This window comes from Neoarius graeffei, chromosome 17 (genome assembly GCF_027579695.1).
Source record: "Neoarius graeffei isolate fNeoGra1 chromosome 17, fNeoGra1.pri, whole genome shotgun sequence".
Lineage (NCBI taxonomy): Eukaryota > Metazoa > Chordata > Actinopteri > Siluriformes > Ariidae > Neoarius > Neoarius graeffei.
In genome coordinates, this window is record NC_083585.1 from 25,134,329 (window position 1) to 25,420,521 (window position 286,193).

Below are 286,193 nucleotides of genomic sequence, written 5' to 3' on the forward strand. Positions count from 1 at the left end.
TTCTGTTTCTTTTAAATACTTGATAACTAAGTGATACATCTGACTTGATGCACTCTGCCATTTTGGTTTTCTCTGCTCATGGTATATAAGCTGATATCCTAGTAGTAGAGTAGCTAATCAGATCGTGCAAATTGCTCATATCCAGTGAATGTGGATAGAATAATAATCAATATATTAAATAATAGATTGCTAGAACATTACGAGGTAATTTACATCAACTGATCAACTGCCAATTGTTTTGTCTTCTGTGCGTAAGGAGAATTGTTCTGTGTTCCAATGTTATAGAGCAAAACAAAAAATCTGCTTTCATGGTCTATATGTACGGAAGCCGCGAGAGGCCCTTCATATAATCTTTTTTTTTTATTCACCTTGTTATCCCGAGATAACAACATAATTAATTCAGGATCTCGAGAAAACAACACAACTAATTCGAGATCTCGAGAAAACAAAACCGTTATTCCGAGATAACGACATAATTAATTCAGGATCTCGAGAAAACAACACAACTAATTCGAGATCTCGAGAAAACAAAAGAATTATTCCGAGATCTCGAGAAAACAAAATTATTTCATGATCTCAGCTGGATCACTGTATCTCCGTCGGTAGAGACGAAGCCGGGCCAGTCTTCTGCGGAGGTGCCGCGGACTAATTTTGAAATTATTCCTTATTAAAAGACTTAATGCAATCTCTCCCTGTGTCAACCCCTGATCAAAATATTGCCTTATTAGGTGATCGATTATTCCAGACATTCTAATGACCAAAGTTGTGTCTATACAGAATGAGAAATAGCCCCAAAGTCAGCATATCATAAGTCTCTTGGCGCACCTGAATGAACCATTTCTCAGCTGTTTACTCGAGATCATGAAATAACGGTTTTGTTTTCTCGAGATCACAGAGTAATTGTTTTGTTTTCTCGAGATCACGGAATAACAGTTTTGTTTTCTCGAGATCTCGAATTAGTTCTGTTGTTTTCTCGAGATCCTGAATTAATTATGTCGTTATCTCGGGATAACAAGGTGAATAAAAAAAGATTATATGAAGGGCCTCTCGCGGCTTCTGTATCTATGCTAGTTTTGGTTAAGATTCAACATTTACGAGTCAAGCTTAATGGTTTTCCTAAATGACCCACAATCTGCCTGACTACCAATATCTGCTGATGGTGCCAATAGGACTTCGCTCATTTTTCCTTCATCTCTACCTAAAGAGATGATTTCAGATCTTCAATTTTCATGGTAATACTGCCATCAACCCGACCATATTTGTCATCTTACAGCCTGCTAACCAGCTGAGCTGAATCTCTTCATATTATAGCTGTACGATCACACTGTGAACATCTTCAACACAACAGTAACATATACGGCTTTTAAAGAGCATTTTTATTTCAACAAAAACAAAATCTTTGTCATTCTGCATCTTCAATCCAAATTTCTACACACACGGGGAGGTGTACTCCACCTCTGAATAGTCACCTGTATGAAAAATGCTCAAAATCAGTAAATGAAAAAATACAATTACAGTAACGGCTTAAATAATGCAACCTAGGGCAATCTTACTTGTTTGGTAGTAATCATAAACTTTGATCACCGCTGGCTTGAGATTCTTGACAGGAAGCACCTGTTTAGTGTGTAGCTTATAGTTGATAGGAATATTCTTTGGGAGCTGTTAGAGATACACCAATCATATTGTAAAAACACATCATATCTGTTTTATGTGTAATAAATAAAGCATACATATTTCTTGGAGTGGATATACAGCACAGCTGTGTAATATGCAGTAGATAATGATGCAATATTCTTAAACCATGTTATTCCCTTACCTCACTGATATATGTGATAATATGGTCATTTTTAGAATCAACCCGTTCCACAAAAATGGTATTTTTCAGCTAAGAAAACAATGGAATAATTATTCTCCCGCTATCATATCAATAACAAGACATTTGCATCTGTTTATTGAGACATGCATATTACAGAAATTTTATAAACACTACTACTGCTTACTTCACCAGGATCTGCTGTGAACCCTGATAAGAGTTTTATGTCCACTATGATCATGTTAGTGCTGCTAAATGACCCAGTATATCTGAAATTAAAAAAAAAAAAAGTTTTTCAACAACTTCAGGAGTATCAAGAGCAATAAGGATAGTCAATAAAGTAATAATTATTGTCAGTGCAAGGTAAAGTGTCATAAGATGATATGCAGTCATTAATCATTATATTTAATGGTTTTACATATAAAGCAGGCTTTTAATGTACCAGTATATGCGAAATATTTACAGAAATTTACTGTAAACCTTTTAAAATAATGACTAAATGACTGTATTTCCTAATACTCTGAAGACATTGTTTACCAGTTCTCATTTTAGGACAGTGATTTCATTCTTACCCAACAGTGAACTTGATGGACAAAGTTTGTCCAAATGATTTTGTGCAGTTTCCTTCAGTCTTCGCTGTGATGCTCAGTGTACTGGATTCTTTAGGTACGGGGACATTGTAGAAAAGTGCTATCTGCAAGCAGGGGTTTAAAAAACAAGTTAAACCACGAAGGAATCAATAAACAGATAAACAACAATAAACAAAAATCAAGCAATTAAAAAAAACATTCAGTAATTTATTTAGACTTGCATGAAAAGTAATTTTTGGGGAAACTGGGTAGTCAGTACTTATACAATCCCTTGCAGATTCACAGGACTGCATTTTACTCTGAATAGAATAGATTCATTTTGACACAAGGTTTGTTAGATAGGAACAGTTAGATGCACTGACCTGTACTGACACACAGGTTGAGCCCTTCACATCAATGCTGTATTTTCCAGGAACATTCTGCAATGATCTTTCTTGGTACAGTAACTTGTTGTTCTGGTTCACATCAAAGTTGTGACTGTCTCCATCTGCTGACTTTACAGTTACTGTACTAGAGCCATCTGAGCTGAATACTTTAGAGGAGTACAGCGCCAGAGCTTGGAGGGCCACAACTGTGTCCTATTTGAAAAAAAATAAAGCCCTTTAAATAATGCTGCAAAAGTTAAACATTGATTTATCATTATCCTGACTAAATGCAGGACAAGCTAAAGGGAACAATGCAATTTAATTGAGTACCTGGGTGGAGGAAAAGCCTCCATAAGGATTTTGCTGTTTCACCAGCCAGCTGACTATCCTATTAGCATAACCCAAATCAGCAGCAGTGAGCTGACCTTCAGTGAGAACAGCTAGAAGAACGTAGGAGCTGATTTCCACTGACAATGCGCCGGAGTCATCCGATGCTGACTGAGACCAATGAAGACGACCATCTTAAATAAGGGAGACAAGATATTGTAAGCATAACCTCAGATATCAGCCATCATTGCTTTCTCCCAGTGCTAGCTAGCAAAAATTAGCCACCTATAAAGCATGCTACTATTTACCTCACAGACACACAGAGACCTGCAGAGAGAACAGAGATCACAAGAGAAAGAAAGCTTTTCCTTTTAACGTAAATTTGTTTCGACTGCCTTGTTAGCCTGATGTTAGCTGGCTTATTCTCTCATACTGGCTCTGTATTGGCTTCTGATTATGGACATTTAAAAGTAACACTATAATCCGATGGTGGTTTACCTAGCATAAAGTAGTTTTGGAATGAATTGCCCTGTGTATTTGGTTAGCTTAAATATAGAGTTAAATTTGAGTTTGCAGTCACTTCATTAACTTGTTATAAAAAAAAATGATACAGGAAAATGCTTTCATGGCTCAAATCTCATGACTGATATTATAGAATATGTTTGCTAGAATTATGCTCAAGTAGAGTTGAGTGCTACAAAGTATTGTTTGGGTTTATGTCTAGGGATATAGCTTAGGATGCTGCCTCAAGGAAGTCTTTAATAATTGATTTAAAATTTATATTAATCTTTTCATTCATGAACATTCACTGTCAGAAACAGGGGTACAGTTAGAGTCCATTTCTGTCCCCCAAGGTACAATCTACACCAATATACCGCATGGGACTCATTATTGGACTTCAAGGTAACTATGTGTACCTTTATAGGGTCAAAAAAGTACATATGTGTTCCCAATCAGGATATAAATAGTACAAATAAGTACCTTAGAGGGTACTACCCCAGTGACAAGCTGTTGTACCCCTAAAGGTACAATGATGGACTTTGTTTTCTGAGAGTGTTTTGGAGAGCGAGAATGCTAACTCTGTGGCTATGTCCAGAAAGCTCCTTTTGTCCAATGAGGAACTGCCAGCCAAGCCAGAGTCACCATGAAGCACATCTGATTTAGCCTTTATCTAACAGGCAATGGGAAAAGGCTCTAAACAGACCATAGCTCACCTCAAAATGGTGACAGCCTATGTTGGTTTGGATACAGAGGCGCAGCTCATAGAGCTAAATGAACTGTTTCATGCAAAGGTTTTTGCAACATTGCAGTGTAAGGACCCCATTAAGAGTGTGAAAGCAGGTGTTAATTTGACAGCAGCATCACACTCACATGTAATGTAGGGTGTTTTAAGTAACATGACTGGTGATGAACAAGTTAACCTGGGCCCCATACTGGTTGTTGGTACTTGCATTGCCTCTTTGGTCCACAAAGATACATGCTGCCCCAGCACTGAGTGCAGGTCCTCAGATGGTATTTTGCTAAAGGCTTTTAAGATTGCTATGTGTATTGCACACACAGGCTACATGCTGGCATTTCTGTTGCTAGTATTAAATGGATTGTTCCAATCTTCAGCATTTGACTTCTCTGGAATAGATCAAATTATTTCAAGAATTATGTGGATCCAGCTGATCTCAGTAACTTCATCAGTTATATTTAGGCATCCTATTTAGCATCCAGAATGTGGCACAGTAATGCCTACATTATAAAATGTTCCTCCATGAGTAGCTTGCAATTGCATTTTTTCCCCCATTTCCAATGATCACATTCAGCAGTCGAAGAATAAGAAGACTTTGTCACATGCACACTCAAGCACAGTGAATGTAGAAATGTAGTTTGTTGCACTTGTTACAAATATAAATGTGACAATTTTTTTCTAATAATTCAGTACCTCCTGAAATGGCAACACTATCAAGCTGTTTTAGTAGCTGCTCCCGAATTTTATTCTCTCCAGCCAGACTGAAAGTGTAGGCCAACAGTGCAGTGGTGTAGGTGTTTGTCAGGTTACCAGTAGAAGACTTGAGGCACAACAGTCCATTATTTACAACAGGATCCTGCAATCCAAATGTACATTATCATGTAGAAGAAAAACAATAATTTCAAAGGTTTACTTAAATGTATCCATAAAAACGACTGGTATAAATGTTTAATTTAACCACAATTTAAGACTTCTTCTTCTTCTGGCTGCTCCTGATTAGGGGTTGCCACAGCGGATCTTTCGTCTCCATTGCTCCCTGTCTTCCGCATCTCTACCACACCTGCCACTTTCATGTCCTCTCTCACCACATCCATGTATCTCCTCTTTGGCCTTCCTTGTTTTCATGTGCCTGGCAGCTCCATCCTCAACATTCTCCTTCCAACATGCTCTGCATCTCTTCTCAGGATGTGCCCATACTATCTCAGTCTCCTCTCCCTTAGCTTAATTCCCAAGCTCTCCACATGTGCTGTCCCTCTGATGTGCTTGTTCCTTATCCTGTCCAACCTTGTCACTCCCATCGCAAATCTTGACATCCTCAACTTCGCCACCTCCAACTTTGCCTCCTATTTAACATCCTCTTTTAGTTTCCACCACTTAATCTTCGGCTCCATTATTTCACGCTTCCTCTTTTTCACTTTCAGGCTCATCCTGCGCACGACCACTCGATGTTGTCTAGCTACACTCTCCCCTGCCATCACTTTACAGTCTCCAATCTCCTTCAGGTTACCCGTTCTGCAGAGTATGTAGTCCATCTGTGTAGATCTTCCTCCACTCTTAAACGTCAACCTGTGCTGCTCTTTCTTCTTGAAGTATGTATTGACTATTGCCAAATTCATCCTCTTTGAAAAATCAACCACCATTTGCCCTTCCACATTTCTCTCTCTTACACCATATCTGCCCATCACATCCTCATCTCCTCTGTTTCCCTTGCCAATATGTCTCTTGAAATCTGCTCCTATCAGCATGTACTCCTCCCTCGGTATACTTTCTACCACTTCATCCATCTTTACCCAGAAAGGCTCTTTCTCTTCATTCTCACATCCAACCTGTGGGGCATATGCACACACAACATTGATTACCACTCCTTGAATCTCCAACTTCATGCCTATCACTCTGACACCCTCTTTACATCGATCACACTGTTGACCAACTCTCCCCTCAAAACAATACCAACACCGTTTCTCTTTCCATTGACTCCATAATAAAACAACTTGCATCCACCTCCAATGTTCTTGGCCTTGCTTCCCTTCCACCTCATCTCCTGCACACACAAAATGTCCAACTTTCTTCTTTCCATCATACCTGTTAACTCTCTCGCTTTGCCAGTCAATGTTCCCACATTCAGTGTTCCTACCCTCAAGTCTAAGCTCCTTCCCTTCCATCTTTCACGCTCTCTCCTAACACGCCTCCCCCCTCTCTTTCTCCTTCTCTGTTTTGGTGCAACAGTAGCATACTTTTCACCGGGACCCTGTTGACCAACAGTACCGGAGGTGGCTATTGTTAACCCAGGCCCCGATGGATCCGATATGATATTTCTCTTTTCAATCCGCATGTTAGATTTGGCACAGTTTTACGCCCGATGCCCTTCCTGACGCAACCTTCTCCAATTTATTCGAGCTTGGGACCAGCACCAAGAGTATGCTTATGCACCCCCAGTGGCTGGATTAACCACAATGTAAGACAACTTTTTAAAATCAGTATGCTCCTGGTTGAATTAACCAGTGTGATTGTGATTTAGATTCGATACATTTTACCAAGTTTATATGGATTTTGAATGCAGTGAAAAGAACATTTAATGGTATCATCCTCTTACCTGGACAGTATTACCCAATTCAAGCAATGATGCAGTGATGTAGGCAGTAATAGTCACATCATCATTTATACCACCCTATAATGCATTCAAATAATATGCATGAAATGTAAAAAGAAAATCAACAAATAAAATGAGAAATGAATTTTATAGTATGGACTGCCCTAGTAGCATACATACCTTCATTCTGTTATTGAAGAGACGCCCTTGGCGTATAAAACAGCCATCTGATCTCTGCTTACTTAAAAGCCATTGCTTTGCACTATTAATGCTTTCTGGATCAATAAAGATGTAACGTTGTGCTTTGCCAAATGTCCTCAAAACAAAAGCAGTTAACCTGGTGATGGAGATTTTTTGTAATTGCGTTTACATTCCAGAATTATATAAAAATTCACAATCACTAGCACATAATTATTAAAACACATTTCAGTTTATCATCAGGTAAGTGGTGGTTTGTTTGAAGAAATTCTTACCACGTGTTCCCCTCTCCCCTGCCAAATGTACTGTATGCACCACTCAAATGTTTATAGTTAAGTTGCCTCTGGTATCCTGTGTAAAGTCAAATGATCTTATTCTTCTTAGTTCAGTAAAAGTATGATCTGAATGATAAAGACTGTAAAGATTTAAAAGTAAAAAATAACCTCACGAACCACTCTTAAGGAAGCCAGTAGCCCTCTCACGGATAGCTGTGGTGAGCTGCTCAGTGTTCTCTAGATACTGAAGAATGTAGATATTGGGAGCAAGGAGAGCAATGTTTTGTTCTCCACAGCCATATGGCATCTGAAGCAACCCATCCAGATTTTTTAATGAACGCCCAAGTATGTCTCCTACAAAAGAACACAATAATATTCTTTACGTGTTCAGGTAAAAATGTTGGAACTGACAAAAACACACAGTTGTTTTGAATGGCTAACATCCAACTCTGTCATCCAAACCCACACATTTCTTTCGCTAATCATCCATCCATTATCTGTAGCCACTTATCCTGTTCTACTGGGTCGCAGGCAAGCTGGAGCCTATCCCAGCTGACTATGGGTGAGAGGCAGGGTACACCCTGGACAAGTCGCCAGGTTATCGCAGGGCTGACACAGAGACAAACAACCATTCACACCTACAGTCAATTTAGAGCCACCAATTAGCCTAACCTGCATGTCTTTGGACTGTGGGGGAAACCAGAGCAAACTCATACAGACACGGGGAGAACATGCAAACTCCACACAGAAAGGCCCTCACCGTCCCCTGGGCTTGAACCCAGGACCTTCTTGCTGTGAGGTGACAGTGCTAACCACTACACCACCATGCTGCCTTTAACTCATCTCATCTCATTATCTCTAGCCACTTTATCCTGTTCTACAGGGTCGCAGGCAAGTTGGAGCCTATCCCAGCTGACTACGGGCGAAAGGCGGGGTACACCCTGGACAAGTCGCCAGGTCATCACAGGGCTGACACATAGACACAGACAACCATTCACACTCACACCTACGGTCAATTTAGAGTCACCAGTTAACCTAGCCTGCATGTCTTTGGGCTGTGGGGGAAACCGGAGCACCCGGAGGAAACCCACGCGGACACGGGGAGAACATGCAAACTCCACACAGAAAGGCCCTCGCCGGCTACAGGGCTCAAACCCGGACCTTCTTGTTGTGAGGCGACAGCGCTAACCACTACACCACCGTGCTGCCTTTAGCTAATCAGAGCAAAGTTATTTTAAAATTTAAGAAGAAAGAAGAAATTTAAAGGCACAGCTGCAAAATCAGCCTGTCTTCTACAGAGTTTCCATACGATGATAAAACATAAAAAAAACAACAACAACAACCTCCAAGGCATATTTTCAACTAAAAAAACCCCTCACAAATGTTTTCAAAAGCATCTCAGGAAATACTATAAAATAATTGAAAAGGGGTATAATAAGTCTCCTTTAAGAACCAGTTAATACCAAAGGCCTTACAAGAGGCCATACAATACGGGTAAGGAAAGTGATTTATATCCTGGAATGTCATTTGGAGTAAAGGAAGAAACTGCATATGTTGGTATCTGGAAAGCCCACAAATAAATGTGCTGGTCAGGTGTCCACAAACATTTGGCCATACAGCTATAATTTGGCTGTACTGTGGAAATAGAGAAACCTCAGTTGATGGCATTGCAACCTGGTCCCAAATCAGATGGACTGAAGAGTCCAAGAAAACCTTCAAGATTTCCAGACAGATGCAACTGATATAAGCATTAGCTGTCCTATCCTTACTACTCAAAAAAGATTGAACTTAGCACCCTGTGATGGAAATCTGCAATAAGTTGCTTTCCAATGGAAATAATTATGCAACAATTGAGAAAAATGTTTTGCTATTTAATAGGCAATAGACAAACTCAATATACCTATATTATACACTGTATATTACCTGTTAGGAATGGAATTCACCAATGGCACCTACACTCACCGGCCACTTTATTAGATACACCCATACACCTGCTGTTTTATGCAGTTATCAGCCAATCCCTTGACAGCAGCACAATGCATCAAATCATGCAGATACAAATAAAGAGCTTCATTTAATGTTCACTTCAAACATCAGGATGGGAAAAATTTTGATCTCTGTGACTTTCACTGTGGCATGGATGTTGGTGCCAGATGGGCTTGTTTGAGTATTTCAGAAACTGCTGATCTCCTGGGGTTTTCAAACAAAACAGTCTCCAGAATTTACACAGAATGGTGCGGAAAAAAAAAAAAACCACGAGTGAGTGACAGTTCTGTGGGTGGAAACACCTTGTTAGGAATTTTTAGAGGAAAATGGCCAGATTGGTTTGAGCTGGCAGGAAGGATATCACAACTCATAGCAACTCTTTACAATCATGGTGAGCAGAAAAGCATCTCAGCATGCAACAGCAGAAGACCACATTGGGTTCCACTCTTGCCAGCCCAAAACAGAAAGCTTAGAATCAAGAACTAATTCTTATTAAAGTGGCTCATGAGTGTATCATGCTCCTTTAAAATAGTTGGTTCAGAATAAGTACAAAAATTGTTAGGGTAAATTGCTGCTTTCATTAATTGGAGGACTTTTGGTTTACAGAGGAGCATGAAGCCTCCAGCACCATGCCAACCTCTCTACAGCAGATGCAGGTTTTTGAATACCATGCTGTGAAAAAGGTATTAACTTCAAGGAGATACGCAGAACCTTTATTTTTAAATACATTTCTGAGTGGATAGTATCTCCATCCTTGACTCTTGTATGCTGCATAAATGGGAATAAAAAAATATTTTTGAGAGTTAAAATCGACTGCAAAGTTGGCATTCGAGCTGCCCCGCTGAGCCAGCCAGCACTGAGTGCGTGACGTCACAGCGGTAACCGGTTTTAAGGCTGAGGCCTTTGACAGCTATTGACCAAAGTCACATAAATAAAAATTTATGGTGAAAGTAAGAAATACTGTTACCGACTTGCTCAACTAAGACTAATTTAACTTCATTGATTGTGGGTTGACTCTCATTAAAACAGGATAGGCATTATAACTTATTCAACATACATGTACATGCATGCATTTTCACTGATAAAATATAAAAGGCTAATTAAATAATCAGATAAACTGAGATAATCACATTCTGAAGCAAATTAAGTAATCTTATACCGGTAACTTAAACACACAATACAAGTTACATGTATTAATCTAAATGCAGGTAAACAACGAGTGTTGTTTTGTATTCAAATGAGAGTCAGCGCTTACCCATCTGTGTTCTCACTTCTTGAAGGCCAATCTTGTGGCCGATTGTTTTGAAACAATCTGACTTTCAGTTGTTCATTCAGTTCTCTGTTCATTCGCTTCTTCCACATAAGGGCGAGATATTGCTACTGAGGCAAGCATATCCAGCGGAGAAATCAGACGGCTGCTCCATTCATTCTCCATTTTTTCCATACTGAGTACTCCGCCATTACTGCTCGGCTCAGGTAATTACTAAAACCCGGGACGTCACCAGTTTTAGCAACAACCGCACGGAGGTCACTGACCGAGCAATGTCACATCCTGGTTGTTTTAACAACAACCTTTGGCTCACACTCTGGGAGAACTGGTGTAACTGAACTTACTTTCCTTTTCTTGTAGTTTTCTTTTCCTTTAATTGTTGGTACTGCATCCTCTTTCAATACAGGCTTATAGCCAACGCTTCTCAACAGATCAGAGGTCTTGTACAAGTCTTCAGTAAAATGTGCAGAGCAGAGGAAAGGCCACTTCATAGGCACCCAATGTGCCCGTGAACTTCTCGCAAAACATGTCCAAATCTTTGCAGTTTGAACATTCTTGGGCCATGAATGCAATGTAAATCTACCTTCTGTCATGTTGCTGCACCTGCCAGCAACACATCTATGTGACATAGCGATAAATTAGCTCAAAATGGAAGCTCGAAGTTGCAGTCAGCTCTGTGTTTTAGTATAGCCAAAATGGCGATGAGACCGATAGCCTTCCTGCGGTGACGTCACAGATGTGAAGGTCATTCACTCAGACCACTACCTATATGAATCATTTTAATCGTAAAAATTACTAAATTAGATTTATTATTAACGCTTAAAACTATTCCTGTGCCATTCTTGAGGTCTCAAGGCATTTATAAGCAAAAAGTGAGGCCATGGTTCTGCATATCTCCTTTAATTACAGTGCATGAATAGCTCAGTGTACAGAGGTGAATCACATTGCACTAAAAGGCATAAACCATCGGTGCGCACTATTGGCTCTTCTTATCATAAAGTGTTGTGTTTTACTTGTATTCATTCGCATAAGACATGTAGGATGCTATAAGACAAACATTAGTTTTGTTCTCTGTCTTTTTTATTCAGATAAAAATATTTTTTATTTGCATTATATACACACACATCATAAAAATGTACTTTATATTTACAATGTTCTTCTATCAAGCCCTTACCAATTACTGAAACAGAAGCTCGTGCTGATCCCTCTATTACATCTTGAGGAAGAATCAGCTCCGGCTCCTCTGAAACACTGTTGCCTGTGAATAAGATGAAAGGCAGCTTCATTGTTATTGAGCAGTAAAATATTGTGTGCATCAGTTTTAAATCAACCAGACTGGATAAGATAAGAACATGAAAATATTTGCAAGCCTGACCCTGTGGACATAATAACCAGCTCTGGCTCTTCACCTTCTCAGTTCCTTCAGCCTAAAGGGGATATAGTATTATTAGATCATAGCCTAATAAAGAACAGGTTTGCAGATTTAAGGTTATGCTTATTTTTAAGACACTGACCTGTACAATCAGACTCCGTGTAACTGTGTCAATACGGCCTCTCTCTGGGACACTCACGATTTCATTGTCACACACAGTCTGGGATTGTTCTGCCTCTGCACTCACTGTCACATTCAAGACTCCTGTGATGTAAGAACAGGTGTCAAAAGAAGGTAATTATAATTAAGAAAAATTACCATTACAGCATACAGGTGATCACAGGCCCTGTTTCCATGTTGTGTGGAAAAAAATAAGATTGTCACTGTCAGAGGTGGGTAGCGTAGCCAAAAATTGTACTCAAGTAAGAGTATTGTTACTTTAGAATAATATTACTCAAGTAAAAGTAAAAAGTAGTCGTCCAATTAATTACTTGAGTAAGAGTAAAAAGTACTAAGTGAAAAAAACTACTCAAGTACTAACTGCTGAGTATCTTTTGTTTATTGATCAGGATGTCATAACAGGCAGAGATTTCATATATATTTCACACATATAAACTGTGTGTGTGTAGTTCTGTGTATTAACAATAACAACAAGAAGCTCAAGGCAGTCTGCACATAAACCATAACACTGTGTGCGCGCGCACGTTCACTCCATGAAGTGACTGTTCAGCTTTAACGGCAGCTGGCTCTCAATTTTGCACTGTGAAGCTGTGACCTTTTAGCTGTGAACAGGTGAAAACAATAATAAATTAAATATTAATTAATTAAATCTTTACAAAGTAACATAACAAAACAATGGGTAGAGGTTACAAAGAAAAAGAAGAAAAAGGCAGTCTGCACATAAACCATAACACTGTGTGTGTGCGCGTGCATGTTCACTCCGTGAAGTGACTGTTCAGCTTTAACAGCAGCTGAACATCACACGTAATATCTCCTCGTACGAAAAAGACTGGCATTAATCCTGTAAGATGCGTTCAACGATGTTAATCCTTTCATCTCCCAAAAAGTTGTTTACTGGCTCCATCTCGCAGAGGAGTTAGTAAGTGGAAGTAACAAGCAAAAAGGTTGCTAACTAGCTGCCAGTGCCCAGCTTGGCTGGGTGGTGGTGGGGATTGCTAGCAAGCGGTCAAGCTAATGCCCTTCCTTTTGTGAACAAGCACTTGTAGACAAATAATAAAACAAATCTCACAGAAATAAAAACACCTAAAGTCTTCACAAATCTCTCTAATCCACAACAAATACAGTAGCTCGAAAAATGGAGATTTCACAAATGATACGTTACGCGTTTTGTTACTGTATTTAGTAAGTTTTCACCAGTCTTCCATTCCCAGTTTTTGACCAGAGCCGTGTACAACTGTAACGCTATTGAGGAGCTGACATTAGGCGAGCAACCTTATTTTCATGAGCATTTTTTGGTTTCACATCAATAAAAAGTGATTGTTAGGAAGATTTTTTGTAGTTTTATTTCTTGGTTCTCTGGTGTGTGTGTGTGTGTGTGTGTGTGTGTGTGTGTGTGTGTGTGTGTGTGTTATCTTGCCATCTGAGGCCGCAGTGCATCAATACATTTCCACAAAACAATGTATTTTACAGTTATTTATGATGTTACAACAGGGCTAACGTCCGCCTACGAAGACAGCCAAAAGCACATAGCCTACTTACCGCAATGTGTTTCCTCAAATTCGACATTGAGTTTTTATAAGCTGAAACATCCACTGGTTTGGGGAGACACATGTGACACCGCATAACATAACTATTATTTTTTGTTGCTTGGAGAGTGAACATGGTTTGCATGTGTGGCCAGGGGTGTGCCTCTTCGGCTTGATAAGAAATGCTGGCCGCTGTCTCTGCCATTTTCCTCCTGCTTCCGTGCTCTTTTGCACCTAGACTGCTCTTGCCACGGGAATTTTGTGTGCGGGCGCCCGCGGCGGCTTGGCACGGATCAATAAAAATAAAAGTAGCGAGTAACGAGCAGAATATAGCCCAATGTAACAGAGTAAAAGTACCGCTTCTTCTTCACAAATATACTCAAGTAAAAGTAAAAAGTATGCTGCATTAAAACTACTCTTACAAGTACAATTCATCCAAAAAGTTACTCAAGTAAATGTAACGGAGTAAATGTAGCGCGTTACTACCCACCTCTGGTCACTGTATATTAGAAAGTAAATTTTGGTAAGCCAATGAATGTTTGTCTCCCCCTCTTAGAAATTGTTAGAACTTTCATGATGTTTGCATTTTAACCAATACAAGTTTTGCACACTGTTACAGTATGGCTACAGGCTGAAATATTGCTCGTGTGCCGTTTAAATTATGGGCATATGCTGCATAGCAGGGGCGATTTCTCAGAGACAACAAGGGAAGCCGAGCTCCCCCTAAAATCCTCTCCCCAAACTGCGGCGTCTACGACGTTGAATTCTCATTAAAACAATAACTTGCATAACATAATATATGCCCAAGATTGTATTTATGTTCATAACTATCCTGTAACTTATTTGAGTGATGTCTGACGAACTTGCAGTTCGCTACGAGAATCACCTTTGCTGCCAGGCTGTAACCTTTCTTATTTCAATGGGCTCTATGGACTGGCAGCAGTGTTGCCAGATTGGGCGGTTTTAAGTGCATTTTGGCGGGTTTTGAACATATTTTGGGATGGAAAACGTCAGCAGTATCTGGCAACACTGACTGGCAGCTGGGTATCCATTGCAATCTACGAGACGGCTCTGAACAGCCAATTTCGGCTAGTTGTTATTGGTTAAAATCAACAAAATCATCACTTCCAGGGAAGCCGGGCTTCTCTGGGACTAAACGAGACAGTGGGAGGGACAAGAAGCCGGGCTGATAAAGTCATTGGAGGTAGTGTTTGAAAGACATGAGGAGGGCAGTACTTCGGCGAGGAACACGGAAGTATGATCAGTCAGTCCCTAGCGGATGTTGAGAAAGTATAGTCGTGTGCCAAAGTGCTGTCCGAATTTCTTTTCATATAAACGTTTCTTCTCATTGATGTCTCTGTACATTACTCTGTAAATAAATGTAAATATTACTCATTGTGCTCCGTTAACTTTCATCCATTCTATCAGTTTGATCATTCGTGAATTCACTCGTTTATTTCTTTTGTAGTTCAATCTGGTTGTAGGCTAGCTTGAGCCTTATTGGGATCTGCAGTGCTAGCTGCTAACAGAAATTGGTGAAGTCTCTGGAAAGCACAACCAGCTGGTATGACAGGGTCACAGACCATTTTCTGGAAAAGGAGCGGAGGGCAGAATTTGTGTATAAATAGTGTTCATGTTCATGAATCTGAAGTGTGTATATTGTTCAGTAATGTTAAGAGAATGGTGGGCTCTCTGTTATAGGTTATACCTGGGTATAATATTCAAGGTTCTGTGTTTTGCATAGCCTACCTGGTTATGAATTTCCAGACTGTGTTGCAGAAGATGTTCAAGGATGTGTTGCACAGCTGGGTGTTGTGTTAAAGACTCTGTGTTGCATATCAGGGTATGATGTTCAAGGCTCTTCGTTGAATAGCCAGTGATTTTTGGATGTTTGATATTTTTGATTAAGGATATGAGGCACTAGCCTGGCAAGCCAGACTATAACATGAAATGTACAAGCAAAAATACTTTCTGCCACTAGGTAGGGTTGTCTAATTCACTATGCTAATGGGGCACACCTTTCTATGCTTTGATATCTGGCCTACAGGTTTTACGATGAATGCGTAAAATGGGCTTCCCCTGTTTTAAAAACCAGCAGCCGCCACTGCTGCATAGTACACGGGGTGTCTGGAAAGTCAGGAACCAACTAGAGTAAAGCTACATATACGTGTACAAGATTTTGTAGTTATTTACATTACATGTTCTACAAGTTCACCCTTATGCTCTACATATTTCCTAAAGTGCTCTATCATGTTTTTGTGAATTATGCTCAACATATTCAGATCAACATATTTGCTCAGCATTCCCATTGGTTCCTGACTTTTTGGACACCCTGGAGAATGAATATTTTGTAGTACTTTAATAAAAAATTTAGACTTTGCTTTGTCATACCAGCAAACGTGCAGCTATATACACCAGGAACATGCAGTGTAACAGGCTAGAATTCTTCAGAATTCCATTAACATCTGCTCAACCCCTTCGGACATAATGTGTACAATTGTACACATGAAGTTCCATAGCATGAGGTTCCATCGCATTTTTCCTTGTGTCCGAAGGAGATAAGTATGCTCATTTGTGAATATCAGAGTATAAAATAGTGCATATTGGAAAATATTCGTCTTCACCCAACAAAAAACATTAATATGTCTGCATGTACAATCAATTTAGGCTTGCACTGGCAAAAAACATAGAGCCCCATGAAAGATTGTGAAAGAATTGTACGACTAACCAAGCACAGTGGGAATCAGAGTCCATTTGAAGGTTGTTCTGCCGTTTGCACACAGACAGGATGTATACTCGCCATCAGAAGAGGGCTTCAGAGTGTAGTCTGAGGAGGGGGCTGGAGTCACTTTAACCTGTTGATGAGGCATAGGTGATTAATTTACAATGCATCATAAGAGGCACACTACTTGTGAAGACAAAATCTTGGCCTTACAGTACCATAATGCATTTGGAAAGATAATTGAAGACAGTGGCCTTCAGCTCAAAAACCTCTCCCCGAATAATGGAGTAGGGCAATGAGAGCTCCAGGAAGAAGGGCTGAAATACTGTGAGCTGAACAGGAGGAGCCAGTCCCAGACCCACAGAGGAAACACAGAAAGCTTCTGTCTCCCAAGTGGTGATGGTGTCAGGAACAGTGACAGGAAGATGTGCTGATCCAGAGTTCCTGTGAAAAATCATTATACTCTATTTCTGTTACTTATTGTCAAAAAGACAGCATGGATTATTCAGTATATTCTAGTTAAGTTAATACATGCTAATTAAACTGCTAAAAATTGGTGTCCATAACAAAATTAAAGAGTCAGTGTCGTCACATATGCTCAGAAGCACTACTAATTCCAATTCAAGCAATCGATACATTCATTTTAATCTCATCTCATCTTATTATCTGTAGCCGCTTTATCCTGTTCTACAGGGTCGCAGGCAAGCTGGAGCCTATCCCAGCTGACTACGGGCGAAAGGCGGGGTACACCCTGGACAAGTTGCCAGGCCATCACAGGGCTGACACATAGACACAGACAACCATTCACACCTACGGTCAATTTAGAGTCACCAGTTAACCTAACCTGCATGTCTTTGGACTGTGGGGGAAACCGGAGCACCCAAAGGAAACCCACGTGGACACGGGGAGAACATGCAAACTCCACACAGAAAGGCCCTCGCCGGCCACGGGGCTCGAACCCGGACCTTCTTGCTGTGAGGCAACAGCGCTAACCACTACACCACCGTGCCGCCACATTCATTTTAATGATATATTGAATCTGTAATAGATTAAAACGCACAAAGAAAATCAACAAAATTAATAAATATGCCGATTCACGAACCCAACTTCAGACAGTTGCCATATCCAAGTCTCCGGGAAGAATTTACGAACTGTCTCAATGGGCTCATTATATGGAGAAGCTGCGCCAAGTGCTGGAACACCCAAAGTATTTGATGCCAAAACTGCGTAGTGTTCACCTGAAAATGAGCAAAAACTTTGTTATTAATATGCTTCTTTTAATGTAATAACATCTTGATTTGTTAGATCAATTAGTACAAATAACAACAAGAGCTATGTACTTCACAAATGTAGTATATTGATATCAGCTTAAGTCATTGTTTATTGCATAATACATTTTAATGGAATATACATAACATGATCTCAATATGATTGAGAAACTGCAATATTTATTGAACAATAATTGATATAGAGAGAGTTGAAACAGGGCCTGGATGTACCGTAATAATATCCAAACCTGCGATGAAATTGTATGCCTTTATATATCACACACTGTGGTACTCCAACAGCCAAATTTGTTGCCACCTTGAGCCCCACTCCCTGTAGGGTGATAAGTCATAATCAGTGTAGTAATTATTACTGTAAATTACGTAGTAAACCAAATAGTTTCAAATGAAACAAAATTCATTAATATGTTGTAACACTTCTTGATGTAGGTGGAGCACAGAAGCATGGCAGGTGAGAGTTGATGGTTGTATAAACACTTTATTTTAGCTTTTCAGCTTCCTTTCTTTCTTTCTTTCTTTCTTTCTTTCTTTCTTTCTCTCTCTCTCTCACTCACTCACTCACACATGCATTGTGGTTGGGGAGAGAGCTCTTTTTCTCTGCTCTCGCTCTCCTTTTATGCTCCATCCCTGTAACACATATGGTATATACACACACACACACACACACACACACACACACACATTAATTGACAGCAGGTGGAATGACTTAGCCACTTACTTTCCCCGACCCCGCCCTCCATTCACAGACTGCTGCTTGGCCACGCCCCCGCTGCCACATACCCCCACCGCCCGACTCAGGCCGGGGAGCCAGCCAGCCTGAAGCTGACTCCCCCCCGATGGGACAGGAAGTCCGCCACCACCATCTGCGCCCCCGGCCTGTGGATCATCTCGAACTTAAATGGCTGGAGGGCGAGATACCAACGGGTGATCCACGCATTGGCATCTTTCATGCGGTGGAGCCACTGGAGTGGCACATGGTCCGAACAGAGAGTGAAAGGGTGCCCCAGCAGGTAGTATTGGAGGGTGAGGACCACCCACTCAATGGCGAGACACTCCTTCTCGATTGTGCTGTACCTGCTTTCACACATCGAGAGTTTCTGGCTGATGTACAGCACAGGGCGCTCCTTGCCCTCCACCTCCTGGGACAAAACGGCCCCCAGCCCTCTGTCTGATGCATCAGTCTGCAAAATAAAGGGGAGAGAGAAGTCAGGGGAGTGTAAAAGTGGCCCCCCACACAGTGCAGCTTTTACCTCAGAGAAGGCCTGTTGGCACTGCTCCTTCCACTGGACTGGATCTGGAGCCCCCTTTTTAGTGAGATCGGTTAGCGGGCTGGTGACGTCTGAATAATTAGGTAGAAACCTACGATAATAGCCAGCCAGCCCCAAGAACCGTCTCCCCTCCTTTTTGGTTGGGCCTCAGGCAGGCCGCAATCGCTGCAGTCTTGTTAATTTAGGGACGCACATGACCATGGCTCAAGTGGAACCCCAGATACTGTACTTCCACCCGCCCAAGCGCACACTTTTTTGGGTTAGCTGTGAGGCCCACTCGCCTCAGCGACTTTAGAATGGCCCTCAGGTGTTCCAAGTGCCACGGCCAATCATTACTGTAAATTACGATGTCATCTAGATAAGCGGCTGCGTAGGCAGCATGAGGGCGGAGGGCCCTGTCCATAAGCCGCTGGAACATAGCGGGTGCCCCAAACAACCCAAAAGGGAGTGTGACAAATTGGTGTAAACCAAACGGTGTGGAAAAGGCCATTTTCTCTCGGGATAGAGGAGTCAAGGGGATCTGCCAGTATCCCTTTGTTAGATCCAGTGTCGAATAAAAGCAAGCAGCGCCTAACCAATCAAGCAACTCATCAATGCGAGGCATTGGGTATGCGTCAAATTTAGACACCGTGTTGACCTTTCTATAGTCCACACAGAACTGGACCGACCCATCGGTCTTGGGAACCAGGACCACTGGGCTACTGCAGTCACTGTGGGACTCCTCGATTATGCCCATTTCGAGCATGGCCTTGAGTTCATCCCGAGCCACCTTTTTCTTGTGTTCAGGCAATCGGTAAGGGTGGCTATGCACTACCACCCCCGGGGTTGTTTTGATGTGGCGTTCTATGAGGTGGGTACAACCAGGAAGGGGCGAGAACATGCCGGAAAATTCCTTCTGCAACTTGGCTACCTCTGTGAGTTGGGCCGGTGAGAGGTGGTCTCCACAAGGGACCAGAGTGGTCTGAGATGTTATCTTTTTTACCTCTGGCCCCAGCTCCGCCTTCTCTGGGACTACCGACGCCAATGTCATGGGGACCCCCTCATTCCAGCGTTTTAAAAGGGTGAGGTGGTAGATTTGCAGTGCCCCGCCCCTATCCGTTTGCTTCACCTCATAGTCGATGTCCCCGACTCGCCGTGTGACTTCAAAGGGCCCTTGCCTCTTGTCAACTAATTTAGAACTCGATGTGGGCAATAATACGAGCACTTTGTCTCCCGGCGTGAACTCTTTAAGGCGCGTGCCCCGTCATACAGCCGGCTTTGACGTTCTTGTGCCTGCCGCAAATTCTCCTGGGTTAGGTGCGTGAGAGTGTGGAGTTTTGCGTGAAGATCAAGAACGTACTGGATTTCATTTTTACTCTGTGAAGGTCCCTCCTCCCAATTTTCCCGTAGCACATCCAGAATGCCACGTGACTTATGCCCATATAATAATTCAAAGGGAGAAAACCCCGTGGAGGCTTGCGGGACCTCTCGTACTGCGAATAACAGGGGCTCAAGCCACTTATCCCAATTATACACATCTTCACTTATGAATTTGTGGATTATGTTTTTGAGTGTTTGGTTAAATCGCTCTACTAAGCCATCCGTTTGTGGGTGATAGACACTGGTGCAGATAGACTTAATCCCCAGTAACCCATACAGCTTGCGCAGTGTGCGTGACATAGTGCCTTGGTCTGTCAGGATTTCTTTCGGAATCCCGACCCGGGAGATAAAGCGGAAGAGCGCTTCCGCAATACTGCATGCTGAGATATTGCGGAGAGGCACTGATTCCGGATATCGCATTGCATAGTCCACTAGAACTAAAATAAAGTGATATCCCCGTGCTGACCGATCTAATGGCCCAACGAGATCTATCCCAATTCCCTCAAGTGGGGTCTCGATTAGAGGAAGAGGGTGCAAAGGCGCTTTTGGAGTGGCCACGGGATTTACTAATTGGCATTCACGGCATGCCGCAAACCACCGATGGACATCCCCATGAATCCCTGGCCAATAGAACCGGGCCATTATTCGGGCTAGTGTTTTATCTTGCCCCAAGTGTCCAGCCATGGGATTCAAGTGAGCAGCATGGAATACGAGTTCCCTACGGCTCTTTGGGATTAACAACTGGGTTATTTGTTCCTTAGTTTGAGTGCCCTGCGTCACTTGGTACAATCCATCTTTAATAATGGCAAAATCGGGGAAGGTCGGTGCTGCGCTTGGCTGAAGAGTTTGACCATCGATTACTCTCACTTGGTCAAACACATACCGCAGAGTCTTGTCTCGCGACTGCTCTAACGGGGAATCCCCAAAGGAATCCTCGAAAGAGGGAGGAGGAGCGGGCTGCTCCTCATTATGACGCGGTGTTGACGTAGACGGCTCTGTGACAGCTTCTCCAGTCAATGCCACACCAGGATCTTCCCATGACCTACTAGTGCAGGACCATTACGTGTTAAATATTCCATTAGTTTTTTAAATCCTGGCCAATCAGTCCCCAAAATCAACGAGTGGGTGAGATGGGGACTAACCGCCACCTTTACAGCTATGCCTTTGGCCCCGGAATAGAATTTGGACAGACACTAGAGGGTAATGGTGAACATCCCTGTGCACACACAACACTTTCACCACTTGTGCTCCCCCCAATGCCTCACCTTGCACCAGGCATTGGTGAATTGAGGTCTGATTACAACCAGAATCCACCAAAGCGTGATATGTAGCCCCTTGAATACTCACCGGTATGCAATACGTTCTGGCCTGATCGGGGCCGGTTTCTGGTGTGTTGGGGATCTGGATTACAGCTCCCACCTCCCTTGCAGAGCTCTGACCCTGGAGATGCTCCGATTCCCCGCCGCGCCAGCACACCGGCCCAGGCTTTCCCTCTGCACTGGTATTATGGGTGTCACTCACCTGAGGGGGAGACAACACAGACACAGGAGAGAGAGAGAGGGGAGGACACGGTGCGACGGGCCGGCTGGGGAGGAGCCAGCCGCTGTCTCTGTGGCAGGGGAACGGGGTTGAGAGGGGGACGAGAGATGGGGAGAAAAGAGAGAGAGAGAAGAGAAGCGAGGGGAGACGCCTCGTCTGCCTGCCATCAGAGCCGCCTCCAGATGGTCCTCCACCAGCCCGATGGCTCACTCCAGCGATATCAGGTGATGACACTGAACCCATTCCGCCATTCCTTCTGGAAGTCAAGAGACAAACTGCTCCAGTGCCACCAGATCGATGATCTCATCGGCTTCGTGGTCTTCCGCCCTCAGCCACCGCCAGCAGGCATCCCAGAGTTGCTGGCTGAATGCAAGCAGCCGGCCAACCTCCTCCAATGCCAGCGTCCGGAAGTGCTGGTGATGTTGCTCCGGGGAGTGGCTGAGCCGGTGCAGGATGGCTTTCCTTAGGTCCATGTAGACCAGCCGGCTGTCAGCAGGGAGCTGCTGTGCTGCAAGCTGTGCCTCGCCAGTCAGGAGCGGGAGGAGGTGTGCCGTGCGCTGCTCCAGCGGTCACCCCATGCCTCAGCTGCTTGCTCGAAGAGAGCAAGGAATGCTTCTGGATAGTCCTGTGGTCCTATCTTCGTGAGGGTGGCGGCAGCGGTGGTTGATGTCCCTGCTGACATGAGCAGGTGCCGGAATGCCTGGCGATCTTCCTGCTGGGCCAGCATCAAGGCTTCGAAGCATTGCTCCTGCTCCTTTCGGAGGGTGATCAGTGCTTGATGCTGGTTCTGCTGGGCGGTAGCAAAGGCAAGGATGAGCTCTTCGAATGGCGAGGCCTCCATGGGGTGGTTCCCTTCTGTGCTTCTGGGTTTCAGCACCACTGTAACACTTCCTGATGTGGGTGGAGCACAAAAGCATGGCAGGCGAGAGTTGATGGTTGTATAACCACTTTATTTTAGCTTTTCAGCATCCCTTCTTTCTTTCTTTCTTTCTTTCTTTCTTTCTTTCTTTCTTTCTTTCTCTCTCACTCACTCACTCACTCACTCACACATGCATTGTGGTCGGGGAGAGAGCTCTTTTTCTCTGCTCTCTCTCTCCTTTTATGCTCCATCCCTGTAACAAACACACACACACATACATTAATTGACAGCAGGTGGAATGACTTAGCCACTTACCTTCCCCAACCCCGCCCTCCATTCACAGACCGCTGCTTGGCCACGCCCCTGCTGCCACATATGTATTCAAAGGGAGCATTCTTTTTTTCCACATTTAACCTTTTCTAGGCACTTGTAGACTTATTTCTAAACACCTCAGGTAGTTTTATACCAATTTATGTAAATTAAATAATTTGTTAAAACTAATTCAAATAGTGGAGGGGAATGCTAGTAGAGAGGTAGGGGAGTGACTTTTGCGCTAACTGGTTCACAGTTTACAGAGTCTGCTGAAATTTGGGAAAGACTGGTTGGGGTATGGATGCTTGGCAAGCCAAAGCACATCCTACATAAGGAGGAACCCACTTTCAGTCACTATGGAATGATATCCTATGACACACTTGAGGTTGGGAGAGAGTGACCTACAAAATGCCCACCAAGAGTAACAGTATTTTACTTTACTAACACTAAAGTAGGTGGCACGGTGGTGTACTGGTAAGCACTGTTACATCACAGCAAGCAGGCTCTGGGTTTGAACCTTCTGGTTGACTGGGGCCTTTCTTGGCCTGCTTGAGTTTCCTCTGGGTGCTCCAGTTTAAGGACATGTGGATTAGGTCATCTGGCTACTCTGAATTGGCCATAGGTGTGAATGGCTGTCTGTGATAGACTGGTGACCTGTCCAGGCTATACCCTGCCTCTCACTCAATGTCAGCTGGGATTGACTCCAGCCCACCTGAGACCCACAATGGATAAGTGGCATGGGAAGTGAATGAATGAATAGTAAAGCAGTTCATTGGCCAGTATAGGATTCAATAATCATAGTGAGACAGTTAGACAACAATAGAAACAGAAACATGTTAATACTATTAATACAACATGTACCAGGGCAGTGGGCAGGACTATAGGGCCTGTATGGGAGGTAGACGATCCCGCCCCCACGAGTCTCCCTCCTAGGGGTCATTAGCCCTTCTGTCTAGTGAGCATGCAGCCTGACAGAGTGAAACTTAGGGATGCCTACCCAGCATATGAGTCAGTTCTGGTGGACTGGGCGGAGGAGATCATTAGATCCAATGGCCAGGAAGGCAGTTCTGCAGTGCTTTGTGGAGAGCATAGGGCATGACAGGGCACTAAAGATGTCATGGACATCCACTGCAGCTAAGGAAGTCACCAGTCATGACGACTCTTTGTACCACTGGATCCTGACTTCTGAGGCCGAGAGAATGGATCTGCCCCAGTGCAACGGCTTTTCCACTTAAAAGCTTTCCCACACAGGTCCTTTGCACAAACCTATCTCTTCAACATTGCTGTTTCTGAAGATGTCCTGTGGCAAAAGGGGAGGGGCGAAGTGACAGGTGGAGGTAACCACTGGAAGTCATAGTCCCAAACCTGCACTTCAGGCAGCCTGTGGACCAGTGGTTGTTCATCTTCTGACCTGGGACAATAGAAGTGTTCGGCAGCATTCCAGGTGACTGAGCAGCCCTTTTTAGGGTTAGCACTGCTCACCCTCATATGAGGGAGGGGACTAGAAAAGGTGTCCCAAACATTGCTTGTCCTACACAAAACTGGCCAGCAAGCCATGGCTGGCAGTTTACCCTCTACTGTAGTCAAAAAACAGCAAAGAGAAACATGATTTTTGGAGCATGGAATGTTCGCACGCTCATGGACAGTGAGAGTGCCCCAAGACCAGAGAGGAGAACAGCCCTCACTGCAAGAGAATTGGCACACTATCGCATCGACATAGCTGCTTTGAGTGAAACCAGACTTGCAGGAAAAGGCTCAGTTGCCGAAGTCAAGGGAGACTACACCTTCTGGAAAGGTAAGGCAGAGAATGAAGACAGAATACATGGAGTGGGATTCGCCATCAGGACAAGTCTTCAGCAACAACTACCAGACCTTCCCACTTGCATCAGTGAGCGACTGATCAAGCTCCGCTTCCCCCTCAACCCCCATTGCCACGTCACAGTCATCAGTGCCTACGCACCCATCCTGATGAGCAGTATTGAAGCGAAGGACAACTTTTACAGTGACCTGGATCGACTGGCGAAAGCCACCCCCACTGATGACAAGCTTCTCCTGCTAGGTGATTTCAGTGCCAGAGTCGGCAATGACTTCAGGAACTGGAAAGGGGTTCTGGGACACCATGGCATTGGAAAAATGAACACCAATGGCTTGATGCTGTTGAGTTTGTGTGCAGAAAATGACCTGACGATCACCAACACACTCTTCAGACAAGCCGATAAGTACAAGGCGACATGGATGCATCCCAGATCCAAGCAGTGGCACCTAATTGATTATGCCATCTGTTGCAGGAGGGACATTCGTGATGTCAAGATCACCAGGGCTATGCGAGGAGCTGAGTGTTGGACTGTGATGGTCTGCTGGTCTTGTCTGTGTTTGTTTTGCTTTGTGTGCATGTGTGTTCCTTGTAGGCGTGGCTGCAGACCATCCCGGGAATTGGTGACACCTGGGCCCGGTGTTGCCACGTCCTTAAAACCACTTTTTCCCCGTTTCCTGTGGGAGCTTCTTTTGTTTTCTTTCCTTTTGTTTTTCTTTTTTTTGTATGTAACACGCACGAGCTCATTGTTCACGCATTCTATTTTGTTGATTTTTCTTGTATTTTGTTATTATAATAAATTAATTATTATTTGAACTTTACCCCTGTGTCCTCCTCTTTGTCATGGTTTGAGCCAAGCCGTGACAAATGGGGGCTCGTCAAATTTAGAACCCGTTTGTTTTTGTTTTTTTAAATTGTTTGATGCAGTTTTTTTGTTCTGCAAGCGTTGCGGGTTAATTTTGTAAATGGCATGTCGTCATTAGGTACGTCACTTCGTAGTGGGTATTCCCTTATGTTTAGCTCAGGTTACAGGTGTAGAGCTAATGAAACGGGAAGTCTCTATTGTTTGAGGAGGCGCAGTTTTGTTTGAGGTAAAGTTTGGAAGCTCTGCCTCGGTGCGCAACGCTTAATAAGGTAAGTGTTTGACTTGTTGCACTGGTTCGAGTTAAATGAGCGATGAATGTCCCTTGTTAGGTGGAGCGGCGTTGTCCCTTTGGACTTCGTCGGGGGGGTTTCTGTTGTGTTGTAGTGAAAGCGGTTAGAGCAATTGTCTCGGGAGTGTTTCCATAGTGTGAGAGGAGTCGCCAGTTTCTGGTTGCTTTTTCTCCCTATTGGGCTTTGGCACTTAATTACCCACCGCCAGTAGCTACATGAAGAGCTAGGCCGCAGCTTAAGTAGGTTGTGGGGCTTTGTAGGTAGCGGGACAGGCATTGTTTTTGTTTGGCTTTCAGTTTGGTGGGCTTGTGCATGGAGTCAGACACTTAATTTTGTTTGTTTTGTTCAACGTTGCGCACTGCAGTATAATGCCGACGGTGGAAGTTAAAGATTTTATTGCTTCTCCGTCGGAGGAGATATTAGACCAGTGTACGAAGGATCAGCTGCTTAAGGTAGCAGAGCATTATCAGCTGGAGGTAAATGGTCAGTTTGCAAAGGATAAGGTTAAGGCAATTGTGAAGAGTAACTTAGTCGCTACAGGTGTGCTAATTGAGCGGGAGCCAGTTTCAATTACGTCTCCGTTGGCTATATCAATGGAAGGCTTGAGTTTTGATCAGCGGAAAGAGTTGTTACTGTTACAAATTCAGCATGAGAAGTATAAGATTGAGGCGGAGTTCCAGAAAGATCTAGCAGTTGAAAAGTTGCGTCAAGAGACTGAACAGACGCGTTTAGATTTAGAACATAAGCTCCAAGTTATCAGGGAGGGCAAAATTATACCTGCGCCTCAGTTAAACTCTGGCTTACATTCTAGCGTCGATCAATCTGATACACTGGGTTTTGACGTGCGGGGTAATTTGCGTTTAGTGCCTAAATTCTCCGAGAGCGATCCTGATACATTTTTTATTTTGTTCGAACGTTTAGCTGATGCGCAAAGCTGGCCCAATTCCGCTCGCGCATTATTGCTTCAGTGTGTGATTACTGGTAAGGCGCAAGAGGCGTTTTCAGCCTTGTCGCCTGGTGATAGTCAAGACTATGATAAGGTAAAATTAGCTGTACTAAAAGCGTATGAGCGTGTTCCAGAGCATTATAGGCAAAAATTTAGATTGTGGAAAAGGGGGCCAAGACAGAGCCATTTAGAGTTTGCACGGGATTTAACAACTTATTTTAACCGCTGGTGTTCTTCTGTCGAAGTGTCCGATTTTGATGGTCTATGTGACTTAATTGTGTTAGAACAGTTTAAAAATTCTGTTCCTCATCATGTTGCCACTTATGTATGTGAACACAAGGCTCGTACTGCAGCTGAAGCAGCTGCTTTAGCTGATGATTATGTGTTAATCCATCAAAACATTCCATCTGATCGTCGTTTTCAGGCCAGTACTGGTGGTACACCTGCTGAATTATTTAATCCTTCAAACAGATTTCCTCTGCCTACTAGTGGGCCTAGTGGTTCTGGTAATGCATATAAGATTTGTAATTTCTGTCATAAACGTGGCCACTGGAAAGCTGATTGTTACATGCTCAAGTCTGGTAATACTAAGCCACCTCCAGGTTCGCTCCCTAAGGGTGCAGGCCTGGCTGCACCTGGATGTTCTAATAAACCTGTTGCTGTTGATAGCCATATGGTTGATGGCAAGCCACAGCTAATACACTCTGTCAATGCACTTGATTCTTATCTGCCATTCATTAGAACGGGGTTTGTGTCTATGGTTGGCAGTGATGTAAAAGTGCCTGTTAAAATCTTGAGAGACACGGGGGCATTTGACTCTTTTATTAAAGCTGACGTGTTGCCTCTGTCTGAAAATTCTGAACTGGGCAGTTTAGTGCCAGTTCAGGGAATGAGTTTAAATGTTATGCATGTGCCACTACACAAAGTAATGCTTGATTGTGACTTGTTTCAGGGTGAGGCTGCACTTGCTGTTTGTCCTGCATTGCCAATTGAAGAGATCTCTGTGATTCTTGGCAATGGCTTGGTAGGTGCTCAACTGTGGTCTGATGTTTCTCCTGCTTTGGTGGTAGATCCTGTGCCACAGCTGAGAGCTGGACTCGATGAGTGTGCACAAAATTTTCCTGAGACTTTTCCTGCTTGTGCGGTAACTCGTGCTATGATGCGGGCAGAGTCTGAGCCGACACTTCAGTCTGGTGAGAGTAAGTTGTTGGAGAAATTTTCACTGCCTCTGTCTTATTTCCCTGTGTCTGTGTCTCGTAGTGAGTTGGTTGCTGAGCAGCAAGCTGACTCTTCGCTGGCTGGGTTGTATGAGTTGGTCCAACCTGAAAGTGAAATGCGGGACAGTGTTTGTGGATATTTTCTTCAAGATTCACTATTGATGAGAAAATGGACTTGGCACACAGATTTGTTTGTTGGGGACCCTGTTTTTCAAGTTGTCTTACCCACTAAGTTGCGTCAGTCTGTGTTGAAAGTTGCTCATGATGGATCAGGACATGCTGGCGTTAAGAAGACTTATAATCGATTGTTGAGACATTTCTTTTGGCCTTGCATGAAAAGGGACGTCTCAGCCTACATTAAGGCCGAATCCCATTTCACCCCTTGGACCAACCCCTTGGCCCTTCCCCTCCATTTTGCGCGTTCACGTGAAGGGGTAGGGGTATCCCAATCCCAGTTAACGCGGAGGGGTAGGGGAAGGGGTAGGGCTTCTGTACCCCTCCAAATGGAGATTTTCCTGGAGCTGACTCCGAACGAAGGGGTTTGAGTGATTTCCCACAATGCCATGCGGATTTCAGCAAGATTTCATGCGGATTTCAGAAAGATGGCGGTTCCCGCGGCGAAAGATTGTCATAAATGTATTTTCTCCATTATTTACGTGTTTTAAGTTGTTATCCAGAGGAAACACGCCGCTTGATTCGCTTTCGAGCTGAGAATGAGCAGCGATTTCTGAAATCCAAGCTGCTGCTAAAAAGCTTTGGGAGTGAGTCTTGTTTTCAGTTGCTTGACTGCGTACGTTTTGTTCTGTTATTCTCGCTTTTATTGTTTACATGAGTGTTCTGACACCTCATTCTGTCGGATGTGGTGCACGAAGCGCCAAAGATATCCCATTCAGTGGTGTTAGTTAACAAATCACACCCTGCCAGCAGAGATTTCTGGTTCTGGCTCTGACTGTAGTGGCTGGTCGCAGCCAATGATGCATTTGGTCGCGTTTTGCTAACGTAAACGCTGACGGAGGTACGCGATGACGTATGCAATCGTTGAAGGGCTATCCCAATACGTAAGGGTTGAATTTCAAGCCCTATCCCTTGTAGCTCAGTTTCAAGGGGAAGGGCCAAGGGGAAGGGGGAGGGGGAGGGGTAGAAATTAGAATTGGGATTGGGCCTAAGACTTGTCACATATGTCAACTAACCGATAAGCCAAATCAGCGTCTAAAGCCGGCACCATTATATTCCATTCCTGCAATTAGTCAGCCGTTTGAGCATTTAATAATTGATTGTGTGGGGCTGCTACTGCGCTCTAAGTTTGGTTCGAACTACTTGTTAACAGTCATGTGTCAGAGCACTCGGTATCCGGCAGCTTACCCACTGCGATCGATTACAACCAGATCAGTAGTTCGTGCTCTGTCACAGTTTATTTCAATTTTTGGTATTCCCAAAATTATTCAATCTGATCAAGGGTCGAACTTCTTATCTCGTGTATTTGCTCAGGTTTTAAAGCAACTCCGTATTCAGCATAACAAGGCTTCAGCGTACCATGCTCAAAGTCAAGGGGCATTGGAGCGATTTCACCAAACACTTAAGTCTCTCCTTCGGTCTTATTGTACAGAGTTGGGTCGAGACTGGGAGGAGGGCTTACCTTGGCTAATGCTTGCGGCTAGGGAGGTGACGCAAGAAAGCTTAGGGTTTAGCCCAAATGACCTTGTGTTTGCTCATTCGGTGCAGGGTCCATTAGCGGTCCTGGCAGATGCCTGGCGGGAGGAGACTCCTTCAACTAATTTAATTGCATATGTGAACGGGTTTAGGCATCGTCTTTATTTAGCGGGTATGTTGGCGAAAGAGAAGTTGGGTACAGCGCAACAAAAAATGAAGTCATGGTATGACCGAAATACTGAGCGTAGGGTGTTTGTCCCTGGAGATCAGGTGTTGGCTTTGTTCCCCCTGCTTCAGTCTCCATTCCAAGCCAAGTTTTCAGGGCCGTACTCTGTGGTGAAACAGGTCACGGAGCAGAATTACTTAATCGCTACCCCGGAGCGTAGGAAGAGCACACAGCTCTGCCATGTTAACTTATTAAAACCTTATTATGCCCATCCGTCATCCTGTGGTTCCAAAGTAAGTGTTCCACAAGCAGTTTGTGTAGCTGGACCTGCTAACTGGGTCACCAATTATTGTGATCAACAGGAGGATGAAGTTATTGCGCCTGATCAGGCGCTCTTGCTTGGCCGTTTGAAAAACTCTGAGGTCCTTGCTAATCTTGAAGAGTTGCTGGTATACTTGCCCACATCCCGTTCTGCTGAGCTAATAGATCTGATACATAGCTTCCTTTGTTTGTTCTCTGATACACCTGGTCATACACATCTGATTGAACATGACATTGAGGTTGGAGATGCTAAGCCAATAAAACAAAGGTTCTATCGGGCAAATGCAGAGAAACTGAAATGTCTAGACAGTGAAATTGCATATATGCTTGAGAATGGTATAGCCGAACCTAGTTCCTCTAGTTGGGCGTCTCCTTGTTTGCTGGTTTCAAAGGCAGATGGCACGTTACGCTTTTGTACAGACTTTCGCAAAGTCAATGCCGTCACCAAACCTGATCTATTTCCTCTTCCGAGAATGGAAGATTGTGTAGATCAGGTGGGCTCTGCGAAGTTTGTCAGTAAACTTGATTTGTTAAAAGGTTACTAGCAAGTACCTTTGTCAGACCGTGCTCAGGAGATTGCTTCCTTTATAACACCTAAGGGATTGTATTCCTATTCAGTTATGCCATTTGGGCTTCGAAATGCTCCAGCAACATTCCAGCGTCTTATGAATCGCGTTGTCGGTGATATGGAAGGCTGTGCGGTGTATTTAGATGATGTAGTGTGTTTTTCAGACACTTGGGATGTTCATATGCAGCGGATGCGGGAACTTTTCACTCATTTGGCGGAGGCAAGGCTCACAGTCAACCTCGCAAAGTGTGAGTTTGCGAGGGTGACTGTGACCTACCTTGGCCGGGTGGTGGGGCAGGGACAGGTTCGTCCCGTTGATGCAAAAGTCCGGGCTGTTGAGCAGTTTCCTGTACCAGCAACTAAAAAGGAGTTGATGCGGTTCCTTGGTCTTGTGGGCTATTATAGGAGTTTTTGTAAGAATTTTTCTACAGTTGTGGCCCCTCTTACTAATCTTTTGAGGGAGAAGGAAAGGTTTGTCTGGTCTCCTGCTTGCCATGTGGCTTTCCAACAGGTGAAGAGGCTCCTTTGTGATGCACCAGTTTTGGCAGCACCACGTTTTGATTGTCCCTTTAAGCTTTTTGTTGATGCCAGTCTTGTGGGTGCAGGGGCTGTTCTGGTTCAGGAGGATGAGCGCGGCATAGACAAGCCTGTTAGCTTCTTCTCAAGAAAGTTTAATGCGTATCAGCAGAATTATTCTGTTGTGGAGAAGGAGACTTTGGCATTGGTTCTTGCTTTGAAACATTTTGATGTGTATGTTGGTGGTAGTACTCCTGTATTGGTTTTTACAGATCATAATCCACTCACATTTCTTAGTTCTTTACATTGTCCGAATCAGAGACTAATCAGATGGTCTCTCTTCCTGCAGTCTTATTGCCTGGATATCCGCCACATCAAGGGGACAGACAACGTGGTGGCAGACGCGTTGTCTAGGGCCCCCTAGGCATGGTGGACTTTACAGATCATAATCCACTCACATTTCTTAGTTCTTTACATTGTCCGAATCAGAGACTAATCAGATGGTCTCTCTTCCTGCAGTCTTATTGCCTGGATATCCGCCACATCAAGGGGACAGACAACGTGGTGGCAGACGCGTTGTCTAGGGCCCCCTAGGCGTGGTGGACTTCTCTGTTCTCACAGTTCTTTGCCTTTTGCCCCTTCCTGTACTCTTAAATGTGCTTCCTAGGTGCACCGGTTGCCGAGTTGGGGAGAGGTTGTGTGTGTTGAGCTGTGGGACAGACATTAACATCTCCAGGTTATGGTTTGTGAATTTATTAAGAGGGTTAGATAATTGTATAGTAGCTGGTCTAATGTGTCTAAATGTTTAAATTAATTTCTATTATGTTTAATTTTGTTGGGATGGCTGTTTATTTGTTAGCCCTGACTGGTGGGCGGGACTCCATTTTGGGAGCCCGCTTTTGTGGGAGGGGGTGTGATGGTCTGCTGGCCTTGTCTGTGTTTGTTTTGCTTTGTGTGCATGTGTGTTCCTTGTAGGCGTGGCTGCAGACCATCCCGGGAATTGGTGACACCTGGGCCCGGTGTTGCCACGTCCTTAAAACCACTTTTTCCCCGTTTCCTGTGGGAGCTTCTTTTGTTTTCTTTCCTTTTGTTTTTCTTTTTTTTTGTATGTAACACGCACGAGCTCATTGTTCACGCATTCTATTTTGTTGATTTTTCTTGTATTTTGTTATTATAATAAATTAATTATTATTTGAACTTTACCCCTGTGTCCTCCTCTTTGTCATGGTTTGAGCCATGCCGTGACAGGACCAACCATCATCTGATCAGATCTATTTTGGCACTGTACCGTACATCATCCCAATACATTGCAGGAATTCAAAACTCATGAGACTGGCCTTCAACGTTGCAAAGCTCAAGGATGCAAGGTGCTGCAACGAGTTTGCTGACAGTCTGGATGACAAGCTGACTTCACATGGACCATTGACTGGAAACTCATCTGAAAAGTGGGACCAGTTCAAATAATTTACTAAGGATTCAGCGACACCCACCATCGGATCCAAAGTGTGAGTTCATCAAGACTGGTTCGATAAGAACAACAAGAGCGTTGGGAAGCTGATAGAAGAGAAGCAGAAGGCATACCTCGAGTGGCAGAACGACAGGACATCCACCTCCAAGCATGATCACTTCAAAAACCTCCAGAGGCAGACCCAGACTGCACTTTGCAGAATGATGGATGAGTGGTGGGAGAGAAAGGCGGACAAGGTCCAGTGCTACGCTGACACTAAGAACTCGAAGATGTTCGTTCGTGCCATCAAGGAGGTCTATGGACCAGCCAAGCCTAGCACCACACCACTTCTGTCCACTGATGGTTCTACTCTGCTGAAGGAAAAGAATAGCATCAATGAGAGGTGGAGAGAACACTTCAGCAACCTGCTGAACAGGCCATTGACTGTCGACCCCACAGTCCTGGACCAGATCCCTCAGAGACCCACTGTGGACAGCCTTGACCTCCCCCCTACCATGGACAAGGTCAAGAAAGTGATCAGCCAGACCAGCTCAGGCAAAGCACCAGGAATGGATGGAATTCCAGCTGAGTTCTTCAAGTCACTTGGGCCAGTAGCACTAGAAGCCTTCCACAACATTCTCACCAGCATCTGGGAGGAAGAAGACATGCCTAAAGAGTTCAGGGACACTACGGTCATCCTGCTGTTCAAGAAGGGCAGCAAGGCTGACTGTGGCAATTACCGAGGCATTTCACTTCTATCAATCACTGGGAAGATTTTGGCTTGTGTCATCTTCAACCGCCTGATCACCAACATCTCAGAAGAGAATCTGCCTGAGGCACAGTGTGGTTTCTGTCCAGTCTGCAGCACCACTGATATGATCTTCTCAGTTCGTCAAGTCCAAGAAAAGTGCATTGAGCAGAATATGGACTTCTACGCTGTCTTCATAGACCTGACCAAGGCCTTCGACACAGTAAACAGAGAGGCCCTCTGGCTCATCCTGTCAAAGTTTGGATGTCCAAGGATGTTTGTGAACCTGATTCACCTGTTCCATGACGACATGACTGGTCTAGTAAGTTCTGGTGGAGAAGCATCGGAGCCGATTGACATCACCAATGGCATGAAGCAAGGATGTGTGCTGGCTCCTGTTCTCTTCAGCCTCTTCTTCACCTGTGTGCTGAGCCATGCTGTCCATGAACTGGATCAGGGAGTGTATCTTTGGTACAGGCTGGATGGATCCATATTTGACCTTCGTTGCCTGAGTGCAAAGACCAAGACGATAGAAAAGAAGATCCTAGAAGTGCTATTTGCTGATGACTGTGCCCTTATGGCACACAAGAAGTCAGACCTCCAGCTCATCGCCAACAAATTTGCCAAAGCTTCTCGTCTCTTCGGTCTTACCATCAGCCTGGACAAGACGGAGGTTCTGGTGCAGCCTGCCCCAGCTTCTACTGCTTGTCCTCCCTTGATCTCCATTGAAGGAACAGAGCTCAAGTCAGTGGAGGTCTTCAAGTACCTTGGCAGTGTCATCTTCAGTGACAGAACCCTGGACAAGGAAATCAGTGCCAGGATCTGCAAAGCCAGCCAAGCACTAGGTTGTTTGCGCTCCCATGTGTTGAACCAGCACAACATCAGGCAGTCCATGAAACTCAAGGTGTACAATGCCATTGTTCTCTCCAGTCTTCTATACGGAAGTGAGACATGGAACAGAGCTCTTCTAGATTATATATATATAGAAAACTAGATTATACTGTCGCTTTCATTTTTGTACTTTTCACTTTCGCTTTCCTTTTTCCGGTTTTTTCCCGGTTTTTTCTCTTTCTTTTTTCGGAAGAACGCCGAGACCGGAAGCTTTCTTTTTCTCTCCTCCTGTGTAAAGTCCACAAGCGGAGGCCATCTGATCTGCTTTAATATCAACAGATCTTCATTTAAGGTACGTGAATCTTTTCATCATGGCACACCTTCAGCCTGTTCAGTGTGCTGAGTGCAGGATGTTTAGTCATTCTTCCTCCGTCACTAGCGATAGCTCTATTAGCTTTACTTGTGATAAGTGCAGATTAGTTAGCTCTCTGATGGAGAAGATTACAGTGCTAGAAGCGCGTGTCCAGGCTTTAGAGCAGGTTAGTGAGCGTGAGAACAGTGTAGTTTCTGTTAGGGAAAGTCTGGATGCCCTAGGTGGAGTTAGCAATCCCCCAACTCCGGCATTAGAGCCCTTACAGCGGGGCGAATGGGTGACGGCTCGGCGGCATAAGCGTAGAGCCAAAGCTACCGCTGAGGCTCGCCCACGGGAGCACCACTCCTCTCCGCGTCACGTGTCGAACAGGTTTGCTCTCCTTAGTGATGCACCCACTGAGAAACCTGAAAGAGCTCTGGTTATAGGGGACTCTATCATACGGCACGTGAAATTAGCTCAGCCTTTAGGGGCACCAGCAGCTTTAGTCAGGTGTATACCGGGAGCCAGGGCGCCGGACATAGCAGGTAATCTTAGGGTCCTAGGCAAGCACAGGTTCTCAAAGATAGTTATCCATGCAGGAGCTAATGATATACGCCTTCGTCAGTCTGAGGTTACTAAGAGTAACTTTGTAGAGGTGTTTAAATTAGCGAAGGCGATGTCCGATGCTGTAGTATGCTCTGGCCCCATCCCAATGCGGCGTGGCGATGTAGCTTACAGCAGGTTATGGTCGCTGAACTGCTGGCTGTCCAGGTGGTGCTCTGAAAACAGTGTGGGCTTTATAGATAATTGGGCTAATTTTGAGGGCACTGCTGGCCTGTTAGGGCGGGACGGTATCCATCCCACTCGGGAAGGTGCTGCTCTCATTTCCTGCAGCATAGGTCATAGTCTCAGAACAGGCCTAGTTAATTTCTGACAATCCAGAGCCAAGGCCAGGGAGCAGACGAACAGGCTAAACCGACTGTCTGCTAGCTGCACAGAGTCGTCACTCAGGGCCCACCACATCGAGACTGTGTCTGTTCCCCGAGCTCAACAAAAAGGTAGAAATTTTCAGAGAGTTTGTTCCAGTAACCTAATCAATATAAAATTAGATCAGACTGACTGTACAGCTGCTGCCAGCACCTTTGATCTAAAGGTGGGGCTATTAAATATTAGATCTCTTACATCTAAAGCGCTAATGGTTAATGAACTCATTACTGATCAGGAGTTTAATGTACTGTGTTTAACAGAAACATGGATTAAGCCAAATGAATATATAGCATTAAATGAAGCGAGTCCTCCTGGATACAGTTATATACACCAGCCTCGTCTAACTGGCAGAGGAGGAGGCATCGCGGTTATTTATAACGATTATCTAGGTGTAACACACAAACCTGGTTATAAATTTAATACATTTGAAGTTCTTCATACTCATATAATGTATGTAGCCTCGAAAAATAAGTCTACCCAGTTAATTCCATTGCTTATTATTTACAGGCCCCCGGGGCCATATTCTGAGTTTCTTTCTGAATTTGCAGATTTTATCTCAGATTTGGTTATTTCCTTAGACAAAGCTTTAGTTGTCGGAGATTTTAATATTCACTTCGATAACCCAGAAGACCCTTTAAAAACATCGTTTGTGTCCATCTTAGATTCAGTCGGGATTAAGCAGAATGTCATAGGACCGACCCATAATGGTGGTCACACCCTTGATCTAATACTAACATTCAGATTAAACGTAGACAATATAGTCATACTTCCACAGTCTGAAGTTATCTCAGATCATTGTCTCATCTCATTCAAAATATGTCTGAGTAATAATATATGCACCTCACCACGCTACTGTATTAAACGTACTTTCACGTCAACTACTGCACAGAGCTTTATAAATGATCTCCCAGAGCTGTCAACTTTGATTGGGTCACTGTCAGCCCCTGCAGAACTTGATCAGGCAACTGAATGCTTAGAGTCAACATTCCGCCATACTTTAGATAATGTAGCTCCCCTAAAAAGGAAAATGGTCAGAGACAAAAAATTAGCACCCTGGTATAATGATGACACTCGCACATTAAAACAGACCACTCGAAAATTGGAACGTAAATGGCGTCAAACAAAATTGGTAGTGTTCAAATTAGCTTGGAAGGAGAGCTTCCTGAAGTATAGAAAAGCTCTTAGTGCTGCGAGATCAACATATTTCTCCTCCCTAATAGAAGATAACAAAAATAATCCTAGATTCCTATTTAATACTGTAGCAAAATTAACCAGGAATAAGTCCACTATCAACACATGCACACCTGCAGTATGTAGTAGCAACGACTTCATGAATTTTTTTAATGACAAAATTGAGAATATCCGACAAAAAATTCAAACTACTAATTTAAGGTTAGACAATGAAAGTGACCTTGTAGTTAACAATATAACTGTATCAGATCATCAGTTAGAATGTTTTACTCCCCTAAAAGAAACTGAATTACTTTCATTAATCTCTACATCAAAAGCCTCAACTTGCGTACTAGATCCCTTACCGACACATCTATTCAAACAGATAATGCCTGGAGTAATTGAACCGCTTCTAAAAATAATAAATTCTTCTCTTATGATTGGCTATGTACCCAAATCCTTTAAACTAGCAGTTATCAAACCCCTGATTAAAAAACCTGACCTTGATCCCTGTCAGCTGTCCAATTATCAGCCAATATCAAACCTCCCCTTTATCTCCAAGATCCTTGAAAAAGCTGTGGCACAGCAGTTATGCTCATATTTACATAGGAATAACATCCATGAAATGTATCAGTCAGGATTTAGACCTCATCATAGCACAGAGACAGCACTGGTTAAAGTAGTAAACGACCTACTGTTGGCGTCTGATCAGGGCTGTGTCTCGCTACTTGTGTTGCTTGACCTTAGTGCAGCATTTGATACCATTGATCATTCCATTCTTCTGGATAGACTAGAAAATGTTGTGGGAGTTAAGGGAATGGCCCTCTCCTGGCTCAGGTCTTATCTAACTGATCGTTATCAGTATGTTGATATAAATGGTGATATTTCTAGACGTACCGAGGTAAAGTTTGGTGTTCCACAAGGTTCTGTCTTGGGTCCACTGCTTTTTTCTCTATATATGTTACCTCTGGGCGATATTATTCGTAAACATTGTATTAGTTTCCACTGTTATGCTGATGACACACAGTTGTATGTCTCTGCAAAACCTGATGAGAGACACCAGCTTAATAAAATTGAGGAATGTGTTAAGGACATTAGACACTGGATGCTTATAAATTTCCTTCTGCTTAACTCTGACAAGACTGAAGTACTTGTGCTAGGACCACATACAGCTAGAAGTAAGTTTTCTGATTACACAGTAACTCTGGATGGCCTTTCTGTTTCTTCACGTGCAGCAGTAAAAGACCTCGGAGTGATTATTGACCCCAGTCTTTCATTCGAAACTCACATTGATAACATCACCCGGATAGCTTTCTTTCATCTCAGAAATATTGCAAAGATAAGAAATTTAATGTCATTGCATGATGCAGAAAAACTAGTCCATGCTTTCGTTACCTCCAGGTTGGATTATTGTAATGCCTTACTGTCTGGATGTTCCAATAAGTGCATAAACAAGCTCCAGTTAGTTCAAAATGCCGCAGCAAGAGTCCTTACTAGAACTAGAAAATATGACCACATCACGCCTGTCTTATCCACACTGCATTGGCTCCCAATCAAATTTCGTATTGATTATAAAATACTACTATTGACCTTTAAAGCACTAAATGGTCTCGCACCACAGTACCTGAGTGAACTTCTGCTCCTCTATGACCCGCCACGCCTACTTAGATCAAAAGGTGCAGGCTATCTGCTGGTACCTCGTATAGTGAAGGCTACATCAGGGGGCAGAGCCTTTTCTTACAAAGCCCCACTGTTATGGAACAGCCTTCCAAGTAATGTTCAGGAATCAGACACAATCTCAGCATTTAAGTCTAGGCTGAAAACATATCTGTTTAGTCAAGCCTTTTGTTAATGGTGTTTATGAGGTAAAGGAGTAGATCTGGAGGGTCCTCAGACATAGAGTGTTTTGGTAAACTGGGATGTATGGATGCTGTCAGTCCCCACTCGCTTGCTCACTCGAGTTTGTTGACGGTGTAGTGGCTGGCTGCTTTATGTCCCGGGGCTCCCTCATGCCTGTGTTACCTTCTGGCTCTCTCCTTTTAGTTATGCTGTCATAGTTAGTTGCCGGAGTCCCTGCTTGTACTCGGTGCAATATGTATACTGTTCCTACTTATTCAGGTGACATTGGGCATACCTAACCACCTGTGTTTTCTTTCTCTCCCCCTCCCCACCCCAAATCTGTCCCTCTGAGTTACATGGAGTCAACAGGAAATCTTTTGGTGGAGACGGTGGGGACCTCGACTGGCTATCGTAGCCTGCAGGGAATCGGCCGTCAGACATTCTGTCGCATGTCCCAGACCCAGTGAAATGTAACTGAATTGTCTTGGCCAGGCCTAAGGGTCCCATCTGCATCTCATCATTGCTGAGGAGTGTGCTCCCATCACCCAATCAAGCATCCAGCCAGAGCAGGTCATGATATATTTTTTACCATATTAACATGCCATTGTGTGTTATGCCTGATGTAAAGACTCTCGTCTCTGCGAGCCTACTACACAGATTTAATACTTGTCATTTTTAGGACATACCTAACAACGTGTTTTCTTTCTCTCTCTCTCTTCTCCCCCCCCCCCATCTGTCCCTCTGAGTTACATGTTGATCCTGGGATTGAGATGCTGGCCTCTTCTGCCCCTCGGACCTGCTTGATCCATCCTGGTGCCCTGTGTCTGGTCGGAGTTTTATCGCCCCACTCCTGTGAAGGACGGCCCCATGAGGACAGTTGAGGGTTATATCTGTTAAAACTGTTAATATTATAGTCAGGCTGTCTGTTGTTGCCCAAATGAGGATGGGTTCCCTTTTGAGTCTGGTTCCTCTCGAGGTTTCTTCCTCATGTCGTCTGAGGGAGTTTTTCCTTGCCACCGTCGCCACAGGCTTGCTCATTGGGGATAGATTAGGGATAAAATTAGCTCATGTTTTAAGTCGTTCAAATTCTGTAAAGCTGCTTTGCGACAATGTTTATTGTTAAAAGCGCTGTACAAATAAACTTGACTTGACTTGACTTGACTTGACATGGACACTATACAGAAGGCACCTGAAACTGCTGGAACAGTTCCACATGCATAGCCTGCAGTCAATTCTTCGCATCTGATGGCAGGACAAGGTCACAAACTTGGAGGTCCTGGATAGAGCAGAGACCACGAGCATTGAAGCCATGATCCTGAAAAACCAGCTTCGATGGACTGGCCACACCATCCGCATGGATAATTCACGGATGCCAAAGCACCTGCTGTACAGTGAGCTCTCCACTGGCAAGCGAAATCGAGGCAGGCCTTGCAATCGATTCAAGGACTATGTGAAGGCCAACATCGCCCATGCCAAGATCACTCCAAAGCAGCTGGAGCAGTGTGCACAAGACAGAGTTGGTTGGTGTGCACTGACAAGACAAGCCCACGACAGCTTTGAGCAAGCCCAGCGAATAAGCCTTGCTGATGCTTGACCACGACAGAAGGCTGCTGCTGCCACACCAGCTGAGCCAGGGCAGTTCACTTGCCCTCACTGTGAACGTTCATGTGGCTCAAGAATTGGACTCCACAGCCACATTAGAGTCCACAACAGATTAATTGTGCAAACACAAAGCATCATTATTGAAAATGATGGACAACCTAGAAAAGACAACATGTACAGTGCCACAGTGTAAATATTTTTTAATCATTTACTCAATGTGATAGTTGTGCCTGAACTCTCTTAATCCTTGTAATCTTTGCAAAGCCTTGTAATTTGAAGCATTGGTTGAGCCTGCCAACTTAATGTTCAGGTGTCTATCAAGCAGACGTGTGCAGTACTTGGACTTTAATTTTTCCATTTGTGAAAAAGCATTTGTAAATCCTTGATAATCTGATCATGAATATCCTTGAATACCAACTCCATTCTTCTCACTACCATTGCTGGACCAATAGGTACACTGTTAATTGCCATTTTTATGTCTACTTTGTTTTTACAGACTGTGAATAATGTGTCAGTGGTGACAGTCATCGTTTCTTTTAAAAACTCACCATCAGTGGGTCTTCTTGTACTTGGCTAGGAGATGGTTTACACTGAATGAAGCCTCAGCAACAGCTCTTAGTGTGTATTGTGAAAAGCGATTGCTTGGCTTTAGAACACAATATTAACTTTTAAATTCTTTTCTCTCGCAGTTTGCTCTTGGGGGTGAATGAGCTCCTGGCTTTCAGATGTCAAGTGGTATGATGACACTCCAAATTACTTTTGGACAATGCTAAAACCTGCTGGCATATCAATCAGACAATCTTTTTTTTTTAAACTGCTGTTAAAGCAAATTTATTTTTTTCTTTTAGGCATGGAAATGATATATTTTCATCTTCTTTCATTGTTTGACTATGGTTTCTTGAACAGAGTTCACTCATTGATGAACACATACAGAGCTAATGTTAGCTAGCTATGAGCTGAAACAGCAGGTTGATGCAGCCAGAAACAGTTATCTGCAAAGGTAACCTAATTTCATAACCGTAATGGACCAGAATTAATGCTTTTTCTTGAGCTACTCCCTGCCCATAGAGTTGCATACCGTCAGTTAAATATGTAGCACGATTCAAATCTTGCCAACCAGTGGATATTTTACCATCGTATGCTTTTTTCTTTTTAATGTGTCACGATCATTGACAGTACATAGATGGTTGTGTTCTACTCAAAATGCCTCAGCGATCTGTTTGCCAGCATGTTTGTAAATAAAACTCTTCCAGTAATTACATTGTCTATCGTCTCCAATGACATGACACTTTCATTCATCCACCCAAAAAGCATGAGTGGGTCACACATCTTGCAATTTTAATTGCAAAAATTGCAGAAATGAATCCCTCCAAAATTAATTTTTGCACACATCACTGTTAGTCAAAAATAGACAGGACCATAAAATGATCAGCAGGTACCCCACATCACCTAGCTATATCATGTCAGGGGTAGATTAGGCTCCATGGAAACAAAATCTAAAGGCATATTTTGTAAATACTATTTTCTGTTATGATTGATTTTATATTGTAGGTATGTTGTGTTAACATTCAGACACATACATTTCAGTCATCAGTTATACAACATTTTACAACCAATCAATCATTTACCTTTAATGTATTGTAAGCATGGTCAATCGGTACAGCCCGTCGATGTCTAACATACAAGCACTCCAGATTATCTTTGACGAGATAGGGGTAATCCGATACCGTTGTCACCGGCAACAAATTAAATATCTATGGGAGACATAGTTTGTCATTATTATTATAAGGCAATATACAGTATGTCTCAAAACACACAAAAATGACTGTGACTTACACTGATTAATACATTATAATACGATAATTTTATTCAATAAATGCCAGTAAAACACATTAGTATAGTTGCTATGAATGCAATACATAAGTTCTATAATATAATGATCCTGACAGTAGCTTTCAGGTTTTCTCTCAAGTCTCTCAAGATCACTATGCTTCACATTGAGCTATATCAAACCACCCCGGCATGGATTATTTTGCTAGCAATACCTCCTGACATGTTTTATTCCTTACATCTTATTCAAAGCTGAATATGACAGCAGAAAGAACTGCACCCTTTCAAACACACCTCCTGATTTTTTGAAAAGCTGTGTCAAGAAATGTAAGATCACTTTTCCCACTCAACTGCTTAGCCAGTACAAAAAATATTTCTTTAGTTTTTAGTCACTGATGTTCAGAGGTGGGAAGTAACAAAGTGGAAATACTTTGTTACCATATTTAAGTTTTCAGGTATCTGTACTTCAATTTATTTTTCTGATCACATTTTTGGTGGCACAGTGGTGTAGTCGTTAGCGCTGTCGCCTCACAGCAAGAAGGTCTGGGTTCGAGCCCCGTGGCCGGCGAGGGCCTTTCTGTGTGGAGTTTGCATGTTGTCCACGTGGGTTTCCTCCGGGTGCTCCGATTTCCCCCACAGTCCAAAGACATGCAGGTTAGGTTAACTGGTGACTCTCAATTGACTGTAGGTGTGAATGGTTGTCTGTGTCAGCCCTGTGATGACCTGGCGACTTGTGCAGGGTGTACCCCGCCTTTGCCTGTAGTCAGCTGGGATAGGCTCCAGCTTGCCTGCGACCCTGTAGAACAGGATAAAGCGGCTAGAGATAATGAGATGATCACATTTTACTTTTACTCCCTACATTGTAAAACAAATTCTTGTACTTTCTACTCCTTACATTTTCAAACCAGGCTTGTGACTTTAGTTTTAATGCACTTGAGGGGAATTATCAATTTTTTTTTTTTAATTTTGCATCATTGTGCACCTTCAAAAAAAATCAAGACCGCATTCAACTGAAATAGATGAGACAATAATATAAAAAAGACAACAGTGACTAAACCAGCCCAATCTGGCAACCATGACTGTGAATCAAAACATGAGCTGTGTTCATATTCATCAAACTGAAGTGAATGGGTTTTCTTTGAACTTTTAATTGTTTTTATGTAAACATACCAGATTGTTTGATCTAAATACCTAACACTTTAACAGTAGTTCAAGTTCAAAGTGTTTATTGTTATATGCACAGTAAGGACATGTCCTCTTGCACAATGAAATTCTGAGTTTGCTGTCCACCGTGAATGCCAATTACAAATACAAATAAATAAAAATAGGCAGAAGAAATAATATAAAGTAAAGGCAATGTAGTGCAAAATAAAAACAAAAAAACAAAACAAAAAACAGTATAGTACAAAATAAAGGTAAATGTAGTGCAAAATAGGCAGTATAATACAAAAATAAGGCAATGATTGGACGTAGCAGCAAAAAAGGGCAGCAATGTGCAAATATGTGCAAACAAATGTAAACAGATGTAAACAGTCAAGGACAGTTTACAGGGAGGTAGTCCATGGTTATAGACTCCTGTTAGCTGTTCAGGAGTCTGATGGCGGTGGGAAAGAAAGCGTTCTTTGGTATGACAGTCTTACATTTCACACTTCTGTATTTCCAACCTGAGGGTAGAAGTGTGAACAGTCCATGCTGGGGGTGGGTGGGGTCTTTGAGGATAGAGGCAGCTCTCCTATGGACTCTGTGGTGGTAGATGCTCTGCAGAGAGGGCAGTGGAGTTTTGGTGTTCCTCTCAGCAGTCTTCACCACCTTCTGCAGGTGTTTGCGGTCCATAGCTGTAGTGCTGCCGTACCACACAGTGATGCAGTTGGTCAGGATGCTCTCAATCACACAGCTGTAGAAGTTGCTGAGGATCTTGGGCGACATACCAAACTTCCTCAGCCTCCTCAGAAAGTACAGTTGCTGTTGAGCCTTCCGAACCAGCTGTGTGGTGTTAGGTGTCCATGTGAGGTCCTCACTGATGTGAACACCCAGGTATTTGAAGCTGCTCACCCTCTCCACCTCAATCTCCTGGATGAACAGTGGCCGATGAGGTCTCCTCTCCTTCATGTCCACTATCATCTCCTTCATCTTGTCCATTTTGAGGGTGAGGTTGTTATCCTCACACCATGACACCAGACTGGACACCTCCCTCCTGTAAGCCCTTTCGTCTCCGCCGGTGATGCGTCCTATCACCGCGGTGTCGTCCGCGAACTTCAGGATGATGTTGTCCTTGTGGGAGGCTACACAGTCGTGGGTGGACAGGGTGTAGAGGATGGGGCTGAGGACGCATCCCTGTGGGGTGCCAATGTTTGTGATGATGCTGGTTGAATTCCTATTACCAATCCTGACAGTCTGGGGCCTGCCAGTCAGGAAGTCAAGGAGCCAGTCACAGAGGGTGGGGTGCAAACCAAGTGTGGACAGTTTATGGGAGAGTTTGTGGGGGATGACCATGTTGAAGGCAGAGATGTATTCAACAAAGAGCATCCTGATGTAAGAGTCTTTGTTTTCCAGGTCAGAGAGGGTATAATGGGGGACAGCAGCGATGGCGTCTGAGGTGGACCTGTTGGACCTGTAGACATACTGCAGGGGGTCCAGTATACTGCTCTGAATGTGGGCCAGTACCACTCTCTCAAAGCACTTTGAGATGATTGGAGTGAGTGCTATCGGCCTGTAATCATTCAGGCAGGTGGGTGGGCCCTTCTTGGGAAGAGGGACGATGGTTGTGGTCTTGAAGCAGGAGGGAATGGTGCTCTGGCTGAGGGAAAGGTTGAAGATAGCAGTGAAAACATCAGCCAGCTCATTGGCACATACTCTGAGGGCCCACCCAGGGATGTTGTCTGGTCCTGCTGTCTTCCTGGGGTTGATCGTCCTCAGAGCTTTGTGTACCTGTTTTGATGATACTGTTGGTGGGTGGTCCAGGTGTGTGTGTGCTTCCTCTCTGTGCTGTAGCTGGAGATCTCAAAGTGGGTGTAGAAAGTGTCCATTTGAAAGTGTAGAAAGTGTCCATCTGGCAGGCTGTCTGTGGAGCTGATGGTGCTGGTGGTGGTCCTATAGTCTGTGATGTGCTGCAGGCCTTGCCACATCTGCCCGGGGTCAGCAATAGAATAGAAGCTGTCCAGCTTCTCTCTGTACTGCCTCTTGGCTGCTGTTATGGCTTTCCTTAGTCCATACTTTGCCGCTTTATACTCTATTTCATTGCCTGATCTAAATGCAAGAGAGCAAGCACACAGCATGTGTCGTACCTGACTGTTTACCCAGGGCTTTTGGTTGGGGAACTTCCTGATCTGTATGGTGGGCACGATGTTGCAGACACATGTGCTGATGTACCCAGTCACATACTCAGCATAGTCTTGTATACTGACAGAAGAGTCCTCCAAAGTGGCTGCAGCTTTAACCACATCCCAGTCTGTCCGAGCAAAACAGTCCTGAAGGGTGATCTCAGTCTCTGGGCTCCAAAGTTTGACATGTTTGGTGACAGGGTTTGTTTGTTTTAGTCTTTGTCTGTAGGCTGGATACAGGAACAAAGAGAGGTGGTCTGAGTGTCCGAAGTGGGGGCGGGGTGCAGCCCTGTATGCACCGTGTATGTTGCTGTAAACATGGTCCAGTCTGTTCTTATCACAGTTGGGGATGTCCACATGTTGATAATATTTAAGGAATACAGTATGTGATGTATGCTCTTCAAACTCTTCAAATAAGTTATGAGCAAGTATGTAGCCTAGTAAGGTAAAGATAGTTATAAGTTACCGTTACATACCATTACAGTCGTCAGTTAGCATGCTGTACATAACTATTCAATATCAACTGCACATGCAAGTGGATTATTTATTTGTCACAAAGTACTTAGTAATGAGCTACCACAGATGCTGCACAAAGTTCAACCCACCATCGTCTATGTAGACGGACGGAGGCTGATGAGACTTGGCAATAAAAATATTTGCAGTGGAGCACCTTATACATGTTATTATTTAATAATTAATATAAGAAAGCATAGATTTGCCTCCTTCTGTACACACACCGACCCCCAAATATATTTAAATAATACTGGCTGGCTTTGAGTGGTATATCAGGTATATTCCATTCAGTTAGCATGATACTGAATGAGTCGAAGGCGAGTTCAATATCATGCCAGATGAATGGAATATATCTGATATACCACGAAAAAAAGCCAGCCAATATTATTATTATTATTATTATTATACATTTGATGGAACAATTATAGATTTTACAAAAAGTTAAGAATGGAAGGGAACTTACCAATATTGAATGCTGATTCTGATCAAATGTAATTCAGTGTTTTGTCAATCCACTGTATATGTACAAAGTCAAAATTCCAACAATAAAAATAGTACAAGTACAAAAAGCCTGAGCAACCACCCAACTTATATACAAGCTATATACAGGTTGACAGTTCAAGTTCAAAGTTACTTTGGGTACATTGCAGTTGTTCAAAACAAAAGGGCTTTGCTGAGTGAAGTCCATGAGTGAAGTCCTCTTGTAAACGTCTCTGTTACATTTCCTCACCTCCAAGTAGAACTTTGACAAAATTTCTGCTATTGCTCTCTTTTCCAGTTTTTCAATGTCTGTTGGTATGTTTTTCTCTTGTAAATATGTGTGAAGAATATCCATTGGAGTTTTGGTATCCTTTCGGGTGTTTAGAGCATCTTTCTCTTTAAATCTTCCGCTTTTAATGAAACAAACCTCGCGGCCATATTTATGTACAAACTGTCCGAGTCACTCACTAGCATGGAAGTTTTACGTCTCCGACATGTGCCTTTTGCAGTTTTTCGATGGCCGTTGGTCTGTTTTTCTCTTGTAAATATGCATGAAGAATATATAATGAGGGCGGCACGGTGGTGTAGTGGTTAGCGTTGTCGCCTCACAGCAAGAAGGTCTGGCTTCGAGCCCCGTGGCCGGCGAGGGCCTTTCTGTGTGGAGTTTGCATGTTCTCCCCGTGTCCACGTGGGTTTCCTCCGGGTGCTCCAGTTTCCCCCACAGTCCAAAGACATGCAGGTTAGGTTAACTGGTGACTCTAAATTGACCGTAGGTGTGAATGTGAGTGTGAATGGTTGTCTGTGTGTCAGCCCTGTGATGACCTGGCGACTTGTCCAGGGTGTACCCCGCCTTTCGCCCGTAGTCAGCTGGGATAGGCTCCAGCTTGCCTGCAACCCTGTAGAAGGATAAAGCAGCTAGAGATAATGAGATGGGATGAGAATATATAATGAAGTTTTGGTAGCCTTTTGGGTGTTCAGCGTGCATTTACTTTTAGTTTTCAGTTTATTTATTTAGTGATTAAACCGAACACTGAATTAGCCCTATCTTCTCTCTCTCCCGGCCGACAAAGAAATGATTGTGAGCATACGCAGCAGAAAAGTTGTCATTGGATCTTCTCATGAGCTCCATTGTGCGACATCGTGTTGTCTTGACAACATGCAATATTATAACAATATTGCACGCTCATTCTCCATTAGGGAGAGTGGCGTAATACACGGAGGATATAACAATATTGCATGCCATCAATAAACCTGCTAGAAGGGAATCGAATACATGTTTTTATTCCATGGAAAAAGTGGCCCGTATCTATAATAATTCCTGATATTTCACTCCAATGATGCCACTCCCAGCGTTTTCCTGCTTACTAGACGCACATTGTCAAAATGGCAAACCAGTTCAAAATTAAAATTCTTTTGATTAATTTGTATATTTGTTGTGGATGTGTCCATCAAGAACCTTACATGGTGGCGTGAAGATAGGAAGTTTATCTGAAACTAAGACCCTTATGAAGTTTAAGGGCCTTAGTTTCAGCAACATTTACTCCAAAGAATCAGTTAAAGAGAGAGAGAGAGAAATGATATGTGCGAAGATGGTACCAAATGTACCAAAATGGTACCGGATGTATCAAAATTTTATTTTACTATTTATTCTTTTATCTTCAATAACTGCTTTATCCTGGTCAGAGTTTATTAGAACATTTGGAGCACTCCTGACAATTGCACAATTTGAAATGCAAATATGATTTGAAAATTCTGAAAACTACATTTTTGTTATAAGCTAATTTAAGGATTAAACAGGAATACAAAAATACAGTTAATTTAGTTTATTACTTAGTTTCAGCACTCTTAGAGGGCAATAGATTTTAAAACAGGCTCAAAATCCAAGCATGTGTATGTGCAAAAGATTCCGTAAATCTTAATTTCACCTTTTCAGTGTTTAGGCGTGCTCCAGACTCCAAGATGAACACACTCTGATCTACAACACTGAGGCCACACAGTGAACCAGGATGAGCCGTGAGCTCAACAGTGTTTTTCTCACCAGGAACTGCTTTAGAGGGAGAGAACTGTAGCGAAACCTGGAGTCCATGATGAAAACAAGTTTAGGCAGGTTTAGCAATTTCATGGCTGACTGCAAACTAATTGATTACATACAAAAAGATAATAATGAATGTGCTAGCATTACCTTATTTCTGAAACATTTTTCCACATTAAAATTCTTGCTAGCAGCAATGACATTCTCACTGGGCAGGAGAGAGTATGCCAGAACCTGCAGTACAGGAGCCAGCTCAGCAACAACAGATAGTTTGAATGAGATTTTGCCTTTTCTGACATCTGTAGAGTCTTCCACTTCAACTTTTTCATGCCCATGATGGACTATGGCTCCTTTAGATAAGACCTGAATTGGAGAGGCCAAATATATGATGATCACTGTCAGGTGCGTTTCAATTATGCTGCTGGAATCTAGGTCATGCAGGTTTTACTGTATCTACAATTATACAGTATGTACTTACCATGTATATAATGTCAATGCTGTATTTTTCAGTAGTTTCCCCAACAATATAATAATTAACAGTTATGGGAATTTCAGTACCACACTTAAACAGTTCCTCTGAGCTCTCTATTGACAGTTCACTGAATACTGGATTGTAAGGTGTGGCAGGTTGGAGCAGTTGTATACGTGCAACAGCAGGTGTAAAGAATGGTGCTTTGTGTCCTTGGTAATTTCCCTCTGGATGGACATTTGCCTAGATAATAATGAAACAGGAACATTTGTTTTTAAGATCTACTGAAATGACTTTAAAAATTTTGTGCTTAGGTCATCATACCCTACCCTCAATGTTATCTCTGGAGTAGGAGGTTCAGGTGAAGCAACTGAGAAGTTTGCCAATCCATTACTACCTGTAGTGAGATTGAGTAGTATCTTGTCAGGCCAGTAACCTTCCAAAAGATAAACCTTCTTGTTCGGAACTGGTGTTCCACTGAAGGTTGTAACTTTAATCTGTTAATCAGGGAAAGTCGAAAATGCTGTTAGTTTGCTGAAAACTGTCAAAAACATCACAAATATAAATAAATGTCAGTGGTTCAGTGTAAATTTAAAAGTATGAAACTCGTACTCCTCCTTCTATAACTCTTTCCCGTTCAAAGTGTTTTGGTAAATCCAAAAGTTCCACTTGACCAATTTGGTAAGTGAGCTTTATGATTACAGATTTTACAATGGACAATTCTAAACAAAAGAAACAAAAGACAACATGGAAGTTATTATTAATGAATCAGTGTTATAAAAGTATTTTATATTTTAATTATTTTAATCTTTAAGTTTAAAAAACATTTTAGAGTTGGCTTTCTCACCTCTATTACTGACTCACCTGTTCCTTCCTCTGTCAGTGTAACAGTAGCGTCAAGACGTTCCTCAAAATTACCTTGAAATTCAGAATTTATGAAAGCTGATATATTCAGTTTAAGGAGGGCACAACCAGTCTGATTCATCTATGGGGAAAACCAAATAACAAATACACGGTGAGATCTATTTCAGACAAAATAATAATAATAATCATCATCATCATCATCATCATCATCAAAATTCACCTTCACTGTTTCAATCAGGCATGGTGAAATCAATGGGGCACCAAAATGATGACCATAAGGTTGTATAAATTTATGACACACTTGCACCAGTGCTGCACCAGGTACTGGCTGCCCATAAGTGTATCTAAAACATGCACAAGCAATGAATGTTGATTTTAACTTTTTTTAAATAGGCTATATTTGTGTATCCTGGATATTTATATTGACTGTACAATGTTGTTCTTAAATGTGTTTCAAAAAGATAAATGTTTAAATTAAAGTAAGTAAAGGAACAAAACAAATTTAAAAGTTTAAAACTTTATTTTAGTGGTTTTCCCATTAAATTGTCACTCACTTTCCGCAAACCTCCAGATTCAGTTCCTCCTCACCAATGCTGTGCTTTTCTTGTGCTTTTATTGTAATCTCAAACTTGGGTAAAACTAAAAGTCAAATGTAGTTTTTATTATAGTAAACTATGTCAGTTACTTCTGTATCAACAAAAAAGGTACTCTACTAAAAGTGTAACTTACCATACTTTTCCACCTTAAATTGGTGTGTGATCAACCTGTTTTCAATTTTAGCAGTCAATGAATAATAGCCTTGTGGAGCTTCAGCATTTAGCTCATGAGAAAGCTGCAGTATCAGGCCTGTTGAGGACACGTTCGTCCACTGCCCAATCCTGTTACGATGATTATCCTGATTGGTTCATGAAAATATTAAAGAGTAAGCTACCAATGTGTAAAAATATTCAAAGTGAACAACTGTTTCACAAAATTAAAACTATGGATAGTTTAATTTACTTACCTCAAGAATTACTGAGCTGTACTGTAAATACAATGTGGAGAATAACAGTGCATAACTCTGATTGAAAAAACCTATCAAATTCTAACATCATCCTGTACATTAATGCTCTACATTAATTTATTAGAATCTCAGTACAAAAATATATTACACAAAAATAGGTGTGATATTAATCTGTGCATAGAAAAATTAAACAAAAATTAAACACTGGAGATCCTTCTTGTATAGTTAAATGTAAACGCATAGGACAGGATGAATGATAAAACTTACTGTTTTGCACAAAAAAGTTACACACTTCGAGGCATAGAGACTTTGACTCTTACCTTTTGTTTAATTGGAATAAAATTAGAATCCATAGAGACAATTCTGAAATTCACTGTTGAAAAACAATGGTAGAGAAATTTGGTATTTTGAGCTGCACAATCAGTAAAAAAAAAACGAACCTTTATCAGTTCAGTTGGATATTAAGTTTTGCAGGAATCAATCACCTGTTTGGCCTGGATTGTAGATTGGTTTATCAGTCTGAATAAATACCAATGTGTTGTAGGATTTAAACATCACTTTCCTTTTCTCTGTAATCTTAAAGCGTTCACCTTTGACTTCTACTTTGATCTCCTGCACTGATGCATGTTCAACCTGTGGAGCCTGTGAAAATGTCAACCATGTTAATCCACAATCACTCACAAACAATACTTAAAAAAAAGGAAAAAAAGGAAAGAAATAGTCAAATAACAGCCATTATTATTATTATTATTATTATTATTATTATTATAGTCTGTGGGATTTCTGACCTCAAAATGAGAGCAGTGGTGAATCTCCTTTTCCACTGTCTCTTGCAAAAGAGTTCTGCACTGGTTGTTGTGAACCAGATAAATGTTCAGTTGCAGAGCCTCATTTGGCTTCAAAAGACTCACACAGAACTTAGCATCAGAGCCAGACTCGATTACTGCAGGAAATGTCACCATGAAATATCTAAAGACAAAAATGTAATATTTTAAGAAGATAATTTGTGCAAGTGATTAACAAGAGATGAAAAAGAAATAAAAGTTGGGTAAGGTAAACTATTGTAGCTAGATCACTAGTAATCCCCCTATCTTAAAAATCAATACTATTGTAAACGTGTATACAGAGTGCCTTAAGTTAATCATAATAAAATAAAATAATGTTAAAGAGACAAATTGGTGTCACACAGCATGCCAGTAAAGTCAAAGGTAAATATATTGTAGTTGCCTTTTTATGTTTAGAAATAAGTTAGTAGGAAACACTGCACGATCGTAGTGTGATTGCATTCTAGCATATTTGTGGTCTTTTTTTAAATACTAGTGCATCTTAGACAATTAAAAGTAAATTTTTTCATCATCCATCCATCCATCCATCCATCCATCATCTGTAGCTGCTTATCCTGTACAGGGTCACAGGCAAGCTGGAGCCTATCCCAGCTGTCTATGGGCAAGAGGCAGGGTACACCCTAGACAAGTTGCCAGGTCATCACAGGGCTAACACAGAGACAAGCAACCATTCACACTCACAGTCAATTCAGAGCCACCAATTAGCCTAACCTGCATGTCTTTGGACTGTGGGGGAAACCAGAGCACCCAGAGGAAATCCATGCAGACATGGGGAGAACATGCAAACTCCACACAGAAAGGCCCTTGTTGGCTGCTGGGCTCAAATGCAGGACCTTCTTGCTGTGAGGTGACAGTGCTAACCACTACACCACCCTGTTGCCCCATTTCTTCATCATTTAATTCAAAAAGGTAAACTTTCATATATTCTATATTCATTACACATAAAGTGAAATATTTCAAGCCTTTTTTGGTATTAATTTTGATAATCATGGCTTATAGCGCATGAAAATCATAAATCCGGTATCTCAAATTATTAGAATATTTCCTAAGATCAATCAAAAAAGGATTTACAATATACAAATGTCCAGTATCTGAAAAGTATGCTCATTTATACATTCAATACTTTAGCACGAATTACAGTACTGCATTAACATGGCATGGAGATGATCAGCCTGTGGCACTGCTGAAGTGTTACTGAATCCCAGGTTGCTTTGATAGCAGCCTTCAGCTCATCTGTATTTTTGGATCGGGTGTTTCTCATCTTCCTTTTGACAACAGCCCATAAATTCTTGATGGGGTTCAGGTCAGGTGATTTGGCTGGCCAATCAAGCACAGTAATATCATGGTCTGCAAACCATTTGGTAGTAATTTTGGCACTGTAGGCAGGTGCTGGAAATGGAAATCAGCATCTCCATAAAGTTTGTCAGTAGATGGAAGCATGAAGTGCTCTCAAATCTCCTGGTAGATGGCTGCATTAACTTTGGTCCTGATAAAACATAGTGGACCAACACCAGCATGTGACATGGCATCCCAAATCATCACAGACTCTGGAAACTTCACACTGGATTTCAAACACCTCAGATTCTGTGCCTCTCCATTCTTCCTCCAGACTCTAGGACCTTGATTATCAAAATTGAAGTAGAAAAATTATTGAAACATTTTAATTTATGTGTAATGAGTCTAAAATATATTAATTTTCATGTTCTTAAATAACTGATGGAAAACATTTACGATATTCTAATTGTTTGAGATGCACTACTAGTTTTCATCATTTCCTTGTTGCACCTTTGATAAGTGTGGCTGTAGGTTATGGCTCTAAGACAATGGCAGATCACATGACGACTGAAAGACCGCAGCCAGGGCTGTTTATTTATTAATTCATTTATCTTTAGTAACTGCTTTATACCTGTCAGGGTCACATTGCTTTTGTAGCCTATGCCACATAGGGAACATACCTGGATGACACAATGCTACACAGAGTCACACAGTGACTGGAGCAGCCCGGTGGTCTTGGTTCCCAAGACCGACGGGTCAGTCCGGTGCTGTGTAAACCATAGAAAAATTAATGCAGTGTCTAAATTTGATGCATATCCGATGCCTCTTGTTGATGAACTGCTCGATTGCTTAGGCACGGCTTGCTTTTACTGGATTTAACAAAGGGATATTGGCAGATTCCCTTGACTCGATTATACCGGGAAAAAATGGCCTTTTCCACTCCGTTCGGTTTACACCAATTTGTCACACTTCCTTTCGGGTTGTTTGGGGCTCCTGCAATGTATCTCATGGACTGAATTCTCTGTCCCCACAATGGGTATGTGGTGGGGAGGAGCAGAGGAGAGGAGCAGAGAGTGAGGATCTCTTCACGTGGCTGAAATCATGTCTGTGCAGTGGCATACAGAAGTTTATTTTGAGACTGCTGAAAAACATGTTTTGTGTTAACAGTTAAAAATAAAAACGAAAGTGACCTTGATCCCACTTGTCTGTTTCAGTGTCCACTGTACTAGGGAAGCCGTTACAGGGTTGTATTATTAATAAGCAATTCATAAATTGTTCATAAAGGGCACTGTTGAATCAAAGGGGCAAAGGGACAGCTGCTCTATGCAAGGGCAGTCTCTCATCTGCACATTTGTGTAGTGAGACAGATGTCTTATGCTTCAGAAACAGTTTCCTTACTGAAGTGTCCCTGAGCAATATGGGCTCAGGGATACTTCAGAAAACCATCATTTGTGAAAACAGTTCATTACTGCATCCACAAATGCAAGTTATAACCAGATATAAACAATATCCAGAAACCCCACCACCTTCTCTGGGCCTGAGCTCTTTTATGATGGACTGAGGCAAAGTGGAAAATTGTCCTGAGGACTGATGAATCAAAAGTAGAAGTTATTTTTAGAAATCATGGACACCACGTCCTTCACGCTAAATAGAAGAGGGACTATCCGGCTTGTTATCAGTGCACAGTTCAAAAACCAGCATCTGTGATCTGTGGTGCATTAATGCACATGACATGGGTGGCTTGTACATCTGGGAAGGCATCATTAATGCTGGATAATATATACACATTTCAGATCAATATGCTGCCATCCCGGCACGGTGGTGTAGTGGTTAGCGCTGTTGCCTCACAGCAAGAAGGTCCGGGTTCGAGCCCTGTGGCCGGTGAGGGCTTTTCTGTGCAGAGTTTGCATGTTGTCTGTGTGGGTTTCCTCCGAGTGCTCTGGTTTCCCCCAAAGACATGCAGGTTAGGTTAACTGGTGACTCTAAATTGACTGTGAGTGTGAATGGTTGTCAGTCTCTCATCTGCACGTGTGTAGTGAGACAGATGTTTGATGCTTCAGAAACAGTTTTCTTATTGAATAGCAGTCAAAACTGTGCAGTTTATTTTAAAACGATGGTTACGTATGTAACCGCGGTTCTATGAATTTCGGATGACCGCCAGAGGCGGTGCTGTAAGCACCTGGATGTCCATCACATGCGCATGCAGTTCGAGTGTCTGTATACCAACAAGGTCGCTTGCGACAGGGGGTGATGTATGTCACTGCACCGGTACTTAAGGTGCGTTCACCCCGGAAGCGTTCTCTTGGCAGTCTTCTCGTCAGCCTTCCGAGTGACGGCCAAGTTCTGGCGGTCATCCGAAATTCATAGAACCGCGGTTACATACGTAACCATCGTTCTATTTCATTTCTCCTGACCGCCAGAGGCGGTGCTGTAAGCACCTGGATGACTTATACCAACAGGGTCACGAGGAAGACCTATTTACCCTACGAATGGTTGGAAAGGGTGGCTGTGGCCAGTGGATTGTGCATGGCCACATTAACCCTATAAAACCTTGCAAAGGTGCAGGTTGAGACCCATGAGGCAGCGGCGCAGATATCAGAGAGTGGAACTCCACGTAGAGCCGCCCATGATGCAGCCACATTCCGAGTGGAGTGGCCTCGGATGTGGGGAGGGACCAGGAGGCTGCTGCTAATGGCCTCCATGGTCCAGTTCGACAGTCTGTTTGGACAGCGCGTGGCTGCGCCTATGTCCAGTGTGGCCCACAAACAGTGCATCCGACTGCCGAAATGCAGCAGTCGCTTCAATGTATGCCCTCCGTGCTCGAACTGGGCAAAGAAGGACGTGACCTTGGCCCTGCTCATTCTCCTCAGGTGGTGGTCTGAAGGCTTCCAGGCTGAGGGGCTGATTCGTGTATGAAGAGGAGAAGTTCTTGGGCATAAACGAAGGATTAGGCCACAATGTTACACCCGTGCCATCGGGCTCCATTGTAAGCACTCCTGACCGATAGACAGGGCGTGTAGTTCACCCGCTCTCTTATCATTCCTTTTAGCTATGACATTGGCTGTCTTTAAAGATAGCCACTTGAGCTCCGTCCCCTGTAGGGGCTCAAATGGAGGTTTACACAGTGCACTTAAAACCAGAGGCAAGTCCCAAGCTGGTCTTGGACTGCGTTGAGGGGGTCTTATGCGCTGAGCACCTTTAAGAAAGTGGCTCACCCATGTGTGGGATCCCACAGTCAGCCCATCTACCCTGTTGTGCATTGCGGATATAGCTGCTACATACACCTTGATGATGGAGGGTGCAAGGCCCTCGTCCAGAGGAGACTGTAAAAAGCTGAGAATCCCCGGTATCGGGCAACATGCCGGTTCCTGATGGCGTGCTTGGCACCAACTTACAAAGAGCTTCCACCTATTGGCATAGAGCACATTGGTGGAAGGTGCGCGGGAACACTGGATGGTCCGCACAACGGTCGACTCACATTCTGCTAGCAGTGGGTCGGGCCCTTCAGAGGCCACACCCACAGCTGCAACCGTACTGGGTTCGGATGCCAAATTTGACCTTCCATCTGTGAGAGGAGGTCCATCCGTGCAGGGAGACACCAAGGCTCCTTGTGCAGCAACCCGTACAGGGTAGGGAACCAGACTCTCCCCAGCCAATAGGGGGCTACCAACAGCACCCTGTGACCCTCCTTGAGGATCCTCTCGAGAGTGGGCAGAATTAGCGGGAGTGGTGGGAAAGCATATAGGAGCTGCTGTGGCCACTCGTGTGCCAGTGCGTCTTGGCCCAAAGGGCTTGACGTTTTTCAGTGTAAACCACAGGGGACAATGTGTCGTGGCCTGGGAGGCAAAAAGGTCCACCTCTGTCCTGCCGTATTGCAGCCAAATACTCTGCACCACTTCTGGGTGCAGCTTCCACTCCCCCGGATCGGGGTTCTGTTGTGACAGAAGATCTGCAGCAGTGTTCCTCACTCCTGGTGAATGCATTGCCCTCAGGCTCACCAGACGAGGGTAAGCCCATGTCAGTAGGTGCCGAGTGAGCTTTCAGGGAAGGTAGTGACCTGGTGCCACCCTGATGGTTTATATGATAGACCACAGATGTATTGTCAGTCTTTATAAGGACATGCCGACCTGCTAAAACCGGACGGAAATGTTTCAGGGCGAGGAAAACGGCCCACAGCTCTAACACATTGATGTGTTGTCCCTGCTGTTGTGGGGCCCATACACCCTGGGCAGTCCTGCACTGCCACACTGTGCCCCAGCTGATCAGTGGTGCATCGGTGGCGACTACTTCTCTGTGAGAGGGTATGGACATAGACATGAGGAGCAACTGGCCGTGATTCTGACTGGCCTGTGCCTGTGATGTTGTGGATGTAACCCAAGGCTGTTCATCCAGATTTGTAGAGGTCTGAGTGTGAGGAGGCCCAACGGAACTACCGACGAGGCCACAGTGAGTATACCTAGTAGTGTCTGGAAAGACCTGAAGGTCAGGGTTCGTCCCTTCCTGAAGCGATGTAGCCATCGGACAATATCGCTCACCCGTTGCTAAGACAGGGTTGCCTTCAACAGCTGAGAATCCAGCTGAAGGCCAAGAAAAACAGTCTTCTGGCTGGGTGTAAGGGAGCTCTTGGCGTGGTTCACCCTGAGCCCAAGTTTGGTGATGTGAGAAACCAGCACGGCTGGGTCGCTGAGCGCATCTACCCTTGACTGAGAACCAATCAACCAGTCATCCAGGTAGGGGGAGGATACTCATTCCCCTGCTCTGAAGTAGGGACAGTGCTGCCGCGACGAATCTCAAAGATTCTGGGAAGTATGCATCCTTCAGATCGATGTTTGTGAACCAATCGTCCCGTCTGATGCTGTTTAAGACATCAGATGTGCGCAGCATACGGAATTTGAAGACCTTGAGATGGTCGTTCAAATGTCTCAGATCCAGTATGGGGCGAAGCCCACCCCCTTTTTTTTGGGGGGGGGGATGATGAAATAGGTGGAATAAAACCCACTGTTTTGTGAAGGTGGATCTAATGGCTCGATGGCCCCCTTTTTTCAGGAGGGTCAAGACCTCCTGGCGTACTGCCAGAGCTTTCCTTTTGACCACTTGAAATCTTGGCGGTCGTCATCTGAATCGTATGCTGTAACCCTGAGAGAGGGTGGATATAACCCAGGGGTCCGATGTTACCACTTCCCAGTAGGCAAGTTGTTGACTGGTGAAGTGTCCGACTGCCGGAGTGGAGTAGTCAACGTCTGCCTCCACGCCCCCTACGGGGGGGGGGGGGGGGGGGGGGGAGTGGGAATTGTACCCTGACGTGCCTGTGCGGCGGCACCAAAGAGCTGTCCTGGAATCACTGGGAGAGTGCGGAGGGCCCTCCTGCAGGGATCTGAGAGTGGTGACCGAGCCAACCATACCTGATGCCTGGCGAGAGTTAAAGATGACATTAGTCTGCCCAGCTCCCTGGACATGAAAGCAAATGCCTGCAGCGAGGCCTCGCTTAGGCTTTGCAGTGATGGGTCTGCTCCAGAAGACTGAAGAGCCTGAGACTGGGCTAGGATCAGGTGAGATAACGAATTGCCTATGCGTGCAGCCCGTGCTGCAGCGTCATAGCTCTTCCTGATGAAGTCATCGGTCAAACGACACTGTGGCCGTGGACAGCGAGCGTCGGGTCTCAACGTCTCCATGCTGACCAGACCCTGACTGGACTCATCCTGTATCTCTACAGCTCCTCAATAAAGGGGGCTGAAGGTGGAACAGTGAAAACAGCAGAGGGGAAGTCTAAAAAAGGCACTCTGCATCTGTACTTCAGATGGTGCCGTGTCCAACCCCAGGCGCCATTTTTATCGCGGGCTTGACCATAGTGGAAAGCACGTCCTCCTCTTGAAGCTCTGCGGCTGGGGACAGCACCAGAGGCTGTGGCTCAGGAGGAGTAAATGAAGCAGCAGAGGCGAGAGCATCAGCAGGCTGTGCTTCAGGCGGTTGTAGGTTATAGAGCAAAGCCTTAATCTCAGCAAGCTCTGAAGGACCACAATGGAAAAGTATTTTTACTTGTGTTATCCTCCATAATATTTATATTATGTTTACATGTTATGTTTTTATTGCGAAATAAATCAATACAATACAAAAGAGCCAAGGTGCCCACTTGTTGCGCCAAGAGGTTCACCTTCTGGTACTTGGGCCTACAGGGAGCCTCCCGTGACAGCTGCTTAGGGCGCTTCCTAGACTTAGGAGGCGGAGCGTAGTCGCTCGGTGCTGGGGGCAGTCGAGAGCCCAAACTGCTTTCCAGCTGAGCAAGCCTAGCAGTGCGTCAAGCAAACAAAACCAAATATCCGCGGCGGAGTCAGGCGAACATACCCAACCGTGTTCAGGTAATCAGCAATCAACGCTGAAATAAACAAGCTACAAGGCGAAAGTACCCATGTGCTCGTGGTGAAACTGAAACTTATTAGAGGTTGCTGGCTGCCAAAGTCCGAGTGGACTCACTCATAACCGATTTAGTTGAAAATACTTTACTTACCTTAAAAGGTTTGAGACAATCAGCACATAAACATGACCGCTGTTTATTCTACTTACCTAAATATGGATTAGGTGACGGTAAACAAGCAGTGTCGAAGTACCAATACAGAGCCAAGCAACCAGATGAAATATCCGCGGCGGAGTCGGGAGCGGACACACTCACCCAGCCGCGTTTAGGTAATCAGCAATCAGCTGAAGTAAACACGCTACAGTGCGAATCAGAAGCGCACACAAGCACCAATTAAGTATCATACTTGCAACAAAACGATACTTATTAGATCGCTACAAGGCGAGAGAACACCCCATGATCGCGGTGAAACTGAAACTTAGTTAGAAGTTGCTATCTGCCGAAGTCAGAGCGAACTCACTCAGCTATCAGCTGAAGTAAACAAGCTGCAGTGCGAATCAGAAGCGCACACAAGCACCAAATAAGTGTCATACTTGCAACAAAACGCTACCTATTAGATCACTACAAGGCGAGAGAACACCCCTATGATCACAGTGAAACTGAAATTTATAATTAGAAGTTGCTACTTGCTGAAGTCAGAGCGAACTTCACTCAGCAATTAGCTGAAGTAAACAAGCTGCAGTGCGAATCAGAAGCGCACACAAGCACCAAATAAATGTCATACTTGCAACAAAACGATACTTATTAGATCGCTACAAGGCGAGAAAACACCCCTATAATCGCAGTAAAACTGAAATTTATAATTGGAAGTTGCTAGCTGCCAAAGTCAGCGAACTTACTCATAAACGGTTTCTTATCTTAAGCAAATGGCAAATCGCAGTCTTAAGAGGGCGAAAAAAACCGCAGCTCCAACCCGTTAAGGGTTTGCAAGACTCCAGCGATTGCTCTTAGAAAATAGTACTACTCGAATAATCTGCTCTGCACGAGAAGATGCAAGAGAACGCTTCCGGGGTGAACGCACCTTAAGTACCGGTGCAGTGACATACGTCACCCCCTGTCGCAAGCGACCTTGTTGGTATACAGACACTCGAACTGCATGCGCATGTGATGGACATCCAGGTGCTTACAGCACCGCCTCTGGCGGTCAGGAGAAATGAAATAGAACCACAAATCAGAAAAAGTTGGCACAGTATGGAGAATGCAAATAAAAAAAGAAAGCAGTGATTTCTAAACTTGCTTTGACTTGTATTTCATTGCAGACAAGATGAACTCAAGATATTCCATGTTTTGTCTGGATCAGGTTCATTTCATTTGTTAATATACATCCATTCCTATGTTTCACGCTTGTAACACATTCTAAAAAAGTTGGGACAGGGACAACTGAGAGCTAGCAATGAGGGTAAACAATTAAATAATGATTTGATTTGAAACAGGTGATGCCAACAGGTGATTATAATCATAATTTGGTACAAAATCAGTATCCAGGGAAGGCCTAGTCTTTGAGGAGCAAAGATGGGCTGAGGATCTCCAGTTTGTCTACAAGTGCATGAGAAAATTATTGAAATGTTTGAAAACAATGTTCCTCAAAGACAGATACAAAGGGATTTGGATATTTCACCCTCTATGGTGCATAATATCATGAAATGATTCAAGGAATCTGGAGGAATTTTGGTAGAAAAAGAGCAAGGATGCAATCCTAAGCTTAACACCCATGGTAAAACTTTACTGCTCAAAAAGGAAGTCTAATGTTAACTGTGTCCAAAAGCACTGTCGACTTCTCTGGGCTCAGAGGCATCTGGAATGGACCATCACACAGTGGAAATGTGTATTGTGGCTAGATGAATCAGTGTTCTAAGTCTTTTTTTTTTTTTGAAGAAATAGATGCAATGTGCTCTGGACCAAAGATGAAAAGGACCATCCAGACTGTTACCAAAAACAAGTCCAAAAGTCAGGGTCTGTCATGGTATGGAGTTGTATCAGTGCTCTTGGGAAAGGTAATTTGCACTTCTGTGATGGCAGCGTTAATAAAGTACATTGAGAATTTGGAGTAACATACCGGTATGTTGCCTTCAAGACAACATCTTTTCCAGGGATATTTCAACAAGACAATGCAAAACCACATTCTACACTGATTATAAAGGCATGGCTATGGAAGAAGAGGGTGCCTGTCCCCTCTGTCCCCAATACAGAATGTGTGGTGAATTTTGAAACGAATAGATATGACAACTACCACCCCGTGCTGTTGCACATGTTAAGACATGTTTGCAGGAATAATTGGACAAAATAACATCGGTAATGCTTCATACTTGGTGCCTTCAGTCCTTAAACATCTTTTAAGTGTAGTGAGAAGGAATGGCCACATTATAAAGTAGTAAATGCTTTACCATCCCAACTTTTTTTGAAATGTCTTGCAAGAATTAAAAGTATTTACTTTAGAAAAAAAAATCATGAGGTAAACCATAAAATAATGTGCTGTTGTATTGTTTTGAGTGCAGTACAGGTCAAAGATGACTTACAAATCATTGTTTTTGGTTATAATTTCAATTTCAACATCCTGTCCCAACTTCTTCTGATTTGAGGCTGTAATTTGTTATGGATAATTAGGTCAGTTGTATTGTCAGGAGTGGGTAAAGAAGTGTATTTATGTATTCAAATGGAGGGACAGAAAGTGATTATCCAGAAAACCAGGATGCAGGAATTATTTTTGTTTTTCATTGGAGCCAGCATTTTAAAAATAAATGTGAAAACAAGCAATTTATTTTTGCCTCAGATCAAAAAAATATAGATCATTAAGTGTATACATGTGGGTGGTAAACCCTTGTAAATTTATAGGCTTATCTGAAAAGTATCATAAGTTATTTATTAGCATGAAAATTGTCAAAGTAGACATTTGTTACACTTAAGTTTCAGTTCATCTCATTATCTCTAGCCGCTTTATCCTGTTCTACAGGGTCGCAGGCAAGCTGGAGCCTATCCCAACTGACTACGGGCAAAAGGCGGGGTACACCCTGGACAAGTCGCCAGGTCATCACAGGGCCGACACATAGACACAGACAACCATTCACATCTACGGTTAATTTAGAGTCACCAGTTAACCTAACCTGCATGTCGTTGGACTGTGGGGGAAACCGGAGGAAACCCACGCGGATACGGGGAGAACATGCAAACTCCGCACAGAAAGGCCCTCGCCGGCCATGGGGCTCGAACCCAGACCTTCTTGCTGTGAGGCGACAGCGCTAACCACTACACCACTGTGCCGCCCCTGTTTCAGTTCAATCAGCCAAAAATATATATATTTACAGTAATGAAAACAAAAATGTGATATAAAATCTGAATAAAAATTTATTTGAATTTTAAAAGCCATTGCATTCTTAAACATGAAAATTAAAGACAGTTGAATTCATATTATTGAAATATATAATGCTGAAAACCATCCATCTGCGATTATTTATTTTTAATCAACCTCAGTGGAAAGTCAAATTTCAGAGATTCAGATTTTAAAATTCCCCTTTTCATCAAAAAACCCCCAAAATAAAACAACAACAACAACAAAAACTCCATATCTACATATGTAAAAGTATCTACAGTACATTGAAATGTGTTTTTTTCAGTGAGTACAAATTCATGGCATTCTGCTGATATCGTGATTCAGGCATGCATACTTCAGAAACGCGGAGACATTTGACTGCAGGGTATGTAAACGAGTATAATATACTCATGGTTCGAATGCCTTTGCCTGAATAGCCTGGCTGTTAAATGTAAATTTTTTTGTATTGAATTTTAAAACCTGACTTTGTCTGCTTGAATTTAAGCAACCCAAATCCAGGTTTTTGAATATCTGAAAACTGAATTATTGAACTGTGGCACGGTGGTGTAGTGGTTAGCACTATTGCTTCACAGCAAGAAGGTCCTGGGATCGAGCCCAACGGCCGGTAAGGGCCTTTCTGTGTGGAGTTTGCATGTTCTGTCTGTGTGGGTTTCCTCCGAGTGCTCGAGGTTAACTGGTGGCTCTAAATTGACCATAGGTGTGAATGGTTGGTTGTCTCTGTTACCCCTTTTCCACCAAATCAGTTCCAGGGCTGGGCCGGTGCTGGTTCACAACTCGTTCAACTTGCGAGCCAGCTGAGAACCAGTTTGCTTTTCCATAGCTCGCGGTGCTAAGTGAAGCCACGTCATTACGTCGTTGTATACGTCAGTTACATCGCTGTATATCTCATTACGTCGCTGAATACGTCAGTTACATCGCTATGTTTGCATAAACCTTGGCATGAATATTGAAGCAAAACCAACACGGAAGAAGCAGCAGCAGCAACAACAACAACAATAATAATAATGGATGACTTCGCGTTTGTACAGCTGCTGCTTCTCGTCGCTTAAAAATGGCGATCTTTCGCAGTCTTGTTATTGTTGTTGGTCTTAACAACTCTGCCCCCCCCCGCTGACGTAAGTGGTTCATTCCTCTGGCCCAGCAGAGAGTTGGTGCTAGCCTGGAACCATTTTTTCTGGCCCCAGAGCCAGTTCTTTGTCAGTGGAAACAGAAAACCCGGTTCCAAACTAAGCACTGGCCCCGAACCAGCCCTGGAACTGCTTTGGTGGAAAGGGGCATGTGTCAGCCCTGTGATGACCTGGTGACTTGTCCAGGGCATACCCTGCCTCTTGCCCATAGTCAGCTGGGAGCTGGGATAGGCTTCAGCTTGCCTGTGACGCTGCACAGGATAAGCAGCTACAGATAATGGATGGATGGATGAATCATTGAATCTGAATTTGTGAACGCTGAAAAATAACTGAATATAGATACCTTTTTTTTTTAAATGTGAACTTTAATACAACCCTGATTCCAAAAAAGTTGGGACAAAGTACAAATTGTAAATAAAAACGGAATGCAATGATGTGGAAGTTTCAAAATTGCATATTTTATTCAGAATAGAACATAGATGACATATCAAATGTTTAAACTGAGAAAATGTATCATTTAAAGAGAAAAGTTAGGTGATTTTAAATTTCATGACAACAACACATCTCAAAAAAGTTGGGACAAGGCCATGTTTACCACTGTGAGACATCCCCTTTTTCTCTTTACAACAGTCTGTAAACGTCTGGGGACTGAGGAGACAAGTTGCTCAAGTTTAGGGATAGGAATGTTAACCCATTCTTGTCTAATGTAGGATTCTAGTTGCTCAACTGTCTTAGGTCTTTTTTGTCGTATCTTCCGTTTTATGATGCGCCAAATGTTTTCTGTGGGTGAAAGATCTGGACTGCAGGCTGGCCAGTTCAGTACCCGGACCCTTCTTCTACGCAGCCATGATGTTGTAATTGATGCAGTATGTGGTTTGGCATTGTCATGTTGGAAAATGCAAGGTCTTCCCTGAAAGAGACGTTGTCTGGATGGGAGCATATGTTGCTCTAGAACCTGGATATACTACCTTTCAGCATTGATGGTGTCTTTCCAGATGTGTAAGCTGCCCATGCCACACGCACTAATGCAACCCCATACCATCAGAGATGCAGGCTTCTGAACTGAGCGCTGATAACAACTTGGGTCGTCCTTCTCCTCTTTAGTCCGAATGACACGGCGTCCCTGATTTCCATAAAGAACTTCAAATTTTGATTCGTCTGACCACAGAACAGTTTTCCACTTTGCCACAGTCCATTTTAAATGAGCCTTGGCCCAGAGAAGATGTCTGCACTTCTGGATCATGCTTAGATACGGCTTCTTCTTTGAACTATAGAGTTTTAGCTGGCAACGGCGGATGGCACAGTGAATTGTGTTCACAGATAATGTTCTCTGGAAATATTCCTGAGCCCATTTTGTGATTTCCAATACAGAAGCATGCCTGTATGTGATGCAGTGCCGTCTAAGGGCCCGAAGATCACGGGCACCCAGTATGGTTTTCCGGCCTTGACCCTTACACACAGAGATTCTTCCAGATTCTCTGAATCTTTTGATGATATTATGCACTGTAGATGATGATATGTTCAAACTCTTTGCAATTTTACACTGTCGAACTCCTTTCTGATATTGCTCCTCTATTTGTTGGCGCAGAATTAGGGGGATTGGTGATCCTCTTCTCATCTTTATGTCTGAGAGCCGCTGCCACTCCGAGATACTCTTTTTATACCCAGTCATGTTAATTACCTATTGCCAATTGACCTAATGAGTTGCAATTTGGTCCTCCAGCTGTTCCTTTTTTGTACCTTTAACTTTTCCAGCCTCTTATTGCCCCGTCCCAACTTTTTTGAGATGTGTTGCTGTCAGGAAATTTCAAATGAGCCAATATTTGGCATGAAATTTCAAAATGTTTCACTTTCGACATTTGATATGTTGTCTATGTTCTATTGTGAATACAATATCAGTTTTTGAGATTTGTAAATTATTGCATTCCATTTTTATTTACAATTTGTACTTTGTCCCAACTTTTTTGGAATCGGAGTTGTATGTGAATATCAGAACACTGGGGAAGATTCTGAGGGAGGTTCATTATAAATAAATAAATAAATAAATAAATGTGGTTTCCAACCTGCTATATTTAAACATTATGAATTTAACTGTCTTTAACTTCCATTAAGAATAAGTTAATGGAATTCAAATTTCAAATCATTTTTAAAATTACGTCTGTCACTTTCCTGTTTTCTTATACAGTTAAAAAATTAGATTTTTACACACACACACACACACACACACACACACACACACACACACACACACTAACTGAAATGGAACGAGGGCTTCAAAACAAAAATCTTTATATTTACAAAAAGGCATGTATGCATAGAGACAATGTATTAAAGTATGACACAAAACAGACCACTCTATTTTCAACAGCAGAAACCCTTATGTTTACTTACGGTCCTGAGGTTTGTCCATAAACAGAAATAAAGAGGATGTAGGCTAACAGTAGCCTCACATTTCTGTGGGCCTGCCTGACCCCCATCATGAAGTCCATTGAAATGGCAGGTTTGAATGCTTCAGGACCATTTTATTATGCACTCCAAAAGAGCTCACTAATGATTAACCAGTATTCCAGGTACATTGCAAATGCAATGTCAAAGTGCAGTGCAATGTATCAACTTTTATGTGATACCGATGAAAATAGGTAAAATATCTTTTGTTTATTTATTCTATGAATAGTCAGTAAGACACAAACAGCAAAGTAGGCAGTGGATCATGACTCAGTAGTAGTATTCTCTGAATGTTCATGATGGGATTACGACAAAATATTAATGACCAGACTGTTATTTCTGTGGTTGGTGAAATAAATATTCATACCTGTCTATATCCAGGAAATATAATTAAAATTATTTTATATGGCAGGCATTGGGAAATCGATATTTTCTTAGAAAGAAATGTGACAAAATATATGACACATTTCAGTGGAAACCTTGCATTCATGAAAGAGTGCCTAAATGTTTTATAGAAATGTAGAGAACTCACAACTTAGATTTTCTTGGCCAGCAAATCTTCCTACTGAGTGTGATATATAGTAGGATTAAATGATAAAACTAAACTAATATAAAACACTGAAAATCTGCATGTATGAAATGGTTTAAAAACAATTTAAAAGACATGGCCTTTTAATGTGATTTCATTAATATAAATCAAATGGAAATGTAACTCTGTGGTGTGAACGATAGCATATCAGCAGTGTTTTGGTTTAAATCTACTTTGGTTTAAAATATGTTCAGACTTTTTTCAGTTAGTCAGTATATTATAGACTGTTTACTTACAGGAACCATACAGCCACATTATGTAAACTCTTTCTCGTGTACAAACATCTCACCCACACAGATACGAGCCTTGACCTTTAGATATTTTACTTAAATAAAAACCTGCTGTGTGATTATTTTTTGAAACACTATTGAGGTCAAAACATAAAGTACATACTTGCAAATATTAAACTAGGGGCCTATAATTTTAGATATGCGGCAAAAGTAATTCTAACTGTAATCTGTAAATTAGAAAAATGAGTTAAGCACATAAACTAATACTTAAAAAGGTTATTCTCCTGTGGGTTTATTTTTGTATGATTTTGTTGTAGCATTTGAACAAACTAAATGTTCTATTTCCAAACTTCCAGATAAACTAACTTTTATAAGGCTTTATCTGCCAACTTATCATCATCCAGAATGAAAATAGGATAAATACATCAGTAGTCTGGAGCAATCAGTATCAATCTTCTTCTTGTATGTCACCCAAAGTTGACTGTTTACTGCAGATTTGTTCGTTTTCAAAACCTAACATTGTGACTAACATCAAATAACTGACATTAGTAAGTCACATACCATGTAAACTGAACATTCTGAGTGGAACCAGGTCTTGTAAAAAAAAAAAAATGTAGCTGTGCAGATGCACAGAAACATTTATAGTAATTCAAATGTTTTTATTTATTTATTTATTTATTTATTTATTTGATTTATTTATTTTAGAAATCTATGAGAACCATTTTACAATGATTTTTTAAGTTTTATTTTATTTGGATTACTTAATTTTATTTTATGACTTATCCAATTTATTATTTGCTGGCAGATGCCAAGGCAAGAATAGACTTGTTGTTTTGGTAAAATGTGTTTATATTTAATGCAGTTTTCTCCCCAGGATTAAAATAAAGTCCTAACTGTTAGTTGGCCGTGCGTCCTGCCAAAGGTACGTGGGGGAGAGAGTACAAGAGGGGTGTTTCCCCCCTCTCTTTGGGGGGGTCTGGGGGCCTCCCCCGGAAAATATAGAAAAAAGGGAGCCCATTTGGTGGCATCTGATGACTTTTAGGAGCATTTGATGATGGTACTGAGACCATCACTTTTTATTAACATGGTTCAGCGAGTGTCAAAGCAAAGAAATAGCGTGTCGGAAAATTTAAAGCGTGTTGGCATGAAATTAAAGTGTGTTGACTCCAACACGCAAAAGTGCTCTGGGGAGAACACTATAATATTTAATTTCCCCCATTTTAATATTTAATTTCCTGTGTGTGTGTGTGTGTGTGTGTTCACATGTTTTCTTCATGCCTATGTATGTGGGTTTCCTCTGGGTGCTCTGGTTTCCTTCTCCAGTCCAAAGACACTTGGATTAGGTCAACTGGCTACTCTATTAATTTATTAATCATTCTAGCTAAACCTGACAGTTTTCCCAGTTTTCACTTAGTACATAGACATGTTGGACTTTTAACTGGATCAATGAGCTGATGATGTAATAAAGACCTCAGCAGTCACCCAAATATACTGAAACTGATAAAACAGGCTTATGGACTCTGATTTTGTTTTATTTTAAAGATAAGGAAACTGCAAATTAAAGCTTTTAAATGATCATTTCCTTTATTGAGAAAAGTATAGGTTCTGTAACACCAATTATCCATGTGAAAAAGTAATCACCCCCTTAAAATGAATAGCTGATTATGCCATCTTTGCCACAACAACTACAACCAAACCCTTTCAAAAAGTGGTGACCAGTCATTCACATTACTGTGGAGGAATGTTGGCTAAATGTTCTTTGCAGAATTGCTATAATTTAGCCATTGGCCCTGGCTTGAGCCAGCATTTCAAAATTCATAACTCGGCCACCCAAAGTCCTAGGTCGGCCAAACTTTGCAGGCACATCCCTGTCCCCGAGCCCTTTCAAACAAGTCCAGGCATGGCTCAATCCAATGTCAGGAGCAAGCATGGCTCGTGGAAAACTTTAGCACAAGCCCTTGCTCAGGCTGCTCGTTCGTGGGGATTTGAAAATTCATACCTTGGCCACTGAAGGTCCTAGCCGCGTTACAATTTACAGGCACCTCCCTCTCCCCAAGTGGCACACTAAATAAGACAATACACTCAGTATTGGCTATTGTTTTTATTGCATAATGCATTGGAACTAGTATTTTAGGGTTGACAGTATCTGATTGATCCAGTTAGCTGATTTAGAGTTCAGATGAAACTTTGCAGTACAGTATTTGTTAAGTGCTAAACTACCAATCAATGATCATGCTGTTGTTATCATGTGCATTTTTTCATACATAATAAGAATGACAGTCAGAGTTATATGCTTTTTAGGATGGAGATTTATATTTTAATAGAATTTTTATTTTCTTCTATTTTGTAATTTCTAGTCCAGCAGATTTTAGTCTGAATGAGAAATGATATTACCATGTTGTCAGGTTGCAGGCACTTATGGATGTACAACCCCGATTCCAAAAAAGTTGGGATAAAGTACAAATTGTAAATAAAAACGGAATGCAATGATGTGGAAGTTTCAAAATTCCATATTTTATTCAGAATAGAACATAGATGACATATCAAATGTTTAAACTGAGAAAATGCATCATTTAAAGAGAAAAATTAGGTGATTTTAAATTTCATGACAACAACACCTCAAAAAAGTTGGGACAAGGCCATGTTTACCACTGTGAGACATCCCCTTTTCTCTTTACAACAGTTTGTAAACATCTGGGGACTGAGGAGACAAGTTGCTCAAGTTTAGGGACAGGAATGTTAACCCATTCTTGCCAAATGTAGGATTCTAGTTGCTCAACTGTCTTAGGTCTTTTTTGTCATATCTTCCATTTTATGATGCGCCAAATGTTTTCTATGGGTGAAAGATCTGGACTGCAGGCTGGCCAGTTCAGTACCCGGACTTCAGAATATTTTTGGGACCCCCTGACATCGACTCCCCCCCACCACCCATTATGCAGTGTGTAGTGTAGTAATAATAACCATAATAATAATAATAATAATAATAATCAGACGGATATTAAAGTTGCTATTTTTTATTCACAGAAGAGCATTATCCACAAAAGAGCATTGCACATCATAATAAAACAGAACATTACACAGAACATCAGAATATTTTTTCAGTGACTTGTGTGTGTTTGCTTTCAGTACAGAGTTTTTCAAATCTTGGTGATAACTGTGAGATCGCCACCCTTAGTTCGTTTTCAATGTTCAACTTTGCCCTGTATTTGGTCTTGATGGAGGCTACTGCAGAAAAGCCCACCTCACAGAGGTAGGATGTGGCAAAAGGGAACTTCGCTGCCGAAGTGCATGGGAACTTGTCCTGTGCAGCAGCCTTGCGTTTTGTAGGAAGCATGCGTAGAAACTTGTCCATGTTGTCATAAAGTCGCCGTCCGATGTTTTGTTCTGAATCTCAAAATAGGGACCTGTTTTATACAGTTTGTATTCACAGGAGGAGGGTTTGCTAATAACAACAACAATATCGAATTAATATTGAATTAATATTCAAGGGCAGAGCGTGATTACTGAGTGAAAGGGAGCAATTGAATTCTAATGACCGTGGCAGCTATACACTGAATGAAATTCATATTGGAGGGCGGGGAGCGATTATGGAGTGAAAGGGGGTGATTGGGTTCTATAGACTGATTTAATGACTCTCTGCCGGCTGACGCATTACCAACATTCCGACGCCATTCAAAACATTCCAATGCCGGTTTTTTTTTTCTGTGTTATGCAAACAGTCCCGTCTCTCCGCGACCCCCCTGGAGTCCCTCCGCGACCCCCACTTTGGGAACCGCTGCGAATTGATGCAGTATGTGGTTTGGCATTGTCATGTTGGAAAATGCAAGGTCTTCCCTGAAAGAGACGTCGTCTGGATGGGATCATATGTTGCTCTAGAACCTGGATATACCCTTCAGCATTGATGGTGTCTTTCCAGATGTGTAAACTGCCCATGCTACACGCACTAATGCAACCCCATACCATCAGAGATGCAGGCTTCTGAACTGAGCGCTGATAACAACTTGGGTCGTCCTTCTCCTCTTTAGTCCGAATGATACGGCGTCCCTGATTTCCATAAAGAACTTCAAATTTTGATTCGTCTGACCACAGAACAGTTTTCCACTTTGCCACAGTCCATTTTAAATGAGCCTTGGCCCAGAGAAGACGTCTGCGCTTCTGGATCATGTTTAGATACGGCTTCTTCTTTGAACTATAGAGTTTTAGCTGGTAACGGCGGATGGCACGGTGAATTGTGTTCACAGATAATGTTCTCTGGAAATATTCCTGAGCCCATTTTGTGATTTCCAATACAGAAGCATGCCTGTATGTGATGCAGTGCCATCTAAGGGCCCGAAGATCACGGGCACCCAGTATGGTTTTCCAGCCTTGACCCTTACGCACAGAGATTCTTCCAGATTCTCTGAATCTTTTGATGATATTATGCACTGTAGATGATGATATGTTCAAACTCTTTGCAATTTTACACTGTCGAACTCCTTTCTGATATTGCTCCACTATTTGTTGGTGCAGAATTAGGGGGATTGGTGATCCTCTTCCCATCTTTACTTCTGAGAGCTGTTGCCACTCCGAGATGCTTTTTTTATACCCAGTCATGTTAATGACCTATTGCCAATTGACCTAATGAGTTGCAATTTGGTCCTCCAGCTGTTCCTTTTTTGTACCTTTAACTTTTCCAGCCTCTTATTGCCCCTGTCCCAACTTTTTTGAGATGTATTGCTGTCATGAAATTTCAAATGATCCAACATTTGGCATGAAATTTCAAAATGTCTCACTTTCGACATTTGATATGTTGTCTATGTTTTATTGTGAATACAATATCAGTTTTTGAGATTTGTAAATTATTGCATTCCATTTTTATTTACAATTTGTACTTTGTCCCAACGGCGGCACGGTCGTCTAGTGGTTAGTGCTGTCGCCTCACAGCAAGAAGGTCCGGGTTCGAGCCCCGTGGCCGGTGAGGGCCTTTCTGTGCGGAGTTTGCATGTTCTCCCCGTGTCCATGTGGGTTTCCTCCGGGTGCTCCGGTTTCCCCCACAGTCCAAAGACATGTTGGTTAGGCTAACTGGTGACTCTAAATTGACCGTAGATGTGAATGTGAGTGTGAATGATTGTCTGTGTCTATGTGTCAGCCCTGTGATGACCTGGCGACTTGTCCAGGGTGTACCCCGCCTTTCACCCGTAGTCAGCTGGGATAGGCTCCAGCTTGCCTGCGACCCTGTAGAACAGGATAAAGCGGCTAGAGATAATGAGATGAGATGAGACTTTGTCCCAACATTTTTTGGAATCGGGGTTGTATGTGCAGGGGAGAGTGGGGAACGCAGACTAGCTTACAAATCCAAAACGCGAGACGAAATTGAAGTTGAGGAACAGGCGGGGGTCAATCGATCGGCAGACAGAGTAATAAGGGCTAGACTAAAGAGTAATGAGAATGAGACAACCACGAGGATTGAGAACACGATAAGGCAGGCAGAATAACAAAGCTTGGTATGACAGGTAAGACATTGAACGATACTTTGCATCAAGTGAGTGTGGGAGAGGTGTTTATATAGTGTGGGCTGATTAACCAGGAAATAAGTGGCAGGTGTAATTACTAGACAGGCGATAGAGGGCACTGTGGTTCTTGGATGTTGTAGTTCAGATCAGCTATGTTTGTAATCTGACTGGAAGTGGCACTCTCTATCGCGTTACTGACAGATCACCCCCCTCGGCCAGGAGCTCCCTCCAGGATCTACATTCTTCTTAGGATGCCCCCTCCTTCTGGGTGCGGGCTTGTCTAGGTGTTGGTTGTGAAATTCTTGAGTAAGGAGAGGGTCTAGGATGTCCTTAGCTCCCACCCAGCTTTGTTGCTCTGGTCCATAGCCCTCCCAATTTACCACGTACTCTAGCTGACCTCTTCTATGTCTAGAGTCTGGGATCCGATTAACCTGGTAGGTGATTTCTCCTTCTAGGCCAGGAGACGGGTGGTCAGGGATGGGTATGTTCTCAGACAGGGTACCCTGGATGGAGGGTTTGAAGCAGGAGGCGTGGAAGGTGGGTGACAGACGACTGTAAGGTGGGAGCTCAAGTCTTTAGGAAACCTTGTTGATGCACCGGAGCGCCTTGTACTGTCTGATATAGTATGCCTATAATTTTTGGCATGTGTTGGGTTCCCTAAGCATAGTATAAAAAATAGTAATTGTTGACATATTGTTTCATGAGTGTTACTATAGTACCTATATATGAGTACCAGTAAGTTGCAACCAACTGAAACATCCATGCCCCCCATACTGGTTTCTAGACATGGAACTGACATGTGTGTACAACTGTTTTCTGAGGTATAACTTTAAGCATGTTTTTCTTGAATCTTCTGACATTTTCTTGCAAATTATATTCAAATTGTAGTGTAATTTGGCCTTTGAAGATCACAAAAATGTGCCTGGAAGTAGCTGAGAAGCCATCTCCAGGTATCTAAAGCCCTTCAGATTCTGGGGCCCTAAGGCAAGCCCCGGAACCCTTGCCCCATTGTTCCAGTCCTTTGGCCAGTCATTTGGACAGGCTGAGATTTGCATGGACAGACAACATTTCAGACTTGTCTGTCCTGTGACAGTCTGCTTAAAATTCCTTATTTCCCACACCATAAACTGATAGGTAGGGCTATTTCAAATTATTTTTAGATCTTCAACATTTGTTTAGCAAAGACTTTTTTTTTTTTTAATCAAGTTTGAGTTTTATCAAGGTGCAGGTCTGGCATAAGCAGAAACCTCACATATTTAGCATTATTCTGTCAGGTTGTAAAATTTTATTAATAATAAGCATCATTATCAGCAATTACTTGTTTACCTCAGCTCAATCTTAGGCTATAAAGTGATTGAACACCACAGCTTTCTGGTACATGGAAAATTGTCTGACAATGTTCATGTGGTGAACAGAAACTGTTTCAAAGCAGCTCATAAGAAGTCTCTAAGAGTTGGGGTTTATTTCGCAGTAATGCTTGCTGCTCACTCACTGTAGCTTACATTAATGAACAGCTTACTGTACATTAATATTAAGTCATTGCTCTTAGGCTACTATACAAAATTTTAATATTTCCAGTTTATCACTGTTCATCATTAGAAAAATAGGCTTCCAATATTGTCACTTTGTCATTTATTAATGATCCTTTCATATTTGTACAATTTCTAAGCTATATTTTAATAATGATATTCTCTCTAGAATTATACATAAAACGTCTGATTTCAACACCATGGACATGAAAATAATCCAATTCAATGTTCATGAAAAAAATCATCCAATAAAGACATGTTTTGCAATAACTCTTTTGTTCAGTGTGATTTCTACATGGGAGAGAGGGAGAAATAAGAGGGACAAATATTAAACAGAAAACATGTGGCCTACAGGGCTTTAAAAATGGTTGCTTAATAATTTACGATGCATCTTCTTCTTTCAGCTGTTCCCGTTAGGGTTTACCACAGTGGATCTGTTCTGCACATTTGACTTGGCATAGGTTTTTACACCAGATGCCCTTCCTGACGCAACCCTCCCCAGTTTAACCGCGTTTGGGACTGACTTGGTATGTGCTGGCTTGTAAAATCACAGTGGCTGGGTATTTTTAAAAAGAAGAAACCTTTATTTGTCACATGCACACTTCAAGCACAGTGAGATTCATCCTCTGCGTTTAACCCACCTGAAGCAGTGAACACATGCACACACACCCAGAGCAGTGGGCAGCCATACTAAAGCACCCAGGGAGCAGTCCCTTACTCAAGGACACTTCAATCAAAGGCCACCCCATGTTAACCTAACTGCATGTCTTTGAACTGTGGGGGAAACCAGAGCACCCGGAGGAAACCCACACTGACATGCAACATGCAAACTCCACACAGAAAGACCCCCACCGGCCACAGGGCTTGAACCCAGAACCTTCTTGCTGTGAGGCGACAGTGCTAACCATTACACCACTGTTTTACCTAATCTACAGGTCTTTGAACCGTGAGAGGAAACCAACACAGACACAGGGAAAACATGCACCTCTCCACACAGAAAGGCCCCCATCAGCCGTGAGGTTTGAACCTGGAACCTGCTTACTGTGAGGCAACAGCGCTAACCACAACACAACCATGCTGCCCCCAAAGTTAATGATGCATAACAGTGCATTTTTCCTGAGGTGTAAAATTAATTGAAGCCCCACTACCAACAAAAAATATGCCGTTAAAAAGGCAATGTACTGGCTTGGAAAGGAAGGTATTTTAAATAACATATCAATTCAAGTCACATTTATTTGTATAGAGCTTTTAATAACAGGGTTGCAAAGCAGTTTTACAGAAAATTAAAAACTTTAAACATGCGCTAATTTTATCCCTAATTTATCCCCAATGAGCAAGCCTATGCCAACAGTGACAAGGAGAAACTCCCTCAGGCAACACAAGGAAGAAACCTTGAGAGGAACCAGACTCAAAAGGGAAGCCATCCTCATTTGGGTGATAACAGATAGCATAATTATGAATAACTTGTTTCTATAACTGTGTCCTATGTAGTCACACAGTATAACTGTGAAACCAGGAAAATCAAGTCAAGTCAACTTTATTGTCAAATATGCTATACATGCTCGACATACAGCACAGATGAAATTTCAATCCTCTCTGACCCAGGGTGCAAACAGGCAATGCAATAAATAAAAATAGAATAATTGAAAAAAAAACCAATATAAACAGTATAAACACTCTAGATAGGAACTAGACATAGACTAAGCACTCAGACAAACAATATAAACAGTATAAATAAACAGTATAAACACGAGATAAGAACAAGACATAGACTAAACACTCAGACAATATAAACAGTGTAAACATTAGATAAGAACTACACACAGGCTAAACACTCAAACAGACAATATAAACAGTATAAACACTCTAGATATGAACTAGACGTAGACTAAACACTCACACACACACACACACACACACACACACACACACACACACACACACATAAATTGGTTCAAATAACCAAACAGTCAAGGGCAATTGAAGTATAGCAGGTAAACATGAAATAAGCAGTATAAACAAACTAGCAGCTGTTAAGATGAGGTAGTGCAGAATAGTGCAAATGAGTGAGGTAAAGTGAGATATGTGGTCCCTGAGTTCAGTGCGTTAATGAACGATGAGATGTGTGTGTGTGTGTGTGTGTGTGTGTGTGTGTGTGTGTGTGTGTGTGTGTGTGTGTGTGTGTGTGTGTGTTGGGGGGGAAACTGTGAGGATGACATGTCAGATGCTGAAGGGGGGGCAGGGGTGTGTGTGCAAGCAGAATCTGTGGCAGGGGGCAGAGGGGGGAGGAGGGGCAGAACAGGGAGGGAGTTGAGCCTCCTGACTGCCTGGTGAAAGAAACTGTTCTTGAGACTGCTGGTTTTGGCCCGGAGACTCCGCAGTCTCCTCCCCTACGGCAGCAGGCTGAAGAGGCTGTGAGATGGGTGGGTGGGGTCACCTGCAATCCTGATGGCTTTGTGGGTGAGGCGGGAGTTATAAATATCCATTAGAGAAGGGAGAGAGACACCAATTATCCTCTCAGCTGCTCTCACGATGCGCTGCAGAGACTTGCAGCAGGACACGGTGCAGGCACTATACCACACGGTGATGCAGCTGGTCAGAATGTTCTCGATGGTGCCTCTGTAGAAAGTGTGCATGATGGGGGCCGGGACTCTTGCTCTCCTCAGTTTGCGGAGGAAGTACAGACGCTGTTGGGCTTTTTTGGCCAGTGATGCGGTGTTGTTGCTCCAGGACAGGTCTTCAGAGATGTGCACACCCAGAAACTTGGTGCTGCTCACCCTCTCCACTGCAGCACCGTCGATAGATAGTGGAGCATGCTGGGTGTGCTCTCTCCTGAAGTCCACAACAATCTCCTTCGTCTTCTCCACGTTCAGACGGAGATTGTTGTCCTTGCACCACATGGCCAAGTGGCTCACCTCACTCCTGTAGATTGTCTCATCACCATTGTTGATGAGACCCACCACAGTCGTGTCATCCACAAACTTAATGAAGAGATTTGAGCTGGATGTTGGTGTGCAGTCGTGGGTCAGCAGAGTGAAGAGGAGGGGGCTTAGCACACATCCTTGGGTTGCCCCCGTGTTCAGTGTGATGGTGCTGGAGGAGTTGCTGCCGACCCGTACAGCCTGTGGTCTCCCCGTCAGGAAGTCCAGCAGCCAGTTATAAATCGTTATAGTTTTAACATGAAGTCTGTTTTGTTGAAGTTATAAACAGTTCATTGATGGAAACTTGAGTGCAAAACTGTTTATATCATGATAATCCATCCATCTTCTACCGCTTATCCAGATCCGAGTCACGGGGGTAGCAGCCTAAGCAGAGCAGCCCAGACTTCCCTCTCTCCAGCCACCTCCACCAGCTCTTCTGGGGGAATACTGAGGCGTTCCCAGGCCAGCCGAAAGATGTAATCTCTCCAGCATGTCCTGGGTCTGCCCTGGGGCATCCTCCCAGTGGGGTATGCTCAGAAAACCTCCCTTGGGAGGCATCCAGGGTGCATACTAACAAGGTGTCCAAACCACCTCAACTGACTCCTTTCGATGTGGAGGAGCAGCAGTTCTACTCTGAGTCTCTCCCGAATGAGCAAGCTTCTCACCCTATCTCTAAGGGAAAGCCCTTGATAATATTAACGTTAATTATATTCACTTTACATAAAACATCAGGGACTTAAACTCAAGCCCCTTCCCCCTTGTCCAAGTCTTTATAACCAGAAGCTTCCCCCCATGACCACATTTTGATAACTAGTGCCCCTGTAGAGCATATTATAAATGTTTCAAATAAAATAATGACACCCCCCCAAATAAAAACACACAGTGTTATTTAATCATTGCATGATATATTTCATGTGGAGAGCGCAAACCACCTGCACAACTGTCAATCATTCTGGATTCACAAAGTTGATTGGCTCATTTGATGTTCTTTTGACATATTTTCCAAGGCAAAACCCCTGCGAAAAAATGTGTAGGCTAAAGCTTAACAAGTCTGAAATGGTCATTTAAATATCACGCCCTACACCATATTTTCTTTTCACCTTGTGTTTTTGTGGGGGTAGCCTTTATCGATGAATAATGATACAATAACACCCCCCCACACACACACACACACAGAGTTGGCAGATCCGTAGGGATCCTATAGTTTTAGAATTGTTGATAATGCATACTGTATGTTATACAATGTGATTATCTGAACAGCTGAAATGGTGTATAAGGAAAATGAAGCAAAGTGACTATAGTTAATGTCGATGAACTCGTTGTATAGTTATACAGTGTACATAATGAACCTTTATGTTATAATATGAGATCAGTTTCAGACAATACCAGCCTAATGTAAGAAGAACATTCTTGGAATCATCCCTATTAACAACAACAACAACAAACTGTTACTATACTCCTACTAAAGCTGGATGGTTGTCATAAGGTTCCTAAAATAAAAGGAATCAGTTTCTGAATTACTGCTACTAATCTACATCATAGACATTTGTTTTAAAATAAAATCTCTCAAAGTATTATTAATTAGTTTAGTCAAATAATAAGGAATATGCTGGTTAAAATGGACTGCCAGTGTGAGCAGCTCAGCCTATGTTTTCACAGCTACTAGCTGGATTTTTCAGTCAGAGAAAAAAAAATTCTGTTTATGTATGTTTTGATATTGTTTTGTTAAATATGTTCAATATGTTTTGATATTAGCTTTAAAAGAATGCAGTGTCTTTGGTTATGTGGTGATTTTATATCCGTAATGTACACACACACACACACACACACCCTTGATGTAATCACAAGTGTATTTTGATTCATATGTAACCACACACACATACCTTGATGTAATCACATAAGCAATAATTTGGTTTATGATGATTGTATTTTGATTCAAAGCCAGTCGTTGATTTTCAGTAAAGAGATAATGAAGTTGATATTACAAATACATTGGTCCAAGTTTTATATTGTTCACGGAACCCTGAAGCATGTGTTGAACTAGAAATAACCTTAAACCAGAACCAAGTCTTATTTCAATGTATATTATTGGAATGATGTTAAAAGCCTTGTTTGGATACATATTTGTCAGTTAGCACAGGTGGTTTGTTTTAATATTAAGAATAATCAGGGCAGTCTGTCCTTGTATTAAGAACAGTGCAGTTCATGTTGGGGATATTGGAGGAGAGAGGCTGAAATGTGTCCTTATATAGTGCAAGTCTGGCATTGATGGATGTAGCAAGCATTCTAGGTGGGTGGAGCACAGAAGCACGGCAGGCCAGAACTGAGTTCTCAAAACTCTTTTATTTAGCTTTTCAGCTTTTATATTATCTCACACACATGCACACACACAAGCGTCCAGGTTGGGGGAGCGCTCCCTTCCTCTGCTCTCCCTCTCCTTTATAAGGCATGGTCACTGGGGAAGACACACAAACACAGGTTAATTCCCATCAGGTGTAGTGATTCTGCCACTTACCTTCCCTAACTCCGCCCTCCCTTCACAGACTGATGCTTGGCTATGCCCCCGCTGCCACAATGGAATACTATAAAAATAGATGATTTGAGATTTGGAACCAGTTCACTCTGCAGACTGTACTCGGCTTTTATTAATTGATTTAATAAAGGTCTAAACTTTTCTGCAACCTCTTTGACTTTGAATCATTTTTGCTTGGGAGGGTTTCCACGACATATTATTGGTGACCCTGATGTGATTTGGAAAGAAGCCTCTCACCTAACTGCACTTGGGTGTCTGAACTGTACTGCACAAACAGCGGCCGCAACAAAAAAGGTGAACAATTTTTGCGACTAATTTGATTTATAAAGTTTGTACAGTTGTGGTTTTGGCTCTAAGTGTGGTGGTAAGAGAAATAAATTCTCCAAATTTGAGCAACTTAGTAAAAGTGGAATCATTTTTTAAAAACAGTAATTCTGAGATTGAAAGGGAAGCTGGCACTGGGGTTGTCTTTTGTGGTTGTTGTTGTTATGTTCTACTGGCTGAATTTCCCTGAAAATCTCTAGTCTTAACAAAAAGTTGCAGAAAAGTTGTTATTCATGAGAAAAAGCCTGGAAGGAAGACAGGTCACACGTAAAATCCCACGATGCCACCTTATTTTGGGATAAATAAAGGGCTGCGATGGGTGGGTCACGTTGTGAGAATGTGTTGTGAGAAGAATACTGCAGTTTATATGTCCCTGTGTATACCTCTTTTAGGCTAAAGTTGGTGTAGAAATAGTTAAGGTGGGTGGAGCACAGAAGCACGGTAGGCCAGAACTGAGTTCTCCAATACCCTTTTATTTTAGCTTTTCAGCTTTAACCTCACACAGTCACACACAACACACACGTGTTCTGGTCGAGAGAGCTCCCTTCCTCTGCTCTCCCTCTCCTCATATAGGGCACGGTCACTGGGGAAGACACACAAACACAGGTTAATTCCCATCAGGTGCAGTGATTATGCCACTTACCTTCCCTGACTCCGCCCTCCATTCACAGACCGACGCTTGACCACGCCCCCGCTGCCACATACCCCCACTGCCCGACTCAGGTGGGGAGCCATCTGGCCTGCAGCTGACCCCCCCCCCCCCCCCCCCCCTTGACGGAAGAGGAAATCTGCCACGACCATCTGCACCCCCAGCCTGTGGACCACCTCGAACTTAAACAGCTGGAGTGCCAGATACTAACGGGTGATCCACGCTTTGGCATCCTTCATGTGGTGGAGCCACTGCAGGGGCGCATGGTCCAACCAGAGGGTGAAAGGGCACCCCAGCAGGTAGTAGCGGAGGGCGAGGACCGCCCACTTGATGACGAGGCATTCCTTTTCTATGGTGCTGTACCTGCCCTCGTGCACTGACAGCTTCCGGCTGACGTACAGCACTGGACGGTCCACCCCCTCCACCTCCTGGGACAGAACAGCCCCCAGCCCTCTGTCTGACGTGTCCGTCTGCAAAACAAAGGGGAGAGAAAAGTCAGGGGAGTGTAACAGTGGCCCCGTACACAGTGCAGCCTTTACCTTAGAGAAAGCCCGCTGGCATTGCTCCGTCCACTGGACTGGATCTGGTGCCCCCTTTTTAGTGAGATCAGTCAGCGGGCTGATGACGTCCGAATAACTAGGTATAAACCTACGATAGTAGCCAGCCAGCCCCAGGAACTGTCTCACCCCCTTTTTGGTCTTGGGCCTTGGGCAGGCCACAATTGCTGCTGTGTTATTGATTTAGGGACACACCTGCCCATTGCCCAAGTGGAAGCCCAGATACCATACTTCCACCCACCCAATTGCATGCTTCTTTGGGTTGGTTGTGAGACCTGCTCACCTCAGTGACCTAAGGACGGCCCTTAGGTGTTCTAGGTGCTATGGCCAGTCATTACTATAAATAATAATGTCATCCAGGTATGCGGCCACATAGGTGGCGTGGGGGCGGAGGACCCCATCCATAAGCTGCTGGAACATAGCGGGCGCCCCAAACAGCCCAAAAGGAAGTGTGATGAACTGGTGTAAGCCAAACGGTGTGGAAAAGGTCGTTTTCTCTCGGGATAGCGGAGTCAAGGAGATCTGCCAATATCCCTTTGTCAAATCCAGTGTCGAATAAAAACAAGCTGTGCCTAGTCGATCGAGCAACTCGTCAATACGAGGCATTGGGTACGCATCAAATTTAGACACCACGTTGACTTTTCTATAGTCCACACAGAACCGGACCGACCCGTCGGCCTTGGGAACCACGACCACCGGGCTGCTCCAATCACTGTGGGACTCCTCGATGATGCCCATTTTGAGCATGGCCTCAAGTTCTTCCCGAACCACCTTTTTCTTGTGTTCAGGCAGTCTGTAAGGGCGGCTGCGCACTACTACCCCCGGGGGCGTCTCAATGTGGTGTTCTATGAGGTGGGTGCAGCCGGGCAGGGGTGAGAAGACATCAGAACATTCTGTCTGCAACTGGGCGACCTCCGTGAGTTGGGTCGGGGAGAGGTGGTCTCCACAGGGGACCAGAGTGGTGGGCGATGCCAATTTTCCCTTTTGAACCTCCGGCCCCAGCTCCGCCTTCTCTGGAACCACTGACACCAACGCCACGGGGACCTCCTTGTTCCAAAGTTTTAACAGATTGAGGTGGTAAATCTGTAACACCCCACCCCTGTCCGTTTGCCTCACCTCATAGTCGACATCCCCGACTCGCCGTGTGACCTCAAAGGGTCCTTGCCACCTGGCGATCAATTTGGAGCTCGACGTAGGCAACAACACGAGTACTTTATCTCCCGGTATGAATTCCCTAAGACGCGTGCCCCTGTCGTACAGATGGACTTCACGTTCTTGGGCCTGCCGCAAATTCTCCTGGGTTAGGTGCGTGAGTGTGTGGAGTTTGGCGCGCAGGTCGATAACATATTGAATTTCATTTTTGCTTGTTGAAGGTCCCTCCTCCCAATTTTCACGCAGCACATCTAGAATGCCACGCGGCTTATGCTCGTATAATAATTCGAATGGGGAGAACCCCATGGAGGCTTGTGGGACCTCTCGCACTGTGAATAACAGGGGCTCAAGCCATTTATCCCAGTTGTGTGCATCCTCGCTTACAAATTTTCAAATTATGTTGTTGAGGGTGCGATTAAACCGTTCGACTAAGCCATCCATTTGTGGGTGATAAATGCTGGTGCAGATAGGCTTAATTCCCAGTAACCCATACAGTTCGCACAGTGTGCATGACATAAACGTAGTGCCTTGATCAGTCAAAATCTCTTTGGGGATTCCGACCCGGGAGATGACGTGGAAGAGCGCTTCTGCAATACTACGTGCTGAGATATTGTGAAGAGGCACTGCTTCCGGATATCGCATTGCATAGTCCACCAGAACTAAAATAAAGTGATATCCTCGTGTTGACCGATCTAGTGGCCTGACGAGATCCATCCCAATTCTTTCAAATGGGGTCTCAATTAATGGCAGAGGGCGCAAAGGCGCTTTTGGAATGGCCGTGGGATTTACTAACTGGCATTCGCGGCACGCCGTACACCACCTACGGACATTGCCACGGATCCCTGGCCAATAGAACCGGGCCATTATTCGGGCTAGTGTCTTATCCTGCCCCAAGTGTCCGGCCATGGGATTAAAGTGAGCCGCCTGGAAGAGAAATTCCCGGCGGCTCTTTGGGATCAAAAGCTGTGTTATCGGTTCCTTAGTCTGAGTGTCCTGCATCACTCTATATAATCTATCCTTAATAATGGAGAAATAGGGGAAGGACGGCATGGCGTTTGGCTGGAGAGTTTGACCATCGATTACTCTCACTTGGTCAAACACATGCCGCAAAGTTTCATTTCGCGACTGCTCTAACGGGAAATCCGCGAGGGATTCCCTGAGAGAGGGAGGAGGAGCATGCTGCTCCTCACTCTGACGTGGTGATGACGTACCGTAGACGGCTCTGTGACAGCTGCTCCCGCCAATGCCACACCGGGACCTCCCCCCGCTAAATTATGGCAGGCCCCACTCTTTACTAAATGTGCCATTAATTCCCTAAATCCTGGCCAATCAGGCCCTGAAATTATCGAGTGGGTAAGGAGAGGATTAACCGCCGCTTGTACTCTAAATTTCTCCCATTGAAACAGAATGTGGACCGACACTAAAGGGTAGTTATGAACATCCCCGTGCACACACAACACCCTCACTAATTGTGCTCTCCCCAATGCCTCGTCTTGCACCAGGCTTTGGTGGATGGAGGTCTGATTACAGCCGGAGTCCACCAAAGCCTGATACGTATCCCCTTGGATACTCACCGGTATGCGATACGCTCTGGCCCGATCGAGGGCGGTCCCCAGAGCGTCGGGGATCCGGACCACCGCACCCACCTCCATCACTGAGCACTGATGCTGGAGGTGCCCCGGCTCCCCGCAGTGCCAGCAAACCGGCCCAGGCTCTCTCTCTGCACTGGTGTTCCGGAGCTCACTCACCTGAGGGTGGGGAAGACACAGACACGGAAGTAGGAAACAGTAGGGCACCGCGGGTACGGCGGGCCAGCTGGGGTGGAGCTGGCCCCCGCGGTGGGGGAATGGGTGAGGATGAGAAACAGAAGGGGAGAGAGAGAAGAGAGGGGAAAAGAGGAGACACGCTGTCCTGCCGTCAGAACAGCCTCCATATGGTCCTCTGCCAGCTCGATGGCCTGATCCAGCGACGCTGGGTGATGGCACTGGACCCACTCTACTGTTCCTTCTGGAAGTCGGGCGATGAATTGTTCCAGCACCACCAGGTCGATGATTCCCTCGGTGTCACGGTTGTCGGTCCTCAGCCACAGCTGGCAGGCGTCCCAGAGTTGCTGGCCAAACGTGAATGGCCGGCCGACCTCCTCCAGGCGCAGCATGCAGAAGTGCTGCCGTTGCTGCTCCGGGGTGCGCCCCACACGTTGGAGGACGGCCCTGCGGAGGTTGGCATAGACCAGCCGGCTGTCAGTGGGGAGCTGTAGCATGGCCAGCTGCGCCTCACCCGTTAGCAGGGGGAGGAGGCGTGCCGTGCGCTGTTCCACCAGCCAACCCCATGCCTCTGCTGCCTGCTCAAAAAGAGTGAGGAAGGCTTCAGGGTCATCATGCAGACCCATCTTTGTTAGGGTGAGGTGGGGAGGGTCCGCAGCGGTGGAGATGGCAGACCCCACCGACGCGAGCAGGTGCCGGAACGCCTGGTGATCTTCCTGCTGTGCCAGCACCAGGGCTTTGAACCGTTGTTCCTGCTCCTTCCAGAGGGCGACCAGAGCCTGGTGCTGGCTCTGTTGGGCCGAGGCGAGGGCATGGACCAGGTCCTTGAGGGGGGAGGACTCCATGGGGCTATTCTCTTCTATACTCTGTCCCGGGTTTTGGCACCACTGTAGAAATAGTTAAGGTGGGTGGAGCACAGAAGCACGGCAGGCCAGAACTCAGTTCGCCAATACCCTTTTATTTTAGCTTTTCAGCTTTAACCTCACACAGTCACACACAACACACACGTGTTCTGGTTGAGAGAGCTCCCTTCTTCTGCTCTCCCTCTCCTCTTATAGGGTACAGTCACTGGGGAAGACACACAAACACAGGTTAATTCCCGTCAGGTGCAATGATTCTGCCATTTACCTTCCCTGACTCCGCCCTCCATTCACAGACTGACGCTTGACCACGCCCCCACTGCCACAGTTGGCTTAAAAGATATTATGGTACCTCAAAATGCTACTTTGTGCTTCAAAGATCTGAACAGACAGGTGTGTGTGTGTGTGTGTGTGTGTGTGTGTGTGTGTGTGTGTGTGTGTGTGAGAGAGACTAAAGAGGTAAAGCGCTGAATTGTATTGTTTTTGTATTGTTTGTGTGTGTCTGAGAAGAAAAGACACCAGTCTCTGTGTGTGCATGCTGCAGCTGTCTTTGTGTGTGTGAAGTCCAGTCTCTGTATGTGCGTGCGCTGTCTTTGTGCGTGTGAGGTATTGTCAAGGTGACATCAGAGCTCAAGCAGGACAGAGAGAGTGAGTGTGTGTGTGTGTGTGTGTGTGTGTGTGTGTGTGTGTGTGTGTGTGTGTGTGTGTGTAGGCCCCCACCTTATGATGCTCTCTTCTCTTTGAATCTCACTTTCTGAATTTCTTTCTCTATCTTTTCTTTCTCTCTCTCTCTCTCTCTCTCTCCTTTTTCTGCCTCAGTGGTAATTATTATTTTTTCTTTATCTCTGTAGGGTTGTGGAATTGTGGATCACTGAGTGAAAGATAATGTGTATGTGGAAGAATTACAGGTAGCAAGGGTTTTAAAAGAGACTCGAGGTATTTTTGGTAAGAGTTAGAATACGAAGATATCTTAGGAAGAAGATTTCCTGTGACAGCAGAAAAGAAAGATACACGCTTAAGAGCTTTAACTAAAATAGTAAATTTACAAGAGGTGAGTGAGAAGTGGGGCGGCATGGTGGTGTAGTGGTTAGCACTGTCGTCTCACGGCAAGAAGGTCTGGGTTCGAGCCCAGTGGCCGGCGAGGGCCTTTCTGTGCAGAGTTTGCATGTTCTCCCTGTGTCCGCATGGGTTTCCTCTGGGTGCTCCGGTTTCCCCCACAGTCCAAAGACATGCAGGTTAGGTTAACTGGTGACTCTAAAGTGAGTGTGAATGGTTGTCTGTGTCTGTGTGTCAGCCCTGTGATGACCTGGCAACTTGTCCAAGGCGTACCCCACCTTTACAGTGTAAACTTTACACTGGTATTTAGCCATGGGGAGGCACAGGGATTCTGAGGTGCTGAAGGTATTCACGGGTGGAAGGTAAATAATTCAGGGGTAGAGGTTTCTGTAGTGTTAAGAAGAGTTTCGTGGCTGGCAGATAAAAGAGCAAGAGCTGGGGAAGAGATATGTAAAATAGGACTGACGCTGAGAAAAATTAGAGGGAGAATCTTGCCTGACGAGGATTCAATCACACCTGATCGTTTAGCAAGAGAACAATTAAGAATACAGGGAGTGGAAATGGCTGATACCCCATTGTAGATGGTTTGTTTGAGAAATCCTATAGCTAAGGATAAAATTAAAAAGATATCAGAGAAATGGGCGACGTGAACAAAAAAGATGAGAACTCAGTGGCCTCAGGATGGTTCATTTGAGGTGGGTTTGTGTGAGGAGATGGACACTTTGATTAAAAATTGCAAGCCAAATGAGCAGGATGAGAAAAGACTAAAAAAGAGAGAACAGAAAGACATACTCAACCTCTTTAAGAAAGAGGGAGATAACTTTTTGAAATCAGTGAAGAAAGTCAGAAAGATACTGACGAAAGATGAAGAGAAAAATCTAGAAAAAATGAGACAGATATTTGAGAAAGACAGTGCCCCACCCCTTGAGGAAGCAAGAAGGACACAGCCCAATAGGGAGAGTGCACCACCCCCATAGCCTAGTAAACTAGATCCACCCACCTAGCGGCCAAAAATATTTTGCCAGGCTACCACCCCCATATTTGGAGAGTCAATTTTCGGAAGGACAGTATCCTGTGGTAACGCGAGAGGGAGACATAGAGATGAAAGGGGAAATAGAAGTAGAAGAAAAGGATCAGGAAGTTGAGGATCAGATAGAAAGAACACAACACATTTCAAAGAAGAGAACATGAGTTCTGCAGAAGCAATAAGATTATTACAAGGAAGTGAAGGAGGCTCTCAGAGATGCAGAAAAGAGAATGGAAAATAAAGGCAAATGGTTAATGAAGGAGTTGGAAGAGAGGGAAGCAAAACATCCAACAACTATTAATAAAGCAATAGGAGATGTAGCGAAGTTGATAAGCTTTATTAAAATACATACCAAAGAAGAAGAATCTGAAAGGGAGGAAGAAATAGCAGAGAAAGAGGAGTTGCAAAGACAGGCAGTCAAATATTGGTTTGATTTTGAACAAGAACATCCTGTGAAAATAAAGCTGAGAGACTGAAAATTTGTGAACCCTTTAGAATTTTCTATATTTCTACATAAATATGACCAAAAACATCATCAGATTTTCACACAAGTCCTAAAAGTAGATAAAAAGAACCCAGTTAAAGAAATGAGACAAAAATATTATACTTGGTCATTTATTTATTGAGGAAAATGATCCAATATTAATATCTGTGAGTGGCAAAACTATGTGACCCTCTAGGATTAGCAGTTAATTTGAAGGTGAAATTAGAGTCAGGTGTTTTCAATTAATGGGATGACAATCAGGTGTGAGTGGGCACCCTGTTTTATTTAAAGAACAGGGATCTATCAAACTCTGATATTCACAACACGTTTGTGGAAGTGTATCATGGCACAAACAAAAGAGATTTCTGAGGACCTCAGAAAAAGCATTGCTGATGAAGGTTGCAAAACCATCTCTAAAGAGTTTGGACTCCACCAATCCACAGTCAGACAGATTGTGTACAAATGGAGGAAATTCAAGACCATTGTTACTCTCCCCAGAAGTGGACAACCAACAAAGATCACTCCAAGAGCAAGGCGTGTAATAGTCGGCAAGGTCACAAAGGACCCCAAAGTAACTTCTAAGCAACTGAAGGCCTCTCTCACATTGGCTAATGTTCATGAGTCCACCATCAGGAGAACACTGAACAACAATGGTGTGCATGGCAGAGTTGCAAGGAGAAAGCCACTGCTCTCCAAAAAGAACATTGCTGCTCATCTGCAGTTTGCTAAAGATCATGTAGACAAGCCCGAAGGTTAGTGGAAAAATTTTTTGTGGATAGATGAGACCAAAATAGAACTTTTTGTTTTAAATGAGAAGCGTTATGTTTGGAGAAAGGAAAACACTGCATTCCAGCATAAGAACCTTATTCCATCTGTGAAACTTGGTGGTGGTAGTATCATGCTGTATCTGGGCCAGGACAGCTTGCCATCATTGATGGAACAGTGAATTCTGAATTATACCAGCGAATTCTAAAGGAAAATGTCAGGACCTCTGTCTATGAACTGAATCTCAAGAGAAGGTGGGTCACGCAGCAAGACAACAACCCTAAGCACACAAGTCGTTCTACCAAAGAATGGTTAAAGAAGAATAAAGTCAATGTTTTGGAATGGCCAAATCAAAGTCCTGACCTTAATCCAATCGAAATGTTGTGGAAGGACCTGAAGTGAGCAGTTCATGTGAGGAAACCCACCAACATCCCAGAGTTGAAGCTGTTCTGTATGGAGGAATGGGATAAAATTCCTCCAAGCCGGTGTGCAGGACTGATCAACAGTTTCTGGAAATGTTTAGCTGCAGTTATTGCTGCACAAGGGGGTTACACCAGATACTGAAAGCAAAGGTTCACATACTTTTGCCACTCACAGATATGTAATATTGGACCATTTTCCTCAATAAATAAATGACCAAGAAAAATATTTTTGTCTCATTTGTTTAACTGGGTTCTCATTGTCTACTTTTCGGACTTGTGTGAAAATCTGATGATGTTTTAGGTCAAATTTATGCAGACATAATAGAAAATTCTAAAGGGTTCACAAACTTTCAAGCACCATTGTACACTGAAAGCAACTAAAAAGTTCATTACTCATGATTCTGGACAGTTTCCAATTCTAGTTAAAGGAAGACTGATGCAGTACATTCCATGGCAAACACAAGATCTTGAGAGCCTGTTGGGATCCCTGCCCAGCATCCATGAAGGAGCCAACAAGTGGATAAGAGAATTTGAAGAAAAAACAGTGGGAAAAATGCTGGCAATTGGTGATGTGAAAGCAGCTTTGGCCAATCAGCTATGGAATAACTCCTCAGACATGCATAGATGACAAGAGCAGCACAAGACCAGAGGATGGATAGGAGAGAGTTTAACCCATACTGTCCTGCCCTGTGGTTTGCACTGAGAGCAGCATACCTAACAAAGCCAGATCCAAGAAACCTGAAAGCAGACTCACTTGGAGAAAATGACAACTCATCTGCTGACATTCACAAACAAAGAAGGAGATGGCGTGAAGAAACTGGAGATGATCCAGAAGAAAACCCAATCAGGACTATGTTGTTTCATTCATCAATCCTAGAAGGGTTGCCAGAACCAGTCAGAAGCAAGCTGGAAAATATGGTGGGCATGAACTTAATGAGTCAGGCAGAGTTCTGTGATCAAGTGACCTATGCTGTGGAAAAGTACAGGAAGAATAAACTGAAAGCCAGAGAGCAAGAAAAAGAAATACTGAGAAAATTGCCTAAGCTGCAGTTGGGAGAGCAGACTGAGAAATCAAAAAAGAAAACAGACAAGGTACAAGCACCAGTGACAAGTGAAAAGGTGGAGCAGGCACCTCCTCAACCTCAACCTCAGAGTGCAGAACCTCAAAATGCAATGGTACAGACCCCTCAGACTGGACAGATGGTCCCATACACAGGCCAAGCAGCTCCCCAACTAGGACCAGTGGTCCCAGTAATTAATGTCTACACCTAGAGCCAAGGCAGAGGCAGATTCAGGCCAAAGGGAAATGGTGAACCCTTTCAAAAACGGTGTACCCAAAGTCTGCTGGGGATATAACCAGCCTGGTCACAGTGGAAGAAATTGTCCAACTAATTCAGGGCAAGGCCCTGCTGGACGTGGGGTAATGGCACCCTGGCAACCTCCTCAAGAACATCATCTTGGCCCTGTAAATCCATGGTAAGGTCCAAATCAAGATTACTCAGTGTGCCTGTCATTTCTTTTTACTTAGTTTAGCAGTTCTTGACATAATATGGATTACTACAGTTGTGGAATAGGGCTATTTACTGTATTTTTATATTATTTGCTATTTACAGGGTGGCATGGTGGTGTAGTGGTTAGCACTGTCACCTCACAGCAAGAAGGTTCTGGGTTTGAGCCCAGTGGCCGATGGGGGCCTTTCTGTGTGGAGATTGCATGTTCTCCCTGTGTCTGTGTGGGTTTCCTCCGGGTGCTCCGGTTTCCCCCACAGTTCAAAAATATGCAGTTAGGTTAACATGGGGCAGCCTTGGGCTGAAGTGCTCGTGTGTGCGCGTATGTGTGTATTCACTGCAGAGAGGAATTTCACTGTGAAAGTTTGATCTCAAACATATTAAGAAGGCAATAAATTCCATTAATTAACTTTTGACAAGGCACACCTGTTAATTGAAAATCATTCCAGGTGACTAGCTCATGAAGGTGGTTAAGATAATGCCAGTAGTGTGCAAAGTGTCATCAAGGTAAACACTGGCTACTTTGAAGAATCTAAACTATGCAACTTTTTTTTAACCAATTTTTTGTTTGCCACATAATTCCATATATGTTCCATATGTAATTTCAGAGTTGATGTCTTCAGTATTGCTCTACAATATAGAAAATACAACCCCAACTCAGAAAAAGTTGGGACGTTGTGGAAAATGCAAATAAAAAAAGAAAGCAGTGATTTCTCAATTTACTTTGACTTCTGTTTCATTGCAGACAGGATGAACCCAAGATATATTTCATGTTTTGTCCGGTCAACTTCATTTCATTTGTGAATATACATCCATTCCTACATTTCAGGCCTGTGACAGAGTCCAAAACTGTTGGGACAGGGGGGAATTTAGAGCATGTAATGAGGTAAAACAATTAAATAATTATGTGATTTGAAACAGGTGATGTCACCAGGTAACTGTAATCATGATTTGGTACAAAATCAGTATCCAGGAGAGGCCTAGTCACTGAGGAGCAAAGATGAACCGAGGCTCTCCAGGTTGTCAACAAGTGCATGGCAAAAATTATCTCATCTCATCTCATTATCTCTAGCCGCTTTATCCTTTTACAGGGTCGCAGGCAAGCTGGAGCCTATCCCAGCTGACTATGGGCGAAAGGCAGGGTACACCCTGGACAAGTTGCCAGGTCATCACAGGGCTGACACATAGACAACCATTCACACTCACACCTACGGTCAATTTAGAGTCACCAGTTAACCTAACCTGCATGTCTTTGGACTGTGGGGGAAACCGGAGCACCCGGAGGAAACCCACGCGGACACGGGGAGAACATGCAAACTCCGCACAGAAAGGCCCTCACCAGCCCCGGGGCTCGAACCCAGGACCTTCTTGCTGTGAGGCAACAGCGCTAACCACTACACCACCGTGCCGCCCCGCAAAAATTATTAAAATGTGAAAAAACAATATCTGTCTGTGGCAGTTCCTATGTATGGATGGAGCACAGAAGACGGCAGGCCAGAACTGAGTTCACAAAACTCTTTTTATTTTCACTTTTCAGTGCAAACTTTTACTCTCCCAGCCACACACGCACGCACACACACAAGTCGTCTGGTTGGGGAGAGAGCCCATCTGCTCTCGCTCTCCCTCCTTAAGTAGGGTGCGGTCTCTGGGAAGACACACAAACAGGTTAATTGCTCTCAAGTGTAGTGATTCTGCTACTTACCTTCCCTGACTCCGCCCTCCTGTCACAGACCGGCGCTTGACCACGCCCCCGCTGCCACATACCCCCACCGCCCGACTCAGGCCGGGCGGCCGTCCGGCCTGCAGCCGACCCCCCCCCCCCCCCTTGACGGGAGAGGAAGTCTGCCACGACCATCTGCGCCCCCGGCCTGTGGGCCACCTTGAAATTAAAGGGTTGGAGTGCCAGATACCAACGGGTGATCCACGCCTTGGCATCCTTCATGCAGTGGAGCCACTGGAGGGGGGCGTGGTCCGAACAGAGGGTGAAAGGGCACCCCAGCAGGTAGTACCGGAGGGCGAGGACAGCCCACTTGATGGCCAGACAATCTTTCTCTATGGTGCTGTAGCGCCCCTCACACACCGACAGCTTCCTGCTGATGTACAGGACAGGGCGGTCCTCCCCCTCCACCTCCTGGGACAAAACCGCCCCCAGCCCTCTGTCCGACGCATCGGTCTGCAACATAAAGGGGAGAGAAAAGTCAGGGGAGTGTAAAAGTGGCCCCCCACACAGTGCAGCCTTTACCCCAGAAAAAGCCCGCTGGCATTGCTCCGTCCACTGGACCGGATCTGGTGCCCCCTTTTTAGTGAGATCAGTCAGCGGGCTGGTGACGTCCGAATAATTAGGTATAAACCTACGATAATAGCCAGCCAGCCCCAGGAACTGTCTCACCCCCTTTTTGGTCTTGGGCCTCGGGCAGGCCACAATTGCTGCGGTCTTGTTTATTTGGGGACGCACCTGCCCGTTGCCCAAGTGGAAGCCCAGATACCGTACTTCCACCCGCCCAATCGCACACTTCTTCGGGTTGGCTGTGAGACCCGTTCGCCTCAGAGACCTAAGGACGGCCCTTAGGTGTTCAAGGTGCCTCGGTCAGTCATTACTATATACGATGATGTCGTCGAGGTAGGCGGCCGCATAGGTGGCGTGGGGTTGGAGGACCCTGTCCATCAGCTGCTGAAACGTAGCGGGCGCCCCAAACAGCCCAAATGGAAGAGTGACGAATTGGTGTAAACCAAACGGTGTGGAAAAGGCCGTTTTTTTCTCAGGATATTGGAGTCAAGGGGATCTGCCAATATCCCTTCGTCAAATCCAGTGTCGAATAAAAGCAAGCCGTGCCGAGTCGATCGAGCAACTCATCAATACGAGGCATTGGGTACACGTCGAATTTAGACACCGCGTTGACTTTTCTATAGTCCACACAGAACCGGACCGGCCCGTCGGCCTTGGGTACCAAGACCACCGGGCTGCTCCAGTCACTGTGGGACTCCTCGACGATGCCCATTTCGAGCATGGTCTCAGGTTCTTCCCGAACCACCTTTTTTTTGTGTTCGGGTAGCCTGTAAGGGTGGCTACGCACTACCACCCCCGGGGGCGTCTCTATGTGGTGCTCTATGAGGTTAGTGCGACCGGGCAGAGGCGAGACACATCTGAAAACTCGGTCTGCAACTGAGCGACCTCCGTGAGTTGGGTTGGGGAGAGGTGGTCTCCACAGAGGACCGGAGAGGTACATGATGCCAAGGCCCCTTTTTGAACCTCCGGCCCCAGCTCCGCCTTCTCCTGAACCACCGACACCAACGCCACGGGGACCTCCTCATTGTAGAGTTTAAGCAGATTGAGGTGGTAAATCTGTAGCGCCCCACCCCTGTCCGTTCGCCTCACCTCATAGTCGACGTCCCCGACTCGCCGTGTGACCTCAAAGGGTCCTTGCCACTTGGTGATCAATTTGGAGCTCGACGTGGGCAACAGTATCTCCCAGTGTGAACTCCCTAAAGTGCGTACCCTTGTTGTACAGGCGGGCTTGCCGTTCTTGGGCCTGCCGCAAATTCTCCTGGGTTAGGTGGGTGAGGGTGTGGAGTTTTGCACGCAGGTCCATAAAGTATTGAATTTCATTTTTGCTTTGTGAAGGTCCCTCCTCCCAATTTTCCCGCAGCACATCTAGAATGCTGCGCGGCTTACGCCCATATAATAATTCGAACGGGGAGAACCCTGTGGAGGCTTGGGGGACCTCTTGCACTGAAAACAGCAAGGGCTCGAGCCACTTATCCCAATTACGTGCGTCCTCACTTACGAATTTTTTTATTATATTCTTGAGGGTGCGATTGAACCGTTCCACTAAACCGTCCGTTTGTGGGTGATACACGCTGGTGTGGATCGGCTTAATCCCCAATAACCCATACAGTTCGCGCAGTGTCCGTGACATAAACGTGGTGCCTTGATCAGTCAGAATCTCTTTTGGGATTCCAACTCGGGAGATAACGCGGAAGAGCGCCTCCGCAATACTGCATGCTGAGATATTGCGCAGAGGCACTGCTTCCAGGTATCGCATTGCATAGTCCACCAGAACTAATATAAAGCGGTACCCTCGTGCTGACCGATCTAATGGCGCGACAAGATCCATCCCAACTCTTTCGAACGGGGTCTCGATTAATGGAAGAGGGCACAAAGGCGCTTTTGGAATGCCCGCTGGATTCACTAACTGGCATTCGCGGCATGCCGTACACCACCTACGGACATCACCGCGGATCCCCGGCCAATAGAATCGGGCCATTATTCAGGCTAGTGTCTTATCCTGCCCTAGGTGTCCAGCCATGGGATTAAAGTGAGCCGCCTGGAATACCAATTCCTGGCGGCTCTTTGGAATTAAAAGCTGCATGACTCGCTCTTTAGTTTGAGTGTCCTGCGTCACTCGGTATAACCTATCCTTCATAATCGCGAAGTAGGGGAAGGACGGGGTGGCGTTCGGCTGGAGCGTTTGACCATCGATTACTCTCACTTGGTCAAACGCATGTTGCAGAGTCTCGTCTCGTGACTGCTCTAATGGGAAATCTGCGAGGGATTCCCCAATAGAGAGAGGAGGGGCCGGCGGCTCCTCATTCTGACGCGGAGATGACATAGACGGCTCTGTGAAAGCTGCTCCCGCCAAAGCGACACCGGGACCTCCCCCTGTTAAATGGCAGGACCCACTCTCTACTAAGCGTGTCATTAAACCCCAAAATCCCAGCCAATCAGTCCCCAAAATTAAAGAGTGGGTAAGGCGAGGATTAACTGCCGCCTTCACTATAAATTTTTCCCCTCGGAAAAAAATGTGGACTGACACCAAAGGGTAGCTGTGAACGTCCCCGTGCACACACAACACCTTCACCCCCTGTGCACCCCCCAATGCCTCGTGTTGCACCAGGCTTTGGTGAATTGAGGTCTGATTACAACCAGAATCCACCAACGTCTGATATGTATCCCCTTGGATACTCACCGGTATGCGATACGCTCCGCCCCGATTGAGGGCGGCTTCTGGCGCATCGGGGATCTGAACCACCGCACCCACCTCCATTGCCGTGCACTGCTGTTGGAGGTGGCCCGGTTCCCCGCAGCGCCAGCAAACCGGCCCGGGCTTCCTCTCTGCACCGGTGTTCTGGGGCTCACTCACCTGAGGGGGGGAGAGACAGACACAGAAGGGCAAAATTGAGGGCACCGTGTGTGCGGCGGGCCAGCTGGGGTGGTGCCGGCCCCCGCCTCCGCGGTGGGGGAATGGGGCGAGGACGGGACACAGAAGAAGGGGGAGAGAGAGAGAGAGAGAGAGAGAGAGAAGAGAAGAGACTGTCTGCTGTCCTGCCGCCGGAACAGCCGCCAAATGGTCCTCCGCCAGCTGGATGGCCTGATCCAGCAACGCCAGGCGGTGGCACTGGACCCACTCCGTGGTTCCTGTGGGCAAGCGTGCGATGAACTGCTCCAGCACCACCTGATCGACGATCTCCTCAGCGTCGCGGTTGTTGGCCCTCAGCCACCGCCAGCAGGCGTCCCGTAGTTGCTGGCCAAACGCGAACGGGCGGCCGACTTCCTCCAAGCGCAGAGCGCGGAAGCGCTGGCGCTGCTGTTCGGCGGTGCGCCCCACACCCTGGAGGATGGCCCGGCGGAGATCCGCGTAGGCCAGCCGGCGGTTGGCGGGGAGCTGTAGCGCGGCCAGCTGTGCCTCCCCCATTAGCAGGGGGAGGAGGCGCGCCGCGCGCTGCTCCATCGGCCACCCAGAGGTCTCCGCGACTTGCTCAAAGAGCGTGATGAAAGCCTCGGGGTCGTCCTGCGGGCCCATCTTTGACAGGGTGAGGGGGGATGGGCCCGCAGTGGAAGCATCGATTGTCCCCACCGACGCGAGGAGGTGCCGGAACGCCTGTCGATCCTCTTGCTGGGCCAACACCAGGGCCTCGAAGCGCTGCTCCTGCTCCTTACGGAGCGTGACGAGCGCCTGGTGCTGGCTTTGCTGGGCCGTGGCGAGAGCGTGGACCAGGTTGGCTAATGGGAAAGACTCCATGGGGCGGTTCGGCGTTCTGCGCTCCAGATCCCGGGTTTCGGCACCACTGTGGCAGTTCCTATGTATGGGTGGAGCACAGAAGAAGGCAGGCCAGAACTGAGTTCACAAAACTCTTTTTATTTTCACTTTTCAGTGCAAACTTTTACTCTCCCAGCCACACACGCACGCACACACACAAGTCGTCTGGTTGGGGAGAGAGCCCCTCTGCTCTCGCTCTCCCTTTTTAAGTAGGGCGCGGTCGCTGGGAAGACACAAACAGGTTAATTGCTCTCAGGTGTAGTGATTCTGCCACTTACCTTCCCTGACTCCGCCCTCCTGTCACAGACCGGCGCTTGACCATGCCCCCGCTGCCACACTGTCAAATAAAGAAATGAAGGGATTTGGATATTACACCCTCTTTGGTGCATAATATTATTAAATGATTCAAGGAACCTGGAGGAATTTGGGTGCATGAAGGGCTAGGTTGCAAGCCTAAGCTGAGCATTCGTGATCACTGATCTCTCAGATGGCACTGCATCAAGAATCTTCATTCATGTATCGCTGATATAACCACGTAGACTCGGGATTACTTTGGCAAGCACTACAATACGGAGTTACATCCACAAATGCCAGTTAACATTTTCCTGTCCAAAAAGAAAACCTTATGTTAACTGCGTCCAAAAGCACCATCGACTTCTCTGAGCTCAGAGGCATCTGGGATGGACCATCACACTGTGGAAATGTATATTGTGGACGAATAAGTATTCCAGGACATTTTTTGTGAGAAATGGACAGTGTGTGCTCTGGACCAAAGATGAAAAAGACCATCCAGACTATTAACAGCAACAAGTCCAAAAGACAGGGTCTGTGATGGTATGGGTTTGTGTCAGTGCCCTTGGCAAAGGTAAATTACACTTTTGTGATGGCAGCATTCATGCAGAAAAGTAAACTGAGGTTTTGGAGCAACATATGCTGCCTTTAAGATGACATCTTTTCCAGGGATATTTCAACAAGACAATGCAAAACCACATTCTGCACACGTTACAAAGGCATGGCTGTGGAAGAAGAGGGTGCCTGTCCCCTCCATCCTCAACAGAGAATACGTGGGGAATTTTGAATTGAAAAATATGACAGTGACAATCCCGAACTGTTGCACACCTTAAGACCTGCTTGTAGGAAGAATGGGATAGAATCAGAGGTGGACAAAGTACCCAAGTTTATTACTTAAGTCAAAGTACAGATCTCACTGGTTAAATGTTACTCTGATACAAGTGAAAGTTATCCAGTCAAATTTTTACTTAAGTTAAAGTACTGAAGTACTTGCTTTTAAAAATACTTAAGTATTAAAAGTACATTTTCTGTCAACACATCGTTGTTTTATTGCCATAATGCTTACAATACCAAATGCCTCTGAAGCAACCAACTGGATTTCTGACTGGTTTGTAGAACCTGGAGAGCTGAAGCTCCACCTGACATGCTAGCAAACTCTTTTCAAACTCGAAATCATATTGGGTAGCTTATGTTACTAGAAAAGAAAGATTTCTACATTCTGTTTATTTGGCAAGATTATGCTAAAGTTAACGCTATTTATGTTAGTGTAATTGTTTTTACATGATAACTAACAGTGTCCAAGTTAACTAGCTATGTGTTAACGTTAGCCGTGGACAAGGCTGTAGCAACTTGGTGGGCAAATCCACAGAAAGTCATTTGACTAACCAGACTGCATAGCTATTGCAACATTATCGCTAGCTCTAAAAGCAAAGACAACTTCATTGCAAGCTTTCTCTTGGAATAAAATGTTTACGTACCTCACCTAAAATAGGTACTGAAATGTTTCAACTGGATTTATGATGTATGAGGACTCTATGAAGATTACCATTACCCATCCATTATCTGTAGCCGCTTATCCTGTCCTACAGGGTCACAGGAAAGCTGGATCCTATCCCAGCTGACTATGGGCGAGAGGTGGGGTACACCCTGGACAAGTCGCCAGGTCATCGCAGGGCCGACACATAGACACAGACAACCATTCACACTCACGGTCAATGTAGAGCCACCAATTAGCCTAACCTGCATGTCTTTGGACCGTGGGGAGAAACCAAAGCACCTGGTGGAAACCCATGCAGACACGGGGAGAACATGCAAACTCCACACAGAAAAGCCCTCACCAGCCACTGGGCTCGAACCCAGGACCTTCTTGCTGTGAGGCACCAGTGCTAACCACTACACCACCGTGCCACCGATTACCATTACCAAATGATGATATACTGTATATGGTGACCTACTAGACAAACCAAACAGCACCCAAACACATATTTCCATTTTTGTATTGCCTGTGAAGGCATACAAATCCCAGTATTCTATCATTCCGACATAAAGTCTCTCATCTGTTACCAACCAGCCTGAACTACTTTTTATGTTTAGACACAGGAGGATAAACCTAAGTAGCAATCAGAAACATGATCTTGCCTTGCCATGACCAGAGAAGTGTAGGTTTCTTGCCCTTTACTTGTGAAAAAAAAATCCATTTCAACACACCTTCAGATAATGGTTCAAGTATGTTTTTTAAAAAATTATCTATCTGTCTTTTTGGTTTTGCTATTGGGTTTTTCCGATGGTGTTGACAAAGGAATTGCAACCTCACATTTATATATATATTTTAAAAAAAAAAGCATAGCCAAAGACAATGATAGAGTTCCTGTAGACTAAGTGCAATTTTAATCCAAATTAAATTAAATTGTCTCGAATTAAATGTGATTGCATTGATATGACATATTGTTTGAATACCAGTCATTTTGCAAAAACATTAACTATTCTGCTTTGTTGGATGGTTCACTTATTCAGTGAAGGCCTTAGCTTTACTGGATCCAGTTTCATAAAATCTAGAGTAGGACTAAGGTCTTAATCCCCAATATACTGAGAAGAATATTCAAATTTATACCTGGACCATCATACTGTGAAGATCCTCAACATAACAGTGACATATAAGGCATATGAGGGATTTTTTTTTATTTCAACAATCACAAAAAAAAATTGAGGCGGCACGGTGATGTAGTGGTTAGCGCTGTTGCCTCACAGCAAGAAGGTCCTGGGTTCGAGCCCTGGGGCTGGCGAGGGCCTTTCTGTGTGGAGTTTGCATGTTCTCCCCGTGTCTGCGTGGGTTTCCTCCGGGTGCTCTGGTTTCCCCCACAGTCCAAAGACATGCAGGTTAGGTTGACTGGTGACTCTAAACTGACCGTAGGTGTGAATGTGAGTGTGAATGGTTGTCTGTGTCTATGTGTCAGCCCTGTGATGACCTGGCGACTTGTCCAGGGTGTACCCCGCCTTTCGCCCGTAGTCAGCTGGGATAGGCTCCAGCTTGCCTGCGACCCTGTAGAAGGATAAAGCGGCTAGAGATAATGAGATGAATGAGACAAAAAAATTGAATCTGAAAATAAAACCATCATACAACAGATAGATAAAAGGTTTTCTGCATCTTCAAGTGCAAATTTGAAATCCTATACACAGGGGGAGGTGTACTCCATCTCAGACTGGTCACCTGAATGAAATATGTTCAAAATCAGGAAATGACTCAAATAATGCAGTCCTGGAAAATAGTTTTGTCCATAAACAAAGAAGGAGGAAGCAGGCCAACAGCCATATCCTTATGTCGACTTTGTTGACCACCATTATAAAGCTTGTTATAAATGCCAGGTTCTGATGTTGAATTACTATGTGATAAGATAACTGTAAACAATACTCCAGTGAGCTTAACTACATTTGTACACAAAAGGTCTGTTTTCAGGCATTGTTGCACATACAGAACGTGTTAGTTTTGGTAAGAACTTAAAAAAATTCTATAAAACTCAAAAGAGTTATGTATCTGAGTTGTATTTTTAAGGCTATAACCTCTTTGTCATGAACACAAATCAGAAGTTGGAGACCGTCACAAACGCGGTGTAAAGTAAAGTAGCAACCCATACTGAAGCCCATTCATTCACGAACGAGTCGACTCTTTGAACCGGCTCTTTTCGGTGAACATATATGGGACCCACTCGCATACCTGAAGAGCCACAGTTCATCCTTTCTGCTGAAAATGTGTTCTGTTTTCAGCAGTTATTGTTACAGTGCATGTAGCAGGCACAGTAATATAACAGTTCAGGAACTTTTACTGTATGCCAATGTGACATGTAGCGTAATGGTTTTATGATTTACTTAAATACATTTTATAATAAAGGCAATGTAAAGTATAAGCTAATGTTAATACAGTTAATCAGAATGGCGAGTAAAGTACATGAGACAGCTAAGATAAAAGATTTTGAACAGCTTTGTGGGTAGAAAAGCAGTGAGTCGAAAGAGTCGGTTCTTATAGGTGAGTTGAGCCTAACTGATCTGACTCACTGAAAAGAGCCGAAATTCCCATCAGACCAAGAGATTCGACGTAGTGCGCATGCGTACTTTCCAGCGTGCTGCCGGTAATGAGATGACTGTCGGATCTTCAGTGGTAAAGTTTGTACCACTGACTAGCAAGATTTAGAAGGTGAATTATGAATTTTGACAACAACATGGAAAACGATGACCTTTTTTTTTTTTTATCTTTTTCGGGCGGAAACCCGTTTCAGTTGCGATAGAACAGCGCCACAGAGCATTAGTGGCCAAAAGTATTTAACATCCATCGTGGGTTCAGACGAACAGAGAGAATGAACGAGAAACGGATCAGGGAGTCATCTCAGGATCAGTGGTGCATATTCATGGCCATACATACATAAATATACTAGTCGCATAGATCAGAGGAGCTAATTGACATGCGTTATAAAAAGAGAGGGGGGAAAATTTACATTGCATTGGCCGGGAATCGAACCCGGGCCTCCCGCGTGGCAGGCGAGAATTCTACCACTGAACCACCAATGCTTGAGGTAGCGTCTCTGTCCCTTCCTTTTCAGTCTTCACCATAGTAAATTTTCGTTCTGTTCTATTTTTTTTTAAAGACGCGCAATTAGAAAGCATTTATTCTTGGAATGCGTTTCTCAAAGTATGTTCCACGAGCGACCCCTGGTGGTCACTGAGTAGAAGCGGTAAAATAGCACAGTTTACAGTTGTTTTAATTCACATCAGAAATGAACAGCGTGAACTTAGACAGTGTAGAGTTAAGCAGACGGTTAGCTTACACTAGGGTGACCAGATTTCCCTAGTCTGAAACCGGGACACTTTTGCGCGCGACCATGCTCGTGCACGCACACCTTTTTTTTTTACGTAAACGTGACACCCAGAGAGGTGCTCTTATCATTTTGTTGAAGCTCACATTTATCAACATCTCACATGAAATAAAACAAACAGGCATTTTGTTATCTAGCAGCATAGTGGTATACAGATCAGTTAAATTATGGTCAGACAACAGATTTTGTCATGGCTGAGAATAGGCCAGGCTATGTCCATAGGCCAAATTTAAACTGATTTATTTCACCTGTTTGTGAGAACACCAAGAAGAATGCATATGCATATGTAGGCTATATCTCTGAAATTGTATGCACTATAGCATGAACTTAAAAAGTAGACATGTTACCTCAACATAGCCTAGGTCAGAATCAACCTTACTAACCATTCCCCACAACTGAATGAATAAAGCAAGAAGATGTGTACAAAAGTGAACACTTTAATGGAAGATGCAACAAGCTGTTCAACACAGCAATATGGCCAAACTGTCAGAATGGTATGTTAAACAGAAACAAAAAAAGAGACAAGTGATTTGAGAATATACACTCAAACAAAACAGCAATAAAGGAGGAGAGGGGCGACAGCCCGAGGAAAGCCCCCACAGGAGCGCACATCATTTGCAACATAGACTACCCAACTCAGTACAAGAACAAAGCACAGGAACAAAGCTAAGGCGACTGTCAATTCACCCACCCTAAACAAAATGCATAAGCCTATGTATATTTACAAGAAGAGTGAATCTTTTCCAGTAGGGTTTTATTGGCCGAGAGTCGACTGTGAAATTGTGCGCACGTGTCGTCGAAATTCACACAGGTGATCAGTAAGGCTTTCAGTGTTGGCAGGGTCATGCGATTCCTCTCATCGGTCCACGTATTGCTCATGAGAGAAAAAATTCTCTCAACGGGCGCATTGGTGCCAGGGAGGCACATTGTAAATTCGCAAAGCTGCCTAACATTGCGATGAGGAATCTCCCTATTTTTGAAATGCCCTAACATGTCAACCCAGCGCTCATCTGCTGCCTTGCCCTCAGCATTCCATTGATCCACCCTCCCAGTTACAAACGCCCGCACCGATGAGGTCTCATCAAACAGCTCCGTCTCACTGATGTTGCACTCTCGCAATCTTGATGTGACGAACTGGAAGGATGACTCAACCTCATCCCATTACGGGACAGTGGAGAGGAGAGTCCAGGAGAAAACTTCTGTCTCCTTCAACGGAGCTCCCCATTCCTCCAAGTATGACATGCAACACTCGTAAAAGGAACAGACGGTGTCCCGAAATGCCTCTGCCTTCCGTGGATCATCAAGGGCACTCAGGAGATTCTTCACCTATATTAATAAGAATAAGAAGAAGAAGAAGAAGAAGAAGAAAAAAAAACATTTTGGGAGGGTTCAATTGTTTTTATTTCATGGTTACAATTAGTTGTAGGATAGCTGTTTTTAGTTCATATTCCATGAGAAAGTGTGGCGAAATAACACAAGCGTATTAAAACGCAATGCCTGCGCGTCTGTGCGCCTCAAGGTTCTAGGATGTTCAGTAAGTTTTAATCAGAGCTGAGGAGATGTGACGGAGAGATGTGTGGACATAATGTGAGTAGCCTATAATTACTGTGTTTAGTGCTATAACGTTGTTGTTGTTTTCAGTAGGGAACCCTCCGTGCACACTGCATTGAAGTTATAGGGGAAAAAAGAGAGCTGTCTGGCAAATAGGCTAAATGTCATGTACTACATCAATACATTACCTTAAGACCTGTGAAGACAGCCAACTTCCTTTCCTGCAGTTTCTCTTGCAAGGTGCGCAAGTGAAGAGCTGAATGCGCGGCCGTGTTTTTCTGCCTCTCCAGCGCCTTCACAGTGCACAGACATGTCATTGAACAAGGACAGCTGGTTATGCAGGAACCACATCCAAGCTTCATGCAGCGGATTCTGGAGGAATTGCGCGATTGCGATCTGTTGTCTGGAATAACGTGGCTAAATAAACACCCATGCCACAGGGCCAGGGGGCAGTAACCAGGAAAGTTTGCGATTCCTGTCAATTCATCAAAATAGTAAATGCAGACATTTCTCTGCTAATGATTCCCATGCTGCTCAGTCGCAAACGTCGCGAGTGGCAAAAACCGGGACATATCCGTGTCCCGACAGACTTTTGTCAGGACTCGGGACACACAACCCCAAACCGGGACTGTCCCGGTAAAACCGGGATGTCTGGTCACCCTAGCTTACATTCATGTTAAATTTCACCAATTATCAGTAACAGATTATTGAGATCAGGGATCGGTGGCTTAAGACAGCATTAATTAAAAAGATAAAATGAAATCTCTGAGACAGCAGGCAAGCAGCCACAATTTCCTGCAAGTGGTTCAGTGGGCATTGCCACTGAGTCCCTGCCACCACATGAGAACCCTCAAAGTTGTAAAACTCAACATTGTCATGGAAAATCCAGTGCTAAAGTGAAACTAAAGTGCCACAGCAAGTACTTAAAATTTGGATTTTTTTTTTTTGGAATGGGTGATAAGTTTTGATTCAACTGTACTGAAGAAAGTTGAATTGACGAAATATGAGTGATCTCATCTCATCTTCTTCCGCTTATTCGGGACCGGGTCGCGGAGGCAGCAGTCTAAGCATGGAAGCCCAAACTTCCCTTTCCCCAGACACCTCGGCCAGCTCCTCGGGAAGAACACCGAGGCGTTCCCAGGCCAGCTGAGAGACATAGTCCCTCCAGCGTGTCCTGGGTCTTCCCCGGGGCCTCCTCCCGGGAGGACATGCCTGAAACACCTCCCCAGGGAGGCGTCTAGGAGGCATCCGAAAAAGATGCCCAAGCCACCTCAGCTGGTTCCTCTCGATGTGGAGGAGCAGCGGCTCTACTCCGAGCTCCTCCCGAGTGACTGTGCTTCTCACCCTATCTCTAAGGGAGCGCCCAGCCACCCTGCAAAGGAAACTCATTTCAGCCGCTTGTATCCGCGATCTTGTTCTTTCTGTCATTACCCAAAGCTCATGACCATAGGTGAGAGTCAGAACGTAGATTGACTGGTAAATTGAGAGCTTCACCTTTTGGCTCAGCTCCTTCTTCACCACGACGGACCGGTAAAGCGACCGCATCACTGCGGAGGCTGCACTGATCCGCCTGTCGATCTCACGCTCCATCCTTCCCTCACTCGTGAACAAGATCCCGAGATACTTAAACTCCTCCACTTGAGGCAGGACTTCTCCACCAACCTGGAGAGGGCAAGCCACCCTTTTCCGGTCGAGAACCATGGCCTCGGACTTGGAGGTGCTGATTCTCATCCCAGCCGCTTCACACTCGACTGCAAACCACTCCAGTGCATGCTGAAGGTCCTGGTTTGAAGAAGCCAACAGGACAACATCATCCGCAAAAAGCAGAGATGAAATCCTGTGGTTCCCAAACAGGATTCCTTCCGGCCCCTGGCTGCGCCTAGAAATTCTGTCCATAAAAATTATGAACAGAACCGGTGACAAAGGGCAGCCCTGCCGGAGTCCAACATGCACTGGGAACAGGTCTGACTTACTGCCGGCAATGCGAACCAGACTCCTGCTCCGTTCGTACAGGGACCGGACAGCCCTTAGCAAAGAGCCCCGAACCCCATACTCCTGAAGCACCCCCCACAGAATACCACGGGGGACACGGTCAAATGCCTTCTCCAGATCCACAAAGCACATGTGGACTGGTTGGGCAAACTCCCATGAACCCTCGAGCACCCTATGAAGGGTATAGAGCTGGTCCAGTGTTCCGCGACCAGGACGAAAACCGCATTGTTCCTCCTGGATCCGAGGTTCGACTATTGGTCGAATTCTCCTCTCCAGTACCCTGGAGTAAACTTTCCATGGGAGGCTGAGAAGTGTGATTCCCCTATAATTGGAGCACACTCTCCGGTCCCCTTTCTTAAAAAGAGGGACCACCACCCAAGACAGCCCCACAACATCCAGAGACTTGAGATACTCAGGGCGGATCTCATCCACCCCCGGTGCCTTGCCACCGAGGAGCTTGCAAACCACCTCAGTGACTTCGGCTTGGGTAATGGACGAGTCCACCTCTGAGTCATCAGCCTCAGTCTCCTCAGTGGAAGACATGACGGTGGGATTGAGGAGATCCTCAAAGTATTCCTTCCACTGCCCGACAATGTCCCCAGTCGAGGTCAACAGCTCCCCACCTGCACTGTAAACAGTGTTGGCAGAGTACTGCTTCCCCCTCCTGAGGCGCCGGACGGTTTGCCAGAATTTCTTCGAGGCCGACCGATAGTCCTTCTCCATGGCCTCCCCGAACTCCTCCCAGTTCCGAGTTTTTGCCTCCGCAACTGCCCAAGCTGCAGCACGCCTGGCCTGCCGATACCTGTCGGCTGCCTCAGGAGTCCCGGAGGTCAACATGGCCCGATAGGACTCCTTCTTCAGCTTGACGGCATCCCTTACTTCCGGTGTCCACCACCGGGTTCGGGGATTGCCGTCACGACAGGCACCGGAGACCTTGCGGCCACAGCTCCAAACAGCTGCGTCCACAATGGAGGTAGAGAACATGGTCCACTCAGACTCAATGTCCCCCGCCTCCCTCAGAAGCTGGGAAAAGCTCTCCCGGAGGTGGGAGTTAAAGACCTCCCCAACAGAGTGCTCAGCCAGACGTTCCCAGCAAACCCTCACCATACATTTGGGCCTGCCAGGTCTGTCCAGCTTCCTCCTCCGCCAGTGGATTCAACTCACCACCAGGTGGTGATCAGTTGACAGCTCAGCCCCTCTCTTCACCCGAGTGTCCAAGACATAGGGCCGGAGATCAGATGAAACGACTACAAAGTCGATCATCGACCTCCGACCTAAGGTGTCCTGGTGCCACGTGCACTTATGGACACCCCTATGCTCGAACATGGTGTTTGTTATGGACAAACCGTGACTAGCACAGAAGTCCAATAACAAAACGCCACTTGGGTTCAGATCGGGGAGGCCGTTCCTCCCAACCACGCCCCTCCAGGTGTCACTGTCGTCGCCCACGTGAGCATTGAAGTCCCCCAGTAGCACAATGGAGTCCCCAGTCTGAGCACCCCTCAGTACCTCTCCCAGGGACTCCAAGAAGGCCGGATACTCTATACTGCTATTTGGCCCGTAGGCACAAACAACAGCAAGAGCCCTCTCCCCAATCCGAAGGCGCAGAGAGGCGACCCTCTCGTTCACTGGGGCAAACTCCAACACATGGCGGCTGAGCTGGGGAGCTATAAGCAAGCCCACACCAGCCCGCCGCCGCTCACCACGGGCGACTCCAGAGAAGTGGAAAGTCCAGCCCCTCTCGAGGAGCTGGGTTCCAGAGCCAAAGCTGTGCGTGGAGGTGAGCCCGACTATCTCTAGCCGGTACCTCTCAACCTCCCGCACAAGCTCAGGCTCTTTCCCCCCCAGCGAAGTGACATTCCATGTCCCAACAGCCAGCCGCTGTGTCCAGGGATCAGGTCATCGAGGCCCCTGCCTTCGACTGCCACCCAATCCACACTGCACCAAACCCCTACTGCTACCTCTGTGGGTGGTGAACCCACAGGAGGTCGGGCCCAAGTCACCTCTTTGGGCTGAGCCCGGCCGGGCCCCATGGGCAAAGGCCCGGCCACCAAGCGCTCGCATACGAGCCCCAACCCCGGGCCTGGCTCCAGGGTGGGGCCCCGGCTGCGTCATACCGGGTGACGTCACGGTCCTGGATTTTTTCTCCATAGGGGTTTTTGGTGAACTGCTCTTGGTCTGGCCTGTCACCTAGGACCTGTCTGCCTTGGGAAACCCTAACAGGGGCATAATGCCCCCGACAACATAGCTCCTAGGATCATTCAAGCACACAAACCCCTCCACCACAATAAGGTGGCAGTTCTAGGAGGGGATATGAGTGATCATGAAATATAATCATTTGCCTCCCAGGAGATTCTGCCTCACGGATCAGGGAGCAACACTCACTGACTCAGACTTGGCTGTTCAGAGATGTTTCTTAATTTACTGAAAGACAAACATGAGTATCTCATCTCATTATCTCTAGCCGCTTTATCCTGTTCTGCAGGGTCACAGGCAAGCTGGAGCCTATCCCAGCTGACTATGGGCGAAAGGCGGGGTACACCCTGGACAAGTCGCCAGGTCATCACAGGGCTGACACATAGACACAGACAACCATTCACACTCACACCTACAGTCAATTTAGAGTCACCAGTTAACCTAACCTGCATGTCTTTGGGGGAAGCCGGAGCACCCGGAGGAAACCCACGCAGACAATATGCAAACTCCGCACAGAAAGGCCCTCACTGGCCAACAGGGCTCAAACACGGACCTTCTTGCTGTGAGGCAACAGCGCTAACCACTACACCACCGTGCCGTCACATGAGTATATATCCACATTTAAGTTTGTTGTGTAATGATATGATTGGAAGATGTAATTTCAGGAAGCCGAGTTGGCTGCATGTGGTAGCGTAGCTTTATCGGGTGATGGAAATTACATTACTGATCAGGATAGCATTATGAAAACCAGAGCGCAGATGTGTGAGCAAAGATAAGTTTCAAGGATTTAACTGAAACTAGTCAAAAAAAGTTGCAAGCAAACTAGCCAAACAAGTAGCAAGCATGCCAAGTAAATATCTCTATTGCTGGGGATGAGGAAGCTCAGACACCACACTGTGTTCTGTGCTATGAACCGCAAAGTTCAAGTGGCATTTGGAAACTAAACACAAGGAGTACATGGGGAAACCTACTGGATTGTTTTTTAGAGAAAATGTGATGAATTTAAGAAATACATGATGAAGGGGACCTCATATTTTTTTTTTTGCACCTGGGGAAAATGTGAAGGCTACAGAGGCTTCATACAGGATATCCCTGTGGATCACAAAAGCAGGCAAACCTCATTCAGTAGGAGAGAATTTATGGCCCTTTTCCACTACCCTTTTTCAGCTCACTTCAGCTCGCTTCAGCTCACTTCAGCCCGACACGGCTCGCGTTTCGACTACCAAAAACCAGCACGACTCAGCTCGCTTCAGCCCTGCTTAGCCCCTAAAACTCGCACCGTTTTGGAGTGGGGCTGAAGCGAGCCAAACCGTGCCGAGTGAGGCTGGGGGCGTGAGCAGACACTCTCCTGTGCACTGATTGGTGAGGAGGAGTGTCCTCACATGCCCACACACGCCCCGCGAGCGCGCTAGGATCTGTAAACACCGCAAACCCGGAAGAAGAAGAATTACGAATTACGAGAATTTCTGAAGCCTTATGCGCCTCGCCTTATCTATACGCTCTTGCCAGTATCTGTTGGCGTTGTCGGTGACAACAAGCCACAGCACCAAGACCAGCAACACTAACGACTCCATGTCCTCCATGTTTATTGTTTACTATTCGGGTCGTGAGACTACCGCTTAAAAGATCACTGATGTCACTGTTTGCGCTGCTTAACGACATCACGTGACGTCCACCCACTTTCGCTAACTCCACCCAATGTGTCCACCCACTTCCAGCCAGCACGGTTCAGCGCGGTTGTAGTCGAAATGCAACTCCAACAGCCCCGCTCAGCCCGACTCAGCACGGCACGGCTCAGCCCGACTCAGCCGCGTTTGTAGTGGAAAAGCGGCATTAGTTAAACATATTGTTTCAGGGGAAAGGAAATTAACAGGGTACCTTTGTCCAATGACACCGACCATCTATGTTTGAAAATGTTGCCGATTAGGTGGTTGTATGTTTATGCTTATGTCAGTTTTTCTCACTACAGTTGGACGAGTCCATTGACATCGAGAATGAGGTACCACATAGTTTAAAGTCCATGAAAATTAATAGTTAATTAAAACTAATTAACTAACAATAAATTGAAAACAGCACAAACCAAAAAATGGCTAGATCTTCCATACTACTTGGAAGTTTTTTAAACAAAATTTTCACCATTAGATCATTCAATAGATGATCCTTATCAAAATCTTCAATCATTGTCTCATCATTTTTATAAATCTGACTGTAAATCAATACCAAACAACATAAACTACCACAAAAACATAAATGTTGGCTACTTGACTCCTTTCTGATGTTGCAGTGTGACAAAGCACAGTGTGAGCGCATGCCAGTGAGGGCATGAGAAAGGGGGAAAACTGCCTCTCGGGAGCAGTACAAGTCAGTCAGTTCTTGTGTGAGTACACCGTAGGTGTCACTGTTTATCGGTGGTGTCTGTGGCGTGTTGAAGTTGATCCAACCTTGCAAAGCAATGTGGTTCCTTGACAACATTTTACTGTTTTTTCTTGTAAATTTGTGACTTTAATCTCACAGTATATCCCATTTTTTTCTCATAAATTTATGACTTACTTTTGCAAATTCTGTGTATTTTCTCAGAATATTAGCCCCTCCCCCAGCTCCATAATTTTTTTTAACTTACAAAGGCCCTAATATGCCATAGAAGTAAACAGTAATAAACTAAACAAAGTAAATATTTGCCATGCCAACCCTTTGCATTTAAAGATGCCCGAGTAGTCTCAAGTACACTTTGGGCAGTTTTATCAAAAAATTGGCTGGATCGTTTTATTGAGCATCTTGGGGACTCTACCACAGTTCTTTTTGTAGCAAAAACAGATTTCATTATATCTCATCTCATCTCATCATCTCTAGCCGCTTTATCCTGTCTTACAGGGTCGCAGGCAAGCTGGAGCCTATCCCAGCTGACTACGGGCGAAAGGCGGGGTACACCCTGGACAAATCGCCAGGTCATCACAGGGCCGACACATAGACACAGACAACCATTCACACTCACATTCACACCTACGGTCAATTTAGAGTCACCAGTTAACCTAACCTGCATGTCTTTGGACTGTGGGGGAAACCGGAGCAGAATTCATTATATTTTTGTCAGAAAAGTGGTGCATTATGTATGGACTGACAAGTCTAATATCATGCTAGCTGAATGGAATATATATGATATGCCATGAAAAAATGCCAGCAATTATTATTTAAATCTATTACTTTCCTGACTGACATACATTTTCTGTAATGCTGAATTTTTTGTGGAAAAAAAAATAATGTTAGGAAATCTACACTTTCGAAAATTTAGATTTCCAGACATTTAGTGTCTAAGGGTGAATGTTTTTTTCTGAGCATCAGCATCTTTTTTGCAATTGTTCTCAATGAGGAGAGAGCATGCACCTAGATAGAAAAAAATAAACGCCACACCATTTTTGGGTGGCCACTTTGATCACTTCTAGTTGAAAATCTATGAACTTTTAAAAAAGACACTGGTGTTGTGACTGTCCTTTTCAAGCAACTAATCATAGAGGAGACATTTCTTGTCATTGAAGCATTGAACATTTTGGATGGGGAAGCCCAATACCAAAGTTGCGCAGGTGACGTCATCATAACAAGAGGCGTCAATACCTGAAGTTGGTCAGTTATTGTAGCTCAATTGTAATTAAGGGTTTGCAGCAGTGTTACACACACACAAGTGTAACATGCAGCAAAAGCCATCATGCCTCACGTTTGCTGTGGGCACAAAACCCAGTATAATTTAAATAACAAACCAAATATGGTGCCGCAATGCATAGGACACAAACTCAAGACGTCTCTCAAATGTGCAGACCACATTACATTACATTGAGCAAACGCTTTTGTGTGTGCGTGTGCACGCAAGAAAGAGGAGAGAACAGAAAAGCAGAACAATCCAAACAACTTCAAAACGGCTGTACGTTTGATTGTGTGTATGAACCGAATGAATTCCCAAGATTATTGTGGTCGTGGTGGTCAATTGGTCAAGTTGAAATGGTTCAGTCTCACCTCTCGCGTTAGGTGGGGTTTACATTAGACCGTATCAGCGGATCATCAGATTAACGTTTTTAAAAACGATTAGCGTGCACACAGCAATGCCAATACACGATTCGCGTGCACACAGCAACGCCAATACACGGCTACGCTAATCACATGACTAATTCGGCACGTAAGTTGAAATGTGTCAGTGCAGCTCATCGCTTCCTCCTCAGCGGCTGCGCTCCAAATCACTCCACCCTGAACAGCGAGTGCCCTTTGGAGGGTGCGCACTCCGGCCCTGCGCAGCTCACAGAGCGCGCGAGTGAAGCGCACGAGCAGTGATTCGGGACTGAGCCGCTGTGCGCAAGTCACTTACCACTTGCAGGTGGAAGGATGGCAAGCCTAAAGACAATCATAACTACACAATGGGCAGTATTTGCATCAGTATTTGCAGTATTTTCATACTTTTATACTCTTTAATGAAAGGTGATACAAGGCGGAAGTCCGCGCCGTTTTTCAGCAGTCGTGTCACATGACCAATGCCAGCGAATCAGGAAGGTGGATGTCACAGTGACGTTGTCCAATGACAACGCCAGCTAGAGCTCAGCACAGCGTATCCGCGTATTCTCAATGTTTACACAGCATTGGACCAGACACGATCTGGATTGAATACGTGGACCCTGGCGGATTCCCATTTCCAGGCGTTTTAATGTAAACGGACAGTGCATCCGCGAAGAAAACGAGACAGATACGGTCTAATGTAAACTTGGCCTTAGGTGATCACCACTACACACTGACGGTGAGTTTGTGTTGGGGGAAGGGGGAATCATTCAGGAGGAGGTCAAATGACAAATAAACGGAGTCGTACTCGGAGATAGACCTAATGGATAGGAAAAGGTCAAAGCCATCAGGTGCCCAATTCCGGAAGAAAAGGAAAGAAGAGGAGGAGAAACGAGCAAAAGAAAAAAGTATGCTTTATGAATCAATTTCAGTGAGTGACATGAATTAGTGCCCTAATTAGCCTTATATTATTGATGCTTGCTAAGTCGGATGACCTGGCCTGGCCTGCCCCCCAACACGAAATTAATTTCAGCATAACGATTAGGCTTTGCAACAAAACGTTTAAAGTTATTGCTGTCATTGCCTTGGGTTAACGTTGGGCTCTGTATTAGCCAACAGAATGTTAACAGCTTTACATGGTCGTTTAAACATTTCTCGTCGTGTGTTGTACGTCGCGGACACGGCCCGTTATAAATTTGCTGTTACCAGAATGGCAGTCAGTATGTTTACATGCACATCCAAATCGAGCTACTGTCGGTAATCGAGCAAAGGGTCCCAGCAGGGGTGCCAGAGAAATCCAATCCTACATGCAACTGTGAAATCGAGCTATTGTGTAAGGTGCATTGTGCACCCGAGCCACAGGTGGCGCTACACACCCCATCGTGTTGGTACACTTCCAGTTGTCGTCATGAAGAAGAGCTATAGTGTTGCCAGATACTGCTGACGTTTTCCAGCCCAAAACATGTTCAAATCCACCAAAATGCACTTAAAACGTCCCAATCTGGCAACACTGGAGTTCCGTGTTCAAGCTGTTAGGCTTGCTCTAACAGACTGTATGGCTACAAACTGTCCAGCGCAGACCACTGTTTTGTAAGACAACTTATTTTGCACAATTGTATATTTTTCTAAAGTCCATTTTTTGCTTACAAAAAAATATATATTTTTTTGCTTACAATTTAACTTATGTCTTAATAAACACACAAAAAGTTCAATTGTTTTGTTTTTATTGACATTCTTCAGATGTTGGACATATATAAATTCACAGCTATGCAACAGCTGTACAGATGTATTTGGTGATACAGTAAGTGAGCTAAATTTTAACAGTGCAAACAATGCCACAAAAAGAAAAGATTCATGCCGTTGTCATGATTCATTGTCATGCCGACCGAGGCTGTTGTGTTTCCTGCTTGTGGTCTCGTCACTCGTCACTTCCGGAAGGGGCAGTGCTGAAGTAAGCGGCTCGACTATGTAGCTCGATAGGGTTTACATGCACTAAGTAGCTCGGCAAAAATCGCATAATCTCGGTCGTGTAGCTCGATTGCGAGAAATTAAGTTCGGTTCAATTTCAGCCTAGCTAAGGTGTTTACATGCCATTTAGAGCTTTGATTTCAGTCGAGCAACGGCAGAAATTCGATTTTCTCTATGTGCATGTAAACGCACTGAGTGATCAAGTCGTGACGTATTACTTAAGGGCCCGTTTACACGAGGACGCTGTCGGGTAAAAACGACTAAATATTTTATCGGAAGTGCCTTTCGTCTACACGGGGACGGCGTTTCCGAGGCTGAAAAACAGAAAAAATTGAAAACGCCTTCCAGAGTGGATAAGTTAAAAACAGCCCCCGTTGCATATCCGTCTAAACTACCCAATATGCAAAACTCTGCTCGAATCTGCTCACGTCGGGTACGCGTTTACGTCATACATATGTCATATACTGTACATGCCAGCCCGGGAAGTAAGAAAGTAAGTAAAAAAGTAAGAGCATGTCTGATTACATCGATCCAATGGACCTTCAAGCTGCTCTGGCAGCTTTAATAAACGTCCAGGAGTCCTTCGAACATCTATACCGAATCTGCACATATACCGTTAATGAACAGAGGCGGGTATAGTATGCTCTTACTTTTTTACTTACTTTCTTACTTACCATAGCCAGAGTAGTCAAAGTTTTCGCGGCGCAGATGTGCAGATCAGACAAGACGGAAGATGTTGCGCATGTGTGCAGACATAGCGGAGGTCTTTCACAGCATCACCTAGCCACCTGGCATGCACATCCAATTGAATTCCACACATTTATGCGTCACCGTATAGACGCAGATTTCCTCCTTGAAAACGGTCGTGTAGATGCGGAAAAAAGTGAGAACGAAAACGGACTTTTGCATTTTTGTTTCAGACCATCCCCGTGTAAAGTGGGCCTAAGACTCTGTGTAATGTCATAGTAGTGTAGCCTGCCACTCTGCCTGTCACTGTGGCTCAGGCAGAGAGGAGCTTCTCGAAGCTAAAACTGATCAAGACTTACCTAAGGTCAACAATGTCACAGGAATGGTTCAGTGGCCTTGCTGTGATCAGCATAAACCACGCCTTAGGGGAACAAATCTCATATGAAGACATTGTGGAAGAATTTGCATCCAGGAAGGCCAGAAAAGCCAACTTTTAGGTTGTGCTTTCACTTTTGCATCCTGAATATAATTGCCACTTAAATGTATATAGACTGTTTTCCTCTTACTTCTTTTGCATGTCTTGTTATTTATGACAAATTATAGTGGTTTGCCATTTTTGCCACTTTAAAGAGTGTTAACTTCATTTGTTACTTCTTGTTATTTATGATACACAATAGTGTTTGTTATTTCTTCTTATGTGTACAGTAATATGTATAGGATTTACCTCTTCTCTGTCGTTAGTTCATTTATTTATGATACATGATTGCGTTTTACCATTTTTGCCACTTTAATGTATAGTATTTTTAGATCTTTTGTCACTTCATCTTATTCTGTAATTGTGATTGTTTAACTGTTTAGCTTCTTTTGTTATTTATATGGTGCGACTTTAATGGAGGTTTAAGTCTTCTTGTTAATAATAATGGTGAATGGTACTCTATTGCCGCTTTTCCACTACAAACGCGGCTGAGTCGGGCTGAGCCGTGCCGTGCTGAGTCGGGCTGAGCGGGGCTGTTGGAGTTGCATTTCGACTACAACCGTGCTGAACCGTGCTGGCTGGAAGTGGGTGGACACATTGGGTGGAGTTAGCGAAAGTGGGTGGACGTCACGTGATGTCGTTAAGCAGCGCAAACAGTGACATCAGTGAGCTTTTAAGCGGTAGTCTCACGACCCGAATAGTAAACAATAAACATGGAGGACATGGAGTCGTTAGTGTTGCTGGTCTTGGTGCTGTGGCTTGTTGTCACCGACAACGCGGACAGATACTGGCAAGAGCGTATAGATGAGGCGAGGCGCATAAGGCTTCAGAAATTCTCGTAATTCGTAATTATTCTCCTTCCGGGTTTGCGGTGTTTACAGATCCCAGCGCGCTCGCGGGGCGTGTGTGGGCATGTGAGGACACTCCTCCTCACCAATCAGTGCACAGGGGAGTGTCTGCTCACGCCCCCAGCCTCACTCGGCACGGCTTGGCTCGCTTCAGCCCCACTCCAAAACGGTGCGAGTTTTAGGGGCTAAGCAGGGCTGAAACGAGCTGAGTCGTGCTGGTTTTTGGTAGTCGAAACGCGAGCCGTGTCGGGCTGAAGTGAGCTGAAGCGAGCTAAAGTGAGCTGAAAAAGGGTAGTGGAAAAGGGCCATATGATAATTCATTGTGCACTCTGTTGGTAAAACTGACTGACTTGTGCAATATTTTGACCATCGGGTGGTGCTGTAGTGCAGTTGTGCTTTCTTAAATAGCTGTGGATAGCTGTAATGCGAAGTCATTGAGTCTTTTTGTTTATTGTTTATCTTTTATTGTTTATCTTTGTATTTTTTATTGCACTAGTCATTAAAACTGGAAATTTGTTCTTGAAAATAGCGGTTGTGAGTTTGTGTATGGGGTCGTGTGTGTTCTGGATGAAGTTAGTGTTTTCTTAGGTGGTGGGTGGGAGGTGGTTGTCGGGTTGGGCCGGGGGGGCGCCAGCAGGGGGTTTCGCCCGGGGAGTAAATCACTCTAGGATCACCACTGGCCAAGTTAATTACTGGCTTGTTTTTGGACAGCAGGAAAAAAAAAAAAACAGAGAACCCATACAGACACAGAGTAATCCCTTTTTAAAAGGACATTGAGCCCAAAAGTGGCCCACCTGCTGTTATCCTCTCACTACTGATTAACCGCTTTGAGGAATGTATTCCAGCTATATTGCAAATGCTATAAATGAACATGTGGTGATACAGTGTCAATAAAATAATGTGGACGCACCCACTTGTTCATAAGTGTTTCTGGAGTTTGACTATTTTCTACATTGTAGAACAATAACGAAGATATCAAACAATGAAATAACATATGGAACATATAAGGAATTATGTGCTAAACAAAAAAGTGTTAAGAAAATAAAATGCATGTTTCATATTTTAGATTTTTCAAAGTGGTCACCGTTTACCTTGATGATGTTTTGCACACTATTGACATTCTTGTCACCTGGAATGCTTTTCAATTAACAGGTGTACCTCGTCAAAAGTTAATTAGTGCAATCTCTTGCCTTCTTAATGCGTTTGAGATCAAACAGCATACAGTAAATAAGAAAACTACAGCAAGTAGCCCAATTCCACAACTGTAGTAATCCATGTTATGTCAAGAACCGCTCAACTAAGTAAAGAGAAACGACATCCATCATTACTTTAAGACATGACATTTCTTTTAATGAATAAAAATAAAGAAGATCCATTGAATTAGAAGGGGTGTCCAACTTTTGACTGGGACTGTATGTCAAAGTGTTTATGAAAATAAACAGTACAATGCTTTTTACCTATTGATACTATTGATGGTCCATGAAATATGAATAGGAAAGTAGGTTATATATATAGAGGATATTACACAGTGGGATATGAAGTTTATCTTTGGTGAATGTATATATTCATGAGTGTGCGAAGTGAAATAGGGAAATATTTTTCAACATAAGAAGATAAACTTCATATTTTTGCACCACTGTGTAATGTCCTTTATTATATACGGTAGACACATGCACAAAAAATATGCAAGTTAAAGGCTCTCACTGCAAAGTTGAATGCTGGGCAAAATGTTCAAGTTTCTTTTGCTATTGGAGTTTTGGGATGTTTCATTCCTGTACACACTGTGTATCCTATGTGTAAATTTTTTTTTGCCGAGATCAAATGCATCCCTCATTTTACAATTCCGGAGATTGCTGAAACAAATATCACATGACCATCATGGGGCATGTTTGACCTATTTTGTACCAAAACAAGCTGGCATGGGCAAACATGGCAGACTCTGCTCTCCCGCCAGCTAAAAGCCAGCCGAAATGAAAAGGAAACCCTGCCTAGTGAGTGTAACTGCAAGATACAGGAAGGTTAGATGATGTCATTCTTCTGGACAGATAACTAAATAATTCTAGCTAGTTATTAGCTAGCTTAGCCTTACAATGCATGAGTTTGACTCCAAGGTAGCCATTATGGAGTCAAACACCTAACGATACGATAACACAAAAGCAGTAACAGAGAAAAAATGTTTTCATCTTTTATTTCATGGACTGGGTATTTCTGTAGGGCCATAGTCTTGACCTCAAAAGGCGTGTGTGTTCATTTCCTTTTGAAATGCATATAGCACTGTTGCTAATGATCTGGACCAAACATCAAATAAACTACAGGTTACCAGCTGGTGAGAAACAGGGTTAAAGAACCAGGATTATGTATTTTCCCCTTTGCTGGTTGAAAGCCATTCAACCCATGTTGCATGTCACAGCAGACATCAAAATTCACAAGGCAGCATTTTACCAGTCTTCAGCTGTCCAGTTTTGTTTAGCCTCTGCTCAATGTAGCCTCAGATTCCTGTTCATGTCCAACAGGAGTGGAACCCAACATCATCTTTTGCTGTTTTCTGACATGTACTTTTCGAGATGCATTTCTGTCCACCACAGTTTTAAAGAGTGGTTCTTTGAGTTACCATTTTCTTCTTGTCAGCTTGAACCAGTCTGGCCATTCCCTATCTGACCCCTCTTGTGAATGTTTGTCAATGGCCATTTCCTATCTGACCTCCTCAAAGGTGTTTCCACCTGCAGCACTCTTGTGTATGAAAATCCCAGGAGTTCAGCAGTTTTCAAAAAACTTTACCCAACCCATCTTCCATCCCACATCAGTGCCACTGTTAAAGACTGAGATCATATTTTCCCCATTCTGATGTGAACATGAACTGAATCCACTGATCTGCATCTGCATGATTTTATTCATTGCACTGTTTCCACATGTTTAGCTGATTGGATAATTGCATGAGCAGGTGTTTCGCATAATAAAGTTGCCAGTGTGTGTATATTACAATTTTGGTACTTTTTCTTGGTCTACTCCTACTCCTCATTCTTTGAATGTATCTAAATGTATTTCTTTTTCAGATTATTGTACAACCCCAATTCCAAAAAAGTTGGGACAAAGTACAAATTGTAAATAAAAATGGAATGCAATAATTTACAAATCTCAAAAACTGATATTGTATTCACAATAGAACATAGACAACATATCAAATGTCGAAAGTGAGACATTTTGAAATTTCATGCCAAATATTGGCTCATTTGAAATTTCATGACAGCAACACATCTCAAAAAAGTTGGGACAGGGGCAATAAGAGGCTGGAAAAGTTAAAGGTACAAAAAAGGAACAGCTGGAGGACCAAATTGCAACTCATTAGGTCAAGTGGCAATAGGTCATTAACATGACTGGGTATAAAAAGAGCATCTTGGAGTGGCAGCGGCTCTCAGAAGTAAAGATGGGAAGAGGATCACCAATCCCCCTAATTCTGCGCTGACAAATAGTGGAGCAATATCAGAAAGGAGTTCGACAGTGTAAAATTGCAAAGAGTTTGAACATATCATCAAATAATATCATCAAAAGATTCAGAGAATCTGGAAGAATCTCTGTGCGTAAGGGTCAAGGCCGGAAAACCATACTGGGTGCCCGTGATCTTCGAGCCCTTAGACGGCACTGCATCACATACAGGCATGCTTCTGTATTGGAAATCACAAAATGGGCTCAGGAATATTTCCAGAGAACATTATCTGTGAACATAATTCACCATGCCATCCACCGTTGCCAGCTAAAACTCTATAGTTCAAAGAAGAAGCCGTATCTAAACATGATCCAGAAGTGCAGACGTCTTCTCTGGGCCAAGGCTCATTTAAAATGGACTGTGGCAAAGTGGAAAACTGCTCTGTGGTCAGACGAATCAACATTTGAAGTTCTTTATGGAAATCAGGGACGCCGTGTCATTCGGACTAAAGAGGAGAAGGACGACCCAAGTTGTTATCAGCGCTCAGTTCAGAAGCCTGCATCTCTGATGGTATGGGGTTGCATTAGTCCGTGTGGCATGGGCAGCTTACACATCTGGAAAGACACCATCAATGCTGAAAGGTATATCTAGGTTCTAGAGCAACATATGCTCCCATCCAGACGACGTCTCTTTCAAGGAAGACCTTGCATTTTCCAATATGACAATGCCAAACCACATACTGCATCAATTACAGCATCATGGCTGCGTAGAAGAAGGGTCCGGGTACCGAACTGGCCAGCCTGCAGTCCAGATCTTTCACCCATAGAAAAGATTTGGCGCATTATAAAACGGAAGATGCGACAAAAATGGCCTAAGACAGTTGAGCAACTAGAATCCTACATTAGACAAGAATGGGGTAACATTCCTATTCCTAAACTTGAGCAACTTGTCTCCTCAGTCCCCAGACGTTTACAGACTGTTGTAAAGAGAAAAGGGGATGTCTCACAGTGGTAAACATGGCCTTGTCCCAACTTTTTTGAGATGTGTTGTCATGAAATTTAAAATCACCTAATTTTTCTCTTTAAATGATACATTTTCTCAGTTTAAACATTTGATATGTCATCTATGTTCTATTCTGAATAAAATATGGAATTTTGAAACTTCCACATCATTGCATTCCGTTTTTATTTACAATTTGTACTTCGTCCCAACTTTTTTGGAATCGGGGTTGTAAATAAAAACCTCTTTAGTCTCCTCTTTAGTCCGAATGACACGGCGTCCCTGATTTCCATAAAGAACTTCAAATTTTGATTCGTCTGACCACAGAACAGTTTTCCACTTTGCCACAGTCCAGTTTAAATGAGCCTTGGCCCAGAGAAGACGTCTGCGCTTCTGGATCATGTTTAGATACGGCTTCTTTGAACTATAGAGTTTTAGCTGGCAACGGCGGATGGCACGGTGAATTGTGTTCACAGATAATGTTCTCTGGAAATATTCCTGAGCCCATTTTGTGATTTCCAATACAGAAGCATGCCTGTATGTGATGCAGTGCCGTCTAAGGGCCCGAAGATCACGGGCACCCAGTATGGTTTTCCAGCCTTGACCCTTACGCACAGAGATTCTTCCAGATTCTCTGAATCTTTTGATGATATTATGCACTGTAGATGATGATATGTTCGAACTCTTTGCAATTTTACACTGTCGAACTCCTTTCTGATATTGCTCCACTATTTGTCGGTGCAGAATTAGGGGGATTGGTGATCCTCTTCCCATCTTTACTTCTGAGAGCCACTGCCACTCCAAGATGCTCTTTTTATACCCAGTCATGTTAATGACCTATTGCCAATTGACTTAATGAGTTGCAATTTGGTCCTCCAGCTGTTCCTTTTTTTGTACCTTTAACTTTTCCAGCCTCTTATTGCCCCTGTCCCAACTTTTTTGAGATGTGTTGCTGTCATGAAATTTCAAATGAGCCAATATTTGGCATGAAATTTCAAAATGTCTCACTTTCGACATTTGATATGTTGTCTATGTTCTATTGTGAATACAATATCAGTTTTTGAGATTTGTAAATTATTGCATTCCGTTTTTATTTACAATTTGTACTTTGTCCCAACTTTTTTGGAATCGGGGTTGTATTTTATTTTTGTTTTGTACATCTTTGATATATATACATCATATTAAGTGTAGGTATATTCAACAGTTATTCCACGAAATTGAGTCGGATAAGCACTGATAGCTGACGAGTCACGTAGTGCCAAGTTAGGTATAAGCCATATACAATGAAATTGAGTGGAATAACTATTTTATTTTATCCACATTCACTGGATTTTGAGAAACAGAGCATTTTTTTTAAATTCGATAAATAAAAACGTTCTACAAACATTGGACAAAATAATTTCTGCTTAGAATGCAAACAAACCGGCAAAATGACAGTACCAATTTGTGAAAAATGCTGTAATAATAATAATAATTCTTGAAAAATAAGAAGGAAATGTTCTTACCATCAAATAATTTTATTCCATATTTTGTTGCTTTTTTGTGGTTTTGTTTTCAAGTAGAGTTTTTATTTCATCCTCGGTTGGTTCAGTAACACAGTCTGCCATTTTTTCTTCTTCTTTAGGGTTTTTGGTGGTTTGGTACCACTGACTGGGCTGGAGTGTGGAACAGGAGAGATGAGGGGGAGACGACGATATTCTTTTAGCTATTTCTGTTTCTTTTAAATACTTGATAACTAAGTGATATATCTGACTTGTGATGCACTCCACCATTTTGGTTTTCTCTCCTCATGGTATATGAGCTGATATCCTAGTAATAGAGTAGCCAATCAGATCATGCAGTCGCTCATATCCAGTGAATGTGGATAGAATAATCATCAATATATTAAATAATAGATTGTTAGAACATTACTGGATAATTTACATTAACTGATCAACTGCCAATTGTTTTGTCTTCTGTGTGTAAGGAGAAATGTTCTGTATTACAGTGTTATAGAGCAAGACAAAAAAAAAATCTGCTTTCATGGTCTCTGCTAGTTTTAGTTTTAAGATTCAAAATTAAAGATTCAAGGTTAATGGTTTTCCTACATGGCCCACAGTCTGCTTGACTACCTATAGAGATCTTGCAGTCACGTGACCAGAAAGTACACAGCCGCCATCTTGTCGGTAAAAAACACCGCTGAATACTGCTGCAGTCGTGTTCAGAATGGATCAATTTCAACCGACGGACTACACGGCTCATTTTTCTAATGAACAGATAACTAGATATATGTCTAAAATAAACGATCTACAGATTAGTGACCCTTATGGCTTACCGGACGGAGTTTTCACGACCGTGTCAGTGGATGTTGAACTGCCAGCGGAATACCCAGATGTGTATAATTACCTCATTAACTTTCCCTCGCTGTTCAGTGGTGAAGCACTGCGTGCTTATAAATCTCTGGACAGTTATCTTTACAGAAATTCAGGATTTGTCAGCGACTCAGATGTGGCATCTTGTAAACAAGAATCCTCATTGGATGGGTAAGTCACTTAAGTATTGAGTATAGATAGCACTGACCAGCCGATTATAGAATAGAATAAGGTAATTCCAGCTGTAATTCCAAATCGTCCGTCTTGTTTACCATGGATCTGGCGTTGGAGAGGTAGAGGCTTAGCAGTGGAGATTTGAGTGGCTGTTTTCTGAGCTTAGTCAACAGGCCGGCTCTGCAGCCTCGCTTTTGCTTCCACTCCTGGCGCCGCCTCCTTTGCTTTGCTTCCGATAACAATCCACGGAGACCCCGCTGGTCTCGCCATCTCGTCCGGAATGTTGTGCATGCGATGGAAATCGCTACAAACCATCATTTTCTGCTGGAAACCCATGTCCAGTAAGTCCAGTTGTAGTGGATATTGAAGTCCAGTACAGACGAACAACACGCAAAAATACACACAAAAAAAAAACTTGCACAGGTAGGGAGAGCTTGTAGCCGCAGCTGTTGTAGTAGAATTGTATATAGTAGGGTTTTCCAGAAGAAAAGGTAGAAGTAAAAGCAGAAGTAGAACCAGAAGTAGAAGGCGGAAATATGGCATTTGACCAACAAGATGGCATCTGTCACAATCTGGATCGGCTGTGACGTCACATGCAAGTGCTCCATATCTGCTGATGGTGCCAATAGGACTTAGCTCATTTTTCCTTCATCTCCACCTAAAGAGGTGATTTCAGATCTTCAATTTTCATGCTAATATTGCCATCAACCCCACCATATTTGTCACCTTACAGCCTGCTAACCAGCTGAGCTGAATCTCTTCATATTATAACTTTATCATCACACTGAACATCTTCAACACAACAGTAACATATAAGGCATTTGAAAAGTATTTTTATTTCAATACAAACAAAAAGAAAATCTTTGTCATTAACTAAAACCATCATACTGCAGATATACAAAGGACATTCTGCATCTTCAATCCAAATTTCTACACACACGGGGAGGTGTACTCCACCTCTGAATGATCACCTGTATGAAAAATACTCAAAATCAGTAAATGAAAAAAATATGATTACAGTAACTGCTTAAATAATGCAACCTAGGGCAATCTTACTTGTTTGGTAGTAATCATAAACTTTGATCACCGCCGGCTTGAGATTCTTGACAGGAAGCACCTGTTTAATGTGTAGCTCATAGTTGATAGGGATATTCTTTGGGAGCTGTTAGAGATATACAAATCATATTGTAAAAACACTACATCATATCTGTTTTTATGTGTAATAAATAAACCATATATTGTTTCTTGGAGTGGATACACAGCACAGTTGTGTAATATACAGTAGATAATGATACAATATTCTTAAACCATGTTATTCTCTTACCTCATTGATGTACATGATAATATGATCATCTTTAGAATCAACCCGTCCCACAAAAATGCCATTTTTCAGCTAAGAAAACAATGTAATAATTATTCTACCACTATCATATCAATAACAATGCATTTGCATATCTGTTTATTGAAACGTATATTACAGAAATTTTAGGAACACTACTACTCCTTACTTCACCAGGATCTGCTGTGAATCCTGATAAGAGTTTTATGTCCGCTATGATCATGTTCGTGCTGCCAAATGCACCAGTATATCTGAAATTGGGGAGGGGGAAGGAGTTTTTTAGTAACTTCAGGAGTATCAAGAGCAATAAGGATAGTCAATAAAATAATAATTATTGTCAGTGCAAGGTAAAGTGTCATAAAAGAATGTACAGTCATTAAAACTAGATGGCCTTTCGATTTAATAAAATCGGTGAAATTTAGTTCCCTCTGAAATTTGGTCATTGTGACATATGTTTATTTCTGTAATATGTCAAAAAAAACCCAAAGAAAAAAACCAGGTCATTCTGTGGCTGGGAAGTAATTTAATATGAGGCGATTCCCTAGCAAATAATGTGCATGAAATCGCTTGCTTCACGCAGTCAAGCAGACACACAAAGTCTGGCAGGAAGTCCAAAGCGCATGCATAGGTTTACCCACTTCTTCTTCTTCTTCTTTTGGGTTTTACAGCAGCTGGCATCCATAGTGTTACATTAGTGTCATCTACAGGTTTACCTTGACCATGCACTGACAGTTACATCATTCTGTTGCTAAACGAAAAGCTGATCACACCGAGGTGCTTGCTGACTGCCGATATTTATTAGTTTGGTCCTGAGTTTCATTTCTTTCACAACATAACATCTTTTCTTCTCGCTTTCCGTTACTGTCGTCAGTCTTTGACATTTTATTCGTACAATCACATCCTCCATTTTTCTCTCCTGTTTCAAATTTGTATCCCACAATGCCTTGCATGAACGGGGAAAGCCCACCCCATGATGCATGATGTAGTATCTTCAATTGGGTCATGGTGAAGCAGGAAAAAATAGCAAAGAATTTAGGGCCACGTGTCCCTAAATTCATTAATTGTTCTATTAAACAAATAACCTAATAAAATTGGAAGTCTTTGATTCAAATTCAATAGCTTTTGGTCCACTAAACCAAAATAATTGATCACATGAGATCAATGAGATGGCGCTGCGCTGTAGTGACACACATTGACAGACCTCTGAAAGACTTTATTTCATGAGGAAGCGTTGATCTTTTAATGTTAGTAAAAAATGAAGTTTGTTTTATAATTGTTTCATTCTCAGTGTTTTAACTTTTGGCATACAGAATTGGTATGGATCACTCTCTGTTGGAAACAAAAGTAAGCTTAACAAGGTTGTGTCTACCTGCAGCAAAGTAGCAGGTGTTAATTTTGAACCCCTTTCATTTGTTTTCGATGCATGAGTTTTAACTTTGGCCAGGAAAATATCACTTGATTCAACACGTTTTAAATTCAGAATATTCTCTTTTACCATCAGGAAAAAGATTGCTTTTACCCAGATCAAGAACCAATAGGGCAAATAAATCTTTTATCCGGGCGGCATGGTGGTGTAGTGGTTAGCGCTGTCGCCTCACAGCAAGAAGGTCCTGGGTTCGAGCCCTGGGGCCGGCGAGGGCCTTTCTGTGTGGAGTTTGCATGTTCTCCCCGTGTCCGCGTGGGTTTCCTCCGGGTGCTCCGGTTTCCCCCACAGTCCAAAGACATGCAGGTTAGGTTAACTGGTGACTCTAAATTGACCGTAGGTGTGAGTGTGAATGGTTGTCTGTGTCTATGTGTCAGCCCTGTGATGACCTGGCGACTTGTCCAGGGTGTACCCCGCCTTTCGCCCGTAGTCAGCTGGGATAGGCTCCAGCTTGCCTGCGACCCTGTAGAAGGATAAAGCGGCTAGAGATAATGAGATGAGAAATCTTTTATCCCTTACAGTATATTTCTTTTAAGTCAAAGTCGTTAGTTTTGCCTTTTATTAATTTGGTACTTTGTCATTATTCCTTTTTATGGGACATCCCTTGTAGGATGTGCTAATTTATATTCTTATGCTGCATGTATATATTACTGTATATGTATTTACTAATATTCAAGTTTAGGTATCATGTTTATTAGCTTATATTTGCAGATTCTTATGTCACTTGTTAAGAGTTGTTTTCTTATGTCATTTGTGTTTAATGCCTGAGTTGTGTCTTATGTGATTTTTTTCTTAGTTGTTTTGATTTTTGTAATTGTCTTTTATGTCATGATGCTCTATTGATGTAAAAAGAATTCCCTCATGGGTAATAAAGTATTATCTTATCTTAATTGGGTGTCAGGGAAAATTATTTTTATGACCTACACTTGAAAAATCTGAAAAGCAGTCTACCTTTAATCATTATATTTAATGGTTTATACATATATATATATATATATATATATATATATATATATATATATATATATATATATATATATATACATACATACATACATACATACATGCACACACACACATATATATATAAAATGTATGTGTGTGTGTATATATATATATATATATATATGAAATATTTACAGCAATTTACTATAACCATTTAAAATAATGACTAAATGACTATTTCCTTATACACTGAAGACATTGTTTATCAGTTTTATTATTTTAGGACAGAGATTTATCACACATTCATTCTTACCCAACAGTGAAATTGATGGACAAAGTTTGTCCAAATGATTTTGTGCAGTTTCCTTCAGTCTTCGCTGTGATGCTCAGTGCACTGGATTCATTAGGTACAGGGACATTGTAGAAAAGTGCTATCTGCAAGCAGGGGTTTAAAAAAGTTAAACCATGAAGCAATCAATAAACAGATAAACAACAATAAACAAAACTCATGCAATTAAAAAAAATATTTAACAATTTGTTTAGACTTGCATGAAAAGTAATTGTTGGGGAAACTGGGTAGTCAATTTCACAGGACTGCATTTTACTCTGAATAGAATAGATTCATTTAGACACAAAGTTTGTTAGATAGGAACAGTTAGATGCACTGGCCTGTACTGACACACAGGTTGAGCCCTTCACATCAATGCTGTATTTTCCAGGAACATTCTGCAATGATCTTTCTTGGTACAGTAACTTGTTGTTCTGGTTCACATCAAAGTTGTGACTGTGTCCATCTGATGACTTTACAGTTACTGTACTAGAGCCATCTGAGTTGAACACTTTAGAGGAGTACAGCGCCAGAGCTTGGAGGGCCACAACTGTGTCCTGTTTGAAAAAAAAAGCCCTTTAAATAATGCTATGGAAATTAAACATTGATTTTATCATTATCCTGACTAAATGCAGAACAAGCTAATGGGAACAATGCAATTTAATTGAATACCTGGGTGGAGGAAAAGCCTCCATAAGGATTTTGCTGTTTCACCAGCCAGCTGACTATCCTATTAGCATAACCCAAATCAGCAGCAGTGAGCTGACCTTCAGTGAGAACAGCTAGAAGAACATAGGAGCTGATTTCCACTGACAATGTGTCGGAGTCATCTGATGCTGACTGAGACCAATGAAGATGACCATCTAAAAGGAGATGAGATCATTAAGAAAGGTACAGACAACCATAATAATGCTTCAACTGCACAAACCCCATGATCGCTTATTTAATTTTTCCAAATTTAGATCTTCTTTACTTTTTTTTTTTTTTGAGTCAGTAGAAAATGCACTAAGACATGATGCTCCTGTCCAGAGCTTCCCTGAGACAGTCTGGCAATCATATATTTAAATAGGATTCAGTCTGGTTTTAATTAAGGGAGTTTTTAAGTGCACATCATATATTAACTCAGATGTGTCTGGCATCATTGCCTTGTCCCTGTGCTAGCTAGCAAAAATTGGCCACCTACAAAATCACCTACCACTGACCCCAGAGATCCACAGAGAGCACACAGATAAGAAAATAAAACTCCTTAATAAAGTTTTGTTTCTGACTGCCAAGTTAGCTTGATTTTAGCTGGCTAATTCACTACTATTGGCTCTGTGTTGTCTCCTGATCTTGCAGAATAAACAGAGTTGACTCCTTTAAAATTATTATGGGCATTTAAAGATCACTGTGTGCCAAGCTGAAAAAAGTACAAAGAAAAGATTTTCAGTAGTTTTACTGACAATTGTATTTTTTAAATATAAATGAAGTTAGAATTTGATGCCTGCAACACACTCAAAAAAGTTGGGACAGAGGCAAAATAAGACTGAAAGGTTTATAGGATATTCAAGTGCCACCATTTTGGAAGATTCCTCAATAAGCAAGGATGGGGTGTGGCTCACTACTTTGTGCCAAAATTCATAGGCAATTGTTAGTCAATTCAAAAAGAACATTTCTCAACACAAGATTTTAGGTCTTTCATAATCTCCAGTACATACTATTGTGAAAAGATTCAGGGAATTTGGAGACATCTTGGTGAGAAATGGCTAAAGTCAGAAACCACTGTTGAATGTGCATGACCTTCAAGCCCTCAGGCGGCCCTGCCTGAGAAACCAAAATGCTAATGTGACAAATATAGTCACATGGGCTTGGGAGTACTTCGGAAAACTGTTGTCATTTAACACAGTCCACCACTGAATTCAGAAATGCAAACTGAAACTGTATGACGCAAGGAGGAAGCCATTAATCAATTATATGCAGAAATGCCACCGATTTCTCTGGGCCCGAACTCATCTCAGATGGACTGAAAGACAATAGAAACATGCGCTGTGGTCAAATAAGTCCACATTTCAGTTTGTTTTTGGGAAAACCAGATGTTGAGTTCTCCGTGCCAAAGGTGAACACCACCATCCAGCTTGCTACCAAAGAAAGGTGCAAAAGCCAGCATCTGTGATAGTATGGGGGCATCAGTGCCTACAGCATGAGTGAGTTGCATGTGTGTGATGGTACCATTGATTATATTGAGGCATATTGGGATTTTAGAGAGACATATTCATCAAGGCAACGTCTCTTCCTGGGAAGTCCATGCTTATTTCAGCAGGACAACACCAGGCCACATTCTGCACAGTCTATGACAATGTGGCTTTGTAAACACAGAGTGTGTGATTGGCTGGCCTGATGCCAGTCCAGAGCTGTCTCCTATTGAGAATGTATGGTGCATCATGAAGAGGAGAATCAGACAATGGCGACCACGGACTGCTGAACAGCTGAAGTCTTATATCAAGCAAGAATGGACAAAAATTCCAACTGCAAAACTACAACAATTACAACCCCGATTCCAAAAAAGTTGGGACAAAGTACAAATTGTAAATAGAAATGGAATGCAATAATTTACAAATCTCAAAAACTGATATTGTATTCACAATAGAACATAGACAACCTATCAAATGTCGAAAGTGAGACATTTTGAAATTTCATGCCAAATATTGGCTCATTTGAAATTTCATGACAGCAACACATCTCAAAAAAGTTGGGACAGGGGCAATAAGAGGCTGGAAAAGTTAAAGGTACAAAAAAGGAACAGCTGGAGGACCAAATTGCAACTCATTAGGCCAATTAGCAATAGGTCATTAACATGACTGGGTATAAAAAGAGCATCTTGGAGTGGCAGCGGCTCTCAGAAGTAAAGATGGGAAGAGGATCACCAATCCCCCTAATTCTGCGCCGACAAATAGTGGAGCAATATCAGAAAGGAGTTCAACAGTGTAAAATTGCAAAGAGTTTGAACATATCATCATCTACAGTGCATAATATCATCAAAAGATTCAGAGAATCTGGAAGAATCTCTGTGCGTAAGGGTCAAGGCCGGAAAACCGTACCGGGTGCCCATGATCTTCGGGCCCTTAGACAGCACTGCATCAAATACAGGCATGCTTCTGTATTGGAAATCACAAAATGGGCTCAGGAATATTTCCAGAGAACATTCTCTGTGAACACAATTCACCGTGCCATCCACCGTTGCCAGCTAAAACTCTATAGTTCAAAGAAGAAGCCGTATCTAAACATGATCCAGAAGCGCAGACGTCTTCTCTGGGCCAAGGCTCATTTAAAATGGACTGTGGCAAAGTGGAAAACTGTTCTGTGGTCAGACGAATCAACATTTGAAGTTCTTTATGGAAATCAGGGACACTGTGTCATTCAGACTAAAGAGGAGAAGGACGACCCAAGTTGTTATCAGCACTCAGTTCAGAAGCCTGCATCTTTGATGGTATGGGGTTGCATTAGTGCATGTGGCATGGGCAGCTTACACATCTGGAAAGACACCAATCAATGCTGAAAGGTATATCCAGGTTCTAGAGCAACATATGCTCCCATCCAGACGACGTCTCTTTCAGGGAAGACCTTACATTTTCCAACATGACAATGCCAAACCACATACTGCATCAATTACAGCATCATGGCTGCATAGAAGAAGGGTCCGGGTACTGAACTGGCCAGCCTGCAGTCCAGATCTTTCACCCATAGAAAACATTTGGCGCATCATAAAACGGAAGATACGACAAAAAAGACCTAAGACAGTTGAGCAACTAGAATCCTACATTAGACAAGAATGGGTTAACATTCCTATCCCTAAACTTGAGCAACTTGTCTCCTCAGTCCCCAGACGTTTACAGACTGTTGTAAAGAGAAAAGGGGATGTCTCACAGTGGTAAACATGGCCTTGTCCCAACTTTTTTGAGATGTGTTGTCATGAAATTTAAAATCACCTAATTTTTCTCTTTAAATTATACATTTTCTCAGTTTAAACATTTGATATGTCATCTGTGTTCTATTCTGAATAAAATATGGAATTTTGAAACTTCCACATCATTGCATTCCGTTTTTATTTATTTGTACTTTGTCCCAACTTTTTTGGAATCAGGGTTGTAGTATCTTCAGTTCCTATATGATTAAAAAGTGTTATTAAAAGGAAAGGTGTCCAAGACACCTTTCCTTTTAATAACACTTTTTGTAGTCGTGTCATCTGATCTCCGACCCTATGTCTTGGACACTCGGGTGAAGAGAGGGGCTGAGTTGTCAACTGATCACCACCTGGTGGTGAGTTGGATCTGCTGGCGGAGGAGGAAGCTGGACAGACCTGGCAGGCCCAAACGTATGGTGAGGGTCTGCTGGGAACGTCTGGCCGAGCACTCTGTTGGGGAGGTCTTTAACTCCCACCTCCGGGAGAGCTTTTCCCAGCTTCCGAGGGAGGCAGGGGACATTGAGTCTGAGTGGACCATGTTCTCTACCTCCATTGTGGATGCAGCTGTTCGGAGCTGTGGCCGCAAGGTCTCCGGTGCCTGTCGTGGCGGCAATCCCCGAACCCGGTGGTGGACACTGGAAGTAAGGGATGCCGTCAAGCTGAAGAAGGAGTCCTATCGGGCCATGTTGACCTCCAGGACTCCTGAGGCAGCCGACGGGTATCGGCAGGCCAGGCGTGCTGCAGCTCGGGCAGTTGCGGAGGCAAAAACTCGGAACTGGGAGGAGTTCGGGGAGGCCATGGAGAAGGACTATCGGTCAGCCTCGAAGAAATTCTGGCAAACCGTCCGGCGCCTCAGGAGGGGGAAGCAGTACTCTGCCAACACTGTTTACAGTGCGGGTGGGGAGCTGTTGACCTCGACTGGGGACACTGTCGGGCGGTGGAAGGAATACTTTGAGGATCTCCTCAATCCCACCATCATGTCTTCCACTGAGGAGACTGAGGCTGATGACTCAGAGGTGGACTCGTCCATTACCCAAGCCGAAGTCACTGAGGTGGTTTGCAAGCTCCTCGGTGGCAAGGCACCGGGGGTGGATGAGATCCGCCCTGAGTATCTCAAGTCTCTGGATGTTGTGGGGCTGTCTTGGTTGACAGGCCTCTGCAACATCGCGTGGCAGTCGGGGACAGTGCCTCTGGAGTGGCAGACTGGGGTGGTGGTCCCTCTTTTTAAGAAAGGGGACCGGAGAGTGTGCTCCAATTATAGGGGAATCACACTTCTCAGCCTCCCAGGGAAAGTTTACTCCAGGGTACTGGAGAGGAGAATTCGACCAATAGTCGAACCTCGGATCCAGGAGGAACAATGCGGTTTTCGTCCTGGTCGCGGAACACTGGACCAGCTCTATACCCTTCATAGGGTGCTCGAGGGTTCATGGGAGTTTGCCCAACCAGTCCACATGTGCTTTGTGGATCTGGAGAAGGCATTCGACCGTGTCCCCCGTGGTATTCTGTGGGGGGTGCTTCGGGAGTATGGGGTTCGGGGCTCTTTGCTAAGGGCTGTCCGGTCCCTGTACGAACGGAGCAGGAGTCTGGTTCGCATTGCCGGCAGTAAGTCAGACCTGTTCCCAGTGCATGTTGGACTCCGTCAGGGCTGCCCTTTGTCACTGGTTCTGTTCATAATTTTTATGGACAGAATTTCTAGGCGCAGCCAGGGGCCGGAAGGAATCCTGTTTGGGAACCACAGGATTTCATCTCTGCTTTTTGCGGATGATGTTGTCCTGTTGGCTTCTTCAAACCAGGACCTTCAGCATGCACTGGGGCGGTTTGCAGTCGAGTGCGAAGCGGCTGGGATGAGAATCAGCACCTCCAAGTCCGAGGCCATGGTTCTCGACCGGAAAAGGGTGGCTTGCCCTCTCCAGGTTGGTGGAGAAGTCCTGCCTCAAGTGGAGGAGTTTAAGTATCTCGGGATCTTGTTCACGAGTGGGGGAAGGATGGAGCGTGAGATCGACAGGCGGATCGGTGCAGCCTCCGCAGTGATGCGGTCGCTTTACCGGTCCGTCGTGGTGAAGAAGGAGCTGAGCCAAAAGGCGAAGCTCTCAATTTACCGGTCGATCTACGTTCCGACTCTCACCTATGGTCATGAGCTTTGGGTAATGACAGAAAGAACAAGATCGCGGATACAAGCGGCTGAAATGAGTTTCCTTCGCAGGGTGGCTGGGCGCTCCCTTAGAGATAGGGTGAGAAGCACAGTCACTCGGGAGGAGCTCGGAGTAGAGCCGCTGCTCCTCCACATCGAGAGGAACCAGCTGAGGTGGCTCGGGCATCTTTTTCGGATGCCTCCTGGACGCCTCCCTGGGGAGGTGTTCCAGGCATGTCCCCCCGGGAGGAGGCCCCGGGGAAGACCCAGGACACGCTGGAGGGACTATGTCTCTCGGCTGGCCTGGGAACGCCTCGGTGTTCTTCCCGAGGAGCTGGCCAAGGTGTCTGGGGAAAGGGAAGTTTGGGCTTCCATGCTTAGACTGCTGCCTCCGCGACCCGGTCCTGGATAAGCGGAAGAAGACGAGACGAGACGATTAAAAGGAAAGGTGATGTAACACAATGGAAATAATGCCTCTGTCCCAACTTTGAGTGTGTTGCAGGCATCAGATTCATACTTTGTTTATATTTACAAAATAAAATTAAGTTGGTCAATAAAACTATTGAAAATCTTTTCTTTGTACTTTTCTCAATTAAATAAAGGTTCATGTGAATTAACAAATCCCAGGTTTTTGTTTTTATTGCATTTTGGAAAATATCCCAACTTTTCTGGAGATGGGATTCGTAGTATTCAGAATTATGTTTTCATTAGTGTTTAATCACCTGTAACTATGAATCATTGTAGTTACAAGCTTAGAATGAGCCCTTCATATCTACATACTGTAGGGAGCAGGTTCTCTTCCATGGAGCCTGTTTTGTTGCACCACCATGTTTCTACAGTAGCTCAGAAAGGACAAACCAAACATTGGTAGCCACTGTTTACTTGACACTTTGCACACTATTGGCATTATCTTAACCAGCTTCATGAGGTCGCTGAAAAGTTGGAATGCTTTTCAATTAACAGGTGTGCCTTGTCAAAAGTTAGTGGAATTAGTGCAATTTCTTGCCTTCTTAATGCATTTGAAATCATCAAACTGTCAAGTCAAAGTCCCTCTCATGCCAGAATCTGGTCTTCCCAGGCAGTCTTCTGTCCCAGTACTAACCAGCTCTTTGAGGTGTATAGGTGCAGCGCCAATCTCTGTTTTGATAGTCCTCGGCCTCTCGCCTATACAGCTAGGGTTACAGCGGGGGGCTAGTCCTCTGGTAACCATGGAAGTTTGACTTCCCCAATCTCATCTGTATGGTAGCATGGCTTGCCAGACAGTAGTAGGGACCTTGTATGATGGTCTTTGGTATGACCCAACCGTGAGTAGAATTCGTGATGTCCCAATTGAGAGACACGCTGTCACGGTTTTGGTTGAGATGGGGGTTGGACATCTCAAACCACACGGCCACCCTCGGAAGGAGACAGAGATTCAGGACAGAGATGCAGAGAATTAGCGTTTTCAAAATGGAAGTCTTTACTGAGAGCACAAAATCAGGAATCCCAAAAAATGGCAAAAACAGTACTTGGCACAAAAGTTCAAAGTTCCAAAATCATAGATAAACAGCAGTCTTAGGTACTCAAAACAATCAAGTCCCAGGTAACAAAATCCAACAGGGAAAAAAAGACAGGATTCTAAGTGTCCCAAAAATAAGTCAGAGAACAAAGTAAATCCAATAGAGATAGTCCAAGGCAAAACAATCCTCTTCTTAGAAAAACAGATGCAGAGGTCAAAAAGGCAGTTCAGAACAGAGGAGCAAACAGCTACAGAAAAAACAAGGACAAGAACTCACATGGTGGCTCACAGGAGAACTCAGGAGAGTGAAAAGGCAAACAGACTCACATATATAGGCCAACCAATCAGCTACTTGCCATCAAAGATTAAATTGACCAATAGCGTGAAGACAAGTGTAACAAGGGAAAAAGAAAAAATAATGCAAAATGGTGACATCTAGTGGCCAGGTAGATGAGCCGCAGGCTAAAATGTCCCCAGACCCTGACAGAACCTCCCCCCTAAGATTGTCTCCTGGTGATCCCAGGCCGATCAGGACGCAAGCGACGGAAGTCTCTAATCAAGGAGCGGTCAAGTATGTCTCTGGACGGCACCCAGGAGCGCTCCTCCGGCCCATACCCCTCCCAGTCCACCAGATACTGAAGAGACCCACGGACACGGCGGGAATCCAGGAGCCGGTTGACTGTGTACATGGCCTGGCCATCGATGAGCCGAGGAGGAGGCGGTGGCCGAGGAGCAGGAGACAGCGGTGAAGTGACCACTGGGCGGAGACGGGAGACATGGAAGGTCGAGTGGACCCTCATGGAGCAGGGCAGCTGTAGAGTGTAGGCCACAGGGTTGACCCGGCGGAGCACCTTGAAGGGACCAACGAACCACGGTGCCAGCTTCTGGTTCTCCACCCTCAGAGGAAGATCCCGAGCCGAAAGCCAGACCCTCTGGCCAGGTCGGAAGGTGACCCCCCGCCGACGGCGATTGGACTGCTGCTGGTACTAGCGGGAGGCTTTCAGCAAGGCACGTCTGGCTCTATCCCACGTACGCCGACACTGCCGCACAAACTGCTGGGCAGATGGAACCCCTGCATCCACCTCCTGTTCAGGGAACAAAGGTGGTTGGTAGCCAAACTGACACTCAAAGGGTGACATACCTATAGCTGAGCACTTCAGCGTGTTGTGAGCGTATTCAGCCCATGGGAGTTGGGAGCACCAGGAGGTGGGATTGGTCAAGACCATGCATCTCAAGGTGGCTTCTAGGTCTTGTTTCAGTCTCTCTGTCTGCCCGTTAGACTGGGGATGGAAGCCAGACGAGAGGCTCGCAGTCGCCCCGATTAGCTTGCAGAAGGCTCGCCAGAAGCAGGAGGTAAACTGGGGTCCACAGTCTGAAACAACATCTTGGGGGAGACCAAAGACTCGGAACACATGGTCACATTAGTCTGGCAGTTTCAGAGGCAGAGGGCAATTTGGGCAAAGGCAAGAAGCAACAGGCTTTAGAGAATCTATCAATGATAACAAGAATGGTGGTGTTACCTACAGAGGTAGGCAGTCCAGTGATAAAGTCAAGGGAGATGTGCGACCATGGTCTGCGAGGAATGGGCAAGGGGTGGAGCAGGCCCTGGGCCCTCTGGCGTGGATCCTTTCCCTGGACGCAGTTGGGACAGCTGGCCACGAAGATCTGCACATCCTCCTTCATATCTGGCCACCAGAAGTGTCGCTGAAGGAACTCCAATGTTCGAGATGACCCAGGATGGACTGCCAGTTGGGAGGAGTGACCCCACTGGAGAACCTGACCACGTACAGACCTGGGAACGAACAAGAGACCTGCAGGAACATTATCAGGGCCAGGGTCTTTGCGCAGTGCTTGCTGAACTATAGATGTTATGCCCCAGCGGACTGGTGCAATGAGCCGAGAACTTGGGATGATTGTCTCAGGAGGGCTCTCTAGACTGCCTGGCTGGAATTGGCGTGAAAGTGCATCGGGTTTGAGATTCTTGGAGCCTGGTCTGTAGGAGAGCGTGAAGTCGAATCTGTTGAAGAAGAGAGCCCATCTTGCCTGGCGAGGGTTCAGCCGCTTAGCCTGCTGAATATATTGCAGATTCTTATGGTCAGTCCATACTAGGAAAGGATGATGAGCCCCCTCTAGCCACTGTCTCCACTCTTCCAATGCCAGCTTAACTGCCAGGAGTTCCCGGTTGCCAATGTCATAGTTGTCCTCTGACTGAGACAATTTGCGAGAGAAGAAGGCACAAGGGTGGACTTTGCCATCAGAGGATCTCTGGGATAAGACTGCTCCAACCCCTACATTGGAGGCATCCACCTCCACAATGAATGGTCGAGTGGAGTCAGGATGACGGAGGATGGGAGCGGAGGTGAAGCGCTGCTTGAGAGCCCTGAATGCCTGGCCAGCCTCAGGAGTCCATGAGAAGGGGGAGTGGCATTTTCGAGTGAGTGCAGAGATGGGGGCAGCAATGGAGCTGAAGTTATGGACGAACCTCCGGTAGAAATTTGCAAAGCCCAAGAATCTCTGTGTCTCCTTGATTGTGTTGGGGACAGGCCAATCCTGTACTGCTTCCACCTTCTTAGGGTCCATGAGAATCCTCCCTTCAGAGATGACATAGCCGAGAAAGGACACCTTGGGAACATGAAATTCACATTTCTCAGTTTTAACAAAAAGGTTGTTCTTGAGGAGGCGACTGAGAACCTGTCAGACCTGCTGGATGTGCTCGGAGGGGGTCTTAGAAAAAATCAAAATATCATCTAAATAAACAAAAACAAATCTGTTCAGCATGTCACGAAGGACATCATTAATAAGGGCCTGTAACACAGCAGGGGCGTTTGTGAGCCCAAAGGGCATGACCTGGTATTCATAGTGGCCAGTTGGGGTGTTAAATGCCGTCTTCCACTCATCTCCTTCACGAATTCGGACCAGATGGTAGGCGTTGCGAAGGTCCAATTTAGTAAAGATGGTGGCGCTTTGCAGGAGTTCGAAAACTGATGACATTAGTGGCAGGGGGTAACGGTTACGGATAGTAATCTTGTTGAGTCCTCTGTAATCGATGCAAGGCCTCAGGCCTCCATCCTTCTTGCCCACAAAGAAGAAGCCCGCTCCGGCTGGGGAAGAGGAGGGTCGAATGAAGCCTGAGGACAGTGACTCCTTGATATACTGTTCCATGGCTAGGCGTTCTGGCGCAGAGAGTGAGAAGATGCGACCCCTAGGTGGACAAGTGCCGGGCAGCAGGTCAATGGCACAATCATAGGGTCTGTGAGGTGGTAGGGCCGCCGCTTTTCCTTTGCAGAACACTTCTCTCAAGTCATGATACTCGGGAGGCACTCGGGACAGCTCGGGAGGGGCTTGGGACAACTCGAGAGGCTTGAGAAACTCGGGACAGGTACTTGAGACAAGACAGCTGGCATGGCAAGTGGGGCCCCACTGGAGGATCGTGCATGAGCCCCAGTCTAGATGAGGGTTGTGGCGAGTCAGTCAGGGGAATCCAAGGACTATGGGAAATTCTGGGGACTGGATTACATGGAATGACAGTTCCTCCTGGTGACTGTCGATCCGTACATGAACCGCAGAAGTCATTAGATCTACAAGGCCCCCACCCAAAGGCCGTCCATCTAAGGCAGTCACTGACAGAGGGGGGTCAAGGCCAGATGTGGGAATCCCCAGACGTTGTGCTAGAGAGAGGTCCATGAAATTGCTGGCAGCACCAGAGTCAATAAAGGCCTGAAGAGAGTGCCGCTGGTGATCCCAGGAGAGAGTTATAGGAACGAAGAAGCCGGTGGATGGGAGATCAGGAGACGATGTCACCCCCGTCACAGATCTCCTGGGGCTGGACGGGGTTTGGCCTTTTCCCAGGAGTTCTGGGCAGGTGCTGCGAAAATGTCCAGGCTTACTGCAGTAAATGCAGCAACGCTCCCTCATTCGCCTATCACGTTCTGCTTGAGACAGTCGAGTTCCCCCCAGCTGCCTGGGCTCCAGTCCGCCATCAGAGGAGTCGACTGCTGGGCTGCTACGGACTGGAACTGCTTGGTAAATGGAGCTTTTCGGTACTTTGTTTTGTTCCTGCAGCCGATTGTCCAGCCGGATGACTCGAGAGATCAACGACTCGAGGTCTTCAGCCTCCTCCCACGAAGCTAGCCCATCCTTGATGCGGTCAGCCAATCCACTGTAGAAGGTAGCGAGCAGGGCCTGCTCCCCCCAGCCGCTTTCTGCTGCTAGGGTGCGGAACTGAATGGCATAGTCCGCTGCCGACTGACGGCCCTGGCGAAGTTGGAGGAGTTTGTTGGCTGCTGTGCGGCCACTGACTTCTGGGGAGAAGACCTTCAACATCTCCTTGGAGAAGGACAGGAAGGAGGCGCAAACAGGGCTGTTGCTTTCATAGAGGGCTGTGGCCCAGGCCAGGGCTCTTCCAGTCAAGAGTGTGATGACGTAGGCCACTCTGGAATGCTCTGTTGGGTAGGCAGCAGGCTGGAGATCGAAGGACAGACGGCACTTGGTTAGAAAGCCCCTGCAACCTTTAGGATCTCCACTGTACCTCTTGGGGGCAGGCAGGCGGGGCTCACGGCTGGGCACAGGAAGGGATGCCGATGGCTCATTGGAAGCTGTGGCAGTAGGGGTTGGAGGAGCTGAAGAGGCTGAAGGGGCAGGTTGTGTAGGTTGACGAAGTTGGAGGACCTGGTGGATCTTGGTCAGCATGCCAGCTTGTCTTCCCATTTCAGCCTCCCACTGGGTTAAGACTTCTTCATGACGGCGCATGGTTTCCTCTCGGCTGGTGACGGCTGCTACCAGGTGCTGGAGGGTGAGTGCCGGGTCGTATGCAGGGGCAGTTGCAGGTAAGGAGTCAGGCACTGGCACAGAATCGGACTTGGGAAGTGGTATATCCTCTGCTACGTCCATCGCTGCTGAGTTCTTCTGTCACGGTTTTGGTTGAGATGGGGGTTGGACATCTCAAACCACACGGCCACCCTTGGAAGGAGACAGAGATTCAGGACAGAGATGCAGAGAATTAACGTTTTCAAAATGGAAGTCTTTACTGAGAGCACAAAATCAGGAATCCCAAAAAATGGCAAAAACAGTACTTGGCACAAAAGTTCAAAGTTCCAAAATCATAGATAAACAGCAGTCTTAGGTACTCAAAACAATCAAGTCCCAGATAACAAAATCCAACAGGGAAAAAAAAGACAGGATTCTAAGTGTCCCAAAAATAAGTCAGAGAACAAAGTAAATCCAATAGAGATAGTCCAAGGCAAAACAATCCTCTACTTAGAAAAACAGATGCAGAGGTCAAAAGGGCAGTTCAGAACAGAGGAGCAAACAGCTACAGAAAAAACAAGGACAAGAACTCACATGGTGGCTCACAGGAGAACTCAGCAGAGTGAAAAGGCAAACAGACTCACATATATAGGCCAACCAATCAGCTACTTGCCATCAAAGATTAAATTGACCAATAGCGTGAAGACAAGTATAACAAGCGAAAAAGAAAAAATAATGCAAAATGGTGACATCTAGTGGCCAGGTAGATGAACCGCAGGCTAAAATGTCCCCAGACCCTGACACACGCTAATCACTAGGCCAACTCGTGGTCCATCAAACAGTAAATAGTAAACAATAAAAATACAGTAAATAGCCCTATTCCACAAATGTAGTAATCCATATTATGTCAAGAACCACTCAGCTAAGTAAAGAAAACCAACGGTCCAGCAATACTTTAATATATGAAGTGTCTTTTAATTAATAAAGATAAAGGGAAAAAAATTGAATGAGATGGTGTGTCCAAACTTTTGACCAGTACTGGATTTGCATACTTTTATCCTTTGCATGTTTCTCTTCTGATTTTACTAATTGCATTTGTCCTGTACAAAGTTATGATAATAGATGCCCCCACTCCTACCTCTGGCTTCAGGTAGGGAGAACTGAGGTCAGCCTACCTCCCCAACTCATACTTCTGAGTGGGAGACCAGGAAGTAACCTGCCAAGCTCACAAACTAGAATCAGGATGCCCACTCTGACAGGTTAATTGACCCACAAGAAATGAAATGGCGGCCCACCTGAAATAGCGACATTATCCAACTCTTTTAGTAGCTGTTCCCGAATTTTATTCTCTCCAGCCAGACTGAAAGTGTAGGCCAAAAGTGCAGTGGTGTAGGTGTTTGTCAGGTTACCAATAGAAGACTTGAGGCACAACAGTCCATTATTTACAACAGGATCCTGCAATCCAAACGTATCATTATCATGTAGAAGAAAAAAAATTCCGAAAGTTTACTTGAAGCCAGGCCTTATCCATAAAAATGCAGGTACAAATTTAAAATTTAACCACAACTTTAAAGACACCTCTAAAAAAATCAGTGTGCTCCTCGTTGAATTTCCCAGTGTGATTGAGATTGGATGCATTTTACCAACCTTATATGGATTGTGAATGCAGCGAAAACATTGTGAATGTTTAACAGTATCATCCTCTTACCTGGACAGCAGTACCCAATTCAAGCAGTGATGCAGTGATATAGGCAGTAATAGTCACATCATCATTTACACCACCCTATAATACATTAGAATGATATGCATGAAATGTTGATAAAAACAGAAATTCAATAAAATTTATTCAGAAATCTATTTTGTAGTAAAGGGTTGCCTGAGATGCATACATACTTTCATTCTGTTATTGAACAGGCTCCCTTGTCTAATAAAACATCCATCTGATCTCTGCTTAGAAAGTAGCCAGTTTTTTGCACTATTAATGCTTTCTGGATCAATAAAGATGTAATGTTGTGCTTTGCCAAATGTCCTCAAGACAAAAGCAGTTAACCTGTGAAGATTTATTTGTAAACAATTGTTTTGTACACAATAAATTTCACAATAACTAACAAATACTGAGGAAAATAAGTTTGTATACAAGTTGAATCTTGTGTAACTTGTATCATGAATACTACCTGTTTACCTCATGACTTGCTTTAAGAAATTCTTACCATGTGTTCCCCTCTCCCCTGCCAAATGTGGTATATGCACCATTTATACTTTTATAGTTAAGTTGCCTCTGGTATCCTGTGTAAAGTCAAATGATTTTATTCTGGTTAGTTCAGAAAAAAAAAAAAAAATTAGAACGGCTGTTGTTGGCCTTCAAAGATTAAAAAGCTAAAGATAATTTCACAGACCACTCTTAAGGAAGCCAGTAGCCCTCTCACGGATAGCTCTGGTGAGCTGTTCAGTGTTCTCTAGATACTGAAGAATGTAGATATTGGGGGCAAGGAGAGCAATGTTTTGTTCTCCACAGCCATATGGCATCCTTAGCAATCCATCTAGATTTTTTAATGCACGGCCAAGTATGTCTCCTACAAAAACAACATAATAATATTCTTTATATATTTCACTAAATGATGTTGGAACTGAAAAACATACAGTAAGGGGCATTTCTAGGGACTCAAGGGGCCCCAGTCAAAAAGGACTCTGGGGCCCCACCCCACTCCCATGCTCATCTAAGGCACACCATACATTAATTTAAAAATTCTACAGTCCTGGCCAAAAGTTTTGAGACAGACACAAATTTTGGTTTTCACAAAGTGAAAAATGTTGCTGCTTCAGTGTTTTAGATCTTTTTGTCCGATGTTTCTATGGTATACTGAAGTACAATTATAAGCATTTCATAAGTTTCAAAGGCTTTTATTGACAAATACATCAAGTTCATGGGAAGAGTCAATATTTACAGTGTTGACCCTTCTTTTTCAAGACTCCTGCAATTCACCCTGGCATGCTGGATACCAGCTTCTGGGCCAAATCCTGACTGATGGCAACCCATTCTTGTATAATCAGTGCTTGGAGTTTATCACAATTTTTACACAAACTGATTAATTCCGTGCCCAGATGTTGTCAAGAAACCCAGAACCTTCTTGCTGTGATGTGACGGTGATAACCACTGCACTACCATGCCACCCTATATACGGGGTGTGTGTATATTATATATATATATATATATATTTTTTTTTTATTATTTTATTTTTTTTACACACACACACACACACACACACACAACCCTGATTCCAATAAAGTTGGGACAGAGTACAAATTGTAAATAAAAACAGAATGCAATAATTTATAAATCTCAAAAACTGATATTGTATTCACAATAGAACATAGACAACATATCAAATGTCGAAAGTGAGACATTTTGAAATTTCATGCCAAATATTGGCTCATTTGAAATTTCATGACAGCAACACATCTCAAAAAAGTTGGGACGGGGCAATAAGAGGCTGGAAAAGTTCTCTCATCTCATCTCATTATCTCTAGCCACTTTATCCTGTTCTACAGGGTCGCAGGCAAGCTGGAGCCTATCCCAGCTGACTATGGGCGAAAGGCGGGGTACACCCTGGACAAGTCGCCAGGACATCACAGGGCTGACACATAGACACAGACAACCATTCACACTCACATTCACACCTACGGTCAATTTAGAGTCACGAGTTAACCTAACCTGCATATCTTTGGACTGTGGGGGAAACCAGAGCACCCGGAGGAAACCCACACGGACACGGGGAGAACATGCAAACTCTGCACAGAAAGGCCCGCGTCGGCCACGGGGCTCGAACACGGACCTTCTTGCTGTGAGGCAACAGCGCTAACCACTACACCACCGTGCTGCCCCGCTGGAAAAGTTAAAGTTACAAAAAAGGAACAGCTGGAGGACCAAATTGCAACTCATTAGGTCAATTGGCAAAAGGTCATTAACATGACTGGGTATAAAAAGAGCATCTTGAAGTGGCAGCGGCTCTCAGAAGTAAAGATGGGAAGAGGATCACCAATCCCCCTAATTCTGCGCTGACAAATAGTGGAGCAATATCAGAAAGGAGTTCAACTGTGTAAAATTGCAAAGAGTTTGAACATATCATCATCTACAGTGCATAATATCATCAAAAGATTCAGAGAACCTGGAAGAATCTCTGCGCGTAAGGGTCAAGGCCGGAAAACCATACTGGGTGCCCATGATCTTCGGGCCCTTAGACAGCACTGCATCACATACAGGCATGCTTCTGTATTGGAAATCACAAAATGGGCTCAGGAATATTTCCAGAGAACATTATCTGTGAACACAATTCACTGTGCCATCCGCCGTTGCCAGCTAAAACTCTATAGTTCAAAGAAGAAGCTGTATCTAAACATGATCCAGAAGCGCAGACGTCTTCTCTGGGCCAAGGCTCATTTAAAATGGACTGTGGCAAAGTGGAAAACTGTTCTGTGGTCAGACGAATCAAAATTTGAAGTTCTTTATGGAAATCAGAGACGCCGTGTCATTCGGACTAAAGAGGAGAAGGATGACCCAAGTTGTTATCAGCGCTCAGTTCAGAAGCCTGCATCTCTGATGGTATGGGGTTGCATTAGTGCATGTGGCATGGGCAGCTTACACATCTGGAAAGACACCATCAATGCTGAAAGGTATATCCAGGTTCTAGAGCAACATATGCTCCCATCCAAACGACGTCTCTTTCAGGGAAGACCTTGCATTTTCCAACATGACAATGCCAAACCACATACTGCATCAATTACAGCATCATGGCTGCGTAGAAGAAGGGTCCGGGTACTGAACTGGCCAGCCTTCAGTCCAGATCTTTCACCCATAGAAAACATTTGGCGCATCATGAAACGGAAGATACGACAAAAAAGACCTAAGACAGTTGAGCAACTAGAATCCTACATTAGACAAGAATGGGTTAACATTCCTATCCCTAAACTTGAGCAATTTGTCTCCTCAGTCCCCAGATGTTTACAGACTGTTGTAAAGAGAAATGGGGATGTCTCACAGTGGTAAACATGGCCTTGTCCCAACTTTTTTGAGATGTGTTGTTGTCATGAAATTTAAAATCACCTAATTTTTCTCTTTTAATGATACATTTTCTCAGTTTAAACATTTGATATGTTATCTATGTTCTATTCTGAATAAAATATGGAATTTTAAACCTTCCACATCACTGCATTCTGTTTTTATTTACAATTTGTACTTTGTCCCAACTTTTGTGGAATCGGGGTTGTGTGTGTGTATATGTGTGTGTGTATATATATATATATATATATATATATATATATATATATATATATATAAAATAGTTGCAAGATTTTTTTTAAATTTACCTTAATATTTTCTGTCTTACCAAGTACTGAAACAGAAGCTCGTGCTGATCCCTTTATTACATCTTCAGGAAGAATCAGCTCCAACTTTTCAGAGACACTGTTGCCTGTGAGAGAGATGAAAGGCAGCTCCATCATTATTCGGCAGCTGAACATAGTATGTGCATCAGTTTTAAAGCAACCAGATTTGATAAGAAGATAAAAATATTTGCAAGCCTAACCCTGCGGACATAATAACCAGCTCTTGCTCTTCGTCTTCTCAGTTCCTTCTGGCTAAAGGGCAAATAGAATTATTAGATCATAGCATAATAAAACACAGGCTTAAATTTTTAAAGTTATGCTTATTTTCAGTACACAGACCTGGACAATTAGACTCCGTGTAACTGTGTCAATACGGCCTCTCTCTGGGACACTCACAATCTCATTATCGCACACAGTCTGGGATTGTTCTGCCTCTGCACTCACTGTCACATTCAAGACTCCTGTAGAATATTAACAGGTATTCAAAGGTATTAATTACTATAAAGAAAAATCCATTGCAGCAGACAACTCAATGTCGTATATCCTTCATATTTACATGACAAAGCACAGTTGCATTGTAAAAACGGGTTTTGTTAGAATACTTAAACGGTATGGTTAAGTGAGTTGCTGCAATATCCAATCAAATCAACATCTTTCTTTCTCTTTAGGAGAGGAGTGTGTATACAGTCAGTGGGCCTCAGTTATCAAGCTGGATACTGTCGGTAACAGCACTGAAAACCTGAGTTTGGGCAACCTCCAAACATGGCCATTCCGGACTGCATTTCCCATGATACACAGCACCCCCATCACCAGAGTTCTAACTACATCACCTGTCTCCAATTATCCTGCAATCACCTTCCCTACATAAGCTGAGCAGTCACAAACACACCTTGTGAAGTATCGTTCTGTGTCCCATACCGGACTATACTGAGACATTTGTTTTCCTGACTGACTTCCCGATAAGAACCACTGTTCTCATTACTTCTCAACCTCACTTCCTTGTCTCTCCTGCATTACCCTGTTTACTGATCGATCGACCTCCACCTGTTTCCTGATTACAATTTCTGTCTCACGATTTGGCTACAGCTGCAGTTTACGCCACAACCACTCTCCCCTGCATCTGCATCCGTAAGTGCCTGTGCTCTGACAGGATACTTCACCATCATGGATGCAGCAGAGGAAGCTAAGCAGACTGTAGTCCATGCGCAGGGGTGACTGTTAGGAGAACACCAGCAGATGATAAGTGATCTCAACACCAGGATGACACAACTCATTGCTGTGGTGTCATTGGCCATCCTCACATGCCACCCTCTCCTTTCGAGAGGGTGGCATCTCCTTTCATCTCCTTCGATGTCCCGAAGTATTCCTCTACTAGAAAAGTTTTCTGGGGAAGCTTCCTGTTATAAAGGATTTCTTCTTCAGTGTTCCTTGTATTTTTCTTCTCTCCCAGGGGAAACAGATGAGCACAAGATTTTCCAGTTTATCAGTCTTCTCACCGGTAAAGCTCTCCAGTGGGAAAGCACAGTGTGGAAGCATGGGGGCGAACACACCACGTCGTATGACTATTTTCTGCAGCATTTCATGAGTGTTCGACCATGAGCCAGCCAGAGGGGATCGAAGTTGGATTGAGTCTGTTAACTATCCGTCAAGGAGAAAGGAGTGTAGCAGAGTATGCACTGGACTTCTGCACTTTAGCCACTGGCAGAGGCTGAAGTGAGCCAGTCCTGAAAGCCACATTTCGCCAAGGTTTGTGTCCAGAGTTATTCCGCAAACTGGCATGCCATGATGAACATCTTTCTCTTGACTCACTTATCAACCTGGCCATATGTTTGGATCATCTCCTCACTCCAACTACCTCCTACTCCCTCTCCTAACACCAGGCGCGGTTTTAAGGGGTGGCAAAAGGTGGCAGTTGCCACTGTAAAAATATGTCTTGCCACCCCAGTTGCCCCCCTATTTTAAAAATAATTATTTATTAAAACACACTTTTGAAATTCAATTATCTATCTACAGACATACTAAGCCCTCATCTCATCTCTACCTACCGTTATTTATGTTATTTCACACCCCACCCCCGGAATTTTGAAATGGTTGAACCAGTGTGCTATTCAGTTTAGTGATATACTTAATTTGTTTCTTTTAGCTTTACGGAAATCGAGGATGAACACATCTGTACAAGTTTGAAGTCTTCAGTAAAGATCCACAATCTAAACCGTTCGCTATCTGTCTATTTTTTGATACATCACTAGGGCAGAATAGTTCCATTCATTGCTTGGGAATATACCTTCAGAAAAGATGGTTTAAATGATTATATCCATTTTCCTTGATGGTACAATAGCTCAATACATATTTGACAAGATGACTTGATTGTGAGTCTTTCTTGAGCATAAGTAAAAATGATTTCTACAATTTGCATAAACTGCTGCATCGACAACCTATGCCCCCCTCCTGGAACCTATGCCCCCCTCTGCCACCCTAAGGAAAAATCTCTGGAGCTGCCACTGCCTAACACTAATTCTGTGACCCCAATGGAAGTCTCCCACACTTGACTTCAACGATCCAAAAGAGAGAGAAGGCAGAGAGAGGGCCTCTGCTTTTACTGCAGAGAAGCCAGCCACCTGATCTCCCAGTGCCCTACTTGACCCCCATGAGACCACCAGCCAAGGAGGACTGCCAGCTCAACTAACCCGGTGAGTTCTGACATGTCTTATAACTCACAGTCATTCCAAGTGCCAGTATTATTAAAGCTACCAGACTTGACCCATGTGGTCTCTTCTTTTATAGACTCAGGGTGGAGGGAAACTTCATAAACAGTGCAATAGTTCAAAAGTACCATCTAACCACCCATGCACCTTTGAGACCCAAAAAAACATCGATAGGGGACCCATAGGAGAGGGATTGGTCTCAGCATGCACGACGCCCCTCAAGATTCAAGTAGGAGAGAGTCACACAGAATGCATCTCTCTTCTCGTCATGCCTACCTCACATCACGACCTAATATTGGGTTACCCATCGCTCCAGTTTCATGATCCTCTGATTTCCTGGCAACATAATATTCTACAGTGGTTTCCTTCCTGTTTTCAGAACTGCATGAAACTTCCCCAACTCTCTCATCTACTTCTGTAGAGAACCCTCAGCCTGAATCCCTCAACAACGTTCCAGCTTGCTACCTCGATCTCAAGGAGGTATTCAGCAAAGGGAGGGCCTGTGGTTTGCCTCCTCACCATCCCTATGACTGCGCTATTGACCTCCCCCCAGGTACTACTCCTCCTCAAAATCGTATTTGCCCTTTGTCCCTGACTGAACAAGCAGCCATGGAAGAGCACATACAAGAAGCCCTGCAACAGGGGTATCTCAGACATTCTACATCTCCAGCTTCAGCGGGGGTTTTCTTCATTGAGAAGAAAGGAGGAGGTCTCTGGCCATGCATAAACTATCAGGGCCTGCCCCAGATCACAGTAAAATACCCACCACTCTCACTGGTGCCTTCAGCCCTAGAACAACTCAGATCTGTCAAAATATCTTGCAAACTTGACCTGCGCAGTGCTTAGAACTTGGTCAGGATTTGTGAGGGTGACGAGTGGAAAACTGCCTTTAGCACCACCGTGGGTCACTTCAGATACCTCATCATGCCAGTGTCTTTCAGTGCCTCATCAACAACATGCTCAGGGACATGTTGGGGAGGTTTGTTATCACTTACATCAATGACATCCTGATTTACTCCCCAGATAAGGACATCAGGTCATGAGCACCATGAGCACATCAGATCAGTGCTTTCTCACCTGCTCCAGAACCACCTGTACATTAACCCTTTGGGGTCAAGAGCTTCACCAGCGAAGCTCGACAGGTTTAGAATGAGTAGGTCATGTATTTAGATAAATATCTTCATGAGTTTTTCCATCATACAAGCATGATAAACATATTGACAGAAACTTTACACTTTCCTATGTGCCCACTGTCAAATAATATTATAGTTTTTAAATTACCTAAATTAGATGAAACATAAAACTTGTCACCTTACTCAGCCACACCAGAGTCGGAGTGCTGAGTGTGCACTTACGCATTCAGAAAAGACTATTCACATGGTAATGGCATGATAATCACTTTCACTCTTTCGCTTTCCATTGGTTTCTCTTTCACAGTGGGAACGCCCACCGTAAACAGGATAAAATCTGTCAGACATAGTTTAGGTTATTTGGAGGTAAAACTTCTTGTTAGATGGCATGCGGATTTTATGTGCTTCAGATTATTCAGGACAGTGATTCAATTCATGATTCATTTCATGATTCAGGACAGCGATTCAGTTCAATCTTGAACACTGCAACATTGATGAGCGGTGCCTTTTTTCTATTTTTTTTTCTTACTTCGACTTGATCCAGCCAAAGGTCAACTCGACTAACTGTAAATATTTCTTCTATTTATTATGAGCAGATTGGTTGATATGCGTGAACTGTAGTGCATACAAAGGAAAAATGACTGAGCAATTTTTCCAGAGTTAAAAGTATTTTCCTCAAAATAGTTAATTTTGCTCAACTTTGAGTTTAGAGAGTAAAATTTGGAGTTGAAGTGGGAGCAAAATTACAGAGTAATTGTGTAACAGAGTTGGTTGTGGCTCTGAACTGAGTAAAATAGTACAAGAGTTAATTTCAAGACACACTGAATAGAGTCAAATACCAGATAAACGAAGCTGTTGTAAAAAGCAGTTTAGAACTGTGTTGGAATGTGTGAAAAATACTACCTTACCAATTGTGACTTGACCATGTAATCCCATCAGGTCAAGTCACAATTGGTAAGGTAGGATTTTTCAGTTGGCAGTGAGAGGGGTTTTCCCTCTTCTCATTGAATGAATGGATTTTTTTACACTTCTCATTGAATACCCCTCCCACTGCAAACCCTTTATTCCAACAAAATAGGACATTTTTTAAAAAAAAATTTATGGCCAGTTACTTGTCCAAATCAATGGAGCAGATTCAAGTTTTTGTGCTTGATACATTCCTAAGACTGAAAAGAATCACCTCAAGTGAGCAAAACAGTTCAACAGAATGGGTAAGATAATTTTTTCACACATTCCAACAAAGTTCTAAAACTTTTTACAACATCTTCATTTATCTGTTATTTTTTTAAAAAGTACAAATCATGACATACATACTACATAGATATTATTGTAGCTGAACTTGTGCTGAATACAAAAGTCATATGACTTTGAAAATACTGCTTAGATTTGTTGAAATTGACAACAAAATCAGAGTACATTAAAATCATTAGAGTGCTAGAAAATACCCTCAGACCCCAGAGGATTAAAGCAGAGAAGTGTGAGTTTCATGTCCGCCAGATCTCATTGCTGGGCTACATTATCATTTTAGAGGGGGTGAGCATGGACCAAGCCAAGGTCACTGCCGTGACATTGTGGCCCACTCCTGTGTCAGTTAAAGAGTTGCAATGCTTTCTGGGGTTCGCCAGTTTCTACTGCTGATTCATCCGCAGTTTCAGCACAATCGCAGCACCTCTCACTGCTCTCCTGAAGAATGGACCATGATGCCTCCCACTGGAATCTTTCATCTGATCAAGCTTTCAGTCAGTTAAAGACTGCTTTCACCACAGCTCCCATACTGCAGCACCCAGACCCTTCCAAACCCTTCATCATGGAGGTGGATGCATCTGAAACAGGAGTAGGAGTTCTGTCACAGGACCTTGGTGAGCAACCCAAATTGCACCCCATAGCATTCTACTCAAAGAAGCTCACCCCCACCAAGAGAAACTACGACATCGGTAATCGAGAGCTCCTGGCAGTTAAGTTGACTCTAGAAGAGTGGAGGCACTGGTTGGAAGGTGCAGCACATCAATTCATGATCCTGACAGATCACAAGAACCTCGAATACTTGAAAATAGTGAAACGTCTGAACCCCTGTCAGGCTAGGTGGGCCCTGTTGTTCACACAATTTCAATTTACCATCTCCTATCATCCCGGTTCCTGAAATACCAAGGCTGATGCTCTCTCCCGAATCCACTCATTCTCACCACAGCCATCAGAACCTACCACCATCCTGCCACCTTAATACTTCCTGCAAGCAATAACCTGGGACATAGTCAGAAAGATCAGACTGGCACAACTAACAAATCCTCCTGAAAATTGCCCACCTGGACTTTTGCATGTTCCACCCAGACTTACAGGCAAACTCATCACCTGGGCATGCTCCTCTCCTGCCATTGGACACCCCAGTAGCCATTGCACCTACCAGCTCCTCCAAAACAAGCATTGGTGGGAGAACATGATTTCAGACATTAATCATTACATCTCCTCAAGCTCCATTTGTGCCTAAGCCAAAGTTCCCAGAGCTCCTCCCACTGGCAAACCATGTCCTCTCCTGGTACCCCAGTGGCCCTGGTCACACATCGTCCTTGATTTCATTACTAACCTACCCCAGTCACAAAGCGACACCGTCATCCTGGTCATCGTTGATAGGTTCTCAAAGACACTCACACTCATCCCACTACCAGGTCTACCCACTGCAATGAAACAGCTGAATTGCTATTCACTCACATCTTCCATTACTATGGTATCCCTGAAGACATAGTCAGTGGCCAGGGCCCCCAATTCATCTCAAGGTTATGGTCAAGATTCATGGATAAGCTGGGAGTATCAGTGAGTCTCACCTCTGGATATCACCCACAGTCCAATGGCCAAGCAGAATGAGCTAACCAAGAAGTGGGCTGTTTCCTCTGTACATACTGCATGAGAAACCAGAAGGATGGGGGCGTCGTGGCTCAGGTGGTTAAGGCGCCATACCATGAATGCGGGCGACCCGGGTTCGATTCCGGCCCGAGGTCATTTCCCGATCCCTTCCCGTCTCTCTCTCCCCCGCTCATTTCCTGTCTCTGCACTGTCCTATCCAATAAAGGTGCAAAAAAAAGCCCAAAAAAATATCTTAAAAAAAAAAAGAAACCAGAAGGATTGGGCATGATTCCTTCCATGGGCCGAGTACAAACAAAACTTTCTCAAACATTCAGCCACTCAGCTAACCCCGTTCCAGTGTGTACTCGGATACCAACCTCCATTTTTTCCTTGGGATGACACCCCTACACAGATTCCAGCCATTGACCCCTGGTTCCAGAAAAGCCAACAGATATGGGAGGAGGTACATCAAAGACTGGAGTACATCAATGCCAAGTACAAACACTATGCCAACAAGCACAGAAATGCCACTCCCAAGTATGCCCCAGGTGATAGAGTATGGGTTTCCACAAAAGACCTCAGAGTTCCCAACTCCTGTAAAAAACTACAAGCCAGGTTCAGCAGTCTGTTCAAGATATTACGCAGAATTAACAAAGTCTCATACAGGCTCAAGCTTCCTCCTCACAGCAAGATGGCACCAATCTTCCATGTCTCATGCCTCAAACCTGCTGCCCAAGGTCCCCTAGCCTCAGCCACACCCACCCAAGAAACCCCCTCCCCAGACATTGAAGGTGAACCGATCTACTAAGTCAAGGAGATCCTCAATTCCTGCCACAGACAGGGACAACTCAAGTACTTGGTTTACTGGGAGGGCAATGGCCCTGAGAAACAAAGTTGGGTTAGCTCCAGGGACATCTTAGACCCCCTGCTCACTCAAGAGTTCCACAGCCAGCACCCTGAAAAACCTGCACCGAGAAAGAGAGGTTGACCAAGTAAGGAAGTTGGTTAACCTCTCCAGGGGGTGGGGGGGACCTCCAAACATGGCTGCTCCGGACTACACTTACCATGATACACAGTGCCCCCTGTCACCAGAGTTTTAACTACATTGCCTGTCTCCAATTATCCCGCAATCACCTTCCCTACATAAGCTCAGCAGTCACAAACACACCTCATGAAGTATTGTTCTATGTCCCGTACCTGACTATACCGAGCCATTTGTTTTCCTGACTGACTTCCTGATAAAGATCACTGTTCTCGTTACTTCTCAACTTCGTTTCCTCATCTCTCCTGCATTACCCTGTTTATTGTCCGATCGACCTCCCCCTGTTTCCTGACTATGGTTTCTGGCTCATGATTTGGCTACAGCTGCAGTTTGTGTCACACCCACTCTCCCCTGCACCTGCATTCATAAGTGCCTGTGCTTTGACAGCTCCAAACAGATTTATTCATAAATCTTTTGTATGAACATTTTACACAACAAATTTGGTATTCATAAAGAACCTGTGAATTTGGAAAAATGCTTGCATCCTACTCGTGACAGTCTGCATGCATATCACCATAAACAAATGCCTCAGATTCCCCAAATGTCTTCAGTTTCCATGCAAAACTCTTCTCATTTAAAAAAAACAACAAAAAAAAAAAACATTAATTAGATAAATGGGTTAGTTCCCTAAATGTTGCTTTCAGTCATCTGCTGTCTGAAAAGATTCACAATGATCATAAATAAGCTAAGAAAGAGTTCCCAATTTTGGGGGACAAACAGTCCCAAATGGGCATGAATGAATTTTCTGCAAACGAAAGTCTTGACCACCTTTCGGTAGGTTTCAAGGCGAGATGAAAGGACTGTATAGCTGTAATTGGAAACCAGGCTTGTTTTAATAGCCTACCCAGTAGTGGTCTAGAAGAGCACATAAGAAACAATTTGAGACACATCACTAGTTTGTTTACCAGAAGTAGATAGATGTGAAAATTTGTCCATTTTTATTGTTCAGCTACTCTAGTGCAGCGTGCCAGGATAGATTAAATAACATGTGGCCTATTAATTTCAATGTGGCTAATATAAATGAATGAAACAAAACAGGAGAATTTTTTGTTACCCCATTTATTAATCAAATGACCCCACATGGGGTTGTGACCTCTAGTTTGAGAACACCTTGGCTAAGAAATTGTGAACTGTATAGAAGCAAACACCAATTTCTTTTATTCCTGTGTTATTAATGCTTGAAATAAATAACATTAAGTTTCCATATCAATATTTTATTTATTTTATTTATTTTTTACAAATTGTAACATTTTATTGAAATGCTTAAAGGCTTAGTAAATAAGGACAGGGCTTTGTAATTGTTAATGTAGTTCTGATGAAATTCAACAAAAATTCTATACTGCATGTGCAGTGTAAAAACTCAGAGGAACATTAAAAAAACATCACTATGCTCTCTGTTACATCACTGTTGTCACGTCATTGCACTTGTCCACATGTATCTGTGCACTGCATGCACCACTAAGACTAATTATTACATGCACCTGTCCCTGATCAGAGCACAATCATGGCACATGCATAAAAGGACTCTGGAAACACAAAGACTTGGCAAAGTGTACATCCTGGACCCTGTGTCTCACATTGCCTAGCCTGTACACTGTTGCTGTTACTCTGGCTCTTGACTTTGCTTTGTTTATTTTGACTCTGCCTTTCACCTTGCCTCCATTGTTCTGTTTGCTCCTTGTATGACCCTTGCCTGCTAATATCAACTCTGTCTTTGCCTCACGCTTTTGCACAATATGTGCATGCCTGTAAATAAACATCCATTCATTATCCGTAACCGCTTATCCTGTGCAGGGTCACAGGCAAGCTGGAGCCTATCCCAGCTGATGATGGGCGAGAGGTGGGGTACACCCTGGACGAGTCATCAGACACAGAGACAAACAACCAGGGCTGTAGTCAAGTCCACCTTAGTCGAGTCCAAGTCAAGTCCGAGTCCAAAGAGGTTCGAGTCCGAGTCAAGTCCGAGTCCAAAGAGGTTCGAGTCTGAGTCAAGTCCGAGTCCAAAGAGGTTCGAGTCCGAGTCAAGTCCGAGTCCAGGACAGCAAATACAAGTCATATACTTGGAGCATCAAGATAATAACTTTGGGTTATTACTAACACAGTGTCACAGTACTTATGGTTTGTGTATATATACAAACAATAGCTTGTACAATATAGCTTCACTCATACAGTAAGTGTGAAAAGTTATTACCAGTATTATACTGTAAGTGTGTACCTGTGGTTAGAGTATGCCTTGCCTGAAAAAAAAAAAAAAAAACTGTACATGCCGTGAGTGTAATGAAATAAGTAATTTTTATTTGAGCATTAACTGTAACAACCCCCCCCCATAGAATCATTTGTCAACATTAATCAACAGTCTCACTCACTCACTCACACACACTCTCACTCACACACACACACACACACACACACACACACACACACACACTCTCTCTCTCTCTCTCTCTCTCTCTCTCACACACACACACCTCAAGAGGGTGGAGCAAAATGAATTGCATTCAATGGCTTGTTTTAACAAACAAAAAAACAACAACAAATACAGGTAAATCAAGGGAAAGTAAAGGAAGGCAAGTCTGGTTTCCCAATTCAGGCACAACCACAAACGTCACCTGAAACTGCGCTGCACGTAGTTAATATTGTAACTTAATTCTCATTTAGCATCTAACGTTTTACCTGATGAAAAAAATACTAACGTAAGGAATTGTAGCGTCGTATCCGTATCTTCCATTGGCCAGTGTTCACTACTGTTAGCACAAGATAAAGCTAAGCACTTTCTAACTGTCACTTACCTTGCTGGGTGGTTCCTCTGCAGGTGTCTGTTAAAATTGGACGTCGTCCCAAGCGTGTCTGAAATTGTTTTTTTGCAGAATCTGCAGTCTGCCCGGTGTTTCTTTTTCTGATCTGTTGTTGAAAACTCATGGTGATTTGTGTAGGCGAATTTAATTACCCCCGAATTAGCCGACATCTTCGCTGTATAGGCTATGTGTGAGAGAAAACAATGAAGGTCGCGCGGGAAGATAATAAAACACATATTTAGAATCTTAAAGTAACAAGTTCAAGTGTGAGACTCTACCATTGGTTGGCGGATTCCTTGGTGGACTTGACGAGTCCTGCAGCTATATTTAGCGAGACCACTAGGGGAGTCCGAGACAAGTCCAAGTCCAATTACAAGCAAGTCCGAGTCAAGTCCAAGTCCATCAAAAAAACGTCTCGAGACGGACTCGAGTACTACAGCCCTGCAAACAACCATTCATACTCACACCTATGGTTAATTTAGAGCTTCCAATTAGCCTAACCTGCATGTCTTTGGACTGGGGGGGAACCAGAGCACCCGGAGGAAACTAACACAGACAAGGGGAGAACATGCAGACTCTACACAGAAAGCCCCCCGTCAGTCGTTGGGCTCAAACCCAGAACCTTCTTGCTGTGAGGCGACAGTGCTAACCACTACACCACCGTGCTGCCCTGTAAATAAACATGTTCCTGCAATTACATTCATCTGCAGCCCTGTTTACTGACAGCTGTCCTCTAGTTAGTAGTTGGGCCAAGTAGGATACCACAAAATCAGGATATGAGAAATTAAACTAGACCATTTCGGCTACATTTTAAGCAGGGAAATACAATTTTACCATTGTGTCTGACCTAAGAGAGGGTTTTAGCAGGCAGTGTTGTATTATGCATCCACCCTCACACACACACACCACCCCCATACATGTATATTCAGTTGTGAATATCAAAAGAGTACGGATGTCAAAAAAATTGGCATTTGTGCAACCAAAATTATAGCAGTAAAGCATCTGTGTTAACAATCAAATTTGGTTTTCACTGGTACAAACATAGACCTCCATGAAAGAGTTGTGAAAGAGTTTTACGACTAACCAAGTACAGTGGGAATGAGAGTCCATTTGAAGGTTTTTCTGCCATTTGCACACAGGCAGGATGAATACTCGCCATCAGAAGAGGGCTTCAGAGTGTAGTCTGAGGAAGGGGCAGGAGTCACTTTAACCTGTTGATGAGGCACAGGTGATTAATTTACTATGCATCATAAGTGGCACAATACTTGTGAAGATATAATCTTGGCCTTACAGTACCATAATGCATTTGGAAAGATAATTGAAGACAGTGGCCTTCAGCTCAAAAACTTCTCCCCGGATAATGGAGTAGGGCAATGAGAGCTCCAGGAAGAAGGGCTGAAATACAGTGAGCTGAACAGGAGGAGCCAGTCCCAGACCCACAGAAGAAACACAGAAAGCTTCTGTCTCCCAAGTGGTGATGGTGTCAGGAACAGTGACAGGAAGCTCTAATGATCCAGTGTCCCTGGGAAAATCAATAACACTCAAATATTAGCTACTTATCATCTAAAAGAGAGTCTGCATTATTCAGTAATCACAGTTCAGTGGCGGCTGGTAGTCTTTCAAACAGGGGAGGCTGGTCGGTTATGATATTTCCAGATTTTAAAAGAAAAAACATCAGTTTTGCCCATCCTCTTGCCTCTGATCTGGCTGATTGTTGGCAGGGTCACAAACTGTGAAATAACAGGTTCTTTTGGCCCATTAGCCTACTGTCCAATATACATGATGGTGGTGTTATATTTTAACATTTTATATTTTAAAATTGTGGCATGTTGTTTAAAAATTGACCTCGGCTGTGTTTTTGTTTAAAATTTTTTTTCCAAATTGTAGCGGTGTTTAATTCATATCCAGAAAAACATATATTCCAATATAATATACTCAGCATAAACACTTTAAATAGATTCTATATTTTTGGTCCATCCATGACATATTACTAAAGTAGCCTATTTACTGTTGTTGATGTGGGTCACTTGCTGTTAGCCAATTCACTTTCTCGTACCAGGAGAGCTGAAAGGAACGAGTATTATTCCCTACCTTTTTCACCAAGTCAATTTGAGGCATTGGTCTACCCTGCTCTTTAATTTTAATTTTTTCCTCGAAAGGAAGATTGGCAAATGGCTTCGCCAAAATTAAATCAACAATGCTTGGCATCTGTGCGCAGCTTTCTTGCTAGCTGACTAGCCCCCTCAAGTTCAAGTTCAGTCACTCAAATAAACGAAATTTCTGGAACTAAGATAGCAAACTTGACAACACTATATTTACACTTTATTTACAATGAAAATATATACAAACTAAAAAAGCTGGTAGAAACCATATGTAATGAATGAAATCGAAATGTAAGCCGATCTCTTACAATACACCACAGCACTTGCGAATCCGCATGGGACTGAACTGATGTTGCCAGATACTGCTGACGTTATCCAGCCCAAAATATGTTCAAAACCCGCCAAAATGCACTTAAAACCTCCCTATTGGGGAGTAAACCTACCAATCTGGCAACACTGTACCGCTGCCTGTCTATAGTTGAAACGAGCTGTCAATCAAAGAAAATATCCGGCCACTTTCACCAATCACCAGTCTCCTCGCGGAAACTGCCATGTCCCTCCCATGTGAGGCTAGGAGTCCGTGGGCGGGTGTTTTCGCAGTATTTGTCCAATAACCGTCTTGCATTTTGAGATTGAAAAGCGCATCGCTCCCAAATGCCGTTGAAGTCCATTGAGGCTGGGAGTCCGTGAGACTCCGTGGGCGGGCGTTTTTGCAGTATTTGTCCAATAATTGTCTTGCATTTTGAAACTGACAAGCACATAGCTCCCAATCCACTGAGGCTGGGCTGCATCGCGCTGTCACGAGGGGGAAAAACTCACGCATACATTAGGTGAACTGGGGAAAGTTATAACGGAATGATTTCGCACTGTAGTGGGTTGAGCACATATATTTCTATGATTCTGGATCTGAAATAGCAATGTTATAAGGTCGGCTATAACATAAGCCTAGCACAATTCATCCTACACGATGTTCGTCATTTTTAGAGGAGGCTGAGCCTCCCTCGTTGTCTTAGAGCAATCGCCCGTGTCACAGTTACATTTATATTTATAAACAACATGAGACACTAATGTACATGCTAATAAAACTGCTTAAAGATTGGTGTCTGTGCCAAATTTGCATAACTGATGTAAATACAATTATAGAGAAGCAATGGGGAAACATGTCCATTTGAACACTAGGTCCATTCATTTAAATTGTTAATATTACTTTTTATTCTTGAATCTCAAATTAAAATGCACTAACCTCACTTCAGACAGTTGCCATAGCCATGTTTCTGGGAAGAATTTACGATCTGTCTCAACAGCTCCTCCAGGTGCTGCATAACCATGCCCTAGTTGTGGTACTACACATGAGCAGAAACACAGAGTATGCTTTATACAGTTTGTAACCTTAGTACTAAAAGGTGCTATCTGGGTGAAGAGCTTTTTTAGATATGAGGCACCCAATTTTGATATTCCAGCTAGCAAAACTATGAAGTATTGAAATTCACATTTACAGTTTAAAAAGGCTTACCTTTTAGACTTACTTCAAATTTACATTATGAAAATTCAGAGAAAATTAGAAAGTAATTTTTTGAATACAGACAGAGCTTAATTATTCTGCAATATCAAATATTGTTTAGTGGGGCAGCAGGGACGTGGTTGAGCACTGGTTTGGGCATGGATGGCAAGGCTGGGGAAGGTGAGTGCCAAAGTGGACGCACCTGTGTCTAATGTTGTGTGCTTTGCAGTGATTGGCATGGGCTGATAAGGAGAGGGCGAGCTGAGAGGAGGAGGTCTTCCGAGTATTGTGTGTGTAGGTACATATGTGACTACTGAAGCTGAAATAGCTCAGTAGGGGGAACTGCTATACTAGTACCAAAACCAGGATGCCGAAGCGAACCACTGTCCATGGAGTCCTCGCCTTTGAAAGAGCTCGTCCATGCCTTTGCCACTGCCCAACAGAACCAGCACCAGGCACTGGTCGCTATGCACGGTGAGCAGGAGTGGTGCTTTGAGGCCCTGCTACAGGCCTAGCAGGAGGACCACCAGGCATTTCTGCACCTCATCACACCTGCAGATGCCCCAGCTACACAGTCCACGGACTTCCCCCATGCCATCCTGACGAAAATGGGCCGCATGATGAACCCAAGGCCTTCATAACACTCTTTGAGTGAGCCGCGGAGGTGGCCGGATGAGCATTGAGTGACTCATTTACTACCACTTCTCACCAGGGAAGTACAGCTCATAGCCAAGCCATTACCTGCTGACAACAGGCTGGAGTATGCAGATCTCAAACATGGCATCATACAGCGAGTTGGCCATACTCCTGAGCAACACTGTCACAGCTTCCGTGCACTGACCCGAGAGGAAGTCAGCTGGCTGTTCATGTACGGCCAGTGGTTCAAGGATGCCTGACGGCGGTGGCTGGGGACAGAAGATCGTAACATCGAGGGGGTCATCAATGCGGTCACAACGGTTCATCACTTGACTGCTGAGAGTGACAGTGGAGTGGTTCCAGTGCCACTGCCCAGCATTGCTGGATCATGCAGTTGAGCTGGCTAAGGACTATGTGACAGCAGTTCTTGTGGCAGGCAGCCATCCTGCCCCTCTCTCTCTTATTCTGCCCCTCCCTCCCATCCCCTCTCTGTACCATGGTAGTGGGGGCCGACTCCCCTGCAGACGACTTCCCTGCAGACAACTCCCCAAGCCCGTGGTTTCCTTATCCCCCTCATCCCCTTATGTTTCTGTGTCTTTCCCCCAGGTGAGCAATCCACATCCCAGCAGTGCAGAGGTGAGGTCTGGGCTGGTGTGCTGGTGTTGCAGGGAGCCTGGGCACTTCCAGGACCAGTGCCATGCAATGGAGGTGGGGGCAGTGGTCCAGATCCATGACATGCCAGAGACCTCCCCATGGAGGTAAAAATGAAATCTGCTGCACAATCCACCCCGGTCCCCTGTGGAGATCACCCTTCACTGGCCCAAGTCACAGAGGTTGCCAGATTTCAAATGAAGTTTTCTGACATGTTCTCACCTCTTCCTGGTCACACTCATCTAATAGAACACCACATCAAGAGGCCCCCAGTGTGGTGGCACGTTAGTCGCCCATAACACTTACCTGAACACAAGAAAACTGTAGTTTGGGACAAACTCAAGGCCATGCTTGGCATGGGAATATTTGAGGAGTCACACAGCGACTGGAGCAGCCCAGTAGTTTTGGTTCCCAAAACTGATGGGTCAGTCCGGTTCTGTGTGGACTATCAAAAGGTCAATGCAGTGTCTAAATTTGATGTCTTGCATTGATGAACTGCACGATAGGTTAAGCGTGGCTTGTTTTTATTTGACACTGGATTTGACAAAGGGATACTGGCAAATCCCCTTGACTCCCCTATCTTGAAAGAAAACAGCCTTTTCCACCCCATTCAGTTTACACCAGTTCTTCATCCTTCCGTACAGGTTATTCAGGGTTCCTGCAACGTTCCATCAGCTCATGGACAAAATCCTCCACCCACATGCTGCCTATGCCATGGCCTACCTAGACAACATTATCATATATAGCAATGATTGGCTGCAGCACATGGAGTGCTTCAGGGCTGTTCTAGATCCAGTCCAGTGGATGGAGCTATGCCAACAGGCTTTTACCTAGGTAAAAGCTGTACTGTGTGGGTGGGCCACTGTGACACTCCCCGACTTCTCTCTCCAATTTGTTTTGCAGACTGACATGTTGGACACAGGATTGGAGGCCGTTTTGTCCCAGGTGGTGGAGGGGGAGAAGCGCCTGATGCTGTACATAAATCACAAGCTCTTGATGCAAGAGACTAAGTATAGCACCATCGAAAAGGAATGCCTGGTCATCAAGTGGGTGGTCCTCACCCTCTGGTACTACCTACTGGGATGCCCGTTCACCCTCTGTTCAGATCACGCACCGCTCCAGTGGCTCCAGGATGCCAATGCATGGATCACCCCTTGCTATCTAGCTCTTCAGCCCTTTAAGTTTGAGGTGGTCCACAGGCCAGGGGAAAAGATGGCAGTGGCGGACTACTTTTCCTGTTGGGGGGGGGGTCTGCTGCAGACCAGATGGCTCCCCAGCCTGAGCCAGGCAGTGGGGGTATGTGGCGGGGGGTGTCGAGTGCTGGTTTGTGAATGGAGGGTGGGGCTGGTGAAGGTGAGTGCCAAAGTAGACGTACCTGTGTCTAATTAATGTTGTGTGTTTCACAGTGATTGGAGTGGGCTGATAAGGAGAGGGAAAGCTGAGAGGAGGAGTTCTCCCCACCGGAGTGTCATGTGTGTATGTGTGTGTGCAGGTGCATATGTCACTATTGAAGCTGAAATAGCTCAGTAGGGGGAACTGCTACATTTAGTTTTAATAAGGTTCAATGTGGCTAATCCTTATTTATTTTTAAGCAATGTCTTTATAAAAAATTTAAGAACTTTTGTAATGTTTAAATGTGATTACAAAACATTTAATAAGATTAAAATACATTATACCATACATGCTTCTGTGAAATCATATAAACACACCTCACATATCTACCAGCTGAGCTTTAGTCTTAGTTACATTGGGAAATTCAGTTTATAGAGCACATTGCATGTAGCTAGCTAATGTTAGTAATATTCAATATTGCAATCTGATGCTAGCCACAATATTTGCTTTCCACACTGCTGAAAATTTTCTAATGTGCCAGCATGTGTATACATTATAAAAGAAGTGAATAGAGTAAACATGTACATCTACAGTAAAGTTACTTTCTCCTCTGGGTCACAACACTGAGACTTCAAGTCTGTTCTTCTCTGTCAGGGTGTACATCAAATGTGAATATTGATTAGTCAAGGTTACCTTTCTTGTGTTCATCACATGTTCATCCTGGATAGTAATTTAGAATTTGATTTTTATTGGTATTACACCAATAAAAGTGTAACACCACAAGAGAATGAAGTACAGTATACCCCAGAGATGAAGTTCATGTGTCTCTAATATTTGAACAAAATGCTAGATAGAACCTTATAATACTGATGCCATGAGTAACTATTTAATTTATAGGAACAGCAAAAGAACTATATACATTACAGTTATATTGCATTGATAAGAGCAGTGTTTATAATATTATATGGACATGAGTGTTTTACTGGTAAATGTACCACTCGCATTTTTCATACGAGCTACAGCTGGGACATGGAGAACCAAAACCGTGACATAAATCTCTATGTGTCGCTCGTGAGGAAATCGATGAATTGTTTTGATAAATTTGGGTACTTTGTTTGTGAATATGTGTCTCTATAACAAAAAGATCACATGTTGGCTTGAAGATATAAAGTTTATTTTTTCATGTTAAAAAATCCATTTTTTATATGAAATACATCATGGATCTGAGTGAAATATTTTCTGCTGATGACATCACTCCCAGTGTTTCCCCACTGGCTAGATGTATGTTGTCAAAATGGTGAACCGGTTCAAAATGAAAATTCTTTTGATTAACTTGCGTATTGTTTTGTGGATATGTCCATATAATATAAAGGACATGACATTGTGGCGCGAAGATATGAAGTTTATCTTCTTGTGTTGAAAAATACATCACTTGTTTGTGTCGCTCACTTGTGATATAGCCATTCACCACTCAAAGATAAACTTCATATCTTCGTGCAACCGTGTAATATCCTCTATGTACTATAGCATGTTTTATTGTAATGTGTAAAGTAAAATGTACTGTACCTACTTTAACTGTATGAATGAGAATTTGCACTTTGTAGTGAACAGTAACTTATGTATAAGATGAAAAATATGAGTCTGGATGTACCATAAAGCCCATGTATGTCTTCTTGAATATATATTTGATTATATCGCATGCCTTCGTACACCAAGCAGTGAGGTTCTCTAATAGCCAAATTTGTTGCCATCTTCAGCCCCACCCCCTGTTAGGTGATAAGGATTCATAATTAGTGTAGAAAATATTGCAAATTATTTACTGAATCAGATAGTTTCAATTTAAATAAGTAAAACACACACACACACACACACACACACACACACACACACACACACACACAAACAATGGATCTGTCAGGCAGCAAAGATAGTGACAGTTGCAGGTTCAGTGTTTTATCAAATTGTAAGGCAAACTCAGAGTCAGGATACTGGGCAAAAGACAAAGACATAATCCAAATGACCATAACAGAAATTGTAACCAGAAAACACTATGGCATGAAAAAGCCTTGGTATCGGCAGGTAAGAAACACTGAGTGTATACTTCGCACTGTGGTGGTTGAATGAGTGTTCTTTTACAGTACTGGCATGATTATGTATATGCAATAAGGTGTGTGTAATAAGTAGGATGGTGAACGTGAATGTGATAGAGTTCATGATGGCTGTTGGATGTGGTAGTCTTTGGGGGCCATGTTTGTAGGCCACTCTGTGTAAAGGAATGTGGATTCCGGCATTGACGTGACAGGATGAATAAATCCATGGTGATATAGGATGCATTTCTGTCTCCTATGCAATAGAATAGGAGACAGAAATGTCTCTCCCCAGGACATATGAGCTGCAACCCTTTCATACCCATGAGTTTATAAAAAATGATTAATAGTTTCCCCAGATCACCCAGTTACAGTACTGTGCAAAAGTCTTAGGCACATCTAAAGAAATGCTGTAGACAAAACATGGCTTAAAAAATAATGAAATTAAATGCTTCAACATCTCATCTCATTATCTCTAGCCGCTTTATCCTGTTCTACAGGGTTGCAGGCAAGCTGGAGCCTATCCCAGCTGACTACGGGCAAAAGGTGGGGTACACCCTGGACAAGTTGCCAGGTCATCACAAGGCTGACACATAGACACAGACAACCATTCACACCTACGGTCAATTTAGAGTCACCAATTAACCTAACCTGCATGTCTTTGGACTGTGGGGGAAACCGACGTGGACAACATGCAAACTCCGCACAGAAAGGCCCTCGCCGGCCATGGGGCTCGAACCTGGACCTTCTTGCTGTGAGGCAACAGTGCTAACCACTACACCACCGTGCCACCCTAATATAGAAGTCATAAAATAGAAATTTATAACAACGTTTGTATGGAAAAAAAAATAGCCTACCTAAGAGACTTTTGCACAGTACTGTATGCGTGTGTATATCTCATTTTTAGGGCAGGTTAGGCTACATACTGTACAACAGAATATACAGTGGCTTGCAAAAGTATTCATCCCCCTTGGTGTTTGTCCTTTTTTGTCGCATTACAAGTTGGAATTAAAATTTATTTTTGGAGGGTTAGCACCATTTGATTTATGCAACGTGCCTACAACTTTAAAGGTACACATTGTTTTTTTTTATTGTGACACAAACAATAATTAAGATGAAAAAACAGAAATCTGGAGTGTGCATAGGTATTCACCCTTTTTTGTATGAAACTCCTAAATAAGAGCTGGTCCAACCAATTCACTTCATAAGTCACATAATTAGTTGATTAAGATCCACCTGTCTGCAATCAAAATGACACATGATCTGTCACATGATGTTTGTATAAATCAACCTGTTCTGGAAGGACCCTGACTCTGCAACACTACTAAGCAAGCAACATGAGAACCAAGGACCATTCCAAACTGGTCAGAGACAAAGTTGTGGAGAAGTATAGATCAGGGTTGGTTATAAAAAATATCCCAAACTTTGAATATCCTACAGAGCACCATCAAATCCATTATAGGAAAATGGAAAGAATATGGCACCACTACAAACCTGACAAGAGAAGGCCGCCCACCAAAACTCACAGACCAGGCAAGGAGGGCATTAATCAGAGATGCAACAAAGACACCAACAATAACACTGAAGGAGCTGCAAAGATCCACAGTGGTGATGGGAGTATCTGTCCATAGGACCACTTTAAGCTGTACACTCCACAGAGCAGGGTTTTATGGAAGAGTGGCCAGAAAAAAGACATTGCTGAAGAAAACACATTTGGAGTTTGCCCAACAGCATGTGGCAGACTCCCCAAACACATGGAAAAAGATTCTCTGGTCAAATGAGACAACATTTAACTCTTTGGCCATCATGGGAAATACCATGTGTGGTGGAAACCCAACACCCTGAGAACACCATCCCTAAAATGAAGCATGGTGGTGGCAGCATCATGCTGTGGGGATGTTTTTCATCTGCAGGGACAGGAAAGCTGGTCAGGACTGAAGGAAAGATGGATGGCACTAAATACAGGGCAATTCTGGAGGAAAATCTGTTTGAGTCAGACAGAGGTTTCAGACTAGGATGAAGGTTTATGTTCCAGCAGGACAATGACCCTAAACATACTGCTAAAGTGACACTGGAGTGGTTTAAAGGGAAACATTTAAATGTCTTGGAATGGCCTCGTCAAAGCCCAGACCTCAATCCAATTGAGAATCTGTGGCACAACTTGAAGATTGCTGTACACCAACACAACCCATCTAACTTGAAGGAGTTGGAGTAGTTTTGCCTTGAGGAATGGGCAAAAATCCCAGTGGCTGGATGTGCTAAGCTAATAGAGACATACCCCAAGAGACTTGCAGCTGTAATTGTACCAAAAGGTGGCTCTACAAAGTATTGACTTTGAGGTGGATGAATACCTATGCACACTCCAGATTTCTGTTTTTTCATCTTAATTATTGTTTGTGTCACAATACAAAAACATTGTGCACCTTTAAAGTGGTAGGCATGTTGTGTAAGTCAAATGGTGCTAATCCCCCCAAAATCCATTTTAATACCAGCTTGTAATGCAACAAAACAGGACAAACACTAAGGGGGATGAATACTTTTGCAAGGCACTGTAAACCCAGATTCTGCAAATTTCCTAAATCTCTATATTGATATTAATTTTTTAATTGTAGATTTGTTGTCTACTCTAAGAACATTCATCTACATATTTACACAACCAGTTATGCTATATGCGACAATCAGTCATTTACCTTTAATGTTTTGTAAGTATGGCCAATCCTTGCATCCCGTTGAAGTCTAACATGCATGCACTCTTGCTCATCTTCAACCCCATAGGGATACACTAGTACAGATGTCACTGGCAACAAATTAAATATCTGTGGGAAATATAGTTAACTTTATTATGGGATCATATACAGTACAAAAAGTACTTTGTGACTTTTGCATGCCTAATAACTAACATAAAATATATTTAGATTTTTTTTAATGCAATGAATAGCAATAAAACACGTTATTATTGTGTGACTACATTGCAAGAATACTTTACTGCTTAATCTAAAGAAAACCTATCTGACCAAAAGTATGTGGACACCTGACTATCACACCCATATGTGGTTTCCCGACACAGCTGCTACAAAAAGTTTGAAGCACACAATTGTCTAGAATGTCTGTGTGTGTTGTAGCATTAAAGAAATTACCTCTGCTACAACTAACAGGCCAAAACCTGTTTCAACCTCTGTGTACAAAGTGATGTCCATGAAGACATACAGTAGTATCCTAAGATTAGGATGGAAAAAGTCAAGTGACCTTGCACAGAGGCACAAAGCCATTACCTTAACCTCACTAAGCACTGCATTTATAATGAGATGTTCAACAAGCACATACAGGTGTGATTGGGTGTGATATGTTACACCCAATCACACCTTGAACACCTTAATTACATCTTGTTGAATGTCCCATTGTACAACTGCTAATCAGAAATAGTTGGGACGGTATGTTGAAATTGAAATAAAAAGTGAAAACAATGATTTTTAAATAATTTTAGACCTGGATAGCATTCAAAACAGCACAGCATCACATTATTTGATGGTTTACCTCATGAATTTAATTTTATTTATTTATTTTTCAAAAATACATTTTGATTGTTGCAGCATATTTAAAAAAAAAAACCTTTGGATGGTCAAGCATTTCCCACTTTGTAATGTGGCTATTCCTTCTCACAACACTTCACAGATGTTTAGGGACTGAAGACACCAAATGATGAAGCGTTTCGGGTGTTATTTTGTCCCATTATTCTTGTAAACAGGTCTTAAGATATGCAGCAACACGGGATCGTCACTGTCATATTTTTAGTTTCAAAATTTCCCACACATTATTGGGAACAGAGGGGACAGGCACCCTCTTCTTCTGCAGCTATGTCTGTGTAATGTGTGCAGAATGTGGTTTTGCAGTGTCTTGCTGAAACACCCTTGGAAAACATGTGGTTTTGAAGGCAGCATATTTTGCTCCAAAACCTCAGTGTACTTTTCTGCATTAATGCAGCCATCACAAAAATGTAAGCTACCTTTCCCAAGAGCACTGACACAACTCCATACCATGACAGACTCTGGCTTTTGGACTTGTTGCTGGTAACCATTTGGATGGTCTTTTTCATCTTTGGTCCGGAGCACATAATGTCCATTTCTTACAAACAAGACCTGGAACACTGATTTGTCTGACCACATTACACATTTCCACTGTGCCATGGTCCATCCCAGATGCCTCTGAGCCCAGAGAAATCGAAGGCGCTTCTGGACACAGTTAACTTAAGGCTTCCTTTTTGCACAGTAAAGTTTTATCATGGGTGTTCAGCTTCAGCTTTCACCATTGCCCTTTACACCCTGAAATTCCTTAAATTGTTGAATAATATTATGCACCAGAGAGGGTGAAATGTCCAAATCAATTTGTATCTTTCTCTGAGGAACATTGTTTTCAACTTTTCAATAATTTTCTCATGCATTTATTGACAAACTGGAGATCCTCAGCCCATCTTTGCTCCTCAAAGACTTGGCCTTTCCTGGATACTGATTTTGTGCCAAATCATGATGACAATCACCTGTTGACATCACCTGTTTTCAAATCACATCATTATTTAATTGTTTTACCTCATTACAAGCTCTAAATTGCCTCCGTTCCAACTTTTTTTGGAATGTTTTGCAGGTGTGAAATGGATGTATGAACAAATGAAATGAAGTTGACCAGACAAAACATTAAGTATCTTGGGTTCATCCTGTCTGCTATGAACTACTTTAGAAATCACTGCTTTCTTTTTTTAATTTGTATTTTCCGTGCAATGCATTTTATTTGCATACCATCCTAATTTTTTCTTATTTGGGGTTGTATATTTGTGTGTGTGTGTGTGTGTGTGTGTATGGCACTATTTGTAGGTCCCTATTTAAATGTAAGCAAATGCAAACAAATTTGTGATATTGGCCAGGTTAGCTGATTTCTATTAAAGGTCCTTGAGTCTTACCCATTCAATTAAAACACTTGTTCAGATTGCATTCCCATGGTTTTCATCTACCATGAATCAACAGATGTGACACAAACTTGTGTGATTCAAGCTAGTTTGAATGTAAAATATCATGAAAACAAAAGACAGACATACCAAATATATAGATATTTTCAAATTCATCTAAATATTCTTAAAATTTTACTGTTCACTTACACCATTCCTGATGATAAGCATTTTCTTTATTGGTCTCAGATTTTTGGACCTACAGTACATGTGTACTGTATCATGATCCTAACTGTAGACTTAAGAATTTCTTTCATGTCTGTGAAATTTTGGGAATTTATATGCTGCTGGTTTTTGGTATTTTCCGCTGCCCTTTATTTTTAATATATTTGGAATAAAACTAAAATTAAGGTAAGAATGAAAGTTTAAATGAAAGAAAGTTTTATTCAGCAAACAAGGCCATATCAATCTGTGTAGTAACAAAAAACAAATGTGAGAAAAGTTACAGTTAACCTCTAAATTATTGGCACATTTCAAGTGAAGGGGTTATCAATGGTTAATTTTTAACTATTAAATCTTGGGTATTATAAAGTAAATGTATTTTTGGGGGGTGGTTTCATTGTGCCTGATTAATGATTAGCTTATGATTGTTTGCAGAAACCTGTCTGGTTTTTGACCCTTGCTTGCTGCCTGCACTGATGTCAGTTCCTGGATTTGATCTTACACTGCCAAAAGTCAAAAAGACCACCAACATCAAACAGTAGCAATGTAATCTGTTCTCGTCAACAGAAACAAGCATGCTAGTTTCAACAGCAGTTACTCTTGAGGCTGGTTGAAAAAAGACAAATATAATTTACCAAGGCAGTGTTAAAATATAAAATGTCATCCAATATCAATTATTGCAATTAATTTCACTGTTTCAGGACTCTTGGATGTCACTAGTACTCTTCATTACTCTTACCAGAAAGTAGGTTTAAAAAAAAAGGGGGGATACTTGTATAAGCAGAAGATCCTGTAAATCTTAACTTCACCTTGTCGGTGTTTAGACGGGTTTCTGTCTTCAAGATGAACACACTCTGATCCACAACGCTGAGGCCACACAGTGAACCAGGATGAGCTGTAAGCTGGAGTGTGTTCTTCTCACCAGGAACGGTTTTAGAGGGAGAGAACTGTAGCGAAACCTGGAGTCCATGATGAAAACAAGTTGAGGCAAGTTAAGCAATTTTCATGGCTAACCACAAACTAATTGATTGTACATAATAAGTTAACAGTGAATATGCTAATACTACTGTACATAATAAGTTAACAGTGAATATGCTAATACTACCTTATTTCTGAAGCATTTTTCCACATCAAAATTCTTGTTAGCAGCAATCACATTCTCACTGGGCAGGACAGAGTATGCCAGAACCTGCACTATAGGAGCCAACTCAGCAACAACAGACAGTTTGAATGAGATTTTTCCTTTTCTGACATCTGCAGAGTCTCTCACTTCAACTTTTTCATGCCCATGATGGACTATGGCTCCTTTAGATAAGACCTGAACCAGAGAGTCACAATATATGATGATCACTATGCAGTAATTACATTTAGAGCTGCTGGAATGTAGGAAATACAGGTGGCTTGCATTTACTGTCTCAAGTCAGATACAATTTTATTGCATATACTTACAATGTAGATAATATCAATGCTGTAATTTTCAGTAGTTTCCCCAACAATAATGTAGTTAACAGTTATAGGAATTTCAGCACCACATTTAAATGGTCTCTCTGAGCTCTCTATTGACAGTTCACTGAATACTGGACTGTAAGGTGTGGCAGGTTGGAGCAACTGTATAAGTGCAACAGCATTTGAGAAGAATGGGGTTTTGTATGCAGGGTATTTGACCACTGGAAAGACGCTTGCCTAAATAACAGTGAAAAAGGACATTTAGCTTTAATATGTTTTAAAGATGTTTTGAAATGATTTTAAATATTTGTAAGTGCTCACTTGCAGTATTATCTCTGTTGTAGGAGGTTCTGGTGAAGTGACTGAGAAGTTTGCCAATCCATTACTGTCTGTAGTGAGATTAAGTAGTAACTTTAGAGACCACCATTTGCCTTCTGAAAGATACACCTTCTTGTTAGGAATTGGTGTTCCACTGAAGGTTGTAACGTTAATCTGTTGATCAGGGGGAAAAAGAATTGCTGTCAAAAAGTGAACCTTTGACACTTGTCACAAACATTGTCAAAAAAAGCAATATAAGTGGATCAGTAAAAGTTGGAAAGCAAGAAAAAAATCTTACTCTTCCTTCTATAATTCCCCCTCTTTCAAAGTTTTTTGGTAAATCCACAAGTTCCACTTTGCCAATTTGGTAAGTGAGTGCTATGATTACAGATTTTACCATGGAAAATTCTAAACAAGAAAAGTATACAATATATGGACAAATTATTATTGAATATTAATCAATTTTCAGAGCATTTGCAAGTATTATAACTTATCTTTAAGTAGACAGTGATTTGTCTCCCTTAACTTCAATCTGTTAGTGACTCACCTGTTCCTTCCTCTGTCAGTGTAACAGTAGCATTAAGACTCTTCTCAAGATTATCTTCAAATTCAGTATTCAGGAAAGTTGATACATTCAGAATAAGGAAAGCACAACCAGCCTGATTAATCTATTTAGAAAACACAAAAACAAATACAAGGTGAGAACTATATTAGTGGAGAGAGAAAAACATGATACCCTGTCATATATTATTACGTACCTCCACTGTTTCAACCAGGCATGGTGAAATCATTGGGGCATCCTCACGATGATAACTCTGCCTAAATTTACGACACACTTGGACCAGTGCTGCACCAGGTACTGGCTGTCCATAAGTGTACCTTAAAAATGCACAAGCATTGACCTTTGCTTTGGACAGGTTTTTTTTTTTTTGGGGGGGGGGCTACATTGGTGTTTTCTGGATATAAAAATGGCTGTCAGTGCTATGTTGTTCTTAAATCGCATTGTGCTTAAATAAGCCAAATGTTTCAAATGAAAAGAAAATGCCAAAACTATTTAGCTCTTTTCCTACTTTAGTAGTTTCCTAATTAATCTTTCACTCACTTTCCACAAATCTTCAGCTTCAGTTCCTCCTCACCGATGCTGTGTTCTTCTGGTGCTTTTACTGTAACCTCAAACTTGGGTAAAACTAAAAGTCACATGCATTTTTTTATGACAGTAATGTATGTCAGTTACTTCTCTGTCAACATAAACACTGTACTTGTAGTGCAACTTACCATACTTTTGCACCTTAAAGTAGTGTGAGACCAACCTATTGTCAATTTTAGCAATTAATGAATAATGGCCTTGTGGAGCCTCAGCATTTAGCTCATGAGAAAGCTGCAGTATCAGGCCTGTTGAAGACACATTAGTCCACTGACCAATCCTGTTGCGATGATTATCCTGTTTATTTCAGAAAAAAATTTGAAGAGATACTAAACAATGTGTACAAACAAAAACAAGTGTCATAAAATAAAATTTAATTATATATAGCTTTTTTTTACATACCTCAAGAATTACTGTGTTGTACTGCAAAAGAGAATAGAATAGTGCATAGTTCTGATTAAACTACCAAAACACCACAGATTTCATCAAGCATTGATGATTTAGTATAATATCAATATGTCAAAATATTACAGACATGTTTGATATTTGGTTGTGCTTAAAAAATGGCAAGAGCTTTCTTGTATAATTAAATATAAACATGTATGGCAGAATATACTGTAACTTAAACTTGCTTTTCTGCACTGACTTAATACATGTAGATGCTAGTAAATATTACAGTTAAAAGTGTCTGCTTACCTTTTGTTCAAGGGGAATAAAATTAGAATTCATAGTGACAACTCTGAAATTTACTGTTGAAAAACAATGGTAGAGAAATGTATTTTGAGCTGCACTATCAGTAAAAAAAAACCAAAAATAAACAAAAACAAAACCTTAATCAAAAAAATAATTCAGTTGGCTATTAAGTATTGCAGGAATCAATCACCTGTTTGTCCTGGATTGTAGATTGGTTTATCAGTCTGAATAAATACCAATGTGTTGTAGGATTTAAACTTCACTTTGCTTTTGTCTGTTATCTTAAAGCTTTCACCTTTGACTTCTACTTTGATCTCCTGCACTGAGTCACCCTCAACCTGTGGAGCCTGTACAGTTGTATTTCATGTTAAACCACAACAAACAGCATTTCCCTAATAATGATGATTAAAAATAATATTTAAGATTGTTGACCTCAAAATGAGAGCAGTAGTGAATCTCCTTTTCCACTGTCTCTTGTAAAAGAGTTCTGCTTTGGCTGTTGTGAACTAGATAAATGTTCAATTGCAGAGTCTCATTAGGCTTTAGAAGACTCACACAGAACTTAGCATCAGAGCCAGACTCAATTACTGCAGGAAATGTCACCATGAAATATCTAAAGACAAAAATTATATTTTGAAAAAGGAATCAATTATAGTATATGTAAAATAAGCTAAGTTAGACAGTGCTGAAAATAACACTCTAAGCTTCTACATGCTATTATGAAAAATATCCTGCAGAACTTAAACAAGGCTTGAAAATAGCTAGCTTGATAATGAGATAGATGTACTTCACTGATCCCTGATGAGGTAATTTGGGATGGGAGGTGGGGGGTAGAGAACTATTCAATAACATCATTAATGGGGTAGTGATTTTGCACTAGTATATTGCATTCCATCCATCCATCCATCCATCCATCCATCCATCTTCTACTGCTTATCCGGATCCAGGTCGTGGGGGTAGCAGCTGAAGCAGAGCAGCCCAGACTTCCCTCTCCCCGGCCACCTCCACCAGCTCTTCCGGGGGAATACCGAGGCATTCCCAGGCCAGCCGAGAGATGTAATCTCTTCAGCGTGTCCTGGGTCTGCCCTGGGGTCTCCTCCCGGTGGGGCATGCCCAGAAAACCTCCCTTGGGAGGCATCCAGGGGGCATCCTAACAAGGTGCCTGAACCACCTCAACTGACTCCTTTCGATGTGGAGGAGCAGCGGTTCTACTCTGAGTCTCTCCTGAATGACCAAGCTTCTCACCCCGTCTCTAAGGGAGAGCCCAGCCACCCTGTGGAGAAAACTCAGTTCTACCATTTGTATCCGCAATCTCATTCTTTCGGTCACTACCCATAGCTTGTGACCATAGGTGAGAGTGGAAATGTAGATGGACCAGTAAATTGAGAGCTTTGCCTTTTGGCTCAGCTCTCTCTTTACCACAACAAACCAGTTTAGCATCTGTATCACTGCTGATACTGCCCCGATCCATCTATCCAACTCCCACTCCCCCTTACCCTCACTCGTGAACAAAACCCTGAGATACTTAAACTCCTCCACTTTAGGTAGCAACTCCCCCCTGACCCAGAGTAGGCACTCCACCCATTTCTGGCTCAGCACCATGGCCACAGACTTGGGGTGCTGATCCTCATCTCAGCCGCTTTGCACTCGGCAGCAAACCATCCCAGCACATGCTGTAAGTCATAGATTGATGAAGCCAACAGGACCACATGATCTGCAAAAAGCAGAGATGTGATCCTGCTGCCACCAAGCTGGACACCCTCTGCCCCTTGGCTGCACCTAGAAATTCTGTCCATAAAAGTTATGAACAGAACTGGTGACAAAAGGCAGCCCTGGTGGAGTCCCACATGCACCGGGAATGAGTCCAACTTATTGCCAGTAATGTGAACCAAACTCCTGCTCCAGTCATACAGGGTCCGAATGGCCTGCAGTAGTGGGCCCTGAATCCCATACTTCCAAAGCACCCCCCCACAGGGCACCATGAGGGACATGGTCGTAAGCCTTCTCCAGGTCCACAAAACACATGTAGACCAGTTGGGCAAATTCCCATGCACCCTCCAGTACCCTTGCAAGGGTAAAGAGCTGGTCCAGTGTTCCATGACCAGGATGAAAACTGCATTGTTTCTCCTGAATCCGAGGTTCGATGAGGTTCGGCCTCACCAAACTCCTCCCACACCCAAGTTTTTGCTTCAGTGACTGCCAGAGCCACATTCCGCTTGGCCCGTTGGTATCTGTCAGCTGCTTTTGGAGACCCACAGGCTAACCAAGCCCGATAGGACTCCTTCAGCCTGACGGCTCCCCTCACTGCAGGTGTCCACCACTGGGTTCAGGGATTACCGCCAAGACAGGCACCAACAACCTTGCAGCCGCAACTCTGCATGGCCGCCTCAGCAATGGAGGTGTGGAATATGGCCCACTCTGACTCAATGTCCCCATCCTCCCCTGGTATGCAGTTGAAGCTCTGCTGGATGTGGCAGTTGAAGATCCAATGTACAGGAGCCTCCACCAGATGTTCCCAGCATACCCTCACAACACGTTTGGGCCTCCTCCCCCACCATCTGATCCAGTTCACCTCCAGGTAGTGATCAGTTGACAGCTCTGCTCCTCTCTTCATCCGAGTGTCCAAGACATACGGTCGTAGATCAGATGAAATGACTACAAAGTCAATCATCAATCTATGGCCTAGGGTGTCCTCGTGCCATGTGCACTTATGGACACCTTTATGCTCAAACATGGTGTTCGTTATGGCCAAACTGTGCATGACACAGAAGTCCAACAACTGAACACCGCTCAGGTTCAGATCGGGAGGCCGTTCCTCCCAATCATACCCCTCCAGGTCTCACTGTCATTGCCCACATGAGTGTTAAAGTCCCCCAGTAAAACAATGGAGTCCCCTCATGGTGCACTGTCTAGCACCCCACTCAAGGACTCCAAGAAGGCTGGGTACTCTGAACTACCATTTGGTGCATAGGTGCAAATGACAGTCAGAGACCATTCCCCAACCTGAAGGTGCAGGAAACGACCCTCTCATTCACTGGGGAGAACTCCAATGTTAGTGCGCCGATCTGAGGGGCTACCAATAGCCCCACCCCTGCCCAGCGCCACTCACCCTTGGCAACTCCAGCATAGAAGAGAGTCCAACCCCTCTCCAGGAAATTGGTTCCAGAGCCCAAGCTATGCATTGAGGTGAGCCCAACTATATCTAGTTGGTACCGCTCAACCTCACACACAAGTTCAGGCTCCTTTCCCACCAGAGAAGTGACATTCCATGTCCCAAAAGCCAATTTTGTCAGCCAGGGTTCAGTATGCCAGGACCTCCACCTTGGCTGCCACCAGATCCACAGTGCACCAGACCCTTATGGCACCTCCTGCGGGTGGTGGGTCCACAGGAGAGTGGTTCTGTGTTGCTCATTTGAGCTGGGCCCGGCCGGGCCCTACGGACATAAGCCAGGCCACCAGGCTTTCGCCGATGAGCCCCTCCCCCAGGCCTGGCTCCAGGGTAGGGCCCCAGTATCCCTGGTCCAGGCAAGGTTACTCAGATACCTGGTTTTTCTTTCATAAGGGTCATTCTGAACTGCTCTTTGTCTGACCTCTCATCTAGGATCTGTTTGCCTTGGGATACCCTACCAGGGGCAAATGCCCCGACAACATAGCTCCTAGAATCCCTGAGGCACTCAAACCCCTCCACCACATTAAGGTGGCAATTCAAGGAAGGTTGCATTCTATTAATAGGATAATATTAGGCTTCCTTGCTACACATGCTGAATTGCTTCAGCAGCAATACGATGCTTTATGAGGCAGAATTCAAGTGTGTGTGCTGGATGTGTTTTTTATTGGGTTGAATCCAAAAATCATAGTTCGCCCCTATAGCATAGCTCACAGGAAGACAGATTTAACAGAGGATAATTAATCTTCATAATTGGAGCAAACAGAGATGTAGCTAAACAAGGAAACGAGTGATGACAAAATTGGGATCAAATAGAACAAGGCTCAGATTTGATTATAATAAAACTGCAAGGCTTTGTGAGGTCATAAGGTAACACAGAACAGATAAACAGATTGCAGAAACTGCTGGCCTGCTTAGGTAATAAGTGCAATGAACACAGAGATTCTTAAAGAAATTGTTAATAACTGTGAGATATGTATCAGATACAGCAAACCCAAACACAAGTTTGTTGTGAGGTTGTCTATGGGCCCAAGTTACAAAGAAAAATACAGTAGCCCCGGATTTGATCTTAGAATCACCTTCAAGCTTCTTAGAAGTAGATGGAGAGCCACTCAAGGAATTGACCTGAGAGTTCTTATGAGAAATCCACCTACTCAATGAAGTATGGTAGATCTGAGAGACTACAAAAGCACAGTTCATGTTTTTATATTTATTTTATTTTGCTTATTAGCTCATCCAGCCAATAGGTAATGAGCTTATGCTATCATGGGTTGTCCGTTGTCTGTTGTCCGTCATCTATCCAGCGTCATCCACATTTCACAAAAATTGCTTCTTCTCTCTCAATTCTTCACCGATTTTTATTCTTTTTGGCAAGAAGGTACTGTAGGTCTGCCTGGGATGCATATAGCTTCTACCAAAATTTGCATAATTGCAATTAATAATGAAGATATGGAGTATTAAGCCATAATGAGCAGTTTCTAAACAAATTGCTTCTTCTCCCTCAAATCTTCACCAATTTTGATTCTTTCTGGCATAAAGGTAGGGGTACCTAGAGTGCATGTAATTTGTACCCAGATTTGCTTCATTACAATTATTAAGGAAGTTATGGGCTAATTAAACCTTAATGAGCAGTTCAACAAAAATCGCTTCTTCTTGGTTAATTCCTTGTCATTTTGGATTATTTCTGGCAAATAGGTAGGTATTCCTAGGGTGTATATAGCTTCTATATATAGTGTGTCTATAGCTTGTATATAGTTTGCAGCATTAATTGCACAATGTGACCCACTTTAGATTGTTCCTTCTGGACTAGACGGGGCCGGAGTGAGCTATGCCATCACTGACTGTTTCATTTAATTTCAAACCTAGTTGTATTACACTGTTGTTGCTGTTGTTGTTGTTTTATTGTTGGTTTACCCATCAGAGTTGCATAAGTTTACAGAAATTATACCACCTCTCACAAAACCCAGAAAAGAAATAATCTCTAACACTAAATGAAATAAAAATAAAATGGAGTTAAAAGTAAATAAAGCGAAAGTACATATACCCTATAATGAACTCGATGCAAGTTGTCAACAATTCTATAACTTGGTTCATGAAACGCGCTTACAAAATATTTTCAATGTGAATATTTATTGTGTAATGGTGCAAAGTGAGAGAGAGAGAGAGAGAGAGAGAGAGAGAGAGAGAATAGTCCTTAGGGCAGAGTCTTTAGTCCAAGCACTGCGTAAGCAGTATAACCAAAACCGCGCACCGCCCGTGCGCTTTCCAAAAGCAAAAACAATCCCGCCAGCAAAAATAGGGAAAAAAAAGGAGCGATCTCACCTCTTCAGATGTTGGTTTAAGTCCAACAGTACATTCCTCAAAAAGGGCATAGAAGAACAAAGTAATCCATCAACGTGTAGCATTCAATTTATTTCGGACCATTAAAGAATTCTGGAGGATATCAGAATGTTGGCTCACCGGCTTCCATCTACCCCCATTCATTCCTCTTTCCGCCTCTCCATTCAAAAAATGAGCACGTGATTTAAAGGGACTATATCCATAGGATAGGGAGTGAGAAGGTGTGTGCGTGACAGTAAAAGGGTGAGTGACAGGGAAGAACCTCATAGACTTCCTAGGCTCATGCTCGCCCTGAATTTCTCTTAAAGTGAAGGCGGAAGAACGTTCAGCACCTGGCCAGGCTTTCTATGTATTAGTTTACATAGACGTTTTAATATGAAATATAAATAAGTGTCTTAGACAATAGATACTATTTTATGCTACTGATTAATAATCAAAACTTTATGTGGCTGATGCTACATAGTCCCGTCCCCCCCCCCCCCCCAGACTGGATATGTCGAGAGAAGGACCAAAGTAGGGCTTAAGATTCACCACATTCACATTGTCAGTGGACTTGTCAGGGAACTGAACTTTGTAATTTAGGGCTCCTAATTTCTTCTTTACAATGCATGGTCCAGTCTACTTTGGTGCCAGTTTGGCTGAGAATCCCTTTAAAGCATCAGATAATGGATGGGCTTTGACCTACACCATGTCCCCTTCAGAAAGTTCCATGTTTCTCCTTTTTAAGTTGTAATATTTAGCTTGTTTGTCCTGTGCTCTTTTTACATTGGCAGCCACTTGTTTCAACAGTTCCAGTTGTCTTTCCAGAAGAGAGTGTTGTAAGGAGGTTGGAGGCAGAGCCTTTGACAAAAGTTGGTCAAGAGGACCTTTGAGACCATGTCCCAGATGCAGCATGCTGGTGCAAAACCAGTGGACTCTTGCCATGAGGAGTTGATGGTGAACCAGAACTCGTGCACCCACTGGTCCCAGTTGTTATGTTTTTCCCCCACATAGGAGGCTATCATGGTCTTGAGTGTTCGGTTGACCCACTCAGTCTGGTTCGTTTGTGGATGATAGCTTGTGGTGAACTTATTTATCACTCCCCATGATTTGCAGGCAGCTTTCAAAAGGTGACTGGTAAACTGGCTCCCCCTGTCGGACAGAAGATATTTTGGCATACCCCACCTGGTGAATATCTCTTCTGTGAGAATTCTCACTAGCTTTGGGGTCTGGCTATCATGCACAGGGAACAGCTCTGTCCATTTGGAGTAATAATCCACAAGGACCACCAGGTAGCAGTTACCCTTGCGGCTGTGAGGAAATGGGCCCATGATGTCAATACCCATCATTTCGCCAACCTCAAACACTTGGGTTGATTGCAGCAGACCACTGGGTTTGGAATTGGAAGGCTTATGTTGCTGGCAGACAGAGAACTCTCTGATGTGGGCCCAGGTGTCTTTACAGATATCTGGCCACCAAGCAACATCTAGGATGTGCAGGAGGGTCTTCAGGTGCCCAAGGTGTCCGCCTAGGGGATTATCATGGTAATACTGCAAGAAAGTGGACTGCAGCTCCTTTGGGACAACTAGCTGGAACTTGTGTCCATCCTGTGCAATTGGCACTCGCCTGTAGAGCAGCCCCTGCTGGTCAACAAAGGTGATGCAGCTAGGAGAAACAGAGTCAGAGGAAGACATCTGCCCATGGACCCCTGCGATGTAAGTGTCTCTTCCTTGAGTAGTAGAGATTTCATCCAGGGAGTTGGGCAGATCAACAACCACTTTTGTGGAGGCAGCACATACAGCAAGCCTTGCTGTCGTCATGGTGGTATTATCAACAGACACTGGACTCCGTGACAAGGCATCAGGAACGACATTTAATGTACCCTTTCTGTAATGCACAGTAAAGGTGAAGGGCTGGAGTCTCAGGGCCCAGCGTATGAGGTGTGAAGAAGTATTGGGGTTGTTAAAGACCCATGACAGGGCTGCATGGTCTGTCACCACTTCAAACTGGACTCCTTCAAGGAAGTGTTGCCATTTCTCCATGGCCCACACAACAGTCAAGCACTCTTTTTCAGATGCAGAGTAGTTTCTCTCAGCACCATTCAGTAGGCGGGAAGCAAAGGCAATGACATGTTCGCCGTCATCATCATCCTGTGTCAACACTGCACCTAGCCCAATATCACTAGCATCCGTGGCAACCTTGAAGGACTTCGACAGGTCTGGATGAGCAAGCACTGGGGGAGATTGTAGCGCCTCTTTCAGTCTTTCCCAGCTCCTCTCACAGTCCTTCATCCACTTCCACTCAACATCCTTCTTCTTGAGATTGTGAAGAGGGGTGGCCAGATCGGCAACGTTTTTAATGAATTTATGATACCAGCCAGCAAGTCAAGAAACCTCTGGAGCTCTTTGATGTTTTGAGGCCTAGGATAGTCACTTATGGCCTTGAGCTTCTCAGAGTCAGCTGCAGTACCCTGGCTGGACACCTGATGGCCTAAGAATGTCAAGGAGGTCTTGAAGAAATTACATTTCTTCAGGTTGAGGGTCAGCGAGGCTAGATGGAGCTTCTCAAACACCTTCCTCAGATCGGCCAGGTGGGCAGCTTCAGACTTTGAAAAGACAATAATATCATCTATGTAAACAAAACAGCATACCCCCTTCAATTCAGCCAGGACAGTCTCCATAAGCCTCTGAAATGTGGCTCCCGAGTTCTTGAGACCGAAAGGCATGGAAAGGAAATGGAAGAGACCATAAGGGGTGATGAATGCTGTTTTCTAAACACTGGCCTTGTCCATTGCGACTTGCCAGTATCCTGAGTGTAGATCCAGAGAGCTAAATACAGATGCGCCAGAAAAGGACTCAAGGATGTCATGGATCTTCGGCATGGGATAGGCATCAAACAGAGTCTTTTTGTTCAGGTGCCTGTAGTCGACACAAAATCGCCATTTTCCCTCAGGCTTGGGCACTAGGACAACTGGAGAGGCCCATGGGGATGAGGAAGGCTCAATAATCCCATCAGCTTCCATCTCCTTCAGTTGCTGCTGAATAATCTCCCTCTTTAGTGGAGACACTCGATAAGCTGGACAGCGCAAAGGGACGTCATCGGTCAGCCAGATGGTGTGTTCTACAACGGTCGTCCTCCCAAGTCTTCCAGAGCAGACGGACGGCCACTCATTCATCAGCTGTAGCAGCTCAGGTCTAGGCTGCTGGGGTAAGTCAGACAGGATGCTAAGATGAACAGATGTGTTAGGTGCTGGCTTTCTATCAGGCAGAGCATAATAGATGTGAACTTCTGCTGGTTTCACTGTACGCCATTCATTTCCCCACTCATTCTGGTCAGTGTGTGGATAGTATGTTATTTTCCCTCCATTTTTTACTCCATAGGTTCCCTGCTTAAAATCCAGGTGCACGCCACTCTTTTGTAAGAAGTCTAGGCCTAAGATAAGGGGGAAAGCCAGATCTTCATCAGATAGGACATACACGGAGTGAGTCCAGTACGTGTTATGGAGGTCAAGGGTACACTTAACTTTCCCTAATGCCTTTTTGGCTGTCCCATTGGCCAGGGCAAACTCCAGGTCACCACAAGGTGATAGGTTTTCCTGTGGCTTCTTAATCTGCTGCCACAGTTTGTCGCGCATCAGAGAGAAAGTACTCCCTGTGTCCAGCAGGGCGGCTCCTTGGAAGCCTCTGATGGAGAGATTGATGGCCAGGAGAGACGGTGGATGTTTGGGAGGAGTGTGGGAGTGTGTTTCAAATTTCACAACAATTGCTTCAGCTTGTTTAGTCTTTGGCTGCTGTTTAGTTGCTTTCTCATTATTAACTCGTGCCCAATAATTTTTCATTGACGCTTGATCATTTTCGATCATGCTGCCTACTTTCACTAATTCAACCACTGTGTTTACTGTTCCACGTAGGCCTGAAGCGATTTTTGGATTGGCATTACTGAAAATGCGGTGGACCAATGCAGCCTCATCAATGTCGGGCTTCTATTTCAGACAGAGAGCTCTATAATCATAAGCAAAGTCCCTAATGGTCTCATTTAGACTTTGGATACGAGTACGCAACCGTTCTTCAATTTCCTGAACAAAATCAGTGGACAAAAATGCTGATAGGAATGCAGTTTTAAATTCCTCCCATGTATGGATGTTCTTCCATTCTGCTATCCACCAGCTTTTGGCTGAACCTTTCAGTACAGAAGACAGTGTGGCTAATATTTCATTGTCTGGTGTGGGTCTTAAATCCAGAAATTCTTTACATAGCTCTATGTAAGTCATAGGGTCTTTTGTTTCACTGTCGCCACCAAATTCGGGAAAATTCAATTTAATGGGGAGCTTAGATGTTCTTACACCAGTAAAGCTAGAGGGGCTCTGAGTGTCATATTGAAACCTCACAGGTGATTGTCCTTCTGTCTGATTCACAGGAGACAGTTTGGGCGTGCTGGTGAGTTTTAAGTGCCTCAGCTGAGCTTCCCACTGATGGTCACGTCTGTGTAAGCAGCACACAACTGCATCCTCCAGTTTCGCGACAATATTAACAGCAAAAGTTTTAACTGTCTCAATTTTATTGTCAACCATCTGTCTCAATAAACGTTCTCTGTTGATGATACTGGTGTTTGATTCAGACACTTGTGTTTCAAGATCAGTCAAACGAATTTTCATTTCATCAAGTGCTCTTCTGAGTTTGTGTATTTCCACTTGGTGGACAGACGCCTGAGACATGGTAACATTCGTTTCATCTTCACCATCATTAATTTCTTTTTCCTCATTATAATCATCACCCTCCCCACCTTCAATATTAGAGTTTGTAGTTCTGCTCTCATCCTCACCAAGATACAGGCTACCAAGGGATTCAGTGAGGTGATCTACCTGTTCTCTAAAGGTAACCTGAGGGTGCACTAGATGCGCCATTTCAGAATCAATGGATATTGGCGGCCTGTCTAACCCTCTCTGTTCAGATGGCTCACGTAATGGCTCTAAAGCCACCTCAGCAAGCTGCTTTGCCATATGTGATGGACAGAAAAGGAAGACTAAAGGGGACTATTAGTAGGCGATAGGTGAAAATTAAAAGTTAGAAAGAAAGAGCGTTCATTTCTCACTGGGGCCTCCACTTGTAACGAACTCGATGCGAGTTGTCAATAATTCTATAACTTGGTTCATGAAACGCACTTACAAATATTTTCAATGTGAATATTTATTGTGTAATGGTGCAAAGTGAGAGAGAGAGAGAGAGAGAGAGTGAGAGAATAGTCCTTAGTAGGGAAAAAAAAGGAGCGATCTCACCTCTTCAGATGTTGGTTTAAGTCCGACAGTACATTCCTCAAAAAGGGCGTAGAAGAACAAAGTAATCCATCAATGTGTAGCATTCAATTTATTTCAGACCATTAAAGAATTCTGGAGGATATCAGAATGTTGGCTCACCGGCTTCCATCTAACCCCATTCATTCCTCTTTCCGCCTCTCCATTCAAAAAACGAGCACGTGAGTTAAAGGGACTATATCCATAGGATAGGGAGTGAGAAGGTGTGTGCGTGACAGTGACAGGGTGAGTGACAGGGAAGAACCTCATAGACTTCCGAGGCTCATGCTCGCCCTGGATTTCTCTTAAAGTGAAGGCGGAAGAACGTTCAGCGCCTGGCCAGGCTTTCTATGCATTAGTTTACATAGACGTTTTAATATGAAATATAAATAAGTGTCTTAGACAATAGATACTATTTTATGCTACTGATTAATAATCAAAACTTTATGTGGCTGATGCTACAACCCCAAACTAAGCAGAACTTTAAAATAAAGGATACACATAGCAAAACATAAGAACCAAACCTAAGATAAAAGCTTAGATGAAATATAAAAGGACAACTAGGTATAAGGCAAATAAAATTGAAATAAGGTTAACAGAACCTAGAGAAATAAACCTATAATAATCTAAAGACTTAGCAAAGGCCAAACTTGAACTGAACAGAAGACACAAAAAGGGAAACTTTGGCACCTTCATCCACATGATTGTATAATGTTTGTTTTATATCAGTAAAGATGATTACTTCACAGTTAACCTTTCTTTTTGCTCCTGTGAATGCTGATACACATCCCCACCTCCTTAGTAAATCCAAACATACTGATCACGGGCGATTGCTCTAAGACAACGAGGGAGGCTCAGCCTCCTCTAAAAATTCTGGATCTGAAATATCAATGTTATAAGTTATAACATTGCTATTTCAGATCCAGAATCATAGAAATACAACCCCGATTCCAAAAAAGTTGGGACAAAGTACAAATTGTAAATAAAAACGGAATGCAATAATTTACAAATCTCAAAAACTGATATTGTATTCACAATAAAACATAGACAACATATCAAATGTCGAAAGTGAGACATTTTGAAATTTCATGCCAAATATTGTCTCATTTGAAATTTCATGACAGCAACACATCTCAAAAAAGTTGGGACAGGGGCAATAAGAGGGTGGAAAAGTTAAAGGTACAAAAAAGGAACAGATGGAGGACCAAACTGCAACTCATTAGGTCAATTGGCAATAGGTCATTAACATGACTGGGTATAAAAAGGGCATCTTGGAGTGGCAGCGGCTCTCAGAAGTAAAGATGGGAAGAGGATCACCAATCCCCCTAATTCTGTGCCGACAAATAGTGGAGCAATATCAAAAAGGAGTTCGACAGTGTAAAATTGCAAAGAGTTTGAACATATCATCATCTACAGTGCATAATATCATCAAAAGATTCAGAGAATCTGGAAGAATCTCTGTGCGTAAGGGTCAAGGCTGGAAAACCATACTGGGTGCCCGTGATCTTCGGGCCCTTAGACGGCACTGCATCACATACAGGCATGCTTCTATATTGGAAATCACAAAATGGGCTCAGGAATATTTCCAGAGAACATTATCTGTGAACACAATTCACCGTGCCATCCGCCGTTGCCAGCTAAAACTCTATAGTTCAAAGAAGAAGCCATATCTAAACATGATCCAGAAGCGCAGACGTCTTCTCTGGGCCAAGGCTCATTTAAAATGGACTGTGGCAAAGTGGAAAACTGTTCTGTGGTCAGACGAATCAAAATTTGAAGTTCTTTATGGAAATCAGGGACGCCGTGTCATTCGGACTAAAGAGGAGAAGGACGACCCAAGTTGTTATCAGCGCTCAGTTCAGAAGCCTGCATCTCTGATGGTATGGGGTTGCATTAGAGCGTGTGGCATGGGCAGCTTACACATCTGGAAAGACACCATCAATGCTGAAAGGTATATCCAGGTTCTAGAGCAACATATGCTCCCATCCAGACGACATCTCTTTCAGGGAAGACCTTGCATTTTCCAACATGACGATGCCAAGCCACATACTGCATCAATTACAGCATCATGGCTGCGTAGAAGAAGGGTCTGGGTACTGAACTGGCCAGCCTGCAGTCCAGATCTTTCACCCATAGAAAACATTTGGCGCATTATAAAACGGAAGATACGACAAAAAGGACCTAAGACAGTTGAGCAGCTAGAATCCTACATTAGACAAGAATGGGTTAACATTCCTATCCCTAAACTTGAGCAACTTGTCTCCTCAGTCCCCAGACATTTACAGACTGTTGTAAAGAGAAAAGGGGATGTCTCACAGTGGTAAACATGGCCTTGTCCCAAGTTTTTTGAGATGTGTTGTTGTCATTAAATTTAAAATCACCTAATTTTTCTCTTTTAATGATACATTTTCTCAGTTTAAACATTTGATATGTCATCTATGTTCTATTCTGAATAAAATATGGAACTTTGAAACTTCCACATCATTGCACTCCATTTTTATTTACAATTTGTATTTTGTCCCAACTTTTTTGGAATCGGGGTTGTATATGTGCTCAACCCAACTACAGTGCGAAATCATTCCGTTATAACTTTCCCCAGTTCGCCTAATGTGTGCGTGAGTTTTTCCCCCTCGTAACAGCGCGATGCAGCCCAGCCTCAGTGGACTTCAATGGCATTTGGGAGCTATGCGCTTTCAATATCAAAATGCAAGACGATTATTGGACAAATACTGCGAAAACGCCCGCCCACCAGACTCCCAGCCTCATTGGACTTCAATGGCATTTGGGAGCTATGCGCTTTTCAATCTCAAAATGCAAGATGATTATTGGACAAATACTGCAAAAACGCCCGCCCACCGGACTCCGAGCCTCAGTGGACTTCAATGGCATTTGGGAGCTATGCGCTTTTCAATCTCAAAATGCAAGACGGTTATTGGACAAATACTGCAAAAATGCCCGCCCATGGACTCTAAGCCTCACAGTGGGAGGGACATGACAGTTTCCGCGAGGAGACTGGTGATTGGTGAAAGCAGCCGGATATTTTCTTTGATTGACAGCTCGTTTCAACTATAGACAGGCAGCGGTGAATTTCAGTTCAGTCCCATGTGGATTCGCAAGTGCTGTGGTGTATTGTAAGAGATCAGCTTACATTTCGATTTCATTCATTACATACGGTTTCTACCAGCTTTTTTAGTTTGTATATATTTTCATTGTAAATAAAGTGTAAATATAGTGTTGTCAAGTTTGCTATCTTAGTTCCAGAAATTTTGTTTATTTGAGTGACTGAACTTGAACTTGAGGGGGCTAGTCAGCTAGCAAGAAAGCTGCGCACAGATGCCAAGCATTGCTGATTTAATTTTGGTGAAGCCATTTGCCAGTCTTCCTTTCGAGGAAAAAATTAAAATTAAAGAGCAGGGTAGACCAACGCCTCAAATTGACTTGGTGAAAAAGGTAGGGAATAATACTCGTTCCTTTCAGCTCTCCTGGTAGGAGAAAGTGAATTGGCTAACAGCAAGTAACCCACATCAACAACAGTAAATAGGCTACTTTAGTAATATGTCATGGATGGACCAAAAATATAGAATCTATTTAAAATGTTTATGCTGAGTATATTATATTGGAATATATATATTTTTGGATATGAATTAAACACAGCTACAATTTGGAAAACATTTTTAAACAAAAACACAGCCGAGAACATTTCACACTACAGACCTGGATTAAAAGTGAAGGGTTATCAAAATTGTCAGTAAAACATTTCTCAGTCAAAATAAGTAAAATATAGGGAAAGTGTCATTGAATGAAATGTGTGGCACCCAGCTCTATGTTTGGCTCCCCAAAGTCAGTGCTTGTGCCTATTCCAGAACACTCTGCTGTTACTGCTGAGGTTCCTGACAAAGAGCTGCTTTCAATAATGATCAATTTTTAAACAACATGCCACATGCCACAATTTTAAAATATAAAATGTTAAAACATACCCCCCCCCAACACCACCATCATGTATATTGGACAGTAGGCTAATGGGCCAAAAGAACCTGTTATTTCAGTTTGTGACCCTGCCAACAATCAGCCAGATCAGAGGCAAGAGTATGGGCAAAATTGATGCGTTTTTTCTTTTTTCTTTTAAAATCTGGAAATATCGTAACCGACCAGCCTCCCCTGTTTGAAAGACTACCACCCGCCACTGATACTGATATACCGCGCATCAGTTAACAAAACTTGAAGCTATTCAGTTGCATTTTTGTTGCATTTTAAGCAAACTATTAAACTGAATAGTAGGTCACCACAACTATGTTTTAGTTTTGGTTATTGGGTCATCAAGATGGTTCACCTAACATGTAGTGGAGTATAGGGGCTATGCCATTTTTTTGTGCGTTTGTGAGCAAACACTAATTTGCATAACCATGAGCCTCTGTGCTATGCTTGTTTAATATTCATTTTTCTGTTAGATTTCGTTCATCTCTCAGATTCCATTGGCATATGTTACTCACACTAGTTTTCTCCATATTAAACCACGTCTATGATTAACCACTGATTCTGCTACTGTGTTGTGCAACCCAGTGTGTAGGTTGGTTTAAGTTGTTACGGTATTTGCATGGTATTTGCATGGGTGGTGTGGTGCTTATGCACAGGGTGTGTGTGTGCTGTTGTGCTGCTTCCAGCTGCAGCCACCATCTAGTTCCATAAGTGAAAAGAGAGGCCGAGTGTGTAAGCCCTCTCCTGGTGGTTTTACGGCAGCCACACCAAGACTCTCACAGTGCCTCCTCACTAGCACACCATGGGTAATGCTCAACTGTGAGGGATCTTGGAGCAGGTCTGAGCCCCAGAGGTGCTGTGCGCAGGCCCACTGGCATGTGGACACACCCTGGCACTCACCAATCAGCCCCCTGCTGCCTTGTAGGGTAGGCCTCTTCAGGCAAAGGCTAGGAGAAGGGCACTCCAAAATCAAACCAAAGGGCAGGCAAGCCTCATCAGTCAGGGATGGCAGCTCACCTAGGAGAGAGAAATTCTGACCACAAACCTCCACTGCCTTGCAGCTACACCTTCATGAAGAAAGGCTTCGGGAGTCAACCCTGAGGAAAAATCCGGAGCTGGAGTCCCGAAGGTGGTCCAACATAAACAGAGATGTTCTTCAGGCAACTCCTGCAGCCAAGCTGGCTCCAAGTGCAATGCCCTGCATCCTCTTGGGCTCAGTCAGTGTGGCCAAGAGGGGGGCCCTGTTGATTGGGCAGCACAGGGTCTCCATTCAACTTGCCCAGGCTTGTGTCCTGGAGAGGTCACTCCAGTCTCGCCGCAAGGTAAGAGCACAACACAGAAGACAGCAGTCATGGGTTATAAGTCCAGTGTTCGATTGGTGTAGAGTTGGACGCCACGGGTTGTCTTTGTCGGTGGGAGGAATCATCGCGTTCCACTGGTCAGCTACCGCCTGCCTCAAGCCAGGCAGCCCCCGGACAGTAAGGTGCTGACTCACCATGGTCTGCCTGCTCTAGTGGGTGCCTTGAGCTTAGAGAGCATGTGCTCAACAAGCAGATTGTCAAACCTGCACCACGCAATCACCACAGACACACAATGAAGACTCCAGCTCTTCGAATTGCAAACTGGAATGTGCGGACCATGTGCACTGGACTATCAGATGCAGGGGAGCAGATAGGATTTTTGAACTGGGGGGGACTGAGCTGTCAGCAAATGATTCCATTTTGTGTAAATGCATATATATATATATATATATATATATATATATATATATATATATGGGGTGGCACGGTGGTGTAGTGGTTAGCGCTGTCGCCTCACAGCAAGAAGGTCCTGGGTTCGAGACCCGGGGCTGGCGAGGGCCTTTCTGTGTGGAGTTTGCATGTTCTCCCCGTGTCCGCATGGGTTTCCTCCGGGTGCTCCGGTTTCCCCCACAGTCCAAAGACATGCAGGTTAGGTTAACTGGTGACTCTAAATTGACCGTAGGTGTGAATGGTTGTCTGTGTCTATGTGTCAGCCCTGTGATGACCTGGCGACTTGTCCAGGGTGTACCCCGCCTTTCGCCCGTAGTCAGCTGGGATAGGCTCCAGCTTGCCTGCGACCCTGTAGAAGGATAAAGCGGCTAGAGATAATGAGATGAGATGAGATATATATATATATATATATATATATAATGTGTGTGTGTGTGTACTGAAGCTTCAATATACATTCGAATTGTGAGTTTTCTAACTGAATGAACATTGGTAGACAAAGACCGACCTGGTCAACATTGCTCAGTTTTTGAAAAAATGCTGTAGCTAATTGTTTTTTTGTTTTTTCATTGTTGACCCCACCAGGGATTGCCTGCAGGCCAGGAGGACAATGTTAACATCTTGAATCTCATAATTTCAGTTAACAGTTGCTGCTTACTAAAATAACATTATACATAAAAATAACAACATTAAAAGATACTCACCTACAGCCTAGAATGCTGTTATTTTACATTTAGCCTACTTCAGGTAAGTCCAAATTCCTTCTTATTATTATCAGACTAGCTACTCAACATTACAAAACAAGTATTTGTCACATCTGGGAAAGTCAACAGGCAACAGGCATAGGATATTTACAGTGGTGCTTGAAAGTTTGTGAACCCTTTAGAATTTTCTATATTTCTGCATAAATATGACCTAAAACATCATTAGAGTTTCACACAAGGCCTAAAAGTAGATAAAGAGAACCCAGTTAAACAAATGAGACAAAAATATTATACTTGGTCATTTATTTATTGAGGAAAATGATCCAATATTACATATCTGTGAGTGGCAAAAGTATGTGAACCTTTGCTTTCAATATCTGGTGTGACCCCCTTGTACAGCAATAATTGCAACTACACATTTCTGGTAACTGTTGATCAGTCCTGCACACCGGCTTGGAGGAATTTTAGCCCATTCCTCTGTACAGAACAGCTTCAACTCTGGGATGTTGGTGGGTTTCCTCACATGAACTGCTCGCTTCAGGTCTTTCCACAACATTTCCATTGGATTAAGGTCAGGACTTTGACTTGGCCATTCCAAAACATTAACTTTATTCTTCTTTAACCATTTTTGGTAGAATGACTTGTGTGCTTAGGGTCATTGTCTTGCTGCATGACCCACCTTCTCTTGAGATTCAGTTCATGGACAGATGTCCTGACATTTTCCTTTAGAATTTGCTGGTATAATTCAGAATTCATTGTTCCATCAATGATGGCAAGCCGCCCTGGCCCAGATGCAGCAAAACAGGCCCAAACCATGATACTCCCACCACCATGTTTCACAGATGGGATAAGGTTCTTATGCTGGAATGCAGTGTTTTCCTTTCTCTAAACATAACACTCCTCATTTAAACCAAAAAGTTCTAGTTTGGTCTCATCCATCCACAAAACATTTTTTCTAATAGCCTTCTGGCTTGTCCATGTGATCTTTAGCAAACCAGATGAGCAGCAATGTTCTTTTTGGAGAGCAGTGGCTTTCTCCTTGCAACCCTGCCATGCACATCATTGTTGTTCAGTGTCCTCCTGATGGTGGACTCATGAACATTAACATTAGCCAATGTGAGAGAGGCCTTCAGTTGCTTAGAAGTTACCGTGCGGTCCTTTGTGACCTTGCCAACTATTACACGCCTTGCTCTTGGAGTGATCTTTGTTGGTCAACCACTCCTGGGGAGGGTAACAATGGTCTTGAATTTCCTCCATTTGTACACAGTCTGTCTGATTGTGGATTGGTGGAGTCCAAACTCTTTAGAGATGGTTTTGTAACCTTTTCCAGCCTGATGAGCAGCAACAACGCTTTTTCTGAGGTCCTCAGAAATCTCTTTTGTTCATGCCATGATACACTTCCCCAAACATGTGTTGTGAAGATCAGACTTTGATAGATCTCTGTTCTTTAAATAAAACAAGGATGCCCACTCACACCTGATTGTCATCCCATTGATTGAAAACACCTGACTCGAATTTCACCTTCAAATTAACTGCTAATCCTAGAGCTTCACATACTTTTGCCACTCACAGATATGTAATATTGGATCATTTTTCTCAATAAATAAATGACCAAGTATAATATTTTTATCTCATTTGTTTAACTGGGTTCTCTTTATCTACTTTTAGGACTTGTGTGAAAATCTGATGATGTTTTAGGTCATATTTATGCAGAAATATAGAAAATTCTAAAGGGTTCACAAACTTTCAAGCACCACTGTACATCTTTTGGTTCTTGAAACAAACACTGTGATTTTTTTTCCCCTCTTCTCTGGCTTAATGTGGCAGAAAGATCACCAGCTCGGTCATTAGACAGTTGTTTATGATCACTATGGTTACCGCGACAGGCAAAGTCCCCAGCTCCCCTTCGGATCCCGGGGTCAAGATGGTGCGTTACATTTACACTGGAAGTCGGAGCTTGGAGCTCCGAACAACATAACCTCAGAACTGAGCGCTTCCCAGTTTAAAAACTGGGACATCATGGAACATGGAATTCGAAAAAAATGGCCAGTTAATGAAATGAAACGAAAACCCCAACGTTTATGCTGGTAGATGTTAGATTTCAATGCTTTTCCGACTTCAAACTTCCAACTTACGAGTACAACTGAATGCACCATTAGTCGCAGCAGAAACACCGCTGCTATCAAATGGATGAGCTGTGCAGTGTTATTAACCGAGAATTACGTGGAAAATGAACACCTTGCTTTCCCAACTCTGCAAGGATCTGCTCCAGCCTACACCGATTGAAGAAGGGGAAAATGTGGATTGATCACTGACAAGGCTACTGCTGCTGCCATTTCAACTTTGTGCTGCAGTGTAAGTTAGTCTAACTAATGGAACATTAATCCTCACTTTTTCTACCTATGTGTGGTGCCTTACATAGGGACGGTGGGTGGGGGGACAGATGGGGGTCACTATAAATCTGGGGGGGACATGTCCCCCCTGTCCCCCGTGCTATCTGCGCCCTTGATCAGATGACCTACAAGAAATCAACGGCATCCGCAAGACAGCAGTGATCAACATGGAGTTGCACAGATTGAAAGTCGACATTGCAGCCCTTCAAGAAACGCGTCTCCCCAAGAACGGATCGCTCAAGGAAGATCACTACACATTTTTCTGGCGAGGGAAAGGCGCAGAGGAGCCAAGAAAGCATGAAGTTGGCTTTGCAGTCAAAAACTCTCTACTTCGGATGATTGAACCCCCTACAGATGGCTGCGAGTGCACACTCACCTTGCGCTAGTCTACAACGGCTGGTCCTGTAAACCTCATATGCATCTATGCACCAATGATGCAAGCTACTCCTGAAGCGAAAGACCAGTTCCATGAGCTGCTAGACAACATAGTGCACCAGATCCCCTCTTCTGAACACCTCTACCTCCTAGGATATTTTAATGCCCGAGTCAGAGCTGATCGTGAGTCTTGGCTGACTGTGCTTGGTCACTAAGGCATTAGAAAGATGAATGAGAATGGCCAGAGACTCTTAGAACTGTGCTGCTATCATGGGCTGTGCATTACCAACACTTTCTTCCAAAGCAAGACTTGCCACAAAGCATCCTGGAGACATCCAAGGTCAGGCCACTGGCATCAGCTGGATTTGGTCATAACTAAGTGCACCTCCCTCAACAGCGTGAGGAACACAAGGGCATACCACAGCGCTGACTGTGACACTGACCACAGGGTGGCCGCGGGTCTTTAAAAAGTCTTAAAAAGTCTTAAATTTAATTTTCCTAAAATAAGGCCATTAAAAAGTCTTAAATTGTCTTAAATTTTCAATGTTAAATTTATGGAGATTTTACTCAGTCATATCGTTAAAATGTGGTACACTTTGGATGGGGAAAAAACTTAATCGTCTTTGATGCTCACAATTATACCGCGCAGGCTCCGAATCCACTGGTTGCTAGACACACGCATGCTTGACAACCACTCAGTGCCTGATCTGTTGATGGAGGGTAGTCCAAGCCAAAATGGGTAAATGTAAATTTAATGATAACTGGCTGCAAGATGCAGAATACTCGTGGTGGCTGAAAGCTGTACCCAAAGATCCCAACGAGGCATACTGTGTAGCATGCTGTAAGACTTTTAAGTTGGGCACAATGAGGATAAGAGCAGTGGACTCTCATATGAAGAGCACCAAGCATGTTGCTTTTGCTAAAGTCTGCGAGCATCAGCCTCAAATATCCGACTTCAGCGCTGCCACCACTAACGGTTGTGGAGAAGAGGATAGATCTGCGAGATGTAAGAGAATATTGTGTGTGTGTGTGAGTGAGTGAGTGAGAGAGAGAGAGAGAGAGAGAGAGAGAGAGAGAATATATTCTATTGCGTGCATGTGAGAGAATAGTATTGTTTGTGTGTGGGTATCGTTCCAAGTGTTTTAAGAAGTGCAAGTGAGCGCAGGGATGAGAATTTTCCGCGGATCCGTGGAATTTCGAGTTTTTCCTGCTGAAAATGTCATTTTTGTGAAACGTGTAAATCCGTTGAGAAAATTTCGGGGGGGGGGGGGGGGGGGTTCGGGGTGTGTGTGTATGGTTAACGATCTGTGGTCACCTTATAACGCAGACATCCCGAGTCTCCTGGAAGTTCCGGGAGTCTCCCGCATATTGATAGCGGCTCCCTGATGCCCGCAAATTGGAGAATATCTCCCGGAATCTAGAGCAAGCGAGCAAGAGCGTGCACGCGCAACATTGTCTACCTCGCGCATCTTAGAATGTGCGCATATGACGGAGCACGAGAGAGAGACTGTGCGTGTGCCTGTTCATGTAGCGCATGCTAGACAAAGAGCATCCTGATTGGGTTACTCAGCAAAATAAGCCAATCAGCTTTCAGTATGGGCAGGCTTTTATCTCTTTTCTTGAGGACCGACATTTTCAGTTGAGTCAGTGCGGCCTACAGGATCGGCATGGCAGAGAGAGCGCGCGCCCCAAAAAACCAAAATACAAAACTCACTTCACCTCAGATTACACAAAAGAATCTCCCTGTCTAATAAGGGTCAACAACAGTGGCGGCTGGTGAAAAAAATTCTTGGTGGGGCTGGTGTGTGCCAGTAGAGTTCCCTGCCTAGTCCAGTATAAGCATTCAAATGAACAGTCAGAAAATGACAATTCCACAATAATAATTTAATTTCCTTCTCAAAATCAGCAGTTTCACAGATAAAGTAAATTAACAATTTACAGCTACACAGTAAAAATCATAGTGTCAATTTTACTCTTTAAGAGTTGAATTTAACTCTCTGTCAGATAACATTTGGTCCCACTCAAAATCAGTGTAAAATTTACTCTATAACCAGTGTAAGATTTTTAGAGTTAATTTTACTCTATTTTGTGTCAAAATTAACAATGAGGTGTGTAAAAATATTTAACACTATAGATAGTGTAAGATTTTCGGAGTTAATCTGACTCTATATTGTATTTTCGCGGGGAATCATCACCCTGCAGAGTAGATTTTGTCGTTGTGTGTAAGTGGGAATTAACTCTCACTTTTGACACTACCATTTAGACGATTTTACTCTGTATAGTGTTATAACTACTCTAGCCAGAGGAAAATAGGTTTACACTGCAATATTGACACTCCATTTTTTACTGTGTATATTAGGCTCCATTTATGCTTTGGAAAGGAACGGTTTCAAATACAATACAATACTCAAGTTCTTCAGAGAAGTTTACAGCAAGGGTATGATTTCAGCTGAATCTATACAAATCAACTGTGCGTGTGTGTGTGTGTGTGAGAGAGAGAGAGAGAGAGAGAGAGAGAGAGAGAGAGAGAGTGTGAATGAGTGAGTGAGAGAGAGGGAGGAAGGTTTCTAAGGTGAGTGTGGGACTGAGTGAGGTGGTGTGTGTGTGTGTGTGTGTGTGTGTCTGATTCTAAGGTGAGTGTAAGATTTCTGTGTGAGAGAGTGACTATGAAATGAGGTGTGTGTGTGTGTTCTGAGCTAGGTGTATTTCTGTGAAACGAGACAGTGAGAGGGGGAGCGAAACACAGTGTTGACACTCTTGTTGTGAATACAAACTATGACAAGAAAGATGTATGATTATTGTCCAATATGAACCAAAAGTCTAGTTTTGAACATCAAAGACAGAGAGAGAGAGAGAGAGAGAGAGAGAGAGATGCATTTTCTGTAGCAGGGGCGAAATTTCCAGCGCCCCAAAACCATTAAATTCGGCGATGCTGATTGGCCAAATATTTATGATTTTTCCCGAGCAACCATACACGATTGGCTATTCCGCTGCACTTCTGGGGCGCTTTGCCGAGCGCCCAAGAAGAGAAATGATACGCGTCTGTCGGTGGAAATTCACCATTGAATGAGAGTCAGTTGGTGGAAATGTTGTTTAAATAATTCAGATCGCATGTAGGCACACACTATTAAGTAAAACTGACATTGATAATAAAATTTGTAAAAATACATATCAATATATTTTATATTTTTTCCCCTCCACATCTGGGAGGGCGGCACCCGAGCGCCCCCTATGAGCCAGCCGCCACTGGTCAACAATAATGACAGTTTCGTGCGATGTACTGTTTGCAGCAGTGGTTTCAGCATTGCCCATGGTGGCTTAAATGATTGTAAAGGACATGTTGAGGTGAGGAGTGTCAGTTCATGTGCATTATATTTAGGTCTACAACAGGCTGTCATGAAAAGACCAAACTTATTGAAGATTTCCGTAAAGTAACAATGTATGAATATACATCATATATATATTAGTGCTGTCAAGCGATTAAAATATTTAATCGCGATTAATGTCGCGACTGTCATAGTTAACTCGCGATTAATCGCAATTTAATCGCACATTTTTGTCACATGAAAAACCATTGTAATTCTCTTATCAGCATAAAAAAGTGAATGGGCTTGCTCACCGTTCGAACTACGGGGGTACTCGGGGGATCCGAGATCCCCTGAAACAGACATGAGATCCCTTGAAAACATGATTTGGGAAATGTTGGGGGGTCTCTGAAATATTGGCAAAATGATGTTTATTGACATAGCAATCGTGTGTAATGGGAAGCATTTGCATATCCGAAGTGAGCGCGCGATGGAGATCCGCGCTCTGAGACAAGCGCAAGCACCCCCCCCAAGGGAAAAAAAAGGGACCTCCCGAAAATATCGGCATAGTTCGAACACTGGTTGTACCAATTTTTTTTTTTTTTATTGCAGAGCATAACACGTCTTGTCACAGTCACTGCAAAGTGGGGCTGGAGCCGCCGATGGGAAAACGAAACTTAAACCGAGCACCGTGGCTCTTCGGGGGAGGGCAGAGGACTCTGGCTGTGCGGGGCGTGGCATCATGTCACAGAGCGTTAATCTCACGATAAAAAAAATATCGCCGTTAAAATTGAGTCAAGTTAACGCGTTAATAACGCGACATTTTTGACAGCACTAATATATATATATATATATATATATATATATATATATATTATATAAAATACACGTCATATATAAGTGTGTATCTTTTTATAAATGGGGTTAGCTTATCTAATGTAGCATGTTGGGAGAATCATAGTATCATATCTATATTTCTGATAAAATTTTAGGTATGATACCATGTATAACTCTCCTACTCATTGCTCATTTCATAGGGGGACGGGGGGAATTGCTGGCATGTGCCGCGCGGGAGCGTCTGCCCAAATTTTTTAGGCCGAGATGAACTTGTAGTTTTTGATTTAAAAAAAAATTTCCAATATGTAATGCCCATTGTACATGCCTGTTCTTTAATTCAAAATCACCATCTTGATCTTCAGATTGACCATATGGTATCTATATTACATTACACAGCATCCTGTCCAGATAAAACCTAGTTAGTACACACAACAGTTGAAAGGGAAGTGATGAGTGATGTTGAATGTTGCCTGCTTAATATGCAAGAGCTCTTGCTACCATGATAACATCAGAAGAAAGCTTAAGAGAATTATATGATAGAACTTTTTTCTGGTTTGCACATCATTTTAAAGGATTAGAGTATTCAAAGACATGAATAGCTAAAATGCAGAAATATAATACTGTAGAGCTCATTTATATTAAAAGGTGCATTGATTTTTTTTTAAATCATCAAATGTGAATTGATTAAAAACAAGTCTCTTGTCCCATATTAATCATTTTCACCTGGTAGTCCACCAAGAAGGGGAATTTATTTCCAAATAAATTGCAACTTTTTGCTGATAAAATTAATGGATTTGAGGTAAAAAAAAAAAAAATAGCCAAAAATCATTAGCTCCCGCCCCCTGGGCCCCCACCGGGGCTCTGCCAGGGAAATCAATAAATCAAACGGGATAAAGAACTGTTTCCGATGGGCATGGCTCGATAGTAGTGTTACCGTGCAGATAGGGACACAAACTGTGACGACGTGCCTGACGGAACATATCCGAAAAGTGGACGTGCCGGGAAAGGTTCTGTGTATTCTGTGTTCAGATATAATCAATTATGGAAACAGAGGAGCTAGAAACATCCAGGAGCACATCAAAACAAAAAAGCACAAAGGAACGTTTTACTTAAATTGTCAAAGATAGTCAGGAGGAATCTAATATATCGTTACGGTTACCTCCATTATCGCTCACGATATATATTTGTTATCTTAAAGTTTATAAACGTTTTAAACCATCATTGAATTTGAAAACATTATATATATATATATATATATATATATATATATATATATATATATATACACACACACACAGTGGTGCTTGAAAGTTTGTGAACCCCTTAGAATTTTCTATATTTCTGCATAAATATGACCTAAAACATCATCAGATTTTCACACAAGTCCTAAAAGTAGATAAAAAGAACCCAGTTAAACAAATGAGACAAAAATATTATACTTGGTCATTTATTTATTGAGGAAAATGATCCAATGTTACATATCTGTGAGTGGCAAAAGTATGTGAACCTCTAGGATTAGCAGTTAATTTGAAGGTGAAATTAGAGTCAGGTGTTTTCAATCAATGGGATGACAATCAGGTGTGAGTAGGCACCCTGTTTTATTTAAAGAACAGGGATCTATCAAAGTCTGATCTTCACAACACATGTTTGTGGAAGTGTTTCATGGCACGAACAAAGGAGATTTCTGAAGACCTCAGAAAAAGTGTTGTTGATGCTCATCAGGCTGGAAAAGGTTACAAAACCATCTCAAAAGAGTTTGGACTCCACCAATCCACAGTCAGACAGGTTGTGTACAAATGGAAGGAAATTCAAGACCATTGTTACCCTCCCCAGGGGTAGTCGACCAACAAAGATCACTCCAAGAGCAAGACGTATAATAGTCAGCGAGGTCACAAAGGACCCCAGGGTAACTTCTAAGCAACTGAAGGCCTCTCTCGCATTGGCTAATGTTAATGTTCATGAGCCCACCATCAGGAGAACACTGAACAACAATGGTGTGCATGGCAGGGTTGCAAGGAGAAAGCCACTGCTCTCTAAAAAGAACATTGCTGCTCCTCTGCAGTTTGCTAAAGATCACATGGACAAGCCAGAAGGCTAATGCAAAAATGTTTTGTGGATGGATGAGACCAAAATAGAACTTTTTGGTTTAAATGAGGAGTGTTATGTTTGGAGAAAGGAAAACACTGCATTCCAGCATAAGAACCTTATCCCATCTGTGAAACATGGTGGTGGTAGTATCATGGTTTGGGCCTGTTTTGCTGCATCTGGGCCAGGACAACTTGCCATCATTGATGGAACAATGAATTCTGAATTATACCAGTGAATTCTAAAGGAAAATGTCAAGACATCTGTCCATGAACTGAATCTCAAGAGAAGATGGTTCATGCAGCAAGACAAGGACCCTAAGCACACAAGTCGTTCTACCAAAGAATGGTTAAAGAAGAATAAAGTTAATGTTTTGGAATGGCCAAGTCAAAGTCCTGACCTTAACCCAAACGAAATGTTGTGGAAGGACCTGAAGTGAGCAGTTCATGTGAGGAAACCCACCAACATCCCAGAGTTGAAGCTGTTCTGTACAGAGGAATGGGCTAAAATTCCTCCAAGCCAGTGTGCAGGACTGATCAACAGTTACCGCAAACATTTAGTTGCAGTTATTGCTGCACAAGGGCGTCACACCAGATACTGAAAGCAAAGGTTCACATACTTTTGTCACTCACTGATATGTAATATTGGATCATTTTCCTCAATAAATCAATGACCAAGTATAATATTTTTGTCTCATTTCTTTAACTGGGTTCTCTTTATCTACTTTTAGAACTTGTGTGAAAATCTGATGATGTTTTGGGTCATATTTCTACAGAAATATAGAAAATTCTAAAGGGTTCACAAACTTTCAAGCACCACTGTAAGGTGCACCCCCCCCCTTTGAAACCCCCCCATGCACGCTTTGCGTGCGTTATGTCTGCCCTTGACAGACATTTCAGAGTTTTTTTAAATGTCCCATTCTCATCTCTGCATACCTTTCAAGTGAGTGAGCTGAAGTTTCAGGTGTATGTGCATTCACATTGTTTAACTGTTGTTTTCTGCATTGTTGTTTGACCAAAGATGGAATTGAACAATTCTGCTTACAATGTGACTCCCCAAGCAGAGAAAATAATAATTAAAAAAAAACTGTTGCATTGGATTGTGTGTGTGTGAGACTTCATTCACATTTTCATATTGTTACATTGGATTCAAACGCTGTGACTGCATTCTGATTGTCACATAGTTAGAAGTTTATCCTATCCTTATATTGTGTTCTGAGTGTGTGAATGCCTGCCAAGGAAAAGAAATGAAGTACTTCTACTAGAATAGTGTTTTCTGGTGAATGTTTACAAGAACAATAAGTTACATTAAATTATATAGGGTTTTTTTTTCAAAAGAGTATGTTTTTGCGTGACTTTAGATTTGGTCTTAATTTTTTTTGGAACATGGTATGAAAAAGTCTTAAATTTAACTTGGACAAACCTGTAGACACCCTGGACCACTCACTCATTATGTCAATGATAAGGCTTCGACCAAAGAAAATCCACCTCTCAAGGAAGAAATGTCAACCAAAGATCGACACCTTCCACACTACCATCCCAGCCAAAAACCAAGAGTTCCTGCAATGCCTTGCAGAGTTACTGCCAAACATCCATGCAGAAACTGCTACAGACAGGTGGAACTCACTTCATACTGCCATCTACAAAGCTGCTGCCCAGACATATGGAAAGAAGGAGCAGAAGAATGCAGACTGGTTTGAGGTCAATATCGTGCAACTGGACCCTGTCGTCACTGCCAAGAGAGAAGCTCACCTTAACTACAAGAGTGATCCCAGTCAGAGGAACCTACTTGCACTCAAGATAACATGCAAGGAAGCCCAAAAAACAGCCTGCCGCTGTGCTAATGACTACTGGTGCCAGCTGTCAAATAACATCCAGCAAGCATCTGACACAGGTAACATCAGGGGGATGTATGATGGCATCAAGCAAGCCACTGGCAAGCCAACAAAGAAGACTGCTCCCCTGAAATCAAAGACTGGTGAAACTATCACTGACAAGACCAAACAAATGGAATGATGGGTTGAATACTATCTGGACCTATATACCACTGAAAACTTGGTCAGCCAAAGAGCCTTAGACACCACAGACAGACTTCCTATAGCAGATGAACTGAATGCTGAACCCACATTAGAAGAACTTGGCAAAGCCATCGATGCCCCGAAGAGTGGAAAAGCACCAGGAGAGGATGGAGATCTACCTGAGGTCATCAAATGCAGGAAACAAGTCCTGCTTGAGCCACTTCACGACCTGCTTCTTCTTTGCTGGAAAGAGGCCAAGGTACCCCAAGATATGCGCAATGCCAAGATCATCACCCTGTATAAGAAGAAAGGGGACTGAAGTGACTGTAATAGCTACAGAGGTATCTCACTGCTCAGCATCATTGGCAAAGTCTTTGCCAGGGTTGTACTCGGCCGACTGCAAGTTCTTGCAAATCAAATCTACCCTGAATCTCATTGCACCTTCAGAGCTCAGAGATCTACAGTGGATATGATATTCTCAGTACGACAGCTCCAAGAGAAGTGCCGGGAGCAGCAGATGCCACTGTATATTGCATTTATTGACCTCACCAAAGCCTTCAATTTAGTGAGCAGAGACGGTCTCTTCCAGCTCCTGCACAAGATCGGCTGCCCTCCCCAGTTACTCAGCATTATCGCTTCTTTCCACGACAACATGCTAGGAGTAGTGACCTACAACAGAGAAGCCTCAGAGCCTTTTGCCATCAAGAGCGGCTTAAAACAAGGTTGTGTCCTAGCACCAACTCTATTTGGCATAATTTCTCCATGCTGCTAAACTTTGTGTTTAAAACGTCTACAGAGGACATCCACCTGCATACAAGAAGTGATTGTATGTCAGAGAAGGCTTCGCTGGCTGGAACACATGCACCGCATGTATGATGGCCGCATCCCCAAAGACTTCTTGTACAGTGAACTGGCACTGGGACGGCGCGCAGTCGGCCGACCTCTACTCCGCTTCAAAGATGCATGCAAGCACGACATGAAGATGATGAATATCGACCCCAACGGTTGGGAGCAACTAGCAGGAGACACGGAAAGATGGCGCCACGCAATCTGCTCTGGTATCAAGAGAGGAGAGTCACAACCAGCAGTTGTTAGAAAAGAGGAGACAAAGGAAGCAGAGGCAACAAGACCAGGCCCTCAACCCACAATCAGATTACACCTGCATCAACTGTGGAAGAGATTGCCATGCGAGGATCGGACTACTCAGCCACTCCCGATGTTGCTTGCAACCGGACTGATGACCACCCTAGGCACTACCATCATCTTTTGAGATGGACGGATGCCACACACATTTACGTGGACCGATTAAATGATCATCCATATAACCAGGTTGTAGAAATAAGTCAGGATTTTTAATCCAGTGCTTAAAGTGAGGAGAAATTGGCTAGCATTAACCAAAAACAATACTTATGCAGACACAAAAATGTGTATTTTTGGTAAACCACTGTCAAATTAGATGCTCTAAATTAAAAGATAATTTGATTAGCTACAGTATACTATGTAATTTAATGGCATTAAAAGCTCGGAATTGTAAAAGTGGACATATTTCTAATACTGCCTTCATAAACGTGAGGTTACTTCTAACATTATAAAGTTACTTCTTAATGCCTGTGGGTGCAGATATAAATGCAATAAGAATATCTGCTACAAGTGTTTAGTACATGAACAATAGCCATCTTCATTCCCTCTCTTTTTACAATTAAACAGCATAATTGTGTACTGTACTTTAACACAAGAACCAATGACATTTGTTCATGTTCATTTACCAACACCTACTAGAAAAGGTAAATACCTAAATACAAATTTATTTTAACATACATTTTTTCAAGATATTTTTATTGAAGTCTTTTTTATGTATGATTTCACAAACAAGACAAAGGAACAGACACACAAAATCAGAACCCCTTACCAACCCCCACCCTCAGCCCTGGTACGGTAAAATAAATAAATAAATAAATTGCATGAATTCACCTTTGGTTACATCTGAAAATCAAAATAAAATACAGTCAAATGATGTATGTGTTATGTACATTGTAATTATTTAAGCTTTTCGTAGAAATAGGAAAATCACAGCTTAGTAACAAAGAATTTGGTAACCAATAGACATATAACAAAACAACATGTAATATTTGCAAAATAATATATTTTGAACAAATTTACAAAAAAAACTAATATATATATATATATATATATATATATACACACACACACACACACACATTATATATATATATATACACAAAGTTAACTATAACAATATTTGCAAATTACAATATATACAAATATTTATAATAATGTGCTATAATTATCAACTAGTATGTCATCAACAGGCCTGGTGAGTGTTATAATGTCCTTAGCTGCCTGACTCGAGTCAGTTGGTGAGTCCAGAGAGATGATGACAAGGTGAATCCACGATGTAATCCAGAGGGATTATTCCTGACGTGTATCAGGGTGTGTAACCCCTACAGCAGATTGCGTAATGGCGAAATGCGTGTTGCATCAGCTCCTAAAATGGTCACCGGCCATGCGCGCGAGCTACAGGAACAAGAGATGAGTAGCGGTAGCGTGAGACCGCAGATCAACTTGATAAAGCCGTGTATTCCGATGGCGTCTGGCTGAAATTAATTCGTGTTTGCTCGCTCGCGAGACCACGATGTAGAAGAAGAAGGAGACGCCAAAATGGTGCATGCACTCCGTGTCCCACCGGAAACCAGTCTTTTTTCTAACTCTACTACAACTGCCCCCTAGTGTTTAACTCTATCACATCTAATAAATACTAAACAAAACAACTATACATACACAGATTACACAATGACACACTGCAAATAATATGAACTTGTCTGTTTATAATAAAAATATAGGTAACAACCCCCCCGCCTAGCAAAAAGTTGGGGGTCTTGAATCGACAACTTTTCCCACTTTATACACACACATATATATATATATATATATATATATATATATATATATATATATATATATATACTATGTAACTACATTCAAGTTCAATTAGTCTATTATGTATACATATGGTACATTGACATAACTGTATATCGTGTATACAACTATGGAATAATTAATTACATTCTTGACAAAGTATCTGCTAACACATTGTCTTTACCTTTGATATGTTTGACATCCAAATTATACTCTTGTAAAATCAAACTCCATCTCAAGAGTCTTTGATTTTTACACTTCATTTTTTGAACAAAAGTCAGTGGATTATGATCCGAGCACACAAGAGTAGGCTCACAGCTTGTAGATATATACACATCAAAGTGTTGCAAGGCCAGCAGTAAAGCCAACGCTTCCTTCTCAATAGTGGAATAATTGCATTGATGTTGATTGAACTTCTTTGAGAAGTAAGCTACAGGGTGATCTATGCCTAAGTTATCTTCTTGCAACAACACTGATCCACAGCCCAAATCACTAGCATCAACTGCCAATTTGAACGGTTTGTGAAAATCTGGAGCTAGCAACACTGGATGACTGGATAACATTGATTTAACAGAGTCAAAAGCCTTCTGACAATGGTCATCCCAAATAAACTTAGCCTTCTTGGAAGTCAGGGCAGTGAGGGGAAGCACAATCTCTGAGAAATTCTTGCAGAACTTCCGATAAAATCCAGCCACACCAAGAAAGCGTACAAGAGACTTCCTGTACAACGGGACTGGAAAGTTCACTATGGCTTCAACTTTGGCCTCTCTGGGATGAACTGCACCATGTCCGACTACATGACCCAGATAGGTAACACTTCCCTCACCAATTTCACTTTTGGCCAGGTTAACTGTCAAACCAGCTTTGCTTAGTCTATCGAACAGATCTCTGAGATCCTGAATATGCTCCTCCCATGTGTCGCTACTCAACACAATGTCATCAATGTAGACATTGCACCTGGGAAGACCTTGTAAAACCAGATTCATTAGTCGTTGGAATGTGGCATTTGCATTCTTCATTCCAAATGGCATGACACAATATTGATAGAGTCCATCGGGTGTCACAAATGCTGATACTCTTTCAGCCCTCTCAGTCAGTGGTACTTGCCAGTAGCCTTTCAGCAGGTCGAATTTGCTGATGTATTTAGCTCGTCCCACACAATCAATGCAATCATCTATTCATGGGATGGGGTAAGTGTCTGCTACAGTACACGAGTTGACTTTGCGATAGTCAGTGACAAAATGTACAGAACCATCTGGCTTTGGTACCAAGATACATGGAGAACTCCAATCACTCTGACTGGGCTTAATAAGTTGATTATCGAGCATGTACTGAACTTCAGTCCGCATCAACTCTAGCTTGTGAGGACTAACTCGGTATGGGTGCTGCTTAACTGTGGCATGGTCACCAACATCAACATCATGAAATAGTACAGTTGTCCTGGAAGGAACATCAGGAAACAAACAAGAAAAACAGTCAAACAACTCCTTCACGTCAGCACATTGCTGGGGTGTCAGATGAGACAATTTTCTATCAAGATCTGCCAGAATTGCTGAGTTGCACAGCTTGAAAGATGATCTTGATGTCAGGATGCTGAAGTCTTTTTCTGCTTCCTCTTCTTGTGGCTTCTCCAGACTGACAACAGCAGCTGTTTTGGCCTCTTTATCACGCTCGTAGTAGGGCTTCAGCATGTTAACATGGCAGACTCATCTCTTCTTCCCTCGGTCAAGTGTCCTGATGACATAGTCGATGTCACTGATGCGGCTTTCTATGATGTACGGTCCACTGAACTTTGCACTGAGGACATTTCCAGGAATGGGCAGCAACACAAGGACACTCTCACCTGGCTGGAATTTTCTAGCTCTGGATGTACGGTCATACCACATCTTCATGTTCTGCTGAGCCATCTTCAGGTGTTCACTGGCAGCAGTACATGCCGTCTTCAGTCTCTCCTTGAAGTTAGAGACATAGTCAAGAAGATTGTACGTGACTGTGTCATTTAGCCACTTCTCCCTCAGCATCTTCAGGGGACCTCTGACATCATGGCCGAACACCAGCTCGAACGGGTTAAATCCCAGGGAATCCTGCACTGTCTCGCGATAAGCGAACAACAAAAGAGGCACTCCATCATCCCAGTCTCTCTCATTGGCCATACAGTAAGTCTTCAGCATGGTCTTGAAAGTCTGGTGGAACCTCTCAAGTGCTCCTTGGGATTCTGGATGATAGGCACTGGAGCGTAACTGTTTGATCTGCAGCTGATGCATAACTTGTTGGAATAGGCCAGACATGAAGTTGCTTCCTTGATCACTCTGGACAGACTTCGGCAATCCAACATTCTCTTTACAACAGTCTGTAAACATCTGGGGACTGAGGAGACAAGTTGCTCAAGTTTAGGGATAGGAATGTTAACCCATTCTTGTCTAATGTAGGATTCTAGTTGCTCAACTGTCTTAGGTCTTTTTCGTCGTATCTTCTGTTTTATGATGTGCCAAATGTTTTCTGTGGGTGAAAGATCTGGACTGCAGGCTGGCCAGTTCAGTACCGGACCCTTCTTCTATGCAGCCATGATGCTGTAATTGATGCAGTATGTGGTTTGGCATTGTCATGTTGGAAAATGCAAGGTCTTCCCTGAAAGAGACATCGTCTGGATGGGAGCATATGTTGCTCTAGAACCTGGATATACCTTTCAGCATTGATGGTGTCTTTCCAGATGTGTAAGCTGCCCATGCCACACGCACTAATGCAACCCCATACCATCAGAGATGCAGGCTTCTGAACTGAGCGCTGATAACAACTTGGGTCGTCCTTCTCCTCTTTAGTCCGAATGACACGGCGTCCCTGAATTCCATAAAGAACTTCAAATTTTGATTCGTCTGACCACAGAACAGTTTTCCACTTTGCCACAGTCCATTTTAAATGAGCCTTGGCCCAGAGAAGATGTCTGCGCTTCTGGATCATGTTTAGATACGGCTTCTTCTTTGAACTATAGAGTTTTAGCTGGCAACGGCAGATGGCACGGTGAATTGTGTTCACAGATAATGTTCTCTGGAAATATTCCTGAGCCCATTTTGTGATTTCCAATACAGAAGCATGCCTGTATGTGATGCAGTGCCGTCTAAGGGCCCGAAGATCACAGGCACCCAGTATGGTTTTCCGGCCTTGACCCTTATGCACAGAGATTCTTCCAGATTCTCTGAATCTTTTGATGATATTATGCACTGTAGATGATATGTTCAAACTCTTTGCAATTTTACACTGTCAAACTCCTTTCTGATATTGCTCCACTATTTGTCAGCGCAGAATTAGGGGGACTGGTGATCCTCTTCCCATCTTTACTTCTGAGAGCTGCTGCCACTCCAAGATGCTCTTTTTATACCCAGTCATGTTAATGACCTATTGCCAATTGACCTAATGAGTTGCAATTTGGTCCTCCAGCTGTTCCTTTTTTGTACCTTTAACTTTTCCAGCCTCTTATTGCCCCTGTCCCAACTTTTTTGAGATGTGTTGCTATCATGAAATTTCAAATGAGCCAATATTTGGCATGAAATTTCAAAATGTCTCACTTTCGACATTTGATATGTTGTCTATGTTCTATTGTGAATACAATATCAGTTTTTGAGATTTGTAAATTATTGCATTCCGTTTTTATTTACAATTTGTACTTTGTCCCAACTTTTTTGGAATCGGGGTTGTACTAAACAAAACACCTATACATACACAGATTACACAATGACACACTGCAAATAATATGAACTTGTCTGTTTATAATAAAAATATAGGTAACATATGAGGTCCCAAATAATCATAAAATCATAGAAGTTTAGTAGACAAAAATAGTAAAAATAGTAAAGGGTAGCAAGTTATATACTGACATACTAATTAAAGTAATGTAAATGATGGTAGTAAGGCCAAGAAAGAGCCCCATATCTTTTCATACTTCTCTGGGTTCCTCCTCACAATGAATAAGATTTTTTCAGGTGTGCTGTAGGATGTTAATTCATTTAACCATTGTCTCTGCGATGGAGGAAACTCTGATTTCCAATTCTGCAAAATACATTTTTTACCAGCTGTACCCGCAAGTAATATGAAATATTTTTTAGTAAAGCTTACATCTAGAGTTTGTATATCTCCCAGAATCCATATCCTCGGGTCAGGGGGAATCTTGACTTTAACATACATTTTTAAATATAGTATTTAAGACCTTTGTTATCGTCCAATTTATATATCACATATTTCACTACCAGAAATGCTTTATGATTACTTACGGTCCTGAGGTTTGTCCATAAACAGTATGAAAGAGGAAGAAGGCTAAAAGTAACCTTATCCATATTTGGATCTGGCTGATAATCATGTTGAAGTCCATTACAAATACCAAGTTCTGATGTTTTGTCCCTTTTTAAAAGGACACTCAGTCCAAAAGAGGTCTAGCTACTGTTATACTCTCACTAATGATTAACCAGTTTGAGCAGTGTATTCCAGCTACACTGCAAATGCTATAAATGAACATTGGTGACATGTCATAGCTTTTGCGAAAAAATAGTATAATGATTTTTGCCTCTTGATACTATTGATGTTCTATAAATATAAACAGGAAAATAGGCAATATTCAATAGCAGTATATTTCTTGAATGTTCATAATGGGATTAAGGCAATATTAACACCTGCAGACTGTTGTTCCTGCAGTTGCATTGTTCATCCTTTGTTTTCAAAATCCACTGGTCCACTGGTTAGGTTGAAGTCAATCTGGTGTGGACCCAAAAATGGCTGATAAGACCAATCTGGGTGAGGAACCCTCTCCCACAGGTAGGGCACCAGTAAGTGGGTGGGGTGCTGGAGGCTCTTGCCTTGCAAAGTTGCAGCTTCTCAACGGCCATGGAGGTGCATCACTCTTCTGCTGATTTGGCTCCTTGCCAGATGAGACTGCACCAGGCTGGTCTGTTTGCTGCCAGAGACTCCCAGGACTCAGTGTCAATTGAGAAGTCTTTCAGGAAGACTTTCAGATTGTTCTTGAAACATTGTCTCTGACCACCGACAGAGCGTTTGCCATGGCAGAGTTTCCTGTAGAGGAGTTTTTTTGTTTCTCATATAACTGTATATACAAGCATCATGAAATACACTGCCTGGCCAAAAAAGAATTGCCATTTGTATTTAAATTAGCAAATAGATAAGCACGGGCGGCACGGTGGTGTAGTGGTTAACGCTGTCACCTCACTGCAAGAAGGTCCGGGTTTGAGCCCCGTGGCCGGCGAGGGCCTTTCTGTGCAGAGTTTGCATGTTGTCCGCGTGGGTTTCCTCTGGGTGCTCCGGTTTCCCCCAAAGACATGCAGGTTAGGTTAACTGGTGACTCTAAATTGACCGTAGGTGTGAATGTGAGTGTGAATGGTTGTCTGTGTCTATATGTCAGCCCTGTGATGACCTGGCGACCTGTCCAGGGTGTATCCCACCTTTCGCCCGTAGTCAACTGGGATAGGCTCCAGCTTGCCTGCAACCCTGTAGAACAGGATAAAGCGGCTAGAGATAATGAGATGAGAAAAAAAACACGTGCCACCATTATTGGCACCCCTGCATTTAATACTTTGTATAATCTCCCTTTGCCAGTAAAACAGCACTGAGTCTTATCCTATAACATTTTATAAGGTTGGAGATACAGAGCAGGGCATCTGAGACCATTCCTCTTTACACAATCTCTCCACATCATCCAGGATCCCAGGCCTCTCTTGTGCTGTCTCCTCTTCAGCTCACCCCACAGGTTTTCAGTGGGGTTCAGGTCAGGGGACCGAGATAGCCATGACAAAAGCTTGAGTCTGTAGTCAGCGAACCATTTTTGTGTTGATTTGGACATATGTTTCAGATCATTGTCCTGCTGGAAGATCCAATAATAAGTCTGTTTTAGTTTCCTGGCAGAGGCAGCCAGATTTTGATTTAAAATGTCCTGGTATTTCATGGAGTCCATGAATCCAAACAAGGTTTCCAGGGCCTTTGGAGGTAAAACAGCCCCAAATCATCACAGAACTTCCACCATATTTTACAGCTGGGATCAGGTTCTTTTTTAGGGTTCTTGTTACATCAAACCATAGAACACAGTTCCAGTCAAACTTGTAGTAACATTTCACAACCTTCAGGAGCTGATGTTTATGGTTAACTGACAGAAAAGGCTGTTTTGTTTGTTTGTTTGTTTTTAAACATGCCTTCCAAATAAACTGTTGGCATGGAGGTGGCATCTGATGGTGGTTTTGGAGACTTGGAAACCCCAATAATTTACTTTTTCTTGTAATTCACCAACAGTGATCGGTGAATTATTTATTTATTTTTGTTCCAGTTGGTGTCCAGTATTTTTTATTTTTTAAAATTACCCTAACAGTAGAAATGGACATTTTTAGGAAAGTAGCTTTTTTTTTTTTTAAAGATATTTTTTTGGGCTTTTTGCACCTTTATTGGATAGGACAGTGTAGAGACAGGAAACGAGCGGGAGAGAGAGAGACGGGAAGGGATCGGGAAACGACCCCGGGCCGGAATCGAACCCGGGTCGCCCGCATTCATGGCACGGCGCCCCAACCACCTGAGCCACGACGCCCCCGGAAAGTAGCTTTTTTAAATGTATTTATTTATTTCATTTCATTTAAATAATCATTCCCTGACTAATGAAGGTCAACATACTTCTCTCTCATTTGGTTTGTGTGTTCCCTTATCTGTTCCATACTGATGGATGATTAAGTGAATTTGGCCTCTGTCACCTCATATTTGTACCCCAGTTAATCAGGAAGTTGTGGATTTCAGCTTGAAAGTTCATACACACTCCAATCAACTCAGAAATGTACAATTTAAATGGCAAACACTATTCAGTTACATTGTGTTCACTATCATTTCCAGGGATGCCAATAATAGTGGCACATGTGTTTTTGTTGAAAATAATACTTTCTTGATGAGGGATTTGTTTTTCTCTAAATAAATTTATTTCAATTAAAAGGTTGGATTTTTCTAATTTTTCCAGTGTGAGATGAAGCTACTTCACCAAAAATCAGTGGCAACCTTATAAAATAGTGTAGAAATGATAAATGGACAGACCTCAGAGCTTTTTTTCTTTGCCTGACAAATCTTTCTCTTCAGTGGCAGAATTCATTCTATTATGAAATTAATACATAATCGTCAAAAATCTGATTTAGCTGTTAATAAACAAAATGGGAATTTAAACCATGTGAGTTGAATGATACTCAGATTCTGGTTTAAAATATGTTCAACAGTTTGTCTGTCTTTTCATCATTAGACACTGTTTACTAACAGTAAACATAGTCACTAACCTGTTTCTTTTGTAAACACTAAAAAAAAAACCCTGAGCAAACAATTATTTTTGTGAACACTGGTAGTGAACCGATATTTCAAAGCATTCTTGCAAATATTAAAGCAGGGGCCAAGCATTTTTAGATGGTAGCATTTTAGTAGCTGTTACAACTCTGTCTTTTTCATATGAATTATACCAAATAGGAGCCATCCTTCACTTGGTGACCATTTTAGTAGCAGAACAAACATTACTCATTCCAGCTGACCCTGACAGTTTACACAATTTTGGCTTAGTACATTGGCATGTGTAACTTTTCATGAAATCAAATGATCTCATCTCATCTTATTATCTCTAGCCGCTTTATCCTGTTCTATAGGGTCGCAGGCAAGCTGGAGCCTATCCCAGCTGTGATGAAAAGACAAATAGTCAGTCAGATATACTGAAACTAATAAGTGACTTATGGTTATTTGAGAGGTTGAAATACATGTATTTCTACAATATATGTATTTCCACAGTGTATTTGTTCATTTCTTCCTGAAATACATATAGTACTGTTGCTAATAAACTGGCCAAAACATCAACTAAACAAATGAAAGCATCCCTTAGTTTGTGTAGTCTCATTCTGATCTCACTTCAGGTTACCAGCAAGTGAGAAAAAGAAGAATTAAATAACCAGGATCATACATTTGCCCCTGTGCTGTTTGAAAACTGGGTGTGGCATTGCTGCATGTCACAGCAGAAATCAAAATTCATCAGGCAAAATTTCACCAGTCCAACTGTCCAGATTTGTTTAGCCTCTGTGCAATATAGCCTCAGATTTCTGTTCACATCCAACAAGAGTGGAACCCAATGCCATCTTCTGCTGTTATCTAATGTGCTGTGCTTTCCATGATGCATTTCTGCTCGCCACAGTTGTAAAGAATGGTTTGTTGAATTACCATTGTCTTCCTGTTAGCTTGAGCCTGTCTGGACATTAATTATCTGACCCCTCTCATGAACATTTCTCAATGACCAATTCTTATCTGACCTCCTCAATGGTGTTTCCACCTGCAGAACTATTGTGTGTGAAAATCCCAGGAGTTCCATTTCCCAAATACTTTACCCAACCCATCTTTCAGCCACATCAATGGCACTGGCAAAGTCACTGAAATATCATTTTCCCCATTCTGAGGTCTGATATGAACATGAACTGAAACCATTGATCTGTATCTGCATGATTTTATTCATTGCGCTACTGCCACATGATTAGCTGATAACTGTATGAGCAGGAGTTTCACCTAATAAAGTGGCCCATGGGTGTATATTACCATTTGGCAGACATGTGGACTCGAGTCATGTGACTTGGACTCGAGTCAGACTCGAGTCACCATTTTGATGACTTGAGACTTGAAATCCCTAGATGAGGAATGACTTGCAACTCGACTCGGACTTGCATGCTGTTGACTCGAGACTTGACTTGGACTTGACAGTTTTAGCTTGCAATGACTTGGCGTATCAGGTATAAATATTCTCTCCCCCCCCCTCGATTTTGAATCCAAGTACACTCGTTATTATTTGAATGCGGTGTAGCTCCTTGTCCTAGGCTACGGCAGCTCAATCCACTAGCACTAGGTGTCACTCAAGCACTTCAACTGGTTCAAATGAAAAACCAAACGGTGATGGGCAACGAGGACGCTGAACATTGATGACGCTGAATGATGAACGGACGGATAAAAACATGATTCCCCGCTTAATTTCCTTTGGATTTAAAGAATACTCCAATACAGATGGCAAACGCATTGCTACGTGCAGAACATGTGGAGCCACAATTTCGGACAGCCAGTCAACCACATCAAACTTCGCTTGTCACCTGAGGCTGCATAAGGACAAGTAAGTAACACAGCTAGGCTACAGCTAGCAAGAATCTGTACAGGCTAGTTGGTGGCTAGAAGTGGAATGTGTTAATATATTAACGCTGTCAAGGATTTGTTTTGCTTTGCTGAATATAAAATAGTGAAGTAGATTTTTTTATTGGATTGCTTTTGTGTTCAGTCTAGTGTTAGATTATGTGGGCTAGGCTACCAGTTAACACACATTGGGAAGGCATAGCCAGAAGGTGGTGATTTGGTCAGAGCAGAGAACGTTTACAAGATTGTTATAAAGGCTCTGGTCAGAACGACACAGACTTATGATAAGAACCGGACAGCAAAGGATAAAACGTGAATCAAATAAACAGTTACCCAGGCTGCAAACTAAGTATGTAAAACAGAAGTTCGCTCTTCGCAATGGGAAAGTCAGTGCTTGTCATGAAAGGCATTTAAACCACTGAGACGAGATGACTAGCAATGCAAGTTAAACCAGGCGTTTAACTGTTTGCTACGTACTGCACCAAGTCGTGGACGCTGTGCGATGTGTGTTATTAGTGCTGGGATTACGTGTCATCAGAGACATTCAATTCTATTCTCTTCCTCTCTCTGGTGTCATGTAGGCAATGTGAATAATGGGCCATTTGGGCTATGTAAAGTGTAAGCTCAGCTGACGTTTTATAGCGCAGTACATCCCGACAGATTGGAGTGTAGCCTACTCCGACGCGAAGCATTATCCCACAGTCTTACCCAAACGACAGGGCACACAATGCCTCTACATAGCGTGGCTTTACCAGTGCATTTATTAGTCTCTGGCGAGAAACCAAATTCGCCAAAAGCACGCAACTTGGATCTGGAGGATTCCGCTGAACATTCTGAAATTCACAACAACTGTTTATTCTACTTCATTATACGGCTCTCTAGAATGTTGCCAGGGCTTCATTCTCACATTCTGGCCAGAGCCCTAGAGGACTCTGATTCTGGCTACATTGTCACAACGTTCTGTGTTTACTGAGGCTACCGGTATTTTAGCGAGTGTTTAGTGAATGCATTGTGGTCTAGCTAAACTGCTTAAGGGAACATCCTGGCTGGCTTGTATTAAACATTATACTGTGTATAAACAAATATGTTCAGATTAAATGAACTCAGACTTTGATATTGAAAATGATAAAAACATGTTAATGTCTACATGATTAAAAACAGAAAACAAGTAGGCCTACTAATTTTACTTTTTTTTTTTCTTGTTTAGATTTGCAGAATATCTGAAGAACAAGATCATCCCAAGTGAGACAGAGCAGCCGTCCATTTCTGGATTCCTTACTGCAAAAGATACACAGTACAATGCTACCCACCCACAACAAAAAGCCATCACAAATTCAATACTAACAGATTTGGGCCCAATCCCAATTCTAATTTCTACCCCTACCCCTCCCCCTTCCCCTCCGCCTTCCCCTTGGCCCTTCCCCTTGAAACTGAGCTACAAGGGATAGGGCTTGAAATTCAACCCTTACGTTTTGGGATAGCCCTTCAACGATCGCATACGTCATCGCGTACCTCCGTCAGCGTTTACGTTAGCAAAACGCGACCAAATGCGTCATTGGCTGCGACCAGCCGCTACAGTCAGAGCCAGAGCTCTCTGCTGGCAGGGTGTGATTTGTTAACTAACACCACTGAATGGGATATCTTTGGCGCTTCGTGCACCACATCCGACAGAATGAAGTGTCAGAACACTCATGTAAACAATAAAAGCGAGAATAACAGAACAAAACGTACGCAGTAAAGCAACCGAAAACAATACTCACTCCCAAAGCTTTTTAGCAGCAGCTTGGATTTCAGAAATCGCTGCTCATTCTCAGCTCGAAAGCGAATCAAGCGGCGTGTTTCCTCTGGATAACAACTTAAAACACGTAAATAATGGAGAAAATACATTTATGACAATCTTTCACCGCGGGAACCGCCATCTTTCTGAAATCCGCATGAAATCTCGCTGAAATCCGCATGGCATTGTGGGAAATCACTCAAACCCCTTCGTTCGGAGTCAGCTCCAGGAAAATCTCCGTTTGGAGGGGTACAGAAGCCCTACCCCTTCCCCTCCGCGTTAACTGGGATTGGGATACCCCTACCCCTTCACGTGAACGCGCAAAATGGAGGGGAAGGGCCAAGGGGTATGTCCAAGGGGTGAAATGGGATTCGGCCATGGTCATTGGATGCAACATCCCTCTCTCAGTAGTGGAGAACAGATATTTCCGGAATTTTTTGTCAGTTAGTTGGTGTCTCTCACACACACAAACGTACTCAAGTCACGTTGTATTGTGTGAAAGGCATGTCATGTTGTATGTTGGGACAGTGCCTAACTTCAGAAGGAAAACCATTCTTTGATTCTAAAAGTACACAGATCATCTGTTAGCTTGGACTTTGAGTTTCATGTCTTAAAATGCACATGAAAAGCATTTTTATGTGAAAAATGACATGAATGAAATGAAAAGAAAATGATTTTTGTTACACAGTACCAGTACTAGTTTTGTTTAGAATTTTGTTTTAATTTCTCACTAATTTTCCAATAAAAAATTTAAGGAAATGGTCATACTTTCACTCATTCTCACACCCTTAGCCTCAGATGTACACTGACTCACTCAAACTAAACTCAGTGAAAATTTAGGATGCTTTACTAACGTTAACTAACTAATCATTGTCTCCTCTGAGATTCTTTGATTGTCTTGGGGCACAAGCTCTAAAACATTTTAAAATGGAAAAGAATGGGTGTACTGTAGTTACTTGTGCTGACTCTATGAATCATTACATCACATTTAGCAGACATTTTTATCCAAGGTGACTGGCAAAGGAGGACATACACTGCAGTGTGGAGAGGTAATACATTTGTGATCAAAAATGTGTTGATTGCCTGTAGAATAAATGGTGACTTAAATGAGACTTGGACTTGGACTCGACTTGGCTTGGGTAGGACTTGGACTTGACTTGGTCAAAAGTGCCTTGACTTGTGACTTGACTCGGACTTGAGTGGTAGGACTTGAGACTTACTTGTGACTTGCACATTAGTGACTTTGTCCCACCTCTGCCATTTGGGACTTTTTTCCTGGTTATTCCTACTCCCCCATCCTTTTTTATTTGTCTAGTTGTATTTCTTTTTTATATTTCTCAAGTTGTATTAGGGCCTGAGCACCGTTCGGTGCGAGACCCTATTGTTTTTCGAAGGATTATTATTATTATTATTATTATTATTATTAGGGCCCGAGCACCGTTTGGTGCGAGACCCTATTGTTTTTCGAAGGATTATTATTATTCTGCCGTGTTTGGCCTTATTTGAGGCATTTCCCATGCACGAAAACTCATGAAATTCGATACACACATCAGTCATTGTCCTCGCTACTCAGCCACAGACTTTTGACCCCGGGCATGGCCCAGGGACTTCATAGCGCCCCTTTTTCCATTTCCCATTGAAATGAATGGGTAGAACTTTGGAATGATGTCATAAGGCCATTTGGAGTGAAATTACACATGGTCATTTTTAACGTACTCCTCCTAGACGGTTCATCAAATTCATGTCAAACTTGGCAAACATGATGCCAAGATATTGCTGAAGTTGAATTGCTAAGGGATTTTTGATACTTTGTAATATGTTGAAATATTATAACATATAATATGCCAAGATATTGCTGAATGTTGAACTTGATATCTTGTAATATGATTCTGATTCTGATACTCTTTAGCCGGTATGGGCCTGTCTGGTATAGCGTCACCAACTGGCCAAGGAAAGAATAGGGTTTTGAATATGTGTGTTTTGACACATGATGAATTTTAACATGCTCCTCCTAGACGGTTCATGAGATTCATGTGAAATTTGTTATACGTGATGCCAAGATGTCGCTGATATTAAATTGCAAAGGGATTTTTGATATCTTGTAATATTTTGAAATGGCCTTATGATTTTAATATCTTGCCACATAAACAGGAAACATGTCAGAAAGCCACAGTGCATTGACTGTATGGTCGGACACTTCTTACTTCAATAGATATTATGATTATTATGATAACCTGACGCCCAATGGGCCTGCCTGTTATAGCGCCACCACCTGGCCAAGCAGGAAATGTTCCAGAAATTGGCAATGCCTTAACTGATTGATCTGACACTTTACAAAATATTGTGTATTATGATTGTGATGATATTCACATGTGTAATTCAGATGCCTAGCACAGCACCACCATCTGGCCAAGCAGGAAATGTGCCAGAAATTGGCAATGCCTTAACTGATTGATCTGACACTTTGCAAAATATTGTGTATTATGATTGTGATGATATTCACATGTGTAATTCAGATGCACAGTGCCACCATTTGGCCAAGCAGGAAATGGGGAAAAATGTTCAATTTATTGATGGATTGATCTGAAACGTTACAAAATATTGGATATCATGAGTCTGATAGCATTTACAATTCTGTGCACACTCATACACACACACAGTCATATGCATATTTATGCATACACACTCTCTCACAAGTATGCACTCACATGCACATGCAACATCTATGAGCACACTCTCTTTCACACACACACTCTCTCCCTCTGACACACACACACACACACACACACACACACACACACACAATAATAGTGGAGCTCCAGCGGAGCACCATACCTAAGACAAAATGGTAAACCCATCAAGTCGATTTTTTGTGGTTTGTCCGTGTACACTGCCTAGTGGCCAGTGTTAGTAATTACCAGTCATACACACCACCTAGTGGCCAGTGTTAGTAATTACCAGCCATACACACCGCCTAGTGGCCAGTGTTAGTAATTGTTAGTAATTACCAGTCATACACACCGCCTAGTGGCCAGTGTTAGTAATTACCAGTCATACACACCGCCTAGTGGCCAGTGTTAGTAATTACCAGTCATACACACCGCCTAGTGGCCAGTGTTAGTAATTACCAGTCATACACACCACCTAGTGGCCAGTGCTAGTAATTACCAGTCAAACACACCGCCTAGTGGCCAGTGCTAGTAATTACCAGTCATACACACCGCCTAGTGGCCAGTGCTAGCCAGTAAAGAAATAAAACAAAACAAAAGAGACTGGCTAGGATATAAGAAAAATTCTACAAATATCAAACAAAAACGACAAATCAAAATACAAAAAAACCAAAAAAAGTCAATTTTTTAGACTGGCAAACAAATTATTCATGTAATCGTGCAAAATATCAGTCTATTACTCTTCAGAAACCTTTTATTTTTGTTCCGCATCTTTCTCAGTTTTGCTTGACGTAATTTATTTTAGTTGCGATTCCAGCTTTCTCGTTTGCTCTCCCTGACTTTTTGCTTGCAGTTTTGGCACAAACTTAATGTGTGGGTGGGTTGTCCAGGAGTGCATTCCCATTGGCTAACTTGTGTTTGACTGACAGCTATGCTCAGCGATTCCCCCGGAAGCTGTTGCGGTAATTTTCTACTCGGATTTTGGCGGACTGTTTGACGAGTGACCGATCCATTGAGGATAAACAAGGATCGAGTGGACTTCAGTGGCAACTATAATATTGAATTAATTCAACAAAGTGTAAGTACGGGACAAATGTGGTGTGTGTGTTGCAGTAGTGCACATTATGCAGGTGTTTCGTGGCAAGTCAAATGTTAGACTTAGCTCCACTACCCAATATAATAGCTGTCTTGCTAATGTTAAACGCGTTGACCGAGAGAGGGTTGAAGCAGAGGGTCTTCGACATAAATCTTATTTTGGTGGTCTAACTGGCAGAGCTGTGGATGGTTTTGTTTGTGGGTGTGTATTTGTGTGTAAGAGTGAGAGAGTTGTTTGTCAATATGATAGACTGCAGTGTTTGTCAGTGAGCATGGACATTTTTTTTCATTAGCGTTTCATTAGCGGGCATCTCATTGCTAGGTTATGCTAGTAGCCCAAGTACTTGTGCATGAACGTGAACGCAGCACACTTCTCCTTAACTTGTACATGTTCCGTTTTCTTTTAAAAGATAGTTTGCCCTAGAAGTTAACGAACATACATATACAGTACATGGTACCCATAGTTCAAGTTCTGCTAGAGACATTTCAATCATCTATCAATAGTTATTCTAACGTGATATGACGTATTTTTCAGAGAGGACCTCACAAGCCAGTACCCCTCAGGATGCAATCCGAGGTAACGTTAAGGCAGGACATGGACTGCTTATGACTCCGTTAATTTAATCAAAATGGAAGTAAATGTATTGATGTCCCAATGAAACTGCAGGCCTTACTGTAATGTTTTACAATATTTTACTTGTTTTGCAAACAAGTCGCTTTGTAATTAAATACTATAAAAAAACTTGTCACAGCTGTAATACCAGCATGGCTAATTTCACACTCTTGCAGGAGTCTACCCCTGTTGACAAGGCTGCCACAGCAACGGTGCAGAATATTCTCTCAATTTTGCAGAAAAATCTGGGAAAACAACCCACAGATAGTCAGTGTCAGAGGTCAGGCCAGGGACCAGGGCCAAGCATGGATCATGAGATGAGGAGGTGTGACATTTGAAAACTTGACTGAAATAGGCCTATTTCACAGCAGACATTTTTCAAGAAGTCACAGGGTAAGCACAGGTGTTATTTATGACAGCCAATAAGGATCTGATTCTGCTACACTGAATTGGAATCTTATTGGCTGTCATTAATAACACCTGTGCTTACCCTGCGACTTCTTGGAAAAATGGCTGCTGCCATTGGCTCATTCATCATTCTCCACCCCAAGCTGGTGTGTGGTGAGCACAATACTGCATAATATTTGTGGTGCTAGGCACTGGTGTTTGTTAGTCAGGTCCCCTTCCACTGTAAAGTGCTTTTGGTGCTTTGTAAATAGCTATATAAATGTAATGAATTGTTATTATTATTGGCAGAGGTAATAAAAAACAATATTATTCATTTATTCTGACATTGCATTGACATTTTTTGATTATATGTTGCAGGTCTTTCCCAGGATATTATAAACGGAGGCCTAACCGAGCTGCCATAGGTTTCAAGTCGCCAAAGGTGGCCAAAGTCTGGAAGCCTTTCACTTTCTCAGTTTTTCTTTTGAGCAAAAACTCTGATATGACCCCTTCAGCTGCACAAGATCTACAGCATATGCAGGCAGGTCTCGGCAAAAGAACTCTGTCAATGGATGTAGACATGACACACTCAGAGGTACAATTCAGATTTCTGACACCTGACAGTCCTTGTCTGACATACAGATCAAAGAACCCACTTAAACTCATCATGTAAACTTTTTAGGTTTCCAATTTATATGAAAGAGCCTTCCCGAAACTGAAGCTAATCAAAAGGAGGATGGATACAAAGCATCTGGTATGAAAATCTTCAATTTATAGAAACTCAGATATGTCATAGAATGGGAAAAGATTTGTACAGCGCTCTCCATAGTTATTGGCACCCCTGGTAAAGATGACTAAAAGAAAAAGTTATGATAAATAATAATGTAGATAAATACATTTTGATTTTTAAGCCAGTATTCCACTTATTTAAGAGTAGACATTCAAGTAGTAGGCTATTCCATGACTTCTTGTTTCACAATGATATAAAATTTGAAATGAGACTGAGGTCAAATATCCTAGTAGATCTATTCAAAATGCATACCAGGAAGATACTAGTAATCTAATCACATACTTAAAAGACTGGACTTTCTAAATACTATTGACTTTACTTAGAATGATGTTTTATGGTAAGATGGGATGAAAAAAAGAGGTGGGTTAGGCATCTAGAAGAATTACGATACTGAAAATAGCCCTCTGACTACTGGTAATTATGGCGAAAGGTCTGTGGGGTTGTTTTAATTCCAAAGGCATGACAAATATCACTAGGTTGGATGCCACTGTGATCTTTGTAATACTTCATTTTAAATCAAAATCTGTCTGTCACTGCCAAGTTCATAAAAATGGGTCATATTTGGCTCATCCAACTGGTCATTAAACCAAAACATAAGTTTAAATAGCCAAAATCATAGTTTACTGATCAGAAAATTAAGCCTCCACTATGGTTGTCTCTTAGCAATATAGTAAACAAATGGGTTGAGCTATAGAGGAGTATGCACCAGAGAGGAGCTAGGAATGTGGATAATCTGGATACATTCTGGGAAAAGGAAGCGTCTCATCAATTTCTTTGTCAAATGAGATGGCTAAAACTAATTGGGATTTGGGAAAGGGAAGCTTTACAATGTACGAAATGCAGGGGTGCCAATAATTTCTTTAAAATGCATTGTGCCTTATCAGAATAAATTATTTTCTTCAAGGTTGTATTTTTCCTTAATATTGTCATTATTAAGGAAAAGTAATGATATATGATTTTCATTTTCATGTGTTTTTTAGTTGATTTTACCAGGGGTGCATTTGAAATTTCTGTGGAATATTTACAATCACATTTGCCATTTTTAAACAGGTGGAAATGGAAGGAGGCACCTCTCTGCAATACCCCCAGAGACAGAGGGGTACATGGGAAGCACCATAAAATGTGCTTCAGGAGGAGGGAAAACAATGTTGTACATTGTACCCCTTCAAGAAGAACTAGATATGGCACCTCTTGCATTTGATGCAGAGGAATTTGCGCTGATGCCAAAGATGGAGTGCAAAAACTGCAAGAAATCAATGGCATTACAGCTTCTTGCGCTCCATGTAACACAGTGTGATGTTGTTGAAAGTACAGATTCTGAAGCAGAGGTGAAGTTTACTTGAAACCTGTTGTGTAACTGCTTCATTGAAACTAAAAAGGATCCCCGACTAGTGTTTTGTTACATGTTTTATGACCTATAACAAAAGGTTTTATAATCACGTTAGATATAGCTGATGCCACTGTCAATCTTTTAAGTCGGGGTTCTTTTAAATTGGTGTCTTGATCAATAGGTAACTTTGATGATTGAAATACTATGTTCTCATCAGACTGCTTTTAGGGTCCTGTACTGAATTTTGTGTTTTGGTGTTGTTTTCTAGCCAGCAGAAGGAGAATGTCCTGTGTGCTGGAAGATGTATCCAGTTTTTGTAATTCAAAGACATGCAAGTTCCTGTGGGGACTGGAATACCTTGGAAAGGTATTGTTATTTGTGTGAGCTTAATTTGATTTGAATGTATTCGTCTTGTAGGTCATTCACTCATAGCCCTGTTGTATGAGCTTGCTGACTGCTGTTCGTAGTGAGGAGAATGAAAGAATTTGGAACAACATAGACCGAACGTGAATGCAAATGCGAACTAGCAGTTTACATTGAGTCAACGGCACCACTAATCTTACTTTCGATTTCGAAGAATTTTGGTGCCGTTGACTCAATATAAACTGCTTGTTCGCATTTGCGTTCGGTCTATGTTGTTCCAAATTCTTTCGTTCTCCTCGCTATCTACAGCAGTCAGCAAGCTCGCACAACAGGGCTATGAGTGAATTGATTGAATGACACCAAACTATCACTTTAACAGTGATGTGTTGTTGTCAACCCTTCAGTACGCAGGGATCTTTACAAGACGGTGCGAGTGAGCCTATTGATCGTCCTCTGAATGATTTTAAAAGGTACTTGTATTTCAAAAATAATGCATTTTGGCTTATCTGAGATGGCCTTTTTAAGCTGATGTACTTTTCTTTTCTCTGTTGTAATAGTGAAATTGACATTGTCCTGTGGCTCTCGGGACAAGTTGATATGTCAAAAGAATTCAAAATATGTGTCACAAGAGAAAATATCCTACAAAGAGGACTTATCCAGTGGCAGCGACAGAAAAAGTCATCACCGGCAAATAAGCTCAGTGTCACCTTTATTGGCGAGGCTGGAGTGGACACTGGTGCCCTGACCAAGGAGTTCTTAACTGGTAACATGAGACACTCACAGTATTTGCGCAATGCACACACTCTATATCTCTCTCTCTGTCTTCTATCTATTTCCCTCTATCTCTCTCTATCTATCTCTTTATCTCTATCTATCTCTATCTATCTCTATCTCTCTATCTATTTATCTCTGTCTATCTGTCTTCATCTCTCTCACTCTAACTCTCAATCTCTCTCCTTATCTATCAGAAATGATGCAAGGCATTGAAGACCGACTCTTCGAGGGCAGCAGCAACAGTGGAAAGAGCCCGATTTACTCTGTCTCTGACCTGGACAGTGTTTTTTTCAGGTAATATTTCTTTAAAATTAAACTTTCCTGTAATGTTTTGACAAGTAACTTGTGTCAATCATAATGTTACAAGTGTACAAGGACAATTTGTCACATGTAGTTCAGTGTCATTCAATCACAGCCCTGTTGTGTGAGCTTGCTGACTGCTGTAGATAGCAAGGAGAACGAATGAATTTGGAACACAGACTGAACGCAAATGCAAACAAGCAGTTTACATTGAGTCAACGGCACCAAAATCCGAAAGTAAGATTAGTGGTGCCGTTGACTCAATGTAAACTGCTCGTTCGCATTTGCTTTCACGTTCGGTCTATGTTGTTCCAAATTCTTTTGTTCTCCTTGTTATCTACAGCAGTCAGCAAACTCGTACAACAGGGCTATGATTGAATGATGCCAAACTATCACTTTAATGTAAAAAAAAAAATGGGGGGGGGTTAGTGGAGTAGAGTGGTATAATTGAGGGACCACCAAGTCCCTCAATCACGGTGGAGAACAACAATGTTGTGTGGAGAGAATAGGTATGTGTCTTTGTTTCAAAATGTGTTGCAGAACTGCAGGACAAATTTTTACTGTTAGTCTGGCACAGGGTGGCCCTCTACCGAGCTTCATTAGAAATTGGTGTTTCAAATTCATTGCTTCGGGAGATTTTGAGACAGCTATCCAAAGCTGACATAGATGACATGGAATACACTTCACTTATAGAAAGGGTGAGTATACAAATTGAGGAAACGTCATCAGTGTTGGCGAAGTTACTCAAAAAAAGGAACTCGTTACTTCACTTTAGTGACTGCTTTGAACTGTAATTGGGTTACATCACTTGTTACTCCTTTTAAACAGTAACTTCACTACATTACTTGTTACTTTACTTTTTTTCATATTGTTCACTTACCATATACCATTTGTAGGTGGAGGCAGCGACAGATTTCACACAGCTAACTAATGACATAAATTGTGGCTACACAGGACAGCTGAGGTCTGACAGCAAGGATGCCATAATAAGGTAATATCCATACATGTCTATGCACATTTAACATTAACTTTCTTTGGTATAGTACTTCATACGTAGATTTTGTGCCACGCAGATGAGATGAAACACAATTTCAGACCATCAGCATCTGGCTATTCCTCTTCTACTACAGCTATTGTTAATTAAGATTGCATCAAGCATTGTGCCTGTTTATCCATCTTGGATTACAATTGTGACTTATTGTGTTATTTTTATACTGTGTAGCCACTTTACCCTGTATTTGATACAGTTTCTGCACTGGCATGTACTTGAACTGGCACTGACCCTTTCTTGCATGAAGGTCACCACAACATCCATCTGGACATTTCCATGTCATCACCACTTCCACACTTCTGAACTTAGTACCCTGAAATGGCACCAAATTAGAACTGTTTCTTATCTCTTTGATAATGTGTATGTGCGTGTATATAGATCATGTGTAGGCTATGTGTATCATTTTATGGATGCTGCGGGATACTTGAATTTCCTACGGGATGAATAAAGTACTCCCTTATCTTAAACACAGTGAAGTACTCACTAACCCTTGCATACTGTTAGGAAGGAAAACTGGAAAGCTAGAGAACTGTTCACAGACATCACTTTAATTAGAGGCTGGTTTATTGCCAAATCAGGTTTAACTTATACCAATTTTCTTAACGGAGCTGTTGTTCTGCATGAAACCATGCGCCTGGTGCCAATGCTTCAACAGTTAAGGAATGGCCTAGGGTTATACAATTTCCTTGATGTCATTGCAAGGCACACAACCGTCTGCTCGCACCTGTTTGTCCCCCAACAGACTGATGACAAAGTAAGAGTACTTCTACATCGCATGGTTTCCTCTTAAGTGTTAATTAAATGTGTTCTATTAACTATGTCTTTTCAGCCCGATGCAGATTACATAATGAGCATCATAGTTCCAAACATGAGCGAGAAAGGAAGTCCAAAGCAAGCAAAAGAAACTGCCATCTTGAACTACTTTCAAGATTTCCTGGAAGACCTTCAAGACACAGGTTTGATTCTTAGGTCACTGGGAAGTGAACATACTGGTTGCATGAGTAATAGCTATCTATGAGCACCACTACATACATTTAGGTCTTGTTTGTCAGCCCAAATCCAGATTGTCTCTAGTTTGATAGTCTGAACTGCAGAAACCCACATGAAATATGTTTTTCCCTAATCTGACTCCACTCCCATATGGAGATGATTTGTTGAACGAGAGCTTTGACAGCCAGTTTGTGCAGGAGACCGCTTCTGTTGTGAATACACCCTCATCACGAACAGCCAGCAATGGTTACAGACCATGAACATGCCAAATTACTATGTGAATGAGGCCTTTTCCTTATTTCCTTTTTAAACAAATACATTTCTCCTTTTCATGCAGATCCAGATGACAAGAATCTGGAAGAGCTGGACCCTGATGATCACCAAAAATTCCACATCAATGTCCCACTGGTGATGCAATGGCTTACAGGACAAAGGCACAAGCCTATTCTACCTTCTGAAAAAGCACATTTTAAAATTCATGTGGCATTTGAGCACCACTGCAGTGACAAAATGCCTGGCCACTGCATTTGTTACCCTCTAGTCAGTGCCTGCACCAATACAGTCACATTTCCTGTTGCACACATGACTACATATAATGAATTCAGAAATGTACTGACGACAGCCATGAGAATGGGGGCTGATTTTGGTCGGGTGTAGAGATTTTTCTCTCTTTATCTATTTATCTCTGTCGGCCCCTCTCTCTATATTACAAAATTCAAAAGTTGTAAACATCACTGCTTACTCGGTTCTTCTAACCCAGGTGAATGTGTTCTAAGCTTTACTGCTTACTCGTTCATAACTTGATGCAACACGGTAGTTCTTCTAACCCAGATGTTGTTTGCCAGAAGAGCTAACCCAGTGTAAGTTATGTGTTTTTACCCATTAAACACATTTGTTCTTACAATAAATTTTTAAGTTTGTTTACTTTATTTTATGTTCTGGCATTTTGAGCATTTTTGCATCTTTAACAAGACATGACTAAACAGTATTATGCATGATGCATAATTCCAAAGCACTAGTTCATTTTTCTATGAACTGAACACTCTGCTTATAAAAAAAGAACTTGTACCTACCCTGCATAGATTTTGCTTAGGACAGTCTGTGCACAAGATCAAGTGTTTGTATGTACAAGTCCTTATGGCACAATGGCGAAACTGTGGGGTTAACTGATTCTTCGAGTATGGCAAAGTTCCTCTCTGACAGGGGGCAGGGAATCTCTGTCACCACCACTCCATCCTCAGGGTCACCGGTACAGTCTGGGAAATAATTCTCTGTTTGCTGGAAAACAGTCTGGTTAGATCAATACTACCATTTTAGACACCTGGTATTATTCTATTGCCCTCAGGAGAGCAGAGACCAGCCCGTATAGCAACGTCCCATGGAAACCATGAGATTGTTAAACTAACAATCATATGTTTTTGATGGGACTTAGCCACATGGGCAGGTTTGTGTAAGCAGAGAAGTGTGAACAAAAGATGTTTTACCTCTACATCTGGCACAGATGTTTGTAGCATCCCAATGTGCCACAGCTGGTTAGGAGACAGGTTTCCTTCTGTTCTTAGAGGATGTTTGTTCCAACCATTCAAGAAGCACTTCAGATCAGACCTCAGTCATGGTAGAATCGCGTAATGCACACAGAAGAGGTGTATTTCATCTGAGAGGTCAAGCAGCCCCTCTTCCTCCAGAGCATGTAGGTCTTCATAGTAGTTGCAAGTGACAGCTGACCATACGTCGCGCCATAGCCGCTCCACTCTAGATATCGGAGTATACAACCACATAGTTGGTATCTTAAGACACTATTCAATAAGCATGTTATCTGAGGAATTAAAATTCAGTCCATGCTAAGGATTGGAGTGAAGTGATCTGTATCCAATATTTTAAGTTTCAGATCCATTGGCTTGCCATATGGTAGCACTGTTTGGATATTGGGTGTGTGAATGTTGTAATAATCTTAGAATCCAATAACTTGTGAAGTTTCAGATAAATCATTCAGGGCACTCTGACTGATCTATTGCCTAGTACCACTTACCTCCGATTGTGTACACTTTTCCCGGCAATGAAACTTCCACGTCCAGTTCCTCGCACTGAGAACATGCATCGGGCAATATCCACGTTTTCCACTCCTTGGTCACCACGTACTCTATGCAACAATAGTAGTGGTAAAGCATCAAATTAGTAAAACCCACCAGTGCCTTGGTTCTCACTAGTGAGGCATAGAGACAAGGCATAGAGATGGGTTGTGTATCCTTATTCATGTTTTTCTTTACTGACATATATGCGTTTACCTATATTTTCAAAACATCACTGGCCCAAGAGACATTTCCGAGTCATTTGTTCCAGTGCCAAAAAGTCCATCATGTCTGACTAACAGGTTACAGAACTGTTGGTGTTTCCTACCTCAACGGCCATCCGTGTTTGTGTACACCATCCAATCCATAAAGAAAGAGAAGGCAGTGGAAGCTTTGTTGTTTGTGGCGGCATCAAGATATAAGATCTATGTAAAAACAAGATTGAACAAATGAAAATACTGGTCATGATATGTAATTACTGTGTTCTTTTATTCAGTTCATTTTCTGAAGATGGTACTTATACATACCCTCCTTGAGAAGCCATCAATTCCACCGAATATCACAATATTAAATCTAAGAAGTAGCAACATTTTCAGATTAATTTTTTTTACCATTTGACAAGTGACTAAACAATATATATGTTGTGACTGTCTGAGTAAGACTGAGAGACAGAGTGTGTGTGTGTGTGTGTGTGTGTGTGTGTGTGTGTGGCAGAGGCATGCAGCAGAGAGCCTGCATACTAACCTGATTAATTTGTGGTTGGTATCCACATGAACCAAGGACAGTGGTGCAGGAACACTGTAGGTTCTGCGAGATACAAATCCAACCTGTACCATTCTAGCCAAAACCCCAGCTCATCCACACGTTGTACACTACTCCACACTCTACACCATTGCACATGGTAGTCTCTGGCTAACAGCTCACCCTTAACAAGTCTATGCCCAGCATGGGGCATTCTTGCTTTTATGGACCTCACAACGCAATCCAATTCATCATCAGAAATGTTGGACTAGCATCCATGAACAGAGAGACCATGTTCTTTCATTCGCCTGTAAAATGTCCTTCTTGAAATACCATACAAGTTTGCTAGATATTCTACAGACAGTGCATTGGAAAGGAGAGCTTTAATATCATCTCCTGCAATCTCTAGACGAGGCCACCCCAGTTCACCCACAGTTACAGCATCTGATGCATTAACAGATGCTTGCTGAGCAGATGTATCAGACAAGCTAATGATGTTTATCAGCTCCTGTAGGCCGGTGATGAGTTCCGGTGGGATATTTAAGTGTTGTGATGCCACTGCTGCTAAAGAAAGCTCTTGCTGAGCAACATTCAATAGATAATCTAGGTCTAATGTTCCATTTCTAAGAATTAAGAGGAATCTCGCTTGAATCCTTTGTAAGATTTCCTCTCGTACTTGCTCCTGCAAACAATAATATACGGTAATTTTTTTTACTATATATACTATAAGTGGGTGATAAGTATCTATAACAATCTCAATCTCAGATGTAAGTGGTCAAAACAACCAGGGTAACATAAGCTGCAAATACATGTAATGCTATCTTACCGGGAACTGCATTGGAGTCTCAGGTAAGTCCCACAATTTCACTATAAAGAGAAAATCATAGTTACAGGCATGGCAAGGAGCTGTGTTGTCACAGTAGACTTGGTCATGTGTTCCAGTAGTGATATCCTGCATTTCCAAAAGTCTAAATGAAGGATGGCCAAACTACACCCCAGGGGCCCCGCCAAAAATAAAATGTAATGTGGTCTTGTTACATTAACCTAGTATTACATGTGCATTACACATCATAGTTTCAATACTGTCATAGTAATACACTGAATGTATGTGCCAGCATAGGGGTTTTCTGACCGAAAACACAGTTGCACTTGTAACTACCTGAAAATTGTAATCTTTCATTGCATCGGCACTTGGCAGCTTAGATTTTTCAGTAAGTGGCCCGCAAACAGAAAAGTTTGACCACTTTGGGTCTAATGCTAAACAAAATAGTCTTTTATAATCGCCATTCAGACACACACACACAGAGAAGGGGGAAAGTGTAACGTATGTGTAGTGCGGGCTGCTACTGTAGGTGCAGGGGTGGGGACTTGCTGCAAATCAGGCTTTATTCTGGTCAAAACAACACAAATGCACGACATCTAAATACTGCATCTGTGTGTTCCAAATCTCCAGCATGGAAAATAAATCTCATAAGATTTATGTCAAAGACCCTCTGCTTCAACCCTAGCATAGCCTAGCAATGAGATGTCCGCTAATGAAACGCTAACGAAAAAAAAATGTCCATGCTCACTGACAAACACTGCAATCTATCATATTGACAAACAACTCTCTCACTCTTACACACAAATACACACCCACAAACAAAACCATCCACAGCTCTGCCAGTTAGACCACCAAAATAAGATTTATGTCGAAGACCCTCTGCTTCAACCCTCTCTCGGTCAACGCGTTTAACATTAGCAAGACAGCTATTAAATTGGGTAGTGGAGCTAAGTCTAACATTTGACTTGCCACGAAACACCTGCATAATGTGCACTACTGCAACACACACACCACATTTGTCCCGTACTTACACTTTGTTGAATTAATTCAATATTATAGTCGCCACTGAAGTCCACTTGATCCTTGTTTACCCTCAATGGATCGGTCACTCGTCTTCTTCTTCTTTGGGGTTTTAAGGCAGCCAGAATCCTAAAAAGTTGCATTGCTGCCACCTACTGAACTAAAAACGCAGCGCACTAAATTCTACCATATAGGCCAGTGTCCATTAAAAACTGGAAAAAAGGTCTTCTTCCCTTCCCACTTGACCCCATGTCCAACACACTTTTCAGAGAAACCTCTGTCAGACCAATCTCCATCAGCTGTCTGACCAGTTAGTTCTTGCCTTTGGCAATCGTATTTCCCACAAGAGAGTAACACATGTGAGGGCCACCTGGCTCAAGGTAGCCACCACATATAAGGAGACATACACTGTTAGTGGTATATATACACACAAGTGTGTGCATTTATTTTACAATATTTACAGACTATAGTGAACCAAGCAAGCAAAGACACAACAAGCAGGCCGCCAGCCACAACCGCTGGAAGAGCAAGCTACCAGTCTCTCACCGCCAGGCCAGGGCCGGAAATGAGAGAGCTCCCAGGTGACAGAACCCCAGCTAAATTCCCTGGACTCTGCCTCCTGGTTACCCCCAGACTGCGGGCTCCAACTCCACCTGCAGGCTATGCAAAGAACACAGCAAAATCAGGACACAGCTTGCAGTTGGTATTACTGTGGGAGCATAGAGTGTGGGAGGCAGTGCTGTAACGCCGGACGGCACGGTTGAGCCAGGGTGTCACATCACTCCCCCCCAAAAGACAGGAACCCATAACATGGGTTACTGTGTAAGAACATCACAAATCCTACACAACAATACACAGCAATAATACAATGCACAGCAATAAAACGAAATACCAGACATGTGGACTCGAGTCATGTGACTTGGACTCGAGTCAGACTCGAGTCACCATTTTGATGACTTGAGACTTGAAATCCCTAGATGAGGAATGACTTGCAACTTGACTCGGACTTGCACGCTGTTGACTCGAGACTTGACTTGGACTTGACAGTTTTAGCTTGCAGTGACTTGGTGTATCAGGTATAAATATTCTCCCCCCCGATTTTGAATCCAAGTACACTCGTTATTATTTGAATGCGGTGTAGCTCCTTGTCCTAGGCTACGGCAGCTCAATCCACTAGCACTAGGTGTCACTCAAGCACTTCAACTGGTTCAAATGAAAAACCAAACGGTGATGGGCAACGAGGACGCTGAATGATGAACGGACGGATAAAAACATGATTCCCCGCGTAATTTCCTTTGGATTTAAAGAATACTCCAATACAGATGGCAAACGCATTGCTACGTGCAGAACATGTGGAGCCACAATTTCGGACAGCCAGTCAACCACATCAAACTTCGTTCGTCACCTGAGGCTGCATAAGGAAAAGTAAGTAACAAAGCTAGGCTACAGCTAGCAAGAATCTGTACAGGCTAGTTGGTGGCTAGAAGTGGAATGTGTTAATATATTAACGCTGTCAAGGATTTGTTTTGCTTTGCTGAATATAAAATAGTGAAGTAGATTTTTTTTATTGGATTGCTTTTGTGTTCAGTCTAGTGTTAGATTATGTGGGCTAGGCTACCAGTTAACACACATTGGGAAGGCATAGCCAGAAGGTGGTGATTTGGTCAGAGCAGAGAACGTTTAGATTGTTATAAAGGCTCTGGTCAGAACGACACAGACTTATGATAAGAACCGGACAGCAAAGGATAAAACGTGAATCAAATAAACAGTTACCCAGGCTGCAAACTAAGTATGTAAAACAGAAGTTCGCTCTTTGCAATGGGAAAGTCAGTGCTTGTCATGAAAGGCATTTAAACCACTGAGACGAGATGACTAGCAATGCAAGTTAAACCAGGCGTTTAACTGTTTGCTACGTACTGCACCAAGTCGTGGACGCTGTGCGATGTGTGTTATTAGTGCTGGGATTACGTGTCAGAGACATTCAATTCTATTCTTTTCCTCTCTCTGGTGTCATGTAGGCAATGTGAATAATGGGCCATTTGGGCTATGTAAAATGTAAGCTCAGCTAGGGCTGTGCGATGTCCCCTTAATTGGCATCGACAATGTTTACAGTGCAAACATCGTGATGGACGATGATGGGGGGGGGGGGGGATTTTAATACCACGTTATTAAATATATTATTATTATTATTATTATTATTATTATTATTAAAAGTATTAGATACTCATCCGAGGCTTTGGCACGTAAAGAAAAAAAAAGCGCTAGGTGATGTGGAATATTTGGCCTTGATAACGGATATGTGGTCCAGCTGCAACATGATGCCCTATATGTCAGCTACCGTACATTATGTGGACCGAGAGTGGGCAATGCAGTCCAAATGCCTGCAGACGAGTTTCATGCCAGAGACACATTCAGCGGACAATTTAGAAGACGCATTGCGCGAGACACTTGCCGAATGGAAAATAGAGGAGAAAAAGATCGCCTGCATAACAACGGGGCGAATATTGTCGCAGCCATCAGGCAATTGAAATGGCCGTGGTTAAGTTGTTTCGGGCACAATTTGAACCTGGCCATAACCAACTCGCTTGCGCAACAGAGGGCCAGTACAGACCGAGCGTTTGGAGTTTGCCGAGCAGTCAACACTGCGTTTGCGCACAGCTGGCTTCGGAGAAATGAGCTGCGCAAAGCGCAGGTGGAAATGAACCTCCCCGAGCGCTCACTGATCACGGCAAGATATTAATCTGCTCTAACAATGAAAGACTAGGATTCAAACTATGAGAAGAAACTACACTTAAGCTATTACTCATTGTTTATTTACACCATATCAATTGAAGATGCGTTTCGGCCTTTAGTGCGCACTTGAACGCGCTAATTTTTCCAATTTATTAGTGTTTGAATTATTGCACCAGCTTTTAAAATCTCATCTCATCTCATTATCTCTAGCCGCTTTATCCTTCTACAGGGTCGCAGGCAAGCTGGAGCCTATCCCAGCTGACTACGGGCGAAAGGCGGGGTACACCCTGGACAAGTCGCCAGGTCATCACAGGGCGCTTTTAAAATCATGATTTAATATTGTTTTTTTACTGTCTTTACATTTATCAGAATCACCTTCATTCTTCCCTTTGGTTTGACATTATGGCTTAGAGTGGACCATTTTGTGTCTGAAAGTAGGCCTATTTACCAGATTAAAGTTATTTGACTTCTGCCGAAGTCTGCGCTTCACTGCCGTTTGATAAGGTGAAATATTTCCCGACTGTTAATAGTGGCTATTTGTTTGAACAACATGACAAATTTTACATTAAAAGTATAGTGTAGGCTAAAAAATGAAGTCGAAATGTATTATTAGTAGCATACTGTATTTGTGTAACCACATGTTATGTTCACTAGCACGTCCCTGCACCATAGCCTACGTGAACAAGCGGTAATAGGATATTACTTTATAATGATTTATATAATTATGTATTTATACATATGTTATATAATATATTTATATATTAAACAAAACTAACTAACTAAACTAACAAAAAACTAAGTTTTTAGGTTAAATAGGCCCAGATGATACCATATATGCATGTTTATGACAGGAGGGGGCGTGGTATCACAATGGTGGCTCTCCATCGTGATGGATGACCACCATCGTCGATGGACGATGGCATCGTCTATCGGCACAGCCCTAAGCTCAGCTGACGTTTTATAGCGCAGTACATCCCGACAGATTGGAGTGTAGCCTACTCCGACACGAAGCATTATCCCACAGTCTTACCCAAACGACAGGGCACACAATGCCTCTACATAGCGTGGCTTTACCAGTGCATTTATTAGTCTCTGGCGAGAAACCAAATTCGCCAAAAGCACGCAACTTGGATCTGGAGGATTCCGCTGAACATTCTGAAATTCACAACAACTGTTTATTCTACTTTATTATACGGCTCTCTAGAATGTTGCCAGGGCTTCATTCTCACATTCTGGCCAGAGCCCTAGAGGACTCTGATTCTGGCTACATTGTCACAACGTTCTGTGTTTACTGAGGCTACCGGTATTTTAGCGAGTGTTTAGTGAATGCATTGTGGTCTAGCTAAACTGGGAACATCCTGGCTGGCTTGTATTAAACATTATACTGTGTATAAACAAATATGTTCAGATTAAATGAACTCAGACTTTGATATTGAAAATGATAAAAACATGTTAATGTCTACATGATTAAAAACAGAAAACAAGTAGGCCTACTAATTTTACATTTTTTTTTCTTGTTTAGATTTGCAGAATATCTGAAGAACAAGATCATCCCAAGTGAGACAGAGCAGCCGTCCATTTCTAGATTCCTTACTGCAAAAGATAGACAGTACAATGCTACCCACCCACAACAAAAAGCCATCACAAATTCAATACTAACAGATTTAGTCATTGGATGCAACATCCCTCTCTCAGTAGTGGAGAACAGATATTTCCAGAATTTTTTGTCAGTTAGTTGGTCTCTCTCACACACACAAACGTACTCAAGTCACGTTGTATTGTGTGAAAGGCATGTCATGTTGTATGTTGGGACAGTGCCTAACTTCAGAAGGAAAACCATTCTTTGATTCTAAAAGTACACAGATCATCTGTTAGCTTGGACTTTGAGTTTCATGTCTTAAAATGCACATGAAAAGCATTTTTATGTGAAAAATGACATGAATGAAATGAAAAGAAAATGATTTGTTACACAGTACCAGTACTAGTTTTGTTTAGAATTTTGTTTTAATTTCTCACTAATTTTCCAATAAAAAATTTAAGGAAATGGTCATACTTTCACTCATTCTCACACCCTTAGCCTCAGATGTACACTGACTCACTCAAACTAAACTCACTGAAAATTTAGGATGCTTTACTAACGTTAACTAACTAATCATTGTCTCCTCTGAGATTCTTTGATTGTCTTGGGGCACAAGCTCTAAAACATTTTAAAATGGAAAAGAATGGGTGTACTGTAGTTACTTATGCTGACTCTATGAATCATTGACATTACATTACATTTAGCAGACATTTTTATCCAAGGTGACTGGAAAAGGAGGACATACACGGCAGTGTGGAGAGGTAATACATTTGTGGTCAAAAATGTGTTGATTGCCTGTAGAATAAATGGTGACTTGTTAGGGACTTGGAAAAAAATGAGACTTGGACTTGGACTCGACTTGGCTTGGGTAGGACTTGGACTTGGACTTGACTTGGTCAAAAGTGCCTTGACTTGTGACTTGACTCGGACTTGAGTGGTAGGACTTGAGACTTACTTGTGACTTGCACATTAGTGACTTTGTCCCACCTCTGCGAAATACACCCAAAAATACCAAACACGTGCACACACTCATAGGCCTAAGTGAACACCCGTACAGGCTACACAGCCACACCAAACCAGAATTGAATCCGTCCACATAGTCTCACTCATGCCGTTAAACCATCCCACCATTCCATGTTTCTGGACACACGGGAACGCTGAAACAGAGCAAGACATGAGAGACACAAACAGACAGACAAACAGGCACAGGCAAACAGTCACTCATCCCTCCAGGGCACGAGAAAGGGCATCAGCCAGGACATTTTCATGGCCACGGATGTGTCGAATGAGGAGTCTGTAAGGCTGCAAAAAACACGCCCAGCGCATCAAGCGCGGATTAGAGTTCTGGAGTGAATGAATGAATGTGAGGGGGTTATGGTCCGTAAACACTTCCACAGGATGTACCCCTCCCCCCACATAAACATCAAAATGTTGGAGAGCCCATATTAAAGCTAAAGCCTCCTTCTCTATCGTAGAATAGTTCAATTCTGTGGCCCCATGCATGAACCTGATAACCCACATATTTTTAAAAATGAGAAAATTGAATCTGAATATAATAATCCGTAAATTTGATATCAGTCAACCAGACACAGATTTGAGGTTTGTAAGGGTTTCATTAACATGTCTCCAGTTAGTCTGAAAATTGCACTGGTGAAAATTTTAAACAGCTAAGAAAAATACAGATATATGTATATGAGGTGAATATCCCCAATGAAGAATCTGGTGCATGAACCTGACAACCCTCAGGTTGTCAGGTTCATTCACGGTAAAACATTAAAAAAGTAGCATTACTACTTGGTTACAAAGTAATACTTTATTAACTGCAAACAACAACAACATGGTTTCAAATGAAACAACTGAATAATGAAGAAACTTGTGAAATCATCTAGTTTTAAGCCTTCCACGGCTAGTTTATATGGTATAGGCCCCAATGGCATTGCATACCAGTCCATATACTATGTCTTCTGAGGCACATCACAAGCGTATGAAAGACAACCTGCAAAATAAATCTACTTGATAGTGTATAGACTTGGAATGTTTCAAAGGGTTCAACTAAAGGTACCCTTAACTGAGCAAACAGTTGAAACTACAGCAGTAATCAATGATAAACAGTGAAACGTCAACAAACAAGAACAAAGACACTGTCGCCTGTTGGCTATTAACTTGTGCATGTCATGTCAACAGAGTGTCCGTCGATGAACAAAGGTTTGTGGATCCATAAAGATTATGGAGGTTTCTTGAATAAAGTCCCAGGACTCATTGACCCACGGTAAGGGTCACGTTGAAACTTTAATACTAAAATGCCCAATTAACACTGTTGCTGTCAGTTCTGCCTTTCTAAAACAAGCAGTCTATCAATATTTACTGGAAAATCCAAGCCAACTTCCAACTGAACTGGTATTTTAATCGCTATCTGGGACACTGTCACTAGAGGGGACTTCTACATCTGATTCATCGTCAGAACTCAGGGATGCAAACACAACCATGGTCAAAAAAGAGTGAGGTAGCGCGGCGACACGGACCCCCAACACCACCACCACACACACAAAAATATATATATATCAGTCAGACTTCATTACGGTCCATCCCGACACAAACGAATTTCGCTTCGCTCTCATTGACTTTGAAAGGAGGTGAAATTCGCCAATGTTTTTGCTTAATTTAGACAGCCTAAGTGACTGTAATGTTGTGGCTACCACGGATGGATGTATGCACCACGAACTCATAACACACACATGGGTTACACGTTACCATTTGCAGGGGCTTCAAAGTTTGGGAGAATAGCAGGGTACAAATAATTTACAGCAGGGTGCAAAATGGTAAAATGTCTGCCAGCGGCAGACATAATGCACGCAAAGCGTGCAGGGATATATATATATATATATATATATATGAAAGAGAGAGAGTTGCAAGTACGAATTTTTCATGGGGCGGGATGGTTTGGAACAGGTCATCTAAAATTGGGATAACATTTACCCGGGACGGGTATTTGAGGCGGGTCGTCTAGCTTAAGCTTGATTAGTGTTGTTACGCACGCCAGTGTTTCCCACAGAAATTTTGGAGACTATGGGGGCAGCCCATGGGGGGGGGGGGGGGGGGGGGGGGGGGGGGGGGTTGTTTAAAATTGAGTGCTATGTTAAATATTAAGTTATTACTGAAAAACTATTGATTAAAAAAACAGACACTGAGAAATGGTCCTATAAACAACTTTACCAATATAAAAGATTACCAGGACTACAAAAATGCAGAAAAATAGGCTTTACTTATCCAAATGCACCTGTTGGTTCAAAAGTTAAAGTGCAGAGAACCTCACAGCACAACATGAAGTTACCTTAAAATATAATATAAATGCCTCAGCTTTCATGTAAGAAAAAAAAACTATTAATACTAGTACTGTGTGCAGGCAGTCTCTCCTGAAGACTAAATTAAACAATAATTATAAACTAATAAAATAAATGGCTCAGGCTTCATAGAAGAAAAAAACAATTTGAACAGAATCTCACAGTATGATGCTGAAGCTGCCTAAACAATGGAAAATAAAATACCATTTTGGCAAAAACATTGGCATCCATTAATTTCTTGTATTAAGTAAAAAAATATGTTGCCAGATACTGCTGACGTTTTCCAGCCCAAAATATGTTCAAAACCCGCTAAAATGCACTTAAAACCGCCCAATCTGGCAACACAGCTAATGGCTGCACTCTTGTCGAGGATGTAAACAAAGTTGACGCGGCAACGGACATACATGACATAGTGGATGTAATTTACGTTCACAACTTTTTTTGCTGTCAGAAATATTTAATATTAAATTTTGTGACTCGACTGACAATTGAGGTATTTCACCCACGTGACCAAGTCACGTGATGCAGCCATTTTGGACAGCACGCTTAAGTCCTTCAGTGCAAGGTGGTATGAGATGGTGGAGACCTTTGCACATTTTAACAAGAAAGTAAGCTGTGATTTGTGTTAAATTGGATCTGTCTTTTATCACAAACACTGTACCCAGCCTTGGTATGAAGCCCTGTTTATTTATTTCTGTGTCCCGTTTCTTTCTAGCCTCTGTTATTGCGTTTTATGTCTGATGTCTGCTACATGCAACCCTAGACAAATTAACACTGCCTTGTTTCACTGCTCAGATGGGTTAACAAACACTGGCCCATTTACTTTTTGCTATATATTTTATCAAAATTGTGTTAACTGATAAACTAACCTGAAATGATCACTGCAAAGTCTGGAGTAGGGTTGGGCGGTATCCAAATTTTGATACCTTTAAAACTAACAACAGTAGGAGCATTTTTAATATCATCTGGAAGTTGATTCCAAAGCTTAGCAGCATAGCAACTAAAGGCTGCTTCACCACACTTCGTTTTGACAGCTGGTATTACTAGCAAGTTTTTCTCTTGTGATCTTAGAGACCTAATTTGGTGCATATAATTGAAACATATCCAGTAGGTAGTTTATTAACACACTTACTGTACATATTTTTATTGTCAATGTGAGACTCATTTGACATTTCAGTTGAGACTGATGCGCCTGTTGCACATCCCTGAATTAATTATATTTTTTCTGTGTGTGAAAAATAAATGAACTTCCATGCATAAACAAAATACCCAATTACAATAAATACATAATTTTTTTACAATACACATAATTAATGTTAATTGGGTGAAACCCCTCCAATCAATGCACGAGCTGGTGCACGTGCCTGAGACTGGCACTACAAAGCCACCCCGGCCTCCGTAGTTTGGACCCTTTGACCTAGGACCCCGGAAGTCCTGCAGTAAACAACCACAGGGAAGCAACGGGAAAATGCAGTTCTCGCCTACACAATCACAGATACGTAAAATAAGAGACCTGAATTTAACTAATGTGTGTGTGTGTGCGTGCGCTGTTATATGATTACTGTAATTGTGTATGGTCAGAAAAGATGATAGATAAGCGTAACCGTTGCACAATAATGCTACAAACACCCGCAAAGTTATTTAGCTGCTGGCTAGCTGCAGCTTGTAGCTTCCAACATTACTATGTGTCAGTCTAGTGTAATGTGGTGCGGTGTAGTACAACCCCGATTCCAAAAAAGTTGGGACAAAGTACAAATTGTAAATAAAAACGGAATGTAATGATGTGGAAGTTTCAAAATTCCATATTTTATTCAGAATAGAACATAGATGACATATCAAATGTTTAAACTGAGAAAATGTATCATTTAAAGAGAAAAATTAGGTGATTTTAAATTTCATGACAACAACACATCTCAAAAAAGTTGGGATAAGGCCATGTTTACCACTGTGAGACATCCCCTTTTCTCTTTACAACAGTCTGTAAACGTCTGGGGACTGAGGAGACAAGTTGCTCAAGTTTAGGGATAGGAATGTTAACCCATTCTTGTCTAATGTAGGATTCTAGTTGCTCAACTGTCTTAGGTCTTTTTTGTCATATCTTCCGTTTTATGATGCGCCAAATGTTTTCTGTGGGTGAAAGATCTGGACTGCAGGCTGGCCAGTTCAGTACCGGACCCTTCTTCTACGCAGCCATGATTCTGTAATTGATTCAGTATGTGGTTTGGCATTGTCATGTTGGAAAATGCAAGGTCTTCCCTGAAAGAGACGCCATCTGGATGGGAGCATATGTTGCTCTAGAACCTGGATATACCTTTCAGCATTGATGGTGTCTTTCCAGATGTGTAAGCTGCCCATGCCACACGCACTAATGCAACCCCATACCATCAGAGATGTAGGCTTCTGAACTGAGCGCTGATAACAACTTGGGTCGTCCTTCTCCTCTTTAGTCCGAATGACACGGCGTCCCTGATTTCCATAAAGAACTTCAAATTTTGATTCGTCTGACCACAGAACAGTTTTCCACTTTGCCACAGTCCATTTTAAATGAGCCTTGGCCCAGAGAAGACGTCTGCACTTCTGGATCATGTTTAGATACGGCTTCTTCTTTGAAGTATAGAGTTTTAGCTGGTAACGGTGGATGGCACCGTGACTTGTGTTCACAGATAATGTTCTCTGGAAATATTCCTGAGCCCATTTTGTGATTTCCAATACAGAAGCATGCCTGTATGTGATGCAGTGCCGTCTAAGGGCCTGAAGATCACGGGCACCCAGTATGGTTTTCCGGCCTTGACCCTTATGCACAGAGATTCTTCCAGATTCTCTGAATCTTTTGATGATATTATGCACTGAAGATGATGATATGTTCAAACTCTTTGCAATTTTACACTGTCAAACTCCTTTCTGATATTGCTCCACTATTTGTTGGTGCAGAATTAGGGGGATTGGTGATCCTCTTCCCATCTTTACTTCTGAGAGCCGCTGCCACTCCAAGATGCTCTTTTTATACCCGGTCATGTTAATGACCTATTGCCAATTGACCTAATGAGTTGCAATTTGGTCCTCCAGCTGTTCCTTTTTTGTACCTTTAACTTTTCCAGCCTCTTATTGCCCCTGTCCCAACTTTTTTGAGATGTGTTACTGTCATGAAATTTCAAATGAGCCAATATTTGGCATGAAATTTCAAAATGTCTCACTTTCGACATTTGATATGTTGTCTATGTTCTATTGTGAATACAATATCAGTTTTTGATATTTGTAAATTATTGCATTACGTTTTTATTTACAATTTGTAATTTGCCCCAACTTTTTTGGAATCGGGATTGTATAACACAGGGATAGACCTCAGTCTGCAGAGCTCTGTCACAATCTGTATGCAGCTGGCCAGATGGTTTTCTATTACAATCGCATGGCCACTTCAGGTAGCCCCGTATGCATTCGTTTAATGGTCTGTGTGTTAAATAGTTACAAAATTATAATCAAGTGAATACAATTTATTTGGTGTATACTGATGATGTTACACTTTTTTTTTTTGGCCAAGGGAAGGGTGGCAGGCCAGAATTATAATGTGGTGGTGCGCCACTTTAAAAGCACCCGTGGAGAAAACTGATTTCCTATTGCCCAGGTTCCAGAAACACCAAGGCTTATGCTCTCTCCCAAATCTACACATCCTCACTTCACCTGTCCATACCTACCACTATCCTACCACCCGAATGCTTTCTGCAAGCCGTAACCTGGGACATCGACAGAGAGGTCAGATAGGCACAGCCCACAAGCCCGCCAGAAAACTGCCCTCCAAGACTTTTGTGCGTTCCACCCAGGCTTAGAGGCAAACTAATCACCTGGGCACACTCCTCTCCTACCATCAGACATCCCAGCAGCCATCGCACTTACCAGCTCTTCCAACACAAGTACTGGTGGGAAAACATGATCTCAGACATCAACCATGATGTCTCCTCATGCTCTGTGCCCAAGCCAAGGTTCCCAGAACTCCCCATGCCAGCAAACTATGTCCTCTCCCAGTACTCCAGCAGCCTGGTCATCATTGATAGGTTCTCTAAGACACTCAGACTCATCCAACTACTGGGTCTTCCCACTGCTTTTGAAACTGCTGAACTATTATTCAATCACATTTTCCACTTTTGTGGTATTCCTGAAGACATTGTCAGTGACTGGGGCCCCCAGTTCATATCATGGTTATGGTCACATTTCATGGACAGGCTGGGAGTGTCAGCTAGCCTCACCTCTGGACATCACCCACAGTCCAACGGCCAAGCAGAATGAGCAAATCAAGAAGTGGGCTGCTTCCTCCACATATACTGCATGCAGAACCAGAAGGATTGGGCACAATTCCTTCCATGGGCCAAGTCCGTACAGAATTCTCTCAGACATTCAGTCACTTAGCTAACCCATATTCCAGTATATACTCCGATACCAACCTCCATTTTTTCTGTGGGATAGTATTCCTATGCAGATTTGGGCCATAGACTCCTAGTTCCAGAGGAGTCAGTAGATATGGGAGGAGGTACATCAAAGAATGGAATGTGTTAATACGTAGTACAAACACTATGCCAACAAGCACAGAAGTGCCACTTCAGTGTACGCCCTAGGTGGCAGAGTATGGGTTTCCATGAAGAACCTCAGAGCTCCTAACTCCTGCAAGAAATTACAAGCCAGATTCATCGGTCTGTTCAAAGTTTTACGCAAACTCAACGAAGTCTCTTACAGGCTCAAGCTTCCTCCTCACAGCAAGATGGCTCCAACATTCCAAGTCTCATGCCTCACATTTGTTATCCAAGGTCTTCTAGCCTCAGACACACCCACCCAAGAAACCCCGTCCCCAGACATTGAAAGCGAACCCATCTACCAGGTCAACAAGATCCTCAATTCCCACCACAGACAGGGACAACTTGAGTACTTGGTTGACTGGGAGGGTTACAGCCCAGAGGAATGTAGTTGGGTCAGTTCCAAGGACATGTTAGACCCCCTCCTCACTCAAGAATTCTACAGCCAGCACCCTGAAAAAAACTGCACCAAGAAAGAGAGGTCAACCAAGGAAAGAGTTTACTCCCAGAGGGAGCTCCTCAGAAGAGGGTTCTGTCAGTAACAGCATTGAAAACCTGAGTTTGGAGCAGCCTCCAAATGTGGCTGCTCTGGACTACACTTACCATGATGCACAGGGCTCCCCATTGCCAGAGTTTTAACTACATCACCTGTCTCTAATTATCCCACAATCACCTTCCTTATATAAGCTCAGCAGTCATAAACACACCTTGCAAAGTATCATTCTGTGTCCTGTAAGAGAATGGACAGTAACAAAAAAAAACAAAATAAGAAAGGAACTTAAATAAGAGTAATACTTCACCTGAAGTAGCAATATTGCACTAAAAATATTGCCAATAGAAAATTGCACTAGGTAGTGAAATGGTATTGCACAGCATAATATAACTAACGAGGATGGAATATGTGAGTATAGTAACCAATAAATGACAAAAAAAACCAGGTTATGAACATAACTGTACACAACAATTGAGAGTGAGACATGAATAAGAAAATACTTAAAAGTTGCAAATTAAATTTAAATATTGTCCCAAATAGTAATATTATTGCACAACATAAGTAGAAGATGGCGATGTGATGCGAAATAAAGTGACAGTGATAGTGACACTGAGAAACAGTGCTACATTATGCCAGGCTGTCACTGAAAAGTCTGGCAGCAGTTGGGATGAAAGACCTGCGGTAGCGTTCTTTCTTGCACCATGGGTGCAGCAGTCTGCTGCTGAAGGGGCTGCTCAGAGCACCAAGAGTCTCATGTAGGGGGTGAGAGGTGTTGCCCATGATTGACATTAGCTTAACTAACATTCTCCTCTCACACACCTCAATGGAATTTAGAGGGCAGACCAAGACAGAACTGGCCCTTTTCACCAGCTTGTTCAGTCTCTTCCTGTCTCTCTCAGAGCTTCCACATCCCCAACAGACCATGGCCAAGAAGATAGCAGATGCTACCACAGTGTCGTAGAATGTCCTCAACAGTGTCTTGCACACTCCAAAGGACCTCAGTCTCCTTAGCAGGTGGAGACAACGTTGGCTCTTCTTGTACAAAGCATCAGTGTTGGTAGTCCAGTTTATTAAGGTGAACACCCAGGTATTTGTATTCCCTCATGACCTCAATGTCCATACGCAGGATGTTCACTGATGTACAGTAATCTGTGGTGCTCTCCTATGAAAATCGATCTCCAACTCCCTTGTCTTCCTGGTGTTGATATGAAGGTTATTTCCAAACCAGTAGACAAAGTCATTGATGACCCCCCTGTATTCCTGTATCTCCAGATGGCAGGTGTGTGTGTGTGTGTGTGTGTGTGTGTGTGTGTGTGTGTGTGTGTGTGTGTGTGTGTGTGTGTGTTTATATCTGAAGTCCAAGGTGTACAGGGTAAAGAGGAAGAGCACTGTACCCTTGGGGGCTCCTGTGCTGCAGACTACTATGTCAGACACACAGTCACGAAGTCTGACATACGGTACTGTGGTCTGTTAGTGAGGTAGTCAATGGTTCATGCAGCCAGGTGACAATCAATTCCAGTTCCTTCCAGCTTCCCCCTGAGCAAAGATGGCTGGAAGCCATGATATATTTCAATAATATGATAATAGCCTGCAATGGTTTTGAAAGCAGTGAAGAAGTAAAAAAACATGACCCTCAGTGCTTCCAGTGTCCTCCAGATGTGCTATTGTATTGTTTTGAGTGCAGTAGGGGAGAGCGGGGTAAGATGAGCCAGGGGGTAAGATGAGCCACCCCCTGTTTCTAAGAAACAGTAAACAAATGTGACCGTGTGACCACATTCAAAGGGGGGCGGGACCATTTACTTACACTTGTGGAGAGGAGCACCACATGTCAAACTAGGTGAGGGAGATATTTATAAAAATGTGTTTTTGTGCTTTCTAAGTCAATTCCATGTTTGTCCACAGTGAAGATGATTTAGAGAAGACAAAAGTAGAATAATATTTAGACACATTAGGGTTAAGTTAGTGGCTTTCTAAGCTATGATATGAATGCTAATAAAAATAATTTTGATTAGCCTAATCCCCTTTATTAGCATTTTTCTACAAAATGGTGGCCACGGGGTAAGATGAGCCATTAGATATGGGGCAAGTTGAGCCACTGGTTCAACTTACCCCATTGGTGGCTGAGCTTACCCAATATGGATGACACTTAAGTTTTCACATTTACTGGTCATATATGACAACAACAACAACAAATAAACAAATAAATAATATGTTAATATAAATAATGTGTTTAAAAGGTTTTTAATAAATAAAATAATGCCCTCTGTTATTACAGGTGTGCATGATGCCACACTCATACAAAAGAAAAACAGACAGGGCCGCACAATCCCGTGCAGTTTTGGAGAGAGCCGCAGAGGAAGTCAGGAAAGGCAGGCCTATTCGGGCTGTGGCGAGGGATATGCATTTGGACAGGATGACTCTGACTAGGTTCATTGAAAAGATAAAGAATGGAGAGGTAGAGACCAAATTGGTGAAAGTGCATTACTTCATTGGCCAGATAATCAAATTGGATGTCTTCGAAATAGAGGCAAGATTTCTCAAAAGAAGCCGGTCATGCCATGGCTCTGCAAGAAAGCCAACCTTTGTCTTCAAAGAGAAAGATGAGGCTGTCCTGTCAAGACAGGATATTGTGAAAAAATTGCCCCGCCCCTTTACTCTTGGTGGGACAGCACGGAGGGAGAGGCAAATGGTGTTCCCTTGCAATTTGAATGCTTGGAACATTGAATAATGATGAAATGATTGAATGATTGATGGAATGATTGCTGCATGTTTTAGCAATGTTTTAACCTACTGAAAGAAATAAGATTTTTTGGCACTGCTCTACTGTTTTAGTAATTTCTATAATATAGTATATCTCTCATTCCCTCTCTAACCATCCCTCTTTCTATCTATCTATGCATATCTCTCTCTCTGTCCATCTATCTATCCCTCCCTATCCCATCTCGTTCTATCACCTCTCTCTTCATCTCCCCTTCTCTATGCAACGGCCCTATCCCCCACTTGATTGACTTGACTTGATTCATTGATTGCACTTCAAATAATAAAAGTTGTTTACTTTGTTAACCTAACATGTTTTGTGTTGGCTCAATTTACCCCACACAGTGGTTCATCTTACCCCGTGCATGGGGTAAGTTGAGCCACTTGATATTTTTTTTTCAAGAGGTAATATCACTCTAACCATAAGAGCTTATCAATTATTTTTTGCTCAGATAGTAACAGTACACTTTGAAATTTGGTATGGTGTGTAGACTGGAAGCAAAAATGGCTTTAAAATGTAGTTATGATGAAAAATGTAAAAAGTGGCTCATCTTACCCCGCTCTCCCCTACAGGTCAAAGATGATTTACAAATAATTGTTTTCCGTTTTAACTTCAATTTCAACATCCCGTCCCAACTTTTTCTGATTTGGGGTTGTAATTTGTTATGGATGATTAGGTCAGTTGTATTGTCAAGAGTGGGTAAAGAAGCATATTTAAAATGGAGTGACAGTGATTATCCAGAAAACCAGGATGCAGGGATGATTCACATTTTTTAAAGTGCTGACTTCAATTTAAAAAAAAAAAAAGCTATTTATTCTTGCATCAGCTCAAAATATCGACCATAGTGTATATATGTGAGTGTTAAACCCCTGCAAGTTTATGGGCTTATCTGAAAAAGTATCATATATTTATTCGCATGAAAATTGTCAAAGTAGACATTGGTTGCACTTAAGTTTCAGTTTAATAAACCAAAAAAAATTTACAGTAATGGAAGCAAAAACATGATATAAAGATCTGAATAAAGAGATTTTAATTTTAAAAGCCACTGCATTCTTAGTCACGAAAATAGACAGCTGAATTCATATATCATGCTGAAAACCATCCATCTGCAATTATTTATTTTTAATCAACCTCAATGGAAAGTCAAATTTCAGAGATTCAGATTTTAAAATTCTGTTTTTCATTTTTTTTTTTTTAAAGTATCTACATATGTATGTAGGTATTAATAGGGGTGGCTATTCTGAGTTCTTTAAATAGAGTGGTATCTCTACCCTTAATGTATGTTGTAATTTGTCATCTGTTTTTGGAAATAACTGTATAGCAAGACTACTTGAACTAATGAGCATTAAATCTTCAGTAAATAAATTTATTTTGACTTACCTTTTAAATAAGTACCATATAACCTCCTACAGTGTGTGTTTACCTTTAGGTGATAACTCAAGCTAAATGTCAAGGCTTCAATGCAAATAACCATTCAGGGACAACAGAAGGATTATAAAAAAATATAGTAACTATTAACTAGAAAAAGATTTAAATATGTACACTAAGTTGGATTTGGGGCGGCACGGTGGTGTAGTGGTTAGCGCTGTCGCCTCACAGCAAGAAGGTCCTGGGTTCGAGCCCCGGGGCCGGCGAGGGCCTTTCTGTGCGGAGTTTGCATGTTCTCCCCGTGTCCGCGTGGGTTTCCTCCGGGTGCTCCGGTTTCCCCCACAGTCCAAAGACATGCAGGTTAGGTTAACTGGTGACTCTAAATTGACCATAGGTGTGAATGTGAGTGTGAATGGTTGTCTGTGTCTATGTGTCAGCCCTGTGATGACCTGGCGACTTGTCCAGGGTGTACCCCGCCTTTCGCCCGTAGTCAGCTGGGATAGGCTCCAGCTTGCCTGCGACCCTGTAGAAGGATAAAGCGGCTAGAGATAATGAGATGAGATGAGAGATATTAACACCCAATTCTTAGCTATAGCCAGCAAATAAATATATAACTAAAAGACATAAACTTTGTAAATTTGGGTACCCAACCAGTCGTCAGTCACAAGGTGCAGGCCTGTATCATTGCTCGGGTGCGGTGAAGCCTTAAAGTGCATATCACAGGTAAATTCAGGAGCAAGATCAATGTAATTATCCTATTTTATATTAAACTTTGGTCAAATATCTGTCACATTTTGCATTTTGTGCAATTTTTTTACCTTGCGCAATACCAGAAAAATTCAGTTGAAATCAAGCCATTTGAGGAGAATTGGTCCGCCTCTGAAAAAACTTGGCATTTGGATTTCCCGGCAAACATTGATTTTCATGATGTCACGTGCGGGACACCTCCCTCTGAATCCTACATCAGCACTGGTTTGTTTATGAGAAAATGACCTGGTGGTTTTCTGCAAATTTCTTCAACGTTATTACGTAATTATTAAAATGGTTAACAGATGCATCATAGGAAAGTGTGGCAACACCAATCTTGATGGGATTAGTACTCATCATTTTCCAAAAGACCGGACAATGAGAGAGAAATGGGAGCACTTGGTCTACACAGGCTGTGCACTGAAACCATGCAAAGCTCGCGCAGCCTGCTGGTGCTTTATTTGTTTATTTATTTATTTGCACAACAAAAAAGAACATTACAATAAACAATAAAAAAAAACAAGTGCAGGAGGAGGGAAAAAGCGTTTATCGCTTATACTATTGTGGCAGCGGGGACGTGGTCAAGCGCCGGTTTGTGACAGGAGGGCGGAGCCAGGGAAGGTAAGTGGCAGAATCACTACACCTGACGGTAATTAACCTGTGTTTGTGTATCTTCCCAGTAACCGCGCCCTATTTAAGGAGGCAGAGGGAGAGCAGAGGAGAGCTCTTCCCGGGACAAGAACACAGCGTGTGTGTTTATAAGAATAAAGCCTTTTGCTATACTGAAAAGTCTGGCAATAAAAGCCTATTTCGTACCTGAAGCTTTGTCCTGCCGTCCTCTTTGCTCCACCCACACCTCAGAGAGCTTACAGTGGTGCTGAAACCCGGGAAAAGGTGGAGCACCAACCCCGCAGCCCCATGGAATCCTCCCCGTTCACGGACCTGGTCCACGCCCTCGCCACGGCTCAGCAAAGCCAGCACCAGGCACTCGTCACGCTCCGAAAGGAGCAAGAGCGGCGCTTCGAAGCCCTGGTGCTGGCCCAGCAGGAAGATCGCGAGGCGTTCCAGCATCTCCTCGCGTCGGCAGGGTCCACCAGCGCCCCGGCCGCGGGCCCATCTCCCCTCACCGTGACCAAGATGGGCCTGCAGGATGACCCCGAGGCGTTCCTCACATTGTTCGAACAGGTCGCCGAAGCCTCGGGGTGGCCGATGGAGCAGCGCGTGGCGCGCCTCCTCCCCCTCCTGACGGGAGAGGCGCAGCTGGCCGCGCTACAGCTCCCCGCCGACCACCAGCTGGCCTATGCGGACCTTCGCTGGGCCGTCCTCCAGCGCGTGGGGCGCACACCAGAACAACAACGCCAGCGCTTCTGCGCACTGCGGTTGGAGGAAGTCGGCCGGCCGTTCGCGTTCGGCCAGCAGCTCCGGGACACCTGCTGGCGGTGGCTGAGGGCCGACGATCGCGACGCAGAAGGAATCATCGATCAGGTGGTGCTGGAGCAGTTCATCGCGCGCTTACCAGCCGGAACCGCGGAGTGGGGCCAGTGCCACCGCCCGGCGTCGCTGGATCAGGCAGTAGGACTGGCGGAGGATCATTTGGCAGCTGTTCCGGCGGCAGGACAACCGACGACGTCTTCTCTCCTCTTCTCTCTCTCTCTTTCTCCCCTCCCTTCTGTGTCCCGTCCTCGCCCCATTCCCCCACCACGGTGGTTCAAAAAGTGGTTCACCACTTTTACTATCTGATGGTTTAGTCAATTAATCTGTCATGTCCGTCCACCAATTTTAGGCCAATTAAAATATCTGTGTAAGGACAAATGTCAGTCACTGATAATTAGTAGAACACTGGTATACTATTTCTTATCTCTAATACATATTTTTGTTACAGAATGTGACTAAAGTCTAAATTATGGGAAAAATAGAGAAACAACGTAAAGCGGCTGAAAAGAAAGCAAGCTGGAGAATGAAAATAAAAACTGCCAACAATGAACAATATCAAAGCATTAAAAGAAAAGACAGAGCAAGGAAACAAAAAGAACGTCAAAAGCAGCTTACAAAATCAGTTGGAGCAACAGAGAAAAAAAGACAGAATATGGCAACAAAAGCATAGAAACAACTAACTTAATGAATGTGAAAAAAATCTTTCAAATAATATTAAAAAAGTCTTCTAACCAATGTAGATGGCTCCCTGAAATATAGTTTCTTGTTATTATCCAATGATATATAGCACAGAGCTCAATTTCATTCTAAATATACTGTAAGCACCTTAATATAAAATGTACAAAGTTTTTCGTTGCAGTCTCTTTGAACTTTGTTTGTGTGCTGATTTCTTTGATGAATTTATTGAATAAAGTCTTTCTACAGATATGATTGTATTCCAGTGTAAATGTTCTAGCTATTTCTCACATTGCTATACATCTTTCACATGCATATTGCAATTTATACTAATTCCATTTAAGTATATCTCTATTTTGTCACATCCATCCACCAACAAAATACGGATCATATGTGCTAAAATCTCATCTCATCTCATTATCTGTAGCCACTTTATCCTGTTCTACAGGGTCACAGGCAAGCTGGAGCCTATCCCAGCTGACAACGGGCGAGAGGCGGGGTACACCCTGGACAAGTCGCCAGGTCATCACAGGGCTGACACATAGACACAGACAACCATTCACACCTACGGTCAATTTAGAGTCACCAGTTAACTTAACCTGCATGTCTTTGGACTGTGGGGGAAACCGGAGCACCCGGAGGAAACCCACGCGGACACGGGGAGAACATGCAAACTCCACACAGAAAGGCCCTCGCCGGCCACGGGGCTCGAACCCGGACCTTCTTGCTGTGAGGCGACAGCGCTAACCACTACACCACCGTGCCGCCCTGTGCTAAAATCATTGACGTATTTTCCGAAATGTCGAGCTCATGCTGTCTTAAAATTTATTGTGTCTGTTTTGGAGAACATTAAGCAATATTTTAAACATAGTTTGATGGATCTAAATTGACTTTCATTTTCTTGTAAAACTGGCCACCAAATTTTAGCCATTTACAAATGTATAGAAAATAAAACATTCTCACAATATTTCCAACTTCTTGAACTTAGTATTTAAAGAAACAAAATACATTTCACATGTAAATATCAGGACACATGACTGACCTATGAAATTCAAAACCTAACTTTTTTGGAATCGGGGTTGTATTTATTAATTCCTATTATGAATGAACAACATGGCCTATTTTTCAAAGGGCTACATGTAAAAGTATGGACATTCAAAGATTTTTTTTTCACTGTTCACAAATTCATGGCATTCTGGTGATCTAGTGATTTAAGTATGCATACTTCAGAAAGGGGGAGGCATTTTGACAGCGGGGGATGCAAAATGGCACAATGGTTTCAATGCCTTTGCCTGAATAGCCTGGGTGTTAAATGTTTTTTGTTGTTGGTGTTGTTGTTGTTTGTTTTTGTTTTTTTTGTTGCATTGAATTTTGAAACCTGACTTTGTCTGCTTGAATTTAAGCAACCCAAATCCAGGTTTCTGAATATCTGAAAACTGAATTATTGAATCTGAATTTGTGAACATTGAAAAATAATTGAAAAATAATAATAATAATAATAATAATAATAATAATAATAATAATAAATAATTTTTTTTTTGAAAATGTGAACGTTAAAATGTGAATCTCAGAACACTGGGGAAAATTCTGAGGGAGGTTCATTCTAAACAAACAAATAAAGCTGTATGGTTTCCAACCTGATATACAACCCCGATTCCAAAAAAGTTGGGACAAAGTACAAATTGTAAATAAAAATGGAATGCAATAATTTACTAATCTCAAAAACTGATATTGTATTCACAATAGAACATAGACAACATATCAAATGTCGAAAGTGAGACATTTTGAAATTTCATGGCAGCAACACATCTCAAAAAAGTTGGGACAGGGGCAAAAAGAGGTGGGAAAAGTTAAAGGTACAAAAAAGGAACATCTGGAGGACCAAATTGCAACTCATTAGGTCAATTGGCAATAGGTCATTAACATGACCGGGTATAAAAAGAGCATCTTGGAGTGGCAGAAGCTCTCAGAAGTAAACATGGGAAGAGGATCACCAATCCCCCTAATTCTGCGCCGACAAATAGTAGAGCAATATCAGAAAGGAGTTCGACAGTGTAAAATTGCAAAGAGTTTGAACATATCATCATCTACAGTGCATAATATCATCAAAAGATTCAGAGAATCTGGAAGAATCTCTGTGCGTAAGGGTCAAGGCCGGAAAACCATACTGGGTGCCCGTGATCTTCGGGCCCTTAGACGGCACTGCATCACATACAGGCATGCTTCTGTATTGGAAATCACAAAATGGGCTCAGGAATATTTCCAGAGAACATTATCTGTGAACACAATTCACCGTGCCATCTGCCGTTGCCAGCTAAAACTCTATACTTCAAAGAAGAAGCCGTATCTAAACATGATCCAGAAGTGCAGACGTCTTCTCTGGGCCAAGGCTCATTTAAAATGGACTGTGGCAAAGTGGAAAACTGTTCTGTGGTCAGACAAATCAAAATTTGAAGTTCTTTATGGAAATCAGGGACGCCGTGTCATTCGGACTAAAGAGGAGAAGGACGACCCAAGTTGTTATCAGCGCTCAGTTCAGAAGCCTGCATCTCTGATGGTATGGAGTTGCATTAGTGCGTGTGGCATGGGCAGCTTACACATCTGGAAAGACACCATCAATGCTGAAAGGTATATCCATGTTCTAGAGCAACATATGTTCCCATCCAGACAACGTCTCTTTCAGGGAAGACCTTGCCTTTTCCAACATGACAATGCCAAACCACACACTGCATCAATTACAGCATCATGGCTGTGTAGAAGAAGGGTCCGGGTACTGAACTGGCCAGCCTGCAGTCCAGATCTTTCACCCACAGAAAACATTTGGCGCATCATAAAACGGAAGATACAATAAAAAAGACCTAAGACAGTTGAGCAACTAGAATCCTACATTAGACAAGAATGGGTTAACATTCCTATCCCTAAACTTGAGCAACTTGTCTCCCCAGTCCCCAGACGTTTACAGACTGTTGTAAAGAGAAAAGGGGATGTCTCACAGTGGTAAACATGGCCTTGTCCCAACTTTTTTGAGATGTGGTGTTGTCATAAAATTTAAAATCACCTAATTTTTCTCTTTAAATAATACATTTTCTCAGTTTAAACATTTGATATGTCATCCATGTTCTATTCTGAATAAAATATGGAATTTTGAAACTTCCACATCATTGCATTCCATTTTAATTTACAATTTGTACTTTGTCCCAACTTTTTTGGAATCGGGGTTGTATTTAAACATTATGAATTCAACTGTTTTTCACTTCCATTAATAAGGTAATGGCATTTAAATTTTGTCACTATCCTGTTTTCATATACAGTTTTAAAAATTAGATTTACACACACACGTACTGAAATGGATTTGGGGGTTCAAAACAAATCTTTATACTTACAAAAAGGCATGTATGCATGTAGACAATCTCTTACAGTATGACGCAAAATAGACCACTGTATTTTCAACAGTAGAAATCCTTATGTTTACTTACGGTCCTGTTTAAAAACTGTTTAAAAGACATGGCCTTTTAATGTGCATTCATTAATATAAATCAAATGGAAATGTAACTCTGTGGTGTGAATGATGGGATATCAGCAGTGTCTTGGTTTAAATCTATTTTGGTTTAAAATATGTCCAGAATTTTTTCAGTTAGTCAGTATACTATAGACTGTTTACTGACAGGAAACATACGGCCACATTATTTAAACTCTTGTACAAACATCTCACCCACACAGATATGAGCCTTGACCTTTAGATATTTTACTTAAATAAAAACCTGCTGTGTGATTATTTTTTGAAACACTGTTGAGGCCAAAACATAAAGTACATACTTGCAAATATTAAACTAGGGGCCTATAATTTTAGATATGTGGCAAAAGTAATTCTAACTGCAACCTGTAAATTAGAAAAATGAGTTAAGCACATAAACTCATACTTAAAGAGGTTATTCTCCTGTGGGTGTATTTTTGTATGATTTTGTTGTAGTATTTGAACAAACTAAATGTTCTATCTCTAAACTTCCAGGTAAGCTAACTTTTATAAGGTTCTATCTGCCAACTTATCCTGAATGAAAACAGGATAAACACATCAGTAACCTGGAGCAATCAGTCTCAATCTTCTTCTTGTATGTCACCCATAGTTGACTGTTTACTGCAGATTTGTTCGCTAGATCAGGAGAGCTACCCAGGCAGCTCCCACCCAACCATTCACATCTATAAGGAATTTAGAGTAGCCAGTTAACCTAATCACGTGTCTTTGAACTGTTGGGGAAACTGGAGCACCTGGAGAAAACCCACACAGACACAGGGAGAACATGCAAACTCTATCACCATTGGCCATGAGGTTCAAACCCAGAACTTTCTTGCTGTGAGGCGACCATGCTAACAACTGCCCCACTGTGCCACCTATCAGTAACAATGTTCTGTTTACACTCTTACAGAAAAGAATGTGTGACTCTTCAGTATGATGAGCCAAAGGAGAAAGTAATTTTTAGCTGTTGGTCTACATATGCTTCATGAGAAAAAAAAAGTATAACACAAATATAGTGTAGGTGTACATTGGTTTATACAGCTATACAGAATGTACAAACTTTCTGCCACATGAAAAAATCTGCAACAGAGTGATAACCTACCACTGTGACTAATCACATGACTGACATTACTAAGTTACATACCATATAACTGGAACCTTCCAGTGTAACCATGTCTTGTAAAAAAAAAAAAGGGGGGGGGGGCTGTATAGATGCACAGAAACATTTATAGTATATTCTAATGTCTTTTTTGAGAAATACATGAGAACCATTTTACATTGATTATTTTTCTTGTATTACTTTTTATTTTATTACTTATCCAATGTATTATTTGCTGGCAGATGCCAAGGCAAGAATAGACTTATTGTTTTGGTAAAATATGTTTATATTTAATTTCCTATATTTTAATATTTAATTTTATTTGGGCGGCACGGTGGTGTAGTGGTTAACACGGTCGTCTCACAGCAAGAAGGTTCCGGGTTCGAACCCAGTGGCCGGCGAGGGCCTTTCTGTGTGGAGTTTGCCTGTTCTCCCCGTGTCTGCGTGGGTTTCCTCCAGGTGCTCCGGTTTCCCCCACAATCCAAAGACATGCAGTTAGGTTGATGTGGGGTGGCCTTGGGCTGAGGTGCCCTTGAGCAAGGTACCTAACCCCTGACTGCTCCCGGGAACTCTGGTGTGGCTGCCCAGTGCTCTGAGTGTGTGCGTGTGTTCACTGCTTCAGATGGGTTAAATGCAGAGGATGAATTTCACTGTGCTTGAAGTGTGCATGTGACGAATAAAGGTTTCTTCTTAATTTCATGTGCGTGTGTGTTAGCATGTTCTCTTCATGCCTGTGTGGGTTTCCTCTGGGTGCTCTGGTTTCCTCTTCCAGTCCAAAGACGTGGATTAGGTCAACTTGCTACTCTATTAATTTATTAATCATTCTAGCTAAACCTGAGAGATTTCCCAGTTTTCACTTAGTACATAGACATATTGGACTTTTAACTGGATCAGTGAGCTGATGTAATAAAAACCTCAGCAGTCAGCCAAATGTACTGAAACTGATAATAGACTTATGGAGTCTGATATTGTTTTACTTTGAAAATAAGGAAATTGCAAATCCAAGCTTTTACAGTGCCTTGCAAAAAGTATTCATTCCTCTTGGTGTTTGTCCTGTTTTGTTGCATTACAAGCTGGAATTAAAATGGATTTTTGGGGGGTTAGTGCCATTTTGATTTATACAACATGCCTACCACTTTAAAGGTGCACATTGCTTTTTATTGTCACACAAACAAAGATGAAAAAAAAAATCTGGAGTGTGCATAAGTACCCCCCCTGGTCAATACTTTATAGAGCCACCTTTTGCTACAATTACAGCTGTAAGTCACTTGGGGTATGTGTCTATTAGCTTAGCACAACTAGCCACTGGGATTTTTGCCCATTTCTCAAGGCAAAACTGCTCAAACTCAAGTTAGATGGGTTGCGTTGGTGTGCAGCAATCTTCAAGTTATGCCACAGATTCTCAATTGGATTGAGGTCTGGGCTTTGACTAGGCCATTCCAAGACATTTAAATGTTTCCCTGTAAACCACTCCAGTGTAGCTTTAGCAGTGTGCTTAGGGTCATTTTCCTGCTAGATTGTGAACCTTCATCCTAGTCTCAAACCTCTGGCTGACTCAAACAGGTTTTTCTCCAGAATGGTCCTGTATTTAGTGCCATCCACCTTTCCTTCAGTCCTGACCAGCTTTCCTGTCCCTGCAGATGAAAAACATCCCTACAGCATGATGCTGCCACCACCATGCTTCATTGTCGGGATGGTGTTCTCAGGGTGTTGGGTTTGTGCCACACATAGCATTTCCCATGATAGCCAAAAAGTTCCATTTTTGTCTCATTTGACCAGAGAATCTTCTTCCATGTGTTTGGGGAGTCTGCCACATGCTGTTGCGCAAACTCAATTTTTTTTTTAAAGCAATGACTTTTTCTGGCCACTCATCCATAAAGCCCCACTCTGTGGAGTGTATGGCTTAAAATGGTCCTATGGACAGACACTCCCATCTCCACTGTGGATCTTTGCAAATCCCTCAGCGTGATTGTGTCTTTGTAGCATCTCTGATTAATGCCCTCTTTGCCCAGTCTGTGAGTTTTGGTGGGCGGCCTTATCTTGTCAGGTTTGTAGTGGTGCTGTATTCTTTCCATTTTGCTATAATGAATTTAATGGTGCTCCCTGGGATATTCAAAGCTTGGGATATTTTTTATGACCCAACCCTGCTCTATATTTCTCCACAACTTTGCCTCTGACCTGTTTAGAGTGCTCCTTGGTTTTCATGTTGCTTGCTTAGTAGTGTTGCAGAGTCAGGGTCCTTCCAAAACAGGTTGAGCTGTACAGACATCATGTGACAGATCATGTGACACTTTGATTGCACACAGGTGGATCTTAATCAACTAATAATAATAATAATAATAATAATAAGAAGAAGTTAAATTTATATAGCGCCTTTCAAAAAAACCAAGGACGCTTTACAATTATAGACAAGGAAAGAAAAAATGAATAAAAAGATAAAAAAAAATAAGTAAGTAAATAAATAAATAAATAAAAAGTAAAAAGTCCACAAAGTAGGGGTCAGCATGTAATTCCCGTGGTGTAGCAGCCACAGTCCCACCAAAAGGCGCACAAAAACAAGTCCCACATCTCCAGCACCGCTGCCGTGACGCCGTCAGTGACATCACTCGAACACCACGCCATGGATCCACAAAGCGAGCAGAGAAGCTCCGCCACGCAGAGCACTGGTGTGTCCAAAACCGCCTGCACAGCCGCTGCGACACCACCGAACAACATCGCTCGGAACATCACGCCAAGCGTTAAAGCGCAGCGCGCTGGCCAACCACGATGTAAAATGAGCAACGAGCTCACTGCAATCCACAGCTGAGAGCGCAGTCATCACCCATGGCGAACCAAGGCCTGGAGGGAACCGACGCCCAAAACTGGGTCCGGAGCTACACCACAACCGGCGGACAAAACACTCAAACAAACATCAAACTACACAAACACACAGAAAAAAAATAGAAAAAGAAATAAAATAAAATAAAAAAGCTCAGGTTTTACGTGACTATGTGACTCATGATGTGAATTGGTTGGACCAGCTCTTATTTAGGGGTTTCATATGAAAGGGGGTGAATACTTATGCACACTCCAGATTTCTGTTTTCATTTTAATTATTGTTTGTGCCACAATAAAAAAGTGCACCTTTAAAGTGGTAGGCATGCTGTGCAAATCAAATGGTGCCAACCCCCCCCCCCCCCAAATTCTAATTCCATGCAACAAAATAGGACAAACAGCAAGGGGGATTAATACTTTTGCAAAGCACTGTAAATGATTTCCTTTATTGAGAAAAGTAGGTTGTGCAACACCTATTACATATGTGAAAAAGTAATTACCCCCTTAAAATGAATACTGTAGCTAGTTATGCAATCATTGCCACAACAACTTCAACCAAACCCTTTCAACAACTGGTGACCAGTTATTCACATTACTGGGAAGAAATTTTGGCTAAATGTTCTTTGCAGAATTGCTATAATTTAGCCACATTGGAGGCCTTTTGGGCAGGAACTGCAGGTTTAAGGTCCTGCTATAACATTTCAATAGGGTTGTACAACCCCAATTCCAAAAAAGTTGGGGCACTGTGTAAAATATAAAAAAACAGAATGTGAAGATTTTCAAATCATGGAAACCCTATATTTCATTGAAAATAGTCCAAAGACAAATATATCAAATGTTGAAACTGAGAAATGTTATTGTTTTTTGAAAACTATATGCTCCTTTTGAATATCAGCAACATGTTTTAGAAAAGTTGGTACGGGGCAACTAAAGACTGAAAAAGTTGTGTAATGCTGAAAAAATAATTTGGTTAATTGGCAAGAGGTCAGTAACATGATTGGGTATAAAAAGAACATCCCAGAGAGGCGGAGCTTTCTCAGAAGTAAAGATGGGGAGGGGTCCATCGCTCTGTGAAAGACTGCATGCAAAAATTTAAGAATAAATGTTCCTCAATGTAAAATTGCAAAGAATTTAGGGATCAAATAATCTGGTTTATATCATTAAAAGATTCCAAGAATCTGGAGAAATCTCCATATGCAAGAGACAAGACTGAAAACTGACATTGGATGCTGAATGATACATACACATTTCAGAGCAATATGCTGTCAGACAAAAAAGTCTTTTTCAGGGAAGGCCTTCCTTCTTTCAGCAAGACAATGCCAAGCTGCATTCTGCACATATTAAAACTGCATTACTTCGTAGTAAAAGTCTGGGTGCTTAACTGGCTTGCCGACAGTCCAGTTGTCAGGATGTCGTTTTGAGCACAGATGCAGAGACAGAGGTTAGTCAGATCATTCAGTCTTTTAATACAATAAGAATACAGTTCACAAGAGGCTAAGCTTAAGATTCAGCATTTACAAAGTTCAAATATTGCAGGGAAGAAATGACTTGAGAGAATCCAAAAGTGGAGGCAGTTGCCAGACAAAAGAGTTCAGTCCATAAACATGAATAACCAGAAAGCCCTAGACCTTCCACAAACAGAGTTTGGAGAATACAGTCCATGAGAGAAATATCCACAAAGAGATAAGTAAGTCCACTTACAAAGAGTAATCAAATCAAAGTAATCCACAAGGAAAGTAGGCTGAGTAGGATCCACCACAGGAGCTTGACAAAACACAGGAAGATTATGACTGAGCACTGAGGCCAGTCTCAACTCAGCTTAAATAGCCAGCAAATGAGTCATGTGACCACCAGGTGAATCCACTCATTGAAGCTCAGCTAAAAAATGTTCCAGAAGAATGTCTCCACCTAGTGATGACCACCAGGAACAGTGGGAGGTGTGACAGTACCCCCCCCCCCCCCCCCCCCCCCCAGCCAGCCCAGGACAATCAAGGTGAGTGGTGTGGAAGTCCCATATGAGGCTAGGGTCCAAGATGTGTTGAGGGGACCCAGGAGCACTCCTCTGGTCCATAGCCCTTCCAGTCTACCAGGTACAGCCAACCATATCCAACCTGGCGGGAGTCCAATAGCTTTTGAACGGTGTATATAGGACTGCTTGCAACCATACAAGTGGGAGGGGGCGAAACACTGGAGGAGATGAGGGAGAAGTATGCACTCTCTTTTGCAAAGAGACATGAAAAACAGTACTCACCCAAAGGGCCCTGGAAATGGCCAGTTGGTAAGCCACTGCATTAATTCTTCACATGATGAGAAACGGACCAATGTACTGTGGAGTGAACTTCTTGGACACTGTCCGTAGTGGCAGATTCTTAGTGGATAGCCAGATCTTCTGTCCCACTCAGAAAGATGGTCCCCGTTGTCACCTTCTATTGGCCTGCTTTTGATGATGGGTCAACATCTTTAACAGGGTTTGACAAGCCTTTTTCCATGCCTGTCTGCAATGTGTAACTGCTGCTTCTGCCAGTGGCACTGCCATTGCCTTCTGCTGTTCAGGAAAGAGGGGAGGCTGGAACCCATACTGGACCTCAAATGGAGACATCCCTGTAGAAGTGGACACCAGTTGATGATGCACCATCTCTGCCTACATCAAGTTCTGGCTCCATGTAGATGGATTCTCGGCAGTGATGCACCTCGGATACTTCTCTAATTTCTGATTGATTCTCTCTGTCTGACCATTGGAATTTGGATGGTAGCCTGAGAAGAGACTCACAGAAGTGTTAAACAAAGACCAAAATGTCTTCCAAAAACATGAGGAGAATTGTGGACCCCGGTCCAACACTACATCCGCTGGCACTCCACGTACAGTGATTTTAGTGGTCTCCTTGGCAGAGGGGATTCCCTGCAAAGGAACAAAATGAGCGGCCTTTGAAAAAACATTCACAATGACCAAAATGATGGTATTCCCTCTGGACTCAGGAAGCCCTGTGATGAAATCCATAGAAATGTAGGACCAGGGGTGATGAGGGATGGGGAGTGGATGCAGAAGTCCAGCTGGGCATTGTGTGGAGGCTTTTTGGCAAGAACAGGTCTGGCAGGCTGCCACAAACTCCTTGACCTCAGTTGTCATCTTTGGCCACCAAAAACACCTCTGGATGAACTCCAAAGTTCAGTCTGCTCCTGGATGGCCCACTAAGCTGGAACTGTGTCCCCACTGTAAAATCTCAGACTGCATAGACTGGGAAACAAACAGGCAAGCTTCAGGAGTGTCTTTGGGTGCTGATTCTGCACCCTGGGCTTGAAGTACCTTCACTTCTATGGCAATTCTCATGGGAACCACAATGCAAAATGAAGGAAGGATAGGTTCAGGGTCATGGTCCTCTTCAGAGGGGTCAAATTGCCATGTGAGACCATCCACCTTGGCGTTTCTGGAACCTGGATGATAAGACAAAGTAAAGTTAAACCTGGTTTAAAAAAAGTGACCACCTAGCTTGCTGAGGATTCAAGTGCTTAGCCTCCTTAATGTACTCTAAGTTTTTATGATCTGTCCAGACCATGAATGGATGTGCTGCCCCCTCTAACCACTGTCTCCATTCTTCCAGTGCCAGTTTGACTGTTCATGGTTGCCTACATCATAATTTTGCTCTGCCCTAGAGAATCGTCATGAGAAAAAGGAACAAGGGTGTAATTTACCATCACTTTCTAACCTCTGGGAGAGGATAGCTTCTGATCTGACATCAGAGGCCTCTACCTTCACAATGAAAGGTAAGTCAGAGTTTGGTTGTGCCAAGATGGGGCAGTGGTGAACCTGTGTTTCAATTCCTCAAAGGGCTTCCTGTGCTGCAGGGGTCCAGACAATCCTGAAAGGAGCCCCTTCAGTGAGTGTGGTGATTGAGGCTGCCACTGTGCTGAAACTGCAGATCAAACTTCTATAAAGGTGGCAAATCCTAAAAATCATTGGACCTGCTTCAGGTTGGTGGAGACAGACCTCCCAGTGGATAGCTCTAACCTTCTCCAAATCCATGGCAATACCATCAGGACTGACACAGTACCCCAAGAAGGTAGCCTGGGTGGTGTGGAACTCGCACCTCTCCAATTTGACATACAAGTTATTCTGCGGCAGTCACAGAAGAACCTCTCTGACACATATGAGCCTGCAGAGACTCAGAAAAGATTAGGATGTCATCCAGGTAAACAAAGACAAAATGGTTCAACATCTCTCTTAAAACATTATTTACAAAGGTTTGGAGAACTGCAGGACTAGGAAATAGACCAAAAGGCATAACAAGGTACTCATAATGTCCACTAGGGGTATTGAACACCATTTTCCATTCATCTCCCTTGCAAATGCAAATCAAATTAGATGCATTTCTTAGATCCAGCTTGGAGAAAATCTTGCTCCCCTTAATCTGTCAAAGGCTGTGGACATTAAAGGCAATTGATACTTGTTCTTCACTGTGATCTTCTTGAGGCCTCTCTAATCAATACAAGGTCTAAGCCTCCCATCTTTCTTGCCGACAAAGAAGAACCCAGCTCCAGCAGGAGACATGCTTGGTTGGATTAATCCATTGCTCAGGGCCTCCTGGATGTATTATTTCATAGCTTTAGTCTCTGGTGCAAATAATGAGTACAGCTGCCTTCTAGAGGACATGGTGCCTGGCAGAAGCCCAATAGCACAGTCATATAAACAATGAGGAGGCAAGGTGGAAGCCTTAGCCTTGCTGAACACCTCTGCTAGGTCATAGTAATGTAGAGGAAGCTTGGAAAGGTTAGGAAGTGTGTGTGAGGTTGTAGAGGGTGAGGGCACAAGAGACTTGGTCTCAGGGTTTTGAAGCTTGCCAACAGAGTTAATGGTGACAAGGTCCAGGAAGCAGGAGGTTTCAGAAGCAGGTCCCCAGTTGAGCAGCTCACCTTTCCCCCATGAGAACTGTGGTTCGTGGGCTTGTAGCCAAGGATAACTTAAAATTGCAGGCTCATTAGGGGTCTTGATCATCTCAGTATGGGAGTCTGCCATAGTCCTTTTTAAAGGACTAGTATGATGCTTCAACCTCCCTTATCCAATGGGGCAGCCATCAATGGCTTGAACCTTAAGGACAACTTCACACTCTTCTAATGGTATGTTAAGCTGTGGAGCTAGAGTAATATCAATGAAATTTTCTGCAGCTCCTGAATCAACAAAGGCAAGAAGTCTAACATTAAGCTCCTGAGTAGACAGCCAGCTCAGGGAAACAGGCAGCACCAACCTGGACGAGTGAGTAGAAGTAGTAACTGCTCCACTCACCAGAGCTCCCCCATGCTCTAGTGAGTGTTGGCTTTTCCCAGGAGCTCAGGACACTGAGCACAGAGATGTCCAGTTGTGCCACAGTAGAGATACCTCCCCTCACCACTCCTCCTCTGCCTCTCCTCCTGGGAAAGACTAGAATGAACCAGCTGCATGGGCTCCTGCTTCTCCCCCAGTGCTTGATGTCCTCCTGGGAGGCTGAAGGAAGGGAACTCAAATCCCGCAGTTGTTGAAGAGCAGGGTCCTCCTCAGCCTCTCTCCCTTTGGCGCTCTTATCTGCATACACGTAGATCCAGATGGATGGCCATGGCAATAAGCTCCTCCACAGAATTGGTCTAGTCTTGACTGGCCAACTCATCTTTCATGTCATCTGCAAGGCTGTAGAAGATGGTGAGAAGGACCTTGCCTTTCCAGTGGCTCTCTGTCACCAGAGTCCAGAACTCGATGGCATAATCCACCACTGAACGCTGACCTTGCTTGAGTGTGATGAGACGTCATGCAGCCTCCCTCTCACTCGCTGGATGGTCAAACACTCTCTAGCAAAGAGATGAAGGCCTTGCTGTTAGAACAGAGAGGGGATTGTTGACGCCAAATGGGAGTACCCATTCCACGGCTCTCCCAACAAGCAAAGAGATGATGTATGCCACTTTGGCACATTCAGAGGGAAACTGGGTCAACTGGAACTCAAGAACAAGGGTACACTGTGTTACAAAGCCCTGGCATGCCTCTGACATTCCATCAAACTTTGGCAGGGCTAGTAGACAGATTTCCCTGCCCAGGGGTTGGGCAGGTGTTGGCTAGTTGGGCTCCCCTGACAGGGAAGGGGCTGCTGGGGTTGGATCGACTGGAGGTGCCGGTAAGATCTGAGCACAAAGTTCATTAATGGCCTCCCCCATGCAGCTCATATCACTTATGTGCTGGAGGAAAGCCTGTTATTCACCTAGAAAAGTTCCATGATTAACTAAGATCTGACAGTCTCTCACTCTCTGCTGTGCTCGATATTGGCTCAGTCATGCTGTCAGGATGTGGTTTTGAGCACAGATACAGAGATCAGTCAGAAATTCAATCTTTTAACCCAATAAGAAGACAGTTCACAAGCGGCTAGGTAAGATTTGGCATTTACAAAATTCAAACATCACAGGGAAGAAATGACTCGAGAGAATCCAAAAGTGGAGACAGTTGTCAAACAAGAGAGTTCAGTCCATAAAAATGAAGGTCCAGGGCTTTCTGGTTAATCCACAGAGAGGGTTCAGAGAATAGTCCATGAGAGAAATATCCACAAAGAAAGAAGTAAGTCCACATACGAAGAGTAATCAAACCAAAGTAATTCACAAAGAAGTTGGGCTGAGTATGAGCCACCACAGGAGCTTGACAACATACAGGAAGATCATGACCGAGCACTGAAGCCAGTCTCAGCTCAGTTTAAATAGCCAGCAAACGAATCATGTGACCACCGGGTGACCACTCATTGAAGCCCAGCTAAAAAGTGTTCTAGACGAATGTCTCCACCTAGTGGTGAGCACCAGGAACAGCGTGAGGTGTGACACCAGACCTGTCTCCCATTTAAAACATTTGGCAAGTAACCTATAAATGTTTAGAAGTACAATGAATTTGATATTATAGTAGGTTTCTTGTTTGTAAAATGTTTGTCAATTGCCCAGTTACCACTTCAATCATACCATTTAATTACTCTGTATTTATTTTTCCTTACTTAGCAGGTACATAACCTGTGGCTCAATTTTCTGGAAAATCTTTCCAGCCGGGGCGGCATGGTGGTGTAGTGGTTAGTGCTGTCGCCTCACAGCAAGAAGGTCCTGGGTTCGAGCCCCGGGGCCGGCGAGGGCCTTTCTTTGCGGAGTTTGCATGTTCTCCCCGTGTCCGTGTGGGTTTCCTCTGGGTGCTCCGGTTTCCCCCACAGTCCAAAGACATGCAGGTTAGGTTAACTGGTGACTCTAAATTGACCGTAGGTGTGAATGGTTGTCTGTGTCTATGTGTCAGCCCTGTGATGACCTGGCGACTTGTCCAGGGTGTACCCCACCTTTCACCCATAGTCAGCTGGGATAGGCTCCAGCTTGCCTGCGACCCTGTAGAAGGATAAAGTGGCTAGAGATAATGAGATGAGATGAGATCTTTCCAGCCTTGCTTTGGCTGTCTGCCTGAAAAGATCATGTTGGGAAAGGAAGCAGTTCATGAAATACAGTGGTAAAAATCGTCTTCACATCCTGATAGCAATGAATAAATCAAATGCTCTGACAATAAAAAGAAAAAACAGACCAAACTAATTCAGCACAGATCTCCTTTGCTGCACAATGACTGTGCCCACTGGCCTAACTCACCTCTTCTGTGACATTTTTTTACACTATTTGTTTGGGTAGCAGAAGTGCCCTCTATTGGGCTTGCCGCTGATCCCGAAATTATTACATCTCAGTTCCTTTATTCAAACAACAAAACTTTAAAAAATAAAAATAAAATTTAAAAAAGCCCCGCAAATAACCATAAAAAGTGTACCAACATCATCAGAACTAATAATGCTGCAAACATTCATAATTTCATACATCTGTATCCTACAATTCACTAGAAAACAATCAAAGGAAAACCTCACACACCCTCTGCTGTGTGCATAATTATCATGCCTCATCAAACTAATCGTCCATTTAAACATCTCGTCTCGTTATCTCTAGCCGCTTTATCCTGTTCTACAGGGTCGCAGGCAAGCTGGAGCCTATCCCAGCTGACTACGGGCGAAAGGCGGGGTACACCCTGGACAAGTCGCCAGGTCATCACAGGGCTGACACATAGACACAGACAACCATTCACACTCACATTCACGCCTACGGTCAATTTAGAGTCACCAGTTAACCTAACCTGCATGTCTTTGGACTGTGGGGGAAACCGGAGCACCCGGAGGAAACCCACGCGGACACGGGGAGAACATGCAAACTCCACACAGAAAGGCCCTCGCCAGCCACAGGGTCGAACCCGGACCTTCTTGCTGTGAGGCGACAGCGCTAACCACTACACCACCGTGCCGCCCCATTTAAACATATTATTGCCAAAATCTCTAGATTTTGCTATTAGCAAATAATTTTCTAACCAAAAAACTAAATGACAAGACTGGGTAGTTTAACTGATGACATAATAGTACTTTATTTTTATATTCACATAATAGAACGTGTCTTCATTTTCCCTATCATTCAAGTATCATCATCTTAAACTCATAGAAATCACAACTAAAGATTTTTTCCAAAAACATGCCAGAATATGCCCTGCGATGACCTGGCGACTTGTCCAGGGTGTACCCTGCCTCTCGTCCATAGTCAGCTGGAATAGGCTCAAGCTTGCCTGCGACCCTGTAGGACAGGATAAGCGGCTACAGATGATGGATGGATGGATGGATGGATGGATGCCAGAATATTCAAAACCACATATGTCTTCTATGAGACTGTGTAGATATTATTTGCTCCAATGCATCATATTTCTTGTTTGATGCCCATTTTCACATGTAGCACCCATACCAGACCCACTTCTGTGTTTAAATAAACCCAACCCTTACAAAGATGGTGCTTTCTCCTTGCAAGTCCCTCTTAACTGATTGACACCTAATTTTGCATAAGCCTATGCTGATAAAACCAATGAGTGTACATGCACTCTGACTTTGATCTCTGTAGTCAGCAAGCCACAGACTGAAGACCTTCATAAGCACCCAGTCCATCCATCCATCCATTATCCATAACTGCTTATCCTGTGCAGGGTCCCAGGCAAGCTGGAGCCTATCCCAGCTGACTATGGGTGAGAGGTGGGGTACACCCTGGACACAGTGGCGGCTGGTAGTCTTTCAAACAGGGGAGGCTGGTCGGTTACGATATTTCCAGATTTTAAAAGAAAAAAGAAAAAAACACATAAATTTTGCCCATACTCTTGCCTCTGATCTGGCTGATTGTTGGCAGGGTCACAAACTGTGAAATAACAGGTTCTTTTGGCCCATTATCCTACTGTCCAATATACATGATGGTGGTGTTGGGGGGGTATATTTTAACATTTTATATTTTAAAATTGTGGCATGTGGCATGTTGTTTAAAAATTGATCATGACTGAAAGCAGCTCTTTGTCAGGAACCTCAGCAGTAACAGCAGAGTGCTCTGGAATAGGCACAAGCACTGACCTTGGGGAGCCAAACATAGAGCTGGGTGCCACACATTTCTTTCAATGACACTTTCCCTATATTTTACTTATTTTGACTGAGAAATGTTTTATTGACAATTTTGATAACCCTTCACTTTTAATCCAGGTCTGTAGTGTGAAATGTTCTCGGCTGTGTTTTTGTTTAAAAATGTTTTCCAAACTGTAGCTGTGTTTAATTCATATCCAGAGAAATATATATTCCAATATAATATACTCAGCATAAACATTTTAAATAGATTCTATATTTTTGGTCCATCCATGACATATTACTAAAGTAGCCTATTTACTGTTGTTGATGTGGGTCACTTGCTGTTAGCCAATTCACTTTCTCGTACCAGAAGAGCTGAAAGGAACGAGTATTATTCCCTACCTTTTTCACCAAGTCAATTTGAGGCGTTGGTCTACCCTGCTCTTTAATTTTTTTCCTCGAAAGGAAGACTGGCAAATGGCTTCGCCAAAATTAAATCAGCAATGCTTGGCATCCGTGCGCAGCTTTCTTGCTAGCTGACTAGCCCCCTCAAGTTCAAGTTCAGTCACTCAAATAAACGAAATTTCTGGAACTAAGATAGCAAACTTGACAAAAATATATTTACACTTTATTTACAATGAAAATATATACAAACTAAAAAAGCTGGTAGAAACCGTATGCAATGAATGGAATCGAAATGTAAGCTGATCTCTTAGAATACACCACAGCACTTGCGAATCTGCATGGGACTGAACTGAGATTCACCGCTGCCTGTCTATATTTGAAACGAGTTGTCAATCAAAGAAAATATCTGTCCGCTTTCACCAATCACCAGTCTCCTCGCGGAAAGCTTTGCCATGTCCCTCCCACTGTGAGGCTCAGAGTCCGTGGGCGGGCGTTTTCGCAGTATTTGTCCAATAATTGTCTTGCATTTTGAGATTGAAAAGCGCATAGCTCCCAAATGCCATTGAAATCCACTGTGAGGCTGGGAGTCCGTGGGAGTCCGTGGGCAGGCGTTTTCGCAGTATTTGTCCAATAATCATCTTGCATTTTGAGATTGAAAAGCGCAGAGCTCCCAAATGCCATTGAAGTGCACTGAGGCTGGGCTGCATCGCACTGTCACGAGGGGGAAAAACTCACGCACACATTAGGCGAACTGGGGAAAGTTATAACGGAATGATTTCGCACTGTAGTTGGGTTGAGCACATATATTTCTATGATTCTGTATCTGAAATAGCAATGTTATAAGGTCGGCTATAACATAAGCCTAGCGCAATTCATCCTACACGATGTTCATCATTTTTAGAGGAGGCTGAGCCTCCCTCGTTGTCTTAGAGCAATCGCCCCGTGCCTGGACAAGTCGCCAGGTTATCGCAGGGCTGACACATAGAGACAAACAAAAATTCACACTCACATTCAAACCTACGGTCAATTTAGAGCCACCAATTCGCCTAACCTACATGTCTTTGAACTGTGGGGAAAACCAGAGCACCCAGAGGAAACCCACGCAGACACAGGGAGAACATGCAAACTCCACACAGAAAGGCCCCCGTTGGCCACTGGGCTCAAACCCAGAACCTTCTTGCTGTGAAGTGACAGTGCTAACCACTACACCACCATGCTGCCAAAGAACCCAATCAAGACCCTAATTTTTAGTAAGATACAAGGAAACTTGCTTTGGTCTGAGTAATGCCATGCCTTAAATTTTCTGATTTATTACAAAACTTCAGTTAACCCATAATTGGTCTGTTTTAATATCCACAGTCTAATTAAAGTAAAAGTGAACTCTAGAGGGTGCCCATATGTAAACTAGCCTCCTGAATCAAACCCTAAAGGCATTGAAGAACCCGATTCATATGATCATTCAATAAACATACCTACGTTTACAAAATACTTTTATTTCTATCTTGAGGTATTTAACTATAATGAGTAACATTATAGTTAAATATAATGTTAATTGGGCTGCTTTTATATCCACAGCTTTAAAGTAAAATAAGCACTTTGGTATTCATTGATGGCTTTGGGAAATATTTTTCATGGACTGTAGAGGGCACCGAAATTTCAGTAATACCTAATACCTGTAAATATTCAGTTACCTAGCAGTCTTGCAACTTTAATATACCATTGAAACATTCATCACTGAATCATTAGAAAGGACTGATTTTCAACTTAATATTCACACATTTACAGGCACCTCCCTCTCCCTGAGTGGCACACTAAATAAGACAATAATACATTCAGTATTCATTGTTTTTATTGCAAAATGCATTTGAACTAGTGTTTTAGGGTTGACAGCATCGAGTTCAATTTACATGAAACTTTGCAGGACAGCATTATGTTAAGTGCCAAACTGACAATCAATGGTTATTATGTGCATTTTTTCATTCATAATAAGAATAGCAGTCAGTCATATGCTTTGTAGGATGTAGACTTATATTTTAAGAGTTTATAATTTCTTCTATTCAAGTTCTAGTCCAGCAGATTTTAGACTGAATGCAAAATGATATTACCATGTCTAGTTTTGAGTCATTTTAAAAGTCATTTTGTTAAAGTTACTTGGAATCTCATACTCAATATTTTAACTCCATAATGTAAAAATAGTTGTTTTGTCAATTGCTAAATTTCTTAGAGGCTTATTATAAACATAATGTAATATATAGATTTAGGCACTGCCTAAAAGCGGAGCTCCCATTTGTATCTGGGTTGAAGAATTTTCTTATATCATCACCAGCCTCTTTTGTTTTATTCTTTACCGGCTAACACTGGCCACTAGGCAGTGTGTATGACTGGTAATTACTAACACTGGCTACTAGGCAGTGTGTATGACTGGTAATTGCTAACACTGGCCACTAGGCGGTGTGTCTCATCACATCTCATTATCTGTAGCCGCTTTATCCTGTTTCACAGAGTCGCAGGCAAGCTGGAGCCTATCCCAGCTAACTACGGGCGAAAGGCGGGGTACACCCTGGACAAGTCGCCAGGTCATCACAGGGCTGACACATAGACACAGACAACTATTCACACTCACATTCACACCTACGGTCAATTTAGAGTCACCAGTTAACCTAACCTGCATGTCTTTGGACTGTGGGGGAAAACGGAGCACCCGGAGGAAACCCACGCAGACACGGGGAGAACATGCCACAGGGCTCGAACCCGGACCTTCTTGCTGTGAGGTGACAGCGCTAACCACTACACCACCGTGCCGCCCGCTAGGCGGTGTGTATGACTGGTAATTACCAACACTGGCCACGAGGCGGTGTGTATGACTGGAAATTACTAACACTGGCCACTAGGCGGTGTGTCTCATCTCATCTCATCTCATTATCTCTAGCCGCTTTATCCTTCTACAGGGTCGCAGGCAAGCTGGAGCCTATCCCAGCTGACTATGGGCGAAAGGCGGGGTACACCCTGGACAAGTCGCCAGGTCATCACAGGGCTGACACATAGACACAGACAACCATTCACACTCACACCTACGGTCAATTTAGAGTCACCAGTTAACCTAACCTGCATGTCTTTGGACTGTGGGGGAAACCGGAGCACCCGGAGGAAACCCACGCGGACACGGGGAGAACATGCAAACTCCACACAGAAAGGCCCTCGCCGGCCCCGGGGCTCGAACCCAGGACCTTCTTGCTGTGAGGCGACAGCGCTAACCACTACACCACCGTGCCGCCTCGTGTCTCATCTCATCTCATCTCATCTCATCTCATTATCTCTTGCCGCTTTATCCTGTTCTACAGGGTCACAGGTAAGCTGGAGCCTATCCTAGCTGACTACGGGCGAAAGGCGGGGTACACCCTGGACAAGTCGCCAGGTCATCACAGGGCTGACACATAGACACAGACAACCATTCACACTCACATTCACACCTACGGTCAATTTAGAGTCACCAGTTAACCTAACCTGCATGTCTTTGGACTGTGGGGGAAACCGGAGCACCCGGAGGAAACCCACGCGGACACGGGGAGAACATGCAAACTCCACACAGAAAGGCCCTCGCCAGCCACGGGGCTCGAACCCGGGCCTTCTTGCTGTGAGGCAACAGCGCTCACCACTACACCACCGTGCCGCCCCTCGGCAGTGTGTATGACTGGAAATTACTAACACTGGCCACTAGGCGGTGTGTATGACTGGTAATTACTAACACTGACCACTAGGCGGTGTGTGACTGGAAATTACTAACTGGCTACTAGGCGGTGTGTATGACTGGTAATTACTAACACTGGCCACTAGGCGGTGTGTGACTGGAAATTACTAACACTGGCCACTAGGCGGTGTGTAATTTTATAGAAATCCCTCCGTTCGCTGAAATCCAACCCCAGTGAAGAGAATTTGGGAAGCCAGAGTGTAAACAATGAGCGCGTGCTTGTGACCAATAAAAATTGACGACACATAATGACCACACAAGCGCCAAACTTTTGACCAATCACAATGCGTCTTAATCAGCCTGGAGTGGTGATGTAATCATCTCTGTGTGAACCAAACAATGGCGCAGTCTAAACTGCTGATTTATTTATTCTTTTTTTTTTTTGAGCGTGCTTCTTCAAACACTGAAGATGATTTAAGGGCCGAAACAGGCGCAGGGAATACACATCGGACAGGGGCCGGTTAAATACAATATAAAATGAGGTCCTACCGAATAGCGGAGCTTCCATTCAAACAGCAGATGAGGGACTTTGATGTGTTTCAATTTTATCACGAGAAGATAAATTTCTCCAAACTTACATGTATATTATTTTTATTACTATAAACTATAGTATGCTTTAGGGATTGATAGCAAAATGTTTTGAAAACAAAAGATAGAGGATTCATGAAAACACTGAGTGGATTCAGGTCAACTTGTCAGATCTCCAGGGATTTCACAGTGATTTCAAAATCAACATCACTATTTAGAATTATATTCCTACAACTCATCTCATCTCATTATCTCTAGCCGCTTTATCCTTCTACAGGGTCGCAGGCAAGCTGGAGCCTATCCCAGCTGACTACAGGCGAAAGGCGGGGTACACCCTGGACAAGTCGCCAGGTCATCACAGGGCTGACACATAGACACAGACAACCATTCATACTCACATTCACACCTACGGTCAATTTAGAGTCACCAGTTAACCTAACCTGCATGTCTTTGGACTGTGGGGGAAACCGGAGCACCCGGAGGAAACCCACGCGGACACGGGGAGAACATGCAAACTCCTCACAGAAAGGCCCTCGCCAGCCCCGGGGCTCGAACCCAGGACCTTCTTGCTGTGAGGCGACAGCGCTAACCACTACACCACCGTGCCGCCCCTACAACTCATCATTTCTATTAATTCATTTTTACCCGTTTTCTTTCTCTTTCAGCTTGTGGCTTTTCTTGTGAAATATTTCTTCGCCTTTCTCTCGCTCTTTCACTGCTTCTTTCCTTTTCTTCCTCTGGCAAAACTCTTTCTCTTCCCGGGTTTGACTTCATCTTTCTCACTTTGGTTCACTTGTTCTGACATCTTTTTTTTTTTAAAGTTTGTAAAAATGATGATTATTGTGTTGCGCTGTTTGAGTTGTTCTCGGTGGAAAAACCTGATAAATATTAAATTATCTGGAGACAAAAATACAGTGGTATGCAAAAGTTTGGGCACCCCTGGTCAAAATTGCTGTTACTGTGAACAGTTAAAGTGCTGATGACACGAACATAACTCTATGCAATTTCTTAAATAAACTATACAACATGGCAAACATGTTAGATTTCTGTTATAATTATGTGAAAAGAAGCTGTTTTTACGCAAATATCCAACTTTTAATTGCACAGCGCAAGAAAACTGGGTCCGTGGCTTGCGGCCATGTTGTGACGTCAGCGGGAGAACACGCTGCGGTTCACTGGCTGTTCTACTCTGCTTCTACTCAATGGAAATGGCGCATGAAAACGCCGGTGAACTCTCTAGTGCTAGCTCTTCCTCTTCTGGGAGTCTAGAATTGTGTTGATCTCTTCCGAATAGAATCTATGATAGCCTACCCTCTTTACCCTTTGCCTCTCGTTGCTAGGCGGCAGTTACATGAAAGCCGCAAGCTTTCACAAGCAAATGCATGACTGATATCACGCCGACTTTATGATTACATTTATGATTATCATGTAGAATCTATAGCTCTACGTACCTTTATCTTATGTCGTTTCACAACACATGTTCTGACAGGAGGACTGCAGAGGTGGGGACTTGAGACTTGGGGACTTGGACTCGAGTCGACTCGAGTCACTGTTTTCATGACTTGTGACTTGACTTGACAAAACATGAAAATACTTGAGACTTGACTCGGACTTGGAAGTTTAAGACTCGGGACTTGACTTGACTTGACACACGATGACTTGAGTGACTTGAGTGTTATTTCCATCGTGCTTTTATTGTGAAAATAAAATGTAATATGCACATACTTCAGTAATTTTGATTGCACTGCCGTTGCGTTGTCACCTCCCTGTCCATCAGGCACGCTCTCTGCGTGGGCTATATACTGGCACGCCCCATGCCACGATGTGTTCACAGATTTCACATCATATCATCATGTCAGCCATCCCAAGAGTAATCACTTTCGGCTTCAAGGGCTACTGCCTAGAAGGTAAACGACGAACGGCGCAGTGCAAGATTTGCAACGTGACGATTTCTGACAGCCAGACCACGACCTCCAATTTCGTCCGGCATTTGAAGATCCATTCTGCCCAGTAAGTTTATTAATGTGTTGTTATTTGGTGATAGCAGCTAAACTCCTCGTTAGCCAATGTTAGCCATGAGAGCAAGGGCGTAACTTTGTGTTCAAAGTTGGTGGGGACATTTCCAGGCACGATACTTCCCTTCAAGGGGGGTCAGGGGGCATGGTCCCCCTGGAGAAAATTTAGAAAGATCCCGTTTTAAGGCTTAATTTTGATGCATTTTGAGATGCGTACTATGGCCTCACTACTTTTATGAAAACCATTTCAGGGCAGGCTGTCAATGGGTATGCAGTGAAAGGCTGGAAACATGATGGACCAAACAAATGTAGAACTGGGGGGGGATCCTGCCCCAGAAAATTTTGTGAATCTTCACACATAAATAAAGCAATCTGATGCACTCTGATGGGTAAAATGTGGTAAAATACACCTACCAAATACTCTCTTGCACACTGGTTGATTGAACATACTTTACATATGAACTATATACACATTACACATTATTACTAGATTCTGTGGAAGGACTTGTGTCCTGCAGTACAACCGCTATATGAAAAAATACACAATAAACAGTATCATCTTAAAACATTCATTGCCATCTTTTTATTGTTGATTCTAGTGTCACAAAAAAAACAATAGGGCCACCAACAATGCTCAGTCAAAACAGATACAAACTAAGGGGTAAGGGATAGCACATAAACAGGACTACTCAAAACTAAACCAGGACTATACACGAGCCAGGTCTAAACCAGAACTTCAATGTTTCAGCCAGGGCAAACACGGATCACATCAGGACTAAACCAAGGCTAAACCACAAACAAGAGCAAACTAAACTAGAATTAATATAATAATAAACTAGATTATACCTGGACTAAACCAGGATTACACCAGGTCTGGGAAGAAACAGGTGTAGCAGTTTCAACAAGGCACAAATTAATAATATAATCTTACATATAAAGGAAATCTAGGTGATTTTATAATCTGTGTAATTTGTGCAAACCACAAAATGTATTTGCAAGTCAAACAATTCAATTCAAATTATTACAAAATTTAAAACATTTCAAAAAGAAACGAACATCTCAACATTAGGGACGAACATCACAATAATGTAAAAAAAAAAGCCTCCAGTATACAGTTATTTAAAAAATAATAATAATTAAAAAGAAACAAAAAAATGAAACTTCCCTTGCCCTCCATGTAAGACTATGCACCACAGTATTCATTTAAAAGTACCAAACACCTTCCTTCTCCTGTCACTTACTTCCACAAACTGCTGACAAATGTTCACATTGTCCAGTTTGGTCCAATGAGTCGTTGGTTGCTACACACATAGCAGAGAGCTGCCGCCAATCAGGTTACAGCTCTCAAAACAGCAGCTAAGCGGCGGCAACAGCGGGGCTTGTCATTCATGGGATAAAACGGGGGAAAACAGTCGCGCGTGTCTCTAAACGTTCGGAAAAGGCGTGAAATGTTGGTGGGGACTGTCCCCTGCCCTGTCAAAGTTGGTGGGGACATGTCCCCACCTGTCCTTATTAAAGTTACGCCTGTGCATGAGAGTGAGCGGTAGGAGGATTTTAGCCGTTGCAGATGTAGCGAGGGATTCAGTTTATTATTGTGAAATTCTTATGTGAATGCTGGTAAGCAATGTAGTTACGTCAAGGTTAATGCTATTGTATATCAGTAGTAGTAAGTTAATTGTGCACTTTGCAGTCGTGATGCTGAATAACATAAGCAGCTTCCTACCCTGTTGTTCTGTTTCAGGGTTAAGCTGATGGTCAGCTTGTGAACATGTACACGTTCATGAGCAGTACAAATTCGTGTAAGTGTGTTCGTGTACATTAGCCAGACTGTCCATAGGGCATAGAGGCAGGGGAGTTTATCATAGCCGTTTGAAATAGCAGTGCAGCAACCTGCACATTTTTTTCGTCACACTACCCGATCAAAAAAGAAAAGAAAACTCCGTCCCACTGCCTATCATGCACTATTGAAAAAAGCGCCACGATTTGGATTCACCAGCATGCCACTCGCTGTTTGAATACAGGCTAGCAGCAATACTAAACTCTGCAAAATAGGCTGACTGTGCGTGGGAGTCTCGGTTCCCGCTGTAACACAGTGTTACGAAAATAAATTGTGCAGTCATCCAAACCATGAATTTACATTTAATATCAGGCTACCAGGCCGCCAAAACAATGGTTTGAATGACTACAGTTTAGAGAGCACAACTCTGTAACTGAACAGGTGCATTGGATATTTCCCAGTGAGGTAATTTAAAAAGTCTCTGGGTAATTGTTCAAGGAAAGATGAATCCCGCGCACTGTCCTTTCCGTATTGTTCCCGAAACGTTGCACTTGTGGTAAGGAGGACAGCGTGTTAGCCATGACCGAAACGTTGTGAGCAAAGTTCCTGTGGAAAGGAATGCGCGGGATACATATTTCATTTAACATTTATTTTCGTAACAATCTATTATTAACCAAGACTCCCGCGCCAAAGTCGTTCTATCTGTCCCCGCTCCGCACAGGCTGAGGCAGCCTCGGAGAGGGAGAGAGCGCTTTTGCACACACCTCTGTAGCTTGTCATATGGGGTAAGATGATGTCACTTTTGCACGGGCGAACAGGTCTTCTTTTTGAGACCTAAATTATGTCTGACACATTTCTCTATCCTTTGGGTTTTTTTTTTTTACTGGCGCAAACATACATCGAAGTCACTTCAGGTTTCTCCACGTGTATCTTATTAATAATAATCATCTCATCTGACGTGATTAGAGATTGGAGGAGCTCATGCCCCTGTTAACCCAAGGTGTCGTCCTACCCTCTTTTAACTACGCACATAACAGAATGCCAATTCTCTGCATGAGTAGGCTACCATAATGGGGTGTTTTTTTCATTAATTTTTGCATTTACTATTTATATGTATTTATTTATATATTAGTTTTATTTTATTGTGAAAAATGAGACAGACAGCTCCCTGAATTTTTCATCTTCCTTTGCTGTTCTTAAACTTCAGGGTGTACAATTATATTAAACATAGTGTGTACGGCATTAGACACGGTGTTCGACTTCGGCCCCAAAATTTCATTTCGGTGCATCCCTAATAATTAATTAGATGGCCTGTTACTGGATCAAGTAAAGGTGTTAGTAGCGGCTGCTGTTATTCCCATCACTGATCAGAAATAAATAAAATATAAAAATTAATGAATGAGGCAGTAGTGTGTAGACCTGCAATTTGTGATGCAAGGCATCATGGAATCTGTTGTGCAGGCGAGAGTGAACTATGAAACAAAATATTTATAACAAGTTAAAGCAGTAAAAAAAAGGAAAAAAACAGGAAGGTCAATCAACTAGGCTTAAGTTGTGAATAGGAATACATGGTAGAGTGTTTACACTATGGACCTGGCATTGATACCTCTGACTTTATCATAGCAAGCCAAGAAGTTTAAAATACATTACTCCTTCAAAATGACTCCTATCGTAATATGTTTTTATAACACTTCGTTTATTTTTCTTGTTGGCTGATGACAATGTGAGAAACTTAGTTGGCTTTCAATCTTGCAATCAATTTTGCCATCAATAAATAACTTTGTGACATTATTACTGTTTTGTTTTATTCCATGATGTATTTTACAGAACATGAGTATTTAAAATGTAAATATTTAACAGGTTGGGCACATGTGCCAGGGGTGTTTACTGACATTTACTTATGTATTGCCTTTTCAATGTATTAAATTCATATTCTGCTGCTAAAATTACGCCAATACACCTAAGGTGACTTGACTTGGACTTGACTTGACTTATTATAGGACTTGACTTGACTTGACATAGCCTGTGACTTGACTTGACTTGACTTGCCCAAGACAAAAAAGACTTGGGACTTACTTGGGACTTGAAGGTTAAGACTTGAGACTTACTTGAGACTTGCACATGTGTGACTTGGTCCCATCTCTGGAGGACTGTCTTTGGATCCGGCATAGCTACTAGTAGACCCCCTCCGGAATACTGGCAGTGTTGCCAGATTGGGAGGAATCCCGCCCAGTTGGGCGGTTTCAAGTGCATTTTGGTGGGTTTTGAACATATTTTGGGCTGGAAAACGTCAGCAGTATCTGGCAACAGATACTGCTGATGTTTTCCAGCCCAAAATATGTTCAAAACCCACCAAAATGCACTTGAAACCGCTCAATTGGGCGGGAAACCTCCCAATCTGGCAACACTGTGTAGGCACTGCTGATGGTAGTAACACACGTTTGTGCTGAACTGAACACCCAAGAGATTCTTTTAAGCTGGGAAGGGTGTCAAAACAATCCAAATCGAAGTGTTCAGAGCACAGGACGGATGTTGGTGAGGGCTCCCACTTGTCACAAGTGCGCCTGACTTGCTTCACCCACTTCGCATGCAGCTCGGGATCTCTGGGAAACTTGAATAAACTTACCCCATCCTTGTAGGTTTTGGAGCAAATGCCGGCAACACAACTCGAAGGCATAATAACTAATATATATATATATATATATATATATATATATATATATATATATATATATATATATATATATATGGCGGTACGGTGGTGTAGTGGTTAGCGCTGTCGCCTCACAGCAAGAAGGTCCGGGTTCGAGCCCCGTGGCCGCCGAGGGCCTTTCTGTGTGGAGTTTGCATGTTCTCCCCGTGTCCGCGTGGGTTTCCTCCGGGTGCTCCGGTTTCCCCCACAGTCCAAAGACATGCAGGTTAGGTTAACTGGTGACTCTAAATTGACTGTAGGTGTGAATGTGAATGGTTGTCTGTGTCTATGTGTCAGCCCTGTGATGACCTGGCGACTTGTCCAGGGTGTACCCCGCCTTTCGCCCGTAGTCAGCTGGGATAGGCTCCAGCTTGCCTGCGACCCTGTAGAACAGGATAAAGAGGCTACAGGTAATGAGATTATATATATATATATATATATATATATATATATATATATATATATATATATGATAATAATACTAATAATGACAAACTGAACACCTGTCGCATCAACAACAAACTGGTAAGTTAGGAGGAAGGTTCTTTCGCTGACGTCATATAGCTCCTCCTCCTCCTCTTTCGTCTCCTGGGTGCTGCAGCCCTGTCAAATTTGCCCAAATAGCCGCGTTTTTTATCATAACTTGTAAAATAGGCACATTCGTGAATTAATATATGGATCATCGGGAATTACTTTTTATGTTATAAAACATCACCAAAGATGTCAAAAACGTGTCATCAGCACTTTAAGCAAGTTGAAGATGAAATGATCTCCAAAAGGCATAAAGTTAAAAATGACTCATTCCCTTTATATTTTAAGCAAAACCAATTTATTTTCATCTTTTACATTTTCAAAATGACAAAAAAAGGAAAAGGGCCCGATGCAAAAGTTTGGGCACCCTGCATGGTTAGTACCTCGTAACACCCCCTTTGGCAAGTATCACAGCTTGTAAACACTTTTTGTAGTTTGTGATTTTTCAGTTCTTAGCTGGGGGATTTTCACACATTCGTCCTTGCAAAAGGCTTCCAGTTCTACAAGTTTCTTGGGCTGTCTTGCATGCACTGCTCTTTTGAGATCTATCCACAGATTTTCAATGATGTTTAGGTCAGGGGACTGTGAGGGCCAGGGCAAAACCTTCAGCTTGTGGCTTGTAGGACCCATCCTCTTTTTAACTTCAACTTTTTTTTTTTTACAGATGGTGTGATGTTTGCTTCCAGAGTTTGCTGGTATTTATTCGAATCCATGCTTCCCTCGACCAATGAAATGTGCCCTGTGCCACTGGCTGCAACACAACCCCAAAGCATGATCGATCCACACCCATGCTTCAGAGTTGGAGAGGTGTTCTTTTCCTGGAATTTGGCACCCTTTTTTCTCCAAACATACCTTTGCACATTGTGGCCAAAAAGTTCTATTTTGATTTCATCAGTCCACAGGACTTGTTTCCAAAATGTATCAGGCTTGCTAAGATGTTCATTTGCAAACTTCAGACGCTGAATTTTGCGGCTTGGACGCAGGAACGGTTTTCTTCTGATGACTCTTCCATGAAGGTCATATTTGTTCAGGTGTCACTGCATAGTAGAACAGTGCACCACCACTCCAGGGTCTGCTAAATCTTTCTGAAGGTCTTTTACAGTCAAACAGGGGTTTTTATTTGCCTTTCTAGCAATCCAACAAGCAGTTCTTTCCCCCCGACCACATTTTGATAACTAGTGTCCCTGTGGAGCATAATATTTAAAAATTGTCTCAGACCCCACTCACCCTGCACACTATGCATTTCAGCTTCTGCCCTCTGGAAGGCGCTACAGGTCAATTGCCACCAAAACAACACGCTTTAAAAATAGTTTTATCCCTACTGCCATACAACTTTTGAACTCTTGCAGATAAACATTGATCATGGACTGAAAATTGTTTGATGTTGGAATTGTCTGTGTCTATTTGTATGTATGATATTCATGTTGTCTTAGGTTGTGTCCCTAGTATATGTTGTCTTAGGTTGTGTCCCTTATGTTATATGTTGGAACCTGTACCATGCCGTACTGAAAACAAATTCCACCTGCTTGCAGTGTGGTCATTAAATAATTATCTATCTATCTATCTATCTATCTATCTATCTATCTATCTATCTATCTATCTATCTAATGTTTCAAATAAAAGAATGACCCTTAAATAAAAACAAACAGTTTTATTTAATCATTGCATGTTATATTTCAAATGAGGGGCTCAAACCACCTGCATAGCTGTCAATCATTCCAGATTCACAAAGTTGATTGGCTCATTTGATGTTCTTTTGGCATATTTTCCAAGGCAGAACCCCTGCAAAAAAATGTGTAGGCTAAACTTTAACACGTCTGAAATGGTCATTTAAATATCACGCCCCACACCATTTTTTTTTCCACCTTATGTTTTCGTGGGGACAGCCATCGTCGATGAATAATGACGCATAACACACACACACACACAGTTGCCAGATCTGTAGGGATCCTATACTTTTAGAATCGCTGCTAATGCATACTGTATGTTATACAATGTGATTATCTGAACAGCTGAAATGGTGTATAAGGAAAATTAAGCAAAGTGACTACAGTTAAAGTAGATGAATTCATTGTATTCAATGTACATATACTGTATATAATGTTTGGCCTAATATATATAATTAGGGGAAGCCATGGCCTAATGGTTAGAGAAACAGCTTTAGGACCAAAAGGTTGCTGGTTTGATTCCCTGGACCAGCAGGAGCAAGGCACCTAACCCCCAGCTGCTCCGGCAAGAGTGGTGGTGTACCTTGTCTGATTAGCCAATGAAATACTAATGATGTGATTATCAGTTTGGGCATTGAACCCGAGCAACTGATTGACTGAATGTTTGGCAGAGTTGATCTTTATGAACCTTTATGTTATAATATGAGATCAGTTTCAGACACTGGCAGCCTAATGTAAGAAGAACATTCTTGGAATCAAATCCATCCATTATCTGTAGCCGCTTATGCTGTGCAGGGTCACAGGCAAGCTGGAGCCTATCCCAGCTGACTACGGGCGAAAGGCAGGGTACACCCTGGACAAGTCACCAGATCATCGCAGGGCTGACACATAGACACAGACAACCATTCACACTCACATTCACACCTACGGTCAATTTAGAGCCACCAATTAACCTAACCTGCATGTCTTTGGGCTGTAGAAGAAACCGGAGCACCCGGAGGAAACCCACACAGACACGGGGAGAACATGCAAACTCCACACAGAAAGGTCCTTGCCGGTCACTGGGCTCGAACCCAGGACCTTCTTGCTGTGAGGCAACAGTGCTAACCATGACACCACCATGCCACCCCATTCTCGGAATCATCCCTATTAAAAAAAAAAAAAAAAAAGTTACTATACTTCTACTAAAGCTGGATGGTTGGTTTTCTTTCCCTCCTTACCCCCTCTCTCCCCCTTCCTCTCTTCCCCAAATCTTCTCATCTCATCTCATTATCTCTAGCCGCTTTATCCTTCTACAGGGTCGCAGGCAAGCTGGAGCCCATCCCAGCTGACTACGGGCGAAAGGCGGGGTACACCCTGGACAAGTCGCCAGGTCATCACAGGGCTGACACATAGACACAGACAACCATTCACACTCACATTCACACCTACGGTCAATTTAGAGTCACCAGTTAACCTAACCTGCATGTCTTTGGACTGTGGGGGAAACCGGAGCACCCGGAGGAAACCCACGCGGACACGGGGAGAACATGCAAACTCCGCACAGAAGGGCCCTCGCCGGCCCCGGGGCTCGAACCCAGGACCTTCTTGCTGTGAGGCGACAGCGCTAACCACTACACCACCGTGCCGCCTCCCCAAATCTTATTCTTTTATATTTGTATATGTAAATACTTAATTTATTTTAATTTATCTAGAAGTTTTCCTCTATTTCTTTTCTCTGTTTATCTGTAATGGAATCTTAATTTCCCTGAGGGAACCCACCCAAAGGGATCAATAAAGTTTTATCTAATCAGGTTCCTGGAATAAAAGGAATCAGTTTCTGAATTACTGCTACTAATCTACGTCATAGACATTGTTTTAAATTAAAATCTCAAACAATTATTTATTAGTTTAGTCAAATAATAAGGAATACACTGGTTAAGCTAGACTGCCAGTGTGAGCAGCTCAGCCTGTTTTTTCACAGCTGTATTTTTCAGTTGGAGAAAAAAAAATCTGTGTTTATGTATGTTTTGTTCAATATGTTCTATTATTACCATTAAAAGAATTACAGGACCCAAATACACTGCAATCAGAGCAAGTTTGAGGTTTTATATTGTTGTTGATGCTTAAATCAGACTGATCGGGCAACCCGGATCGTACCGGCGTAAGTAAACAATACAGGTATATTAAGCGGTAAGTTGTGCGGTGATATTGATGGTTTTCGAATCGTTAAATATTTGTATATATATGCGCGTTTATTTTAATTAATCGTGTGTTAGGCGTATCGAATTAATCCTTAAATCGCCGTAATTACGGTAGCAGTTGATGAAATCTGGTAAGCGTTAGCAGTGCAGTTAGCTGCCCAGTGGATGTAAGGTTCACTGGGTTAAACTGGGAGCTTGTTTGGCTCTTTGCTTTCATACACCAGCCGCAGATTAGGCACAAGCTTTTATTCCTGCTGAGCGCTGAGTGTGGAGTCTCTGTGTATTACGGTTTATGGTGCAAAAATGTCTCACTAGCTATATAGCTAACTAGCTGTTAGCTTGATTTAAAAAAAAAAACTCGCATGTTTTTTCTATTTCATTCGGCAGTAATTAATGCTTGTTTTTGTACGTATAAATGAGTGATTTTTAAAAAAAATATATATGCATACTTTTATTTTATTTTACAGAAGGGTGAATAAAGCAGGACTTGCTGTTTCACATGCCGGTGGAAATGAAAGGGTTACTGTTTCCAAGATGCTTGCCTTCTACACTCAGTTAAATGTTATTGTTTTTATTATGTGTACAAACTTCTGATTTTTTCCTCCTTTTTTCCCCCTGAACACTTAATTTTTAGGCAGCAGAAAAGTCCGGATCCTGACTGCAATGTTCCTGTAATTGAAGAAGGTATAATTAACCTATAATTATCTTAAGTTTATGTTTAAAAAATAAAAATAGAGCTTCGTGGTGTGAAATACTGTCTCACACACACACAATGCTGCCAACTCTATTAAGGGGAAACGTAACTAAAGCAAGTTCAAAAGTCGCCAGGTGACGTCAAAGACAAATTTGCATACTGGTTATTTATGACCTAGATGTTTAGAACAGTTATATCTGTGTGATGAGCATTATACAGTCTGTTCTTGGACTGACTTTGCTGGGATGTCCTTTTTCCTAGGAAGATTGGCAACTGCCTTGAATGCTCTCCATTTGTAAACAGTCTTTCTCATTGTAAAACGGTGAATTTCAGATTGTTTGGAGATGGCCCAAGAACCCTCCCCAGATTGATGAGCAGCAACAGTTGCTTCTCTGAAGTCATGGCTGATGTCCTTTCTACTTGGCATGATGTAGTCATACACCTCAGTGCTACAGAACACCAAACTGCCAAAAGTTATGCTTTTATAGAGGTAGTCACACTTCTTGGTGATTGATTAATTGTGTACATTTCATTTGTAACACCTTGCTGCTAATTACTCGAGGGAAGCCATGGCCTAATGGTTAGAGAAGCAGCCTTGGAACCAAAAGGTTGCCCATTCAATTCCCTAGACCAGGTGAAGTGTCCTTGAGCAAGCAGGGCCGTAGCCAGCATTTTAAAATCGCAGAGGTCCATGATAAGCGCGCATTGAAAAATTTTCGACATATTTAAATGAGAGGGGTGAATTACACGTCACACGAGATCTCATCTCATCATCTCTAGCCGCTTTATCCTGTTCTACAGGGTCGCAGGCAAGCTGGAGCCTATCCCAGCTGACTACGGGCGAAAAGCAGGGTGCACCCTGGACAAGTCACCAGGTCATCACAGGGCTGACACATAGACGCAGACAACCATTCACACTCACACCTACGGTCAATTTAGAGTCACCAGTTAACCTAACCTGCGTGTCTTTGGACTGTGGGGGAAACCGGAGCACCCGGAGGAAACCCACGCAGACATGGGGAGAACATGCAAACTCCACACAGAAAGGCCCTCGCTGGCCACAGGACTCGAACCCGGACCTTCTTGCTGTGAGGCGACAGCGCTAACCACTACACCACCATGCCGCCCCATTTGTATTTAGCGTACAAATGTATTTTCAGCTCTTAAAAATGGCCGAGGTCCAGACCTCGGTGGCCTCATAGCTGGTTACGGCCATGTGAGCAAGGCACCTAACCCCTAACTGCTCCTCAGGCTGCTCTGGGTATGTTGTACATCGTTCTGGATAAGCGCGTCTGTTAAATGCTGTTAATGTTCACTCTCTTTATGATTGTGGAAGTAGGAAGTGTGTACTTCTTTCCCCCCACCTGATTTCTGAATGTTGGTTGTAGTGGAAAAATGCCTACATATGGAGCACTTGCATGTGACGTCACAGCCGATCCAGATTGTGACAGACGCCATCTTGTCGGTCAAACGCCATATTTCCGCCTTCTACTTCTGCTTCTATTTCTACCTTTTCTTCTGGAAAACCGTACTATATACAATTCTACTACAACGGCTGCGGCTACAAGCTCTCCCTACCTGTGCACGTTTTTTGTGTGTATTTTTGCGTGTTGTTCGTCTGTATCAGACTTCAATATCCACTACAACCGTATGGACTTACTGGACATTGGTTTCCAGCAGAAAATGACGGTTTGTAGTGATTTCCATCGCATGCACAACATTCCGGACGAGATAGCGAGACCAGCGGGGTCTCCGTGGATTGTTATCGGAAGCAAAGTGAAGGAGGCGGCGTCGGGAGCGGAAGCAAAAGCGAGGCTGCAGGCAGAGCCGGCCTGTTGACTAAGCTCAGAAAACAGCCACTCAAATCTCCACTGCTAAGCCTTTACCTCTCCAACACCAGATCCATGGTAAACAAGACGGACGATTTGGAATACAGCTGGAATTACCTTATTCTATTCTATAATCGGCTGGTCAGTGCTATACTCAATACTTAAGTGACTTACCTGTCCAATGAGGATTGTTATTTTCTTGTTTACAAGATGCCACATCTGAGTCGCTGACAAATCCTGAATTTCTGTAAAGATAACTGTCCAGAGATTTATAAGCACACAGTGCTTCACCACTGAACAGCGAGGGAAAGTTGATGAGGTAATTATACACGGCTGGGTATTCCACCTCTGGCAGTTCAAAATCCACTGACACGGTCGTGAAAACTACATCCGGTAAGCCATAAGGGTCACTAATCTGTAGATCGTTTATTTTAGACATATATCTAGTTATCTGTTCATTAGAAAAATGAGCCGTGTAGTCCGTCGGTTGAAATTGATCCATTCTGTACACGAGTGCAGCAGTATTCAGCTGTGTTTTTTACCGACAAGATGGCGGCTGTTAACTTTCCGGTCACGTGACTGCAAGATCTCTATAGAAACCTGTTGTGCTTTTTTTTGTTGTCACCGGAGGTTATTTCTTTGACTATAGGAGTTGGTGAGGACCACACAGTGTGTTCTTTAGGCGGTGATAAATAAAAACATAGACTTGAATAAGGGTGTACTTTCTTTTTTCCCTGCTTGTATAGGATTTAACACATTTTGAGAGATAATTATTATTTTGTGAGGTTTTCTGTTAGATGCATGTTAAATTTTTATGGAAGGAGTCTCTTTATAACATCCAGTCAGGTTTCTGCCATGAGAAAGTCTTCAGGTCAGGTGTCTTGGTATTATGACATGCTGTGTTTTGCCCCCACCCCACACACACACTAACTTCAAGATAGAGGAGTTTAAAAAAAAAACCCGGTGAAGGAATTATAGCTTCTGTATAATGCATAAATTGTCTTGCAGATATTTCACAACATTAAATCTAACTATAAATTTGTTTTTAAAAAATGTCATTTGTTAATATGAAAATAGTTGACAAATTGCTGTGGCCAAAGAGGAAAAATTGCTTTGAGATGTGCTGTTATTGGAAAAAAAAAAAGTTACCTGTTCTGGATTCTTTTCCCTATCACATATTATTCCTTACATATTCCAGCCCCAACAGAAGTCCTTTTTGTATGCCACTGACTAAAACACTGCATTTCTGTTGTTTTTGTCAGGAGTAGTGGCTACTGCTGAGGACCCATCAGCAATCACATCTATTCAGTCAGCTGCCACGTTTTCCTCCGAGCAGCCCATAAAGTACTTGTTCAAGACCGAGGGAGCTGGGGGGCAGGTAGGGGAACTGTACCCTCCCATCGGGCAGGTAGGACAGGAGTAGAAGTGATGAAGTTGTAAACTGTGAGTAGTATTACACTATTCTCTGAGCATGTCTCAGTTCAAATGGTTGTAGTGGATATGTTTTGTGTTAGCATTGTCTAACAAGCAATAGGATATTAAGAGATGTGCTGTACTAGACATTAGTGATTATCATATTTTTTGCAGGTGACATATCGGGTAATTCAGGTTGCAGATGGACAGTTGGAGGGTCAAACAGATGGCACTACAGCCGTCAGTGTTGTTGCTGGGTTTCCTGCAACAACACAGCCTGTTACACAGGCAAGTGGATGGTGATGTATGTTACATTCTTCTTAACTGATTGTCATTCTGTCAGTGTGACTAATACCTCTGTCGGTCCATGTAAATAGGCTGTGTTCTCACAGTCCGAAGCCTTGGAGGGAGATGGCACAGAAACCCATTACACCTATTACCCTGCTACTATTTCGGATGCTGGATCAGGCACTATGGTCACCGGTGTGCAGGCCTCTGACACAATCCTCAGCCAGGGCACACCTACAGGTAATGTGAAAAGTCTTGTTTTTTAGTATACATTAATGCTGGAATGGTATAATAGAATGTTTACTGAATAGAAGTTGTGATAATATGGAAAACATACCAGCAATGCCACTGTTACTGTTGTGATTTGCACTGATCAGGTTTTTAAATTCTCATTACAGGGCTTGACATTAACAGTAGTCCGAATGTCCGGGACAACCAAATGTTTGGCCCGGACAAATCAAATCCACATCTGTCTGTCCAATGGAACAAGTTGAATATTTGTTGAAAATCACAATTTTTATAGTAATTATTCAAGATATAACTCAATAAAGTCCCCAAAAAAAAGTCCAATCACCTCAGTAATCCAGCCGTTATTGTTTACGAAATTCCGGGGAAGCCGAGTACAGCAGGTGCATGTGTGGAAAAAAAAAAAAACACGTCATCTTATATCTATATAATAATATAGATTATTAGACTTTAAATTTATTGGAATCGGAGAAATGACGATCAAATGCCTCAATAAAATAAATATCTGTGGTGAATCTTCATTTCATTCGGACATTCATTGTATTTTTCTTTTGTATGGTTCACATTAATCATCACAAAGGTCATAAAATATTTCATGGGAATTTTAAGACAGTGCCAAACTCACTTACTTACAGTTTGTTTTCATTCACAACGTGCTTCTGTCACCCTTATCATGTCCAACTTGTTTTCTTTTGGTTTCATTTTGTCAAAGAAAGTGAAAAAGACGACAATCCTAACTCTTAAAACTGCAGATCAGGTAATGGGTTATAACAACATGTACACCATAATGGGGCATTGGAGAGTTTTTGTTTATTGTTAAAGTTTGAGTTTTATTGAAAAATTATAAATCATTCAAGCATAATGATTATAATAACTATACCTGCTTTTTGTGTAGTGGTTAGTGCTGTCGCCTCACAGCAAGAAGGTCCTGGGTTCAAGCCCAGCGGCCGTCGAGGGCCTTTCTGTGTGGAGTTTGCATGTTCTCCCCGTGTCTGCGTGGGTTTCCTCCGGGCGCTCCGGTTTCCCCCACAGTCCAAAGGCATGCAGGTTAGGTTAACTGGTGACTCTAAATTGACCGTAGGTGTGAATGTGAGTGTGAATGGTTGTCTGTGTC

General features: G+C 42.9%; 2 protein-coding genes, 1 long non-coding RNA gene and 1 other non-coding gene across 6 annotated transcripts; 1 reads left to right on the top strand and 3 right to left on the bottom strand.

Annotated features, from left to right (window-relative positions):
• Positions 1-1,428: 1,428 nt before the first annotated feature.
• On the bottom strand, positions 1,429-66,389 carry LOC132864644 (alpha-2-macroglobulin-like). The gene is made up of 34 exons (XM_060898057.1): positions 66,292-66,389; positions 51,702-51,882; positions 51,399-51,555; positions 51,234-51,286; positions 50,914-50,934; positions 50,640-50,805; positions 50,465-50,549; positions 50,131-50,254; positions 49,911-50,031; positions 49,659-49,768; positions 49,376-49,543; positions 49,056-49,289; positions 48,728-48,940; positions 48,471-48,620; positions 42,031-42,156; positions 17,936-18,050; positions 17,554-17,674; positions 16,670-16,895; positions 16,458-16,584; positions 12,166-12,287; positions 12,027-12,078; positions 11,826-11,909; positions 7,573-7,749; positions 7,396-7,471; positions 7,103-7,259; positions 6,926-7,000; positions 5,026-5,188; positions 3,099-3,289; positions 2,766-2,981; positions 2,386-2,507; positions 2,001-2,082; positions 1,817-1,885; positions 1,554-1,659; positions 1,429-1,469 (listed from the first exon to the last, which is right to left on the bottom strand). The coding sequence occupies exons 1-34, from the start codon at positions 66,387-66,389 to the stop codon at positions 1,429-1,431; spliced, it is 4,329 nt and encodes a 1,442-aa protein (XP_060754040.1).
• A 34,635-nt stretch (positions 66,390-101,024) lies between these two features.
• trnag-gcc (transfer RNA glycine (anticodon GCC)) lies at positions 101,025-101,095 on the bottom strand. Its single transcript has one exon. It is a non-coding gene; the product is annotated as a tRNA-Gly (tRNA).
• Positions 101,096-122,913: 21,818 nt separating this feature from the next.
• On the bottom strand, positions 122,914-228,618 carry LOC132901467 (alpha-2-macroglobulin-like). Of its 3 annotated transcripts, XM_060943878.1 has the most exons (39): positions 228,530-228,618; positions 227,502-227,542; positions 226,679-227,357; positions 226,462-226,507; positions 226,263-226,359; positions 225,895-226,005; positions 225,350-225,617; positions 224,939-225,143; positions 171,414-171,466; positions 171,120-171,140; positions 170,849-171,014; positions 170,676-170,760; positions 170,332-170,452; positions 170,121-170,241; positions 169,872-169,981; positions 169,577-169,747; positions 169,259-169,492; positions 168,915-169,127; positions 168,619-168,768; positions 165,342-165,467; positions 162,216-162,330; positions 157,688-157,787; positions 155,639-155,864; positions 155,427-155,553; positions 144,172-144,293; positions 144,033-144,084; positions 143,835-143,918; positions 140,847-141,023; positions 140,661-140,736; positions 140,344-140,500; positions 140,159-140,233; positions 139,746-139,905; positions 126,808-126,998; positions 126,477-126,692; positions 126,121-126,242; positions 123,609-123,690; positions 123,425-123,493; positions 123,157-123,262; positions 122,914-123,071 (listed from the first exon to the last, which is right to left on the bottom strand). In XM_060943878.1, exons 8-39 carry the CDS (start codon positions 224,943-224,945, stop codon positions 123,031-123,033), a joined length of 3,876 nt encoding a protein of 1,291 aa, XP_060799861.1. In that variant the 5' UTR covers positions 224,946-225,143; positions 225,350-225,617; positions 225,895-226,005; positions 226,263-226,359; positions 226,462-226,507; positions 226,679-227,357; positions 227,502-227,542; positions 228,530-228,618; the 3' UTR covers positions 122,914-123,030. The 3 variants fall into 3 exon arrangements, with proteins under 3 accessions (XP_060799861.1, XP_060799860.1, XP_060799862.1); XM_060943877.1 differs by lacking the exons at positions 225,350-225,617; positions 225,895-226,005; positions 226,263-226,359; ... (2 more) ...; positions 227,502-227,542; positions 228,530-228,618 and adding exons at positions 171,601-171,757; positions 171,843-172,023 and having other exon boundaries at positions 224,939-224,998; XM_060943879.1 differs by lacking the exons at positions 224,939-225,143; positions 225,350-225,617; positions 225,895-226,005; ... (3 more) ...; positions 227,502-227,542; positions 228,530-228,618 and adding exons at positions 171,601-171,757; positions 171,843-172,023; positions 206,827-207,016.
• Positions 228,619-281,204: 52,586 nt separating this feature from the next.
• LOC132901469 (uncharacterized) lies at positions 281,205-284,483 on the top strand. Its single transcript, XR_009656858.1, has 3 exons — positions 281,205-281,293; positions 281,637-281,793; positions 284,395-284,483. It is a non-coding gene; the product is annotated as an uncharacterized LOC132901469 (long non-coding RNA).
• The last annotated feature ends 1,710 nt before the right edge of the window (positions 284,484-286,193 follow it).

Coding starts and splice junctions, on each gene's coding strand:
- LOC132864644 (XM_060898057.1), bottom strand. CDS start 66,389: ATGGACTTCATGATGGGGGTCAGGCAGGCCCACAGAAATGTGAGGCTA. Junction 42,157..48,470: donor CACGCCTAAACACTGAAAAG/GTGAAATTAAGA, acceptor TGTCTCCCATAG/ATATTTAATTTGTTGCCGGT. Junction 7,750..11,825: donor AGCTTCTGTTTCAGTAATTG/GTAAGGGCTTGA, acceptor GTTCTTTTGTAG/GAGACATACTTGGGCGTTCA.
- LOC132901467 (XM_060943879.1), bottom strand. CDS start 206,924: ATGGACTTCAACATGATTATCAGCCAGATCCAAATATGGATAAGGTTA. Junction 170,242..170,331: donor GCCTGGTTGAAACAGTGGAG/GTACGTAATAAT, acceptor TTTTCTAAATAG/ATTAATCAGGCTGGTTGTGC. Junction 126,243..126,476: donor CAACCTGTGTGTCAGTACAG/GCCAGTGCATCT, acceptor CCCTGCTTGCAG/ATAGCACTTTTCTACAATGT.